At 36.4% G+C, this 288358-nt stretch overlaps 3 protein-coding genes and 4 long non-coding RNA genes across 9 annotated transcripts in view; 2 read left to right on the forward strand and 5 right to left on the reverse strand.

Moving 5' to 3' along the window:
- Positions 1-12238: 12238 nt before the first annotated feature.
- LOC129753175 (uncharacterized) lies at positions 12239-13018 on the reverse strand. The gene is made up of 4 exons (XR_008738913.1): positions 12915-13018; positions 12709-12857; positions 12446-12651; positions 12239-12375 (listed from the first exon to the last, which is right to left on the reverse strand). It is a non-coding gene; the product is annotated as an uncharacterized LOC129753175 (long non-coding RNA).
- Positions 13019-18382: 5364 nt separating this feature from the next.
- Positions 18383-135037, reverse strand: LOC129755113 (uncharacterized). 3 transcript variants are annotated; one of them, XM_055751446.1, is made up of 10 exons: positions 134955-135037; positions 133630-133964; positions 104805-105185; positions 94992-95998; positions 69871-70095; positions 63495-63693; positions 41255-41419; positions 40680-41109; positions 40371-40594; positions 18383-20780 (listed from the first exon to the last, which is right to left on the reverse strand). In XM_055751446.1, the coding sequence occupies exons 3-10, from the start codon at positions 105113-105115 to the stop codon at positions 20594-20596; spliced, it is 2748 nt and encodes a 915-aa protein (XP_055607421.1). In that variant the 5' UTR covers positions 105116-105185; positions 133630-133964; positions 134955-135037; the 3' UTR covers positions 18383-20593. The 3 variants fall into 3 exon arrangements, with proteins under 3 accessions (XP_055607421.1, XP_055607422.1, XP_055607423.1); XM_055751447.1 differs by having other exon boundaries at positions 134959-135035; XM_055751448.1 differs by having other exon boundaries at positions 133630-133961; positions 134955-135035.
- On the reverse strand, positions 46369-47582 carry LOC129755114 (uncharacterized). Its single transcript, XR_008739171.1, has 3 exons — positions 46970-47582; positions 46782-46909; positions 46369-46715 (listed from the first exon to the last, which is right to left on the reverse strand). It is a non-coding gene; the product is annotated as an uncharacterized LOC129755114 (long non-coding RNA).
- On the reverse strand, positions 53604-54802 carry LOC129755115 (uncharacterized). The gene is made up of 3 exons (XR_008739172.1): positions 54189-54802; positions 54001-54128; positions 53604-53934 (listed from the first exon to the last, which is right to left on the reverse strand). It is a non-coding gene; the product is annotated as an uncharacterized LOC129755115 (long non-coding RNA).
- On the forward strand, positions 128096-128789 carry LOC129755117 (uncharacterized). Its single transcript, XR_008739173.1, has 3 exons — positions 128096-128208; positions 128424-128514; positions 128580-128789. It is a non-coding gene; the product is annotated as an uncharacterized LOC129755117 (long non-coding RNA).
- A 96501-nt stretch (positions 135038-231538) lies between the features above and the next one.
- On the reverse strand, positions 231539-232765 carry LOC129753418 (uncharacterized). The gene has a single exon (XM_055749239.1). The coding sequence runs from the start codon at positions 232763-232765 to the stop codon at positions 231539-231541; it is 1227 nt and encodes a 408-aa protein (XP_055605214.1).
- Positions 232766-273706: 40941 nt separating this feature from the next.
- The window catches only part of LOC129753421 (uncharacterized), a 345448-nt gene continuing 330796 nt past the window's right edge, over positions 273707-288358 (forward strand). The window contains exon 1 of the mRNA XM_055749245.1: positions 273707-274347. The gene's annotated coding sequence lies outside the window, so the exon portion shown is untranslated. The remainder of the gene's footprint in view (positions 274348-288358) is intronic.

Raw genomic sequence — 288358 nt, forward strand, 5'->3', positions numbered from 1 at the left:
CAGATTTAAAGGAAACTTTAAAGGAAAAATAAAAATAAAAAAAAATATTTCGTTGTTTTGATTAAATTTTGAACTTTTCACCCTGTTTGCTGACCTCAACAGCAATTTTGTTCCACCATCTCTTCATCTCTGTTGCATCCCGAGTCGTCCTGCCATTCTTGACAATTTGTCGCCGAACAAAATTTCACTTGAGATCCTTAAAATAACCCAATGCTTGACAATGCCATGCTTGACAATTTGTCGCCGAACAAAATTTCACTTGAGATCCTTAAAATAACCCAATATTTTTCGATAGGGAGGAATTAAGAGCAGTTGGGTGGGTTGATGTCCTTTTCGATAAAATCCACCCCGTTGTCACGATACCGCTGTAAATCTGACCAAAACTTTACTGGTCCTTTGTGAGATCTAATGTACGTTTTCTAAATACGTTTTCTAATACGTTTTCTCAGGCACTCCTTTTAGTACATCTTGGAGTCCATGGTTTGTTTATAACAAAAACCGGGCTTTTTTGTCCGCAGCTGCAAATACCTTGCCAGATCAAGCACTTTCTTGCAAACTTATCGGCAAAAACGAATTTGAACTTGCCGGGGACATCACCTCGATCAGTTGCTTTAAAAAAATTTTAGTCAGGATGCTGCCCAAAATCCATCTTCACTTACGCTTCGGCATCCACGAGGATACGTCCGTCGTACTTCGTTAGAACCTTGCCTTGTTGTATAACTTTCGGGCCCGTCCTTTGGCTTCTACATTCTTCTTCAATGTCCGGTTTGATTGCTTACTGGCCCAATAAGATCGTTTTCCTTCGCGCAGACGAATCCTTCTGACGGTACACCGATCGGCATTGAATTTCTTGGCGATGTCATAGTCCGACTGCCCTGGGTTTTCCTTGATCGTTCTCAAGACCTTCAAATGCAGTTTCCTATCCTTAGTTCTACTATGACGCTTGGAATGAACCTGCCGATCTAAAGTATGATCTCACGGAAACGTTTGAGAACGTTGCACACGGTCAATTTGACCATTTTTAACGATTTCGCTATTTTTGAACCCGGTATCGTCGGGTTTTTGACGTGCGTGTCAAAAATTAATTTCCTTTTTCGCAGCTTCCATCACGTGTAACTTTTTTAAAAGAAAATAAATCGTAATGAAATTTTCAGCACTGATAACATTTCCGAACAAAATGCTGTCAAAACTTAGGAGCGCTATGGACAATTAGGAGCGCTATGGTATAATAAACAGTGCGTCCAGATTTATCGTGATCCATGATTTAATAAAGATACAAAAACAGCATAGATATACAGTGAGGGGCAAAATAAAGTGTCCAAATTATTTTTTTTCAATTTCTTTTATTTTTCTGGTTAAAATTCAACGAAAATGCATCGTAATCATTTTTTAAATATTGTTTATTATGTTCTTTTCAATTTTTGTTAATGTTGCGCGGTTAAAAAAAAAGTTATTCTGATAGAAAAAAAAACAGTTAATATTCCAAAAACAAACAGGGGCAAAATAAAGTGGTTTGATGCGGCAGGAACGGGAAAATGACTTCATCAGATTGGCCGAATGCTTCGGATCGTTATTCTGCTGTAAAACGAAGCGCTCTTCGAGGCCCGTCTTGATGAGGGATACCTCGAGGTTTTCCCGCAGGATATTGGAATATGACTCAGCTGTCATGATTCCGTCAATTTTAACCAAATTGCCCACCCCACCCCAAGAAAAGCACCCCCACACCATCACGTTACCTCCTCCGTGCTAGACTGTTCCTTGGATATGGCGATCTTGGAGCTCCTCACCCGACTTGCGCCACATATGATTCCGCTTCTTTCGGTTGAATAGCTCGAATTTGGATTCGTCGGCCCACAACAATGTTTTCCAGTACTCGAGCCGTTTATCGGCGTGTTCCTTGACGAACTTGAGCCGCTTAGCCTTGTTCTAGGGTGGTCTAACCGGTTTTACCGGAACCGGTAAAACCGGTAAAACCATCCATTTTCCAATACCGGAAATATCGGATTTTGGGACGGTAAAAAACCGGTATTTTCGGTAAATTTTTCATTTATTTTTGTCACTGTAATAAAATTGACACAGCTAAATGTTTTTTTTTTTTACCAAATATGAATGAGTACAATTACTTATATTTTGTTCAATCAGGTCCAAACTCAAAGCTCAATAAACCTTACTACAATGTTCATGTGGGATTTGATTATTGTTGAAACTTGAAGTTACATCAACTTTCAGAATTAAAGCAAGAGTGGCGTTTAAAAGAGCATTGACAAGCTGATATCTCTCTCTCAGGTGAAATTTATTCATGAAACTTTACACATTTCAGTTTAGCTATCGAACTACGCTCCACAACATTTAAAGACTATATAATAAGCTTGCCAGATTGCCCGGTTTTATCCGGGTTTGCCCGGATATTGGACGCAAAAGTTCGAGAAAGTCCGGTCCGGCCCGGTTGCCCGGATATCGTGAAAAAAGTCCGGATATTGCCCGGATTTTTTCACAATTTTCACAAAGAAACCAAAAAAAATCAAAGTTTTTGAGTAAATTTCAGCAAAATCGATTAACGGTATGGAAATTTTCAACGGTTGTTTCAAATAATTTCGCTGATTTACTTTTATAAACCTTTAAATATTTGAGTGTTCCAAAAAGTTTTTGGAAGTCTGCAATTACAGTAATAAAATATTAAATTAATTTTTTTTGCATTTTTTCTTTGCTTTTATATATAATAACACCTAAATTTTTCCCGGTTTTTGGATTTGAAAAATTGAAATCCATGCCCGGATTTTGCCAGGTTTTTTTGAAAAAATGCCCGGAATTGCTAGGCCCGGATGGGAGGGAAAAAAAATTTTGGCAACCTTACTATACAATGACTGAAAAAAACATATAGCTACAAGAAATTTAAGAAATTTTTATCGAAAAACTGGAATTTGGTCAAAAGATGCATAAATGTTTTATCTATAAACAGCCAAGTTTATCAAACTTGTTCTAAGCGGTGCCGGGAATTCAAAAATTTAAAACCAAAAATTTTAAAAACTGATTAAAAACTTCTTACTTTGTTTTTGAACATAAAATGTTTCAGTCAGCATTAAATACATGTTAAAATGTTTGTATGAAATGTCTCTATCATTATTTTCAAGGTAATTCATGAAACTCTGTTGTTTTTATTTTAAACACTGGTGAAGCATTATTTTCAAGACAATGCAGTAACAACAGTATTATAATTACAAAGAGCGTATGGATCAGATCCAACAAAATATTTATGTCTGAATTTTGACTGCATTTTATTAGATTTTTATTTCTATTTGTTCGGTTCAGTTTTGGAAAGGAAAACTTAATGCGATCACGACCTAGGTTGTGAAGAAAACATCCGAATTTTAGACAACAATAATCTGTAATTTTGTGAGTCAACCAAAATCTTTGTGACAGTGTTTTAAGTTTTGTTTAGTAATAAATAAAGTCATTTTTTGAACGAAAAATCTTTTTGTATATCAAATTCCATATCATTTTCACTATAAAGACTATAAAAACTTTTACTAAATCTGAAAAATCTGTTCTTCAATCTGAATACTGATTTACAGACTTCAGCACAAAAATTTGTCGAAAACTATATGAAACTTCTATAATTTCTGCAACCTCAATGCGAAGTTATAATAATAAAATGACGATGATAAATATTATGATTATCGTGAGGGTGATGATAGATTTATGACAAAGGGAAAATTTAAAGGCACAATACCATCTTTTTTATAGAAAATGTTGCAAAACCTATTGCGTTATGAATTCTGAGCATTTTATGCCATTACTACTGTAATAAGACGAAACCTTTTCATGAATTCGATATACTTTAAAAAATACCGGTTTTACCGGTTTTATCGGTTTTATAAATTACAAATACCGAAATACCGGATTTGAAAAAAACCGGTGAATCCGACCACCCTACCTTGTTCACTTGGCTGATGAAAGGCCTTCTCACTGCGATCTTTCTTTGGTACTCCTTTGCATGGATGCGGCGACGGATAGTACAACGCAATACCGAAAATTGGAGCTCTTCCTGTATCTGCCGGATCGTTATTATTGCTTTTTTCTTCACTTCAAGAATGATTTTCTTGTCCGTTCTGGCATCTGTCTTGGGCTTCAGTCCTCTTCCTGAGCGATCCATCTCCGATCCGAACGTTTTCATCTTCTTCATGATTTTTGATACCGCTGTCTTGCTGATTTCGTAGTGCTTGGCCACTTCCCGGTGCGTTTGACCGTTATTCACATCATGAACAACCAGTTTCCGGATGGACAACGGAATGGAACCGTTTTCCATATTTTACAACTTATTCGAATATAGACACCTGTTTGAATACTCCAGAGCCAAGCCAGTTGTTTATGAAGCGTCAAAATACACAAAACAAACAAATTCGAGGTGCCTCGCGATGGAAACTTATCGAAATTATATTGATTTTTGAGTTGGACACTTTATTTTGCCCATTTTCCTTTTGGAATATCAACTGTTTTTTTTTCTATCAGAAAAACTTTCTTTTTTTACCAGCGCAACACTAACAAAAATTAAAATGAACATAATAAACAATATTTTAAAAATGATTACGATGTGTTTTCGGTGAGTTTTAACCAGAAAAATAAAAGAAATGATAAAAAAATAATTTGGACACTTTATTTTGCCCCTCACTGTACCTATCTATTGCGTAAACAGATCAAATGATTTAAAATACTAGTACTACCATCAAACCCAATAGCAGTTTTTGTTTTTAATTTGGATTCATCACTGTAATTGCATGTTACCTCCATTTTGCGGGACGATTGATCACTTAGTAGATACTGCGTATAAGATAAAAATCATAAAATTGGTTTTAATGGACCATTTGCCAGCAAAATCTGTGCCGCAATATTGAAATTCATCCATTCCATACGAACGACCATCAACAGTCAACGCATTAAGAGTGTCATGGATGATTCGTTCCAAGGTAGATATGTAACGGGTGGCAGTTAAAATTTTGGAATTTTTATTACAAACTGTGAAAAAATGTCAAGTGTACTTGAAGATTTGATTTACTGGAATTAATGATATATGCAGAAATTGTTGAAAAAATAAGTGTACAGTTTAAAACGGTCATTAATTGGCTGATCGCGCAAATTTCCGTTTGTTGTCGGAACAGGAGCGTTGTAAGGCCTTCATGTCAACTTTATGAATACATCTTTTGATTCTACCAATTAATTCTTTGCAGTTCTTGGCTCTCCAATTATATTTGTACACCATTGAGCTCAAAATTCCGGAAAAATCTTCGGACATTTTCCGGAATAATCTTTTATCATCCAGCGGCATTGGGATTTAAGAGTTGAAATCTGATCTTCAGTGTATTCTGCGTTTCTTGTCTTCTTTCAGCACTCAATTCCAACTTTTTTCAATGTCTTGCCAATGTACTGGTGAGAACAGTCGTACTTTTAGGAGGCATCCCGTTGCTTGGCTTAGTGAATCCTTGTTGTTGAAGAGGCACGAGAAAGAAAACAAAGTCCTTTTTTAGCTAGTCTGCGAGTGCCTTGCTTGCGAGTAGTTGTTGGGGATTTTTGTGGGATGGTAAACAGTGGAAGCCATCATATTTTCACCTTTAAAATATTGTACTGTATACCTTTTGCCGAGATTTTTGTGCAGTTCGAAGAACTGTACAACGCGCTTGCGAAACGCTTCTTACTTCGACGCCATTCTGAGCAAAACTGGGCAAAGATAAACAAAACAAAAAATACTGGCGAAAAGAGGAGGAGAAAAGCTATCACATACACACTCTCATTATTCTCTGAGCTCGTTTATGTTTGGATGGGGTTTGGGGCCTCGAAAAAATCCAAAATTTTAGTTGCCACCCTTTAGGTACATATTAGAAATAGAACATCGGTGGGCAGTGATGGTTTTGTTTTTTTTTCGACATCAGAATTACGTACGAATATATGTACGAACCATGGAGACAACTGACTGAGTGATTTATTCCGATTGATTGCTTGATTGCTGTCCACTTTCGGGTGAACTTGTTGATAACCATCATGACAAACGAGTTCTTGGCAATGTCTATTTGAAAGGTTTATTGAGTTTGTGAAATAAAGACAAATATAAAAAGTTTAAAATCAAGCATTTCTTAAAGTTAACACATGACAATCTTGTGTCTTGTTATGTTTTCAATTCCTTTTCATGAGCTTTCATTCAACCTAGCAGAAGATCTTCTCTGTAGGACGAACAACCTACATAAGCTTGTTTCATTCCACAACTAATAAAAATTTTCTGAGGTTTTTCCACCGACTAGAAAGTTTTCATTGAAATATTTGTCTTCCATTCCTCGTCGAAACTTCAACAAATGGAAAACCCAGAGACGAGCTCCATTTTTTATTTCATACTACACGAAAGTCACACGCACCTTTTATCAGTAAACCCTTTTCAGTTTTCCTTTCACCCTGCTTCCCTTTCTGTGTCACCACCGTAGGCTTTAATTGAATCAGACTCGGGGCATTCTCTCAATACCTATCTTTCTATCTACGTAAGTCTCACTCCCCATCGATGGGTGAATACCAATAACATTGGGGCTGGCATACTAACTACATCCACAGGGATTGTAACCGAACATGACCTGCAGCAAGACTCAGTCGGTCGTTGCGTTGGTTCGGTTGATTTTTTTGGAAAGAGGCATTTCTTCTCAATTTGATGCTTTGTTTCGGCCAGTTCCCTGATGGTTTGGTGGGTTGTTTCTGCTTTTGGGTGGAAGAAGTTGCATCAATGGTTGTTGTGGGTGGTGGGTGATGTTTTCGGCAATGCTTCGGAAATCTTTGCTCGGGAAATGGTCGGAAGCGTTGAGCTTTTCTTATGGTTCGGAGTTTTCCCCTCCTGAAACCAGTGCTGGCAGAATGTTTAGAAGTGGTCCGTTCAATTATATTTTACACTAGCTGACCCGGTGTGTGTTGCATCACCTTCCAAAAATGTATAAAATTTGAAGAATCTATTTTAATTTTGTTTTTTTAGGTATCATAAGTGCTCGGCAGAACGGTCATAGAATATATTTGGTAAAATTTCATAGAACATATTTGGTACTTCTATACCAAGAAAATGGTATTGGACCCCCACTCAATTTCTTATGTATTCTATGCTAAAAAATGGTGTTTCAAAAAATCATACCTACACCCAAAATTCAGCCTCTGTGCCAATGGCGTGCAGTCAATTACATAGCATCATTGGTACAAGAAGATAACGCGATTGGTGCTGATTCGATTTGCTCCCACCGGCATTAATCTCCCAAGTTAACCGAATTGCGTATGTCTGAAAGAAACAAAATAAAAACGCTTTCACGTCCCTCCCTATCGCATCACAAGACGAAGAAGGATGGAAATAAATACCGGCCAACACCAGGCAGCCAGCGAACCGAGCGCTGTGCGTGTGAATGTAGCAAAAGCAACAACAAAAACATCCTTCTAATTCAATCCCTTCAATCCACTGGCAAACAACCACGGCCGAGCTGTGCGTGTGTATGCAGTAAAAGCAACAACAAAAAAAACATTCCTTCAATTCAATCAACCGGCAAACAACCACGGCTAAGCTGTGCGTTTGTATGTAGCAAAAGCAACAACAAAAACATTCCTTCAATTTACCGGCAAAGCTGCCCGGCTTTAGCAGCTGTGTATATGTAGCGTGTGTATGTAATAGCAGGCAGTAAGCAAAGCACAGTTCTCATTCAATGGGTTTCCCGTTTCCTCCACTCCCGTTCCCTTTCCCGTTTCCATCGCAAGACAAATGAATACCTTGAAAGGAGGCCAAACGCCGGGAAGCCACTGTCGTGCGTTTCTTTTGTGATTGATCGGTGGCAGAATGCCTATGACAAATATCCCTCTTCCTGCATGAAGCTCAAATAGTACACTGGTTAAGATGTCAGTCTGGCAAGACCATTTGGTTAGTGATTTGAGTTCGATTCTTCCTACGGGCGCTGTGGTTTATAATTTTATTTTCTTGTTTCTGGGATGAATTATCCAATAGGAACGAAATCCCATGAAATGTTTTTCTTGTTTTGCTTGAATGTAGTGGTCATGCATCATTTTAGTTGGGAGGCGAGTCCTTATGCCAGTTACGGTTTTTCAAACATATCATCTTCGGCACAGTGCACATTTCAGCGCATTATCGGCACAGAGATGTGCTAAATAGGCATTGGATTTTTGCAACCTCTTCTATGGGTGTAGAACCATTTCTCGTACTCAAATATCTTCCCATGACATATTTGGTTCCATTTGTTTGATAAGTTCTTGGTTGATGAAAAACAATTTTATGTGAGCTTCTCTCTTCCCTAATTTTATCCCAAATTGAAGGAGAAAGGAGTCTCGAATAAGCACATAACCATTTATCGTATCCAAATGCCCTCCCATGTCAATTTTATTTCCATTTGCTCCGTTAGTTCTCCAGTTATGCGAAAAATTAGAACGGAGCCCCTTCCTATCCCCCCACTGCACTGGAAGGAGGCAGTAGTACCAAATATTCATAGAAACATTCATTTTAACTACTCAAATACCCTACCAAGCGAAAATTGGTTCAATTTGCTGGATAAGTTTTCGAGTGCACCCTCCCACCTTAAAAATTTCTCACAGAAAGAACAAAAGGTTCTCCAAATATCATAGAGATGTATATAAACAAGATAATTAAAAAAAATCGAAACGCACAACAGCACTCGAGGAGGAGCTTACGATATTTATGGTTCATAAACTTATCGTGAGGTTTCCTACCCTTCTTATTTTTTTTTCATTTTTTATAAAATTTTATATAATGTCTTAAGAAAAACGAGAATCAAAATTTTACCTCAGGTCTGAGCTCGAAACTTTGAAAGTTGATCTCCAGAATCCTGAACCCAGGTCAGGATTCCTATTCAATTTCAGTCAATATCGTTCCATCCTGACCAACGTCTTGTAATCAATGTTATCGAAAGAATTTTAAAGTCGTCTACCAGTTGAATGACCAAACTACAATGACATTTTTGCACTCCATTCGCATCAAAAATACGATCTGCTTTCTATTTCATTAAATGGCTGTGTTGGGAGGGATTTTACGTTTTAAGTTGCGCAACAGTTGAAAAAAGGAGTTGTTGGCTGAAGAAAAAGTCATCGAAAACATGATGTCGTTCATTCAACTTGGTCATGACATTTGTAAGCTTATGTCGCAGACCAAAAATCAGTATCGCATGACATAGACATGCTAGCAGTATCAAAGTCAGCTGATATTGGCTTTCTGACACTGATAATTTGCAGCTCTGTTCCTAATAGCCGTTTTTGACCAATAAGGCTGATGAGAAAGTTAAAGGCCGATGGTTGGTCAAGAAAAAGCATCCAACCCTGAAACCGCCACCTGCCGTCGGTATGGCGTACCTACAAAATCTGCCAAAAAATATTAGAAAGAAAATGGTTGAATTTTTGTTCTTAGTGTCATGTCAGTGTGATCAGTGCTATTGTGTGATGGTAGCTACAATTAGAAGAAATTAATAGAAGCTTTACTAAAATTGACCATTTAAACTTATCTGTATCCAGTTGACTTGTGTTATATGAACTTTGAATTTCTTTTTAACGAATAGTCACCGTTGATTACACTAGTTTACAGCATTTTTGAACTCAGTAAACTGAAGGTCATTTCCAATGTAAAATCGGGCGCTGAATCCGAAAATGAAATTCAAAAAAATCTCAGTAGAACCGTTTTTGAGTTATGCTCGAAATAAGAAATTTCGAAAAAATTAAAAAAGTTCTTGTACTTAGATTAAAATATCTCGGACGGCATAACAGTAATTTGAAATCCCTCTTTTGCATATTGAAGGTGAATAAGTTATCTATCGATCATCTGAAATCATAATATTCAAAATTTCAGCGTTAAATATAATAATTATTAGGATTTGACGACACAATAAGGTAAGAAAAAGTAAATTACGTTGACTTGTTAAACAGTAAATCTTCTTTTTGTTTTAGATTACGGAAACTAACCACAGCTTGGGAGGTCTTCCTGTTGTAACTACATATGTTTCCAATGTAAATAGGATTTCGGAAGGAAGGTTTTCAAAAGAAGCAACTGAAACGAAATAGAGAAGTTCGAAACATCCCAGAAACGCAGATTTCGTCAATGGTAATCTTAAAATTTCGAAACAAAACTGAGCTGTTAATTCTGGAACGTTTACTTGTAGATTTCCACCGAGTTTATTAGAAAACGATTCTCATGGAAAAAGAATTTGCTGCTAAACGCATTTGAATTGCAACTTATTTTGCTTTTGTCAATTCAAACGTCTACTGGCGAAATGGAGTGATAAAAATTTCAAACGAAAAAAGAACTGGATACCAACTACCCAACGATTCATTCGAAACATTGTTCAGCTTATAATTCCTACAAAGGTAAACTGATTTCTTAATTTTTCATGTACATATAACTATAGTTTTATTAACACGTAATTTCTATCCGTAGCGTCGACTTCGTCAAAAAGCTCATCAAACTTCCAAGAGAAAAAAAGTAGCGAAGGAGGAAATTTGGAAATTTACACCAGTAGATTAAAATTTCAAAATTTATTCAAATCATTTATTTTCATATTGAAGATAAAAAAAAATGATAATTTTAAGGAAAGTTGTTTAAATTTTGGGAACAAATTTAAGAAATAAACTTAGAATTTAAAAGAGATATGTGTATTTTAAATTAGTTACGCAAGTGTTCTAGAATCCTGACAAGGTCACAAATTCAAACGAATGCAAAATATGTAAAATACCCAGAATATGAAAATTAATATTAAGTATTTGGAAAAAGAGTTTATTATAAATCAATATTCCGAATTATATTTTTGGATCTTGAACTTAAAAAAACCTCTGAATTAAATAATGATTAATGAATTGCATCCGAACAATCGTCATGCCACTAAGTCTTTTTTTCCAATTTTATTGGCCGAATACTGATCGTCTTTCCGTCTAGATGAAAATTCCTTGGGTTTTTATGCTATCCTTTCTTGTGCTGAATGTATGAATTGTATAGCCCACCGATTTGAAATATTGTTCCGTTTTCGTAACGTTTTCTGATGATTAAACATGTTTGTTTTGGAAAAAAGGTGTATTCTTCTGGAATGAGACTGTTTTTTCCCGATTAAGCTTCTTCTCGGTTCGAAATCAAAATCTTAAATGATTTTTAATAGAAAAATCACGAAAAAATATACTTGTAAACGCAAAAAGCATTGAAACTACTAAATTGATGATTTTCTTACATGATTCGGTCATTTTTATTTTTTGTAATTTAACAGTTTTTTCAAAAATATCATTTTTAGGAACAATTTGTATTCGCAGCCGTGTTAAAAAACAGCTATCGTCACCCTTTTGTTAGTTCCATAAGTGAGATCCAGTTGGCGTTGCATGTCAAACAGCTTTGCTGCAAATCGCCAATTGGCGATTTGCAGCAAAGCTATTTCGCATGCAACGCCAACTGGTTGTCATTAATGGAATTAACAAAAGGGTGACGATAGCTGTTTTTTAACACGGCTGCGAATACAAATTGTTCCTAAAAATGATATTTTTGAAAAAACTGGTAAATTACAAAAAATAAAAATGACCGAATCATGTAAGAAAATCATCAATTTAGTAGTTTCAATGCTTTTTGCGTTTGCAAGTATATTTTTTCGTGATTTTTCTATTAAAAATCATTTAAGATTTTGATTTCGAACCAAGAAGAAGCTTACTCGAGAAAAAAACGTCTCATTCCAGAGGAATACACCTTTTTCCAAAACAAACATGTTTATTGATCAGAAAACGTTACGAAAACGGAACAAGATTTCAAATCGGTGGGCTATACAATTCATACATTCAGCATAAGAGAGGATAGCATAAAAACCCAAAGAATTTTCATCTAGACGGGAAGACGATCAGTATTTGGCCAGTAAAATTGGCAAAAAAGACTTAGTAGTATGACGATTGTTCGGATGCGATTCATTGATCATTATTTAATTCAGAGATTTTTTTGAGTTCAAGATCCAAAAATATAATTCGGAATATTGATTTATAATTAACTCTTTTTCCAAATACTTAATTTGAATTTTCATATTCTGGGTATTTTACATATTTTGCATTCGTTTGAATTTGTGACCTTGTCAGGATATTAGAACACTTGCGTAACTAATTTAGAATACACATATCTCTTTAAAATTCTAAGTTTATTTCTTGAATTTGTTCTCAAAATTTAAACAAGTTTCCTTAAAATAATCATTTTTTTTTAAATCTTCGATATGAGCATAAATGATTTGAATAAATTTTGAAATTTATTAAAACTACTGGTTTAAATTTTCAAATTTCCTGTTCCTCCTTCGCTATTTTTTTTCTCTTGGGAGTTTGATGAGCTTTTTGACGAAGTCGACGCTACGGATAGAAATAACGTGTTAATTCAACTATAGTTATATGTACATGAAAAATTAAGAAATCAGTTTACCTTTGTAGGAATTATACGCTGAACAATGTTTCGAATGAATCGTTAGGTAGTTGGTATCCAGTTCTTTTTTCGTTTGAAATTTTTATCATTTTCCATTTCACCAGTAGCCGTTTGAATTGACGAAAGCAAAATAAGTTGCAATTCGAATGTGTTTGGCAGCGAATCTTTTCCCATGAGAATCGTTTTCTAATAAACTCGGTGGAAATCTACAAGTAAACGTTCCAGAAATAACAAAATAGTTTTTTTTGAAATTTTAAGATTACCAGTGACGAAATCTGCTTCTCTGAGATGTTTCGAACTTCTCTATTTCGTTTCAGTTGCTTCTTTTAAAAACTTCCTTCCGAAATCCTATTTACATTGGAAACAAAGTTACAACAGGAAGACCTCCGAAGCTGTGGTTAGTTTCCGTAATCTAAAACAAAAAGAAGATTTACTGTTTAACAAGACAACGTAATTTACTTTTTCTTACCTTATTGTGTCGTCAAATCCTAATAATTATTATATTTAATGCTGAAATTTTGAATATTATGTTTTGTTTTGAGAAAACTATATGCGTTTTGACATAAGAGCTCCTAACATCATCATTTTGGTTACATGGCCCTCTGAGTGTCGTTTTGAACTGCAAATCGCCAATGCTGAATCAAATAATTTCTGTTTCAGTCGTTTCACCATCAGAGTACACTGCCACTGGTAGGCAGAAGCGTCGTTTTACGAGCAAAAGTGAGAAAGTGATGTAAACATGTAATGAACCGGTCTAACGATATTATAACATAACTGACAGCCTTTTTAGCAACCAACGCGCCACCTGTTGCACAATAGCTTAATATTCTTGTCTTGGGAGGGTGCCAGTATAAGTTCAACCCACTGATAAATTCCTGGATACCTATGCCTGCAAAAAACAGATTCTTTTGTCCTCGGGAGCTTTTAGTGCTACCTTGGCTTGGCTTGGCCTCTGAGACAATGAGGTTATCACTTCCAAAGGGAACACTGAGTAGATCAAACGGGTTGTATCGCTAGTGTCCTCTTTAAAAAACGTGCTCACAAGTAGTGACATCACTCGGTGCGATCGTTGCTAGTGCGTTTTGGCGCGATCACTAAACGTGAGTTTAACTAGAGTCAGTTTAGTACATGTACATTCTCTTGTTTGACATATACAGTGATTGGCTAGGACTTACAGCTAGATATAAAAGTCGCCAACTGGAGGATAGAACTTAGCAGTTCAGGTAAGACGCTTTTGAAGCTAAATATAAGAACTCATTGTAAAACACCACGTTGTCCAGGTTCTAAAACCCACACAATTGCGGGTCCAGGTGTGGGCCCAGCCGAGACGAGGTGCACTTGGCCTAAGCATTTCCTGCCGCCACGTGTCTCGCGGATCTCTTGCAGATCGATAAGGTCGTTCGTAGCCGACAACTGGTGAGCTCAGAAAAACCAAAATCTTAATCTACTCAAAAAATTGTAACAAAATTATGGGGGCCCTAAGAAGAAGGCGCAATAATATGTACATGAGCACTAAGACGTGACTTCGTCTTTTTTCAATGAGGTGTTCTCATTCGAAGTAATCGCGATAGTTACGGAATATATACGATATATACGGAATCGTTATGTTGTTGAATTGGATTTAAAGAATCGGTTTTCTTAGCAGGTCTTGTTCCTAGCCTTTCCCATTTTACCTGAACTTTAACTTGGCAAACGACAGTTGGGTTGGCAAGATTGACGAAGTGGTTGAGCCACAATTTGAAACCCGTCGTGGGAGCGAGTCTTTAGCCGGTCAGTGACCTTGTGTCAGCAGCCTTGCATTTTATGAGTGGCGCCTTTAAGTTGTTGACCTTGCTGGAACACTACACTACTTCCGTTACGCACATATAAAGTAAACACATAAGTTATAAAGATCTCACCAAATTAGTGTCGCCAACAGCGTTATCCTTGAACCGAGTGCCTCTTATTGCATCAGATAAATGAATCAGTCCTTTCCCAGCTTGTCAAACAAACAGCTGATTTCTCATTGTTTACAAGTTGACAACCTGTGGTCCGCTGAATAACAACAATAAGGTTACTAGATTGCCCGATTTTTCCCGGATATTTTGTAAAAAAATTTGGGAAAAGTCCGGCCGGTCAGACCCGGATTTATTCACTTTGTTTGATAAACCAAACTAAAAAAAACACAACGAACATCTTCAAAACGAAGTTTTATGAGCAAGTTTTGTTAAAATAGTATTGAAACGTTTTTGGGAGCCTAAAATACGATTTAAAATCTGGCGATGAGTTTAAATGAAAACATTTTTTTAAATTTTTTTTAAATTGTTTTTTTTTTTAAGTAATTTCTGGGTTTTGACAAAATTTGCCCGTATATTGGCCGGATTTATGGTCGTCACTTTTGAAATCAAATGCCCGGATTTTGCCACGTTTTTATATAAAACTAGCTGACCCGGTAAACTTCGTTTTACCCGTTCCTTAATAAATCGTTGGAAAATGTTTCCAGTTCTTTAACTACTTCGTGCTCGTGAATCAGTTTTCGTGAAAATCGTCTTCAAGCTGTTCCAGTTTTGTTCCGTTTCTAGTTGATTTTGTATAGTAGCCCGCCTTCCATAGAAAGTGAGATTCTTGAAATTATTATACAAATCATCTCTGACTCGAAAAACCCTCGAATACCAAATTTTACTTCATTACGACCGACCATTCACACGTGATGGTGTTACAAAGAAAACGCATCCATTTTTATATATAAGATGTGGAAAAGAGATAATTTTGTACGGGGACCCCCCTTACTTAAAAAAAGAGATATTCTTGAAACTATTATACAAACCATCTCTGACCCGAAAAACCCTCGGATACCAAATTTCACTTCATTTCGACCGACCATTCATACGTGATGTTGTAACAAAGAAAACGCCTCCATTTTTATATATAATATTGCCTGGTTTGTCCGGCCCGGATACGTGCTGAAAAAATTCTGGAAACCTTAAACGTTAAGCATGTTCAGTGACCGCGCTGTATCTAAATGTGTTTTACGTAAAAATCAAATGCAATTTAAACAATAATCTGCTGTGTGACAGCGGCATAACGAATACTGCCACTAGGATACTGGCATCAATGGTGGTCTCATTGTTTTTTGCTATCTGTTAATAATAAATAAGTGATTCAAAATTATAGAAGAATATGATCTAAACTTCATCATTTATATCTGTTACACCAAGCGCAAAATAAGTGTATTTGACAAGTGTTCAGTCCCTTCTATCTTTGTATTGGTAACAGAATTTTGTGGGGGTAAATGCCGTTTCATAAACAGATATTTAATTTTCAAAAGTCCATCATGGTAATTCAATCATTCAAGACGTTAAAATATCGTTTTCATGTTAAAAAAAATGTAAAAAAAATGGTTGAGGTTGTAGAAAGGCTTTAAAATTCCTACTAAATCAAGTTTTTGATCAAATTTGTATCGCATGTTGACAGTCATATGCTGTATCTTTGGCAATTTTTATTGAAAATATTGGAATTTGGTTCAAAGTTGTAAAAATGTTTGATCTAGTATCTGGCCAAGTTTCGTAAAAATCGGTCAACGCGATAAAAAATTGTGTCGGCTTAAAAAACGAACACACACATATAGGATCTCAGTGAAACTTCATGTTTCTTTGAAGAGATCGAAATTCGACTTAAGACTAAAGCGTACATCTTTCAAGGATATAATGACTAGCATTGTACTTATGCTAACACCACCAGCCCAGAGGTTCATTATCGCCCAACAGACGATTTGATTCTTTTTGCACAAATATTTGTATCGTAATCAATGTTTTCTGGGTTATTTTTCACAAAATCAAAATTGATAACAAAAATTGTTGTAAATGTTGGAACTTCATTCGAACTTATTTATTCGCATTAAGTATTTACAAAAATAACATTGAACTTAAGTTTAATTATTATAATATCTCATTCATGCGTCCAACATCAACTTTTAATTCTTGTTTTAGGTAAATCTGAGTTTTTGCGAACCATATTTTTCCTAAATTTTTACAATGATTATTCAAACATGCCCGGCTTAAACCGAGCAATCTGTATTATTTAACTTAAATCCAACTAGTTGTTTTTGAATTATTTCGAAAAAAACAAATGTTGGTATTTCTAAACAAAATTTTGAACTCTTACACAATAAACAAGTAAAGAAATTTTTAGCTAAACATTCAGAAATGAATATTTCTTAACCGTTCGGTAATTTATGTTTTTTTCTTAGCAAACTTATCCAAAATATAAAACACGTTTTTTAAATAAATTTTTATTAACTTTAAATGAATAAATATTTAAATTTTTGGAAGAGATAAATCACCGTAATTTATGTTTGTTACTTAATTTATCGACCTATGAGCTCATTTTCACCATTTTTCGTTTCTTCTAACTTTCTATCCGTCTAAAAAAAATCTTAACCTTAAGATGTTCTTGCCAAAAAGGACATCACTTTCCATCGATAAAGCCGATAAATTGAGTAATAAGAATTTTGTGAAAAAAAATTTTTTATGTTTATCAAAATTATCAATTTGTTGTTTAATTAATAACCTGATTCAGTTTAAACGTTGGTATTTGTTCCTTTTCAACTTTTTGAGAACTTTGCTGTTAAAATAGTTTTCCTTGAACATTTTTTTTTGTGGAACTTGTACCAACATTGAGATTAGAAAAGAGTACTGCGTCAAAAATTTTGACAACTTAATTAAATGAATTCTGTATCTAAGAATTATCTTTCAAAATTTTGTACATCGAATTTAGACATTATTCTGATCGTGATTCTTTAGTCATCAATTAAAAGGTTTTTTTTCTCAAAAACATCTTGTTTATGAACCAACTGCTGTCATATCTGTAATATTTGCAAGATTGACCAAAACCTAGTTTATTTTTAAGAAATTATTGTGTCTGATCAATTCTTCAAAATTTATGTTCAAATGAATAAGTTGCCCTGATTCTCAAAAACTCGTATTTTTTGAAAGTACAAAAGCGTTTTTTTGTTAATTTCAACGGATATGTTCTTGAGTTTCGTTTAGTAGAAAATAATAAGTGTTTTTTAACTATAGCGCCACTACACCGAACAATTTACCATCTGTTAACTATTACATTTTTTTTGAATTCCTGTACAACCCTGTCCAAAAAACTAAAGAAAATTGACGATTTCCACAAATGTGATGTAGGCGTTATTAACCCAAAAGGTGCTTTATACAAATTCCAATTTGATCAGTTGAGATGATTAAAAAGTTAACCAGTTTTTATTTTAGTTTAATAAAAAGGTAAGATAAAATAGCCATTGAAAGTTAAAGAAAAAACATAGATGTTGACGTTTGCTTTTCAGTGGTTGTACTTTCAAATCAGAAAAATAAAATGAAAGCATATAAATAAAAACATTTAACAACTTTATTCGTTAAGCATGACAAAAATTGGTATGCATGAAAGAAATTAAAATTTCAAAAAACAAGTCACCTATCATGTTAGAAAACCTCCATAGAAAACATTTGCTCAGGATATAAAGCTTTTCCACTCTCACGTCAAGATAGAAAAAGCCAAGCTTTATCCCGCCTCACAAAAAGCTCACATTGGAAGTTTGAAGCTGCAAGAGAGGAAAATTGGAAAGCTTTCTTTCGTTTATCTTGTTCTTGAGGGACAGAACTCAAAAGCGGGAAGCGCTTTGTCTAAATTTCTTGCTGGATTTTATTTGTTAGACAACATATTCAAAGGTTTTTTTTTTATATTAGTTCTTTCAATTACATCTCCCTTTTTTCAAAGGGGCCACTTTTCTCTGGTCTGTTTAAAACAAATAAAAAATTATGGAATGATTCCGAAATGGAAAAAAAATCCTTAACTGTTTGATGCTTTGAATTTTAGAATATATGTCAACGTTTCATATGTAGTCCCTTAATTATAATCAGAGTTTTCTTTCAAAATAAACAAACACCCATTCAATAAACTACAACAAATGTGTCTATATTTCTGCAATTAAGATCAACACCTATCAAAGTTTGCTTGCTCACTAAAACATCTATGTTTGTATGTATGTTTGTATGTTTTAAATGGTCTACACTTTTGGAAAACTAGTTCGATTGTACTACAATGATAACAAACTTTTTCCTCCGTTTTCTTATCACTAAGCTCTAATACTTTTGGTCTACGATTGCTTGCCCGGTTTCGAATTAATGTTGTTTTGGGTTTTATCTTGTAAAGGTTTGAAAACTCAAAATAAAAAAGCGTTTTTTTTCTGATGGATCAAATAGCTTGCGTGATATTGAAAATCCAATTTTACAGGATACTTAAAAAACAAATGTCAAAATAATTAGTTTGAATCTGCCAAAAACTTCAAAGTTCAAGAAATTTTTTGTAAAAGGAATGTTTTTTATTATCTTTCTAAAGAAAATAAAATCACTCTATTTTATTATTAGAAAAACTGAAATGTAAAAAAAAAAATGACTGGAACTTTGTAAACTATTCTTTTTAAATTGAATCGTTGTTAACATGCTTTGAACTTTTTTTTATAATCAAACTTTTTGTGTAAAACGGTTTCTAACCGACAATTTCATGTAATTAATAATGAACTGTATAGCAAAATCAGAGAGAATACAGTCAGACCCATAAAAATGCGAAAATTTTAGCAGTCTATTTTAGTTTGTTTTTGACATTTTTAAAAGATTTTTTTATATGTGTGTTTTAGTTCCAACCTTCATCTGCCAATTCACTTTAAGAATGCAGTAGTAAAGTATACGCTATATAGGCAAGATATACACACATCAGGTAGTGATCAGTTCGTTTCTAATCCAAAAATATCCAAGCAAATTTCAGCGGCTGTAGGATTAGATTTTGAGGTCATTTTTTAATTTTGCAACCTCTGGGATCTAAACAGCTTCGTTTTTGTTCAAAACTCATCCATGATTTTTTTCCGGATTTTTAAGTTATGTTTACATGCATAAATTTGAACTTTTAGGTTTGTATAAGAAAATTGAATATTTAGTATCTACTGAAAAATCAACAACATTTGTGTTTCTTCTGTGGAACCGAGCCTGCTTTTGGTTTTCGTGCCAATTTATAAATTCTTCAAAGGAAATTATCCACTGGATAACTTTGTGGAAGACCGTAACTTCGTATCTTATTAGACGGAAAAATTATAAGCTGTTTAACAGAGGTATGTCTTTTGGCATTGAAAAACAATAAATTCAATTGACATCATTGCTTGTGCCACGCGTAGTATTGCAAGAAAAGAAGTCATGCAATATTTCGCTAGAAACGCAGTAGTGATGTTAATTGAATTTATATAACAGCTCATAACTTTTTGCCTAAAAAGATACGAAGTTACGGTCTTCAACAAAGTTGTTCAGCGGAAAATTTTCCTTGGAAAAAGACAGAAGAGAAGATGTAATTTAGAACGGAAATGTACACATCGAGTGATTGTTTCTTAATATGTTTAACTATATGCCTTCTTATTATTATAAAAAGGATTTTAAATCAATTTTAAATGATGAAAAGCGTTTTCGAACTTTGATCACAGATTTTCGCATTTTTCTGGGCCATACTTGTTTAGAAGCATCAAAATTGTAGTTCAACCTACATTTGAAGTAATCATCTAGAGATTATTTTGCTGTTTAAATTTGTTTTTTTCATCAAACGTTTTAGTTCTGTTCAGAATTTACATATCTTGCCCATTTCACTAATAGGGGGTATTTTGTGGGTGCTCATTTTTGTTCAGTTAACATTTTTTGTGACCCCAACTGTACATCGATACCTTAAATTGCAACTAGCTAAATTACCTGGGAGTTTGACTGTCGCTAGTATCGCTTTAAACCAGTTTCGTTTAAATGCGTTAGATTTGAGATACTTTGATTTAACAGTTTATTTTGACCATACAAACTAACATTGAAATTTTCTATCTTAAGGTACTATTATAAAAACTACGCCCATTCAGATCCGATCCTCAAACTTGCTCATAGTCTCTATTCTCTCAGTAACTTCAAACCACCCAAAATATCGAACGATCGCAATATGTGATCGAACACACTTATTTTCACCTTTACCCCTACATTTTATGCTCATCCCTCGATCCATCTGTTTTACCCACTTACATAGATACTTCTGTATAATCCTACTGTTTACATAACACTAAGGACGACGACCACGGATCGGAATAAATTAACAATCATCGTCGGTAATTTCGTAGCTGCCCCGGAAGTCGCTCAGTGGCGTCACCTGGGTGCTGGAGGGGGTTAACAGCGGTGCTCCCTGGAGTGAAATGGCCAACGGTAGGGCTGACGGGGTACATAGGCTGATGGTTCCCCGGCTATCGGTCACCGATCGGTATCGGGAGGGGCGACCGGATCTGAAAACAAAAATGTCAGAATTAGTTGTTATAATAAGATAATTTACAGTTTTTCTGATAACTTCAAATATTAATAACACTGATGAACTAACCTTAAATTAAAAAACTAACAAGTAATAAAAAAAATCATTTTAATCTTTTATTTTGTTCGTTCAACATCAAGGAGTGCCACATTGAAACGCCTGATTACTGCTTTGTTAGTCTCCGTTTTTTAATTGATATGTACTTCAAATTTGATTCTCAGACAATATAAAACTAGAATGATTCATTTATATGTCATTCAAAGTCTAAGAAAAAAATCGAGATAAAAAATTCCAATTAAAAAAAAAAACAACCACGATGAAATTGCAACACAATGAAATTGCTCTAACTTTTCAACCGTTGCACTCAGGGGTAAAATATGAAAAAGGCGATCAAAACTATTTTCCGCTAAAACTGTGCGTTTTAGACCTATAGTGTCTTCGAGACAAATGACCAGCATTACAAGGGCTAAAAAATGAGTTTTTTGAAAAATTGATTAATCCTCCTTGTAGTGAGTTAGAAAAACTAACTTTTTTAATATCCATTTTAGAGCTGTATTGTCTGAGAAAAGTTTTTAGTTTGTACCAATTCTAGCAACTTTGCTAAAAAAGTCATAGCTATAACATTAAACGTTTCAAAGTTATGACAATTTTTAGAAAAATAACACCAATTTTTAGTTTTTTCAACATAACTTTTTTGCGCGTGATTTTTCATAAAAAATATGTTTTAGAGAGTTTTAAAAACAGAAAAGTTGTACACTTTTGCTGAATACATTGTATAGAAATTTTGAAGTTTAAACGAGATATCTTAAAAATACTTAACAAAAATAGTCATTTTGAACTGGTTATATCTGCTGAGTTCGGACGAGTTCGGTTACATACTTTACAGTTTTGCAATTAGAAAAGTATCGCCTTTCAAACAATTTACAATTCAAAGTGGCCAATTGTGACCTTCATAGTGTAAATGTCAATAGAAGTGAGATAAAAATGAAGTTTTTATACTAATTTGAGCATAACTATTACTATTTGGCTGCAACATGTAGGATTCCTAACAGTAGGCCTACTTGAACCACTTGGACTTGAGATGGTAGATGGGCTCAAATTAGTATGAAAAGTTCATTTTTATCTCACTTCTATTGACATTTACACAATGAAGATTAAAATTGGCCACTTTGAATTGTATATTGTTTGAAAGGCGATACTTTTCTTATTGCAAAACTGTAAAATATGTAACCGAACTCGTCCGAACTCAGCAGATATAACCAGTTCAAAATGACTATTTTTGTTCAGTATTTTTAAGATATCTAGTTTAAACTTCAAAATTTCTATACAATATATTCAGCAAAAGTGTACAACTTTTCTGTTTTTAAAACTCTCTAAAACATATTTTTTATGAAAAATCACGCGCAAAAAAGTTATGTTGAAAAAACTGAAAATTGGTGTTATTTTTCTAAAAATTGTCATAACTTTGAAACGATTAATGTTATAGCTATGACTTCTTTAGCAAAGTTGCTAGAATTGGTACAAGCTAAAAACTTTTCTCAGACAATACAGCTCTAAAATGGATATTAAAAAAGTTAGTTTTTCTAATTCACTACTAGGTGGATTAATCAATTTTTCAAAAAACTCATTTTTTAGCCCTTGTAATGCTGGTCATTTGTCTCGAAGACACTATAGGTCTAAAACGAACAGTTTCGACAGAAAACAGTTTTGATCGCCTTTTTCATGTTTTACCCCTGTGTGTTGGGTAAAATTTAATAAAAATTTGGGTGGATTTAGTTCATAGTGCAATGTTTACATCCTGCAAGTGTTAAAGTTCTGTGATCCAAACTCGCGTGAATGGAGTCGAAAGAACAGCTCGTGCGTGATAAAATCTTGCGTTTCGAGGAACGATTTACCACCGATCGGAAGCCCAGAAGTGAAGGAAAAAGTATTCCGTAAAACACCATAAATCACAACCGCGTACTTGGGGCTTTCAACCGAAACCCGAACGCCTCCGTTCGGGATGTGAGCTGCACCTGAGTTGAAGTTTTGTCCAGAAGGCCTAAACTAAGGCTGGGCTTCGAACGTTTAAAATACCCTAATCTCGACGAGAAGCAGAACAAGTCCGCCAAAACCCGTGCCAGGAAGTTGTACCTCAACATGCCGACGAAAGTTTGAATGCTGCATTATGGACGACGAAACATATGTGAAGGCCGACTTCAAACAGATCCCCGACAACCTGTTTTTCATGGCCAAGGATAAGTCAACGTTCCGGAGTATGTCCGCACTCAGAAGATGTCCAAAATTGGGAATGAATTCCTGGTTTGGCAAGCCATCTGCACGTGCAGGAAGCGGAGTGCACCTTTTGTAACCCAGGGCACGATGAACGGACAGGTGTACAAGAAAAAGCGCCTCCAGAAGCGGCTGCTTCTTCTCCTGAAGACTCTCAACGTCCCAACAATCTTTTGGCCGGATTTAGCCTCATGCAACTACTCGAAGTACAGTACCGTTCATAATTGTATAGAAATTGGAAGCACGTGAACTGTCACTTCGACTTTGAACTTCCATAACTTTTTACTCTGATGATATTTTTTGATCGAATTTTTTGCATTAGATAGATCAACTATCACACTGTTATATCACAAAATTGGAGCTTTCTGGGGTTTGTGTGGCCTGAGAAACAGTAATTCTACGAAAATCGGACTTTTTGGACTTTTTTCATTCAAACTGCAATATCTCTAGAACTAAGCAACATTTTTTATTGAAATTTTGCTGAGTGATTGTTGAAATATGAAGCTCGCATGTCTGAAGTTTTTGAAAAGTTCTATCGATGAGATCAAAAGTTACGCGAGGTGCAATATTTCAGGCATGGATCTAGAAATGCGATTTCTATAGAATTTTGGACGTTTATGGAAGTTCAAAGTTGAAGTGACAGTGCGCGTGCTTCCAATTTCTATACAATTATGAACGGTACTGTATGTGCTGAAGTGGTATGTGGAAATAAGGTCAATTTCGTGCCGAAAGTGTTCAGCCCTCCCAACACTCCGGAGCTCCGCCTTATCGAGAAGTACAGGGCGATTATGAAGCAGCACCTTCTTAAACGACCTTAACAGAATTAATTTGTTTTCACTGTGAACATTGTGCTGTTTTTGATCGTTTTGATTAAACACGCTCATTTTTTTGATCATTTATTGTTAAAAAATAACAATTTTAAGGTTTTCTATGCACAACATATGGTTACTTTTCAAAAAAATTCTGAAGTATAATTTAGATCTGCTTCTAGTTCCCATGCAACAACCAAGAAATTGAAAATTTTATCTGCAAACGAAAGAACTTTTTTTCTGGCAGTTTAACATTTTGCTGTCATTCTTCCCTATACCCCAAAAGAACTTTTATCGTGTCAGCCATTTTAACAAAAATCTTCTACGTAGCCAAGTTAGTTTTAGTTCCTTTTTCAATTGTACAGAATTTTTATCAAAATGACTATCCAAAAGTTGTTTTAGTACCGATCCCTGATGCCTGCAGGTAATCGTTGCCGGAAGTTGTTTAGTCGCAAAACCGTTAATCCGGCACTTCATCGCATGAATTGGTTAAAAATCAGATTCCCAGCAAACATGAAATCGGATCAGAAATGCTGTGTTGCGAATCGTAATTCCAACTGCGTAGTGAATAGATCGTATAAACTGTCGTCTAAAGTCATTTTTAATCGGATATGAGTTTATTGATTATTTTTTTTTTTTTTAATTTTCTGCATAATTCAATTCTTATTCCAATTTAAACATCGAAAGAAAACAGACCTGAGCCTACAGGATAGTCCGGAAACAAATCACTGGAGAAAGCCGTTGCGAGCCTACAGTACAATTTGACAGGTGTTTTCCTGAGCTGTTTTGCTGTCCTGAAATCGTCCTGTTATTTTAGCTGTTGAAATTACAGGACGAAATCCTCCCGAAACACAGGAGAAAAGATTAAGTGTGCAGGATCCATTTTGATTAATGGTGCAGTCTTTGGTTTTCCTACGCCTCCTATGCTTCTAGACATCAGACATTCCACCTGGAATCTCTTGTTTTTCAAGCTTATTCGTGGCATTCAATTGTTAATTATTCTAGATTGAAAAAAAAATGTTTCATTATTCATTATTATTCTTCTTTGGGCTAGCTAATTGTCCTTGCTAGTATTTCTGTTTCATCAAAAAATCTAAGATATATCTCACGAATAATTTACAGGCTCACTAACTGAACAAAACTCATCTTCCAAGATATTCAGAAAACAAATCTGTCTACTATACATTTGAGTTAGTAAAAGATGACAAATCAAAGCCATGACATTGTTTTCGTTTCACTTTCTTGATTTAAATTTGCGTTTCAAGCTTTTTATGTCTATGCCTCATTCAGTACTATATGATTGCTTTCAAATCAGATTTAGAGTTCTGACCAGAAGAAGCTTTTAAACTATAATATGTTCTGATTTTTTTAAAACAACATTGTCGAAAACATAAGAATCTCTTCACAAATCTCTAGGCTGAATGAACGAGTGTTGAAGTAGCATGGACTATCCCATAAACAGGCGATTTAACCACTTAGATAGGATTGGTCGATCTTGGATCGATCTCTGCGAGATCGATCTTTTGAACTCAAATTTCCGATTTTTTGGATCGATTCATTAGCCTTGGAAAAATTGATTAAATCGGTTTATTTTCGATCCGATCTTTCGATCTTTTGAAGTGTTTTTTTCTTTATATTTCGGAGAGTTCGAGATTCAATTTCGAGCAAAATGTTGATTCCTGCACCATCCTTAAGACTGCTTTTCATTATTGATGCTTCCATGCCAATAAAATTGTGGTGGGCCGCTTTATATGAAAAAAAAAAATAAGACCGACATGATTGGTAGTGTTTTTTTATTTCTATTCTCTCAAGGAACACAAGAACTATTATGAAAAGCTCATGGTTTAACTTCCTATCGAAACCATCGAGTCTCATCAAGGTTTCCAAAATCACAGAATAATCTGTAATTTCACAGATTTTTTACCAAATTTTCGTCACCAAATTTGTGTCACAGATCACATAATTTTAAATGTTTCACAAAATGCAGAGAGTTTATGTGTATTGTTCATACTTTTGAAACTATGAATACTAAAAAACGATTCAATTGGTAAATTTTTTTATTTGACATTTCCATGAAATTCATGGCAACATCATCACAGAAAACCGTCATAGAAAACACAGAGTTACAGAATTCTATTTGTCAAAAACACATTATTTTTCGGAAGCCTTGGCTTATAGTCGAAACTCGGTAAAATGCTGATCAGCAATAAAAATGAGATCTCAACAAAAAAGTATTTCTAGAAAAATAAGGCGTTCAGTTTTATATTCATATTTGAAATTATTCATTCCTCAAATGAATATTTTCATATTTTCTCTACTCTTTATAAAAATTATACATGAAAAATTTGGATACTTAAAGAATTGAATATGAGCCTTCGAGATGATAGCCAAACACGTTACCTTTGTGTCAGGATCTGGGACTGAATTCATGGTATTTTCGGTTTTTGATATGTCATTTACATTCAACCAAAGTCATGAAAAGTTAATCATGACGATGTTCAATTTGAAAACATATTTTTTACTGTTCATATGTACATTTGATATTCAAATGTATGATATTTTCTGTCATTTTTCACTATTTACTTCAGTTTAAAGTAGCCCTCAGGCTATACCCCTCTTTAACAACAATTTAAAAGATCGATCTTGTAGAGATCGATCCTTTGGCTTTGATTTTTTAGGTGGATCGATCCTGGAACCCTTCAGCTGGATCGATCTTGTGAATCGATCATTTCCAGGAGATTGAACAATCCTACACTTAGAACCTATGCTCCTAATCTCCTCAAATTCTTAAGTTGTCTATTGGAACGTCTATCCTGCTCTGTAGAGATCGATACTAGGAACAATAATGAATGACTGATTCATGATTTGTGCATGCTAGTTATTTTCCATTAAATTTTCTACTGACCGTTCGTGTTTCTTTATTGCGATAGTTCTTCAGTATTCCCTACTCTCCAAATCTAAATAAACTATTCATTTTCTGATGTTTTAGCTTAACAATACCTTAATATACGAACTTAAAGTAATACAGATCAGATTTCAAATAAAACGTTTAAACTTTTGATTATTGCAGTCAGTTTCTTCATGGTTCCCCACTAAGCTTGGTGAGAAATAATATTTCACTTCATACGAAAGCTGAACAGACAGGCCTGATTTACTTTTTAAACCATTAAAAATTGAAAAACATTGGTTGCTTTTAATTTTCCACAATTTTCCAATGAAAAAATTCCAATTACTTATTTCACATATCCAAAGGTTTATAAAAAAATAATAAATCCCTTATTTTATATTGAATGTATTCTACTAACACAATTACGAAATATACAACTTTCTCAAATGTGTGGTGCGAGTTCCACTTATTTTCCATATTTGAGAGACCTAACATTTGGAAATGAAATTAATTTTCTATGAAAATTAAAAACTTTTAAGTCTATTCAGTTTGATTTCAGCAAGCTAAATCTTGAAGAATTTCTTTTTATCTTAGAAAAAAACCATTATAGGAAGAACAGTATCTGCTTCATTCAACCACTCCACTCATAGACAATTGGTTCAGCTCAATTCAAAACTCTGATCTTAGTTTTTTTTAATAAATCTAAAATCTATATTAATTTAGCATTCCACTAAAAATTTCATATTCTTTCCACACAAGTAAAAAGTGAAAGTAAGTATAATCTTGACGAAAAGTTAATCATTTCCCTCTGAACGAAGTATAAAATCACTTGCACGTAACCAATTTTACAATTACAACTTGATTTATTTTGGTTAACAATGCTGCATTAAGAAACATATAAGATTTAAAAAAATAAAGTTTGAATTATGAAGAGAATATTTATTATCGATTGAATTCAAATTAAATCAAAGTTCATTAAAAAATAAATAGCCTTTTAAAGTTAAAGTTTCCAATTTCGTGGACATAACTAGATAAAACAATACTTCAGCTGATAAGAAATTTTTTAGCACATGACCGTTAAAATACTAGATTTAACCAAACACAATTTTACCAGTTTGTCGACGATAAAGCCTTAGCTCACGTTAAACTTCACAATTCCCTAACAATAAGTTTTAATGAACCTTTATTTCGCACATCTAATTTTTATAATTATTCGCGAGATACTTTTTCACAACCTTCAATATTCAGCAAACAAACAAAACCTCAAAAGAATAATTGTCATGATCGTACCCGAGAACGACTGGAGGATTTTTTGCAATAAAAATACCCATGTGGTATTGATTTGTCGAAATATGAACAACATAAAAATAGAATTATTCATGAATCTATTGGTTCACAATAAAGCATACCTAAATAGACTGCTACTCCGATATTAAAAAAAAGGCAAGAATGTGTAAATCTTTTTTGAAGTCGTCAGCCGTGGCCTAGAGGATAGCGTTCCAGTCTTCTAAGCCAGAGTCCATGAGATCGAATCCCGATCACGGCACACCTAGTACTCTTTCTGTGGTCTGATGGTTTTAGCATTTGTAAGATGCTAGCCATAATATCCTTGAAAGATGTACGCCTTAGAGTTAAGTAAATTAGATCTCTTCAAAGAAACATGAAGTTCCACTGAGATCCTATATGTGTGTGTTCGTTTAAAAAAAACCCGATTTAATACACTTATCAGTGGATTGGAGGCTTTCTTACAGAGTGTCAATTATCTTTGGAAATAAATGACACAATAATGGATTCCTTATTTCTGAATTATATATTATTAATCTATAAAAAAGATTATGATTAAAGAAAATCAATAGCAAAAATTACTAAACTCAATATAAAAAACCCGATTTAATACACTTAACAGTGGATTGGAGCCTTTCTAACAGAGTTTAAATTATATTTGGAAATATATAAAATAATATAGAATATACATGATAGATTCCTTCCCTCTGAATCATATAAGTATGATTTCAGATATTCAAACACGAAAAATTCCAATCTCAATATAAAAAAATGATGCCTGATACGTTTTTTTGGGGAAAAGCGAACTGGTATGTAAGGAGCTCATTTTATGTATGGAAAGAATGGTATTTAAACAGTAGAATTTCCAAGATTTATAACACGCTGAAATGGTGCCGTGGTAGCAACCAGAACTTTCACGTTGCTGGTCACGGTTCGAATCTTACTGTTTTTTTATGCTTTTTTTTTACTGAATAAGTAAAACCAACTACAATATTGATGGATAGCCGTGACGCGTGCCCTAGCATGATACCTTTTTTAGAGCTCAACCATGCATAGAGGAAAAATTCCCACAAAAGGAGGGGAAAGTAATATGACTATTAAATGATTAATCTCATTCTGTAAACTAAATCTGAAATCTTATTCTGATTCTAAAGTTTGAATTTTGAGTTACAACACTTAGTCTAATATTTGAATATAAGTTCCAATTTCAAATTCCAGGTTGATCTTTAATCCAAATTCTTAATCAGAATTCTAAATCTGAATTCTCAATCTGAATTCTGAATCTGAACTCTGAATTTGAATTCTAAATCTGTATTCTGAATCTGAATTCTGAATCTGAATTCTGAATCTGAATTCTGAATCTGAATTCTGAATCTGAATTCTGAATCTGAGTTCTGAATCTGAATTCTGAATCTGAATTCTGAATCTGAATTCTGAATTCTGAATCTGAATTCTGAATCTTAATTCTGAATCTGAATTCTGAATCTGAATTCTGAATCTGAATTCTGAATCTGAATTCTGAATCTGAATTCTGAATCTAAATTCTGAATCTGAATTCTGAATCTGAATTCTGAATCTGAATCCTGAATCTGAATTCTGAATCTGAATTCTGAATCTGAATTCTGAATCTGAATTCTGAATCTGAATTCTGAATCTGAATTCTGAATCTGAATTCTGAATCTGAATTCTGAATCGGAATTCTGAATCTGAATTCTGAATCTGAATTCTGAATATGAATTCTGAATCTGAATTCTGGATCTGAATTCTGAATCTGAATTCTGAATCTGAATTCTGAATCTGAATTCTGAATCTGAATTCTGAATCTGAATTCTGAATCTGAATTCTGAATCTGAATTCTGAATCTGAATTCTGAATCTGAATTCTGAATCTGAATTCTGAATCTGAATTCTGAATCTGAATTCTGAATCTGAATTCTGAATCTGAATTCTGAATCTGAATTCTGAATCTGAATTCTTAATCTTGTAAATCTCATTTTGATTGTTTTGCATCACACGGTTTTCAACATTGAAATTTCTTTCATCCAAATTTTTTTTTATGATTTCGGATTTTACAACTTTTAATAGTATGGTTTTACCCCTAAAAGTATGCAGCAAACTTAATTTCAGAAAAATTGTGAAAAAAAGTTTTCACAAAACAAAATCGTGTTTTCATGCGTAATGATCTTTAAGTCATCGCAAATTTATCAAAAACTGTGCAAATTGGTATTCTTGGAGAAACAATTCCAGAATTGAAAATTGATAAAGTGAGGAGAAATTTTACGGATGATGAAAAGAGCGAAAGAACATTTTTGCAAGGAAAATTTATTAACGTACACCATACTTTACCTCGCAACATCCAGCTTCATCAATTTTTAATTCTGATATTCTTTCTCCATGAATCTAAATTTTTCACCGATATGCCGAAAATAAATTTACAAAAATTCTGAATCTGAATTCTGAATCTGAATTCTGATTCTGAATTCTGAATCTGAATTCTGAATCTGAATTCTGAATCTGAATTCTGATTCTGAATTCTGAATCTGAATTCTGAATCTGAATTCTGAATCTGAATTCTGCATCTGAATTCTGAATCTGAATTCTGAATCTGAATTCTGAATCTGAATTCTGAATCTGAATTCTGAATCTGAATCTGAATTCTGAATCTGAATTCTGAATCTGAATTCTGAATCTGAACTCTGAATCTGAATTCTGAATCTGAATTCTGAATCTGAATTCTGAATCTGAATTCTGAATCTGAATTCTGAATCTGAATTCTGAATCTGAATTCTGAATCTGAATTCTGAATCTGAATTCTGAATCTGAATTCTGAATCTGAATTCTGAATCTGAATTCTGAATCTGAATTCTGAATCTGAATTCTGAATCTGAATTCTGAATCTGAATTCTGAATCTGAATTCTGAATCTGAATTCTGAATCTGAATTCTGAATCTGAATTCTGAATCTGAATTCTGAATCTGAATTCTGAATCTGAATTCTGAATCTGAATTCTGAATCTGAATTCTGAATCTGAATTCTGAATCTGAATTCTGAATCTGAATTCTTAATCTGAATTCTGAATCTGAATTCTGAATCTAAATTCTGAATCTGAATATGAGTTCTGAATCTGAATTTTGAATTCTGAATTTTGAATCCTGAATTCTGATTCCTAAACCTGTATCCTGAATTTGAAAACTGAATCTGAATTCTGCATCTGAAATTGAATCTAAATTATGTATGAGTATGTAGAAATGAAAAAAAAAACATAAATTCATTCTTCAACACGAGTAAAAAAAACGAGGGTCATAAGATCTTCATATAAATTCCCCCCCAACGCAGTTTCCTGTACGGCTCTGCATTTTGTTGACACCCGGCATGGCTTTAGACACTATAATTTCATAAATGAAATTATAATGTCTATAGGCATGGCGGACTCTGAAGGAAACGCCCATCCGCCATTTGCTGCATTGAAAAGCAAGAAGTGTAAGATATAAACACTGTTGCCGTATTTGCCCCAGCAGACTGAGAAACTGCCCAGACCACGGTGCGTCTTAGTAATGCCTTTTACCTATTTGAGTTTGAGCCGCTTTCAATCAAGCGTGCCGATGGTTTATTGGATAGCGCTTGCAACTTGGGATCTGAAGGGTTTTGGTTCAATTCTCGAGTTAATAAAAATTTTATTTTTTTATTTTGATTATCTTCAATTTATAAATGATTGCTGGTGCTGCTGCTTCGAGGCGCCACTAGCAACTTTTTTTTATGCCATAATAAGTATGATATGTATTTGGTAAAGAAAACGGTTTCAACTATTTTGTTTTTTTCCCGTTTTTGAAAGGGTTGTGTAGAAAAAAAAATGCATTCTTTTGAGACTAAAATCATTTTAATTGTGCAGCCCAGTTTCGCAAAAACGTTCTAGACATTTTTAAAATGGCACATACAAATCCACGGACATCAACAGAACTCGTCGAGCTGAGTCGATAGGTACCTATAAAGGTATGTCTAAGACCCATAATTAATGATCTCTCAAATCGACCGATAACCAAACCTTTCTGTTAGAAAGGCAAAAAAGGTGCCCAGTACGTTTTTTTGGAGGATAAACGAACTTATATTCAACGAGTTCATTTATAATCCAAATAATTCAAACTGTTAAAGTTTGAGAGCCACATATCACGACGCTCACTAGTGGTCAAGGGGTTAACCTCCTAAACTCTCATGCTAGATGGCGTGGGATCGATTCTCTGCTGTTTTATGAAATTTTTGTCAAATTTTTGATCGCCTTTGTAATTAATTTAGCGATTGCTGGCTACTGCTGCTGAGCAAATGGCTACCTTTTTTGGAGCCAACGTAAGCATGATATGTTCTATGGAATAGAAAAATTTTAAACAATTTTGTTTTTTTTTTTTTGGTTTTGAGATAGGTCCTACAGGAAAAAAAATGCAATTTTTTGATACTAAATTCATCAAAATCGTGAAACCTAGAATAGGAGTTAATGTGTTAAGAACGTTTTTATGGAACATACAAATTCCCGGACATCATTGTAACTCGTCGAGCTGAGTCGATTGGTACCTATAAAGTGGGGTCTTGGACCCTTAATTAATGATATCCCCAACTGACCGTTCCCTATGCCTTTCTGTAAGAAAGCCAAAAAGGTGCCCAGTACGTTTTTTGGGGGATAATTGAACTGATAATTAACAAGCCCATTTACTCTCGAAATAGTTCAAACTGTTTAAGTTTGAGAGCCACATTACCCAACACTCACTAGTGGTCTAGGGGTTAGCCTCCCCATCTTTCATATTAGATGACGTAGGATCAATTCTCGGCTATTTGATGAACTTTTTGTCAAATTTTCGATCGCATACGTAATTAATTTAGCGATTACTGGTTTCTGCTGCTGAGCAAATGGCTACCTTTTTTGGAGCCAACGTAAGCATGATATATGTTCTATGGAATAGAAAAATTTTAAACAATTTTGTTTTTTTTTGGTTTTGAAATATGCCCTACAGGGAAAAAATGCAATTTTTTGATACTAAATTCATTTTTTTTTTTGTACGGGATTTTCATCCTCTGGGATGATTCATCCCTAAAATATACTAAATTCATGAAAATCCCACCAACTTATAACTCAGAATTTTATCAATTTTTCTATCTCTATGGGGAATTCAATAAATATGACAATGTTTTGTTCTTAAAAACGGGAATTGATGGAAATTGGTTCATTACTTTTCAGCACCCAGTCCAAATAGATATTCAGCTGAAGAAGTCATGGTATTATGAAGATGAATCATTGTATCTGTACTCCACACATTGTATATTGTAGATTCTCAACGTCCCTAGGAGCGGTAGGGACCACTTTAAAAACAACTGTTCTAATCAATATATTTCAAACAGGCATGTAGGAGTTTTTTTATCTCATAAGTAGATTATATGATTATATGAGAAAATATGATTCTGAGTTCTAAATCTAAAACACTCATCTGAATCCAAAATGAAAATTCTGAATTCGAAACTTTTATTTGAATCTGAATTTTAAATTTAAGTTCTATAAGGTACACCGGGGTAAATGGGAACGTTGGCTATTTAAGCAATACTGTGCACTTTTTTTAACGTTCAATGCAGAATGTTAAATCTACTATCCAAATTCTGAATCTGAAACTGAATTCTGAACTCGAACTTTAAATTCAAATAGCTGATTGAAATTTTGAACTGAAATTTCGATTTGAACTCTGTATTTCAATCTAATCATGTGAGTCTGAATTCACATCTAAATTCGCAATCTGAATCTGAATTATGATCTTGCTAACGTTGACGAATGTCCGTTCTATTCTGCAAGACATACTTTCCGGAAATGCCGATGTTGCTGGAATGGAGGACAACGATGCCAGGAATCAACATTTTGTCAGTCAACGTACTTTTTCAAAATTCAAAATTGAGCTATATTGGCGGAAAAAATTAAACAAAATGTATCCTCTCAAGGTACAAAATATAGTTTTGACAGCTGCTTACCAGGTTAATACTAAAATGAACCGTTTCCGTCTTGTGATATAGTTTTTCCTCAAGAAAATTTTATCGGTAATCTAAAAAGATGATACCATTTTTAAGAAGTCGAAATAAAAAGGGAAGAATAAGATCAGTAAAAATGATTTGAATCAAATATCGAGATTGGATTTTGAAATATGAATCTGTAATCCGAATTCGAGTTGTATTACTGCATGATTCTCAGATCAGAATTCTTAACAATGAACAAAACTGATCCGGAAACTGAATTCTGAATTTTGAATCTAAATTATAATGAAGAATCTGTATTCTGAGTCTTAAATATGAATAAAACTTTTGATTCGATATGAGTTCTGAATCCGAATCTACACTCTGAGCCAGATTTTTTTTTCCAAACCGATTTATGAATCTCAATTCGAGATTGAATCTGAATTCAGAAGTCAAAACTTTGACATCTTTAGTTTGAGCCCGATTTATGAATCTGAATTTTGAACCTGACTGGTTATTCTAATTTGGACTTGCTATTGCATTTGAATTCTGAATCTGATTAAAGAATGAAACTTTTGAATTAAAATTTCTATTGTGAGTTCTGAGTCGGAATCTGCACTCTGAGCCTGTCCCATTTTTGAATCTGAATCTTAATTTGAATTCAGAGTTCAAATTTTCGAAATGAGTTCTGAGTATGATTTCAAATTCTGAACCTAATTTATATTTTGTTATATGAATGTGAATCGGAATTCTGATTCTGACTTCTAAACCTAAATTCTAAATTGGAACACTGAATGCTTAAATTCTGAAGCTGAATTCTTTTGCATATCAAATTTCGGAATCTGAGTCAAAATTCTGAAATTGAATCTTGAATCTTAATTAAAAATCTTAATCCTGAATCTAAATTTTACGAATGCGATTTGAATTCTGAATCTGATTTGATCTGATACATCATCAATGAAATTAAAATTTCAAATTTGGTTTATAATTTTCAATGCAAATAAAACTACTCGCAGATAAAATTATATTCAATAATCGATAAACAGATTTTTGTTTCGAAAAAATATATGATTTGATCCCATCTTTCGATTTAGAATCCAAAATAATTATCTTCAATGATACACATTTGACAAAATTCCTTACATTTTGCAATCTATCTCTGGATTCATTTCTACATTCGGAATTGAATATCTGCTTTACAACACATAGCGGGGAATTGGAATCAAGATTTATAATTCTGATTCAATCAAAACATAATCAGATTAAAATTCAAACTTTGTAGAGCTTAAATATTGTTCGTGTTAAGAATTTTCAATTTTAGAAGGAAAATTCATTCTAATCATGCATATTTAAACATTATTCATGCAACTAAGAGGCTCCTTCAGCCAAGAACTTTAACCAATCCAATTTGTCAAAAGATGTTCTCTTCCAACAATATACAAAGTCAGTTTTACACTCCTTCAGAAAAACGGTGAAAATATTGGAGAATTCAATTTCAAATCTATGTTTCTTTTAAAATTCTGATCTGTTTTTCGTCGGTTAGTAGGGTGAAATACGGAAACCCAAAAATGATCTGATTTATTAATTTATACATTAAGTTACCTGAAAAGATAAGAATTATTAGGAACATAAAAGTATCAATATCTTACCCCAATCATCAGGTCAGAAAAGCATACAAATTTCTTATCCTTATTGCTGTTGTTGTACATTTAGGTATTACCTTTCCATAGGTATATGTTTACCCTCCTTTTCATCCTCATATTTGTGTCCCGTGCCGTAGTTGTGAATCGCTAGAATGAAAAAGAAAAACCCAACCTCCCAGAAAAGGAAATGCCTATTTCAGCAAAACAAGAAACGCATACATAAAATAATTATACTTTCCGCAAAATTACTCCAAACACAGCTCCAAGCTTCGACGTTTTAAACCTCTAATTGCAGACAAAACTAAAACACAACACTTTGCCTGCAATTGAAATTGAAACTGCAGCAGTACAACCAGTTAAAAAAAATCTGGTACACATTTTTGACGTTCACTGTTGTTTACTTTTTTGATATCGAATTGAGTTGCGTGCGAGAGAACAAATGAGTGTCTGCCTCATCGTCCATCAACACTGAGAGTTTATTTTTTCCATAACCTTCCATTTCATGATTTTTATTTTTTTTCTTAAAAATCATTTTAAACAATTAGAAATCTTGAGTACATCAGTTCTTTTTAAACAAAAAATTATTTATTAAGGCATTTTAAATTTTTTTTTGAATTAGTACAATTTTTCACTAAATTGTCAAAACTTATACTCGTTTGAGTTCCGTCACACAAAGGAACTTTGTCCAATCAAATTTGGCGAAATTTAGAAGCTATTCTGAATTTTTGTTTTGGTACGCTTCATTTAAAGAGGGATACATTTAATGTTTTCACCCTTAGAGTCAAAAATATGAGTTTGAATTCTGAAACGGAATAATAACTTTGAAACCTAACTTTTGAATCCCAAATTTGAATCTTGTTTCTGAATCTAAATCTGAATTCTCGCCCACTTACTGTCAAAGTCGGAGAACCTCGTGTTTCATAAAACCTTGGGTATCAGTTCGTGATTGAAGCATTTGATTCGTGATTTAAGCATCCACGATTTACACCGCGCACTGGTACACCGCGAGAGAAGAAAGCCGATGCAAAACAGAACGGCAAAACCTCGAACCAGGAACCAACAACAACAAAAAATGAAAACAAATCCAACCACCGTCGTCCAGCAAACCGTTGCGATTATTAACCGCAGCCCCGAGGAGTTTCACGGAAGTCGTTTTTTTTTTCTTCAAATTTTGCTGTTGATGCTAGTAAGTTTTGCAAAACGTACATTTATATGAATTTCTAATATCACCAACTTCCTCCATATTACAGGAATCAAGGCGTTCGTGTATCACCAGCCCCAAGGAATATGTATGTATAGTGAACATCGGCGCCACACGATACGTTTTGGTTTGAGCAGATCCGAAAAACTGCTCGTTTAAAAATATTCGACCTGAAGACTCTTTTGGAAAGTTTTCTTGAATATAGGCTTCCGGTGCTTTCAGCTAGGTACTACAGTATGATTATCTGCTGGTTTTTAGGTGAGTTTTTTTTTTGGCAATTTACATTGCTCTATAATAAACGTTTTACATTTCTTTTAGTAATGTCCCAGACAATGCGATCCAGGATCATAAAAAAATCATCGATGCCCGTGCAGCATGTGCGCTTCAAGGGGAAGACCAAGTGCAGCGAAAAATCTATCGCTTTCTCCACCTTGGATACCAGTTTAAAAGTTAACTTTCGTGAATAGTTTTCAAATTGGCTAAATTAAGATAAATCTACTTTGCGATCATTGCCAAAGTTTAAGTAGGTAAACTTATCAAATGCGTTTCAAAAATTAGAAAAATACAATTAAAATTAGACTTTCTGGCAGGCAACTTTCGCAACTCAAAAACATTGTCAGAAAGTGAAATAGCTATAAAATGTTATCAATTTGGAACAAAGCCATAATGAAGAAAAAAATGTTTTCATTTTAATGAATAGATCTTTCCATTCATACACCCAACGGAAAAAGTCTGTAAAATTACATAACATTTGATTAAAAAGAAACATTTCAAATGAATCATATCATTTTTAGAGACCAACCATATAGTAGAATAAATTGGCTTAGAGAGAAGGGGAATATTGATATGAATATCACATTCAAAGATTTTATTTTTTTGTGTAATCTAAAATCCTCGTGTCATACCAAAATTTAAATCCTTTATCCAGAATCTTAATCTGGATATTTGATTCTAAGTTCTATATTATGAATGTGACTTTTAAACTCTATTGTAACTACTTGAAAGTTGAATTGAGTTTAAAGAAATTTTCAACTGACGAAAATTCTAGTTGTAGTACAACTAGAAAATTTTAGATTTTATTCCTCAACATTTTATCTAGTCTAGAAATATAAGTTCAAATATTAATTCCAACTTTTCTAACATCATCTCAATTCCAAATTTTATTTAGAATTTATAATTTTGAGTTAAAATTCTTAGAAATATGAGCGAATTTTAAATTTTTGACAGTTTTGGTTTAGAAGTCAAAATAAAGGGGCCGTAAGTTTTAATTGTTCTTTTTTGTGATATTGACTACATTATGCATCGGATAAAAAAAATTGCACATGGGGTTTCGAGGAATGGCCAATCGATTTCAGGTATCAAATTTTTAGTCACATGTCTTAGTATTTTGTGATATAATTTCGTGGGACTTTATAAGAAAATTTCTTAGCCGATTTTGATGTTAAGATTCCACATGTGTTTTCTTAGACGGCCAAACTATCGCCTATATTGAATTTTAGGTCCAAGGACAAGAAAAAGGGTAGTCTTTAAACATAATTTTGTTTTCCTGTAGTATAATCAAGAACATGCATCAGATTCAATATGCAAACGCAAACTCGCGTTTACATCATTATGGTTGAAGCTCGTATATCATAAATTATACTCGACTAAAAAAAGGAAAAAATAGACGGTTTAAAAAATAAACTCCAAATATCTTCCCAGTCGAAGCAGTTTCCTGTGCAACTCAACCCCTTTTTATCGACGGCTGATTGGAAAAATTCTTATTGGAAGTCTTTTGCTATTTTTATCCTGGGTTGGTGGCGGAGGACAAGCCCCGTAGTCACCATTTGCTGCATTGAAAAATTAATAAAGAGAGAAGAAATTCATGACAGAGAATCGTATGTTACCAAAACAGTGTTGCTATGAAGCAATTTCTGAGTCCAAGTTCTTAATATGAATTTAAATTTGTAATCTTAATTCTGAGTTTGAAATCTTATTGAATATCGATTTTTCAAAAAGAATGGAAATAAGTTGAGGTTCAAAAAGACTTTATATCATCCCTCCTCCCTCTCCAATATACTGCTCGACTGGCTACCCTTTAAAGGGAAAGCTGTTTTAGTTGTTGATTTTCCCTGAAGCCGCCATTTGGGTAATGTCAACACTAAGATCTGACATTTGAGTTGATGAAACTTTGAGGGACATGTCCCTCTTGTTTTTAGTTGTGGTGAGACTCCACCAACCGATTTCATTAGTCAAAATTTGGAACCGTGCCGGATATAAGAGGTCGTCAAAAACTTCACCCACCTCCTCTCCTCCCCCTCCCCACTATACCCGTTGTGGACCACTGTGCGACCCCCGGCCAGGTGCTCTCTATAGGAAAATTTGTTCTATCGTTACTTGTCCGAAACCGCCATTTGCTGCATTAAAAAGCCATTTGCTGTGATGGGACCGACAAACAGAAAATCCGCCAAGACACCGGGATGAATTTATCTATCAAAATGCTTCAAGCTCTTTCAGTTTGAACATCGTTACTTTAAGCGTTCACTGGTGGTCTAGTGGTTAGCTCTCTGGTCTAACACGTTTCAGAGCGTGAGATCATATCTCTGCACTAGTTTGATGTTTTTTGTCAAATTTTTGATCGCCTCGTGATTAATTTAGCGATTGCTGGCTACTGCTGCTGAGCAAATGGCTACCTTTTTTGGAGCCGACATAAGCATGATATTTACTATGGAATAGACAAATTTTAAACAATTTTGTTTTTTTTTGGTTTTGAGATAGGTCCTACAGGAAAAAAAATCCAATTTTTTGATACTAAATTCATCAAAATCGTGAAACCTAGAATAGGAGTTAATGTGTTAAGAACGTTTTTATGGAACATACAAATTCCCGGACATCATCGTAACTCGTCGAGCTGAGTCGATTGGTACCTATAAAGTGGGGTCTTGGACCCTTAATTAATGATATCCCCAACTGACCGTTCCCTATGCCTTTCTGTAAGAAAGCCAAAAAAGTCTTTTAGAAGAAAAAGTGTAAAATAAAAAGTTATAAGTAGGGCCGGGTTAAGCCTTCGGGTGACCCTTGGCAATTTTTCTAGGGGGCCCCTATTTTTTTTTTCATTTTGATTAATGATATATCTGTAGCAATTTGTAAAAAAATCTAATTTATTTATTCTCAACAAGCTAGGAAAAATGCAAAATAGAACTGCAGATCGTTTATTCAAACTCGAGAGATCAATCCTGATTAAATATTCATACTCACAATTATGTTTCAGTTGAAAAGGCCAAGTCAAAATTAAAAGCAAAATTCTTCTTTAGAAATATACCTGTAAATCACAAAAATACAATTCAAAGTTCAAGTCTTAAATCAATTTGATCACCGATTTACCCATTCCGAAATTATATAATTGAGACTAAAATTGATATTTCATAGATTGGCATGCATATAAGCAACTTTACCTGTTTGTTAGGTTAAAAATTATAAATTTGATGGTGATCTTTTAAAAAATGATAACTTACTTTTCGCATCGACATCGCAACAGCCGAATGAACGCTGCCCGAAACGTTTTGTTGAAGATGGTATAGATAATCGGGTTGATGGTCGAGGACACGTATCCCAACCAGAGACAGATGCTGACGATCCGATCCGGGACCTCTATTTCCGGCACGGCCGCAAATAGAATGTTCAGGATGAAGAACGGCGCCCAGCAGAATACGAAAGTGAAAAACACCAAACCGAGGACCTGTTGCATTAGCGAGATAGAAGAGACAAAACTATTTCAATTACTTCCTCCAAAGGTGGTGGTCAGCTCCCGGAATGTCATTTACCTTGGTTGCTTTCTGCTCATTCGCCACGGCATTGGCCGAAAGACTGGATCGCTTTTTGTTGGCCAAAAATTTGAGATTAAAATTGATGCTCGGCGTCGGGACGCTATTCAGGGGCAACCGAAATGAGCAGAACTTCTGCCGCCGGGTTTCCCGTTCGATGCTCTCGGGCGTTTGGGTTGCCCGGTCGCAAGTTTCTCTGCCAACGCCCCCAGAAGACGGAACCGGATACAGCTGATGCGGATGCGGATGATGGTTGTGGTTAGTTGAGCGATGGTGATGATGAAAAAGCGCTCGCTTCAACCGGGCCCGAGATGAATTTCCACAGGAAGCAGTCCCGATTGGGGAATCAGGACCATTACTGGCTCCATTGCCGTAATCTGCCGGGGGCTGATGATGCTCACCGGGATGCGAACCGGAAATGGTACCGATGCTGCAGGCAAACATAGAGCAATGTGGTTAACTTTCGGCACTATGTGATTGTTTCATTTAGGGACCGCTAGAGATTTCCTCATAGTTTTAGATTTGTTGATTTTCATATCGCAAACGAAATCTATCCGTTGATGCGACGTACCTACCTGTCCAGATTGTTGGCTCCGTGTAACCGCCAGGGGCCAGTTGCTCCGCCCGAGGTGGCAGTGTGCTTACTTTTGACGCTGGTCCGCTTCAGTTCGTTACAGAGAGCATCGTTCTGGGATTGGCCACCGGATGCATGTTTGGAGGGACCTAAACGGCCACCGAGCCTGAAATTGGTAATAATTGAAATTGTTGCGTTGTTTCTATTTTTGGTTTATAGCAGCGGTCGGGGAACCGGGGTAAATTACCCAAAATGGGGTAAAAGTGATATTCTTGGGGGTACCAGTGAATATTTTGTGAGTGATAAGTGTATATTTTCATTTTGCTATTTTATGAATTTGTTGGTTTTATTTCGAAAATAAAGAATTTAGTGGCATATGCAGAGCAGAAGTGAATATTTCTCCCTGAGGCATTCAAACAACACGCTTTGAGAGCTCGCTTAGTGTTTACGGATACGTTTTTTGCTCTTCGTCATGGGGTAATATCAACTTGAATAAAAATGTTTTGGGGTAATGATTCAAAAAGTTCCCCGACCCCTGGTTTATAGCTTCTCTACCTTCGTTGCTTTACATAAAGGTCAAAAGCATCTGAAATCTAGTATTCAACGATAAATACAGTAAGCGGAAGTACGAAAATTTAATAAATATCAGGTATTGGAAGCTTAAGCCAAATATGCGCCTGAACATTGTGAGAAGTTATGAACACATTGTTGTCGTGTTATTAGTTTTCGTGTTTTTGAAATTCTTTAATGGTTAACTGTGATTTTCTTCTTCTAAATATTAAGGTTGAGTTGGAGTTTCCAAGGGAATGTTATTATTATTCGTGAACCTTTTTTCGTTAACTTTCGTTAACACCCTCCACCCATAGAGATTTTTTTCCAAGTAAATTTTCTAGAACAAGACCGGCTGAACTTAGTTCTATAAAAATAAGCATTCCAGATTTCCAGATGGTTTTTTGAAAAAAGTCTGGATATTGCCCGGATTTTTTTTGCAAAGCTAAGCAAGAAATTCAAATTAAGTTAGGCAAGTTTTGATTTTGAGTTCCAAATACGGAAACTCAAATTATGACGATCAGAAATTTTTACTCTCCTTTAGAATGTTTTTTCCTTAATAAGTTTTACTAATCCTATTCAGAATATGAAATCAATTTTTTTTATTTCAAAATTGAGTTATAAAATACTAATAATATTCATCTACACAAGCTGGTAGCCATGTGACAGGTGCTTACTACTGACGATGCTCAACAGAATTAGCGAGTTCAGCCGGTCAATTTTTCCAAATCAATAATTGAAATGAAGGCATGAAAATTATGTTCCCTGAAATTATCTTTAAATGTTTATAAATAAATTATTAAAATGGTACAACCTTTTAAATTAAAAAATCCCGGTCGAAACCCGGCAATCTGGAATGCTTAGTTTACAGGATCCAATATTTTAATTGACGGCTACAAAGTATTGAGAGCTTGAAATTAAAAACCTGCGCTTGGAATTCCTTATTCTTTTTTTTTTAATAATTTCTTATTGTTGATTAAGATAAGCTTAAGATAAGATTAAGATAAGATTAAGATAAGATTAAGATAAGATTAAAATATGATTAAGATAAGATTAAGATAAGATTAAGATAAGATTAAGATAAGATTAAGATAAGATTAAGAAAAGATTAAGATAAGATTAAGATAAGATTAAGATAAGATTAAGATAAGATTAAGATAAGATTAAGATAAGATTAAGATAAGATTAAGATAAGATTAAGATAAGATTAAGATAATATTAAGATAAGATTAAGATAAGATTAAGATAAGATTAAGATAAGATTAAGATAAGATTAAGATAAGATTAAGATAAGATTAAGATAAGATTAAGATAAGATTAAGATAAGATTAAGATAAGATTAAGATAAGATTAAGATAAGATTAAGATAAGATTAAGATAAGATTAAGATAAGATTAAGATAAGATTAGGATAAGATTAAGATAAGATTAAGATAAGATTAAGATAAGATTAAGATAAGATTAAGATAAGATTAAGATAAGATTAAGATAAGATTAAGATAAGATTAAGATAAGATTAAGATAAGATTAAGATAAGATTAAGATTAGATTAAGATAAGATTAAGATAACATTAAGATAGATTAAGATAAGATTAAGAAAAGATTAAGATAAAATTATTCAATGACTAAATTTCTCAACCTTTACATTTTTTAACTTTTATGAATTAAACATGTTGTATTATAAATATATAATTCTTATTGTTATTATTATTGTTATTATCGTTAGCTATAAAAATGTTTTTTTTTTTCAACCTTTATTTTGATAACTGGAAGAATTTGAATACGATTTTATCCCTAACTTTGATCACTGGTACTCTTAAAACAAATTATAATTTGTTCTTCTTTTAATCAAATTAATTTCAATCATCAACTCTGTGTTATGAATAAATTCTCTTTACTTCAATTGGTTTAATTAAGGATTCATTCGAAAATTTATTCGTATTCGTTTTTTTGATGTTTCGTAAATATTGTTTTCAAGTTTGTAAACAAGATTTCTTAACATGAATTTTCAATCAAATTTAAAATTCAGCATCTTTCAAATAATTTTAAATAATTTATTTTCACTAATTAGAATAAAAAAACATTCTAAACTTTTTTTTGATTTGGTATGATGATCATAAAAAGGAAATTTTTTTTTTTTGAAATCAATTTTCATATTTCTAGCAATATATTTAAAAGGGGCGAAACTAGCAGTTTGCTCGAAACTTGGAAACCGCATTTTTAATTTAGAAACATCAAATCAAATCTTATTTGAAAAACAAACCACATTTTGCTCATGGAAATAATTAAAAGTGCTATATATCCACATATTTTTTTACGTTGCTTATCAAGATATTCTAAATTTTAAAAGTCATTTCCGAGATTTGCGAGTTTTGCACTTTTTCGTTGTCGGCTCTGGCTATGCCTGAAACTTCCGCCCAATTGATCGGCCGTTTTCGTTTTGGTTTTGAAGTTCAGTTTGTTACGCCCTTCGGTCCTACACGAAAAAAACTAATAACGCCGTTTTGTCACTCATGGTCAACTCAGTTACGCCTTTTGCCCTACACGCATATAAAAACTAACTCCATTTTCAACAGGCTTAGCTTCACGATTCAACGAAACGCATCAACAGGAATTTAGGTACAATTAAATTTTATCAATTATCGAACGTTTTAAGTGATTTAAAGATGAAACCGAGATTATTGTGTAAAGTGCCACCGCATACATCCAGAGTGACTGTTCACTCGATTTGTTTACATTTGGCATTTTCGCCCTTATGGAATAATATGCTAGATTTATTGTGCATTGTTATTATTATTGAGATTGTTATTATTCACGCTGAATTCAAAATTCGAAAACCCCACGCTCCATTAACGGGGTTTCGCAGTTGGCTGCATACATAAAAGTAATTTTTGAGTGTGAAGTTCAAAAAGAAATATTTTTTCCAAATGGCAATTATATTTCCTACATGTAATAGGGTGCGTAAAATTACAACTTTTTTCAAATTTCAAAAGTTTCTCTCTAAAAAGTTTCATTTTCGGTCCAAACGCACGACAGAATTTTTTGCAGATTTTTAAAATGAGGTTTAGTTATCTGGGTTTTGATTCGAAAAATTTGTATGAAAAATAAAATGAAAATTTGTTCGTAGAATGTTTCTTTTTGGGTTTTTTTTTGAAGATTTTGTTCTTACGCGACGCAGATGAAATTTTATTATATGGAACTTACTGAAAAATTCTCTGGCTTCAACTTTGCCGAAGACGGCAAAGAGGTAGAAAAAGCTAGAAAATATAACTCCAAAAACTGAGCATTCTTCTCATGAAAAGAAACTAGAAAAATAATAGATTTTTGAAAACGCTTAAAAAAACCATTTGCCTTGGTCATCCAAAAGACTAATCTTTTTTGCTTCTTGCATATTTTTACAAATTTAGCTCCATTTGAAAAATAGTGGAAAAATTAGACAAGAGGAAATGGATTATTTTTCCCAACTTCTGAATGAACGTAGAGTGGCCATTTTCCTGCCATTTTAGCGTTCCCGGGAATCGGGAAATCTGACAATCCTTTTACCGGGATTTTTTGGGATCCCGTGAAAAATTGAAAATAAAGATTTTAACCGTCTTCTGCATGCGAAACTTTATCTATACTTAATTTAAATGTTTAGGTTGTAGTATTGAAAACATTTCAAACTTTTTTAATACCCCAAAAATTCAATAAGCGATTATACAACCAAAGACCCAAAAATTAAATTTTTTAAGCGATAAACTTGAATAGTTCTTGCTGCAGAAATTCGAAATAATTGAAAGAGATTGTTCACTATCGATAGACCCGAGATTTTCCATCGAATCTCGTACATTTTAAGATAACTATCGTTTTGTTTCAAAAAAATGTCATTTCTTCACCAATAATTTTGCTACTGTCAACAGTGTGCGAAACGGAATTTCAAAATAATGAGTGTTGTCAAATAGAACATGAGGATTCTTCTCATAGCGTTTATTTATTCGAACTGTTTTGTTTTTTAGACTGTTTGTCGCTTTAAGCTTTTGCTCTTAATTTTCGAATGGAATTTTTTTTATCGATTTTAATTTATTAACCAGTTTAAGAAAATCAAGGTAGGACTATCATTTTCTTTGCTCAATCTGATCCATTTTTACAATTTAGATCGAGTAATTTTTTAGTAACTCAGCATTTTATATTGGCTTCTGGAATCCTCTGGTTTTTATTAGCGTTTCCCGGGATTCTGGAATTACCGCTTATTATCTATTCCCGGGAATTCCTGGGTAGGACAATCTTAATGTACGTTAATCTTTTCAAGGGATATAAAATTTCTTGGGGTTTTTCATCAAATAAATGTCAAATCGCATTACTACAATGGTCATTTAGTTAGTTTTATGGTTAATTTTATGGAATGGAACTGTTGAAAAATAGTAACGATCACAAGCTTGTCATCAGAAGAATTGTTCTTCTCGCATGAGACTGAGACAAAAAAAATGATCGACTCACCTGAGGTTTCACCCTTCTAATGGCTCGGAATCGACCGGGTTCGCGTTCAGCATACTATACGATTGTCCAATATTCTCGTCCAGGCCCCCAGCTACGGGAATCATAGTTTTACAAAATAATTTCAAAAGAAAATGAGTGTTTGGCATTTAAAATTCGTTGATTTTTAATTCATGCTTCATTTTTTTAAAACTTACCCTAACTACTTATATGCTATTTTAAAACTTACTAATAATAAAAAAAGAACCTAAAAACTAATTGTGTGTGTGTGTGTACGTATGAGTGTATCTTAAATTCTAGTGTATCCCGCGACGTCCGCCATCTTCTTTCGCATGCACATGCAGTTCAAGCCAAAATCCTTTGTACATGGATAGGCTTCTGGAACCATTGTACTTAGTTTGCCATCTTGGAAGTCTGTTCAAGCCCCGGGATTAAATAGGTCTGCAGAGGACCAAAAGTTGGAATGAGTTTTTATATTTCTCAATTTTTGTTTTAATATCGTCTTACCGATCTCTATACCACACAATGGAACTTAGTTCCGCATCTTTGGATCCATAAGCAAAAAGTGAATATAAAGGCTTATAGGTACTTTATCAAGCCACCAAGTAACTTGCTGATATTCACTTTGCGAAAATCTGTACAAAATGAGGACTTTAGAAATTTGCGTTTAACCCTTTGGTTCACAGGAGATTTACCTTAATGATCGTAAACCAATTTTCACCACTCGCGCGAGAATTAATATCAGCCTTGAAGCTGCGCTACCGGTCAGGCACATGTGAATATTTGATCGTTCAAGATAAACTCCCGATCCACTATCACTTTTGTCTGGTGCAAATAAAGAAATTAGGCACAGCCTGCTGGACGATTAACCGGCAACTGATAACGATGGATGTTCTCGAATGCGCTTTAACACCTAAGCAGACGAGTTCGATCTGAGTTTTAAACGACGCTGATGATAACGCCTCATTGCCAGATCACCGTCGACGCTGATTCCTCATCACTCTTCACTACAAGTGGTAATGAGTGATAGAGTACATTTTAGTACTAAACGTACCAACTGATAGCGTTGATGCTGATCCTCTGCTGACATGCGGTTTTTTTCTGTTAGTAGTGGACTCATCACTCTATTCAATTTGATGTGAGATCTTTAGTTAAGTATTTAATTTTCTTGATGGCTATGAGATTGTTTGGCTTGGCTGTGTAATGTACCTAGTGAGTGTTGGGATTGTTTATTGTGTTGTGTTAAGTGTATACAGACAAGTTTACTTCTTAGAACTTTGGTGCCCTTCACTGGCTGGAGGAATAGTTCAAAATCTACAACCTCAGTTTATCTCTGCCTGTGGAAGGGTTACAACTCCCCCATACTCAATCTCAACAAAAAAACGAATCTGAAAGCATTCGTTTTTTTGTTGATATTGCTAATCAAAAACTTTTTTTATCTAGCTCATGCGCGAGTCAACTTGGCACTTGGTGTTAATAAATATCAGTTAGTCCAGAAGCATTTACAATAAGACTCTATAAAGAACTTATCCACTTTCGGAATTGGATTACAGTTAAAATTTTACTTTTCTGTGTTCTGAAGCTTTTCTTTAATTTGATCTATCCTGGAATTATATCTTGGGCAGCAAATATACCGATATTACGACCTGATTGATCCTCTAACTCATATGATGTTGCACCATGTCGTGCTATCACTTTGCATGGAATATATACCGGTCCAGTTTTAGCTGAGTAGTTTTCTGTTGTATTGGATAATCTAAAATTTTTTTTATAAACGTTTTGACCTATCTCGAAGTGATTGGGAAAGGTTTTATGTTTACCATCATAGCTTTTTTTATACTTTTCATATTGTTCTCTATTACTTTTGATTACTTGTTCATACAAGGGGCCAATTAAACGTCTTCGTTTTTCTAGAAATTCTTCTGTTGATGGATTTTGATTTTGACTTTCATTGTGGTGTTCTTTGCCATCTATAACCATTTCAGAACCATAAACTATATAAAAAGGGGAGAATCCGGTTGAAGTATGCTTGCTACTGTTAATGGCCAATTCAATCTCTGATAGCTTAGAATCCCAAATTTTATGATCATCTTTACTATAAGTTCTAATGCATGATAAAATGACACGATTTACACGTTCAACGGGATTATTTTGACAGTGGCGACGAGTATTTAAAAATTGATGAACATTGTAATGATTTAACATCGACTGAAATTCAACAGAAACAAATGTTTGTGCATTGTCAGATATTAAAACTTCAGGTGCACCATATTTCATAATCCATTCTTCTTTAATAAGTTTTGTTGTTAATTTGGCATTCATATTCGGAACCGGAAATAACCTAACATATTTTGAAAAAACATCTAAACATACTAAAAGATCACAATTCCTATTTTTACTTCTTATAAAACCATTTATAAAATCAACAGCTATCATTTGGAATGGTCTGTAGGTGTGTTTCTGTTGGCCCATTGGTGGAACAGTAGCCACTGTCGTATGTTTTGATTGTTTACAAACAGAGCATTTCTTAAGAATTTGTTTGATTTCAGTGTGCATCTTTGGCCAATAATATTTAAGTTTTATTTTATCTAATGTTTTATCAAATCCTAAATGCATAATCTTCGAGTGTTCTTCTTCTACAATATTCCTTACTTTGTCGGGAGGGACTACAATTTTCCAGACAAATCTTCCGTCTTCGAATTGTGACCGTGTAGACACCAATTTAAAAAGAGTATCTGATTCTATCTTAAAGTTCGGATAATTATCAGGAACATTTTGAACACTTGTTTTTAGATTTTTAAACCACTGTGAATTGGAGTCTTCAAAAATAGCATATACTGCTCTACTTAATGTATCACAAACAACATTTTCCCTGCCTTTTCTATGCTTCAATGTTATATCATATTCTTGTAGCTTCATAGACCATCTTGAGAGTCTTGAACTTGGTCTCCATTTAGATTTCAAAATAAAGGTTATAGCAGAGCAATCTGTTATTAATGTGAAATGCGATCCTTCAAGATACGATCGAAAATGTTCTATGGTTTCCAAGGCGGCTAGTCCTTCTTTATCCGTTGGGCCATATTTTTTTTCGCATGCTGATAATTTTCTAGAGAAGTACGCTATGATATGTTCTCCACTTTCAGAAGATTGTGTTAAAATGCCTGCAATCGCCACATCACTTGCATCCGTCTGTACTACAAACTCATTATTCCAGTTAGGATTGGCCAGAATAGGATCGGCCATCAAACATTCTTTAAGTTTTTGAAACGCATTTTCAGCTTCCGGAGTCCATCTTATTTTTTTTGGTTGTCCTTTCAAAAGATCTGATATGGGTGCTGATATGCCACTAAAGTTATCAATAAAATTCCTATAGTACCCAGCCATACCTAAAAACCTTCTCACTTCTTTTGGAGTTGTTGGTCTAACGAAGTTTGATATTGAAGCTACTCGTTGTGGATTGGGTTGGTAGCCCTCGGAAGAAAGTATAAAACCAAGATATTTAATCCTTTTTAGACAAAATTTGCATTTACTTAAATTGATTGATAGGTTTGCCTTACTTAAACAATTAGCAACTATTCTGAGATACTTTAAATGATCATCAAAAGTTGTACTTGCAACGATTATATCATCCAAATAAGCAAAAATGTATGGTTCGTAAAGACCTTCTTTTAAACATTTATCTAAAATTCTTGACATAGTGGCACTGCTATTTATTAATCCAAACGGTAATCTTTTATACTGGAACAAACCTCTGCCAATTATTTTAAAACTAGTAAATTTCTTTGATTCTTCATTCAAACGAACCTGTAAAAAGGAATCTTTAAGGTCAATGACTGAAAAATAAACATTTTTCCCTAAATTGCTCAAAATTCTCATAGAATTCGCTAAAGGGTATGCGTCTCTGATAGTTCGTGCATTTAGTAATCTTGCATCCAAGCAAAGACGTAAATCGCCATTTTCTTTTGTCACAGGTACTACATGAAGTGACCAATCTGAGTCAGATGGTTCAATTATATCTAGTTTTAACAGTCGGTTCAATTCAATATTTATTTTTTTCTGAATGCAGGGAGACCACGGATGAGGATTTAGATGTATAGGAGTTGTGTCATTTAATTTGATTGTGTGTTCCATTAGATTGCACGCCTCTAAGGAATCTTCCCGAGAACATTTGAATTTTGATGTGGTTTCTTCTAATTGATTAATTTGCAAAGCGGTCAGCTCATGCCTGTCAGAATTTTCATTAACGTTTATTTGAGGTTGAAATATATCACTAGAGCGTTCTACTGAACAAACAAACAGCCTGTTATCATTTTCTACCGTTAACTTTATTTCAAATAATTTGAAGAAATCAATCCCTAACAAGCATTTATCTCCTAGTCTAGGAACTACAAGGCAAGGCAAAATTTTTGTTTTGTTTTCTACAGTAAATGGTATGTCTACATAGCCAATTATTTCTAAATGATCGCCACTTGCACTAGATAGTTTGATATTTTTCTTTAAAGGTTGTATTTTGAGGAATTCAGTAATGTTTCCGAATTGATTCCCAACTATCGATGCTTGACTGCCACTATCAAGAAGACCTACTAATTTTAATCCTAAAACTGAAAACTTTAAAAAATATCGTTCATCTCCTTCCGGATTTACCAAAATCGAATCAATATTGAAAAAATAGTTGTTGTAGTCTTCTAATTCTTTATTTTTGTTTCTTCTATCATTTTCAATGTCATTATTATTGAACTCAGAACTGTCATTTAATTCTCCTCGTATTAAAATATTTGTGTTTGATTTTGAATTATATTCTGAAGTAGGGGGCTTAGAAGAAAGAGGAAAAATTTCCCCCGTCAATTTTTCCTTCTCATGTTTTTTTCATCACAAAACGGACACTCTTCATAGTGAAAATCTGGCAGTCCACAAATGTAACAAAAGATTTGTCTCTTAAAATAACATGAAGAAAAATGATGACCCATTTTACGGCAATTGAAGCAAACATTTTCATTTGGAATTTTATAAAATTGTAGAATTTGTTCACGCGTACAGTCTCTCCAAGAAGAGTTATAATTTTTCTTTTGGTTTTGCACTTGACTTTTATTGAAATTATTATATTTTAATTGATTTTCTGAGTGTATTTTTAAATGTTGATCTTGATATCGGTTTTGGGTTTTTTTCCGGTTTGCTGATTTGTTGTTTAAACTGTGGTGGATGATTGAAAGACTGTAAATAATTATTTTCCAATGTATCGTATGAATGATGTTCTGTAGATAAATCCTGGATATTGAGTTCATTAATTCTTTTATTTTCAAAATTGAAACTAAATTTGTTCATGAGTATATCATTGTTTGCGTCGATTCTTTCACATAGTTCTTCTAAATGTTCTAAACTCTTTACATCAATCAGTGCCAATTTATCCCTATAACTAGAATTCATAGTGTGCCAAAGTATTTCAAATTTTTCTTTCTCACTCATAGGTTTTGTTCTACATAAAAAAAATTGTTCCATTCTAACAAGAAAATTTGAAAAAGTTTCCGATTTCGATTGAAACATAGACATAGATTTGACCTTAATATAATGGTCAATATTTCCAGGAAGAAACTGTTTCCTTAAAGCATATACGAAGTAATCCCAATTTATAGTTCTAAGAATCGGCCATTTGGTGACAAACCATGCATTAGCAGGTCCTACTAGTAATTGGTGAATCGATTGAAAGAGATCCGATTTTGTAACATTCTCTGACGCAGCAAAAAATTCAACTTGCCTTAAGAACAAATTGAGGCCTATGCCATTGTCAACTCCAGCATATTTTATTGGCCACCGAGAAATGGGTAAAGACTTTTTTGGTATAGTATTAGTATTGTTCCAATTATAAAACAGAGGATTATTTTGTATAAATTCTTTGTTGTCTTCTGTAATGTTGAACCCTGGCTCAAGTAATGACCTTTCTGGTTCATGTTCATTGGGTTCTGTATTGTAAGAGCTTTTATTTAAAAAAAATTTATTGCTTTGCTCATTTTTATTATTCAGTGCATTATTTTCTATTATTAGTTCGGAAAAAATATGTGGGTGGTGATTGATCCAATCATCATCAATTATTTTGAGTAGTTTTATTCCTAATTTATTAGCATGCAAGTTAGCGGGAGATGTTTCTTCCTCTGCTGATGACGAGTATGGTTTATGCGAATTTTCAATATGAAATTGATTTTGGAATTGCTTTTTTTTAGCACCTGTACTTTTAGATTGGGTAGTATCCACATGACTAACTGAATCTATATCTGTATAACAAGGAATTTCGAAAATAGCATATTTCTTTTTAGAAGGTTCTTTGCTTAAGGAAGATTGAATAAAACGGTTATTCGAGGTTCCTGAGACGTTTGTAAATCTTTCCCTAACTTCATTTTCAAATTCTTTTGTTTCCAGGTAGTTCATTGTAGGTGGTTCTGGAATGTTTGAAAAGTTTGAATCAACATTTGTTTTTTGAAGAATTTCGCTTAGTTTTGTTTTTGCTGGCCAAACTGGTTGATCTTGGTTTATCGAATTTTCACTTTCCCGGTGTACCGGTGCAACATCTGAGTCTAAATTCTTTTTGTGAGGATTTAAATCATTTTCAGTTTTGTTAGCTTGAGATGCTTTCTTGGAAAAAATCTCGTTAAGTTGCTCACGAAACTTTGGGTCAATTGTTAACCTTCTTCTTTGTTTGTCCGACATTTTTGAAATATTCATTACAGGCTCTTCAATTTCATTTACTACCGTTTTTTCAGCCATATTTAGATTTTAAATTTTTAATTTTTTTTGTTTATTTATTATGCTACTGCTGCCAAGAATTTATTTTGTTATTTATTTTTTTTTTTAAATGATTTTTTTAATACTTCATCAAAGTGGAAGCGAGAATCGACCAATTTTCTTCCCTGAGCTTGTAATTGTGTATGATGATAAAGATAATTTTTGTACTTAAGAACAAATTCTAGAATTAAAATTATAAAAAAAAATAAATAAAATTTAAAATAAATATAACATTTTAAAATAAATACTGAACACAAAAAAAAAACGACAATTTCAAAATCAAAAAAGCACTCTGAACATTATTTTTTTAAGTAAATGATACAAGTTTGGAAATAAAATTCGTTTAGTCTAAATTATCTGAACATTCATTTACACGTGGGCGCCATTTTGTCATCAGAAGAATTGTTCTTCTCGCATGAGACTGAGACAAAAAAAATGATCGACTCACCTGAGGTTTCACCCTTCTAATGGCTCGGAATCGACCGGGTTCGCGTTCAGCATACTATACGATTGTCCAATATTCTCGTCCAGGCCCCCAGCTACGGGAATCATAGTTTTACAAAATAATTTCAAAAGAAAATGAGTGTTTGGCATTTAAAATTCGTTGATTTTTAATTCATGCTTCATTTTTTTAAAACTTACCCTAACTACTTATATGCTATTTTAAAACTTACTAATAATAAAAAAAGAACCTAAAAACTAATTGTGTGTGTGTGTGTACGTATGAGTGTATCTTAAATTCTAGTGTATCCCGCGACGTCCGCCATCTTCTTTCGCATGCACATGCAGTTCAAGCCAAAATCCTTTGTACATGGATAGGCTTCTGGAACCATTGTACTTAGTTTGCCATCTTGGAAGTCTGTTCAAGCCCCGGGATTAAATAGGTCTGCAGAGGACCAAAAGTTGGAATGAGTTTTTATATTTCTCAATTTTTGTTTTAATATCGTCTTACCGATCTCTATACCACACAATGGAACTTAGTTCCGCATCTTTGGATCCATAAGCAAAAAGTGAATATAAAGGCTTATAGGTACTTTATCAAGCCACCAAGTAACTTGCTGATATTCACTTTGCGAAAATCTGTACAAAATGAGGACTTTAGAAATTTGCGTTTAACCCTTTGGTTCACAGGAGATTTACCTTAATGATCGTAAACCAATTTTCACCACTCGCGCGAGAATTAATATCAGCCTTGAAGCTGCGCTACCGGTCAGGCACATGTGAATATTTGATCGTTCAAGATAAACTCCCGATCCACTATCACTTTTGTCTGGTGCAAATAAAGAAATTAGGCACAGCCTGCTGGACGATTAACCGGCAACTGATAACGATGGATGTTCTCGAATGCGCTTTAACACCTAAGCAGACGAGTTCGATCTGAGTTTTAAACGACGCTGATGATAACGCCTCATTGCCAGATCACCGTCGACGCTGATTCCTCATCACTCTTCACTACAAGTGGTAATGAGTGATAGAGTACATTTTAGTACTAAACGTACCAACTGATAGCGTTGATGCTGATCCTCTGCTGACATGCGGTTTTTTTCTGTTAGTAGTGGACTCATCACTCTATTCAATTTGATGTGAGATCTTTAGTTAAGTATTTAATTTTCTTGATGGCTATGAGATTGTTTGGCTTGGCTGTGTAATGTACCTAGTGAGTGTTGGGATTGTTTATTGTGTTGTGTTAAGTGTATACAGACAAGTTTACTTCTTAGAACTTTGGTGCCCTTCACTGGCTGGAGGAATAGTTCAAAATCTACAACCTCAGTTTATCTCTGCCTGTGGAAGGGTTACAAGCTTTTGACATTGAAAGAATAATTTTTTGAGTGAACTTTAGTTATAAAATAAATCTTTTAAATATACATTATACTTAATATATTTTTTTCAGTTTTTTCAGTATCTCGATTCATCAAGTGTATTGGGAAAGCCATCAATAAACAGGATGAATGCGAATTTGTTTGTTTTATAATTATTGCACCTTTCCAAAATAAAATTTTGCTAAAAAAAAGTCGTTCTTCTGAAAGATATCAGTACCAGTACCTAGTTGAATTCTACTACTCAACTGTAAATGCTGTTTAGTTTTTCATTATTGATGTACATAAATACAGAGCACGTTGCCAATTAAAATATATTTGGATTTGGTTTTATTTTCATAAATATACCTTTTTCTGTTAAAGCTTGGCATAGAATGATAAATTGAAAAAAATTACAGAGCAAACTTTCTGTGGAACATCAGGTTCGCACTGCACCAGCTGAACGGGAGACAATCAACCGGCCTCGCTGAATATCGTTAACTGTCTGGCTGTGGCTCACGACACGATAAGACAGGCTCAGTCGTCGTGACTCGTGTGTATGCATGTAGTGATGTCGATGAAGAGAATACCGACAGGAAAAGGCCTAGCGGCCGAGAGAGTGTGCCGCTCGCAATAATCGGCTACACACTTTCTATATTTTACATAATGAGCAAAAGTTATTCTATACGTTTTTGATTCGATCTTACTATCTTTCTAAGGTCATCCCAACTCCTCAATATTAAAACTAGAGTCCGCTTGAATGCTCTTCATACCAATAATATGTAGTAGACTGGCCCATTAGACTGAATCGATTTGGGGTCATTTTTGAATTTCTCAAACCCTGGGGTCTCAAAAGCTTCGTCTTGGTCTAAAATTCATCCTTGATTTTTTGTAGAATTTTTAAGTAACGTTTACATGAGTAAATTTGAACTTTTAGGTTTGTATGGGAAAATTGAATATTTTGTACTGAAAAATCAACATCTTTTTTGTTTCTTCTGTGGAGCTGAGCCAGCTGACAGTTTTTGTGCCAATTTATAAAAGGAAATTTTCCGCTGAACAACTTTGTCAAAGACCGTAACTTCGTATTTTACTAGGCAAAAAAGTTATTAGCTGTTTAACAGAGGTATGTCTTTTCACATTGATAAACAATAAATTCAATTGACATCTCTGCTGGGTGCCTAGCGAGGTATTTTTTTTTTTTTACAATTCGTTTATTTGAAACGGCTCATACAAATTAGTTTAACGGAGCCGGGAGACCATTATTTTAATTTACATAGCTTTTTTAACATGGCTTTTTTTCACAATGTTGTCCATTTTTCTTTTTTAAGGATTCAAGTATTGAGTTCATCGTTCATTATTCAAAACTACGATAGACAAAAAAGAAAAAGGAAAAAGAAGAAAGGGATACTTAAACGCGGAGATCGATAGATTTAAGAAAAAGGTATAATTCGAACATACAGTCTAGGTCTACCACAGCCAACACATCCCTTACTGGAACATTAGGTGGTTTACCTCGGGCCCGAAGGGAATCAATCAAATTCGCTCTGGCGATAAGATGGTCCTCACACGACCAAACAATATGCTCGATGTCATGGTAACCCTGGCCACAACGACACAAATTGCTGCTAGCGAGATTCACACGATAGAGTACCGCATTCAAGGAATAATGATTGGACATGAGACGGGAAAATGTTTTAATAAAATCACGACTCAGGTCCAATCTATTGAACCATGATTTAAGGCTTACCCTTGGGATAATCGAGTGGAGCCACCGACCCAACTCATCCTCGTTCCATTTGCGCTGCCAGTTGACGAGTGCATTTTTACGGACCAAAAAGTAAAATTCGCTGAAGGCGATTTGACGCTGATAAATAACACCTTCCACTGCACCCACCTTTGCTCGTTAGCAAAGGCCTTCTCGTTGCCCACTATTGAGCAATGTGACGGCACCCAAACAAAGGTGATGGAAAAGAAGAGTCTAGATAAAGTACTCAATGATACCCGTATTTTCTCAAGGAAGTACGGCGAGTGTTTTCCGAGCCTTAATGAGCGAATAGCCTGAACAGAGCTAAGGCTATCTGTAACAATGATGTAGTGTCCAATAGGTCGTGCTGCTATACTGTCAAGTGCCCAATGTATAGCTGCTAACTCAGCGATATACACTGAGCATGGATACTGAAGTTTGTAGGAAGCGCTAGTACTTTGGTTGAAAACGCCAAACCCAGGGCATTCGTCAATTAAAGAACCATCAGTAAAGTACATTTTTTCAGCATTGACGTGTCCATACTTAGCTTCAAAAATCCTAGGAACAATAAGAGAACGATGGTGTTCCGGAATCCTACGGATTTCAAGCTGCATGGACAAATCAAACTGGACAGAAGAAGTGTCGTAATCAGGGTGAAAAACACGAATGGAAGAGAACGATGAAGGATTAACCTGAATAGACATGAATTCATGAAATATAGTCATATATCTCGTTTGAAAATTTTGCTCTAGTAGCTTTTCAAAAGTTGCAATCACCAATGGGTTCATGACCGCACACCTGATGAGGAACCGGAGAGATAATGAATAAAACCTATCTCTTAGTGGGAGTACACCTGCCAAAACCTCGAGACTCATGGTGTGTGTTGAGGGCATACAACCCAGCGCTATTCGGAGACAACGATATTGGATACGCTCGAGTTTAATGAGATGTGTTTTGGCAGCTGATTGGAAACAGAAACTGCCATACTCTATCACTGAAAGAATAGTTGTTCGGTACAATTTGATAAGATCTTCAGGGTGGGCTCCCCACCAGGTGCCGGTAATTGATCGGAGAAAATTTATCCTTTTCTGGCATTTTCCTTTCAGATACTCAATGTGGGCTCTCCAGGTACACTTGGAATCAAACCAAACCCCAAGATACTTGAAACACCTTGATTGAGTGATCGCTCTACCTAGGAGTTGAAGCTTAGGTTGAGCAGGTCTATGTTTCTTAGAGAAAACAACCATCTCAGTTTTCTGTGGAGAGAACTCAATCCCAAGCCCCAAAGTCCAGGAAGACAATCTGTCTAAAGTATCTTGTAGAGGCCTGTACAGATGTGACTCAGTATATCCTGATACAGATACTACGCCGTCATCTGCGAATTGTCTTAAAGTGCAGCCTTCAGAGAGACAACTGTCGATATCACTTACGTAAAAGTTGTACAAAAGTGAACTCAAACATGAACCCTGCGGGAGGCCCATGTAAGAGATCCTTTTCACTGCAATATCTCCGTGAGCAAAGTTCAGATGTTTCTCACAAAGCAAGCTGTATAAGATGTTGTTCAATAGAGGAGGCAGACCTCGGGAATTCAACTTGTCTGACAAAACCTCTATTGAAACTGAATCCAAAGCTCCCTTTATGTCTAGAAACACTGAAGCCATTTGCTTACGTTTTGCGTACGCCATTTGTATCTCTGAAGACAGCAAAGCAAGACAATCGTTTGTCCCTTTGCCTCTGCGAAACCCAAATTGAGTATCTGAAAGGAGACCATTTGTTTCCACCCATTTATCCAATCGAAACAAAATCATTTTCTCCATCAACTTCCGAATGCAAGACAACATCGCTACTGGACGGTATGAATTAAAATCGGACGCAGGTTTCCCAGGCTTTTGGATGGCAATAACTCTCACTTGTCTCCAATCTTTGGGAACAATGTTATGCTCCAAGAATTCATTAAATAAATTCAATAAGCGAAATTTGGCGGCATCCGGGAGGTTTTTCAACAAGTTGAATTTTATTTTATCAAGTCCCGGAGCAGAATTGTTACAAGAGAGGAGAGCAAGTGAGAATTCGATCATCGAAAAGCTGGAATCCAAATCACATCTATTCAAAGGTACACTTCGGATGATTTTTTGCACAGGTGTGGAATCTGGACAGATTTTCCGTGCGAAATTGAAAATCCATTTATGCGAATGTTCTTCATTTTCGTTCGTGGAAGAACGATTACGCATGCTCCGTGCCACATTCAACAAAGTGCTTAAGGATGTTTCCCGCGATAAACCTCCCACAAAATTACGCCAATGCGCACGTTTTTTCCCCTTGATCAGGTTTTTAAATTGCTGCTCGAGAGAAAAATACGTGTTGAAGTTATCCAGGGTTCCGTGTTTCCGAAAAACTTTAAAAGCATTCGATTTATCTTTGTAAAGTTTGGAACACTGACTGTCCCACCATGGATTGGGAGGCCTTCGACGAACAGATGGATCTGGGATGGGATTCGTTTGAGCATTAACTGCGCTATCATGTATCAAACGCGAAAGAAAGTGGTACTCCTCCAAAGGAGGTAAAACATGCATAGAATCGATAGCTGATATTATTGTGTCCGAGTACTTTTTCCAGTCGATGTGTCTTGTGAGGTCATATGCCATACTTGTTGAATTTAAGGAGTTTACCCCATTGGTGATTGTAATTTTGATTGGCAAGTGATCACTACCATTGGGATCAAGGACTACCTCCCACTGGCAATCCAATGATAGTGAATTTGAGCAGAGTGAGAGGTCAATTGCACTTTGTCTTGCAGGAGGTTTAGGTACCCGTGTTTTTTCACCTGTGTTCAAAACTGTTAAATTGAAACTGTCGCAAATGTCATAGATAAGAGTAGAACGACTATCGTCGACTTGTTTTCCCCAGACAGTTCCATGCGAATTGAAATCACCCAGGATCAACCTTGGCTCAGGTAGCACTGTACACAGGTCCTCTAGGTGACTTCGATCCACTGCAACTCTCTGAGGCCAGTACAAACTGACAATGCATAAATCCTTACCTCTTATAGTTGTATGACAAGCAACAGCTTCAATTCCGCCTGATAATGGAAGGTGAATTCTATAAAAGGAGTGGCGCTTATTGATCCCCAAAAGCACCCCTCCATAAGAATCGTCACGATCCAGACGGATAATATTAAAATCGTGGAATGAGATGTTAGATTGAGAAGAAAGCCAAGTTTCGGACAACGCAAAGATATCACAATTAGTTTTATGAAGTAAATAATTTAACGCATCATGTTTAGGAATGAGACTGCGACAATTCCACTGTAAAACAGTGATATCTCTGACCTCTCGTATTAAATTAGTCATCAAGAGATATAAACACTGAAAGTAGGGGCCAAGTTTGCATCAATTGCTGGAAAAGTGTCTTTACAATGGGGAGCATTGAAGTAACAATGTTTCTGACAGAATCGGAAACTTTTAAAAATGTGAAAATACCGTTCATAATATCTGAAAACTTGAAAAAACCTGAAGAGATGGATGGTTCTGAATTAGTTACGTTGGAGGTTATAGTTTTCGATGTTCCTGCAACTGATGTGTCATTAGGAGGTGTTATTTTAACACGAAAGCCAGGCGGGACTTCTTTATCCATAGCAGTTGATTTATTACCAAAGCTGAATGATGATCTAATCGGGGAGATTGTTCTTCTGATCTTAGCAGAAGGCGCTTTTGTTCGCTTCCTGGAATTCCCTAGCAAGACGAATGGACTCCCTTCATCAGCAGAATCCGTATCTACTTCATCAACTGGCAGAGCAGCAAAAACATTATTGGATTGAGGTTGGGCCGGGGGAGAAGCGCTCTTCAAAATGGCGGCGTAAGAACGATTGGATCGTTCTTTTAAAGAACGCCTCTCCTTATCCCAACGACTCTTAAATGCCTCGCACAAAGAGATATCATGAGGTGAGCCCCCGCAATAGACACATTTCTGTTCTATTGCTGAGCACGCTCCTTCCTCATGATTCTCCCCGCAACGAGCGCAGCGTGCCTTGTTGCAGCAATGGGACTCAGTGTGTCCCATTTTAATGCACTTTTTGCAACTCATTGGGCGAGGCACAAAGAGTCGCACGGGTAACCTTAAAATGCCGTCAACCAAAACATAGTGAGGGAGGGCGGTACCCTCGAATGTCACTCGGAATGAGGCTGACGGTGAATAAGTTTTGACTCCGTTTTTGGTGGCGGCAAATGAAAGCTGTCGGCAATCCAGGGTTTTGACCGTAGTCGAATCAAGGGACTTAAATTTGCCAACTCCTTTAGACAAAATATATTCAGGCGTCAGACTCATTTCAGATACTACACCCTCTATCTCTACGTTTCGAGAGGGAACAAAAACGTGATACTCCAATCGAAAAAAATCACTACTAACGATTTCATTTGCGGCCTTCAAATTAGCCACAACAACTCGCAATTTATTTGGTCTCACACGAGACACTTCGGTTACGGAGGACCATCTTGCCAGATCCTTTGTGATCTGAACAACATTTAAAGCTTTCAATTTGGGCCGGAAATAAACTACCCATGGGCCAGAAAAAGTTGTATTCTCCGGGTAGGCCCTGAGTCGAGAGGTCTTCCCGGAAGTTTTGACAGAGTTCTCTAAAACATCCATCAAAATTTCGGGGTTTGAACTCTCGCCTTCGCTCATATTTTACTACGGAGACTAGAAAGTCTGCCGTAATAAAATATCAACGAATCTATAAAAATGACGAAATAGATAAAATAATAGAATAATAGAAAAAGAGAAATGAAGAACGAGAGGATAAATAATGAACGAATAAAAACAAACTTGAATACCTTCGATTCCTTCGTGGGGGTTCCGTCTATGGCTCCGCTGAAGTGGACCTCCAAATGATGGCGGCTACCTTGTGGCTCGTTGGTAATGTTGCGCCTGTAGTGTCGTGGTGATCTGTGCCTCCGTTACCCGATGACGACGGTGTTCAGATCCGGATGGATCGGGTTCCCCTGCGGTACGCAGCCTGGATGTGTGGGGCGAACAGAGACGATGGCCTTGGTGCTGACGATGGTGGCTGAACTTAATTTGTGCCAATTGTTGCTGTTCGGCAATTGACGACCGAACCAGAAAAAAACCACTCCCGGTGGAAAAACTACAATTTTTATTAAACTTTTGCAAAGCAGAGCAAAACACTCCGAAATAGCAGCGAAAAAACACGTCCGCACAAGCCAGACTACTTAGATCGAATCATTAGCGAGGTATTGCATGGCTACTTTTCATGCAATACTTCGCGAGGTTCCAGCAGGGATGTCAATTGAATTTATTAGTTATCAATGAGAAAAAACATACCTCTGCTAAACAGCTAATAACTTTTTTGTCTAACAAGATACGAAGTAACAGTCTGGGACAAAGTTGTTCAGCGGAAAATTTCCTTTGGGAATTTTATAAATTGGCACAAAAACTGTCAGCTGGCTCTGCTCCACAGAAGAAACAAAAAAGATGTTGAATTTTCAGTACAAAATATTCAATTTTCCCATACAAATTTACTCATGTAAACGTTACTTAAAAATTCTACAAAAAATCAAGGATGAGTTTTGGACCAAGACGAAGCTTTTTAGACCCCAGGGTTTGAGAAATTCAAAAATGACCCCAAATCGACTCAGTCTACTGGCCCATAGCAAAAAATCCTTATATTCCACGTGGCACCCCCTAGGTTGGTGCCTTTAAATAGGTGAAAAAAATGACTTTTAGAAGGTTCCAGGTCATTTGGCAGAAGCACAAGCTGGCGCCAAGAACTTATTGTATGGAGATTTTCGGCAAAATGTATGAAAAATCGATATACTTTCACTCTTTGTGTTCTAAGATTTGTTTCCAGTATGCCAGGAAGTTCAAAACTTGTGGATGTGACGGGATACAAGTTGACTGAGATGAGTATTTGCCATTGAATGTGTGATTTTTTTTCGCATTTCTTTGATATATCGTGAACGGTGTATGGGCTTATAAACGCACATACTAAAAAAAGAGTTTCAGTTAGTGCGATTATTGGCCCGTACACTGTACATGATATATCAAAAAATGCTAAAAAAAAAATCACACCTTCAATTGCAAATAATTCATTACAGTCCACTCGTATCGCATCACTATTTTCTAAAAACTTGTTTGTCATTGTTTCTACTACAATTCCTGAAACTCTGAGCATTCTAGCGTTCTGGAAACATGTTTTAGAACTCAAAGAGTGAAAGCATATTGATTTGTCATACATTTAACCGAAAATCTTCATACAAATTTCAAGTCCTCTGTTCCATCTCGCGCTTCTGCCAAATGACCTGAAATCTTCAGAAACTCATGTTTTCACCTAAATGCACCAACCTAGAGGGTGCCGCGTTGAAAAAAAAATGTTGTAAAAATCATCCCATACAAATTTTGGCCAGTCTAATATGTAGTCACCCAAACCAGTGTCCAAACCAAAAGAGTAGTCACCAAAGTTAGTGTTGAGTCAAATATATTTGCCCAAAAACGTTCAATTCTTAGAACATGCTTTTTCCAAAAACGTCTTCGGGGCCACATGTCGCCCGCGGCGCTTGGCTTGGCCACCCATGCTTTAGAGTTTATCAAAAATACAACGGCTAACAAATATTTTTTTCAAATTTAGAACCTATTGGGTTTGAAAAATAAAATCAACAAAAAGGTTTCTCTCTGTCTCTAGCATTCGAAGGATAAAAAGAATTCCTGTTATACCACAAACAATAACTCAATTGAATGATAATTGCGGTCAACGCAAATACTCTTTGGAAAAACCACCCATTGACAACCCCTCAATTTACCCTGGCGGCCGGGGGCTGATGAACGGACGCTGGACTCCGAAACATGTTTTATTTTAATTGAAAGCAACGAGAGAAATTTCGACTGGCTACCTACCTGCGAAAAAGTTCCCCCTCGGGATGTTCCGCCAGAAAGCGGGCCTTCTTCCTCAGCAGTTGGACCGTGAGGGCATAGGTCACGACCATCATCACCATCGGGATGTAGAAGGCGACCAGGGATCCGAACACGAAAAATGCCCGATTGTTGATGACGCATTCCTGCGGACCGGGCATGATGTTGTTACGGTTGATGATGCCTAGGAGAAGCAGATGGAAACGACACTTTTAAAAAATTGCACAAAACGGCTCCAGAGAATTAAACCCGCCCGGCGCTCAGTTGTTCGGTAATGCGCCCCCCTCCCCCCCTTAAAACCCCATCTTTATCCAACTCAACTGTGAATGACCCGACGAACGGACGGACATCGTGAATGACATAACCTTTAATCAAAGTAACTGCCATGTTGACCGGGGAAAATAATTATTTTTTCATGGACCCTAATTGAAAGCAATTGTACTTGTTTCGGCTGTCTTTGGAATTTTTGATGAATTGGTTTTTCATCAACTGAATCGTTTTCGCATTCTGTCATTTCCTTAATAAAAAGGTGAACGATTTTGTCTTGAGCTGGCATTTAAATCATCAGTTTTTATTCAATATTTTTTTAAATGTTACTTAACCCTTTAATATATGACTTTTTTTAAATGAAATAAAAAAGTTGTGAAAGTTGAAAAAGAATTTAGAAATTGTTGATTTATTTCGATACGGTTTTGCAAATTTCTTCCGAACATTGTTTATTAGATGCACAAAGATGCTTGTGATTAATTGAGAAAAAAAACTTTTGCTGGAATTTTCAAATTTGAACTAATAACAGCGTTCTTCCAGAAACTACCGTAAAAAATAAATTTGATTTCTTCGATATCTCACGCGTACATTAAAATATTGTGATAAAAATACCATGACCTATTTTTTTTGAATCTCAAAAATATTTTTTGTGAATCAATAACACAAATATTTTCATACGTATCCAGCAGCTAGCTAGCTAGGCTAGCGAACGGTAGACAATGTGCACCTCGAGACCCCATACACCCAACCTTCGGGTAGTGGTCATATCACCTCTTGTCTGCAACTCCGATTCTCTACCTCCCCGTGGTGCTAGCTGGGGTGCGAGCAATCTTAGAGGAGATCGGGTACTCAACCCCGGTGGATGCTTTGATCGCATGCAAACTGAGTTAGGGGGCTTCGTACGCGTCTGTTCTCCATGTCAGGGGCGGCGTGCGGAGTGCAAAAACGTCCTGGTGGTGTTCGGGACCCAAAACAGCAACATCACGGCGGTCCTCCTGCGAGATAGTGAGGTTAGCTGCAGGCCTTGCGAGCCCGTGACTACAAAAAACATAAGCAACGAACAACAAATTTCGGATGGAAATCGGCAAAGACCCACGCAACGAAAAGGGACTAGCGATTGGAAACATGGAAACATGGAACTGCCGATCTCTAAATTTTGTGGGCAGAACCTACGTGCTCTCCAACGAATTGAAGAGCCGCAAATTCGACATCGTAGCGCTGCAGGAGGTATGCTGGAAGGTCTCCACGGTACAAACGTACCCAGATGGTCGTGCCATCTACCAGAGCTGCGGCAACACACACGAGCTTGGAACAGCTTTTATAGTGATGGGAAAGATGCAAAAGCGCGTGATCGGGTGATGGCCGATCAACTCACGAATGTGCCAGTTGAGAATCAAGGGCCGGTTCTTCAACATCAGCATCATCAACGTGCACAGCCCTCACTTCGGCTAAACCTGAACCATAGCGAAATTGCACAGCTTCTGCTGGAGCAAACAATAGGCGAAAGGAAGTGTGATGTGGCGGTAGTTTCTCGGGACGGATTCGTTGTTGCAAAAATTAATGGCATCTTTTTCTGCAGCTGCTACGCTCCACCAAGATGGACCATCGGAGAGTTCAACATAATATTGGATGAACTCACTCACGAACTGACAGGAAATAACCCTGTAGTAATAGAAGGAGACTTTAACGCATGGGCGGTTAAATAGGGTAGCAACAACCCTAGGGGCCACATTCTACTAGAGTCCTTCGGTGGAAGTTGAGCTGTGCAACACTGGATCCATAAGCACCTATCGCAAGCATGGAATACCAGACAGAACGTCAGTGATCGATATCACCTTTGCGAGTCCATTATTAAAAACTGGCGTGAATTGGAGAGTATGTGACGATTATTCACCAGGCGATACGCTATAGCGTAGGAGACCGAAATCTGGTGGCAGTAAGGCAATTGCCAGTGCATGAGCGGAGATGGAAGACTCAAGTTTTCGATAATGAAGTGTGCACCGTAGCTATAAATGCACATGTAGGAATCATCGCAGGTCCATAATGCTGAGCAGCTGACGAAAATGATGGTAGCGGCGTGCGACATGACCATGTCCAGAGGGAATACACCGAAGTGGTGGCGACGACCAGCTTACTGGTGGACCGTAGAAATAGCTGAGCTTCGTACTAACTGCCTAAAAGCAAAACGACGAGCTCAACGGACGAGAAATGAAGCCGATAGAGAAACGAGAGGTGCCGTTTACCTAGCAGCCAGGGTGGCACCCAAGCGAGCTATTAAAACAAGCAAAGAGAACTGCTACAGAGCGTTATGCCAGAGCGTAGATGATAAGCCATGTGGCCAAGCTTATAAAGTTGCCCTGGCGAGATTCGGTGGCGCAAGGTCGCCGACCAAAAAGTGTCCGGAAAACTGAGAGAGATCGTTGCACATCATTTCCCTCAGCATGGTCCGACGCAGTGGCCACTTACCCCGTACGACGCGGGTGCCCACGACATCGAGCCATTCCGGATACTTTCAGAGTGTTGCTACAAAAGTTTCTCAACGAGGGATCGTTTCCCAATCCGTGGAAAACGGCGAAGTTGGTGCTACTACCGAAACCTTGAAAACCCCCAGGGCATTCATCATCATACAGACCCATTTGTCTGCTGGGCACCCTTGGTAAGCTTCTGGAGAGGATAATAATTAACAGACTTATTATCAACACAGAAGGTGAAAGTGAACTGTCGGACAGACAGTTCGGTTTTCGGAAAGGGAGATCTACGGTGGACGCCATCCGAATGGTGACAGAGTACGCGAAGCGCGCATATAAAAAAAAGCGGACAGGTGTTCATCACTGCGCCATTGTGACGATCGACGTTAAGAATGCCTTCAACAATGCCAGCTGGAAAGCTATTGCCAAAGCACTTCACAGGATGCGTGTTCCGAAATCCCTTTGCAGGAAAATATGACGTTTCTTCAAAAATCGAGCCGTGACGTACGAAACCGAAACTGGGTTACGATCTTCTGCCCTAACAGCGGGTGTTCCACAGGGTTCCGTACTCAGACCTGTGCTTTGGAATGCCATGTATTGTGAGGTGTTAACGCTACAACTATCAACAGGTGTACAGATAGTCGGATTTGCTGACGATATCGTGCTCATGATCACCTTGAAATGGTGTCCGAAGAAATGGTTGACATCTGGATGGAGGGAGTTCAGCTTCAGATAGCTCACCATAAAACTGAAGTTCTGCTCGTGACCAAAAAGAGTTGTGCCGCACATGGAGATTACTGTTGAAGGGCACACGACATCTTCGAAACAGCAGCTTAAATACCTTGGAGAATTGGTCGAAAATCGCACATGTTTAGGTGCTCATGTCAAATACTGTTGTGAAGGCGCATCGAAAGTCATCGATTCATGGGCCTGGATTATGCCGAACTACCATGGTCCAAAAAGTAGCAAGAGCAGTAGCAACTACGATACGGAGAAGTGCCTGGAGCTCCACCATAGAGTAAGGAGCGCAACAGATCCAAATTTACGGACCACACATCGGCTGATAGCCATGCGAGTTTCCTGTGCATACATGACCATATCAGCAGATGCAGCTTTGGTCATCGCGAGCATGATTCCCATCGACATACATAATTGTGGCGGAGGATACGGAGTGTTACAAAGCAAGAGCTGTTAGACGAGTGCGTAAAATTCAACGAGCAGCGTCAATGCTCAAGTGGCAGGAGCAATGGGACGCATTGAACAACGCAAGATGAACAAATAGGCCAATCCTGCGACTTTCAGACTGGGTAAATCGGAAACATGGGTGCTTTAAGCAATACCTTCATCGGTTATATCAGCTCGCTTTATTGCCCAGAATGCGTAGATACGGAGGAATCGGCAGAACATGCTATCTTTGTCTGCCGCAGGTTCATTTTAAGACTTCAACAACTTTAAAATTTGAATGCCGGAAATGTTTTGAGTAAAATGTGTAGCGATGGACAGTCGTTGCGTGCTATAGTCGACGAAATATCGTAAATCATGCGCGATCTCATACCACAATTCAAAAGCAATGCGATTTTATGACACGGTATAACCCTAATCTAGACGTGTGGTGGGACTTAAAAAATCTCACGTACTCAGCTTCGATCTTTCCTGCAGCAAAAGGAAGCGGAGATACCATTCAGTATGGTCGTGACGGGATTCTAGCTGGGTAGTTTCTCATTCGACCATGCATCGGTGGTTAGAAAACCTACGGGAGTAGATGCTGTGACGGGCGCGAGTTACTTTGAAAGCGTTACCTAACCGGCACACGTCTCGGGGTCTTCTGTACCAGTCTGAAGTTGGCGAAAGAGGAAAAGGAGAAAGAAGATAAAGATAAAGGAGAAAGACCAAAAATGAGAAAGAAGAAAAGGAAACGGGTGAGATGTAAAGGGTGTCCACGATGAAATTGCCACACTATGAAATTGCTCTTACTTTTTAACCGTTGGGTAGAATTTAATGAAACTTTGGGTGGATTTAGTACATAGTGCATTGTTTACATCCTGCAAGTTTTAAAGTCCTGTGTTCAAAACTCGCGGAAATGGAGTCGAAAGAACAGCTCGTGCGTGATAAAATCTTGCGCATTCATCACGAGAACAACGATCTCTCGCATCGTTCCATCGCGAAAACGTTGGGAATCGTAAATTTCACTGTGTCGCGAGTGATTAAGCGATTCGAGTAACGATTGACCACCAATCGGTATCCCAGATAAGGAAGAAGGAAAAAGTATTCCGTACAACACCAAAAATAACAACCGCGTAGTTGGGGCCTTCAACTGAAACCCGAACGCCTCCGTTCAGGATGTGGTTAAGAAGCTGCACCTGAGCCGAAGTTTTGTCCAGAAGGCCAAAACTAAGGCTGGATTTCGAACGTTCAAGGTACAAAAGGCCCCTAATCGTGAATAGAAGCAGAACAAGTCCGCCAAAACCCGTGCCAGGAAGTTGTACCTCAACATGCTGACGAAAGTTGAATGCTGCATCAAGGACGACGAAACATATGTGAATGTCGACTTCAAACAGATCCCCGGCAACCTGTTTTTCACGGCCAAGGAAAAGCTCAGCGTTCCGGAGCATGTCCGCTCTCAAAAGATGTCCAAATTTGCGAAGAAATTCCTGGTTTGGCAAGCCATCTACACGTGTGGGAAGTGGAGTGCACCTTTCGTGACCCAGGACACGATGAACGGACAGGTGTACATGAAAAAGTGCCTCCAGAAGCGGCTGCTTTCTCTCCTGATGGCCCACAACTCCCAACAATCTTCTGGCCGGATTTGTCCTCATGCCACTACTCCAAGGACGTGCTGAAGTGGTATGCGGACAATAAGGTCAATTTCGTGCCGAAAATGTTCAACCCTCCCAAAATTCCGGAGCTCCGCCCCATCGAGAAATACTGGGTGATTATGAAGCAGCACCTTTTTAAACGACCTAAGACAGTCGAGGAACTGAAGAAAGTATGAGTTTACATGCAAAAATCGGTTGATTCACAGGTTGTGCAGAATCTTATGGCCGAGGTTAAGGCCAAGGTGCGGGCATTTGCGTATGAGCTGTAACTAAAATACGAATAAAATGGTTAAATTAAGTTTAATTGTAATTTTCCAATCCCTGAAAATTTGATTACAATCGGATGAAAACTCAAATTTTGCGATTCAATTTTGTGTGTGGCAATTTCATCTTGGACACCCTTTAGAAGTGTTTGAGCACAGCCCACCCCTTGATGTAAAAAAAGAACCTCAGACTGATCCATACAAGTTCCAATGGATTCAAAGCGTTAATGTGGGACAAAATAAAGCATGGAAAGGTTAATTTAGAACACGAAGTGTCTGGCGAGGTCGTGTGATTTGAATCTTATGAGCTTTCCTTTCTTTAGTATGTTAAAGAAATTTCGTGCTTTTAATTTTAATGTACCAACAAGGTTATTAGAAAAATATTGAGATTTGTTTTGTCTGCGGTAGCAAATTTGTTGATTTAGGATTAAGTTATGTCCTTCACACGACTGGTTCGTTGAAGAAAAATTTTGAAATTCGTCCCCGTCAAAAAAGCTTTCCCCATTTTTCCGATACTATTTTTTTAATACTTTCTCCCAAAACTTACCCAAAACGGTGATGGAACTGGAGACGAGCATCGCCAGTAGCCACACCAGGGCGATTTTGATCCCCGTCAGTCGTTTGGTCGAGTGATGCCGGCTCCCCAGTGGATTCCGAATTCCCAGATAACGACTTAGGCTGATGAAACACATGTGCAGAATGCTAGCCGAACACGCCAACACATCACACGTCACGTAAATGTTGCACCAGGTGAACCCGAACGGCCAGTATCCTGGAAAGGATGAGAAAAAGATGGAATGTTACATAAATATTACTGAAAAGCATGAAGTTTTTTGAAAATATTCTCAAACGTGAGAAATTTAATTGATATTTTGAATCAAAGGTATTCTTTTCTTTCCATTAATTTCCGTAAAATGAGAATGTTTACCCAACCGGTGATTTACCTTTACGATGATGATAATACGGGTGAATATTTTTTACACACAAAATAATTTAAAACGCCGCCGTTTACATAACGGCTAAATACTTTTTCACAAGCTTTTGAATACACAAACGAACACACAAATGTATTATCGTTTTCACCGAAACGAATAAAGGATTTTACACGCATGGTTGCCTGATTCCGATTGTGTGGTCTCGGCAGTGCTCCGAAGGCACTTTTGGCTTCCATTCTCTGTCCGGCAAGCCTCTTTTGTGGGTGGCTTTATTTGTGTTTTCATTTCCCGCCCCCGCGTCCACGCTCCCAAGTGTTGTTTGCTACAATGAAACGCGGTGATGGAAATCACTGAGAAGAATCCTCAGAAGAATGGCACTTGTTTGGGCTGGGCTTTCCTGTGACTGTGAAGTCCCTGCTGCCTGACGAACAAAGCTTTACCTTAGAAATAACAATAAAATCACGCTGAATTGCTTTCCCAGTGGGCGGAGAAATTTGAAACGATTTCAAGTTTTCAATTAACAACGCAAAATTAAACTTGCCGAGACATGTCACTCGCTTCAAATACTGAAAGAATTGCAGCTGTTTGAAGGAAGAACAAAACTCGCTACTGGTATATCTCTGATAACTGAGACAATTCGCGAAATTTAGACAGTTCAAAACCATTTAAGAAAACTATTGACGGATTTCATGCCGAATCGTCACGAAGTTGGCTTGAACCTTTCAGAATTCAATAAAACTTTGTGGCATTAAGATTTTTCCTAGTGGAGTAACTTGGAATACTTAGTTTTCCCAAAAATATCTAGACTAACATTTGAAAATGAGAGAGTTTTGTAAAAATTCTCGAATTTTTTTAAAAGAGTGTTAATTTTTTTAAAATCCTACACTGTGAAAAATGTTTTTCCAAAACTAAAATATCTGAGTTTTAATATTTAAAATGCATTTTTCTCAGTGTGGCATTTTAAATAATTTTTTTTTCTAAAAATTGAATTATTTTTTTAAAACTCCCTCGTATACCACATTTTTGAAGGAATTTGAATTTTAGAGCAAAAATTTTGTTGTAGAAAAATTGACCAAGTGGCTGTAAAATATTTTGCCCATTTCAAATGTAAGTCTAGATCTTTTTTTTGGAAATCTAAGTATGCCAACTGCATTGCCAAGTGCCTCAACTACGTGAGGACTATACACACACATGAAGTTTCATTGAATTCTGATAGGGTCATGCCAGATACTGTGTAGATTTGTCGCGAAATTCGTCTATTGTGTTTTTTATTAGATAGAGTAAAGTTCGCGGTAGTGTTATTCTTTCTTTTTATATTTGGAATAAGGCTGAAACTTACATAAAATTCTTCATGCATCATCCTCTTCTTCGATTTAAAAAAAATAGTTTTATTTTAAAATTTGATAAATTCTTTGGATTAAAGTTTTAATTTTTTATTATCAACTTCACTCATGATGTTTCAACAGCTTCTCCACAGTACAATGTTTAAAATTTTAGGGCAAATCAGAAATAAATTGGTTGCCTTTTTGGGATCAATTTGAACACAATTTAAAAAAAAAATCAATTAATTTTAAGTCGTTTTGGTGTCATTTTGTTTTAAATCAAAATCGAATCAAGTATCGCAAAATTCGAAATTCGAATCAATAAGAGGATTATTTTCACATTCATTTTTTTTTACAAAATTCTAACTTTTTCGAGACAGATTTAGAAAAAAAAATTAATTATCAAAGCAAAAAATTTGAACAATTATTAAAAAAATCCGGAACTATTTTGACAAACATTCAGGACGTTTTTGAGACAGATTTTATATAATTTCGAAACAATTTTTAGAATAATTGAGTTAATTTCTGGATAAATTGGAACTATATTTGAAAATTTTTGGATAAATTATGTAACAAATAAAGAAAAAAATGTGTAGAAAAACTTTTGTTGTATACAAGGCAGTTTCGTGATGAATATCATTATATCATTATTTAGAAACACTTGGGACTTAGGACCATTTGGATGCATATTTTGGACGACTTTGGATCAAATTTAAGCCAACTTATTATGTAAGTATTTTGAATCTTAGGGATGAATGACATTCAGGTGTTAAAATCCTAGGGATCAAATAAATTAAAAAAAAATCTTAATTAATTTTTAGTATGATTTGAAATTATGTTTGGTTTTGGAACTGAACTGGATAAATTTCATAATAGAAATCTATAAAAATATAATTAAATTGAAATAACTAACCAACCGTTTTGTAACAATATCTAAGCTCATTAAGGGCCAGTTATGGGACTTTTTATTGACCATTTCAAATAATTTTAGTAAAGTGATGAGGAAAAATTGCAACTATTTAAGTTTTTTTTTTATTAACTTTGGACAATTTTGAGTCTTCATTAGAAATTTTTCAGACATAACATATTGAAACAATTCTGGCAGATGATCGAAAAAATTTCATCAGTTTTAGAGTGAATTGGAATTTTAGGACTGCTATGGAAAAAGTTTTCAATAGTTTAGGGATTTTAGGATAATTTTTGAAGAAACAAGTTTTTTTTTAATTTTGTGATAACTTAAGGATATTTTTAGACCAATTTAGAACATTTTTGGGACCGTTGTGATACAATTTAAAATAGGTGATGAAATTGGAAATCCGGTGCAACATTTTTTTAATTTTTCTCCAAAAAAAAATAAACGGAACAGTTTTTTAAAAGAGTTGTAATCGTTTAAGACAAAAAATCATGCCGGAACCAAACAAAATCCTCAAAACCATTGTTTTATGTATAAAGCATGCTTAATTTGATGAAATTTGCAAACCTGTTCAATGGAAAGCTTTCTTAAAGTCTTGAAAAAGTTTTTACAATGATCATTTTTAAGAAACAAAATTTGTTTCCCACTCACTGGTCGTTGATTCAATCAGCCCAGTTCGACAACTGAGCAGTTTTTTATTGATTTAAGTTGATTTAAGCAATCTATGTTAAGTGAATTTCGGACCTATTTAAGGGCACTGTGGAAAAGTGTAAAGGCAAATTCATGAAAGATAAAATCATTTTTCAGACAATTTAAAAGGTTGAGCAAACAATTTCGAATACTTATAGACAATTTGAGAAAAACTTAGAATTACACTATAGTCTATTTTTACACGGGTTGGTTTTGATCCATATTCCAAATACTGCTTCATTTTTGACGATTTTTTTCCTTAGAACGATGCTTTTACACGGATTTTGCGAATCAAACACGTGTTATAAATTCATACCGTTTAAAATAAGGTTGCCGGATTTTTTCATCACGTACCCGGGTCGAAATATCTGGGCAATTTTAAATAAAAACCAGGCGAAATCCAGGCATTTGATTTCAAAATTAACAACCAAAAATCCGTGCTATAATCAGGCAAATTTTGTCAAAACCCTGAAATTACTCAAAGAAAAAATCAAGAAAAAAAAATTTAAAAACATATTTTTCATCAAAACATTGTTGACAGATTAAAAAAAAAACCTTTTATGGTTATTTTTAAAAAAACTTCCTCAAAAAATTGCGTTTTGGAGGCGAAAATAATAAAAGGTTATAACACTTTTTTTTAGTCGATTTGCCACATTAAGTGAATAAATCTGGGCAAAATCCGGGCTTTTTCAATGAAATCCGGGCAACCGGGCCGGGCCGGACTGTTCCCAAAATTTTTAATAAATATCCGGCCAAAACCTGGATAAAACCAGGCAATCTGGCAACCTTAGTTTAAAATCATGGTGTACAATATTCGATGAAAATTGTACACCCTGGTTGAACGAGCTTTGAGATGATTTGGTCTGAAATTCGGAATATTTTGAGACCCATTTGGACAATTTCGAAAGTATTTGAAACAATTTTTTAATAAATATTTTGCTAAAATTATCATACAATTCTGGAGTAATACTGGGTCAGTAGACTGAGTCGATATGAGGAAAATTTAGAATTTCTCAGACCCTGGGGCCTCAAAAACATCGTTTTGGCTCAAAACTCATCAATAATTTTTTGCAGAATTTTTATGTAACGTTTACATCAGTAAATTTGAACTGTTATGTTTGTATGTGAAAATTGAATATTTTATACTAAAATCTTGTTTTTGTTTTTTTCTGTGCAATCGAGCCTGCTAATGGTTTTTGTACCAATTTATAAATTCTTTAAAGGTAATTTTCCGCTGAACAACTTTGTCGAAAATCGTGCCTTCGTATCTTAAATATTAGGCAATAAAGTTATTAGCTGTGTAACAGGGGTATGACTTTAGGCATTGAAAAACATTAAATTCAATTGATATCACTGCTGATGCTTCGAAAAGTTATTCGTGAAAAGTTATTTATACAATACCTCGCTAGGCACTCAGCAGTAATGTCAATTGAATTTATTGTTTCAATGCCGACATTGGAATACAATCAACACCTTATAACGTTTTTGTATAATAAGATCCGAAGTTACAGTTTTCAATGAAGATATTCAGCGGAAAATTTCCTTGAGAGAATTTATAAACTGACACAAAACCATCAGCACGCTCGGTTCCACAGTTGAAATATAAAAGTTTTTTCAGTAAAAGATATATAATTTGTCCATACCAACCTTAAACCTAAATTTACTCATGTGAACGTTACTTAAAAATTCTCTAAAATTATGCATCCGTTTTGAATGAAAATGAAGCTTTTGAGACCCCAAGGTTTGAAAAACTCAAGAATGACCCCAAATCGACTGAGTCTTCTGGGATAGTTTTGGGAAAACTAAAGACATTTTCAAGACTTTTCAAGGATATATTTAAAACAATATTGAAAAAACTATGCAGTCAACTTGAAAGCGCTTGAAAACATCAGGATTACTCTTGGATGGTTTTGGAATAATTTTAAGAAAACAAATTGGACAATTGTGAAACATTCGGGATTGTATACTTATTTTGGATGAATTTGGATTGCTTAAGGACAATTTTTAAAATAAAAAAAATCAAAATAGCTTTGGTGCCCTTTTAAGTTTAACTTGGGACAATTTTTCAATTGTTTGTTAACATTTTGACGAAAATTCCAAAATGTTTCATTTTATTTTCTTTACGAATTTCCGACTAATTTGGAACAATTTTGGGATACTGTACCATTTTTTTAATATTTTTTTCTTGAGTTAGTCAACTTTTTTTTTTATTTAATGAATGAAATCATAAGGCATTGTCACATTTTATTAAATGTTCTGTTATGTACGTAAAAACTTGAGAAACCCGTTGAAAAAACTTTGGAACTATTATGGAAAACTTTAAAAGAGTATTCAACAATTTTGGTACAACTTTGGTTCTTTTTAAGGAAATTTTTGAGAAGTTTGAACCTTTTGAATAATATTATGATAAAGAAGGGAGGGTTTGAGAAAAAAATCGAAAATTTCGGGACAATATTGGGTAAATTTGTTTCAATGTTTAAACATCAATAGGTAATTTAAAAAAAAATTGTGGAATTTTCACGAATAAATTACTAATAAGTTATAATATTACAAGAAGGTAACTAAATTTATGTTGGAACAATTCAAAAAAGTATTAAGCGAAGAAATGTTAAATAATCGTAGTAGGCGTTATTCGTTTAGAAGCAATGAAAATTTTAAAGTGTTAATATATTTGGATGTTCACGTGTCTTTACAAAATAATATAATTTCAAAGAGTTTGAAAAAAAAAACATGCAAATTTAATTCTGAGTTCCATATTTTAGACCAGTCTCGAAGAATATGATTCATAGTTCTCTTTGGCACGTTCAAGTTGAGAATTGGGTTCTTTAGAGCACTCAAAAGAATTTTGAAGCAATTCCCGTTGAAAACTGGATTTTGAGAATTTCTTATGTTAACCCTCATTCCTTCCTCAAACTTTTATCCGTTAAAGTCTCTGAAGTGTCAATTTGACACTCCTAACTAAAACCAATATACATCTCTTATTTCTCAACCGGTTTTTACAAAATTTATAGTTTTGAAAATTTCGTAATGAAACTCAAATATGTTTTTCAAACATTAATCACCTACAACACTTCAATTTACCGTTATTAAAAGCCTCAGAACAAAACATGTGGAAATAAGACTGTAGATCAGCTACGGAATATAAAAAAAAATTCACTTAGTATCCAAGCAAGCTGAAGTTTGAAGCTATACGTTGCACATAAGGAGCTTTCATAAGCTTTCATGGACAAAGAAGAAGAGAGAGAGAGACATATTTGAGTTACGTTATGAGTAGTCTGTGTTACGAGGTTTCCAAAATTAAAAATATTGTAAAAATCGATTGAGAAACAAGAGAGATATAGCGCTTTTAAGCGAGGAGTGTAAAATTTACACTCAAAGTCTGATTAAGAAGTTTTTTTCCTGGGCTTCCAGGGTGCGTCCATAAAAAAAAGTAATGATGGAAAATTAAAGATTTCAAGAATTTATTAAACGTCACCAAATAAATTGGTTTATTTGGATGCACCCGAATAAAGTTACATGCCGCCAAACTTCCCATAGTGTCATATTGACACTCAATAGCTGATTAGAGTTAATGATTAAAGAAAACGTTCCGAATACCACTAATCAGAAAATTGTGACGTTTTTATTAGGGTGGTCGGATTTACCGGTTTTTTTTTTGAAATCCGGTTTTTCGGTATTTGTAATTTATTAAACCGATAAAACCGGTAAAACCGGTATTTTTTAAAGTATATCGAATTCATGAAAATATTTTGTCTAATTGCAGTAGTAATGGCGTAAAATGCTCAGAATTTATAACGCAATAGATTTAGCAACATTTCCTATGGAAAAAAATGGTATTGTGCCTTTAAATTATTCCTTTGTCTATCATCATTATCACGATAATTATAACATTTATTATCTTCATTTTATTATTATAATTTCGCTGTGAGGTTGCAGGAGTCTAGAAGTCACAAAGTTTCTGTTCCACTCACAGAATTACATATTATTGTCATCTAAAATACGAATGTTTCCCCCGCAACCTAGGTCGTTATCGTATTAAGTTCGCCTTCCCAAAAATAAAACGAATAAAAAGAAATAAAAATTTATTCAAAACCAGGCAAAATTTACTAAAAAATAAAGTTGTTTGGATCTGTACCATATGCTTTTTGTTGCTATGATACTTTGCAAATTTATTAAAACTTCGTTACTCCTTTGTATGAAAAAAAAAAAATGCTTCAAAAGCGTTAAAAATAAAAACAACAAATGCTCGCGCGACTCTACGGCGAACCCAGTATCCAGAAGGTGGTTAAGGCTGGCCGGATACGCTGGGCGGAACATGTTGCGAGAATGCCGGACGACTGTCCTACAAAACAGGTGTTCGCTACGAATCCGGTAGGAACAAGACGAGCGGGGGCGCAACGAGCGAGGTGGTTAGACCAAGTGGAGCGTGATCTGGTGAACGTGGGGTGCCCGAGGAATTGGAGAACAGTTGCCATGGATCGAGGGAATTTTAGGAATTATGTTCGTCAAGTTATGTCGTGAGACGGAATACTATGTAAATAAATAATGAGCTTGGATTTTGAAGCTGATTGAACAACATTTGGGTTTTTGTACTCATAAATATTTGGTAAAACAAAACATTTAGCTTTGTCAATTTTAGAAAAATTCCAAATAATGATGAAAAATTTACCGAAAATCCCGGTTTTTACCGTCCTAAAAGTCGGTATTCCGGTATTGAGAAAATGGACGGTTTTACCGGTTTTACCGGTTTTAATTCGACCACCCTAGTTTTAATCGAATTCAATATGAATATATAAAATGGTTTTGAAAAAGAACACACACATAGGACCTCAGTGAAAATTCATGTTTATTTGTTCATGTTTCGTTTGTCTTCTTTCCTTAACTCTATGCGTACATCATTTGAAGTCATGATGACTAGTATCTTACAAATTCTAAAATCAATATTTTTTTTGAGTAACAACATGCGCCAAAAATAAAACCAAACCAAGGAAATATAATATGGCGACCGTCAAAAATTAAGTAGATGCCGAAAATTGTTTAATTCAAGATTAAGAATTAATATTTATTAAAGTTTTATTATTCTGAGAATTTTGAACTTTAAGGACACGCTTTTCAGTTAATATGGGAGTTTTGTCTGCAAGCGTCTTTTTTTTAGAAAACGACAGTAGTAAAGCGTGGTAGAATTCACATCGTCGTTCAAGCAAACTCTTTTAAACCCTATATTTTCAAGCGATTGAAAACGATTCTTGAGGGATATTGGAATTAGAGCAATTCTGCTAGGAGGCTGAAATATATAGAGGAGAGCAGGGATATCGCTGCAAGTTTTGTATGGAAATTTCAAATTCCTAAATTTTTACACCTCTCATAACTTTTTTTTGGTTATTATTGCTGTCAGAAAAAGCAATAAAAATTTTGGAAGCGATCCATCCAGTCCTGAATTAGCGCAACGAGATTTAGTTTGTATGGAAATTTATATGGGAAACACAAATTTTTTCATTCAAAAATCGCCAGTGATGTTCTGAAAGTTCCAAAAAATATATCTTTGGTTGAAAAATGTTACTTGATTCTTTTAGTACATTTTATGTAAATAAAACGCAAACCTAAATTGTACCCGAGAAAGATATTCAATGTTATATTGAATTTTTGTTTTCAATATTTTTTTAATTTTATCATTTTTGACTGCTTATTTGAAAGCTGTGTAACAGTAGGATGGAAATAAAAAATCTCTAAAAACTGCTTTACATTGCAAGAGAATTTATTGATTTATATAGCGTTTGCAAAAACATTTCATGCAATTATTAACAGCTCTAGCGAGTAAAGTCTGGAATTTTTGAATATTTTTCAATGGATTCAGATTTTTTATTTTGAAATGGTTATAAGTTTCTCCATGAACTTCTTAGTTGTTTGTAATGTTCGAAAAAATTAAGGCTAAGAAAAGTCAAAACCAACAATCAAAAACCGACTTCATTTCAAGCTTATTTGAATTTTCTGGATTATTTAATGTGCAATAATTTCTTCTTCCATACAAATTTCCATACAAAATTTAAACGTGTTGCGCTAACGCTGATGCTTGGTGACCCAAAAGGCATGGAAAAAACATATGGGAGCAAAAAGTAATTTTTTGCAGCGGTCTAATGGGCCACCATTAATATGTCGAATATGTGTTGAGATTAAAATCTTTTCATTTCATCTTTAAGGTATAGTAAGGAAGTTCTGGAGCAAAGAAAAAATCTGGCCTACAGTAACCCACTTATAAATCTAACATTTAAATTTAAAATATGTGTACTACATTAAAATTTTATTTGTGCAAACAAACGAAGCAACTTGAATTTTCAGAGCTCCCACTTGTTGAAGCTCTCTTAATCCTAGTTATTGTCATAATGACATACGAGCGGCCACTTACCAAAATTCTTCTTTCGGAAAGTTAATTTCGACTTTCAAAAGAGTGAATCCAAAGGATAATTGCGGAGCTTTCTATGTACTCGGTTCTAATCCTGGAGGTGGTGGTTTCGAAATTTCATTCACTAGCAAATGAGAATGTAGGAAAAAAACACACCACCAAACTCACTCGCTTTATCAGGTTAGTTTGTGCTTACAACATCCGGCTTCCGGCTCCGGAAAATGTGGGGAACTGCCGGTTTGTGTATATCGCACCGAAATTATGGCGGCGAATGTGCATGCGTTGTACCTCCTTTACTATTTTGTACCGGATTTGTCACCGGGCATATGGCGGGCGAATGCGGAAGATTTATGAACATAGTTGAACACACTTACACACACACACAGCTACTCACATTCAACGATTCCAGGGGCCGGAAGAATGTGTTCTGTGCAGTACACATAGAACGCTCGTTAAATCAAATACTGAGCACGACCGCACACGTGATCATTATTATTTATGGATTTGAATAATGCTTCAAAATGGATGCGGGAATGCGAGAAATTTCGAAGAATGAAACCATTTGACTGGTAACGGAAAAAGTAACAATGTAATGGATACCTACACACAATTGCTGATGTTTTGTGGCTTGACGAGTTGAAATGTAACAAATCATAAAGCGACTAAGATGATAACAGCACGGTTGACATGCAAAGTTCGAATCAGGCTGGCATTGGAATTAGGAAATTCATCAATTCTCCAAAAACGAAATTAAAACAGAATTTTCTTTCTTTTTATAACATAAAATTCAATTAAAATAATCAATATTGTGAAAATTGTCAAGAAACGAAAATCACATCACAGAAGTGCAAAAATTTGTGAATTTGAGGCGCTGATTCTAAATATACATATTTTAAATCCTATCAACCCTTTCTTTCGAAATAACCTAAAATTAGAAAAATTAAACTGTTTCAAAATTGTCAAAATTGTCAAAATTGTCAAATTTGACAAAATTGTCAAAATTGTCAAAATTGTCAAAATTGTCAAAATTGTCAAAATTGTCAAAATTGTCAAAATTGTTAAAATTGTCAAAATTATCAAAATTGTCAAAATTGTCAATGTTGACAAAATTTTCAAAATTGTCGAAATTGTGAAAATTGTCAAAATTGTCAAAATTGTCAAAATTGTTAAAATTGTCAAAATTGTCAAAATTGTCAAATTGTCAAAATTGTCAAAATTGTCAAATTGTCAAAATTGTCAAAATTGTCAAAACAGTCTAAATTGTCAACATTGTCAAAATTGTCAAAATTGTCAAAACTGTCAAAATTGTCAAAATTGTCAAAATTGTCAAAATTGTCAAAATTGTCAAAATTGTCAAAATTGTCAAAATTGTCAAAATTGTCAAAATTGTCAAAATTGTCAAAATTGTCAAAATTGTCAAAATTGTCAAAATTGTCAAAATTGTCAAAACTGTCAAAATTGTCAAAATTGTCAAAATTGTCAAAATTGTCAAAATTGTCAAAATTGTCAAAATTGTCAAAATTGTCAAAATTGTCAAAATTGTCAAAATTGTCAAAATTGTCAAAATTGTCAAAATTGTCAAAATTGTCAAAATTGTCAAAATTGTCAAAATTGTCAAAATTGTCAAAATTGTCAAAATTGTCAAAATTGTCAAAGTTGTCAAAGTTGTCAAAATTGTCAAAATTGTCAAAATTGTCAAAATTGTCAAAATTGTCAAAATTGTCAAAATTGTCAAAATTGTCAAAATTGTCAAAATTGTCAAAATTGTCAAAATTGTCAAAATTGTCAAAATTGTCAAAATTGTCAAAATTGTCAAAATTGTCAAAATTGTCAAAATTGTCAAAATTGTCAAAACTGTCAAAATTGTCAAAATTGTCAAAATTGTCAAAATTGTCAAAATTGTCAAAATTGTCAAAATTGTCAAAATTGTCAAAATTGTCAAAATTGTCAAAATTGTCAAAATTGTCAAAATTGTCAAAATTGTCAAAATTGTCAAAATTGTCCAAATTGTCAAAATTGTTTACCTTAACAACATTATCAAGAGTTGACTTAAGACTTAACAATTTTGTTAAAATTGGCCATACTGTATCACATTTCCAAAACTTCAAAAATTTGGAGAGATTGTCCCTTTTTCATAAGGGGACATCAATAAATTACGTAACGCTCCTAGGGGGGGAGGGAGTAAGCTCGAGCGTTACGAATTGTGACATAGGGGAGGGGGGAGGTATGCTCATCGTTACGTAACGATTTTTTCTTTAAAAATTGAAGTTAGTGTAATCGCAGCGATTTTGATGTCATGTTTTTTTTGCAGAATGATAAACAAACCATAATCAACTTAAAATTTGTAGGCTTCAACATGATTGGAACTGGTTTGTAAGTTTTCCTCTTCTGAGATAGACTCCTTTAAATGTGTATTAAATATCCGTGAAATAACCGTTGAAAACCGAATATTAGGAACATTTACCCCCAAGAACTCTATTAACCGGAAATTTTACTATTTTTTCTCAATTGATTTAAAAAATGCAATTTTGATTATTCCGACGAAAATTACTAAATGGAGTATATTTTGCAGAACAAGTTATGCTGCAGTGAACAAGCACAGAGCAACTCGTGACAATCAAATTATTTTATCAGATCAAAGAGGCATCATTAAGTAGGTACTAAGAAGCAATTTGGATAAATAACAATTCCGTTTTGAAGAACGTTAAAATTTTTTATTTCAAAATCTCTTTTTGATCTTCGAAAATCAGTATTCAAAAACATGAGAAGATAGGGGGGGGGGGGGGTTATTATCATCGTTACGTAATTTTCATAGGGGGGGGTACGTCGAATCGTTACGAATTGTGACATACGGGGGGGAGGGGGTCAAAAAAGTGCATATTCTGCGTTACGTAATTTATGGATGCCGCCTAATTGGGTCAATGATGATTGAGTGGTGATAATTTCCGAATAATTTATGCTAGCTCATGTCAAAAACAGTGCACAAAATTGTATTTTTGCATTTGTTTGCATTTTTTGTATTTACCTTCATCAAACAGGCTGTTTAACAACCGTCCATGTTTAAGGTTCCGAAAATTTTTTTTTTGTGATTGTTGAGAAAAATTATATTCAAAAAATATTATCTTATATTCAAATGATTCAATTCTTCTTCATATTGAAATGAAATTTTGATGCTCACGCAAATGTTATCGTATTCGCATTTAGTATTCTGAATTCAATTCAAAAGTTCCAAAAGTTCTATTTAAGATTCTTATGACTCCAAAAAGGTGCCTCTTAACTCAACCTATTTGATTAATTTAAATTCTCTATCTTTTGAAGATTTCTCCCAATAACCGATTGGAATGGTTTGATTACCAAACGCAAATCAATTCCATATTTTCCCGTCAACGACGGAACGGAGTGAGTCTCACAAAAAAATGTTTCCGTTTCAAATTTCCATAACGCCTCTTACCCTTGGCAAAGAGAGTATCATTCATCAAACAAAATTAACGCAAATTCATGAATGCCGACGACTGCTGGCTGTGGTGCTTTGAAGTGAAAATTATAATATTCAACGCTACGGTCTCAGTTTGGCGCTTTAACTCGGTTATAGGCCTCCATGCAAATGTCGACCGTCCCGGATGAAAAGTGTGTATTTTATTGACAAATCATTATGGCTGGCATCCAGAGTCCGATTCGACAAAGAAATTTCTCGCTTTGTCAGATTTGCTGCAAAGTTGAAAGAAAAGTTTCATTTCCCCCAGGAAGCGTTTTCATCTGGAGAGGTTGCCCGAACGTGCCGCAATAAAACCATTCCGATAGAAGTTTGCTGACTTGGTTGTTTTTAATTGCTTGTGAAGAAAGATTTTCCCAATTTTGATTGTTGAGAAAACTTTGGAAGAAACTGTTTTATTTGTATATTTACTAGTTTAAAAAATCTATGCTAAGATTTGGAAAATTTGGTATTAAATCTGTTGAAGCTTGGAGAATTTAATTCCAATTAGAGTTAAGATTTCGTTCGTACATCAAGAATATCCCGAAATAAGACAACAAATCCAGTCAATTCAAACGTGTTGTTTTTTCAATACTAGCTGACTCGGTGTTTGAAATTTTCTCAAAAATATTTATTTATTTTTGTTTTGTGGGCATTTTTTTAATCAAACTACTCAAAATTCAATGACAACTGCTATACAATAAGAGCTGAAGGTGGAGTATCGAATTGCAATACAAAGATGTCGTATACTTATGTTCTGAAACTTGATCTCTAAATTTTTTTTCATAATCTGAAGTTTTTAGAATTTTTTTTATAAGCTTCATAAATTCTTTAATTATTTCATCGATATGATTTCCCTTACCCTCTCCCCTTTCCAATTAGAGAAGGTCTCAAATTATTCGTAAGCAAACATCCTATCTTAGGGTCCGTTTTGCTTGATATGTTCTCAATTCATGCCAAAAAACAAACTGGTAAGTAAGGCCCCTGTCCTTCTCATCCCCTCTGCTGGAAGGAAGCCGGGATCTCTCATAATCATAACAATTTTTTCGTACTCAAAAATCCTCTCATATGAAATTTAGTTCCATTGGTTGATAAGTTTAAAACCTTTACAATAACCCCCTCCTTTCATCCCCTTTTCACACTGCAATGTGTAAGGGTCTATAACAATCAAACGTAGAAACATATGGGCCATCCTTCAACCTTCCTATGTATCTACTCACTGGAAGGAGAGAGGTTTCTAAACCAAAATAATTTCCCATGTAAAATTTTGTCCATTTGTTAAATAAATTCTCGAGTTATGCTATTAAATTGTATAGAAGCCCTCCTCCTCTCTACCTATATTTTAAATCCTATATTCCAATTGCAAAAAAAAAAAACGGTTTTAGGTAATCAAAAGAATATTCCTTGTATTGAAATTCATCCCATGACAAATTTTGTTCCATTTGCTTGATGAGTTCTCGAGTTATGCAAAAACGTGTAAGATAGTCCCATCCCACCTGCGTATCACCCTATTGGATCCATCGGTGAGTGCCTAAAATTTGCTCGATTAGTTCTCGAGTTATGCAAAAAAATGTATGGAAGACCCCCTCCCCCGATATATTCCACCGCTAAAAGAAAGGAGTCGTCTGAATTTATCAATAAATATTTCTCGTATTGAAATACCCTCAACTATCAAATTTGTTTCCAGCTCTCCAGCTATGCTCAAAAGTATAAGGTTTACACACCCCTCCTAGCCCTACACCCAATTTAAAGAGCTAAGGTTACCAAATATTCATAGGAGCATTTCCGTACTCAAATACCCTTCAATGGCAATTCTGGTTAAATTTGCTGGAATAGTTCTCAAATTGTTCATTAAAATTTGTATGGAAGCTCTCTTCTCTTTTTTCTTTCTCCCAGCTGGAAAAAGGGAGGTGCCTACCCCCATTCTGAAGGGCTCAGGGAGAGAAGAGATCGTGTAATTACGTTGCAAAAATAAAATTCAGGTTCAAGACTAAAATTTCTACAATTTCACAAAGCTGCAAGCAAATTTTTGATCCAGTTTCTGAATATTTAATTTTTTTTTTCTAAAAATGTATCTGGAAGACTCTTATTAAATTATCACAGATTTTGTATACGCTCTACATGTTGATCTTGTTTTTTTTTTGAATGATTTTAGGTTATACTCAAAAAGATTCATTTAAGATGGCAATGCTTGATATTCTTTAAAATGTATTGTCTCGAAAAACTTGCTAAACTGAAAAAAACCTTAAAAAAAAAACTTTGCAGGGAGAGGGGTCGTCTGTAATTAAGTGGTATATTTTTTTTGAACAAAATATGAAAAAAAAAATGTTTGAAGATAAGAAAATTTTTATTTTAGGTGCTTATTTGTTTACTTTTATTGTAATCCATTCAAAAAATCAATTGTGCCATTTTCCATTAATAAATTTAAATCTATTCGGTAATCACTAACATTGTCGGAATTTTATTAGAATCTTATTCAAACATTAAGAGTCTTAATTTCAGACCCGTCAATGCTGCATACCTTTGAACTGGACTCAAATTAAGATATCAAGAAATAATACTGAAGGGTGATACGGTCAAAATTTGGTCAAGGGAAAACGCGTGTAAATCGGTGAAATCGTTTATTTGAAAAATCAAATGAAATTTCTTTTTCAAGTTTAATTAGTATAAAATTCAGGAAAAATATTCAGTTAGACTTCCGCTTTTCCAAATCCGAATTGCCGGGCCTTACGCTTAACCCCTGCCATCAGATTTTGTACAGCCTCCTTGTCCACCTTCTTCGCCGCAGAAAGCCAGTTTGCCTTGAACTGCTGCTCGTCCCTAGCAGTTTTTTCGGTCGTCTTAAGGTTCCGCTTGACAATAGGCCAGTATTTATCAATTGGGCGGAGCTCTGGCGTGTTGGGAGGGTTCTTGTCCTTGGGAACCACCTGCACGTTGTTGGCGGCGTACCACTCCATGGCCTTTTAACCGTAATGGGAAGATGCCAAATCCGGCCAAAACAGTACGGAACAACCGTGTTTCTTCAGGAAAGGCAGCAGACGTTTATTCAAACACTCTTTCACGTAAATTTCTTGGTTGACAGTCCCGGAAGCTATGAAAATGCTGCTTTTTAAGCCACAAGTGCAGATGGCTTGCCAAACCAGTTATTTCTTCGTGAACTTTGACAGTTTCATGTGCTTGAAAATATCTGCTACCTTTCCCCTTCCTTTTGCCTTTTGCCGTATAAAACTCCTGTCCCGGAAGCTGCTGCATAGACGGCTTTGACGTAGGTTTCGTCGTCCATTACGACGCAGTCAAACTTCGTCAGCATCGTCGTGTACAGCCTCCGGGATCGCGCTTTGGCCGTCGTATTTTGTTTATCATCGCGAATTGGAGTCACTATCTTCTTGTAAGTCGATAGTCTGGCTCGTTTTTTGGCTCGATGCACGGTTGTAGACGATACACCCAGCTTATTTGCGGCATCTCGGAGAGAGAGGTTAGGGTTTCGCTCGAAACTACCGGCAACTCTTTTTGTCGTCTCAGCGGCTTCCGGTTTTCGGTTTCCCCCCGATCCAGACTTCTTGGCTGTCGACAAACGTTCCCCAAACACTTTAATTACATTTGTAACGGTTGATTTGGCAACTTTTAGCGATTTTGCCAGCTTTGATTTTGATCATTTTGACTACTGAAGAGTGAATTCCAAAATCAAACTAGGAGCAACATGCTACACACGCACACCTTTCAAAATAAGGGGTGTTTAGGTTTTTAAATGCAAAATTGAAAGAAATGCGTCGAGTTGATAAAGACCAAATTTTGACCGTATCAAATTTGAAAAAAAAAAATAGAAAAATAAATAGGTTGGATAGTATATTTCACAGGCAACAAAATACTGTCAAAATTTCGTATGTCCGACAATTAGGAAATAAGCTATCAATTAAAGTAGGGTAGAGGCCCCTAAGACAACGGCTTAAGGAAGCTTTTTTCATTACTTCAACGGAATTGCCTTCCATGTTGGTTTACAACTGAAATTTATTCATTGAACTGTATTCCTAATATTGTGTTATGAAATTATGCAGGAAATAGATCAATCCATTTCGTACTTTTGAGACAATTTATGATTTATTTTCCACATTCAAGTTCCCTCATTGTCGTACCAGGTCCTTACTTCCGTCGTACAAGGAGACCGAAATTGTCTCAATTTATTTCACCATCTTCAGGTATACATTAAAAAAAATTGCACTTGCGGTTCATGCAATTGGCATTAGCTTACTTCAAACGTATCAACCGCCCCGGATAATATCAAACGATCTCTTAAGTAACCACTCGCAATAAGCCATGAAACTTTGATAGCTTTATTGTTAAGATCTACCATTGCTTGGCTAATGCATATGCGGGCAGCAAAATATTATACTGTACACAGCAAGAATAAATCGTGTAAATTTAGATCGAAAACGATGCACGAAAACGGAACATCGATTTTGATATAAAATTCTACCACGGTGTATTTTTCTCAACAATGTAATTTTTGAGGCGTGTAAATTTAGATCGAAAACAATGCACGCAAACGGATGACATAAACCGTCGTGTAAAAATACACAATGATGTAAATTTCAAAACATATTACCGTTAATATTACAAATCTTTTTTAAATAATCAGTTTTTGGGTGTTGTTTATGAATAAATACGCCACATGTGTCATTTTATTTAACATATATTTCTGATACACTGCAAACTCAAAAAACATCCACCATCACTTGCAGCTGGAATTGTGGTTGTGTCCGATGATCCCCAGCAGGGCGATGTTTTGCTGATCAGCTTCAGACATTCTTGAATCCTTCCGGAACAGCATAGTAATCGGAATCCCCATAACATCAGAAACATTCAACATTGATTCGGCCTTTGATCCATTTATAAAACTGCAATTCCTGCAATCGAAAGAGAATTTGAAGTTCCATTTTTGTCATTTCGTCTAAAACTATAACCTACCATATTTTAATACAATTCTGAAAGAATTTGGTTCGGTTTTAATACAAAATTAATACTTAAATTTAATTCTTTTCGCACAATAAACCACCATCTCGGATAAAAACAGAACAATTTATGCCGTGAAAAAAAGGAAAACAATGGATCTGTCGTGTTTTACATTGTTTTCGATGTAATTTTATATTGAGATATATTTTTTAGATCAGGGCGTGTAAACATACATCATACAAAATTAAGTTTATACCAACGATTCAAAAATAGATCAAAAAGAGTGTAAAATTACATCAGTTTTGAATTACACTGGTCAAAAAGTAGATCACTCGTATTTTAGATTGGGTATACTCTTACAAATTTTTTGCTGTGTAGTGTCGACTAAATTCCCATTTTATTTAATTAGTTCTATGAACCTTGATTTAATCTAACACACCTTGTAAATGTACAACCTTGTCCTTATCGAGAAAACGACTGCAAGAAACCACTGAATACAAGTTAGTTTTAATGAGTCTGTCGGTACTAAAAGACGCGTTGTCTGTCACATCCGAAAACCCAACATCACATATACCTTCACGGAAAATAAAAAAAGGTAAAATTTACCTTTTTGCGAGGTGAATTTTTTCCACCCCTTTTTCGAGGTAAATTTTACCTTTTTTTCATTCACCTAGCAAAAAGGTAAATTTTACCTTTTTTTCAATTTACCTAGCATTCACCTAGTAAAATAGTAAATAATACCGTTTTCCCATTTACTGATTTAAAAGGTTAATGCTGGTTGGTTTAATTGTTTTCTTCAATAAGAATTAAAAAAATACAAAATTCTTTCAAAAATGATATTTATTGGAGATAAATAAGGACTGGTAATTCGGCTTCGCGTTCTTCTGAGCCGCTATGGCCGCTGAATCCACCTGCGTTGCGTACATTCATGGCCTCCTCCGTTCGGCTAATCCGGTCAGATTCGGCTTTTCCGGCTGGAGGATGACGTGGAATACACCTCAAAGCTCTATGGGCCGATCTGAAACAAAATCAATAGTATTATGACGAGAACCAGCACAACTAAATGATATTTAAGAACATTTACCATTCTATTCCGATTTTCACATATTAGGCACAAAGCAAAACTTGCTCCTAGAATGACAAAACAGCTTAACCTCAATGAACGGGTTCGGCGAATAGATACTTTTTTTTAGAAGAATTGTACCGTTTTGTTTAGCTCAATCCAGGTCAATTACACCTCGCTACGAGGTAAGTGTTACCTTATTTGGATTAAACTTTTTCTAGCTGAACTATACTTTTTTATCGAGCTCAATTCAGGTGAACTTCACCTCGCTACGAGGTAAGATTTACCTTTTTTGGATTCACCTTTTTTCTCGGTGAATTGTACCTTTTTTCCAACCTCGATTCAGGTAAATTTTCCCTCACTGTGAGGTGAGTTTCACCTCGAAGAGGTAGAAGTTACCTTTTTGGCTTTCACGAGCGTTCACCTTTGCTAACTCGGTAAATTTTACCTTTTTATTATTTTCCGTGTTCCATTAAATGCTACCGAAATTGTCTCAAACTATTGAGGGATAGTTTTAAAATTTTGCGGTTGCGGTTTATGCAAATGCTATTATTTACTTCGCAAAGATCAACCGCGCGGGTTAACTGCAAAGTTCGGATGAGATCAAACTCGCAATAAAATGGTCTTCTAGTAAGCAGGTAGCTTTGTTGTAGCAAGGTATCATTGCTTGGCTGAGGCAATTGCATGAAGCACAATATTAGACCTAACGAATTGAATCCACCCTGCAAATGTATTTTATACCAACACACTCTCCAACGGACAGGGTTGCCATGAGCTAGGATTTGTCTGTAAAATAAGATTTTTAAGCGATCATCCAGACATTTTTCACAAATTACTTTGCACAAATTTTTCACAGAAACCACACATATTTAAAGAATATCAACATTTTTTAAATGAACTATATGTTTTTCTACATAATGACACATGCGTTTTGTCAACGTTTGTATTCTAATTCAAACCCTGGAGAAGGATATCTAAACAAAGCAACACCACGTTGATGCGTGAAATGCGCATTAGACTGTTTCAGCTCATCTATTCGAGTTTTTTTACGAGCGTTAAAAGTTTTTGCAAGAAAGTTTTTTTTTTCTCGGTAATTGACGCTTCGTTATTCTAACATTTTGTTGTTGTCATTTTGTTTTGTTCTAATTTTTTGGAGTTGACGTACAGTAATTCAACTAAAATTAGACTTTTCGGCAATTTTCAATCAAACTGTAATATGTTAAAAAAGACGAAACACATTTTGTTGAAAATTCACTGAGAATTTATAAAAATGAAACAAACATGAGTTAAGCTTTAAAACTTATATGGGAGGAATCAGAATATGAGCGGGTTCGATTTTGTAGAATTTGAAACGAACTTATGTAGAAAAAAACTACTAAATTTGATTTTTTATAGAAACTTGTATTGAGATCTAAACCAGAGACTCATGAATCCGGGTTAGTAGTAAAAGCAGTTATTGATTCCCATTCAGAGAATCTCTGAAATTTGGAAAAGTTTTATTTTTAGTTTTAGTTTTCAAGGATCTTTCAATCACCATTCTGTAGAGCAAAGCGTTTGGTCATATGTAAATATTGCAGTTTGAATGAAAGAAGTTCAAAAAGTCTAATTTTCATAGAATTTATGTATCACATGTTTCAAATACTTAAGGGGGGGGGGGGGGGTTAGGGTCTAACACTTTCAAAAAATCGATTTTTTAATTTTTTAATTTTCTTATTGTAAAACATTTCAAGAATAATGTGTAAAATTTTCAAGTCAATTGAAGCAAAACTGTAGAAATTATAGGCCTTTATCTCCTCCTCTCTAATACTGCAAGAAAGCAAGAGCAGAAACTTCAAACGCGTTTTTCTCGAAAGCACATTTTTAAAGTCCGTGGACATCGTCATTTGAAAACTACTTATCCAATTCTTTTCAAATTTGGAACATATTTTTTACATATAAAATACCAGACCCCAACGTTTTTCTTTTTTGTTTTTTTTAGTTTGGGGAGATTTTACAGGTGAAAAATGGCGGATTTTTTCGTGAAAAATCGTAGTTTTTACTTCAAACAGCCACAAAAATTGCATAAATTTTTTTTAAGTTAAATAAAAACGTTGGGGTCCAGAAAAACATCTATTAAAAATATTTTGCTCTGATTTTTTGACTTCAGATGATTCTGTGCTGAGATACAGTGTCCACCGCAAATCCTGTTTTCTAAAAGACATCCACGAAAGTGCTCTGTCCCCGGCTCATTTTTCAATATTTTTCAACGAAAAAATTACTAAATGTTCTTTTTACAAAGCTTTGTATAAAGCAAAAAATTTAAATACATTTGTTTGAACGATAGCTCTAGAAAAAAATCGTGAAAATGGTGTTTTTTTTATACCCGTTAGACCCTTTCCGCTCGGGATAATGACTTCTTGAACCATGGGGAAATTGCTTGAATCAAACGAAGTTCTAATTGAAACCCACCCGAACCACGGGAAGGTTCATTTCTCCTGTAATCTGGGTCGAAATTTCAAAGACGGCACAGGTGCTCTTAACAATCGTCCTGTATTACGGGGGATGGTTAACGTCAACCGTTTTCTGTCCCGCTCTTTTTTATTTCGTGTCAAGTTGAAAAATGATCAAAACGGTTAGTGTCAAGTAATTTTGGTTAAAGTGGAATTGATTTCCCCAATTTTTAAGTTTTGCTGAAACAACAAGAATACCTGAAAGCTGAAGGAACCATTTATTCCGAAGGACCTACCGGCGGAGTCGGAATAAAAAGCCAACATTTAGACGAATTGGCCATCCCAGCATTTATTATTGTACCAGGATGCTGGGCGAAACACCAAGATATCTCCCAAGTCAGTGTAGTCGGTGGGTAGGTAAGGAGATTATTTTTGAAATATTCATTAGTGACAAAAACTTAATTTTTTTTCAGGTGCATTACCGGGCAAACTTAAACATACTCCACGGCCTGCAGCTTAGTTAGAATAATATACAACTCAACCTGTAATTAAATGTTTTTTTTAACCCTCCAAAGCCGTTCGGGTCAATATGACCCGAAGCGCACATTTCAAACATCTTTATCATCATTCCAATATACTGATGAACTGGTAGTTTTGACAGACCTAGTATGTTCTATGAAAATAATAATCAAATTAACGCCAAAAAACTAAAGTTTGAGTTTTTAAAATCGGTTCATTGAGAAATGAAATACAGCTAAGCAAAGTCAAAACTGGATGTCGTTTTTTTAAAGTAAGACTTTATTCTACCGGAAGATCTGTCATAGCGGTAAAAACTTTCATTGGACCCCAACATATCTATACATTGTCGGATAGATGGATTCTTGACAATTTCAAACATCAATGAAATATTTAAATACAGAAAAGCTGTCAGAAATTATGAGTATTTTAAAAATAAAATTGATTTTTCGGACTTTTAACTTTCTGAACCAGTATCTGAAAACCTGGTAATGCATATCGACTTGTTTTTGAAATGTTGAGTAATTAGATTAAATTACCTACACAATGAATATAATATCATCAAAATCGGTTAACATTTACAGCCAGGAGAACGAAATCAAATTACAACGCATATTTCCCCGAAACGGATATTTAGCGAACGGCTTTGGAAGGTTAAGAAAGCATAGATTTATGTATTTTTTTTTTGCGAAATCAATCCCTAATTTTCATTTGAATCTCGAAAGGAAGCAGTCTCGAGCCTACAGATGAAATTCGAAATTCCCCGCAAATCACAGGAGAAACCCGTTTCGATCATACAGGGAAGTTTGACAGTTGTTTTCCTGTAGTGTTTTTCTGTCCTGAGATCGTCCTGTAATTTTCAGCTGTTGAAAATACAGGCAAATTCGTCCCGACCACAGGAGAAAAGATTAAGTGTGTATTAATATATATATAGGCTTCATTTTGCTCATCTTGACCAAAAAGAGACAATGAATTTTTACGCTCCGAATAATTGTGAGTCCATTTTTACTGAGCATTTCATCATCTGCTGCTAAGAGAGCGGTGAGAAAAATTTTCTCTAACGAATGATCTTTCTTCCACTGTTGGTGTGTGACTCTGAAAACACCTCATCAGCACTTTGTGTGATCAGTGAAATGAATTGCACAGTGAAGGCAAGGGCATAGTTTAGCTATTCTCATTGCTCAAATGAGAAAAAGAAATGCAAATCGCACACGAAATTTGGAAGTTTCACATAACCACGTAGACAGTTTTAAAATGTGCTTGAACCGTCCTCTTTCTACCTGGAATTGTGGAACATTAGCCCCAGCATTTGTCAACCTGCTTTAATGCTGGAGACGTTCAATAATTCTGGCATGCAGAGGTAAAAAAGCTTGAAACTTTTGGAAATTTCAGACATTTCAGGGGCCTTGGAGTTTGAAAAAAAAATATACTTTTGATTCCGACATCGAGAACTCTGACAATCATAAATTTAAGAATTTGACAGGCCGAAAGTAATATTCAGCTGAAATAAGCCCCAACCGAAGCATCACAACTCTGTTCGGTCGTAGATTGCTCAGCCAGTAATTGAGAAGCTGATGAACATTTCTCCGTGCGAGAATTAAATTAGGTGACTGTGTTTTTGAAATGCTCTGCAACAAAACGTGTGCTGCTTGATCGCTTTAAGTGTGAGGAAGCATGTTTCTCCCAGGCGTTTGACAAGCAGATGAGAAATAGTGAGCCAAAATCAAGAGAATCGAAGAAGCCTGGTCATGACCAAGGTTTTTTGATACACTAGGTTCTCCGACTTTCACAGTAAGTAGGCGAGGAGTGAGCGGGGCTCTCAATGAGTTTGTTTATTTTTTGCACAGCTTTTCTGTAGTTTGTTGGTAAACAAACTTCATGAGTTCCGCATAGTTGCATAGCCTACATAGCCAAAATGGCTGAATCGGGAATTCGATATTCGGTAGCACCTCCTGAATATATACACACCTTGGTCATGACCGATAGATTGGAGATTTCAATGATCAATGACAGAATGGAAAAATCTTATTTTACCAAATAATCATTCATAGCATGCTTTCATTTAAAAAAAAAACCTAAACAACTACATGTGAGAAAAAGAATGGGTTACTAGTCGTAATTTTTAGCTATGACTATGACAGTATGACCTATACCGTCCCTGGTTGGGGGGATAACAAAGTTCGTCTTTCAATATGGCGGAGTGCGCCAATAATTATTTTACTTCGCGATTTCAAAATCAAATGTCTCAAAAAATAGTTTGAAATGTGACAAATTTGTGATAGAAAATAAATTCTCAGGTGTAAGTTTATCATGAGAAGTAGCCAATTAAAATGGAAAGTGATTTTTCGGCTCTAAAACATGCATTCATGAATTAAGACGAATCAGAGGGATAAGGCGGAGGTTGGAACATCTACCCTATCCCATTTCTAGATGATCTAAGCTTTATTTTGTCCTTTCGCAATGTAAATGAAATTTTAATATATGGAGCTAGATATACTAGAAAATTTTGTGGCTACAACTTTGCCAAAAAGAATTATAACGTCCCAAACATATAATTCTTTTTTTTTCATGGAAAGATTCTAGCAACACTGCCTGATTTTCCGTCCAATTTTCAGAAATACTATTCTATTCATTGATTCTAGAGCTCTAGGATCATAACTTAAGATTACAGTATTTGCACGATACGCCTGCATATGGTCATTATTTTTGCTATCATTGCGACCATCATAAATTGAGTCAATACAATAAGTTCAAATGTTATTAATTAGCAGAATCCTTCGTTAAATAACTCAAACCCAGTCATGATGCTATAGGTTGTTTAAAATTTATTGTTGTATCAAGATTTCATTTCGGAACGAAATTAAACAACACGCTTCGCAAATAAATTGTCCCCCCAGCAGAGCGACAAGATGCAATAAATTAAAAGAAAATAAATTCAGCAGCTCATAATTTCCAACCGATGGCTACGATATACTCACCGAGAAAGCCGGGGATGGCCCCCAGTGGCATCACGAACAGGCTCACCAGCAGATCGGCGATGGCCAGCGACAGCAGAAAATAATTGGTAACATTTTGCAGCTTTCGATCCAGGGCAACTGCGAGACACACCAGAATATTTCCCAGTCCCCCGGCAAAGATGAACAGAATCACAAACAGGAAGCTCCACTCGTATCGGTCCGCGAGGAGCAGGGCTTCATCGGTGGCGAAAGGATCGGTGGGGAATGTGCCGTTGACTCCCCCGAGGACCATCAGAGAGCTGGAAAATGAGGAAGTCGTCGTGGTACTGCCGATGATGGTATCAGCAACAACAACACCGGCGTTTGGCGCGCTCCAATTGGCCGTAACAACGTTCGAAAGTTGGTTAATCACATCTCGATACTCGAGGCTGAGCAAGCATTGAACCGGTTCCAGGATTGGGACCTCCGGGAGCCCAGCGGTTCCGGAAGTGACAGTTGTTGTTGATGTGTTCGATGATGATGAGCTCGAGTTGACTCCATAACCGGCAGACGATGCAAGGACATCAAACGAATCGTTCTCGTAAAACGTCAAGCGACCTGCACTATTGTTGCAAATTAGCTGATGACGGTGAAAGCGATCCAAAATGAACGCCGCCGAATGATCCCGGTTATTCTCACCGGAAGTGGTCTTGCTGCTGCCGCATGGAACACGTGAATCCGTGCTGCCCCGGGTCGTGTGGGTGGAATTTCCTGTTCTGGTGCCGGCAGCCAGCGATTGAATCATCGATTCCAACCCGGACAGCTGAGGCAGTTTGAGCAGCAGTTCCGAAACTGGCCTAACGATGTTACGAGCTATCACGGTTGTGTTGTTGGTGTAGCTGGTGATGCAATCTTTCAGCAACTTGCCCGTCGTCGTTGAGGCGGTGTCGTCGATTAATGAGCTTAGCGGATTGCACTCGTACACCGCATCGGTCCATCGGATTCGAGGAACGCTGTTGCTGCTGGTTTCGGCTGTGGGGGTGGTGGACCTGTGAATGGAAAAACAGACGAATGCGTGAAAACGTTTATCGATAATAGTTCGAATTGGATTTGTGTTTGCATTCGCAAACCGACCACACTCAATCAAATAAAATGTTCGATTCCACAAGAGGGATTCGCTTCGAGATAATCGCATTGAGCATAGGTTTCGATGACGTAGGATTAGAGGTTTTGTGCATTGGTTTGTCATGGATTGGGGAAATTTCGTTCTGATATCAATTTGTCAAAAGCTGTTACCGGAAGGATTTCAATCATTTTTAAAATTATCTTGACAATCTTGATTGCGAAGCTCCATAAACAATCAATGTTCCTGATTAACGTGTGTTGATACTAAGGCCCAACCGCGAAAAAAATGGGAACGCCAGATCTTGCACCTTAATATCTTGGGGACTACTGAAGCGATTCGTACAAAACTGACACCATTAAATTTACTTGAAGTCTCAAGATTGTTTTTGTCTTTTTTCTTTAGGTAACAGTATTTTTGTTTTTTACAAGCTGACCCGGTGTGCTTTGCTACACCTACAACAGTTTTAATTATCCAAAATCATTCAAATTTTTATTATTTTGTTGACATTTTATTAAAGCAAACAACATCATAATTCAAATACAACTGCTCTAAAATGATAGCTGTAGCTGGAGTTTTGAATTGCAATACAAAGATGACTTCAACCTATGATCTGAATCTTGATCCATAAATTTGTGTTCAAGATCTGTTAATTTAAGTCTGTTATTAAAGGGTGATACGGTAAAAATTTGGTCTATATCAACTTGACGTATTTCTTTTAATTTTGCATTTAACCCTCATCCGCAATAGGGTGTCATTTTGACACCATTGCAACTTTGAAGGCTTGTAACTTTTTTCAGAAGCTTCAAAATACAAAAATTTCTTCGGGGACCCTAAATGAATTCAAAAGTTCTTCAATATTGCATCTTTACTTTTTTTATGGACGAACCCTGGAAGCCTGGACAAAAAAACTCCCTTTTCCGACTTTTGGTGTCATTTTGACACCACAAAAGTAAAATCTATTTAAGTCGTTTGAATTATTATGAACTTCATATAAAACTTATATCAAAAGAAACCTTGTTATGTCAGTAAAAAATGATTAGAACATTATATACAGCTAAAGTTACAAGTTTTCTCGTTATTCAGCATGAAAGAAAAAAAATCTGAAAAAACATGCCTCACGAAAACTGCTGTAGTTCATATGTTACACGTCCAAAGAAATATTTGCCTTATGCATATGAAAGCTGAAGTTACTGCCTACATTATGAAGACAAGAAATATTTTTTTAAATTTTTTTTAATGAAATGGTCACAAAAAGTTCAAAAAAGTGGTCTAAAAAACCTACTTTTCATTCGATTGCTAGTAAATACTGTTTGAGCGATGGTAGAGTTTTGAAAAAAATATGACTACAAAATGTTTTAAAATTCCAACATTTTGCTGTCTTTAGATTTTTAATGCAACAAAAATTGAATTAACTGGAATTTTTCAAAGTTCACTACTTTGCGCGATTTTTTTACAAATTGAAATTTCATCTGTTTTTGTGGTCCACCGTCAGGTTGTACCCGGATTATCAGTGCTTTTACTTTGTTTGGACCAACCAAGAGTATATTCATTGGAAAGCACATTTAATCTACATTCTAGTGAGGTGCTGCAATTCACGCTGTGAGATTTCACAAAAATATGAAAATTATAAACATAAAATCATTCCTGAATTTCTAGAACCACAAGCACCTCGTCCAGCAAAACGTGTTTGTTTGCTCTCCGAGTAGGTACGGTGGGTGGTGATTCGGGCAGAGAGCGAAGCCGACAGACCAAGAAATGCATGACACGCATCGTTATTTCGTCTGTCGGCTTCGCTCTCTGCCCGAATCACCACCCACCGTACCTACTCCGAGAGCAAACAAACACGTTTTGCTGGACGAGGTGCTTGTGGTTCTAGAAATTCAGGAATGATTTTATGTTTATAATTTTCATATTTTTGTGAAATCTCACAGCGTGAATTGCAGCACCTCACTAGAATGTAGATTAAATGTGCTTTTCAATGAATATACTCTTGGTTGGTCCAAACAAAGTAAAAGCTCTGATAATCCGGGTACAACCTGACGGTGGACCACAAAAACAGATGAAATTTCAATTTGTAAAAAAGTCGCGCAAAGTAGTGAACTTTGAAAAATTCCAGTAAATTCAATTTTTGTTGCATTAAAAATCTAAAGACAGCAAAATGTTGGAATTTTAAAACATTTTGTAGTCATATTTTTTTCAAAACTCTACCATCGCTCAAACAGTATTTACTTGCAATCGAATGAAAAGTAGGTTTTTTAGACCACTTTTTTGAACTTTTTGTGACTATTTCATTAAAAAAAATTTAAAAAAATATTTCTTGTCTTCATGATGTAGGCAGTAACTTCAGCTTTCATATGCATAAGACAAATATTTTTTTGGACGTGTAACATATGAACTACAGCAGTTTTCGTGATGCATGTTTTTTCAGATTTTTTTCTTTCATGCTGAATAACGAGAAAACTAGTAACTTTAGCTATATATAATGTTCTAAACATATTTCACTGACATTACAAGGTTTCTTTTGATGTAAGTTTTGTTTAAATCGGTCTAACATGCCAAAAGTTATAACGATTTGAGCTTGTGGTGTCAAATTGACACCACAAGTGCTGATTAGGGTAATGAAATCTAATGCGGATGAGGGTTAAAAAACCTGAACACCCCTCATTTTGAAGGTGTGTGTGTGTGTAGAATGTTGTTCCTATTTTGATTTTGGAATTTAACTGTCGACAGCCAGGAAGTCGGGATCGGGGGAAAATCGAAAACCGGAAGCCGCTGAGACGACAAAGAGAGTTGCCGGTAGTTTCAAGCGAAACCCTAACCTCTCTCTCCGAGATGCCGCAAATAAGCTGGGTCGTCTACAACCGTGCATCGAGCCAAAAACGAGCCGGACTATCGACTTACAAGAAGGTAGTGACTCCAAATCGCAATGATAAACAAAATACGACGGCCAAAGCGCGATCCCGGAGGCTGTACACGACGATGCTGACAAAGTTTGACTGCGTGGTAATGGACGACGAAACCTACGTCAAAGCCGACTACAAGCAGCTTCCGGGACAGGAGTTTTATACGGCAAAAGGAAGGGGAAAAATTTTTATTGTATCACCCTTTATTTGATAAAAATTCCTAAAACAAAATAAGAGTTGGTTTTGTATGGCACCCACGATTGCAAAGTGGAAGGGATTTTAAGTACAGTGAATCACCTGGTTATGTAAAATTTTTTTTTTTGTTTCGAATTTGATATTTAAAAAAAACTTTACCGAACCGTTTTTTAAAAGGAGGAGTCATACAATTCAATAAACCTTTAAATCATGTTTACACTTGCTTGAGCACCAAATTGATTGATAATCTTTTGAACATTGCCCGTTTCGGAAGATAGAGGGGTACTTAGTTTTAAAATCATTTCTTTTTATCAAAACTTTCTTTTTTCAAAATTTTTGGACGTTATTTTAAAATTGCTCGAGGGGTTGAGGAAACAGAAATTAATAACCCAATAACCATATTTCACCAAAAATTGTAAGTCTTCTTAAAAATATGATAGTCACTTAAAATTTGTCCATCAAGTGTCGTATTTTCATTGTCAATTATACTTGTTTAAATATATAAAAATGGTTTTAGTTTTGTTGAACCTGGATCAGGGGGAAATCGAAAGCCGCAGTGAGTCGCAGTGACGAACAGAAGAGTGGCTAGTGCTTTCAACTTATCCGTTCGAGATGTCGCAAATAAGTTGGGAACATCGTCTACAATAGTGCATGAGGCTGAAAAACAATCCGTACTATCGACTTATAAGAAGGTAGTGACTCCAAATCGCAACGATCAACAAAACCTTACGACAAAAACAAGTATTAAGAAGTTGTATATGACATTGTTGACAAAGTTTGATTGCCTGATAATGGACGACGAAACTTACGCCAATGCAGACTTTGACAGCTTCCTGGATAGGAGTATTGTACAGCAACCGAAAGCGGAAAGGTAGCACAAATTTTAAGCATACTGAACTTTTAAAGCTTGCCGAGAAATATATCGTTTGACAAGCTCTCTGTATTTTAGCTTGAAAAGCGACATTTTCGTTTCAACCGGGACCGTCAAACAAAAAATTTACGTGAAAGAGTGTCTTCAAAAACGTTTGCTGTCTTTTTTCAAGAAACTTGTCTGTGCTGTTTTGGCTGGATTTGGCATCTTGCCATTATGGTAAATACACTTGACAGTGTATTGTAGCCTTTCTTACAGTCTGTTCATTAGATGTGGATACACCTAATACAACATAATTTTTGTCATATCTTTTGAATTTTTGACAATTGTTTGAAAAACTGTGTAATATCATGTGATGTTATGTGTGTGAAATTATGTGATTTTCGTTGGATTTGTCAATTTTTTTCAATGTCTTACATTTCATATTTTTTTCATTTTCGGCAATTTTTTAAATTTGTCAATTATGTCAATTTAGTAATTTTTGAAGGTTTAGTCAATTTTTCAAAATTTTTCTAATATCAATTTAGTAAGTTTCTTAAAATTTGTCATTTTTGTTGATTTTGTCATTTTCGAAAATTTTGTTAATTTAGTAAACTTTGTCGATTTTCACATAACTGTTAATTTGGTATTTTTTAAAAAATTTGGAAGTCTGAAATATTTGCTCTTATTTGAAAACTGATAGCAAATTTTTCGTAACTTTTGTAGAAATTTAAATGTATTTCCATAGGTTAGTCTTGCTAGTACCTTCTCATAGCAAGATTTTGCCAAACAATTATTAAAAAATAATATGATGAACTAAATCTCTCTTAATTATATGATTGCTCTCGAAAGCTTCCCACATGCTCTTAACTCTACTATGGAGAACTTGATGGCTCTACTGTTTTGTTATAATCTCTCATCGGCTTCAGCAAGTAACAGTTCGGATTGACTCCCATCCCGTCATCGTCTTTACTAGACACATACACCAACAACATCTAAACATCGTATTACATTTCGATAGAACGAAAGGCTTGGGTCCCATTCAAATATTACTTATCGCTTTTAGGGGGAGGGGGTATAGAAGCTTGTTACGCTGTGTGGATTTTGCCTAGAAATTCTAAAACTAATGGGTTCTCGAAATTTGCGTTACGTAATATTTAAACGGCCCCTTGCATCGAGCAACGTCGGGTGTGAAGAGAGGAAGGGAAAAGGGAACGAAATAACTAGCCAGAGCTTAAAGCTCGGGACAAATGTGTAGCATTTGTCCGATTGGATTCAATTAGCTTACACGAATGAAATTCATTCTTGTCGTTCGTGTTTGGAAAAAACCTTTCTGAGCACTAGCGGCATGCGAGAAGGTGAGTGTCGTTTCCATTTCTCAATCTGTGCTTACGATTTTAGCGGTGAGCGAGGGATGGAACTTACAATCGCTATCAAAGTAGATGATGCGAGAATCAAATCACTGATTGACACATTTAACTTCGAGGCAACGTTACCACATACAGATACAGGTTTTTCTATAATCATACAGATTTTTATGAATTTTTTAAACCATGAATCTGTAGATATATGACCCATTCCAGCGTGACGTCACAACGTTTGCAAAACATTTTTTTGGTATATTGTTTGCAGATTTTACAGTTCATATCGAACGTTGGAAAAAATATACCGCTAAATTCAGAATTTAATTCGTTACAATTTGAAATCAAAAGTATTTTTATTGAACAAATTGTTATCAAAATATAAACAAAAGAAATCGTGACGTCACAACGCGTCTCTTTTTCCACTTTTAATTTTTTTCCGCCAAACCGCATTTGATCTCCAATTCGATCAAATTTTATGAAAATTTCAGAAAAGTATCGTTTCGTTACAAACAACAAATCACTGTTTTTGATTTTCTCAAATTTGATTTCAATTTGTTTTAGAGCGGTTCAGTTCCGTGACGCCACAACGCGCCATTTTTTTAAGCAGGGTTTGCAAAGCGTTGTGAAGACACGAAATTTTATGGTCAGCTACATGAAATAAATCAAAATAAAATCTTAAAATGCATGCTTAATACACTAAAAATGCTCAATAACTCAACAAATAATGTGGTTTGGTGATTGATCGATTTAATTTATACCCAAGAAATTAAGGGAATCGAATCTAAATGGCTCATATAAGCAGATAAGTTTTGCAACACTGCGCACATCAATTTTATTCGAAATTTATTTGTGCCATGATGCCATGCCATTATTTGAAAAAAACTTATGCTAAGAAATATTTATTCGTAAAAGCGTTGAATAATGTTTCTGAATCTTTTCAATATTTAATTGCAAAGGAAAGGAAAAATAAATGATAATTTCAAAATCCTACTGATCTATTAAAAGTTAGGTAATGAACACTAGAGTGCCTAAATCAGCCGACTTATGAAAAGCTTAAATAGATCCCAGGCCTAACATAAAGTCCAGTGCTAAATTTGTGGAATCGGACCATGGAAATTGATGGCGCAATGGCGCAAAAACATTAACACCCAGTTTTGCACAAATTTCTGAAGTCCCTATCTGGTGATTTGTTTCCATTATAGTCATTCACAAAGCTTTCGTTATGACAAACAATTTAGCCCAAGGTCCCATTTCGGAAAGGGTTATGGTGAAAAAAACATATTGAGTGAGCTTCTGATGGTTTGTATAGGTACCTGTTTTGAAGCTTAATAACTGTTTTATGATAACTCTAATCGAATTGCGTTCCTCAGATGAAATATTGTTATAATTTAAGCTTTAAAACACTGAAATTAAATGAATGATCGCATAATAAGGACAAAAATTGTTGGTGGAAAACTGTTTAATAGGTATTTTGTTCATCACAAACAAATTCCGCTCAATTCTATGCAAACTTAATTGTTGCGCGACCCCTTTTCGTGGTATAATCTGGCCCTAATTTTGCATGGAACCCTGTGCTATACCTTCGTATTTTAATTTTGTTATTCAGATTAAAGTCTCTTCGTGGGATTTAAAGTGAACACGGGGCTCGATTTGGATTTTCTAGCAACACTCTATTAGGTGGAAGTTTCAATAAAGGACACTTTTTAAAATAATTTTATAAGACATTTATTTTCCTTCAAAGTCTCATGAGTTTGTACGAAAGAAAATGTTCTCATTGCATTTATTCCATAGATACTTAGTTATTTTGTTTGAACATAATATCAGCAAGTAATAGTAGCTATTAGCGCGTTTTTTCATTATTATATAGAAGAATTTGATCTTATTGTATTTTTTTTAAACCTCAGATAACTACCTGTAAAATTTTCATTCAAATCAGAGATCACTTCCTGATGTATGATTCACAAATATTCTTTTGAAAAATCGATCAGGATTTCATGTTTATGATTGTTTGTTTATTCTCAAATCAAGTGTTCAACAAGCGCACATTTATTTTTTTTATTTAAGACGCTTTAAAATAATCGCGTTTATGCGAAAAAAATATTATTCTCAATTTCATTAAAAACATGACAATTGAATTCATTTATTGAAGCGCATTGTTATGTTAAACTTGTTTAGAAGAAATACTATATTAAAATTGAGGTAAGAAGTCATGGACGTTTCCGAAAAAAGGAAATCAATTTTCGTGACGCCACAACGCATCCTTTACCCGGGTGCAACTCACAACCTTCTGAACCGATGTTCATTCTGAAAAAAGCATTGAATTTCATGGTATGGTATGGTATGGTAATGGTATGTGTTCTAAATACTATGATAATCACTTAAAGTTTGTTCATTAAGTGACGTTTTATCAATGTAAAGCATACTTTTTTAAATATATTATAACTGTACAAGATTTGTAGATTTTTCCATGAATTTTGTATAAGAGCCCATCGTTTAAAAAGCGGCAGGTGCCATTCTGCAAAATAAATCAAATCATGTTTCTGAACCAACCCGATCAGAGGAGAAAAACAAAAATATATCAAGAAGAGATAATTTGATGTATACTTTTTCCCTATCAAAATGAGATATAATTTAGTACTCGTAGGATGTTGAAATATATCAAATTATAACAAAAAGTCCATGCAAGCATAACTAAATTATAATATAATAAGTCAACTGGTGACAAATCCGGCCAAAACAGAACTGGTTAATCATGCTTGTTGATCATGGGTAGCAGGCGACAGTTCCGGCACTCTCGGACTCAATCCGATCTGATTGAGATATAATCTTGATATAATACTATCAAAGGGTGATATTATCACCCTTTGATAGTATTATATCAAGATTATATCTCAATCAGATCGGATTGAGTCCGAGAGTGCCGGAACTGTCGCCTGCTACCCATGATCAACAAGCATGATTAACCAGTTCTGTTTTGGCCGGATTTGTCACCAGTTGACTTATCAAAAAACACGATTGTTTGGTACAAATCCACCAAAGTCCAGATCGTACCGAAAAGATGAATCCACCAAATTTTCCTCAAGCGAGACTTATTGAAACTTTTTGGACCCTCGCCAAATCTGATTAGAGAAAACATGTGATGCCTTCAGATTCTATCGAAAACTTCGCAAAAAACTGGAAAATAAAATGACCAAAATCATTAAAAATCAGTCTGTGCTGAAGCTAGTGAGCAGTCTTAGATCAAATATATAATCACTGACCTACGATTGACTGAATTCTAAAAAAAATTAATTAAAAATAAAATTGTGTTTATAGACAAAATGGGACACCCTATAGCTTTCCAATAATTGTGTTATTGTTGCTATCAAAACAAACGGTAAAGAAATCGTTAAGAAAATTCAAATTCCTCTTACTTACCCAATGCTCGGATTGACTGATTTGAGAATACACCTTAGACTATGATAACACTGAACGGCAATCCCTAGTGCTCCACTGCTCTCTCCTGCATCCGTTCCCTTGAAACTTTCCTTGAGCGTTAGATTGCTTTTATTGATTGCATCTACAGGGGTCGTTGATGCTGAAACTTTTGGTCCAACGAAATCGCACACAATATCCGGTCCCCAGTACGAGGTCCAGGTGTTGTTGTAGTTGGCACAGGACACCAGATAGCGGAGGGTTGGCCACCGATCTTCAGAACAAATCCATTCCGGCAGCCCGGATTTGTCCATGCCTCACAAAATCAGCCCCTCAATTATCGATCACGCTACATTGCCGGATGATCATTGGTTGTTCGTTGGTCTGTAAAATTAAAAAAAAAAACAATAATATTATTGGGTGTAATAGGAGTACATGGATGAAAAAGGTTTTAAAAATGTGAGGTAACCATTTGAGGAAGAAACTTTCTTGAGCTCACGTCTAACGAGATTCAAAAGTTGGAAAACATATTTCTCCATTGAATATTTCAAACATTCAAATCATTGCTGTGGTTCGTTAAGAAAAGTGACAAGTTTTGGTTTGGTTGAATAAACAACAACTCTTTCCTTCAATCGAGAGAGAGCGAAAGTCATGCGCTTGAATATTTCCGTGTAGAAATCTGCCTGTACAAGTTTCGGGTGATGATTTCTAAACTTCCGGTTCCCCCTATACATTTCCTAATCCCTGATCCAGCGAAGGGTACATATAAGTTGGCACTTGTAATGGCACCCAAAACATGACACTGCACTGTAAGTCAGTCGCTTCCCGGTAGGTATCAAGATTTTGCAAAACCCGAGAACCTGAGAATCAAAATGTTTCCAGTTGCTGCTGGCTGAAGCTGATTTAGCCGAAAGGAAACGTGATCCGGTACAAAGTGCTGTACATTACCGCAAATTATTCGCTTTGAAGAGTGGCAGGGAGGCGTTCGAACAGGCGTTGCACTTCGCACAGTGGGAAATTTAGCACGTTGATTGGCAAATATATATGGAAGATAAAAATTTCAATTTCTTAGGGTATTCAGATAATCTTAAGCTGGTAGTTCAAGTTCAAAGATGAAACGATTTTAACATCTTCAATTTTAGAGCAAAGTAAATTCTGAAATAATATGGACTTCACTTAAAATAATGGAAAATGACAACATTAAATTTTCAGCAATATAATTTTTGTTTCAAAATTTTCCTCTGTTTAGAATACAACGTGCTGGACGAGAGAATTGAAACCAAAAGAAAATGTCTACTTCATCAAATCTTATCACGGTGCCCCCCTGGACCGTTATTATAAAAATAACTTAAGCTTATGTTTTGAATTCGTCTTAGTACATCTTCGTACCTGATAATGATCACTTTTTCAAAGGTGACGGAAAGTATTAGAGAAACATGAGATATCAAGGAAAGATAAAAACACAAGCAGTAAATATCATACATTTCTCGAAAAAGATACAACGGCTCACCGGCAGGGACTTGAACTCACAATTTCAGCTTCAGTACAATTGCGCGTTTGCCAATTACACCACGGTGAATGTAACGAAATAGGCTTCAGTGTGCGTATGAAGCCTATTTCGTTACGTCAAGTACAGTTTGAAATTTGAAAAATTGTTTGGCATGATTAACTTAAAATCAATCATGTTTAACTTATATGCCTTCCTGCTCTGAGGACCTAAAATAGTTCCGATAATTTGAAAATAACCCGAAGGGTATATAAATAAGTTCTTAGTTTCATTGAAACATACAGAGAAAGAGAAATTTTTGGAAACTTTGCCCTTTGTTTTATAAAAATAATAACTAAGTTAACGGAATAAAACTACAATTTTCGTAGAAAAATTCGATACAGGGAAAAATAGGAAACAGAAAGTATTTTTACCAAAATTTTTGGGATTAAAATCAAAACTTCTTTTGAACTCTCACATATTTCTGCACCTGTGGATAGATTTCAAGAAACCAAATATTGTTAAATCGGCTTAGTACAATAAAACTGTCAGCAATCACAAATCAGACTCTACTCCAATAATGACCTTTATTGGAGGTGAAATTATCGGCATAAGATTCTATGCCGGACCGGCACTAACATGCTTTCTCATCGCTGGCATTGTCCTACCAGCGCAACCGCATTTGACATTTGAACTGAAAGAAATCACATAAATTATATCCCTTCACAAGACACAGCAATATGAGAACAATCAGCCAGCAAGGATATTATCGAATAATGTATCAAGCTTTATGTGATTATTTAATCCCGCATTAGTAAAAAAAAAACATTTCTTTGTTCGGGGTCATTTATGAATTTGTCAAACTCTGGGGTATCAAAAGCTCCGTTTTGGTTTGAAATTCATAAATGATTTTTTGCAGCATTGTTAAGTAATGTTTACAAAAGTAAATTTGTACTTTCATGTTCAGATCAAAGTATTCTATTTTACTATACAAACATAAAAGTTCAAATTTACTTATGTAAAAGTTACTCAAAAATATTGTGAAAAATCATGGATGAGTTTTGAACCAAAACGGAGCTTTCTAGACCCCAGGGTTTGACAAATTCAAAAATGACCCCAGTTTCGATTTGGTTTTTTTTTTTTTTTTTTTTTTTCTTTTTTTTTTTTTTTTTTTTTTTATTTGGTTCAACACTCAACCACGATTTTTTGCAGAATTTTAAGTAACGTTTACATGAGTAAATTTGAAGTTTTAGGTTTGTATGGTAAAACTGAATATTTTGTACTGAAAAATCAACATCATTTTTGGTTCTTCCGTGGAACCGAGCCTGCTTATGTTTATTGTGCCAATTAATAAATTCCTTTAAGGAAATTTTCCGCTGATTAACTTTGTCGAAAACCGTAACTTTGTATCTTATTAGACAAAAAAATATGAAAATGAAACCCACAGGGCAGCATTTGACGTCAAAATAATAAACAGAACAATCCAGAGCGCCACTGATAAGCAATCGGCTGTAACTTTTCGCGGATGAAATTTAAGGTTTAATTCGCTAAAAAAAGCTCCAAATCCGTTGTCGTTGATGTGCAGTTGGTATCTTTCCTTGTTGGTAATCGCTGAGACTCGAGTTGAGGTAAGTTAAATCTATAAAGTGATACAAATTTTATTCTTATAAATATGCATGTTGTGGGGGTAAGACCGTCACTCTCTGAGTGGGATAAGCCCAGCGTACTTTGTGGATAGTTAGGTTGGTCAGGTGTTACAAAAACATATTTTCTCATATTTAAAATTTTTTCCGCCATAGTCTTGAAACTTGAATTATAAAATATGTATAAAATAGTTCCTTATTATATGTTATTTAATAACAGACACGATTAATTAAAAAAAAAAATCAGAATTTATCTTCCTACACACTGTGGCCTGCAGTCATGGGCTCGATATCTTTGCTAATTATAAGGTATATACGGACGATAGTATAAGGGTATATACGGACGATAGTATTCGCGAAAAATTGGCCTCAGCCATTACCTCAAATTTTGATTTGGTGGCGGCCTCACCAGTGATGCTAGGTGCGTTACTTAAATCAGTATTGGCTTGTTTTAAATTAGTTATAATATTTCTGAATTGATTATACTTTTTAACTATCATACAGCTAAACGTTTGAATTCATTACGGGGCGTCCCTAAAAGCTGTACTAAAAGGATGAAGATGAATCATGTTTTGCTAATGAATTTTCAGGGTAAATTCGAAACATCTAAAATTTATTTTCATTTACTGCTTGGTAGATTAAAAAGAGTTGTTTCTAACTTCTAAACGGATGAAAAATCATTCACTATTACAAACAAGTAAATCAATTAAAATCCCGTCTATGTTGACTTTGAAAAAATAATCGCCTACATGCTCTGATTGTTTGAAACATACCCACATATTTCGTTACTTCGTTTAAGTGTGCGATACAGTAAGTTGTTATTTCGTTCAAATAAATGATGCATTTAATTTAACATTTGAATAGAAATCTACGGGAAAATTTAAAATTCTCAGTACTCATGAAAAGGTTTTTGAACTACAATGCAATGGAAAAAATATGTAATCATTTTCCAAACATCATTGCACATGGCACCCCTGAACGCCCAAAAAAAATCAAAACACGAACATCTGTGTATAGCTTTTCCACAGGGCGAATTTGTCGATTTTTTACCACAAAATCGCGATTATCGTGCGCCCTTCTCAAAAATCGATTTTGTTCTCCCATGGTTTGTGGTTAGGGCTGAGGCCTCCTACTAAGGTGGTGTTCGTGTAGAACTGTCAATATATCCTAATTGGCAAAAAATTGGCCTCAACCATAACCTCAAATTTTGATTTGCTGGCGGCCTCACCAGTGATGCTAGGTACCCGGACCCCATGGCTTCGTATGAACTGTTATGTGGTGAATGTATTGCGTGTGTTGATGTAGGTATATTTTGGAAGAACGAATCAATCAGGTGGGCTAGTTTACTTACAGGTATTCCGGCATCCGTGTATATACCTGGCCAGCTGGTAACTGATTGAACATTCCAATTATATAGTCAGTTATATAATGAAACACATCTTACCTGTCGGCCCGCTTATGGGATTCGAACCCAAAAGTTTTTCTTGCCGATACCGGGAATCGAACCCAGTACGCCTGGCGTACCAATACCAGACTCGCGCCAGGCTATCCACTAGACCACATCGGCTCTATAAAATCAGTATTTGTTTGTTTTAAACTTATAATAATATTTCTGAATTGATTACATTTTTAAACTATCAATAGCTAAACGTTTGAATTCGTTAAGGGGCGTCCCTAAATGGATGAAGATAAGCCAAGTGTTGCTAATGAATTTTCAAGGTGAATTTAAAACATCTGAAATATATTTTCAGATTAAAAAAGCGTTGTTTCTATCTTCTAAACGAATTCAAAATCATTCACTGTTACAAACAAGTAAATTAATAACAGCTCCGTGTATGTTGACTTTTAAAATATATGCCTACATGCTCTGATTATTTTAAACATATCCACATAATTCGTAACATCGTTTAGTGTGCGATACATTGAGTTATTATTTCGTTCTGGCAAATGATGCATTTAATTTTATATTCGAATAGCATTTTAAGGGAAAGTTGCAAATTCCCAGTACTCATGAAAAGGTTTTTCAATAACAATGCAATTAAAAAAAATCATTTCCATATATCAATGCACTTGGCACCCCTGAACATCAAAAAAATCAAAACACGAACATGTGTATATCGCTTTTCCACAGGGCGAATTTGTCGATATTAGTCCCGCAATATCGCCTTTATCGTGCGCCCTTCTCAAAATTCGATTCTGCTTTCCCATGGTTTGAGGTTAGGGCTGAGGCCTCCTGCTAAATAAGGTGGTGTTCGTGTAGAATCCAATATATCAATATATCCTAAGGGCTGTCCCAACGGTAGATGCAAAACACGGTTTTCGACCACGCTAAAACAGTCCGGCTGGCACCGGTGTCGTAAATCGCTGTTTTAGCACAGTTATCGATTTCAAAATTCCCAACAGTTATACGCCTTTGTTCCAAATTCATGCAAATTTGGAACAGGATTTCAAAATATACGACAGACCGATTTAGTTCACGGTGAGAAAATTTTAGCCTACAATGATTTCTTTCACACATGTTTGGGTAACATTGGGTGTGATAATAGTTTCTTTTGAGATATTATTTGAATGTTTTTTTCGCTTCAACCAGCCTATACGTAACATAAATTGAGAATAGATGTTAATAAAAAATAAAAACCATATCAAGTATAAATAATAGATGTCACATTATTCTCGTTTTATTATAATTAAATAAAAAGCTTTTCATTTGGGCTCGACGAATTAGTGAATCCAGTCAGCGTTCTAAAATTTGAAAAAAAAGGAAAAGAAAATTTTAATACTTTTTCGATGAGGTAAATTAAATATTTAATTGTTTATATTTATTGTTTGTTCTATAATTTTTGTTTTATTTGAGATATTGAGAGATTTTTAGTTTCGTATAGATTGCTCGGAGTTTTCGTCAATAGCAGCATATTTTTCTGTATCCATACATATATTTACAAAGTGAAACAAGTTTTTGTCAAACAAAAATGTCGACAAATCAAAGGAAAATTTTCTTTGACTTTGGGATAAACATTTCTCATTTCCTTTATCAATGTCAGCAATAACTTGAAAAAAAAAAGATTTTTCATTTCATTTTAACAAAACCTTATTCCATTGATTCAAAGCAATTTGATTGAATTAATTGAAGAATTGTTTCAATTGACCTTTTTTCCTCGTTGTGTTGTCATTTTTGCTTTTTAATTAATGTAATCTTGGTAGAATAGTTGAAATCATTGTTCTGTCAAAAAGAATATTCGTAGAATCAATTTTAAGACAATTAACCGTGAAACTCAAAACTTATGCAATTTTTCCAATAAAATGGGTTTTATCTTCTCAATTATTGAGTGTCTGCAATGAAAGTGTTTCCGTTTTAAATTTGCTCCTACACCGGTGGGGAGTGGGTGTTTTAGCCGATTCTAAAATTTCAAATTGTGCTTAAACTGGTATACTTAAAACCAATATTTACGCCTGAACCGTTGCAGGTGCTCTAATAGTGTGAATAGAGGTGTCACATGAAGGGTCATTAATCAAGTAAGAAAACTGACCATTCCATGTGTATACATCTTAATCAATTTAAATCTTCCTGTTTAATGGACAAGCATCCAAAATAATTCTCAAATTTTTTTGTTTAAACCATGGAACACCTCTTCCCATCTACCTGAACCAACTCCCTCTCACTAAACCATGGGTGGCCAAACCATGGCCCGCGGGCCACGTGTAGCCTGCAGCTGTCTTTTTGTGGCCGCTGAGCTTTTTTCAGAATTGAATGTGTTCCTTATACATCATTAAAAAAACAACTATATCAAGCAAAGAAGAAACATTTTTACTAGAGTGTCCTTCCCGGGATTTCCCGGTCGGGAATTCCCGAGAATTTGAAAAATTCGAGGATTCCCGATTCCCGGGAATCACAGTTTCATTCCCGGGAATTCCCGATATGTATGAAATTATTTTTCTGGCAAAGCCTGATAGCCTCCGGAACCATTTTTAATTTTCTTTATGAAAATGTAGTCATACAAAACTCTTTGAGAATATGCCTATTCCTGTGGCAGTAGACATATTGCAGCCATTTGGTGCAACTATTTATTCAAATATATAAGTTTAAAAAGATTATATGTATTTCCATACACCCAAAATTCAGCCTCTGTGCCAATGGCGTGTAGTCAATTTCATAGCATCATTGGTACAAGAAGATAACGCGACCGGCAATGATTCGATTTGCGCCCACCGGCATTAACCTCCAGCGCAACCGAATTGCGTATGTCTGAATGAAACAAAATAAAAATGTTTTCGCGTCCCTCCCTATCGCATCACAAGACGAAGAAGGATGGAAATAAATACCGGCCAACACCAGGCAGCCAGCGAACCGAGCACTGTGCGTGTGAATGTAGCAAAAAGCAACAACAAAAACATCCTTCTAATTCAATCCACCAGCAAACACGGCTGAGCTGTGCGTGTGTATGTAGCAAAAGCAACAACAAAAACATTCCTTCAATTCACTGGCAAACAACACCGGCCAAGCTGCCCGGCTTTAGCAGCTGTGTATATGTAGCGTGTGTATGTAATAGCAGGCAGTAAGCAAAGCACAGTTCTCATTCAATGGGTTTCCCGTTCCTTCACTCCCGTTCCCTTTCCCGTTTCCATCTTAAGACAAAGGAATGCATTGAAAGGAGGCCAAACGCCGGGAAGCCGCCGTTGTACGTTTTTTTTTGTGATTGATCGGTAACAGAAAGCCTATGACAAATATACCTCGTCCTGCATGAAGCTTGAATAGTACGCTGGTTAGAATGTCGGACTGGCAAGACGATAAAATTGGTGATTAGAGTTCGATTCTCACTACAGCGCTGTGGTTTTAAATTTTTATTTTCTTGTTTCTGGGATGAATTATCCAATAGGAAGGAAATCCCATAAAATGTTTTTCTTGTTTCGCTTGAATGTAGTGGTCATAATTTTGGTTGGGAGCCGAGTCCTTGTGCCAGTTACGGTTTTTCAAACATATCGTCTTCGGCACAGTGCACATTTCAGCGCATTATCGGCACAGAGATTTGCTAAATAGGCATTGTATTTTTGCAACCTCTTCTATGGGTGTACCGTTTTCATTGAACGAAAACGCACAACCCTTCGAAAAATATATGAAAAATCGCACAGCAGGTAGGTAAATTGTGTTTCTGTCGAAAGTAACATTTATGCACTTGTTTCTTTCTGGCTTTAAGCCAGACGAATTTCAAAACTTCAAATGACCAAGACATTATATCAATTATCTAAAGTGTTCAGAAAAACGGAAAAAAGGTTGGATAAATCAAACAAATAAAATGATGTTTTTTAATTAGCCCTTAATTACATGAATGAAATTTATTTGACCTGTTCAGGTTATACGATACTTTGTTTGACTGTTTTAAATTTTTCATTGTTGAAAACAGTTAGATTTATTTGATTAAAAACTGGTTAAACAAAAACTTTATGAAGAGTCAATTTTGAACAAATTATGAGCTTCTTATACAGGAAAGCTTCGATAAGTTATATTCCAATAAAAATGCACATATTTTATACGTTTTTCAATACTTCCCGGGATTCCGGAAATTCCCGGGAAACAGGCAACAAGATTTCCCGATTCCCGGGAACGGGAAAATGGCCGGGAAATGGACACCCTAATTTTTATATTCCTAAGTTTTAACAACATTTTACAAATTGTTTGAACTTTGCAATCACGTATTATGCTATAAATATTTGTTATTTAGTTACTTCATAAATATAGTATTGAAATTGGCCTCCACTATTGTGGAAGCGTTGAGAGTCTTCAAGCGAAAACTAGTTTATTTTTTAAGAGTTTGGAAGGCGTCAGGGAGGTTTGCTTAAAAATGACGAAAGAAATCGAATAACTCAGTAAACTGAAATGTTAATGAGACAGTCAAAAAAAAAATATGTTTTTTTACTGTCTCATTAACATTTGATCCAAATCAAACAGGAAAACAGAAGCTCTGGTACAAAACTTCTAATATTTGTAATTCGAATTCTATTTTCGAAACTTTGTATACCAACAAAAACTATTCAGCTTGTTAAAATTGATTTAAAAAATAAAAAATCTCTGCACTTTATTTGTATATATGTACGTATGTTATGTATGTATGTAATGAACTGCTACACGAAAAAAAAATCTGCTAATCTCCTATCTTTTATCAAGGATCAGGGAGGTTTGCTTAAAAATGACGAAAGAAATCGAATAACTCAGTAAACTGAAATGTTAATGAGACAGTCAAAAAAAAAAATATGTTTTTTTACTGTCTCATTAACATTTGATCCAAATCAAACAGGAAAACAGAAGCTCTGGTACAAAACTTCTAATATTTGTAATTCGAATTCTATTTTCGAAACTTTGTATACCAACAAAAACTATTCAGCTTGTTAAAATTGATTTAAAAAATATAAAATCTCTGCACTTTATTTGTATATATTAAGCTTGCCAGATTGCCCGGTTTTATCCGGGTTTGCCCAGATATTTGATGCAAAATTTCGAGAAAGTCCGGTCCGGCCCGGTTGCCCGGATATCGTGAAAAAAGTCCGGATATTGCCCGGCTTTTTCACAATTTTCACAAAGAAACCAAAAACAATCAAAGTTTTTGAGTAAGTTTCAGCAAAATCGATTACGGTATGGATATTTTCAACGGTTGTTACAAATAATTTCGCTGATCTATTTTTATAAACCTTTCAATATTTAAGTGTTCCAAAAAGTTTTTGGAAGTCTGCAATTACATTAATAAAATATTAATTTCATTTTTTTTGCATTTTTTCTTTGCTTTTATATATAACAACACCTAAATTTTGTCCGGTTTTTGGATTCGAAAAACTGAAATCCATGCCCGGATTTTGCCAGTTTTTTTTTTTAAATGCCCGGAATTGCTAGGCCCGGATGGAAGTGGAAAACATTCTGGCAACCTTAGTATATATGTATGTATTTAATGTCTGTATGTAATGAACTGCTACACGGAAAAAAATCTGCTAATCTCCTATCTTTTATCAAAATGCCAAAAATTAATTCATTAAAATTTATATAATACAAAACCTTAATGCGTGAATATGTACATTTACCTACATTTTATTTGATTCGGGACAAAACTGACACCGAAAACATAAAATTCAGGTTGTAACCGAGTAGGAGGTTACAAACTCCACCAAAGACACTTCGACAATGTTTTTTTTTTTATTTCAAAAGGTTAAAATAACAATGAAAATTTAATAAAAAAAAATCAAATTATTTTTGTCCTTTTTATAAACGGCTTTCCCTTTTCTTAAATTTAAATTTGATCAAATGGGAAATTTTTAAAGAACGATCATTTTTAAACTTTTAGATTAGGTATGAGCAAATTTTGAAGGTTTTCCATAGAACAACACAAGAACATAACACGGAAGAACTGTTTTGATATATTTTTTTATTATTATAATTAAAGAGCGTAAGAAAATTTCATCTGAAATGCGAAAAGCTTAGGAAGGTTATTTTGTCTTGAACAATCCCGTGCTGCAGAGTGATCCTTATGGGATGAATAAACCGAAAAAGTTTAAAATCTCTAAAAACGCTGTGTATGAAGTATTGTCGAGGAAATTAAATTCATTTTATAACCCATGTATAGAGTCTGGAATTGAAAGGTATAATTTTGTATGTCAGTTCGTTAAAAGCATTATTAACACTTTTAGATTGTTGTTTTGGTTAAATAAATAATAACTGGTAAAAATCTGTACTTAATCTCGAAAATCTTTATTCTAAAACATATAAAATATTTTTGGATGAATTTATACTTTAGGTAACCAACTGAAATTCGTTTGCATTTAATACTAAAGAAAAATTTGTTGTGAGGCCCGCAAGCAAGTCTTAATGCTAAAATTTAGCCCTCCTGTTTAAAATGTTGGCCAACCTTGCACTAAACTGTCCACGAGGCTGGACGGCTTCCTAAAACATTTAAAATCACTAGAGCCAATCACTGAATTTAAGGGTGATTTTTTGTGTTGGGTGTTAGGTAAATGTCTAGTTTCTTGATCCCATATTAAGGAATTTGTTTTGGTAAAATCTCCGGAACCGGTAAACTGATAAATGCCATACTTAGCTGCATTGAACAGAATAATAATATCTTTCATTGAGTGGTTTTTGGATGTATATGGCGAAAATTTAATCAAAGCTTTCACAAAAAAGTTAATCTTTTAGAGCATTTTTATATTACTTAAAAAAATGAATGAAATATCTGGAAAATGCCGTTGAAAAACGCACAAGAATGGACAGTAAAAAACTTCAGTTGGAAAAGTTTCATTTTGAATTTTCCCGGTTTTATAAACTTGATTCTAATTGATTCTCAATGTTTCTCATTTTTTCATTCAAATTCAATAATTCTCGGCATTTGCCTTGATATTGTCCGGAGAATTTTTTTTTGTAATTTCTGTTTATCAGTTTAGGTTTCAATTGAAAGTAATATTCCTTGCACTTGTGCAAGACATTCGAACTTAATTGAAAAGAAAGTTTTTCTTTGTTCCACCTATTCTGTGCTACAAGTCTTCAATAAATAACTTTTAAGTAGGTACTGTTATTTGTTCGAATATAGAAAAAGCTAATAAAAAGTAGGTGCTATCGCCTACATTTTTTTACTGATGAGAAAATATTTAAAAACATAATCATCATTTACTGAGAACTCCTCAAATGTACTCTTTTTTCAATAAATAAGAAAAAATAGTGATTTATTTTTCATGTGGGTAAACATTTAAAACATTCCAGATTTTCTCGGGCATTTACTAGATTTCAGAGTAAAGTGAACAAGAAAAGCAAACTACAGTCTGGCTGGTTGCCACAATAATGCAAAAACAACTCACTATTTTTCTGGATTTCACAGGAAAAAAACAAAAACTAAAGTTGGACTAAATTTTTCGGGTTACCTTTAAAATTTTTTTTTTTTTTTTGGAAGTTTGGAAAACGATTTTAACGTTGCTGGCGTGTTTCGATAAAAATAAAGAAATTTGTAGTATTATTCTCCACTTCATTCGTGATTTTTTATTTTTCGAATTATCACTGAATTCAGCTGGTGGTTCATAAATTTTGATCCTTGTCATTGGTTTCGGTTCCAAAGTTTTCTTTATTAAATTAAATATATGTATACTAAATATTAGATCTTTCAAAGAGATCCTGAGCAAAACTTTAATGTCACCTTGTTAAAGATACGCTTTGGAATAAAATTCGTTGTAAAAACTTACTCTTACCCTGATTTTGAAATGGCATCAATTAACAGATATTTATTATGTAAGCCAAAGTTTTATACAGTACTAGCTGACCCGGTAAACTTCGTTTTACCTTCTAAAGTATAAATCGTAATTAATGTTCAATTTCATCTACACGTCCTTAACTGCATTCTTATGGAAATCGTAACAAATAAAGTTGAATTTGTATTGGGACCACCTTCCATAAAAAGTGAGATCCTTGAAACTATTATACAAACCATCTCTGACGCAAAAACCCTCGGATACCAAATTGATGTTGTTACAAAGAAAATGCCTCAATTTTTATATATAAGATGTTGGATTTAATATTTTATATAAGACACAAGTTCTCATTTTATTCTAAAATTTGTTTATTTTGTTATGACCTTGATATGACTTTGTTTTCTTTTATTTTGTAATTGAAATAAGATCTTATTTTAGTATAGAATTTTTTCTTCAAAATTTGAAAGGAGAACTCTTGACTTTTTAAAAGCATTTTTATTCTTAATCTGAATTATCAATTGCTTTACCGAATTTGAGCTAAGGATTGATTGGTATTCGGATTGAATGAACTGCTTTAATTTTTAAGGCCCTCAGAAGGCTTAATTTGAAAGTGATCTTTCAAATAATAGTTTAATTGAAATGTCAAATAAAGGTGTCTTTGTCTTATACACACGCCATGAAAAATATGGAACATAAAGAATTTTGGAAAATTGACAGAAACCAATTCAAAATTATCAGGCTCTTTCATCAAGAAACAGGAAACCAAAAACGGGGCATCCATAAAAACGTAACGCTTCCAGGGTGAAGAGAGTATGCTTGATTTACGAATTGTGACATTGAGGAGGGGGAGGTATGCTCAGCGTTACCTAACGATTTTTATTCCTTCATAAAATAATTCTGCATCTATTTAAATGTTTTTCCATCATAATTTGGACAGATCCGTAATTATAAGCGAACCAATGTCAGTTGTAAACATCAAAACAGTTGATACTTATTCGTCCCTTTTACAACGTTTTGGGAGAGATTTCCTTACAATCTATATTTTCGTGAAATAATCGTTGGAAAACCAAATATTATAAAGTAAAATATATTTGGAATCCCTCCTTGAGTATAATAAAGTGAATTGGAATTTTATAGGAAAGGTTTATATACTTCAAACATTTTTGCTTAGCTAGCAATAACAGGAGCTCCTATTTTTTTCGCGAATATTCTATCACTATGCTATGGCCCAACGCTATGGTGCGAGTAAGTAAAAGTAAATGCAAATGCAATTCAAGAACTTTATGCAGTCTTGCTTGGGCTGACAGGTTTAGGTCTGGGTCTGGGTCTGGGGCTGGATCGTTTTGCTTGCCGCAAGGTTTGGCTATCGGTTTCTTCTGGTTCTGGTTCTGAAATACGAGACGATGTGGTCAAACGTGACTTCACATTGGAATGAGAATAATCAGGGAGCCCTGAATGCCGTAAGGCTGCAGCAGAAGTTCGGAGAATATCAAACGGTTCAATTCAATGATGAATTGCGTAAACCCAGAGCCAGCCCTTTTATCACCGAGATGTTTTGAAGAAGGTGAGACCTTGCAAGGTTCGGTTATGAGTTTTTATTCATTGGATGTTAACTTTCAATACTTTTCTTTAAATTGCCTATCTGCCTTGTTCATTGGAATAAAAAAGATTTATAATAAGTGACATAGACATTAATCACGAGCTTATTTATCAATGACCATGCCATTTAACCTTACAAAAGATGTTTCCGCTCTGTCTTCAAATTAGCTACAACCCAAGACTTTCTATGCATTTGAATATTCAACATGTAGATACACACAATTGATGAAAGATATGAAATATGCATTTGGCAGGAGCACAGAAATAAATAAAATACGTGCTTGGGGAGAAATGTCTCATTTAATTTGAAATGTGCTCAGAAAATATGCACCTGGTAATCTAAACCAATCCAACGGGAACAAAAGGTTTAATTATACCTTCAATCAAGAAACTGTTCGATTAAGGTCTTCAGTTTGATTGTCGTGTGTTACAGTTATTTATACTTTTCATTATTTACAAGCTGACCCGGTGTGCTTTGCAACACCTTCAAAAAATAAATGTAATTTTAGAATTTTTTTGATTTATTTTTTAGTAGGCATTATTTTGAATCAAATTTCAACATAGCTCAGAAGGAGGGGCGTTATTTGAACTTTTCCCTTACCCTTCCTAGCCAAACTTGATTCCATTGGCTCGAATAGTTCTCAAGTTAAGCAATAAAAATGGTATGATAGCCCCCCTCCACCCATCCTGGATCTCCACTGGAAGAAGATAGGGATCTAAATTAATCTTAGAAACCTTTCTCGTATTCTAATAACCTTCCATGCTAAATTTGGTTCCATTAACTTAATTAGTTCTCGAGTTATAGTAAGGTAAGACCCCTTCCCCCTTCTCTATCTCACCGATGAACGAAGAAAGGGATACCGAATATTCATATAAACATTCCTAATACCCAAATACTCTTTCATACAAAATAATACGGTTTAATTTACTTGATCAGTTCTTGAGCTATGCAAACATTTGCCTTTTTTTTTAACCCTCCCCATGAGGATACAAAACAGCAAGCGAGAGATTCTACTCTACACTAAAAAATTTAAATTTAGAACGAACCAAATTATGATTATAGAGAAAGGTTAATCAACAGTAACAATGTAGACTAAAAACTATTGCCAAAACCTCAAAACCTCAACCAAAGTCCAAAATTCTGCTACACTTTTCCAAAGTTTTCTGTTTTTGCATCGAAATTCAGGTCTGAATATTGAATTTTGAATTAAATCAAACCCATTTCGGAGGTTCTGTTTCCATAATCCCCATAATTGAAATACATATTCATAATTTAAAAAAAAAAATGATTTCATACATAATTTTCACTGATCTTTTTTTTTGCAAAATAAAATATTTATGGATAAAAAAAAATCTCAACGTTATAAATTTTTGCAAACACATGCTTAGCTAAGGCTAACTTTGAGGATTTATGCAAAAAAAAAAAAAACAATTTGAAAAGTGTACGAATAAGGTTTTGAAAATCAAAGAGACTTAACAGTGTACATAATTGTTTTCAACTATAAACTTAGTTATTGTATGCAGATTACAATAAATAAAGCCATTGTTTTAAAAATTCTTCAGTTATCTGTTTCTATCAAATCTATTTTTTTTCTGTTTCGATTATAGTTGTTTTACCATCTTTATGGCATTCGCGACTTATATCAACGTTGCAGTTGGCGGACAGTTATTGAAAAACTTATCCGGTACAACTGTGTTCGATGTTTACTCTTGGGCTCGAACTCACGGACATCGGCTCAGGAAGCAACAGACTTGCCAACTGAGCTATATCACAAGCCACTATCAAATCTAATGATATTGGGTTTTACTATGTTATGAGCTACATCATTCATTGATAACTAATAAACCGACAACCTTCTTTAAAAACAAAAACTGATTTGAAATCTATTTATAATCCTTCATTTAAAAGAGGATTAATATATTACCTAGCATTTCTAGTTTATAAGAAATCCTGAAGTGTTAAATGTACAATAGGAAAAATATAACTATTTTTGACATCGATGAAGAAAATTTATGAGCATTTGGTATCAAAGATTCAAATTTCATTAACAACTTTGTTGGAGACTGCGATTTTTTTTTTTACTAATACCTACTTTGAAAAAATTTTTGATATATTTTGATTTATCGCAATATTTTGTTGTTTTGTTCTAAAACTTTACTCGAAACACAAATATGTATATTTTAAGTGAAGTACCATGCAATGTTGAATCATTTTAACATTTTTTAAAAATGTAATGTCTTCTACCGACATAAACACACCTTCATAAAAAAAGCTCGTAGAAATTCTGAACAGTATTACTAAAATCTCATATGACTATTTTATTTTAATTTTTGTCACGATTTTCACAAATTTTCAAAGGAATCTCAACATATCCAAGCTTTAAAAAGTGTAATTCGAAATTTTCTGGCTAAATTATTATCAATTATCGAAAAATGTTAATTTTGAAAGCACATCTAATAAAAATTTATTTGGACCCCGTGATAACTCAGTAATGTCAAATTTATTATTATTAAGCTACAAGAAAACACCGTGACTTGCGTAAAGATGATTGTCTTGTGTTTAACTTTCGAATTCAACATTGTCTCTCGAAAATCAGAATATAAGCGTTTTTTTTTAAATTTCCAAATTCAGAGACGAACCAGCCAAAGGGTGAAAGCATCTTTAAATAAAGGAAAAAAAAGTTGCCAAATTTGAAACAAAAATTTAACTTTGATTCGTTTGTTTTTACATAATTGATAGTTATTTTTTTAATGAATCATAACCTGCAAAACTTGAAAAAAAAATTAAGAGACTTTTTGAATTTCTCGTCTCGTTTTTCGAGGCAGTTTTAAACTCTGAGTTTCAGTAAAATTTGTGATTTATTTTTTTACAATTTAAAGGGGTAATTGAAGAGAGATCAGAATAGGTAATAAATTTGAAAACTTATGATATTCCTCTTACACACTTTTTTGACTGTTCAATTCTGTCTAGGGAAATTGAATTATAGTTCTGAATTTTGAATTTTGGTTTGAATCCCTGATCTTGGAATCAAGACTTAATCTCGGTTCTATTTGTTAATTTTCCTGGTTTTGGGACTAAATTCCCGGTTTTTCCGGTTCGATTTTCAATTCCCGGTTTTTCCCGGTTTTCCCGGTTCTGTGGCCACCTTAATATATACTGAACATTGTTTGTGGTGATTTACATTCCCATTTAGGATAAAACTATTAAAAAAATAATTTTTTTTTAATGGTTAAACGTTTATTGGCAGTTGTGGAGAAAAAAAACTGCATAATAACAGCATATATTTATTTCTGAAATTATTCTCATTTTGAAATTCCAGTTTCAAAATGTGTTCGCAAATAAACGACATTTTGTTTAATATGCATAAACGTTTCCAATGATACAAGCTAAACCAGCTTTTCATATGAACATATGAACATATGATCATATGAATATGAACAAATGAAATTACACATTACCAATTTTTCACGTAGGTTTTTTAATTTATTTATTGGTTATCGAAGATCGATTTTACTTAAAACTGATTAATTTGATGTTTAGCACACGTTATATAACAAAATCTAGAAGTGATAGATAAAATATGACAAATGATTTGTATTCAGGAAGCCACAATCTTCTAAAATCAGTTATTAAAACATAAGCAGCAAAAATGCTGTTTCCTTGCGAATGTTTCAAATATTGTGAGCATTTTTTGATAGGAATTGTAATTGATCCTTGATTCAATGATGATAACCTTTTTGTAGCATTACATCACATCAAATCAGAGAGATACATTCGACTTTCATTTCGAATGAAGTTGATCAATATTTATTATCCTTTTTTTTAAATCATATAAATCAAGAAAAACGTTTCAATCCTAAGAACATGGTGCTATCAAAAAAAGCTTTGTGGGCCACAAAAAGACAGCCGCGGGCCAAATGTGGCCCGCTTGCCATGGTTTGGGCATCCATGGTCTTAATCATGGGTGGCCAACATTTTCAACAGATGGTGCAAATTTTAAAAATAAGATTTGCTAATCAAATAAAATATCTTTGATATTCAAACAAAGCTGATAATAACAGTTTTTTAGGAACCTATGAAAATTTTAGAAAAATTATACGCCTAGGTTACCTTAAGTATAGAATCATCTATATAGGTAATTTTTGTTGTTGATTTGGATCCAGATTCTCTGCCCTGTGTACAACAATTAATTATGAATTTTTATATTTATTTTTTTTTATAAAGTGCTTATGAGTTCACAGAAATGAATTTAAGATTTAATTTCAAACGCAAAATGAACATAAGACCGCTGCAAGGATTGTATGGAAAAGATTGAATTTAAAAATTTTACACCTGCCATAAATTATTTTTTGTTGTTTTTAAAGCCAATAAATCTCTTAAATTTTCGACAGCAATTTATTCAGTCAAGATTTAGCACAACAAGCTAAAATATTGTATAGGAAAACAAACTTTTTCACTCAAAAATTAACATAGATGTAATGAAAGTCCAAATATATTCAACTTAGCAATATTTTTTTTATTTTTCTGTACTAAATTTTATTTCAATAATCCATGAACTAAGTTTGGACTCCAAGAAAAATATTCAATGTTGTACAAAAAAAATAAAAATATTTTGTCTCTTTTGAACGTTTTTGGCTGCTTTTGAAAAGGTGACTTATCATAGAATAGAAAAATTCTTAAAAAATTGATTGCGTTTGTTTGTTCTTAGAAAGATGACTAAAACGCTAACAAGCTAACCCAAATGTTATAGCTACTTTTAATTAGATTCTGAATTTTAGTATCAAAATATCCTATTTTTTCACAAAAAAAAACTTAACTTCTACTTATACTAGCGAAAACTGAAGATAAAGATCGATAAAAAACAATAAGAACAATAAAGATATTTTATTTCGAGCCTGACTGAGATTTCTGTATGAACTAGTTGGCAAAAGAAAATAAAAACTTGATGCCCAAGAATCAAGAATTGAGTATCAACGTTTATTTTTGTTTATTACCAAGTACTTAATCACGATGAAAATTTTGTGAAAACATTTTTCAAATGGTCCATAATTTCAAATTTTAATTTATATGGAAAAATTACCCATAAACAAGTTTAAAACGAAAGAACACATTTCAAGTGGTCATGACAAAATTTTCAGAGCGTTTTTTTAAGCAAATCATGTATATAAATTACGTTTGATTGCGTGTTAAAACAAACAATTTTTTACAAAAATCTTAACAGTGTTTAATTTTTTTGTAGTGGTTGTAGGGATTTTGTACGACACTTTTTCTAACATTTGATACTAATTTAAAATTCATAAATCGATTCACGTCGCGATTGGTTGCAAAATCACATAATTATTTCTCTATACCCTAAACCAGTGGTCGGCAACCTTTTAAGTCGGAAGAGCCAAAAACCTCAAATTTTAAAAATTTTAGAGTTTGAAAGAGCCACATAAAAGATTGTTTTGTTTTTTTTTTTAATTAAAAAATCAAAATAAATGAATGATTAATGAACATCAGTTTTACAAAAATGACTTCAAATGCGTTAGAGTTTTTTTTTCTTACTCTTGGATTTTTCTTTTCATTCTGTTTCTGATTATCTTTCAGAGCATAGATTCTCTTCTGGATCGTCAACTCTTCTTACATGGTTTGAATGTATACCAATTTTAATACGTGGGCAAAATCGAGTCAACAAAGTTTTAAGTGCAAATAAAGCTTGAATGTTTATAATTTCTTCGGCAAAGACAAGCTTTTAGAATAACGAAGTAAAGAGAAATATTTTTTTTAATACTGAAAAGCTTTTTCAGTATATTAGCCAGATTTAGTATTCTAAAAAGTATGAGGTTTAAATCAACTAAAATTTATTTAGTCTATAATTTTTATCTTAAAAAATTATGCTCCTGACAACTGGTAGGATTTTGAAAATTCATAACATCAAGCGAACGAGTCTTCAGAATTTTATGCATCTGGAAAATTCAAAAATCTCATTGCATGTCACATGTAATTCTTTAGTATTGTGCGTTTAATTCAATGAAAAATACAATATGATACATTGTATATTATTCATCAATTCTTGTCAAAGCTTAGTTTGTTGGAGTAAAATGTTGATTGACCAGTATAAATTTCTAGAAATGATATTATGTAGACTTCATGTAAAAATCAATATCAATATTTTATCAATATTTTTAAAGTTTAAAAAAAATAAATAACAATAAATCAACGATGATTAACTAACAATCGCAAATGAAAAATAAAATCCGTTACTGCAAATTTGTTCAAAATTTGTGTGCTTTTTGGGCATATTGGTTGCACCATCACACTTAAATTTTTAAATATTTATGTTCAAAGACTCAAAGGTTTACATTCAATACATATTAATAAATTATTTTAAAAAAAACTGCTTCAGAGCGAAAATGTCAATTTAGTTATTGGAAACAAATATTTAACCTGTGGTGAAATTTTCAAATACCGAATTGTAATTACTATTTATTCTCAATGATGATTCGAGTTTGAAAGCTGTCAAACTTTATTTTGTAATTCTCAGTTCTTAGTTTTGGAATTTTGTATTTCATGTAGATATCTATTCACTTTTTTAATCTGTTATTTATTGAACAGATTTTCCAGAACTTTTCTGTAAGTATCCAGGCCGGGCATTGGGTTTCTAAATGTAAAACTAAACGTATTTTTCGAAAAATACAAGAAAAAAGCTGAAAAATAAACACACGAAAATGATTTTCTTTACCAAGGCACATCAGAGGCGTTCAATGCTTATTTAACAATTTCAAAAAATGCATGCGAATTTATTTTGTAAAATTAGTGGAAAATTTGGAGTTTCATAAAAAAAATTTGATTAATCCTGGAAAAAAAACGGGTCTTTTCCCTCGATAAAAGGCAACCAGACCGGGCCTGGCCTCATCAAATTTTTCTTTGAAAATCTGGGCAAGCCTCGGATGAAGCGGTAAATTGGAATGCTAATGGCCGTAAGAACGGGGAGCGTTTTGAGGGTTAACCCCTCTACCATGAGGGTCCAAGAAAAGCAAGCGAGGTTTTTTACTCAACACTCAATTTTTGGTTCTCACTAAAATTTTGTAATTGAATAAGATTGTTCAAGTAACAAACTTGACTTAGAACTTTAGCATCAGTTCTAATTCAAGTCAAGTCAACCCACACTAATCTCAGGTACAAAATTCTGCAACAGTTATTCAAAATTTTCTCACTTGTTGATTGAAACTCAGTTCTTTATATTAAATTTTAAATGAGAATCAATTCATTCCAGCAATTTTGATACCAAACTGTCAAAATCATAATTGTATTTCTGTTTTTATATTTTATTTTCTGTATCGAGTTTAAGATTTTTGATTTGAAATTTGAATAATTATTGGAAACTTTTGATAGAAAGATAAAGTTTGGAAATCCTGGTTCAAACAAAATTTGAGCCATGAATTTCACAATGCGTATGCATTTTCATAATTAAAAAGCTTTATTTTCTGAATTTGGAAAAAAGAAGAATAATAACCGTCCTGAGTATTTGTTTTGTTTAAAGATAAAAAATTCTTGAACTTAATTCTTATGCTAAATTCAGGTATAGCCAAGCTTTAAAAGGCCATCCACAACTGAAAACTCGGAACTAGATCTTCATTTTTTTATTCTGAATTTGAATTAAGATTTAGAAAGCGTATTGAAGTTCGGAAACAGATTAAAAATTCAATTTTTTAATGCAGGTTCAGAATTTGGATTTAGAAATAATATTACATTATTTTCAATTCCGATTTAGATTGTAAATTGAGGTTTATAACGTTGATTGGTAACGTAATTTTAAAATTTCAGCTGAAGATCACAAATAATAAGCAAAATTTGATTTTATTTGGAAGTTGATTTTATGAACAAAAAAACTAATTGCTTTTCATGAAAAAAGCATCCACATGATTTTTGCGTTGGAATTGATTTTAGATGAAAAGTGTTTGCAGATAAAGAAACACGTAATCTTCACGAGGAAAAACTCGGTGTTTTGATTCGTTTATTTTCAAATAGCAGCTTTTTAGATAGAGAAAATAGATAGTGGCCATCAGACGTGAAAATCATAGTTTTTATATTTTACTTCAGCTTAAATTTTTTTATATTTTTTGCATCGATGATTGATTGAAATGGTTGATTAATTCTAATAAAATTCTGGAAATTTCAACTGATCAATCTTCATAGAGGGATAAAAGCAAAATGTAATATTTTACATTGTTTGATTTTTTTTTGTTTCGATTATAGTCGTTTTACCATCTTTATGGCATTCGCAACTTTATCCACGTTGCAGTTGGCGGATCGTTATTGAAAAACTTATCCGGTACAACTGTGTTCGATATTTACTCTTGGGCTCGAACTCGCGGATATCGGCTCAGGAGACAACAGACTTGCCAACTGAGCTATGTCACAAGCCCTTACGTAATTTGATAACAAAACAGAGTCTGTCCAAAAACGACTTTTTTGTAAATGATAAACTTTGATTTTTCTGTGTTTGTGTTCGATGGATTCGATTGCCTTATCAAGTTTCGTGGAATCTAAGAATGGAACGTGTTCAGAAAAAATTTGTTCATCGAGCACTAAGACGTTTACAATGCACGGAAAAGTTGAGTTATTCATAAAATGTGTTGTGATTACACATTCAAAATAACTAATCGGTTGTTGATCAAAATTTGAATATCCCCAATTCAATTTTGGGTAGTTTTGGGTCGCCAATATACAGATGTAAACTAAAATTCGATTATTCAGCTCTGTATAAAAAGTTGCTGTTGTTGGAATCAGTTGGAAGGGGATGTCAAAGGAAATTAGAGAAGCATTTTGCATGGGAGTGCCAAGCATTCATTTGTAAATATTCGCGGGGATCATAAAAGAAAAATCATAGAAATTAATGTGAATCAATTGCAGGAGCATAACTTCGTTCGTTATCGATTGTGGTTCGTGTGGTGTACCGGAAGCTAGTATGTAGGTAAATGTAAACTCTTTTCAACCGTAGTCAAATGCTGATGAATAAAATTTATTTATGACGGATCTTCCGGACTGAATTTTATTTGATTTCAGGACAAAATATAACAATTGCAATTACATAATGACGCGGAAGGAAATCATCGAAAAGGAACTAACTTTTGAGAAAGAAAAGTGATGTTGTCGTTCCCAGGCAGAAACGGATATCCATTTTTAGGCTATCGCAAAAACGATGGAGGAACACGACTAGCCCGAAAAGATTTTGAAAAAGTTTCCGATTTATTTTTATGTAGGTACGATGAGAGAAAATTTAGATCTTTTATCCCATCATCAAGGATGGGAATGGACACTGTCCAGGATATTCTGTGTTCCGGAACGTCAAAAAGTTCCAATAGAATGTACGTCAACAGTTAATTAGAAGCTAGAGTATAAACCGAAAAAATAGCTTCAACTAGCCATTAGCAGGATAGTTGCTATTTCACCGAGTTCCTGCTGGAGAAAGGTAACGCGGTATGTATAAGGTTGAAATTAGTCGTATTTTTAAGTTTGTTTTATATCTGCACCAGAATATCCTTGATAATTAGAACGCAGTGAAAACCTTTTTGGTGAATTCAAGATTTCGGGTTTTAAAATATGAATATTCATTCTACAATTGAATACAATATTTTATTTAATATGTTTTGAATTTATCTGTTTTTAATTCTAAAATCTCATTCAACCAACAGATGGCAGAACCGATAAACCGGAAGACTGGTCACTTACTGGAAGGGACCATGGACAATGTGTTGTTGCCTAATCACCTTCATATCGTTACAGGTTTGTTTTGCATTTCGGCCCTTGAATTTTATTCATCATTTCTTGTACATTTTATCTGTTTGCAGATTCCTATTGTGTCGTTTCCCTTTAAGAGAAAGGCCGGCGCAGAGGCTGATTCGACGCTGTAGAAACATCAAGCATTGATCTAATTCCGATGCTAACAATTAAGATAAGTATTCAATTTCTTGGCACTTTTTTCAGAATTATTTTGTTGCTGTTGATAAGATCCCGAAATTAAGGAAAACCACCTAATGTTCCAGTTAGAGATGTACTAGCTGTGCTAGATTTGGACTACATGTTCGAAATCTACCTTTTTCTAAAAGCTATCGATCTTCGTCTATAATTTCTTTTTTTATTTTCATATTCCTTTTCTACCTTCCTTCCTCCTCTCACAAAGTGTTAAGTTAAGAAATCAATTGTAAACAACAAAATCGATTTTGGCTCCTTAAAGCCTAAAGGTATGAGCCGTTTCAAATAAAGAATTGTTAAAAAAAAAAAAAAGATCCCGAAATGAATACAAGAAATCTAAAAGTAATTTGATTTCGGTATTGAAATTGATTTACAATATCTTTCTTCGAATTGAATTTAGATGTTGTACCTATTAGTATTTTTGTTCATGATCTAGATAGAAATGTTATATTCGAGACATGACAATTTTTTATTCCATCTTTTATGTTATCAGACGAAAACAAATTCTCACAGCTTGGAATTGATTTTTTTTGCTTGGTTCTGGAACGAAAATTTAATTAGAAACTTAGGTATCGACAAGATAGCACATGATAGAAATATTTTAATTTTTGTAAATACATTAGGTAGCTATTAAGTTACGACTAAATTTCGTTTTCCTGTTGTTTTTATTCGTATCACATACGTGAACAACATAACTGCATTTGTCAATATAAGCATTGCATTGATGAACAACTCATAAGTTTTTTTTTATCGTTTTAGTGCGGCTACTGCTCCCGATCAGAAAACCTGAGTGAGCTGAGTGTTTAGTTAAGAAAACGGCACTGGATGACCTATCGGGTACTCTGGACACGGTCAGTGGTCGCAGTGACGTCGGTGAGGAACTGATGCTGAGCCTTGTCTTCCCGTTCTTCATTATAGTTCACATAAAAGCTTGCATCAGACACCACCTCATGGGGAGCACCTTCCAGGCGGAACATGAAGATGGCTTTATGTTTGGATATCCCATTCCGGTTTGTTTTCGAAAGAGTAATTCCGAAGATAGCGACAATCCTTAAGAAGACAGATCAAAGTTCGAACTTGGATGTCGGCTTTTGGTCTGCTCGATTGAAGAAATAAGAATTTAAGAACCAAGAAGTTTAAGCTTTAACGCGTTCGAATCGTGGATATCACTTGCCTTGAATTATGTAATTGTTAGAAATAAAAAAATATTTTTTGGAAAAAGAGTTATTTTTTTTGAAGAAAACTTTATCAACTTTACTTTTGCAGAGAAATTTTCAAAATACATGGACATCCCCATGTCAAAATATACAGAATTGACTAACTGGCTGAAAGCTTTCGAATGTGTAAAAGCTTTTTGCTCACGCTCTGTGTAAAGCGCCCAAACATAAAACTAAGTGGAGACACTTTTCTCGAATCTGTATGGATTTTTATACAGAACAGAGTAACTTTGTTTACCGTGTGGAGAGAACCTCAAGAAATGACACCGTATCCTGATCGCTGTCAACTATTGCAACTAGAAACACTATCTCGTCGTCGAAGTTTACAACAGGCTACGTTTGTAGTGAAAATTTTGAATGGTGAAGTTGATTGCCCTGAGCTGCTGTCATCGCTGGACATTCGCGCAAGTCAAAGGACACTACGAAATAACTCTCTCATACAACCGAAATTTCGACGCACTACGTTCGCCTTCTACCAGCCAATAGATTCAATGATAAGAATGTTTACTGCTTCCGAAAGTTTGTTCGAATTTGGCGAGTCCTCCGGAAAATTTACCGGAAAACTGAAAAGATCATCATTGTTGTAATATTTTTAATTTTTGTTGTTTCTGTTTTATTATTCATTAAGACACCACAGTCAGATGAAATTTAAATAAATATACAAAGAATATACAAACGTTTGGAAATAAATAATCCGATGATAATTTAATTCTGTTGTATTAAAACAACAATTATTTTTTGCATTTACAGTTAATGGTAAACTAATTCTTGATTACGTTGCTGATGCTTCAAAAACAGTAAAAAGCAAAGAAATTGTAAAAATAGGCTTCTAAAAATGCTATTTTGCCATTTGGTCCTCTCTGCTTGTTCCTACAGCGGATGCAACTTTAAAATTCTTTTCTGAACCAATGAAAATCCGTGTGCCGGATCGTAAGACTTAATTATCACTTCAACACGATCGTATTAATATTTTTTTCAAAAATATAGGTACATAATATTAGCGCAGTTAGCTAAAGAGCCGCAGCTTTATATTAAAAGAGCCGCATGCGGCTCGCGAGCCGCAGGTTGCCGACCTATGCCCTAAACCAAGCTCGCTGGATTTTCCGGTTTTATTAGGGCATGTCCGAATATTCAAATGTTAAAATGTAGGAAGGATGCGAACCAGCTGGGTATGCGGAAACTCTAAAAAAAAAGGTTTTTGTTAGATTTATTCACATTTATTACAAAACCAAGCAAAAAACTGAAGTTTAGTTTTTTTTTTGCAACAACTTAACCTTCCAAAGCTGCTCGGGTCAGTATGACCCGAAACGCACATTCAGATCATTTGAATCTTCATTTCAATATTCTGAAGAACTGAGATTGTTAAGAGACCAAGTATGTTCTATGGAAACGCCAACAAACGACAGGTAAAATTGGATCTAAAAGGATATTTTGCGAACAGCTTTGGAGGGTTATCATATAAAGTGGCACTTTTAAGAATAAGATTGATAGTAGAAAATTAGTAATCATTTTGAATATTTTAAGATTTTTTTATCATTGTAGAAATTTAACTCCCAAATTGAGATTCCACAGCATCCTCAGTAGTTGTATTTATTAACTTCTTGTAATTTGAAAATCACAAGAGAAACACCATTCCTACCTCTTACGACAATGCCATATTTTTCAATTTGGAAACCCAATATACTTTTTCGATTCCGCATGTCGGCAATCTCACAAACTTTCAAAGCGGCTTCCACACTAAAAGATATTCGTATAGACCTTTTGATGTCATTGAAAAGTTCAACCCAAAAACACTTTTAACTTGATAAAGAATTGACCCATCCTATAGAAACAAGTCAAGGAGCTCGAGTTTTGTTGAAGTCAATTTTTGTTCGAACGCTTCCTCGCAAAGATGCTTTTGGTTTGCATTTTGCTGTCAATTTTTTTCAATGATAGGTACAATTAGCTCCTTGCAGTTTGGTAGCCTTACATGCGTCCTTGGGATTTTTTGTGGATTTAACGTTGAAAATCGTTAAATCCACAAAAAATCCCAAGGACGCATGTAAGGCTACCAAACTGCAAGGAGCTAATTGTACCTATCATTGAAAAAAATTGACAGCAAAATGCAAACCAAAAGCATTTAAATAAACAAAATTTAAAAAAAAAATCAGAAATACAGGTTCTCAAAAACTAGTAGGTATTTAAGTATTTAATTATCTATCACAGGTATCACTGGTAAATTCAAGGTACATGGGAGAATTCTTGGACTTTTCCGTTATAATTTATCGTCTTAATTTTTTTCAGAAAACACTTTGGTTTATTAGTTTTTGAAACGCCGATATAAAGCACAGCACTATGAGTGATTTGGAGAAAGGCTTGCAAAAACAACTTTCCTCGTAAATAAAAGATATTTGAAACATTATTCCAAATAAAGGGGAGATAAGAGCATCACGAGCACCCGGGGCATAGTAAGCACTCCTCAAGATTAATTTCGTACTTGCTTCAGTATAAATTTTTCAGCAAAAAAGAAATCTCCTTATCATCTTTATAGAAATATTCAAAAAATAAAAACAACCAGGATCTCAAGTGACGAAAAAATATAATTTTTGAGCACCGGAAAATAAGCTCTTATGATCGGTTAAATCATCTTGATCTATAATAAATATACGAGCTGCAACACGCTGTACACATTGTTTCTCAATTTTCACCATCATTAGATTTTTGATTTTTCACTTTAATCAATTATAGAACGCATTTTTACTTTAACTTGTTGAATCGGGGTGAACAGGGCACCATTAATCGGGGCACGATGAGTTTTTTTGCCGTAGAATCTAGCAGCGAATTCAACTCGATGAAGTCATCCGCATTATAGAGCTACAGCTTGTCTAGTTTCATCTGACGATTTGGCCTATTGGTAAGGTTTTAGAGGTGAACAGATGACTCGAGTTCATTTCCTGATCTTTGCGATTTTTTTTTCATTAACCATTCATGATCGATTATTTTGATTTTTGTATTATACGGCTTGTAGTGCTATCCGCTTAACTAAACACCAGAAACATAATGTTTGAGTGTGTGTGTGGATTGTTTGTATTCTACAAACAGACAAACATTTTTCTAATATAGCTTTGTTTGATGGACTCACGATTCACCGTTAAGTGCAAAATGCATCGATCATGAATGGTAAATAATAAAAAAAATCGCTTCGACCAGGAATCGAACTCGAGTCATTTGTTTATCTCTCCGACACCTAACCAATAGGCTAAATCGACAGATGGAAACCAGTTACGTTGTAACTCTATAATTCAGTTGACTTCATCGAGTTGAATTCGCTGCTAGATTCTACGGTTAAAAACGCTCATCGTGCCCTGATAAATGGTGCTCATACTGCCCCAGAATGAGTTCTCATTAGACCCCAACAGTGACTGATTTTCAGAATTCGGCAAAAAATTTTATAATGCTTTTTTAGAAGTTTTTATCCACTTTTTTAAGTTTCAACCAGTTAGGAAGTAGACGAAATAATGATGTAATTCACATGCTTTAGTGGTTTTCTATGATTAATTAAGCGTCCTTCTTTAGGCCTAGCATGCCCTTATCATCCCTATCATTGAGATATATCATCGAAATTATTGAAAGTTGAGTAATATTCTTGTCACAAACGACGTTCTCACAACAAACTACGTTCCTTATAATAAAAAAGCGATAAAATTTTGATAAATAAGAAGTATCGTACCTCTCAAAGTAAATTTTCAATAATCCATTTTCAGTTGCACTAATCACGTTCATAAGCTTTTGCTAGTTGGCACTCAATATATTTTTATTTTTTGGATTTGGCTCACTGCACTCTTTTATCCGATTACATTTAATAATATCACCAATCACCAAACTACATTCCAAGTGTGATGTCAGTGACTGATTGGGGATAGCTGTTGGTTTTTTTTTCTTTTTTTCAACGCTCGGTCAGCGAGCAGCGGTCGAACTTTTCAACAGCTTCACAATTTATTCCAACTTTTTTTCATCTTCTTTTCTCGTATATCTCCTTGGGTACTGATAGAGGAAATCCAACTGCTTTGAAATATGGGGAAAAAAATTAAAAACTGAATCGTGCGCCGGAGTAATATTCCACCTTTTATTTTTTCATTTTTTTTCTCTCACTAGCCGTTGGTTTAGACGCGCAAGGTGGAAAATATCACTTGTGAACACACTATCGAGATTTGAAATCACTGCTGCAGCTTGTCATCGGTTTGTTACTGGTTGGTGTAGTTGTAGAACTCTTTTAGCAGCTGCCAATACAGGGAAAAAAACGGAAGCTGCACGATTTCGGAAGCTGAGATAAATGACACAGGTGCACTGGTGCATTGGTGCATTAAAACTAGAGGAGAGCTCTTGTTGTATTGACTCGTCACTTTCTTTCTTTCCTTCTTTCGATATACAGATGTTGCACTTCGTTAGGATTTTAACGGTCACTTGCCGGTCGCTGACAGGATAACTGCTTTGCTCTTTATTATGTTATGTAATATTTAAACATTTTTTCCCCAAACTACAGAACTTCAAGGATGAAGATTTTTTTTTCAAAAAATGCACCTACAGCTGCATAACTTCACCCTACACTTAGGTATTCCAGAAGAGAAGCCCTTCAAAGAAGATTCGGCTCCAGGTGAGTAACTTGTTTGAAATTCAATTTGACACCTTCGATGGCGCGAATGCACCGGCACAAATATGCAAATCTCTTCATGCAAGTCGCTCGCGTTCCCCGAGAGCAAATAGGACGGAATCTGTCACCGTACTACACTGAGTGCTGCTGTCACTTCACCAATCCATGGATGGAAAACGACACCGCAAATAATATCCTTGGCGACCGGAATACCTGGTCGGGACGCGCTAATTCCATTCCATTGTTGCTCTGCTAGCCAGCTACCAGAAATCGGGCACTATCCGGCGGATTTAGCCGTTTTTTCCCCAACTTCATTCAGACAGTAGAATAAAACCCAATTCACATTGGTTCCCCAACCAACAAAAAATATCCACCAGACAACCACAGGAGCAAAAAAAACACACCAACCAATATCAGCCAAATCACCCAACCGAAAGTTCCGCGGCAAGTGTTTTCGAACCACGTGTAAATCCGACGAAAGCGCGCTTCCAACTGAATGTTGGCGCGCGGCAAGTCTAGCCAGAAACTTGCTGACTGACGGTCGCCATACACGCGCCGGTGAATGACACGAGCATGGGGAGCAACGAAGTTCACTCGGGTTGGCTGCGTTCTTATGTTTTCGAATTCGGGCGGGAGAGAATGAACGTTTGTTGGGTGAGGGACCACGTGTATTTGCCACCCATCGGCCGACCGGTGGGTAGAACAATTGGTTGGAATCTGCCGGTTGGGCCGTTCGTGTGGATTTGATGAATTATTGCATCTCAGGCTGCTGAGAGAACTTGAATGGGGAGCCGGTTTGAGAATTGAGATTGCTCGGGGAGCCGAATTCATTGCCGGTATACTGTTGTTCGTTGAATTTGCGAGATATGGGCTCTAATTTGCCTAAGCATAAATTCAAGAATTTGAGCTTGATAAGTAGATGTAGTGTTTTGGAACTTTTTTTTTTGTTTCGATTATAGTCGTTTTACCATCTTTATGTGAAAGTGAAAGTTCACCACAATGGCATTCGCGACTTTATCAACGTTCCAGTTGGCGGACAAATATTGAAAAACTTACCGATACAACTGTGTTCGATATTTATTCTTGGGCTCGAACTCGCGGACATCGGCTCAGGAAGCAACAGACTTGCCAACTGAGCTATATCACAAGCCCAGTGTTTTGGAACGATTTGGGGATCTTACTCAAACGGATTTCAAACAGTGGAAAAAAGTTATTTAGAGATTTTAGATAAATCTACAAACTCATATTGGTTTAAGCATATGTCTGCGTCGAGAAATGCGTTGAATTTATCTAGAGTCCCCTCAAAATCATGGGTCACACACAATTATTAGTCACCGGCCATTTGAACTGCTGATATCTACTGAACTAAAAGAAATTTTTTCATACTTCTATTTTTAGTTTATCGATAACATCATCAAAATGCATTCAAAATATTATGTGTGCGCTTGATAACAGTTCAATTGCTGTTTGTATAGTTTTAGTCATACGTTGATAATTATCTGTTGAACTATCGCAAAAATTTCCAATGTTATAAGGCTGACATTTTAAATCGTTAAGCCCCTTATGCGGGTATTTGAAAAATTCCAACAAAATAATTAGGTCTCATATAAGCAAAAAGGACGAGTTTACGTTTTCCAAATGAAACTGAGCGAATAAAACGCGAAATTTTACAATATCTACCAAATCTCACACAATCATGGGTCACGTTTTTTTGCTAGTAATGCAAAACATTTCTTGGTTACTATAGCTCAACCCAAATGCCCCTCGAACTTTTACTATCAAAGAATGCCCCTGAATGTTTGCCAGAAACGCGACGATTTTCATGTTGATATTCGGGTGTTGCCATGGACTTCTATGTGACTAATAATTGTGAACAATTTGACTAAATTATTACGGGCATAATTGTGGTTTTGAAAAATTACGTTTTTTTTTAACAAAACTGAAAATAAAAACATATTTGTTTTAATCATAATCATGTAACTTAAGATACAAATCTTTTGAATTGTTACAATTTGAATTTCGTTAGCTTGTACTCGTTCCTTACAATTTTCATATTTTTTTAAACAATATTTGCAGAAAACCTATCCTTTGTTGTGAACCTCGCCAGCAAACGCCTCTTAAAACTTGATCTCGTATGAGCAGATTTGATAAAGTATGGGAGATTATTCCATTTTCGAATACCTCTGATACACCGTTGCTACATCAGAGCTCGGCTACGAAATTTATGCATTCACTGAAACATGGCTCGATTCATCCGTACCGTCTAGTCAGTTATTCTGTTCTGACTATAACGTTTTTCGTTGTGACAGAAGTGATGCTAATAGTCGCCGTAGTAGAGGTGGTGGGGTACTCATAGCGGTATCAACCATGCTTAGCTCATCAATCGAAAATCTTAATGTTGAAAACGCAGGTTTGAGTGGTGGAATAGAGTTATCTTTATTCATGTTTCGTCTATGAGGTCATTAGATTAATACTATATTAATTAGCGATAGCTAATTGTCACTTCCACATCTTATATTCCCTAACCGGAAAAGTACTCATTTTTCAATGAGTACTTTGATATTCTTACCCAGAATATCTGGCAACACTGTTGTGTTACCACGAATCCAATTTGTGTTGTCTCGCTTAACCGTGTGATGATGTAAACATTTATACCGCGTTTATCATCATCACCTGTCATCAGCAATCATTGATCTATTGTTCTCGATTGCGAATTGAACAACAAGCAAGAGGAACCAAAACAAACAATGTTTTGGTTCTGCTGCAATCGGCAGCAATGTGCTCCAACGAAATCGTAAGTATCAACACTTAATATTGACAGCATAGAAAATTTGTGGGTGAAAGTATCATATGATAACAGCTCATTTTTGATCGGGACAACATATGTACCACCAGAAAAAAGTCACGATGGATCAGTCATCGATTTACATGTTGACGCGTTATCAGCGGCCAGGCTACGACACTCTGCATGTAATGTCATTCTTCTTGGTGACTTTAATCAATTGCAACTAATCTGGATTTCTGGCCAGAACAACAGCATGGTGTTAGATTCTGCTTCAGTGATAAATAGGGGGAAGTGTTCCTAAATGCGCATATTTGGTAATATGCGCATACAGCCGATTGACGATATGGCTGGAGATTCATCATATCTAATCAGTGCAGTTTGAGGGTAATACGCTTTGAACATGTGGCATTAAAAAAATTAGTTGTTATATAAAGTGAAAAAAATTTAAAAATTCAAACAAGATTTTTGTCAATTTTATTATAATATATTCAACTTTATTTATCGTGCGTATGGATTCTGTGAACAAAAATTTTAATGGGTTTTCTTTCTTATTCATCTGGAAATTGGAAATTCAACAAATTGAAGCTTTTGGCAAAGTTGTAAATGATAAGATATCGGAATAAGAGACAGGTTCTGAATGCCCATATCAAGGCAGGTTAAATGCCTATATCAAGAAAAATAGATAAGTCTTATAAATTTTTTACTTCTTATCATTGAAACATTAAATCTACGCTCAAATCACGATCTTACAGCGAAAAAGGAAGAACTTCATACTGATCCGATAAAAATACGATATGAACAAAATATTACTATGAAATATGGCCATATAGCATACTAATTATGTTTCATGCAAAAGAACTAGTGTCATCTAAAATTTCCCCAAAATTTCAGCCTTGACGTATGCTTAACATCCGTTTGTACTATTTTCAATTAAATAATATCAAAATATTACATCAAGTGTTAATGAACTATAGATCAAAACATAAATATGCGCATTTGGCCCGCCAGTTTCGGAAATCAGCTATTTTGACTTCTTTTATTATAAAATTATTTTTTTAAAAACTGTAAGATATTTTGACAGAAAAATTGCTCTAACGTATAGAAAACAGATGTCCGCTCATGTGTATATAGTTTTCAGACTCCTATCTATTGGAATATGGGAGAAAATGAGTGCTTTCCTTAATATGTGCATATAGCCCGCCTCTCCCCTAGCACATAACACGCGCCTCAAAATCAACAGAGCGTTAAATTTCATTCAACGAGTCAAAAACTTTTCTTCCAGGGAGGCGATTAAATTAATTCATGAGAATCTGAGAATCAACGATTACCCGAAAACCTTAATCAACAGATTGATTCGAAAAGCGAACGAAACCGACACCCCCCAAAACACACAAGATACACCCACACAACACTACCAATCCATATTACACATCGACGGCCTAACTGCAAACGTAATACGTGCGCTCAAGAAGGATTACCCGCATATACGCATTGGCGCCACGCAAAAGCATACGATACGCAGCCTACTGCCAGTGGTCAAAGATCCGATATTGCCGATCGATCGCTCCAATGTGGTCTACCATATCCCATGCGCAGGCGCTCCCGAACGAGATGAAGAATGCTCCAAATGCTTTTGTGCAGATCAGCTATAAGTTACGGACTAGAATGTCGAAACATAGATGTGCTGTAACCAAATTGAAACGCATATTAGCAGCAGGGGCCACAGCGTCAAACCCCAGCATCAGGGAACTGCGACAGTTAGCCGTCGTCGAACACTGCTTCGAACAGGAGCACATGTTTGACTTCGATAAAGCCATCGTCCTAGACAGTTCCAACAAAAACCATAGGCACCAAGAGGTACTCGAAAAGTGCTACATACAAAGCACGCCGAATACCGTCAACATCCAGAGCGACACAGATGGGAGAGCAATCTGGTACGGCGGAGTGTTTCACTCTCTCGCAAACACTCGCAAGCGCTCATGGACGCCGGGTTCTGACGGTAAAGAAAACGCTATGAAAACCCAAACAATAATAACAAACAGTGAGTCGAGTGAAAGAAGTTTTGCCATGGACGTGTTCCAAAACGACGGAGTAGGCACCGACGCCCTGGCCAATACCAGAATATTGGGCACGTAAGTCACACGCAAGCTTTCCTCCTCACTTCCGACATGAAATGAGAATTCAAATTCGAAAATTTATAACCAGAATCCGGACTGTTGATGAACGCTTTAGGAGTGCATCTTCTTTGGACAATAACACGAATGTCCGAGTAAGTAATTAATGTGAATATTATTTATGAGAAAATATGTTCTTTGCTCCGGTATTTAATTTTAGTTCCTTGATAAAAAATTAATATAATTCGAAACGTTGGATGAAGCACATAAAAAAAGTGTTATAAATTTACCTGATGAGACCGATAAGGAGGAGCTCGAAAAGCTGGAGCAGCTGCATCGTTCCCGAGAAATATGAAAGTTCTATCAGAAACTCAACGCATCCCGCGAAGGCTTCGTGCCGCAAGCCGAAATGTGCCGGGATAAGGACGGGGGCATTCTGACGGACAACCGTGAGGTGATCAAAAGGTGGAAGCAGCACTTCGATGAACACTTGAACGGCGGCGCACATGCAGGAGATCAAGACGGTCGCGGTGGGGGGAGGTACATCGCCGGCGTAGCCAACGACGTAGAGGAGCCACTCTCAAGGATGAGTGAAGTTAAGGAAGCCATTCGCCAGATGAATAGAAATTAGTCAGCTGGGAAGGATAGCATCGCCGATAAACTCATCAAAATGGGGCCGGACAAGTTGGCCGATTTCCTATACCAGTTGATGGTTCGGATCTGGGAAACAGAACCGGAGGAGAGGGTAATATGCTCCACCTAAAAGAAAGGCGACAAATTGGACTGTGAGAACTACCGAACGATCACTGTCCTCAATGCCGCCTACAAAGTTTTGTCCCGAATTCTACTCCTCCTAATGCCACAAGCAAACAGATTCGTCGGAAGTCATCAGGCTGGCTGCATGAAGGGACGGTCAACGACGGACCAGATCTTCACATTACGGCGAATCCTCCAAAACTGCCGTTAACACCAAGTCCCCACGCACCATCGACTTCAAAGTCGCATACGACACGATCGATCGGATTTCGGGTGAATTGTCGAGTTCATTCGAATCGCCTAGGGGGCTTCGACAAAGCGATGGTCTTTCCTGCATGATGTTCAATGTGGCGCTAGAAGGTGTTATTCGACGAGTGGTGGGCGAAATGCGGGGAACGATTTTCAACAGATCCAGTAAACTTATCTGCTTTGCCGATGACATTGATATAGTCGCTAGATCATCTGCAGCGGTGGAGGAGATCTACCGCAAACTGAAACGCGAAGCAGGAAGGATTGGGTTGATGATTAAAACGTCCAAGACGAAGTACATGCTGGCCTGCGGATCCGAGTCCGACCGAACCAGCTTGTCGAGTAATAACAAGGTCCCGATCGACGGCGACGAGCTGGAGATAGTCGAAGACTTTGTCTATCTCGGCTCACTGGTGACCGCAGACAAAGAAACCAGCCGTGAGATCCGGAGGCGAATTATCAGCGGAAGTCGTGCCTACTATGGACTCCACAAGCAACTGCGGTCGAGAAGACTTAGCCCTCGTACGAAGTGTAACCTGTATATGACGCTCATTAGACCGGTTGTTCTCTACAGGCACGAGACACGGATATTGCTCGAGGAGGACCGGCGTACACTCGGAGTATTCGAGCGACGAGTGTTAAGAACCATCTTTGGCGGCGTACAGGAGAACGGAGTGTGGAGGCGAAGGATGAACCACGAGCTTGCGCGACTCTACGGCGAACCCAGTATCCAGAAAGTGGTGAAGGCTGGCCGGATACGCTGGGCGGGACATGTTGCGAGAATGCCGGACGACTGTCCTGCAAAATAGGTGTTCGCTACGAATCCGGTAGGAACAAGACGAGCGGGGGCGCAACGAGCGAGGAGGTTAGACCAAGTGGAGCGTGAACGGTTGCCATGGACCGAGTGAATTATAGGAATTATGTTCGTCAAGTTATGTAGTGAGACGGTATACTATGTAAATAATAATATTGAATAACCTTACACAATGATCAAAATTTGATTAAGACTTTCAAATTTTGAGTGTAGAGTAGAACACCTCATCTGCTTTTCTGGACCCTCATGGGGGTTGTTTGACCCTCAAAACTCCTCCCGTTCCTACGGCCATGCCTGAAATAATGTACCTCGTATAACTTTTGATCCCGTCGATTGAACTTTTCAAAACTTTAGACATACCAACTTAATATTTCAACAATTTTTTTTCAAAATTTCAAAGAAAAGCGTTGCGTAGTAGTAGATATTTCAGTTTGAATGGTGATAGTCCAAAAAAATCGATTATTCTATAATTACTGTGTCTCAGGCCACACAATTTCAGAATTTTGCTTAGGCTTTGACCTAGTAGTCCAACTCTACTGGTTCCCCTTTAATGACCGATAATTCATGACTACTTCAGCTACTTTGACGTAGTAGGAAGAGACACAAGGCAAGAAGACGTCGTGGGAAGGAAATCTTGTCGACCGCAACAATAACAACTAAGACCTAGAACGGCATCTCGGCAGTATCAACAGCAAGAACAACAACATCAACGATAAGCTATCATTCCATTCCCTTCACTTCACGCTCAAGTGGACGACACGGTGGACCATCAATTTCCGACCGGGACTTCTGGTCTGGCAAGCTACTGGAGGAGGAACGATGAAAAGTTTTTCCCCTTCGGTGGGCTCATTCAAGATGATTAGCCATAATAATAACAGCAACGATGTTTCCTCGAGTTTGCTTGTTTCGGATCGACGTCGAGAGGACTTCCCCTGAATGGGGTTCAGTTGCGTCGTCGTCGCCTAGGTTAAATTAGATGGATGGCTCTCCGGGATTACCTTTTGGAAACTGGCCAAGGAAGCAAGGAAGGAAGGAAGGAAGGAAGGAAGGAAAGAAGGAAGGAAGGAAGACGCAGGACTTGTGTGAGGATTGTGTTAATAGTTCCTACGACTAAAGAGGCTTGATTAAGCAGGAAAACGAATAAACCACTTAACCTGGGTAAAAGTCATAACAGCCTAGCCAGAACATTGCCAACAACTTTTCCATTAAACCAAAGTTAGGCTCGTTTCGTAAGAATTCGTTTTTCTAGGATGATTCATTGCGAGAATCGGCACAGATTCCGAATCTAAGTTTCGAGAAAAAAAGTTTCACCTGCTTGTGTAGGTACCAATAAATGTGCTTTGGATTCAAACAAAGGTGACTTGCCAAAATAAAAATATCTGCGTCAGGATAAATGATCTAAATCCGAGTCGCTCAGAATCTCTGTTCAGTTTCAGAAAAAAAATTAGATCAAGGTGCGGATCATATTTCAAGATACATGATAAGACTACGAGATTCAGGATCGGGTTGAGTGTTAGATATCAGGACTGGACTACGAGAGCAAAGCCCATGATCAATATTCATGATACAAGATCAGGATCAAGTATTCATAATCCATAAGATAGGTTTGAGGACAAGACGAGGAAGAAAGGATAAGTATACGGATTTGCGATCAAAGTCCAGGCTCAGAGTTAAGGATGATCATTGTCATCCAAAATTTAGATCCACAATCAGGATTGGAGGTTAAACCAGCATCAAGATCATGAACCAGGATATGAGATCAGGATCAAAATCTGAAACCATGATCAAGGACCAAAATCTAATACATAGAAGGATCAGGATCTGGAACTACAGACTCAATTTCAAGATACGTAGTCAGAATGAGTATGATGATTTCGGATTTAATTGCAGTATCTGGATCAGAGTGTACGATAAGAATCTCAGAATCATATTCCTGATATTTGAAACTGCTCTGGTAGTGTTATGCAGGAAGTTGAAGTGATTTAGTTGAACAAGTTTAAGTGGAGATTATACTTGAATATACTACGTCAATCTTGCAGCTGTTGTTTCTTATCTTATTCAACTTTTTTTTCCTATTTTTCTCCATTGGTTTGTATCATTCGTAATTTTTAAATCTTTTTAAAATTAAAAAAGTGATAGAATATTTCCAAGAATTTCAAATTACACCAAGCTCAATAAAATCTTGATTCATTCTCGCCACAACGCTTAAAGCTTTCCAAGCAGATCGCCAATCCCGGCCGAACCTTCCTAATCGCAATGTTTAGCATCGGGAGAGTGAAGTTCCTAGAGTGGAAGTAATTAATCAAACTACATCTCCGGCGAACAATCTTAGGCTTGATGCTGCCTTTCGACCGACCGCCTCCATTAAAGAAAACGGAGGGTGACACAATCTGAACTAGAAGTCTGGTTCCAGCTGGCTAAGCTGTCATAATTAACCTTTCTGTAAGCCCAGCTAGAGTCGGAGCGTCTGTCCCGGCTCTTTTCCAGTTCGAATCTCGGCATCCCAATTCGGGATCGGTGTGAGGGAATCTACACTGAAAGCCATTTGGATTAATGCCTTGGCCGCCTTCATGTTAATTCACTTGGGCTCTATTTGGTACGACTTTTCTAGCCAATATATAGCACTATACCTAGTTAGTGGTTGGGGAAAAGTTTTTGGGGGTACTTTCCTCAGGATCCTGTCATTATAGTCGTTTGGCAGATGTTTTCGATGGCAGCTCGATTGCAGACTCCGAAAAGGCGATGAAATAACACCACATTTAATTGAAAGAGCAGTGTTCCCTCTGTTTAAATCAGAATTTCGCGAGAGCTTTAGCATGTCTTATGTCTTATGTCTTATGTCTTATGTCTTATGTCTTATGTCTTATGTCTTATGTCTTATGTCTTATGTCTTATGTCTTATGTCTTATGTCTTATGTCTTATGTCTTATGTCTTATGTCTTATGTCTTATGTCTTATGTCTTATGTCTTATGTCTTATGTCTTATGTCTTATGTCTTATGTCTTATGTCTTATGTCTTATGTCTTATGTCTTATGTCTTATGTCTTATGTCTTATGTCTTATGTCTTATGTCTTATGTCTTAATATCTTATTTCTCATGTCAATCTTCGGAATCTGTCTAAAAAACTAGCTGTAAATGAAAAAAAAATTTCTATGGAATAAAATATCAGTTATTTTCTTATCGTGAGTCCCATTTAATCGCACCGTAAATGAAGAATCAATCGCGAATCATACGTAAAAACCCGGGAGAATTTTTCTATAAACGAAAATTATCTAAAGACTACCGAAGCTCTTTAAGCCAGAAAATTAATGGATGGAAGACGGCGGCAGCCGTTTGTGAATTATGTTTATTTTCAGTCCAATATCTCCATAATTTCCACCCCACCCGCTTCCTTCATTCTTCCCGTTTTTTGTGCCCATCAAATTACCGAATGAAATGGACGCCCGTCTGAGCAAGAAAAAAACCAAACGGAGTTTCCTTCGAATCTATTTGGCAACGGAATGGACTTGGTCTGAGGATAACGAAAGGACCGAACGAAGCTCAAGGATGAAAAAAACATAACTAGTGAAAGATAATATTTTGAGTCCGTTTGTTTGCTTGCTCGCCAGTGAAAATTGGGTCGATTACTTCAATTAATAAATGAAAAACCAAAGAGACAGCTTTTTCTTTTATAACTTTTGAAGCCAAGGCCGGCATTCATGATGATGCATACTGTTCCTGTTTATTTCGCAAATATGAATGAGTGATATATGGTTTGAACTTTAATCTGTGTAATAAACTTAAAGTCTCTCATGAGCGGGGAAAAAATTGAATTAAAATTGTCCAGGGATCGTGTTTTATTTTCCAATATTAATCCTTTTATACCCCACGTTTGGCTATAACATGTTCGTGGACAAACAAAACAAGAGTTATGAACGATTTTTGCTGCTGTACAATTTATAATCAAGCAATTCGTTACTGGGTAGAAAACAACCAAACCCATCATGCTTTTCTGCAGGATGATGCACCATTTTGAGCATCGTAAAGAGCTTTCTTGCCATACGCTTGATATGATAAAAACTATATTACCCCTTTGAATTTTACATCCTGCTACAAGATGCAAGACGAAAAAACCAAGTGGAACCCAACATTCTCCGATATCGGATGGAAGAGGAAAATAAAAATTTCTCTACCCACTACTGACGACAACGCTGATGGCGACATCGAAACAGCAAAAGAACTACTTATGTAACGTTTCAGTAGTACACTTTTGCTGGCTTCCATCTAATCAAGTGGTAGTAGATATGCAACAGCAGCAACAACAAAAAAGGGGAAGCTTGATGATGGGAAAAGTTTCTCGTCACCAGTAGAAATACTGAAAATAAAAACTGAAAAAGAGTATCTGCTTTGCAAAATGTGGAGTAGGGTTATCATATTCCTGGGAGCGAGCGTCAGGAAGATCTCTACAGGATGCATTGTTGATTAAAATAGAAATAAATAGGATTACACATTAAGGTGTATGTGTGGAAAAACGTAATCTGCTCATTGTGGGAGCCCGGAGGTTTATACATTATGAGGTGAGTTACGTTTTCCGCGAATTATTATAAATAGGATGTTATCTTTTCTCATAAGGTTTCAGTTTTTTTTTCGCTGTTCTTCTGATGAAATATTTTTCTGTAGGATTAGAAGGTCTTATGTTACACATTGTATTTCTGACAAGTTACACAAAGTAGTTTCTATATTACGAAAATAACTCCAGGAGCCCACGTTTCTCGTTCTAACTGATTGTTATTTGTCAGTTTGATTTTCACTTCTTAGGCTTTTGACTTGCAACATTTTTAACTAGTGATTGGAATATATATCGTCTAATTCAATAAATAACACGCATTTAGCAATTAGCAGTTTTCCTCGTAAAACGCTCTTTATACATTTTCACTGATATGGCCAAAAATCATATAAACAGTGGTTAACTTATCTTATAAATAGAATAAATAGAAGATACTAAAACATGTGCAAATTTCAAAGTTTAGAAAACCATATTCAGATGTATTCAAAACGTGATCAGTGTCTTATAATTAAAAAAAATTCTTTAATCAAAATTTGGAATCCAAATTCCGATAAACAATAAAATGGTTGATTCCATGATGGTATTACACATGGGAATTGAAATCAAATTCTAGAAGCGTTTCCAGCACATCACTTTTTGTTCTTTTCCCTAGTTATACTAGAATCAGCATTCCAGATTACCCGGATTTATCCGAATCTGTCCGGATAATCGATTAAAAATAAAAGAAACGTACCGGATGCCCAGATTTCATGAAAATTGCCGGATTTTCCAATTTATTCACTTAAGTAGAAAAATTAATCACAAAATTCAAATTTAAAATTTCTCAAAATTATTCTCATGAAATTGAAATTTTTAATACTGTTTAGAAGCTTTATATAAAATTCGATGTGCTTTGACAAAAAATAGGAATTTCAAGTGATTTTCTTTCATCTTTTTCTTAATTTTGGTCGAATAAAGTCCAAATTTCGTTCAGGTTTGTCCGGATATTGTCCGGCTTTGGGTTTGAGAAATTTGAAATCAAAAGCCAAAAAAAGAAAAGAAAAATTTTGGATACGAAATTTGCTCGCGGGTTAAACAAATAATTTTCCTTAATATTCAAGGAAAAAAACAAATTATGCTATAATTAAAAATTTGAATTGAAAATTAAAAATTAAAATCTCAGGTGTTTCGAATTGAAATAAAAAACAATACATGAAATGGATTTGTTGAAAAATTGTACCGTTCATAAGCTTTCGGCATTTGAAAGATTATTTACTAAAAGTACTTATAAGCACGGGTTTCATTTGAGTTTGATCCTTTTTTGCACAAAGAAAAAAAAATATAAAATTTTAGTGAAACTTTTTCATGATATCAAATTTTGATTTGATATGTGTATTGGGAAAGTTATTCATTTACATTAAATAAATTCTATTAATGTTTTAAGAACTCGTTACCAATACTTAGCATTTTAAATTTGGTTAAATTTTCATAATTATTGATGTTAAGCGAAAAACAAATCAAATTTCAAAAACAAAATTTACACAACTTAATTTTGATTATGATGTGAATGTTGTTCTTAGATTTTTAAAGTTTGATATGATCTATTTTCCTGAGACCCTCCAAATTCCCCAAAATTAAAGGTAGACTCCGTTCGAAAGCTCACAACGCTCAACAGCAATCGGAAAAATTGCCGATTATGTGTTGGAAAGTACAGATAACACAAAGCAACAAAATCTACACTTTTCTTAGGTTCAAAGACTTTAAGAACTAATTTTCAATAATATTATTACAACGCAATTTATAATTTCTTTTATCAGTTCTTTTTAAAAAAAACGAACACAATCACACTAACTTCATGTTTCCACGAAGAGATTCCTTTTTACTTAATTCTAGGCGTACATTTTTCGAGGATTTGATGGCTAGCATCTCAAAATGCTAAAACTACCAACCCACAGAAAGTATACTATGAACTATGTATGCCGTGACCGGGATTCGATCTCATGCCCGCTGGCTTAGAAGACTTGAAGGCTATCCTCTATACCACGGGCTGCGGCAAATTTTCGGAAAATTGCGGTTCTTATTTTCGAGATATTTCTTAAAAATTCATTAAATGAATTTGTGCACTTTATTGGCAAATTTTGGAAACAAATTTTTAATTGAATGCACAACTATTCAAAAAATCGCGATAATTGTGTCTTCTGAGATTAAAGTTACATTAGTTTTCTGTTTATCAATTTTTCCTGCAAAAAAACAGTAAATTTGACAGAATTTAAAAACAGATTTCAACCGATTTGAATCTTTGATATTTTTTAAGCAAAAGTCTCATCGTGTCACAGACTGCAGCAAAGCTGTTAAATGAGTTAAAATCTTCAATATCAAATACTTGAAGTCTTTCTAGAATGGTGTTGGAAATAATTGTTATCTTATTATCAAAAATTGATTTTACATTACACTGATAAATTTAAAAAAAAAATCACACGTTATATCACAAAAATGATTAATATGACAAATGATTTATATTCCAGACGCCACAATCTTCTAAAACCAGTTATTGAAACATAGGCAGCAAAATGCTGTTTCCCTGTGAATGTGTCAAATATTGTACAATCCTTTATTTAGTGACGGTAATCTTTTTATAAAATAACATCATATCAAATCAAGGAGTTTAATCCGAATTTGATTTCGAATAAAGTTGATTAAGATATTTTTATTTCGAATGGTACCAAGAAAAACATTCAATTTTGAGAATATGGTAATTCCAAAAAAAAGCTTCGTGGGCAACAAAAAGACAGCCGCGGGCCAAATGTGGCCCGCGAGCCTTGATTTGGCCACCCATGTTCGAGTGGCTCTTATCTAAGTAACTTAGCGATTTTGATTGTCAACATTTGACAACACTCAGAACATAAACAACCCAAAATAGAAATCCAGATCGCATAAAACAAAGTTTGGCTAGTTTTCTTATTTTTGAGGTGTAGAAAAAGCAGCTAAATAAAATTGGAAATTAATTTAATATGCTCGTAAAACGAAATCTTTTTCTATTCGTTTTGAACTTGTGTTGCATGAGGCCACTGGTTTTTTTTTTTGGGAAAAGGAGCAAAAATTATTTATTGTTTAGAAGAGAAAGGTAAAACAAAGTTTTGCATACCATTGTTTAATATTTGTTTATAATTTCAAAAAAAAATAATGTTAACGTATTTATGAGGCGATGAGATGGATGGATGGAAGAGCTCAATGTTTCGATTAGGAGCAAACTTTTTTGCAAATTTCAGTCATAACAAAGAATTTTAAAAACTAATCAATTGAAAACTTACCAGCCATTGTCGTTTGATTTTTGTAAAATGCTAAAACCTGAACTGTGGGTCATTTCTGCTTCCTGGACAGCACTTCAGTGCTTCCAGAAATATACTAAAAGCTCCAAATATCTAATATGGGTGCTTGATCAGACTAAAGTTATTTCATCGAAATAATCCAGACCAGTGCTGCAAATTTTCAGTGTCAGTGAGAAATAATCAGCTGACTTTATTGCAGTGTATCGGTCAGTTCAATTCCAACTAGATTCATACGAGAATGAACTGAAAGCTCAGTCCTGAAAGCTCTCTGCACACTCATTCACCAATCGGCAACATCGGTGCTTAGTATACATTCAGGCTCTTTGCAGGTTCATGAGGTTATCCAATCTTCATTTCCAGTTTCAAGCGAACATTGCTGAAAGTGAAAAAAGCTTCCTTCTATTATCATTAAGTTTAGTTGAATGGTGACAAAGATTGTTCGACTCGCTAGACATGCGCAAATTTCAGAATTACTGCTGAGATCGCTATTTTTGAAGGATTCTGATAAAAAATACGTCTGTTTCAAATGGTGTGAAGAGGTGGGAAGGTTTGGAAATGAGTGTTCGGGTTGGCGAGACGAACGCTGGCGAGGGAGCGTGTAGACGAATGTGGGGGACAAAATTATGACAAAAAGTTGGCAATAAAATGACAAAACATGACAAATGTGGTAAAAGTATGACAAAATTATGACAAAAAAAATCTGACAAATAGAAATGAAACTTACAATACAATGGAAAAATATTTACTAACACAACTCTGTCGAAAATATGACAAATCTGATTAAAATGTGACAATATTTTAACAAAAATATGACAAAAAATACAAAATCATGGCAAAAAAAAAATGACAAATGTCGTAAACAATTGACAAAAATATGACAAATATAACAAAATTATGACAAGCGTGGTAAAAATATGTCAATAAATTGACAAAATCATGACATGAAATTGTGAAGTCAGACAAATTTATATATTTGAAAATTTGATATCAAAAGAACAAAAATACGACTATGTCGTCAAACTATGTAAAAATTTGACAAAATGATTAAATATTACAAATCTTCCAGATTGTTGTCATTTTTTAACCACATAAATAATTTTATTGTCAATTTTCTGTGATAATTTTGTTTTAATAATAAGATTTATGTCATAATGTTGTCTTATTTTCATCACATAACACATGTTTTTGACAAAGTTTTCTCGAAGTTAAATCATTTTATTGTTAAAATTATGTCGTTTTTGTCAGACTTTGTCATAATTTTATAATTTTGTTGTCATGTTTTGTCATTGTGTTGTAAATAATTTCTTCATTTTTGTGTTATTTTTCATATTTTTATCACATTTGTCACATTTTTGTCTCATTTGTCCAATTTTTGTCTTATTTTTGTTATGTTTTGTCATTTTATTGTCAATTTTCATCATATTTATGACATAATTGTTTGACTGATGTCATTTTATTGTCCCATTTTAGTCATATTTGTCGGATTTTTCTCATACTTTTGTCAAAATTTTATCATGTTTTCAACATATTTATCACATTGTGTAATAATTTTGTCATTTTTTGACCTCATTTTATCATATTTTTGTCATTATTAATTACCATAAATTCATTTTTTTTTTATATACATCCATCCTCTTGTCCCGCTTCAAGTAAACGTATAGTCTCAGCGATTTTCAATTCGCGTTTTCTTTTTGAATCCCAATTCATAATTTGCAAAAATGGCAAAAACAAATGCTTACTGAAATTATCAGCAACTTTCGCTGACACTGATTGAATGCTTAAGCTGCAGTCACTGATCAAAAACAGTAAGTGACAGAAATGCCGAAGCGAAAGACGCTTTCGTAGCTTTCGAGTGAAACAAGTTAGTTCGGGTTTACGAGTGAGCTTTCTACTGACTGATAGACACACTCACACAGCTTTCTGTAGGCACGAGGATGACCGAGCCGATCAGAAGCTTTTATATTTGTTGACTTTTCTATTCCGTTCATTTCAGATGAAGCTTTTTACACTGATAGAAAATCACAGTCAGTATCATTCGTGCTTGAAGATAATTTGCAGCACTGATCCAGACAGTTTATGGGAATTTAAGGAAATTTTACACCACCAAAAAAAATCTAATGTTATATGAACGTAGTGAGTGTTTTGGTTTTAGGGTGAGATTTTTTATTGGATTGAAACCAACTCGACATCAAAGTTTTATAATTTCACATTCTATCCTTCTGTTATTCTCATTACTGAAATAACATAACACTACAATTTTTTTAACCATTACTAACGAGATACATTTTTTGCGGGAAAAATTATCACTGAACAATTCGTTGAATTTGTCCGTTTATATGTATGTATGTATGATAATCCATCATGGGTGTAAAGAAAACCGTAGTGTCGCCAACGTATGCGCTGAATTGCATTCTTTAGATCATTAGTTCGACTAATCTTCAATGCAAATCACCACATACCCCACACCATGGTTTCGTGTGAACTGTCATGTAATGAATGTGTTTTGTGTTTATGTAAATCTTATTTGAAGAACGAGACAATCAGTTTCGCAACCGTATAAAATTCATCACATCTTCAGTGTTATGAAGCTACGACAGGTATTAACACTCCTGACCAGGGATTGAAAATGAAGCTCATTTGAGCGAGCTTCATAGCTCTTTATTTCCATAGCTCCGCTTACAAAGCAATCGACGAAGCTCCTATCGTTTTTGTCTCCGGAGCTTCGTATTGCTAAGCTCTTATTTGGAAGAAACCTTAGCTCTTTTTTTCCCTCGTGAGCCCGTTAGCTCATGCCTCCAGAGGAGCTTGAGCTTGTTGGCTCAACCGATTCAAAATCGTTGAGCTTGTTTTCACTGCTGCTGTTCGAGCCAACGCCTGCTTTTTTGTGCACAAGTGAAGTAACTAATAAAAGGGCTTGTCGCATGGATTTTTGAAATAAATGTTGGACGGTTTTAGTAATTAGTAAAAGTTACCAGCACTAGTAACTATGAAATAGTAAAATTTACAATTTTTCGGGAAAAACGCGAAATGAAAGGGCTTTTTGGGAGGATTATTAAAATCAATGTTAGAGAGTTCTGGTTACTAGTTAAAGTTACCAGCACTAGTAACTATGAAATAGTAAAATTTACAATTTTTCGGGAAAAACGCCAAATGAAAGGGCTTTTTGCGAGGATAATTAAAATCAATGTTAGAGATTTTTAGTAACTAGTTAAAGTTACCAGCACTAGTAACTATGAAATAGTAAAATTTACAATTTTTCGGGAAAAACGCCAAATGAAAGAGCTTGTTCCGAGGATTATTAAAATCAATGTTAGAGAGTTCTAGTTACTAGTTAAATTTACCAGCACTAGTAACTATGAAATAGTAAAATTTACAATTTTTCGGGAAAAACGCCAAATGAAAGGGCTTTTTGCGAGGATAATTAAAATCAATGTTGGAGAGTTCTAGTAACTAGTAAAAGTTACCAGCACTAGTAACTATGAAATAGTAAAATTTACAATTTTTCGGGAAAAACGCCAAATGAAAGGGCTTTTTGCGAGGATAATTAAAATCAATGTTAGAGAGTTCTAGTAACTAGTAAAAGTTACCAGCACTAGTAACTATGAAATAGTAAAATTTACAATTTTTCGGGAAAAACGCCAAATGAAAGGGCTTTTTGCGAGGATAATTAAAATCAATATAAGAGAGTTCTAGTTACTAGTTAAAGTTACCAGCACTAGTAACTATGAAATAGTAAAATTTACAAATTTTTGGGAAAAACGCCAAATGAAAGGGCTTGTTGTGAGGATTATTAAAATCAATATCAGAGAGTTTTAGTAACTAGTAAAAGTTACCAGCACTAGTTACTATGAAAAAGTAAAATTTACAATTTTTCGGGAAAAACGCCAAATGAAAGGGCTTTTTGCGAGGATTATTAAAATCAATGTTAGGGAGTTCTAGTTACTAGTTAAAGTTACCAGCATTAGTAACTATAAAATAGTAAAATTTACAATTTTTCGGGAAAAACGCCAAATGAAAGGGCTTTTTGCGAGGATTATTAAAATCAATGTTAGGGAGTTCTAGTTACTAGTTAAAGTTACCAGCACTAGTAACTATGAAATAGTAAAATTTACAATTTTTCGGGAAAAACGCCATATGAAAGAGCTTGTTGCGAGGATTATTAAAATCAATGTTAGAGAGTTCTAGTAACTAGTTAAATTTACCAGCACTAGTAACTATGAAATAGTAAAATTTACAATTTTTCGGGAAAAACGCCAAATGAAAGGGCTTGTTGCGAGGATTATTAAAATCAATGTTAGAGAGTTCTAGTAACTAGTAAAAGTTACCAGCACTAGTAACTATGAAATAGTAAAATTTACAATTTTTCGGGAAAAACGCCAAATGAAAGGGCTTTTTGCGAGGATTATTAAAATCAATGTTAGAGAGTTCTAGTTACTAGTTAAAGTTACCAGCACTAGTAACTATGAAATAGTAAAATTTACAAATTTTTGGGAAAAACGCCAAATGAAAGGGCTTGTTGTGAGGATAATTAAAATCAATATCAGAGAGTTCTAGTAACTAGTTAAAGTTACCAGCACTAGTTACTATGAAAAAGTAAAATTTACAATTTTTCGGGAAAAACGCCAAATGAAAGGGCTTTTTGCGAGGATAATTATAATCAATGTTAGAGAGTTCTAGTTACTAGTTAAAGTTACCAGCACTAGTAACTATGAAATAGTGAAATTTACAAATTTTTGGGAAAAACGCCAAATGAAAGGGCTAGTTGCGAGGATTATTAAAATCAATGTTAGAGAGTTCTAGTTACAAGTATAAGTTACCAGCACTAGTATCTATAAAATAGTAAAATTTACAATTTTTCGGGAAAAACGCCAAATGAAAGGGCTTTTTGCGAGGATAAATAAAATCAATGTTAGAGAGTTCTAGTAACTAGTAAAAGTTACCAGCACTAGTAACTATGAAATAGTAAAATTTACAATTTTTCGGGAAAAACGCCAAATGAAAGGGCTTTTTGCGAGGATAATTAAAATCAATATAAGAGAGTTCTAGTTACTAGTTAAAGTTACCAGCACTAGTAACTATGAAATAGTAAAATTTACAAATTTTTGGGAAAAACGCCAAATGAAAGGGCTTGTTGTGAGGATAATTAAAATCAATATCAGAGAGTTTTAGTAACTAGTTAAAGTTAACAGCACAAGTAACTATGGAATAGTAATACAGACCCCGTTCGTTTTTGGCAACATTCGATTTTGGCAATATTCGATTTTGGCAACATCCGATTTTGGCACATGTGCCAAAATCGAACGGTTTTTAGAAGCGACATTACCTTTTAGTTTTCTCTATACCAGGACCCATATAATTTAGACAAACATAAAAAAAACGTTTTTACATTCAGAAATGGTGATAGAATACAACAACAAAAACAAAAGTTTTTTAAAAAACATGTAAAGTACTCAAAAATTACAAAAACCTGAAAATTTTTAAAAATTCAAAAACAAATACAAACAAAAGACTAAAAATGACAAAATCATCTTAAAAATGATAAAGAATGACGAAAACAGCAAAAATGTTAAAAAAAAAACAAAGATTATAAACAAAATAAAGTAGTGTAAAATGCATCAAAAACCTGAGAAAAAAACTTTTAAAAATCTAAAAACGGTCGGAAATAGACTTAAAATAACGTTAATGATAATCAAAATAGTTATTTTAAAAAAATAAGAGAAAAAGGTTTCAGACAAAAAAACCGTTCGATTTTGGCAACACAAAATGTTCGGGCATGTTGCCAAAAACGAACGGGGTCTGTACTTAAAAATTTTTAACACATTAACATTGATTTGTATAATCCTCGCAAAATGCCCTTTGATTTGGCGTTTTTCCCGAAAAATTGTAAATTTTACTATTTCATAGTTACTAGTGCTGGTAACTTTTACTTGTAACTAGAACTCTCTAACATTGATTTTTATAATCCTCGCAACAAGCCCTTTCATTTGGCGTTTTTCCCGAAAAATTGTAAATTTTACTATTTCATAGTTACACTAGTGCTGGTAACTTTTACTAGTTACTAGAACTCTCTAACATTGATTTTAATAATCCTCGCATCAAGCCCTTTCATTTGGAGTTTTTTCCGAAAAATTTTAATTTTTACTATTTCATAGTTACTAGTGCTGGTAACTTTTACTAGTAACTAGAACTCTCTAATATTGATTTTAATTATCCTCGCAAAAAGCCCTTTCATTTCGCGTTTTTCCCGAAAAATTGTAAATTTTACTATTTCATAGTTACTAGTGCTGATAACTTTTACTTGTAACTAGAACTCTCTAACATTGATTTTTATAATCCTCGCAACAAGCCCTTTCATTTGGCGTTTTTCCCGAAAAATTGTAAATTTTACTATTTCATAGTTACTAGTGCTGGTAACTTTTACTTGTAACTAGAACTCTCTAACATTGATTTTAATAATCCTCGCAAAAAGCCCTTTCATTTGGCGTTTTTCCCGAAAAATTGTAAATTTTACTACATATTTCATAGTTACTAGTGCTGGTGACTTTAACTAGTTACTAGAACTCTCTAACATTGATTTTAATAATCCTCGCAAAAAGCCCTTTCATTTGGCGTTTTTTCCGAAAAATTTTAATTTTTACTATTTCATAGTTACTAGTGCTGGTAACTTTTACTAGTAACTAGAACTCTCTAATATTGATTTTAATTATCCTCGCAAAAAGCCCTTTCATTTCGCGTTTTTCCCGAAAAATTGTAAATTTTACTATTTCATAGTTACTAGTGCTGGTAACTTTTACTAGTTACTAGAACTCTCTAATATTGATTTTTATAATCCTCGCAACAAGCCCTTTCATTTGGCGTTTTTCCCGAAAAATTGTAAATTTTACTTTTTCATAGTTACTAGTGCTGGTAACTTTAACTAGTTACTAGAACTCTCTAACATTGATTTTAATAATCCTCGCAAAAAGCCCTTTCATTTGGCGTTTTTCCCGAAAATTTTGAAATTTCACTATTTCATAGTTACTAGTGCTGGTAACTTTTACTAGTTACTAGAACTCTCTAACATTGATTTTAATTATCCTCGCAAAAAGCCCTTTCATTTGGCGTTTTTCCCGAAAAATTGTAAATTTTACTATTTCGTAGTTACTAGTGCTGGTAACTTTATCTAGTTACTAGAACTCTCTAACATTGATTTTAATAATCCTCGCAAAAAGCCCTTTCATTTGGCGTTTTTCCCGAAAATTTTGAAATTTCACTATTTCATAGTTACTAGTGCTGGTAACTTTTACTAGTTACTAGAACTCTCTAACATTGATTTTAATAATCCTCGCAAAAAGCCCTTTCATTTGGCGTTTTTCCCGAAAAATTGTAAATTTTACTATTTCGTAGTTACTAGTGCTGGTAACTTTATCTAGTTACTAGAACTCTCTAACATTGATTTTAATAATCCTCGCAAAAAGCCCTTTCATTTGGCGTTTTTCCCGAAAATTTTGAAATTTCACTATTTCATAGTTACTAGTGCTGGTAACTTTTAACCAGTTACAAGAAATCTTTTACATTCATGTTAATAATCCCAACAACCACTTTCACAGTTTCTGGTGCACAAAAAAACGCCGTTGGCTCACACTGCACCACAATGGCAAAGTCAATACACATCACTAAGCTAAAGTGTTACAATTTTGCTGAGCCAGCAAGCTCAAGAAATTTCGGCTCCTTGAGCTAACAAATTCAAAGCAAAATGCAAAACCTTGTCTCCTAGAGCCCGAAGAGGTATGAGCTTAATTTGAGCATTTATTGTTGGGCTAGAATTGGCTCCAGCTTTCTTCGCTCTCGAGCTTCAAGAGCATTGATGCTCAGCCGCTTGAGCAAGAGCATTTCAATCCCTGCCCTGACTAAAACCGATCGTAATGTAATTCAAATATGATTCTAACTTAGAATTTCTAAGACAATATTCAGCAAAACTATTCATTTTAAGATATTCAAAGTTTAAGAAAAAAATAGGAAAAACTTGCTTCGGAAAGAAGACCGTAGACCAGCAAGCGAAATAAAAAAAAAATCAGTTATAAGAGGAAACACATCTTACCTGTCGGCCACTTATGGGATCGACCCCAAAAGTTTTTTTGCCAGGAATCGGAGCCAGTACGCCTGACATACCCAAATCAGACTCGTGCAAGACTATCCGCTAGACCATATCGGCGCAATTTCTGAACAATTCGTTGAATTTGAATTAAAAAAAATGTACTTTTATCATACTCGAAATACTAAAAATTGCATAAACAGGGTTTTGGTCATCGTTACTTTTAAATTCTCGATTTTTGGTTGATTTTTTCTCCGTGATGCATTACCGAGAAAAAACAACCAAAAATTGTGAAAACACCAAAAGTTATATTTTTCATACTTATAATTGAACTTCAAAAAATTGATGTGGTTTTGAATGCTTTTGTCAATAGTAGAGAGTGCTATTTTCTGAGCGTGTTGAAAAAATGGAAAAAATATTAGTACCAGGAACGACACCTAGTGGCTCTTAGCAAAGTTGAAAAAAGGGTGTTGAATCATTTGACATCACGGTTCTTACATACGCTTAGAACTGCAGCCCGAACTCTGGTTCTCTGTGCTGTAACCTCAGATTTCTGGTGAAATATATACGAAATAGCATCAAAACATAAGCGCGCCTCAAAGGATGACCAATGACCATATTCGAAGCATTTCTAATTAAAATAATAATTTAAGGAACATATTAATTTGCTCAAATGATGTATTGTGTTGTGCATTGAAATTCATTACCTATTGTTCGGGCTCGGCCGATGGGGGGGTTCGGTATTCGAGGGTTTCTTCCCGTCTCTAAGGCGACGGCATCCACCAGCAGCAGAAACTTCAGGTAAGTCACCAATCAATTTCGCACAACAGCTCGTTCACCCGCTGGGGGAGTGATTTTGTTTCACTTTGGTGTACCTTGATTATGATTTCACCACTGCACAAGCCTTGCATTCGTTGCACCGAATGATTATCCGCAAATTTCGGATGTATTACATAGATAAGTCGCTTGATTGGACTTTAACTAATTTATTGGAGAATAAGTAAAACCCGTGCGGTTCGTTTAACTCTAGATTCTATTCTAACTTAATTCTGAAATGGCTTACTACACTATTATTTCTGACTCTCTCGAAGAAAGTATTCATGTTGCGAGAGAGTTATGCTTATCCTAAGGTACGTATACAGATAGTGGTGTTTTCGATCAAATGAATTACAGTGTCAAATGAACATAAAACTAGACACATAACAATCAAAACCTAGATGAAATTTCCTGACCGGTACAGTACCGATCACCTATACAACAAATAGTACTGCAACATTGTCAAATTTGTTTAAAATGACTAGTTTTTAGTATTATAATATTATTTCCAGCAAGATGGCTTCAGTAATTTCGATTGAATTTCACATTCCACATAACGTTTAGTAAGTTAATTTTAAAAATCTTAAAGCAGTTGTAATCAGTCTTAAAACTGTTTTAAGCCAGTAATAATTTTTTTGTAATAGAAAATTTCAATATACAGCTTTATGAGAGTTTTAAGAGAGCTTTCATCACAGCTTCGTTTGACGTTTCATAAATTGGTATACACGCTCATGATGGATTTAACCATTTTTGAGTAAGTGAAGTTTGTCGCAATAAATGAGAACATTTCGATTAGTTGCTTGGCAAAAGCCATTCATGCAACTATTTATATTGTTTCTTTTTGACCATGAGGATGGTTTATCATCTATAAAACAAGTAGGTAGGTATTGTTATCAAATAACCTCAGACTTTTTTTGGAATACATCATTGTCTGTTATTGAAAGCCTGGCTTCAAAGCTAAATAGTAAGGATTCGTATTTTCATCGTTCGAAGAAGATTTACCTTAGTCAGTGTTAGTAATTGCATACAATGATTTTTTTTTCTGGAAACTAGCGAACCATAGACCAAATAATCTATAAGTTTTATTTTCTGTTTTGTGTTTTCAATTAAGTGGGTAATAAATAAGAAAGGGTTTTGTTCGATTAACTGTTGCTGAAAGTTGCTGGTTTAAACGTCAAAGTTTATTGTAAATTAAATTATTTACCTGGTGGACTGATGTGACTGACGTGGACTGATTTGCGATTCTTTTGAAATTTGAATGCGGTTGTTACAAAGTTGTTTTTATTTTTCAGATGAATTTAACTGTGTTAATTTACATAATTTTGAGAGCCCGTTTTTCTAAAAGCCATCACTCAAAATCCTTTCAAAACAGGTTATGCTATCTCCAAAAGAGGTAAAAAGAGTTTAAGCGTGTACGTTATTCTCGATTGTAAAATCATCTGTCACTCGATTTAATTATGACTACATCCACTGTTCCAATAAAATAGTTTCCTAACATTGCTTGAACGCTATTTTCAAAAGAGCATTGAATGCTTCATTAAAACAGGTACCAAAGCCCAAATAAAAACAGGAAAGTATGTGTTTTATATATGCTTTAGCAATACTTTTGAAACTTTTTAACACCACTCTTAAGATATAGTTTTATTCAAGTTTTAGCAAATCTTTCAGGGCTCTCCAAAAAACACGATTAATGAAGCATTTCCTATGTTACAATAAAACAGTTTCAAAAATTGGATGCTTTGGAAAAGTCTTCATTAAACAATAATAAAACTAAAAAAAGCCAGTTGGTTTAATCTGTGTTAGGTACTTTGAATTATAATATCCGTAGCTCAATTGTACACGAATGTTCATCAATAAATATCGATTGAAAGGACAAACATTATAATTGCAGTTAAACAGTCATAATTTCTACGATTCTCAACGAATTATTTCTAATAACCTTCCGCACATTCGCACATTACCACATTCAAGGGCCGTAGAACTTTTTTTTAAAACACAAATCTAGTGTTAAACCGTTGATGAAGTTAAATTTTATCCTAAAAATGCGTTTCGAAAGTTTTGAAGATCATAAATTCATAAACTCTTAGTTGGCGTTAGTGTGATGTGGTCAAAATTTCAGGGAAGCCGAAGTGATCTGAAAATCCTTTTATTTTGTTTGTTGATTTCAATGTTAATTTCTGACAAATTACTCCAAAAATCACATAAAAAAGAAAAGAATTGCGAAAACTCACGCAATTGTGATATTTTAATCTTTGAAGATAAATGAATTTATTTTTATCCTAAGATAAGAGAAATCAATGTTCACCATTGATTACTGAATATAATCGATTGTTATTCTCACTTCCATCTGTACCGTTGAGCCGTCAACACGTACGCCGGAGCATCGTATCGTTGCTGTGTACCTGCAGGAACATTTTACATTATTTATTTTTTTTCCTTACCTGTTTTTCAATCAGCACTTTTCAGTGCTAAAATTATTTTCATTTTCTTTTATTCATATTTTCTCTTTTCGTTCCAGCATGGGGAAGTCATCGGCTGGCTCAAGGGCTGGTAGAAAGCGTATTGCCGAAACTAATTCAGGTCCATCGCCCAAAAAAGTTGAAATTTCCAACTCATTCGATGTCCTTCATAACATCGGTGATGAGGAAATATTCATATTTAATTCTGATAAGAGTACTAAGAAACCTTCTTCTTCTTATACTCTTAAAAACGAAAAGATTCCACCAATAACGGTCACGATTCCTGACTTCAATGCCTTTCGAAAAGAAATCGTCACTTCCGTTAAGGATGTGAAGATTTCTTTTCAGATCGGTCGAAGGGGAACTGCTCGTATATTGGCGGAATCTTTTAATGATTTTCAAAAAATTTTAAATTATTTGAATAATAAAAAACATCAATTTTTTACTTACGACACTAGAAGTGATCGTCCATTTAAAGTTGTACTTCGTGGTCTCACCGGCGATCAGACACCGGATGAGATCACAGCTGAATTAAATTCTTTGTTAGGTTTTTCTCCAATTCAAGTAATTCAAATGAGGAAAAGAACCAACACGAATAATACCAGTAGTGTTGGTTTTGCTCCTGAGCTTTATTTGATCCATTTTAAAAAGGATCAGGTCAATAATTTGCAAATTTTAGAAAAGGCTCGTCTTATGTTTCATTGTCGAGTAAAATTTGAACCTTTTCGTAAATCCCATACCAATTTTTTACAAAATATTACGCAATGTCGTCGTTGTCAAGCTTTTTGTCATGGCACTAAAAATTGTAGAATGAATGCCAGATGCATGTTTTGCGGCTCATTCGATCATGAAAAATCTAAATGCCTTTTTGGTGGTGATAAGCCAAAAACAGAATTTTTTAAGTGTGCGAATTGCGCAGGTAATCATTCCTCGAATTCTCTAGAATGTCCCGTTAGGGCAAAATTGTTGCTTCTAGGAAAAACCCCAAAGTTTCCAGAAAAGTTTCTTCTCCTCCTTCCTCTTTTTCGTCTACACACGTCAGACCGGCAAACAACCTGCCTGTTCGCAGTCAGCCTCGGCCTACATTGGAATCACGGCTGGGTAATACCCGAAGTGATTTTAATGTTACCTGGGCTGATTCTGCGCCACAAACTCGTTGTTTATCGTTCTCAGAGGTGGTTGAAAATGGGTTGCCCTCTTCAGGTTTAACTAATAAAAATGGGAAAAAACCAGGTCTCAACGTTCACGCGAAGGCTTGGGAAAATCCCCGAAATTCAAATACTTTTTCTTCTCCTTCATTTTCTGATCCTAACAATTTTGTTGATTTGGGTGAGATTACTGAGGAAAAATTAAAATTTTTGCATCAAAATTTAATGGAAATGATGCAACTTATGTTGAAAGCAAATTCAATGTTTGAAGCTTTCCAAACTTCTTTTAATTATGCTAACAAAATTATTATGACTTTACGATTCCCTCATGGATCCAAATAGATGTTTAAATATTATGAATTGGAACGCTAGATCTTTGCTGGCTAACCAAGATGAATTCTTTTTATTTTTGAAAACTCAAAACATACATATTGCTGCCATCACTGAAACTTTTTTAAAGCCAGACAATAACTTGAAAAGCAATGCTTTCTTTAAAATTTTACGAAATGATCGACTTGATCGACAAGGTGGGGGTGTAGCTATTGTCATCAATAGTCGTCTCAAATTTAGACTTCTTCCTTCTTTCAATACAAAAGTCTTAGAAACAATTGGAATTGAATTAGAAACTTCTATGGGGAAAATTATAATTGTTGCCGCATATTTGCCTTTTCAATGCAGCGGCGAACAGAAAATTTTTTTGAAGGGAGATTTGCAAAAACTCACCAGAAATAAATCTAAATTTTTTATTATTGGTGACTTTAATGCAAAACACCGATCTTGGAATAATATTTCATCAAATTCAAATGGGAATATTTTGTTTAATGACTGCTCTGCAGGTTATTATACTGTTGAATATCCTAATGGGCATACTTGTTTTTCTTCAATTAGAAATCCCTCCACAATTGATTTGGTTCTAACGGATTTAGGCGAGCATTGTAGCATTGTAGAATTCAATAGAAGATATTGATTTGGCTGTAGAAAATTTGACAACTGCAATAGTCAATGCTAAAGCCGCTTCAATACCTAAAGTTAAACATAAATTCAATCAACCTTTGATCGATGATGATCTTCAGTTTTTGATACGACTGAAAAACATTCGTCGACGCCAATATCAACGTACTAGGGATCCTTATTTGAAATTAATTTATTGCGACCTTCAAAAAGAGATCAAACGTCGTTTAAATTTCATTCGTAATGAAAATTTTGCTAAAGCAGTAGAGGATATAAAACCCTACTCAAAGCCATTTTGGAAATTAACTAAAATTTTGAAAAAGCCCCAGAAGCCAATTCCTACTTTGAAAGATGGGGATAAACTTCTTTTAACTATTTCAGAAAAGGCTCAAAAATTAGCACAACAATTTGAGTCTGCTCATGATTTTAATTTAAACGTTGTAAGTCCAATTGATGCTCGAATTTCCCTAGAATTTGATGATATTCTTTCTAAACAAAATGTGTTTGAAAGTTCTTGTGAGACAAATATTGATGAACTTAAATTGATTTTCAGAAAAAAATTTAAAAATATGAAAGCTCCAGGGGAAGATGGGATTTTCTATATTCTTATTAAAAAGTTGCCTGAAAGCACTTTAAATTTTTTAGTTAAAATCTTCAACAAATGTTTTCATTTGGCTTATTTTCCCAATAAATGGAAAAATGCCAAAGTAACTCCAATTTTGAAACCTGGAAAAAGTGCTTCAGAGCCTTCAAGTTATCGACCAATTAGTTTGCTTCCATCTTTAAGTAAACTATTTGAGAGAGTTATTTTGAATAGAATGATGATTCACATTAATCAGAATTCTATTTTCCCTGATGAACAATTTGGTTTTCGTCATGGACATTCTACTACACATCAACTTTTGAGTGTAACTAATATGATTAACGCTAGCAAATCTGAGGGTTATTCAACTGGTGTTGCTCTTCTTGATATTGAAAAAGCTTTTGACAGTGTTTGGCACAAAGGTTTAGTAGCTAAATTAGCTCGATTTGATTTTCCTATATATCTCTCCAAAATTATTCAAAATTATTTGACTAGCCGAACTTTGCAAGTAAGCTATCAAAATTCATGCTCTGAAAGGACACCCATTAGAGCTGGTGTCCCTCAAGGCAGTATACTTGGGCCAATTTTATACAATATTTTTACTTCTGATCTTCCTGATGTACCAGAAGGAAAAGGTAGAAGATTATTTGCTGATGATACTTTGCTTTCAGCAAAAGGTCGAAATTTACGGGTGGTACGCAGTAGATTGCAACAAAATTTAAATTCCTTTTTGAATTACTTGAAAATGTGGAAAATTTCTCCTAACGCTTCCAAAACTCAACTTATTTTATTTCCCCATAAGCCAAGAGCAAATTTTTTAAAACCTAATGAAAATCATTCCATAACTTTTAATGGGGTTTCATTAGAATGGTCTGATCACGTGAAGTACTTGGGACTTACACTTGATCGGAATCTTACTTTTAAAAATCACATTGAAGATATTCAATCTAAATGTAATAAATACACTAAATCGCTTTATTCTCTCATCAACAGGAAATCCCGGTTGTGCCTGCGAAATAAGATGCTCATCTACAAACAAGTTTTCCGACCAGCGATCATGTATGCAGTTCCGATTTGGTCTAGCTGCTGCGCGACGAGGAAGAAAGCCAGCCAGAGGATTCAGAACAAAGTTCTGAAAATGATTTTGCGGCTTCCACCTTGGCACAGCACCGAAGATCTTCATCGGATTGCAGGCATTGAATCTATCGAAGAGATGGCCAACAACATCATCTCCAACTTCAGAGGCAAATCGATGCAGTCTTCCATCGCAGAGATTCGTTCTCTTTATGTTTAGTTTAATTTTAAGATAGTGTTTAGTTTTAAGTATAAAATATTTTTGCTATTACAGGATGTTCTCCTACATTAAAAACTTGATTGCGCTCAGCAAATTTAAATCTTATAAATAAATTTTTATAATCTAGTTACTTATAGGGCTATGAACAGTTCATTATTGAGCTGAACACCTAGTTTAATGCAATAATGTAATATAAGTGTAATCATGATTTGATACAAATAAAGACATATTTAAAAAAAAAAATCGATTGTTATTCACAGTTAAAAACAAATTGAAAAAACCAAGTTTTATTTTAAACTTGATTTCTTTTGATCCTGGATTGATTTATGCATACATCTATATGTATAATAGAAAAATGTAAAAAAAAAATGTGTAAAACAACGATAATGGTATGAAATTTGATTAATACTCTGAATAACTTTTTGGTGGAGAAATGATTCCAACTGTATAAATTGAAATTTCAGGGAATAGGTAAGATGAAAATTAGTATTCCTCCTGGTATGACTTGAATCCACATTTTGATTCTCTCCGGGGCCCATATATCAACATTCTACTACACGAGACAATCTGCCGTATAAAAGTTAGAGGGGAGAGACGGGTTTAATGCGCATACCAAAGAAAATATTCATTTTCTATATTACAATAGATAGGAGTCTGAAAACTGTATGCACATGAGCGAACATCTGTCTAATATACGTTAGAACATATTACAACTACAGTTGAATCTATCATATTTATAGTTAAATGTTAGAGATCAATCATAAAGTGTCCATTTCCCGGCCATTTTCTCGTTCCCGGGAATCGGGAAATCTGGTGGCTTGTTTCCTAGGAAATATTCAAAAACATGTAAAACATGTAATAGCTTATCGAACCTTCCGTGAACGCAAGCCCATAATTTGTTCAAAATGTTATCTTTATAATGTTTTTGTGACTTATTTTTAATCAAATGAATCAAACTGTTTTCCGCAATGATCAATTATAAACAGTCAAACGAACTATAAAATATCCTGAACAAGTCAAATGATTAATTCATTCATGGAATATGGGGTAAAAAATCATTTTATTTGTTTGATTAATCCAACCTTTTTTTCGTTTTTCTGAACACTTTACATATTTAGAGCAACGATGTACTCTTCATTTTTAAGTTTTGAGATTCTTCTGGCTTTCAAAGCCAGTTTTTTTTCGAGAAAACACTACATGCTGCGCGATTTTTCAAATGTTTTTCGAAGTGTTGTGGGTTTTCGTTTAATGAAAACAGTGTGTAAATCTTGATGAATCTCATCACTATTGGTCACCCTGAGATGATGATAACGCCGTAAAGTAGAGTAGATTGCTAACAATTTATCCACCGCTATAATGATGTCAGTTTTTCATTCCTTTTTAATTTGGTTCATCATTAAGCGGGAAAAGTTGTAATTAAGGCAATGTACAAAAGAAAACATTCGTTCTTATTTCCCTACCCGAAAATCAGAAAATGGTCTGACGAAAAAAATCTTTTTAAACTTATCTATTTGAATTAAAAAAATTGCACCAAATGGCTGCAAAATGTCTACTGTCACAGGAATCGGTATATTCTCAATGAGATTTGTATGAATACATTTGCAAAATGCATGATTCCGGAGGCTTTCTGAGAACAAATTTCACACATGTCGGGAATTCCCGGAAATAAAACTATGATTCCCAGGAATCGGGAATTCCCAAATTTTTCCAATTCCCGGGACGAAAACTCTAATCAATTCGAAATGTATAGTTGAATCTATTATATTTATAGTTGACTAACTAAAATCAATCATACAATTGTAGTTGAATTAATCATATTTTCAGTTGAATCAATTCCATTACAATTTAATCTATCGTATTTATAGCTAAATGTGAGACGCTATAGTTGAATCTATTATATTAATAGTTGAATGCCTAAAATCAACCATACAAATGTAGTTGAATCTATCATATTAGCAATTTAATCAATTATACCGTTACAGATGATTCTATTATATTCATAGTTGGTTGTGTAAGGTCAATCAGCAGTTTGTAGTTGAATCAAGTATATTGATAGTTGAATGCCTAAAATCAATTCTACAATTAAAGTTGAATCTATCATGTTTAAAGTTGACTCAATTATACCATTACAGTTGAATAATGGATTGAAAGTTGATTGTGTAAAGTCAATCATCAGTTTGTAGTTGAGTCTTTTATATTTTTAAATGGATGCGAAAAAAACACCTAAGCTTTGATGATTGGTATAACCATCTGAAATAATTAGAACAATTGTGATCTTTTTTCTTCGTGTTTCGATGCGTTTTGGGTCACCAAGTATCAGTGTCAAATTTGAAATGATTTGGTTAATTCCTGAATGAGCGCAAAGCGTTTCAATTTTGCGTGGAAGAGAACATTTTTGTAATTAACCAGAAAATTAAAATAATCTTGTAGTGAAGTTTGTCTTTAGTCTTTAATTATTGGTTTTGCCTATTTTCAAGCTTAATTTTTTGTAAACATGAGAAGAAGCTTAGTTAGTTATGAAAAAAGTCAAAACCAATAAAAAATAAAAAAAATCTGAATCCATCAATAAGTGTTTAAAATTACAGTCTTTGCTTGCTAGGTCTTTCTGAAATTTCATGAAATATTTTTCCCAATGTTAGGGGAGATGAGGGCATAATGGCCACCTTAAGGAAAATGATTATTTAGCCATAGAGAACAGCTGTAATATGTGAATTACATCATTGTTTCGTGTTCAGACACTCAAATAGTCTATTGCCTAATTGGATGAAACTTGAAAAAGTAGATAAAAACGTTTAAAAATGCATTTTGAAAATTTTAGCCGAAAGCTGAAAACCACTGTAGAGGCATAATGCGAAACCCCCCGAGGCAGTATGAGCACCATTAATGAAGGCATAATGAGCGTTTTCTGCCGGGGATTCTAGCAGCAAATTCGACTCGATGAGGTCAACTGAGTAATAGAGCTACAGCTTAACTTGTATCGTCTGACGATTTGGCCTATTGGTTGGATGTCGGAGAGGTAATCAGTAGGCTCGAGTTCGATTCCTGGTGGAGGTGATTTTTTTTTTCATTTATCATTCATGATCATGATTGCACTAAACGGTGAGGCGTTGATTCATCAAACAAAGCAATAACAAAATAATCTAGGTCTGTTTGTAGAATTCAAAGAATTAACACATGCTCATACATTATGTTTCTGGTGTTTTGTTTGACGGATGATGCTTTGATGCTATTAGCCGTATAATGTTACAATAAAAAAAATGAACTATGAATGGTATGTGCAAAAAAAATCCCCTCGAACAGGAATCGAACTCGAGTCAACTGATTTCCTTTCCGACACCTTATCAATAAGCCAAATCGACAGACGAAACAAGCCAAGCTGTAGCTCTATTATTCAGTTGACTTCATCAAGGTTAATTCGCTGCTAGATTCCCCGGCAGAAAACGCTCATTATGCCTACATTGATAGTGCTCTGTTCGCTTCCAGTGAACAAATTAAAGTAAAAACGCGTTTTAAAATTGATTAAAGTGAAAAATCAAAAATTTTATGATGCTGAAAATTGAGAAACAATGTGTAGATCATGTTGCAGTGCGTACATTTCAGATCAAGATGATTTAAAGGTCATAAAAGCTTATTTGGTGGTGCTAAAAAATTATACTATTTTTGTCACTTGAGAACCTAGCTGGTTATTATTTAATATTTCTGTAAAGATGAGAAGGATATTTCTTTTTTGGTGAAAAATTAATACTATGGATAGTACGCAACAAGTCCTTATGAAAATTTGTTTAAGAAAATACGTACTTATGTAGAAAAAAGGAGTGCTTAGTATGCCCTGGGTGCTCGTTATGCCCTCATCTCCCCTATATAAATCAACAAACTCATGGGCTATGCAAAGCCGTTCTTTGTGTTTTTTTATTTCCATCCTACAGTAAAATAGCTTTCAAATAAGCAGTCAAAAACGCTTTTCAAGGTTACATGTTGGGTATGTAGTTTGTTCACATGAAATGTACTGCAAGAATCAAGGAACATTAATCATCCAAAGTTATATTTTTTCTGAACTTTTAGTAGATCTTTGATAATTTTTTAATAAAAAAATTTTGTTTGTTTCCATACAAAATTAAAACTCGTTGCGCTCATTCAGGGCTAAATGCATCACTTCCAAAATTTTGATTGCTTTTTCCAGTAATCAAAACCAAGGTTACTGAAAAAAATTCTGTGTTTTGATGAAAAAAAATGTCTTTCTGTAATTTTCCCCAAAATTCCTGTGACGGTTTTCTTTTCTATTTCTTTTTCCATCATTTCATGTAACGGTAGTTGGAAACATATTTTCAACATCAATTTTCATCTTATCTATTCCCTGAGATTTCAATTAACATGGTTCGATTTATTTATTCATACACGAAAAGTATCGCTGACTGAATGTTTCAAGACTCAAGATCTCTGAGTCACAGTTAAGAAAATATCTAAATTTCGTTTGATGAGTTGTTTTTTTGACTTTAAACCTCAAACAATATTTTTGGTCAACTTTTTCTTCGATGTACTCCTGTATGGTAGATAACTACCACAAAATGTTCTGAAGAAGTTCATAAAGTCGAATACAGAGTGCGTCCGATCGCTATGTGATGCACTTGAATGTCGACTATAGAAATTGAAAAATTGTCAATTAAGATGACACAAACGAAAAAATTAAATTTCGAGGAAGAATCACCTTAATCGGTTAAATTCCTATAAAAGAGGAAAAAAAAAGAAAAATTGAATGCTGATCTGAAAATTTCCTATTGAAGCGATAAGCCAAATGCTACGAATAAGGGTACATTTTTATTACATGATTAATCAGCCTTATCGGTGGAAGGTGATGTTCTTTTAAGTTATATCATGTGAACAATTTAAACATTTTATGAACGGATAGAAAGTTAGAAGAAGTGAAAGACGGTGAAAATGAACGGGTAGAATTTAACTCAAAAGCATTATCATCCCATATCAAATTTTTGTTCAGCATGGGCCATCTACTATGAAGTTATATGAAGTTATAATAGTTATTAAATAGTTATAATGTTATTAAAGTTATAATACGGTTGCCAGAATTTTTTCAGCACGTATCTGGGCCGGAAAAACCTGGCTTTTTTAATTAAAAACTTGGCAAAATCAAAGCATTTGATTTCAAAATGGTCGAAAAAAATCCTGGCAATATCCGGGCAAATTTGGTCAAAACCTAGAATTTACTCATCAAAAATCAAGAAAAAAAGTTGAAAACAATTTTTTTTATCAAAATTTATCAACAGATTTTTAATCTTATTTTCAGGCTTTCTAAAAACTTTTCATGATTATTTTTATGGAACTTACTCAGAAAATTTCGTTATGGACGCATAAATAAAAAAAAATAGCACAATTTGTTTATTAAAGTGTGATTTGAGTATGAAAATGAAAATAAAGCTTAGTTCTTTTAGAAATGGGACACTTTCATTTGCTAATAGCTCGTTTACTAGTTATCGGATATTCAAAATTTTGACAGCATTTTGTTGCCTGTAAAAAGTACTATTCGACCTATTTTTTTAAAAATTTAAAATTTACGCATTTTTGAGATAGGTACGATGCAAGAGAAAAAGAAAAAAATAATTTTGCACAGTTTCCTTTAAAATTCATCATTATCAAATTGTTAGCTGACAAAACCGTTGATTATTCAAAGAATTACTGAGTTTTTGTGGTGGATAAGTATGCAAACACTGTCAATAATTCCACAAAGTTCAAATCAAGCATTGGAGTGAAGCACATGATCGGCAACTACGGTTGAGGGTCATCAGGGAAGCCAAGTCTCATACCAGCATTTTTAATTATCAATGAGCGAAAAACTAAGGGTAGATCGCTGAAATGTCCAAAACAATTTTCTCCGATAAGCTGAAATTGTTGCCTAGTGATGACTCATTGAAACCCAACCTCAAACAACCACTTTTTGCTAGTTCCACAGCTCGTAAGCTGTATAGCCGGTACCGAGGCTATGGGACAGATGATTTCTGATGAACGACTAAACTTACGAAATACCCTATTTTAAACAAATTCCAGCGTTTGAATCCTATATCATGTCTGCTCGTTGCAAGATCCCGAGTATATTAAAGTCTGTATTTGCTGGTTATTTTGTATAAAATTATAATGATTTGCCAAAATTCTGCTCCTGCGAAAAAAAAACAAAAATTTTCAAAACGAAACTTTGGTTTTCGCTGTTTTTAAAAGCCTAAAAAGAGTAATCTTGTATGTACCATCCGCAACCTACGATTTATACTAACCGATTTTACTTCAAGTTCAATCTTATGATGGTTTTACTTCGTTATTGTCAGATTTTGCCAGAAGAAATTCCATTAAAAACGTTCAAAAATGTGGTCAAAAATAATTAAATTTGTTCATTTCGAAACAACTTTATCCACTAAAATGCCTCAAGTTTCTTTTAAAATAGAAGTATTGGACCGAAAAGTATCAGAAATTGAAGAAAGAGGTTGAAGCCACCTAAAATATAGATTTGACGAAGTATAAGTTGGAAAAACTGATCAAGACCATGACTGAAAAAAGTGTGCGCCGGCCAATGGGAGATATAAACAATAGAATAGAAATTTCTCTAACAAAAAACGATAAATAATTTTTTTGAAATTTTTTCATGAAATATCATAACATTACCTTCATTTTTTTCATAGAAAGTATTTCGATCAAACGAATGGTTTTTGAGATACACGCATTCGTAACTGTCCCATTTCTAAAAGAACTAAGCTTTAAACCCGGGTAAAATGTGGGCTATTCCAATGAAATACGGACAACCCAGACGGACCGGATTTTTTTCCAATTTTTTATTAAATATCCGGGCAATCTGGAAACCTTAATCTACTACCACACATAAGTTAGCCAAGCGTGGTTTGCCCCAACAGTGGAAGCTTTCTTTATGGGTCCGAACTGAGTTAATTCGCTATTTGTTTTAAAGCGTTATAATAATATATTAAAATTTTGTTCAGCAAAGACTAACTGTTTAAGATAAGTAGTGTCAGAAATAGTCGATATTACTTAATTTTGCTATGCATAGTTCTTGCCACATGTAGAACTTCGGGTTTCTCACTGACGGAAATTTTCTCTATCTCTAAAAAAATGGCTGGTAACTTTGTGCCACTTTGTTGCCCCAATCGCTCTCTATAGCATCATCAGTCAGTCAACGGAAAGAACGGAAGATCCACCAAAAGGCAGCCGAAGGCATTGATCTTCACCATAAATGAACTTTAATGGAGCCTAAAATGCGTACAAATTTGATGCTGGGCCCCCGTTCTGATCCGGTGCTTCCATAGAATGTTGTCTATCTTTTTCCGTCCCGGTCCTTTCTTTTGGGGTGTATCTACTGCCGATTTTTTTTTTACCATCAAAGCAAATACCAACTGGCAGGATGGATGTCATGCTGTGTAGCCTCAAATTTCCTATTTGCTAGCACTTGCTGCAGAAAATGATTGGCAGGAAATTGTTGTTTAGAAAATGTCAAGAAGTTTCAATTTACTTTTGTTTTATAATAAAATGTATGAACTAACTTATGATTTTTACAGAGTTTAGTGAATGAGTGAGATGTCTTTCTAACAATGAAAAAAACTATAGAAAACTTGGAAAATCCAGCCACACGAATGTAAATATATGAATAATATGTATTTAGCTTTGTCCAGTACCACCGAGCAACAACATTGCTATCTCATTGACTCGGAAATTTGCTTCTATACTATCCCCACGAGTTTGTATATCCCGGATCAAATTTGCAGAAGGATAATAACTCGTACATCAGCCAGTCCAGCAGTCGTATCGGCAAAATCTCCCATCCGTTTTAGATGGAATCGGGCTTAGTATGACACAGTAGACTGAGTCGATTTGGGGTCATTTTCGAATTTCTCAAACCCTGGGGTCTCAAAAGCTTCGTTTTGGTCCAAAACTCACCCATGATTTTTTGCAGAATTTTTAAGTAATGTTTACATGAGTAAATTTGGACTTTTAGGTTTGTATGGAAAATTGAATATTTTGTACTGAAAAATCAACATCATTTTTGTTTCTTCTGTGGAACCGAGCCTGCTAATGACTTTTGTGCCAATTTATAAAATTCCTACAGGAAATTTTCCGCTGAACATCTTTGTCGAAGACCGTAAATTCGTATCTTATTAGACAAAAAAGTTATTAGCTGTTTAACAGGGGTATGTCTTTTGGCATTGATAAACAATAAATTCAATTGACACCACTGCTTGTGCCCCGCGAAGTATTGCATGAAAAGTAGTCATGCAATACCTCGCAAGGCACACAACAGTGGTGTCTTTTGAATTTATTGTTTATCAATGCCAAAAGACATACCTCTGTTGAACAGCTAATAACTTTTTTGTCTAATAAGATACGAATTTACGGTCTTGGGCAAAGTTGTTCAGCGGGAAATTTCCTTTAGGAATTTTATAAATTGGCACAAAAACTACCAGCTGGCTCGGTTGCACAGAAGAAACAAAAATGATGTTGATTTTTCAGTACAAAATATTCAATTTTCCCATACAAACCTAAAAGTCCAAATTTACTCATGTAAACATTACTTAAAAATTCTGCAAAAAATCATGGATGAGTTTTGAACCAAAACGAAGCTTTTGAGACCCCAGGGTTTGAGAAATTCGAAAATGACCCCAAATCGACTCAGTCTAATGACACAGTCAAAAATGCAAGTTCACAAGAACAAAAATGTTCTACCAGTCAAATCTGTCACAAATTTTCTCCAGGGACCCTTAAAAAGATACTTGAGCGTCGGAATAAAAAAAAAAATCAATTTCAAATTATCCTTAGTTTGCTTTCGATACCGTGTCGATTTTTTCTGCACAGTTCTTTTGGGGACCGGGTTGTCTGCACAAGAAAACGCTGGGGGATAACTTTCACGCGTTGTTGCTATCATTGGCCATTACGGTTGGGAGGATTCCTCGGGATCCCGTTCACACACCCACACACACACGAGTGGGAATCGAAAATGATCCGGAGCAAACACTTTTTTTCGTGTCCTCCATCAAGGGATGAACTCTGACAAATTGGCTGCCAAAGAATGTGGAAGCAATGAAAAGAAAGCAACAAAAAAATGGGGAATTTAAAAAGAGTCGGAAACTGGTAGTCGGAAATGTTTTCGCTGCAGGGGGATTAGGTTTTTTTTCTCGACGACGACGGACGCTCTTCAAGTCGAGGCGTGATGGTTTTCGATTAAGTGTAAATTTAAAAATGATACTACTCTTACCCCGGGATTGGTTGAAGCGAAAAGTCGTCGTGAAGCTTCATAATCTATTTTTGAGCTTTTACCCGATGATAGTTCATATTTTTCAGATCGTCTAGACTCTACAGGGATTGTTCTTAGCGTTTCTGTATAAGATACAAGCTCGGTGCTGCCAGTTTTTTTTGTAGAATTGTTGAATTTGTAGAATTGTTGAATATTGAAGAATGTTAAGTTTTATAAAGAAAATTCGAAACTGATTATCATTCGAAAGAAACTTGGAGCTGATAATTATAATATTATGGGTATCTAGAAATTCATCCTTAGAATTTAAAAGCGATTCTAACTGATTCCACACACAAATTTAAAATCACTACACAACAGTTATGTTGAAAATCCGTTGAGGTTTGCATCTAGGCTAGCTTAATAGCTGCAATTGCCCAGAAATACCATATGGCGCGTTATCAAACGGTATAAGGAAACATTGACGATGATTTGGAAGCCTCAAGCCAGAGAAATTCCAATCTGTCGAACCGGGATTTGGCCAGAAAATGCTGCTCATAGTACCGTGAGGAGAATACGACTCCGGGAAGGAATCAAGTCGTATCGAGCTAATAAACAGCCAAATCGAACCATAAAACAGAACAGTGTGGCCAAGATCCGTGCTAGGAAGCTCAGGTTCTGACCAAGTTCGAATGATATTTTCTGATGGACGATGAAACCTATGTCGAGATTGACTTCGGGCAAATCCTAGGTCAAAAATTTTACTTGGCAACGGCTCGGAGGAATGTTCTAGCCAAATTTAAATTTGTTGTGGCCAACAAATTTGCATGAAAATTTATGATTTGGTAGGGCATTTGCAGCAGTGGCAAAAAAACGAAATTATTGGTTACAAATAAGAAAACGACGTAGGAACTACGCCAAACAGAGTGTCTCCAAATACGAATTTTGCCGTTCATTCGATCCCACGACCAACTCGTAATGTTTTGGCCAGATTTGGAAAGCTGACACTACAGCAAAGTCGTTCAAGAATGGTATGCAGAGAAAGGGACCCAGTTTGTTTCAAAAAACCTTAATACCACCACCCTACCTCCCCCCCCCTCCCCAATTGCTCCCAGTTCCGCCATTTTGGGAAGTAGTGGGCAATCATGAACAGGAGACTCAAGGCAGAAGGAAATGTTGCCAAGACATCAATCAGATAAAGACCTGGTGTTTTAAGATAGCTAAAACGATGGACGAAGAAGGTTTTCACCGCCTGATGAGTCGTGTGACAGTAAAAGTTCGTGAATTCATTCGAAACCGAGACGAAATATTTGATCCTTTTTTTTCTTCAAAGTATGAAGAAAACGAGATTTCCTAAAAAAAATCTTGAATTCTTTAATAAATACAAAAAACAACAGGCAATTATTTTTATTAAAATTCTATCTATGAAAGCTTTACGGGACCAGAACCTCTGAAATGAGATGAATCTTATTTAAAATGTAATATTCAGAACCAAATTTTCAATAACAAGTGAGAAAATTGTGAAAAAACTGTAGCAGAATACTAAAACTGGAATTAGTTTTCGAGTTATGTATGTATGTATGTATGTTTGACCCACAAGAGGCTGATAGGTCTTTCGACCCGAGTCGGTACGGGAAGTCTTGATCGCACTTTCAAATACTGTTCATGCTTAACTCATCAACAATAATTGCAGCACAACAAAGGGGTCCGTTACCACTGGCTTGGGACAGGTTTGACTCATCCCACTCCCTTCCAACTGTTCGAAACAAATAAAGAATCCTGAAAAGTTACCTAAGTAATCTATTCATGATTCCAAATTTGCCGAGATACTCCGGCTGACTTGAACCCACAATCCATTAACTACCCCTGGCTACCCCCCACTAATCCCCAATAACAGAGTTAAGCTTTTTTAAATTTTAAATCAAAAAAAGTTGCAATTTTGTTTGCATTTTTAACATCTTACCTTTTAATCAACTGCACTCTCCTTCTTACACCATCGTACTTACCACCCAACCTGAATTTACTACTGTTGCCTATTTATCATTTAATACAGCAACTCTAGATATTCATAAATTAGTGACCAAACATAAAGGACCGAGCTCACAATTTTTTACAGCAGCAGCACATCAACCGCTGTTTTTTATCATGTTTCCAAAACAAGTCAGATGGAAATCTGATGGAACAACTCTACCCATAATTTTGTTTTACTCAACTTATACACAAACGATTTCACTCCCGCACCACCATCAATTACACCGTATTTGATTGAAATAATCTGTAAATGATATTAAATTTTCATTTTACTTTTTAGAATAATTTTAATGCCGAAAAAAACACGTCTTGACAGTTTAGCAAACGCCTACTCTTCCACCAAAAACTGGAATTAGTTTTCGAAGTTTTTACAAAAGTTCTGAGTTAAGATTGTTACTCTTGAATAGTCTTACTCAATAATGCTGGTATAAGAGTGTAAGCTGTAGCGTATTTATTCATTGAACAACTTAAAACTACAAGTTGAGGTTTCACACAGCAGTGTCATCACTGAGCGTTATCTCTCCATACAGGTTATGGGCCTATAAAAACACGTTGTATTTTTCTCGTACAGTTTTTTCGGTCGTAAGATGTTTTTCGCGAGTTTTCGATCCGTGAAATTGAGCGTCGGTAATGTTCCGAGCCTTCCCGGAATCGAGCACCTAATCGGTCGCGAGAATTGGGCGACATGGAAGTTTACGGTGCAAACTTACCTTGAGCCGGAGGATCTCTGGTGTACGGTAAAAACAGGTCGTAAGGCGGATGGAACAGAGGGAGACATCGATTCGGGTAAAAATCGCAAAGCCCGAGCCAAAATAATCCTCCTCATAGATCCGGTAAACTACGTGCTCACGCGGCTTCTGAGGACACGGGGCTAACGCGGCGCGTAGGTTTATTACATAAATTGAACAAAACTGAGCTCGCCTCCTGCGATTCTATGAGCGATTTCGTCAACCGGATCATAACGACCGCGCATCAACTGGGCGGAATCGAATTTCGCATATAGGGGAACATGCCCTATTATGCGCCACCTAAGTGAATCGCTGATTTTCTATGTATTCCACGTACCAATTGTGTTAAAAATGGGTGCAATCTTTGAAGAAAATTGTTTTCTACAAATGCCTATGATTTTTTTTTACTCAAATTGCTATAGTTACTTCAAAAACGTGATTTTTAAAAACCTTATTCAAAGCCACAGAACAAAACTGTGTTGCAAATACGCGCCGCCGTGTATTCAATATGCGCCTAGAAGCCGAACACACCCGAAAGCAGCCGAAGACCGAAAACACACCAATACTTACAGACACTTTGAATGAAAATAAAAACAAAATGGACTAATCAAAATATAAAAAAAAATAAAAGTAGATTTTTTGGGCTGAATTAAAGCTCAAAATAAGGTTTTAGACTTTTTGTTTATTTTCAATAAAAATTGGCCTTTTTGAAAAATTAACGCTATTTTCAGCCTACTACGATTGGCGCGTTATAACGAGCGCATGGGCCGTGATAAAACATACCCATAAAAAGCATACCATAGCGAATTCGGTATAATTTTTTAGCATTAAATCGTAGTTTAGATTCTCCTCTATCGATGTGTCAGAAAATATTGTCTTATTCGTTTTTCTCTGCTTTGTGACACCTTATTGAAAGGGTTTTAAAATTTAGATCGAAATGAAAAAAAACCTAAATTGTGAAATTATCACGACACAGGAGCATTTTAAGGAAAAAATCATACTTGTAATGACCAATCACAGCATTTAGAACAAATTGGTAATATTTAGCAGGCTTAAAATGCTTCAGATTCTTCAAAACAAGGGTGGTGCGTATTAGCCACATGGGGCGTTATATGAACTTTTCCCCTACGAAGAATGGATTGGAATCCTTCAGCTTGCCGGATAGCCAGAGGAGTGTCGCCCTATTATAATGGCGTTAGAAAACTCCGGATCCTCAATCACCGGTGATGCAATAATAACAAAATTATAGCAAGAGGTACAATCTCCCGGAAACGACTCCGCCCTGCCCGCGAAAAAGTTTTCTGGAAGTGATGATAAGATCAAACCAAACCACACCACTACATCGAAAGGTCTGAAGTGTCGAAAATCAGTCGGCGGCAACGTTACACGATTTGTCTATGTACCGTGTGACCAACATCTGTTAAATTAGTGGTCGTGAATCTCGTTTTTAAGCTTTTTTTCCTCAGATTTAAGCTTTTTTTTGCTTTGAGAGTATAGGAGACGAAAGCTTAAATCTGAGGAAAAAAGCTTAAATCTGTCAAAAAAGGGGAAATCTGAGAGATGTGCTCCATACGGTTTGAAAAGCGTTGCCACCGCCTGTCGACAATGTGGCAAACACGGGCATATTGCTCGTGAATGTAGAGGTGCAAGCAGGGTTGTCAACTGTATTTTGAAAAGTCTGAAAGATTTTAAAAAAATCTGTATTTTTGAAGAAATGTACGTAGTTTCTAACAACAATTTATGTCCAGACCTAAAAGTCTAGAATTGTCTGGAAGATATGTCAAAAGTGCGGAAGTCTGGAAACCTGAAAAATGCCTGGCAGAATACTCTGGGGCAAGTGCCCTGCAAACATTTTTGTAGGTATATTACTCAACAATTTTGTTATACGTTTCATATACATTATAGAATGATCGTATGAAACTCGATAAAACAGCATTTACCTACCAAAGTGGAGGCAATATACATACAAATTTTCAACTTCTGGCTAAAGCGATAAGAGTATACGACTTCGAAACCATATTCATACATACAGAAAGAATGCAAGAGAGCACACATTTTTCACTCTCAACGCATGCGAACCGTTCCCAGCGACAATATTTGCTGCCTCTGTCATTGGGCAATTCTTGCAAATATACCATCCGATTTTTAGCAATCTGGTTGCACTGCTGGTCGCACAGAGATAAACAAAGCTGTTCTCTTTTTTGAACCACCCGGGAGAAAAAAAAAGGAAACGAAATCGTCTTGAAAATCTCCCAACATGGCGGACTTTTAATCATATCCGATTTAAATCATTTAATCCGACTTCGAGTAACTATATTTACGACCTTTTACTTGCGTTAGTTGGAATCACGATTCACAGTAACGTTTTTAATGACTTGAGATATCATTTTTAATGCGATTTTATGTTTGCTGGGTGCCCACATGACTGGCAACAGTGAGTTTGTGGATGACATCAGGCCAGCAACCGGAAATTTCATAGCTTTGAACGGAGGAAATGTCACAGTAGGAAGTGACTGGCACTGGTACTGCCAACCTGCGTCCCAAGTGTAATAGTGATGACGTTCTAGTGCACGGATTCACCGCAGTTTCGCCAACGTATGCGCTGAATTGCATTCTTTAGAACACGAGCTCGACTAATCTTCAATGCAATTCACTAGATACCCGACACCATTGCTATGTGTGAACTGTCATGTAACGAATGTGTTTTGTGTATGTGTAAGTTTTATTTGGAGAAAGAGACAATCAGTTTCGCAGCCATTTAAAATTCATCACATTTTTCAGTGTTATGAATCTACGACAGGTATTCCTCAATCGTGTATATACCTGGGTGCAAGATAGTGAACAGTGATGGTGAAGTTGTGATTAGCAGTAACCACGAAGATAATTTGATTCGAGTTGAGCAAAAACGGGACTCTATTTTACGGATTGCACTCCAAGGCGCGGCGAGCCACCGCGTCCTTCCAGTTTGCTACTCTGGGTCCATGTGTGCAATTGGACGACTCATGATACAATGCTAAGGAACACTGTACCCCCTACGCCATAAAGTCCACCTGGGGCCACTGACCTTTGTTCACACACTTTGCTTCAAAAGTTTGAGGTCAATTCGCGCTAGTGCGCTCCAATGCAATACTCGTTTCCGAATCCTCTATAAGCAATACCTCATTCTAACACAACTCGATGCGCAACCCTGACGAGTTAGGACCCGACATCTCATCATGTGAATGAGGTCCCCACGCAGCGCAACTACTAACTTTGTGGATCCAGTCCAGGAAGTCCGGAAACACAAAGCGAGTTGTCGACGACACTTTCTCTGTTCAAACACGCGGGTAGGGGGGGTAAGCCCCCTAAGCCACGTGTAGGACTCAGACTCCTCCGAACTCACAAGTAGTGTTGATTTAAGTCACCACCCAGCGTAACTACTCGATCTTCAAGTCGGGCGCTTAACTCACTCGAAGCGCGGATCGAGCTATAGACCGCCTTCATCAGGTCACACTCGCGGTTCAGGCGCATCAATTCCCGAAACGCGTGTCGAACCCTGACACCTCCGGCAAACCGTGCCTCTCAGACACTGACGTGTAAAACACGTCCCAAGTGATCGGCCCACCATTGGCCACCACTTTGCGCATCTACTCGAGTTGGCGATCGCTCTCCTTCCGGTCACGTCCGCATATCAGGGCCATGACCCCCCGAAAGCGTGTTGGACCATCACGCACACACCCAAGTACTGGTACATAAGTATCCGGGTGTACCACTTCTTCCGCACGGGTTTGGTAGACCCGTCGACAGCCTCTAGTGGGTTTGGTGTAGTTCTCTTGGCCGTACATCTGCAATACGCTGGACTTGCAGACACGTTTCCACTCTGCACCACTGGGAGGTGGAACTACGTCGCAGAGCTGGAACTACGTCGCAGAGCGATTGTTCAATAGTGGAGCGCGCAAGATGCATGCCGCATCAGGGCTGGAGAAGTCGTTTTGAGCCGAGGCGGTCAGTACCTCTGTGTACCTGATTTACCGGTCCCCAACTCGCGGACATGATTCGATCCCTGAGGAGATCTGGACACTTAATCTTTTCTCATGTGATCGGGACAATTTCCTCCTGTATTTTCAACAGTTGAAAATTACAGGACGATCTCAGGACAGAAAACCACTACAGGAAAACAACTGTTCAAATCACCTGTAGGTTCAAAACAGTTTCCACCTGTGGTTTGCAGGAAATTTCAAAATTTTCCTGTAGCCTCGAGAATGCTCCCTCATGAGATTTACATTGAACTTAGGTATTTGTTATGCAGAAAATTAAATACACCAATTTTTTTTGAAAAAAGGATAAAAAATAAAGAGCGCCACAGAAAACGGTTGACAGCTGCTACGATCCTGCGTAAAACAGAACAATTGTTCGAGTTCCTGTGCGTTCCGAGATTCGGGTGAGTTTCCACTCGAACTTCGTTTGAATTGAGCAGTTTTCCTGAACTATGGTCCAAATTCCAAAACAACGACGTAGGAAGTGGGATCCAAAATCTCATGAATGTATCCTGGTCGGCTTCGACGAGCACACGAAAGGGTATAAGCTCTGTGACCCGAAGTTAGTCGCGAAAAGTGTTCAGAAGCCGAGAAGTGACCTTCATTAATGAAGGTGCCCCAAAAACCGCAAGCCGCAAACAAGGAACTGTGGTTCTACTGGATTTCAACGAAGAGGTGTCGCTAGGCTCAAAAGTGAAAGTTGAAGATCGACAGGAGGAAGCCAACGAACAAACTGACGACGAGGAGTTCTTTTCTGATGCCACAAAAACTTTGATGATGAAGGATTAAAGAACAGCCAGCTGTTGCCTAGAATCCGAATAACCCGTACGGACAGTGCCATTTCCCTCGGCCAGAAACCGTATATTGAATCCCTGCTCTCAAGATTCAATATGCAAAATAATAAGGCCGTGTCAACGCCGATGAACACAAGTGAACGCCTGACGAAGAACATGTCGCCAAAGTCGACCGAGGAAATGAACAGGTTGAAGAAAGTTCTTTATCAGGAGGGCGTGGGAGCACTCATACTACATTCGCTGTGAACTATCTTAGTCGCTGCAACACGTGCGCTGATGAGAAACATTGGGAAGCTGTCGAGTACCTGCTGCGATACGTCGAAGATAAAGCAGTGTTACACAAAGTTTTCCTGAATCGGAACTTGAGGGATACACCGATGCCGACTGAGCTGCAGACTTGGATAACCGGAAGTCAACAAATGGCTACTTGTTCACTTTCCAAGGAAGAGCAGTCTATGGGTGCTGCAAGCGACAATCAAATGTCACACTATCGTCGTGCGAAGCAGAGTACATGGCTCTTTCTGCCTCGGTTCAAGAAGCTGCATAGTGAAGAGGTCTCATCTCCGAGTTTGGTGGAACTCGTCCTTTATCTCTTCGCTGCGACAACGAAGGCGCTATCTGCGTGGCCAAAAATGGTGGGTTTACGCCGTGTACCAATCACATAGCACACCACTACATCCGTGAGGCGTTTGAGCAAAACGTTGTGATCCTAATCTACATACGTGAGCACCGACGAAAAACTGGCAGATGGTCTATCCAAACCGTTGTAGCGCATCAAGCTCGAGCGTAACCGGACTGCGATGGACATCACCCGAACAGCTCAAGGAGGAGTGTTAGTATAAGAGTGTAAGCTGTAGCGTACTTATTGCAAAACTAAAAACTACAAGTTGAGGTTTCACACAGTAGTAGTGAAACGGTCGGCTAGCTCAACCGGACTTGTTTCCTCAGGGTCGGCTCCTACTTATGTGGAATACTCACCAATACACGACGCAGTGGAGGAGGACTAGCAAACCAAAGGAAATGTAGTTAGGTGGAACCCTTCCCAAAATATATCGGCTCTTATTTTCATGAAAGATTGATAAGGTGGAAATTTACATTTTTAAGTTTTTAAATTTTTTCTTATCAGACAAACATTCAACAGAAGGAAGGGAATTTGTTGCGGCCGATCAGCTACCTGGACATCTAGGACACGTGGCTCACCTTCGGACTTGGGCTTGAGGATCAGCAATAGGATCGGGCTAGATAGGCACGTGTTTGAGGTTCAGCTTTGGATCTGGGCTTGAGATTCGGCTCCCAAACGGGTCTTGAGGTTCAGCTTCGAGGGTGGGCTTGAGTTTCGGACTTCTGACCTTGACTTGGAGCTCGAGCTTGAGACTTGGGCTAGAGGCTCGAGCATGGGCTTGAGACTTGGGCTTTTACCTTAGTTTTTCGAGGTTCCGGCAGCTTGCTCCAAAGCCTAGCACCACGTGGTCGAAGTCTGATCCCGCTGATGAATCGCAGAGCACGTTAGAGTCAATGGAAACGATGCGCCCGCGTTGCAATCCACAGCCAATGCTAGACCTGGTCCCCGGGTTCGGCGTGTATGGTAGTTGCCTTTGTGGGTCAGAGGCCCCACCGACCAGCCAAAATGCTTCCTTCCAGTAATGTCGTCCTTAGACGACCGTTGTCGCAACCGGTGTGGATTTTCGAAACTGGAATCGGAGGGATATTGATTCCCCAGTGGTTCTCAAGGAGTCGAGGAACCCCTGCCGATTTGGTGTGCTGTGTGTTGTGGCCTTGGATCGCACCGATGGATGCTTGCACAGTGCGAATTTGGGAATAGGATTATACCCGACTTTCGGGTCACTTTTCACACGCGGTTTTACTTTATTTTTGCCGAACACTATTTGCGTCCGATCACCAGGACAGTCACGACAACTCTCCTCGATCTTGCCCGCCTAAAGCTGCACGATCCCTATGATCCTCTCTTCTTCTCGCTTCTTCTCTCAGATCAGATCTCCCGGATGTAGAATTCTCTTACGAAACACAAACTCGATGAAGCGATCCAGTTTATCGTTTCGCAAAGTTTAGACGAGGTAGGGATTGGACAATAGGGTGACCACGGACTCAGTCCCAAGTTCATGCATTCCTCCCGGGCACGGAAGCAGGCCCGCATCACGTAACCGGTCCGGGTGGAGTGTATTACAGGCCATACCTACTTACCTAAGGGCCGGCGCCGATTGACCGACGCATAGGGCTGAGATAAAAGATCTCCACTGCTGGCGATCCGGAGCCAGCGTCTTCACTTGCTGCCAGCCAAGGTTCTCGTCAACTGTGCGGATTTCAGCGGCTATACTACGCCGCCACGAGCTTTTGGGCCTGCCTCTTCTTCGATGCCCATCTGGATTCCAGTCATGCGCCTCTCTGCAAATCTCGTTTTCATCTCTTCGCAGCGTGTGCCCAATCCATCTCCACTTACGTTCCTGAATCTCGATTCCTAGCGCCTTTTGATGACACCGGCGATGAAGTTCAACGTTTGAGATCCAGTTGCCAGGCCACCAAGCGCGGATGATATTCCGCAGGCAGCGATTCACAAAAACTTGCAGTTTTCGCGTCGTCACCGCATATGTGCACCAAGTTTCACACCCGTACAGCAATACGGATTCGACGTTTGAGTTGAAGATTCGAATCTTAGTTCGTAGAGAGATCTGGCGTGAGCGCCAGATGTTTTGGAGACTCGCAAACGCAAATCGGGCTTTTCTGATCCGGGTTTCGATATCCTTCTTGGTACCACCATCAGGCGTAATCTGGCTACCAAGATACTGGAAGCACTCCACTGTGTCAACCTGTTGTCCAGCTACCACGAAATTGGAACGATTTTCGGTGTTGAGCTCCATCGACTTGGTCTTTCCGACATTGATTTTGAGACCTGCTGCCTTGGAGCTTTCGGTGAGGTCGTCGAGTTTGCTCTGCATGTCTTGTTGTGTTTGGGCGAGCAAAACAATATCGTTAGCCAGGTCAAGGTCGTTCAGTTGCTCCATTGCTGAAGGATTCCACGGCAATCCTCGGTTTGGTCTACAGTCAATCGATCCAGTCAAGATCTCATCTATTACGATGAGAAAAAGCAGCGGTGACAAAATACATCCCTGTCTCACTCCAGCAGTTACCGGGATTGGTTCGGACAAGACATCGTCGTGCAAGACCTTGCACGAAAATGGGGCATTACAAGGGCATTGCGCTCTGTAATACCCCAAACAAGCTATCTTCCGTTGCAATGCTTAAATGAACGTGTTACTGCTAATAAAGTACCTTCCTATCAGACAATACAACTTATTTTACAATATACCTAACTATAACGAAACAAAATGAACCTATACAAAATGACAATAATTTGAATTTAAACTGATCGGTAACATAGTGTGTATAATTCGTTCTTTTTCTTCGTCATGTTGCATTATTGAACAATAAACGTTTAAATAGGGAAAACACTTTTCTTTTCCGCTGCGCGTTATCTCTGGGGTGCTATTTAAGCCACCATACGCATCGGTAAATGGAGTTTTGGCTGTTTTATCCTCAATTTCCCTTCATTTATAATATAGTTCTGAAAAAGCATGTTAAGACTTGATTTGAACCAAACGAAACCATAGGATAGTTTTTTTTTTCAAAAAATCGAGAAAAGAAGGCTCATTGAGCCACCGCACGCTTTGGAAAATGGAGCTATGGCTGTTTTTATCCTAAATTTCCCTACGTATTTTACGCATCGGAAACTGGAGTTATGGATGTTTTCCTCTCAATTCCCCAACATTTTTCAAACATTTCAGAAAAAGCATGTTCGAAATTGAAAATTTTGAACCAAATAGAAAAAGTTCGTGGAAAGATATTGAATTTCTTCTCGGTTTATACACTTTGTGCCCATTGTGCGATGTTTCCTTTTAGCCCAAAAACTGTCCTGTGTAAAATTTCAACTCAATCGGACTTGATTAAGGGTTGTCTTGAAGCGCTCAAAGTTTTGGTTTTTTGGACTATAAAAAATCATCAAAGAGGAGGAAATTGAAAAATTAAAATTATAATTTTAATGCTCAATGATCTAAAAAGCCGATATCTGCTGTTATCTCAAAAAAATGTTTGCTATAAATCGTCTTTCTGGGACGAAAAAACCACTAAGTGCAAAAAATCGGCAGCTTCAAAGTTGTTCACATAATAAAGTATTGCAATTTCTTCGATAACACTTCTTAAGCATAATTAATGCAACATTTTCCCTAATGTTTATGTCTACTTTCTTATATACAGATATTTTTAACTAGGTTTAAATTTAATTTAAAAACTCCTGGTAGGCTAGTTATTTGATCAGATGCAAACACAAACACTCGGCCCTTTCCCTCTCGACTTTTCAGAATTATTTTTCCAAGCAAGATACTTTTTTTTTGTTTTCCCATGGCAGCCAAAAACATCCTAGGCAGCTCTAATCAAAAGCATTCGAGGCAGGTGAGCCTTGTTTAAGATTCAAGCGAATCTGTTAGCTGCTGCCATTGCCCGGTTCAACAACCCTCGCGACTCTGCGATTATAATTGAACGAACATGGCCACAACAAAAAGCAGCCCGAAGCACATTTCATTATTCCTAGAACGCTGGAATTGATTGTTCGATTGCCATGTGCCAAAAACTTTGCACCCTCTACTCTACCCGACTTGGCGGGCTGTTGGACGCGAAGAGGTTAAACCGTGGAGAAACAAATTACCCACCTAACTCCTTCTTGCCGAAAAAAGCTGCCAATTCATCGAACGCTCATCAAGCAAGCAGAATGGAGTAAAGCAACAACCAAAAAAAAAAACATTCGAGCGGACTTGAGACTTTTTGACGGTATTTAGAGGCGCTGATTACTCTTGACTTCTTGACCAGGTTCATCAGAATATTCAAACGCAGAACAACAACAAGAACCCAGTCGTGTTTTTCGAACATGGATTTCAGGGAGATCAGGCAATTGAACGCACTTCATCAGCGTTGGAACATTTCTGTCCTAGGTATACAGGTACATGACTCCATTCACTAGCAAAACAAAACAAAAAATCGTTCAATGGGGATTGAAATGAGAGATGGGTGGAAGAAAGGGGGGTTGTAGCCATTAGAGCGTCGATTGATGAAAAAAAAACGCATATCTCGTTGACCGGCTTGTGCCGTAATAATAGCTGAATAATCTGGCTGGTGGATTTCGATTTTCGCTAATCTGATTGATGTTCCCCGATCATGTTGGATTGGTGTAGGCATAGTTTCGATAGTTCTTCTTCCTCGGCTTCCACGTTCAAGTGGAACGTTAAAACATAAACGAAAGGTTTATTCACGATAATCTTCCTGTTGTATGCATTATGAAATTACTTTCAGGCGGGTGGTTTCCCTGAAGGCCGTTCTGAGGCAAATCTGGTCATGCGGTCGAGGCAAGGGAAGTAATAAAACCGAATTAAAGCGATTTTGATTGAATAGCATCGCTTTGAAGAGCAGGACGATAAAAGTAATATAAGTGGAGGCGTTTCATAAACTATAAAGTTGCTTGGATTTGCTCATTTTCAATATTCGTCCTCATTCAAGTGTGATGAAAGCAGGGGTTGGTAGGCTTGCTCCCAACTGAGCATTAAAAAAGAACAAAATATCAATTGCCTTGTGTTATTCGATATTTTTAGCCGCATGGAGTCACCGCGCGTGGCGTAGATGATAGCGTTTAAGTCTTCTAAGCCAACGGTCATGAGATCGAATCCCGGTCACGGCCCACACAGTACACTTTCTGTTGGTAGGTGGTTTCGCATTTGTAAGATGCTAGCCATCATATCCTCGAAATAGGTACGATACTATAGATAAGTGTTATGTTAATGGAATCTCTTCGAGGAAACATCAATTTTCATGATCCTATATGTGTTTGTGTTTTTTTCCGAGGTGCTAAGAATATAAGAGCAAATTTTGACATATTTTAGAGCGCTGCTTCCAAATATTCATTAAATTTTTTTTCTAACAGCTTTTTTTTACGAGATTACTGTTGAAATCAGGTAAAAAATCAATTATAAATTTTGTGAACTTTTTTGTCAAAGCTTAAGAACAATATCAATATTTTGAAAATAAAGATTTAAACTGAACACATTAATGAATAATTAACAGAAATTTGTTCCATTTGAAGTATTAATTTCAAATTTGAGCTGGACGGAATTTGTTGTAGGTTACTGTGTGGGGCAAGAACAGAGCTAAATATGGGTGTATCGACACATTCTCCCCAATCAACAAGTCAGTCTTAACGCCGCAGTCGGTTAGGTGCGTCCCCACGGCCGGTTCGCCGATAGAGTATGGGTGATCTTCAGTGATAATCTAAGTTGCACATTTGGTGACTGTGACAGGACGACAGCATGCACCTTTAGTGTTTGGTAGCGCGCATCAAAGTGGAAAAAGTGTGTTGTTTATTTTCAAAATGAAAAAAAAAATGTTTTTAAAAACACTCGAAGCTTCCTTCTTCAGAGATCACCCACCAGAGAGAGGGAGATTTGTGAGAGAAAATTTGCTAGGGAGCGAAAAAGGCCAGTGTTGCTGAAGCATCATTTTTGTTAGTATTCGACATATTGGCAAAATTGGTTAAAAAACATTTTTATATAAAAAGGCGAGTTGAGATGACAGCCTTGCTTTTGCGAATCGAGAGGACAACAAAGAAGAACAGCGAGTTGAGAGGACAGCTGTGTGAAAAATGAGGAGTTGTGAAAAAAGCCTTACCTTTGCGAGTCAGGAAGACCGCAAAAAGAACATCAAGTTTAGAAGACAGCCGTAGGAAAAGGGCAAGTATTTTAAGGTCCAAATAATTATGTGTTGGGAGGACCGCAAAAAAAAACAGTTAATCAGAAGACAGCGGAAGAGAAATGATGGCAATTTTTACAACGAAAAAAGGGAGTTGAGATAACATTTATTGACAAAAAAAGACAGCTAAACGACAGCTGCAAGTAACAGACTAATAGTTGAGTGTTTGGAGAACCCACTTAAATAGATGAACATAACGGTAAAAGTTCATTTATAATAGCAAAATGGGAGAAAAGGAGAACCTGTTAATTGGTACGACAGAAAAGTTAAAAAAGCACGCTATGAGATTAGCCGCTAGCTAAAAACGGTATGCGTTAGCAGCATTGAAAATGAATATGTCAAAAAGACAAGTGATTTTAGTAACAATGTATTAAAAATCCACTTGATTTCAAGCAAAGATATCGTCACTTCAAGCTAAAGAAGTGGGCTTTGCCGCGAACATTAATTCTTCTATACGGACATTCGATGTTCGCAACGCCATCTTAAGAGTTCCGGCAACAAGATTCATGCATCTAGCCATGGTAACCAATGTGTGTCTTGGAAAAACAAATCAGCTTTAAAAATATATCTGTTGGAAGTAAGTACTGCAGAGCCATCTACAATGCTTTAAATGGTGAAAATACATTCTGGTTGATCTTTTGGACAAATTATTAACCTTATTCTGCCATCCGGAAAACACTCGATTTGAATTTGAATAAAACCGAAACTCAGCTTTTCTTATTTTACTCTGTTCGAGAAGAAAATCATCTATTGAATGCTCAATTGGGAATCTTTTCGCTCATAGAAACAAGCATGTTAAAATTAATACCAACAGTGCGTATACGAACAACGGTTGCTTTGATAATTTTGTATGTAATTTGACGTTGACGTTGTTGAATACTCAAACCATTGACCCCCATGGCAGAGTATTTGAATTATAGGGTACCGTAATCACGCGTGAACGTACCCCCACGCCGGGCATGATGACGTAGTTGTTATGAGATTCTTCATACAAAGGAATAAAAAATAAATCTACGTTTTTCGTCATTTACATACAAAAGTCCAGTAATTAGTGTTAAAGAACTAAAGTTGGTGTTGAAGCAATTGATTTCAGTATGAAATGTATTGAATAAAGAGCTTGGAATCATTCCAAAACTCGAATAAGAAAATAGTTACGAGAAAAGATGATTTATCGATTTCATATTTTACAGTTAACGAGCTCAAAATTTGCGTTTTAAATGATTCATTAGAACTATTAAATGTGTCCTCATGCGATATTTTCAATTTTTAGGCCAAGAATTTGCTTAGAAATAATTTCGAGTAATAACAATTTCCCCGAATAATTAGACGTTTCCGCGATAAATTAGCATTTTAGGCAGAACCGCAAACCAAACCATGTTTTGAAAGAAGCTCATAAATCAGAGAAGTTGAATTTATGAATTTGAGGACAGTGGCATACAAGTTACTGGCATAAATAATATTTTTTATGGAAAAACTGAAGAATTCGGTACAATGCTTGCTACTTTTCATAACAACTACGTCATCATTCTGGAAATCTGCCAACCAATATGGCGGATGAGGTAACCTGTTATTTCGAAGAACTTTGCCCCCATGGAGAGTGTACAAGCTATTTTAGTCGCCTGTTATGATCGGATTTCGGCGGCTAGGCTTCGCCGCCACGAGTTTCTGGGTCTGCCTCTTCTTCGATATCCTTCTGGATTCCATTCAAGCGCCTATCTGCAAATCTCGTTCTCATACGCAGCGTGTGCCCAATCCATCTTCCACTTATGACAAAAAGATTTCTCGCGCTGTCTAATCAGCATTGAACGTTCGTGATTTTTAGGCAATCTGCTTTTAAATGATCCTCGGTTTTACAATTAACACGTTCGTCGCCATGGGACCCATATTCGGATGACGGGTGTATTTCCTGGGAGGCCTCGTCACATCAAAAACGTGTGACGCTCTCTCACCTTGCAAATCTCCCACTTTTCTTGCTCGCTCTTAGAATTTCTTTGGGCCCGGCTGGTAAAACTTTTTTTCTCAGATTTAAGCTTTCATTCTCTCAAGGAATAAAAAATTTAAATCTGAGAAAAAAAAGCTTATAAAACGAAATTTACTTACACTTAAAAAATGGACGTTTGTCACACGATACATAGAGAAATCGTGTAGCATTGCATACTCCTGGTCATAATACAGAAGTGCCTTAAAATGATCGATGAAGAGATTAGCTGGAATTTCTTTAGTAATCTCTTTGTGAACCACTCTTATACCACTATAAACTGAATATCCTTTTTCTAGAGCCAGGAGTATGAAACGTTACATGATTACTCTATAAAACGTGTGACCAAGTGTAACGCTCAGTCGTCGTTATGCATAGGGTCGACTTCTCTTTCCTGAGGCGAATTTACAACTCTAGAGTAGGATGCAGCGAAAAAGGGAGGCCAATGAATCGGGGGTTTCGGACATGCAGGGTTATATACAGGGTCCGGCAATTGAAGTGCTGCGTTGAAATAAACATATAAATTAATCAAAACAACCAATTTTGATTTCAAATTCATCCAATTTCTCTTGAAAACAAATTACTTTTTCAAAATTCACTGGTAAAGTTCGACTTGTTCGACCTTGAGTTTAACCACTCGCCGTAGACGGTCGAGGAACGCATCGTATGAAGCAGCAGGTATTCTTGTGGTATTTCATCCCAGGTTGCCACGAGATTTCGCTTCAGGACCTCCACACCTTCATGTTTCATAGAGCAGACTTCAGCCTCCAACATACTCCAAACAGCAAGTCCATAGGGTTCAGGTCTGGCGAACTCGCCGGCCACTCGGAATTCGAAATGAACCCTGAAAAATGTTGAGCAATCCAATGTTGTATTTTCTTCGCTTTGTCAGGCGGCGCCGAGTCCTGTTGGAAAACCTAATCCCTGTAACCAAAATGCCGACGTGCCCACGGTTCAACAACATTCTGTAGAACTAATTCCCGATATGTATTTTGGTTGATCTTCACTCCTTCAGGGACAAAAACCAGCGGAGTCCGACCACCACGGGTGATTCCGGCCCAAGCCATCACCGATGCTGGTTTCTGTCACCGGGTGGCCGTCAGCAAGTCGGCATGGCTTTGTGATGTGTCTGGCGTCCAAACTCTGTCGTTCTGTTTATTCACGAACAGCTGTACGGTGAAGAGTTTCCTGTCGGTAAACACGATATTCTTCAACCTTCTTTCAGCGGCCCTCTTCAGCAGCGAGCTCTTTTTACCCTTCTTGTTTCTGCTTCACCGTAAGGTTTTGAACCTTTTGGATCTTGTAGGGCTTGGTCTGAAGTTTATCTTTCAGGATCTGACGATCCGATATGTTGAGTTTCTCTGCCTCTGATTTAAGTAGCACTACGAAGAGGATAGGGCGTCTCTTGACGATCTTCGCCATGGCAGGTGTCACCACAGTAGGTCGGCGTCCCCCACTATACCGTTTTTTGGCGGTCTCCAGGTATCTTTTAACTGTACGATATACAAAACTTCGGCACACACTTATATCGGACAGCTCACGAACTATATCCTTCTGTCGTTTGCCAGCTAGGAACAAGGCAACCACAGCGCTACGTTTCTGTTCGAGATCTTAATTTTCCGGATTACACTTGATTACAAAAGTAACACTTACATCCAATGTTAGCTAAGACTTAATGTAAACAAAGCGACGAGGGGTCGTTCAATACTGTTTCGTGTGCAACGAAATAATTACTGCTGAAGTAATGTAGAAGTTCAATTACCGGACCCTGTATAGGGTCACATTTTTGTTAGGGAAGGGGGAAAGGGATTATGCGGAACACTTACAGGCAATTTTGGGAGGTTTATAGAGGATGGCCGGCGGTTGGGTCCAGCGTGAAGACGTAAATAGACGTTCGACCTGGTCGTTTTGTATACTAGTGCCCACGGCGGTGGGTATCCCCGGCGGGTGTTGGAAAGCGCGTGGGTGCCCCGTAAAAAGTAGCTGGCTGTGGTCTTGCACCAGGGCGGCCAGAGGCTCTTATGCTCGGTCCCCGAGGTTCTCGGATGTTCCTTGGCAGGAAGCATCGAATGCCAAGGTGCCCAGTAACAGCGAACTGTACCGGATTTATCGGACCCTTGGTCCGCCCCCTAACAACCCTGGTGGCGTACAGGACCAGATGTGCGGAAGTGTCGGGAATCCAATAATCTGCCCAATAACGAAGACACTGTCGAGAGCTAAAGGCACTTCAGGAGCGAATACTGGATTAAGGGTGACGGCCAGCCAAGAGAACCTCCGGAGCACGTGGGTTGACTTTTGTCACGGAGCTGGGTGCACAGGGAAACACGTCTACTCTCCGGCAAAGACAAAGTAACAATCCTCGTGGCTTCATTCTCGACCCGCTGGCTAACCTGCCACGCCACGCAATTTTGCCGGGCTCTATCTCTTCTCTCTCTTTGAAAACGTCAGATTGAGGTTGATAATTGAGGTTGAGATAAATATCCTACTCTATCTAAAAAGTATAGGGGGGAGATAAAAAATACGAACGTACCTGAAAAGAAGATTGCTTATTTCAATTTTTACAGTCGTATTATTCGTAGTAGTCATTTTATTCAAAAACGTACTTCTCCGCCATGTTGGTCACGATTTCGTCAGGAAACTTAATAAAAAAAACAGTGGCCGTTTTCGTGATGGAGTGCACACAAGTCGCTGGTAATTCCAAGATGTTTATGGTGAACTTTAAAACATATAAATGCGCGGGAACTTTAGCTTTATCAGTGCTTTAGCTGCGGTCGCGAAGGCAATTTGAACAGAGTGTTTTTATGCAAATTGAAAATCGCGAAAAGAAGTTGGATAGCTACACTAAAAGCGTCTACTCGTGTGCGTGTCTATACCGAGACTGTTGGAAGCAGAAGCAGCCAAAAAGAATACCAAACAAGCTGAACCCGTGAAACCGCTACGCTTGGAAACTCTACGACAAACTTCTGTTCAAGATATCCGGTTGTGTTATCATGGATGATGAATCCTACATTAAATTCGACAATTTTCTATCTCATCGAAGGGGAAAGATGTTCTTACATCAGTGAAAGCCGAGTAGTTTGGAAAAGTTTGGAAAGAAAGTTATGGTGTTACAAGTATGGTGTGAATTCGGTAAAATGTCTCGTCCATTTATAACCACAGATACAATGAATGGCAAAATATATGGGCAAGTATGTTTAAAATAAAGGTTGCCACAAACAGCATAACAATCCTACAATCTTTTGGCCTTATCTAGCTTCGTCCCAGATCTAATGATGCACTAAACTGTTATGAAGTCAACAATGTCACATGTTTACCGAAAGGAAATACATGAAATCAGCGGACAATTCATTAGCGAACGTTTAATACATATGCTAAACATTTTTCTGAGATTTATGTGTTGAAAACTTTTAAATAAAAAGCAATATAAAGTACACATCATCAAACGTCAAATATTCGAATTAAACTTGCCATAAAAATTTAAGCTCAGCCAAAGAATTTAAAATTTCTGTTCAAACAAAAGGGTACCACGAAAAACCATTTTTTATTGTCGTCACGCTCAAACTTTGCTCAGTACCTCAATACGGGTGTACATTTGGATTTGGATGATGGTAAATGAAGATGGCAGAGTGAAAAACACTTCATCGGCTTCCCAAAAGATTCTGGGGCCTCTGGGTTCAGCTGCGATGCTGGTCCTCTGGCTGTTCCTTCCCCCTACTCGGGGTTAACCACCATTGATGGGTGACATATTGAATTTTCACGATTATGTTGATCGGATCGCATTTTCATCGCATTTCCAAGTGAGGCTAGCAGTCTGGAGCCCACTAAACCGAAACCACCTCCTCCGAAAAAGGTGGTTGAAGGGATTTTTGTTTGAAAGTTTTCATGCTGTGGTAACTATCAGAGAGTAGAAAATTTATAAAAGACTCAATTTTTATGATTTTTTGAAAATTGACATTGTAGAAAATATAAGAGACGAAAAGTGGCTCGGTGACTCTTGAGCACTCAAAGCTTCAAATTCACCGAGCTGCTATGGCTCTTCAGGATTCATTCGGCATAAGAAGTAAGACTTGAACCTGTTCGAAACATGGGCACAGTACATGCGGGCTACCAGATGTGGTCGGTCTTGGTACTGAACGTATATGTGGGTGGGCATGACGTACATTCGAATAATACATACATGCAGGCTGCCTGACTGGCGTTTTACTTCCTTCCGATTTCGATATCAATTTATTTTCAAATGGTACCGTTTAATATGGTTCTTCATTTCTTCGGTTTATGATTACAGATGCCGGTCCTTGATTCGATTCCGGATTCTCAGGCCCAGGCTCAAGCTCAGGGTGCTCCCCGATACCCGGATGTTTATAGTTCAATTTTGCTGAAGTATTGTATGCACACAGCTTTAAGTGGTCGGTTCCTTGCTTCAAGCTTCCTCTTTCAGGAAGACTTTGTAGGATATTTTCAACCGGCAGATACTGGGATGGCAGCAATGAATAAAATGTAATTGGGTTATCTTTCCTTTCAATTTTCCTGACGACGATGAAATGGCCTAAAATGAAAAGCTGAGGTTGTGGTTTAAACGGTAGTATGAGTTTTCATCAGCACGGTAAACGGATAGCTGAAGATTGATACGATGAAAAGCCAATTTTCACACCTCTGTCAATTGGACAACTTCATCTGTTTATTATGGAAGACGTTGATTAATCTTTTGGATTGGCTTTTTTTCTAAAATTATGAGAAATGAAAATAATACAGCTGTCAAAAGTTAGCTTACATTTGAAATTAAAACATTAAACAATAGCTATACAACGTCCTCTGCAGATCCTTCAAGCAAACTTAAATCCATTACAAAAAGCTTTGTCTGCTAGGAACGTTAAGTGAAAGTAGAGCTCAGTACTGCACCATGCTTCAGAGTACGAAGTCCATAGCACCTGGCCCGAGCGAATGGGTAGAAAGTATTTAACAAAAAATAAAGCGCCTGAATGTAGGCGAACGGTAACATGATAATCAATTAACGGTTCCGAGAACACCAAGGTGCTTTTTTCATTCTTTTGTAGTCTTATATGTGAAACAGAAGCAAGTGAATTTTCCGTCGCTCCTTTTTTGCTACTTCATTTCGGTTCCGGGACAGTGGAGTGCAATTAAATGGTTTAAAAAAATAGGGAATTTAATTAGAAAGGAACAAAAAAATTTAGTGTTTAATTGCACAAGGCAACAAGAGTTACATTTTTCCGAGGTGCTGAGAACTTAAACCGATTTCTACACATTTATTATTATATTTTCATTTTTTTACAAGCTGTAAATTTGACTTCACACCATAACAGCCGAGTGTTTGCTGCCGTGAGTGGGTTTCTGGGTTGCCACATGTGTTTATAGTAAGAATTGTGTCAGCTCGATGAAAAATCTAAATATTTCTGTATTGAAAATGAAACCAATTTTTAGGTTTGTGTTATTTTTTGCCAAATATGTAAGTTGTAGTTGTGTTAATGACGTTTTAAGTAAATATTTTTGCAAAAATGTCAGTAATGGGTGAATTTATTATAGTAGCAGTATTCAAAAATATGTACAGCAAGTCATGAATCAATTTTATTTCGCAAGAGATTGTTTAAATCTGAAAATGTTTCAAGTTTTCGAAAAGTATTTGTCATAGTAAAGCTTCTACTTTGCAACCTCAAGTCAAAAAATAATTTTATTCTTTGACAATTCAACGCTTTAAATGTGTTTTCTAGGTTAGTTTGCGAAATATCAACGAAAGTTTGATTTTCGAGACAGAATTTGATGATCCAACTGCTGGCTCGATCAGAAAAAAGCTTTTTTATGCAGAGTTTAAAGTACAGCTCAAAACTGCAACTTATTTCAAATTTCATTAGTCGAAGTTATTTAAATATGGTACTGTGCATCTACATTTATGGTCCTTTTATAATTATTGCAACGAATACCGACTTAACGGACGAATTTTCCTGACCTGATGCGATAAGTAGAATGAAGTTATACGTCGGATACAAATCAATGTTATCTACTAACTCGTGAAGATATCGGATAAACGAATTGTTTACAAGAAAAATATTAACTTTAAATATGTTTTAACACTTTTTAACTGCGAAATAGGATAGAAATAGGATTAAGGTTAAATATTTAAAGCATTTTTTACAGGTATTTATGAGTAAGAACTTGTTTCATGAACTATATGAACTTGATGAACTCACTTAAAGATTTTAAAACTTTCATCTTTGCTTCATCTTATTTAGTAAGACAATCTGAAATCTATGTTAAGTCCTGATCTTGTTGTTAAGTCCTTATCCTAATGTTTTGATAATTTGACAACGGAATTTAAATACATTGTGAATTTTTTTTTTCAGATTTCATATTTAAGTTTTCGATCTGATTCTCTATTATAAGGTTGCCAGATTGCCCGGTTTCATCCGGGTTTGCCCGGTTTCATCCGGGTTTGCCCAGATATTTTGTACAAAATTTGGGAACAGTCCAGCCCGGCCCGGTTGCCGGATTTCATTGAAAAATGCCCGGATTTCGCCCGGATTTATTTACTTTATCTGGAAAATCATACAAAAAAAAACAACAAATGCCTTCAAAACGAAATTTGTTAGGCAATTTTATTTTTAAATAATCATGAAAGGTTTTTTGGAAGCCAAAAATGCGATTTAAAATCCATCGATAACTTTTAATGAAAAAAAAATTTTTTTAAATTTTTTTTTTAAATTTTTTGCTTGATTTTATTTGAGTAATTTGAAGGTTTTGAAAAAATTTGCCCGGATATTGCCCGGATTTTCGGTCGTCACTTTTAAAATCAAATGCCCGGACTTGCCAGGTTTTTATAAAAAAAATTGCCCGGTTTGTCCGGCCCAGATACGTGCTGAAAAAATTCTGGCAACCTTACCCTATTAGCTATTTGCATTTTAAAATTCCTATCAATGATAACCTTTAAGAACATCCTGCCCTAGATGAAAAGTTCAAAGAAAAGAGATTTCATATTTATTGACTTATCGTAATTTATGCGGCATTTTGCTTATTTTCCAAAGGCTGGTTATCATTTCAAGTTGAGAATGATTGTATTATGTGACGTACTTGAAACTTCGTACTTTTCAAATTATTTTATTGTTGAGTTGCGTTTTTTAAAGATTTTAATTAATTGGCCTCAATGCAGCACATAAGCAGGTTTTTTCTAAATTTACAGTCAAGCATGAACTAGCGATAGTCTAAGGGATTGAATTTTTTTTTTCTCGCTTAACGAGGTTTTTCACTCATCCAGGTTCACTTTAAAAAGGGGAGGGGGGGGGGGGGGGAATATAGAATAAGAAAAATATAGAAAAATGAGCCGGTGACGGAGTACTTTCGAGGATGCCTTTTAGAAAACAGGATTTGCGGTGGACACTGTATCTCAGCACAGAATCACCTGAAGTCAAAAAATCAGAGCAAAATATTTTTATATATGTTTTTCTGAACCCCAACGTTTTTATTTAACTTAAAAAATTTTTACTAAAATTTTTGTGGCTGTTTGAAGTAAAAACTACAATTTTTCACGAAAAAATTCGCCATTTTTCATCTGTAAAACCTCCCCAAAGTAAAAAAAATAAAAACGTTGGGGTCTGGTATTTTACATGTAGAAAATATGTTCCAAATTTGAAAGAAATTGGATAAGTAGTTTTCAAATGACGATGTCCACGGACTTTAAAAATGTGCTTTCGAGAAAAACGCGTTTGAAGTTTCTGCTCTTGCTTTCTTGCAGTATTAGATAGGAGGAGATAAAGGCCTATAATTTCTACAGTTTTGCTTCAATTGACTTGAAAATTCGACACAACATTCTTGAAATGTTTTACAATAAGAAAATAAAAATAAACGATTTTTTGAAAGTGTTAGACTCTACCCCCCCCCCCCCCCTCCTAAGAGAAAGTCAGAAACATATAAATGCATTACTGTGATAAAGAAAAGCTTGTGTATTTGATCTCAAAATCCACTGATTTGTTGGTAAGATGCAAAAATTCGAAATTTTCTCGAGTTAGTTTCATTACAGAACAGTGGACTGACTATTTTTTTATTTCTTTTTGGAGACACAATGTCATTTTGATATCATAACTCCAGTACAAAAATGGGATTTTCTCTAATTTGCTTAGTCTAGCCTATAGAAGTTTACACTTATAGAAGTTTTACATTCTCACATAATGAGGTTTTGTGCTGATAATAGATTTGGACTGATTCTTCTCACTTATAGAGGTTTCTCGCTCATCCACCTCTAGCTCATCGAGGTTCGACTGCATTTTTGAAAAATCTGTATAAATCTGTATGAGGGTATGAAAATCTGTATCTGTATCTTATCTGTATTGGCGTCGAAAAATCTGTATAATACAGAAAAATCTGTATATTTGACACCGCTTGTAGGTTTGTCTCACTGAAATCACCATGGGCTTCGTATGTCAGAGGTGCCTCTTGGTTTCCCCATATGATAGTACTACATCAGTGCTGTGATCATGCACTTGTACATCTCACCTTTTTAACTTTTTCCTCGTTCTTATTTACTTCTTTCTCCTTTTTCCGCTTTTCGTTTTTTCTCATTCTTTCTTTCCCACATTCACCAACTTAAGAATGGTACGGAAGATCCCAGACGTGTGCCGATAGGTAACGCTTAAAATTAACGCCTCACAAGCCTCACTGCAAGTATGAGCTGATAGCTTAAACCGATGAAGGAATTGCTCAAAGCACCTATGACCCCAGCACCTATCTCCATTTTTCCCAATTTACCCAATCTGAAAGCCGCATATGCGCCAATCTTGCGTTGCCCGATGCGTCCCATTGTTCCTGCCACTTGAGCATTGATGCTGCTCGTTGAGTTTTACGCACTCCTCTAACAGCTCTTGCTACGTAACATTCTTTATCCTCCGCCAGAATTAGAAAACTCGTATGGATATCTGCCAATGTGTAGTCCGTAATTTTGATCTGTTGCGCTCCACCTGTAGGGTGGAGCTTCAGGTCGCCCCTTCGTATCGTAGTTTCGATAGTGCCACACTCGCAAGGAGACTTCTCTTGCTATTCTTTGGACCATGGCAGTTCGGCATAATCTAGGCCAGTAGTGAGTCGATAACTTTCGACGCACTATCATAATAACACGCACCGAAACTTAAGCGGCTTTCGACCATTACTCCGAGGTATTCCAGCTGCTGTTTCGAAGATGTAGTGTGTCTTCCAACAGTATTCTACATGTGCGGTACAAGTTTTTGTTGGCCAAGTAGATCGGTTTGATGGTGGGCTATCTGAAACTTGACTTCCATCTAGATGCCAACCATTTCTAGAGACACTGTTGCAAGGTTTTCTACCTCCTCGATTGTTTCGTCGGTGATCATGAACACGATATCGTCTGCAAATGCAGCACAGGTCCAAGCCGGAGCCTTGTGGAACACCCGCTGCTAGAGCAGTAGATTGTAACCTGTTTTCGGTTTCAAAGGTCAAGACAAGATTAATGAAAAAGCTTCCTATTATCCTGCAGAGGGTATTGGGAACACGCATCCTGTGAAGCGCTTTGACAAAAGCTTCCCAGTTATTTAGTGTTGTTGAAGGCATTTTTAACGTCGATTGTCACAATGGCGTAATGACGAACACCTGTCCTCTTCTTTTGATATATGCGTTTTGGGTATACTGTCACCATCTCCCTTACTAAAAACCAAACTGTCTTAATATTCGATAGTCCACTTTCACCCTTTGAACAGGTAGTTAGTCTGTTAAAGATTATCCTCTCTAGTAGTTTACAGGAATATCTAACCCGGTTTCGATAGTAACACCAGCTTCAAAGTTTTCCACAGGTTGGGGAAGATTCCTCGTCGAGACAACTTTAGTGAAAGTATCTGAAATTGTATGTACCACCACCTTCACCATTGAATTCGGGATTCCACCCGGGCCTGGGGCCTTGTTTACCGCAAGTTTCTTAGCGATGGCCTCAATTTCTTGAACCGTTACTGGCTAGGGTTTGGACAGTCGCTTCCTCGCCTAGTGTTCTTTCAACTAGCTAGCTTTTTTCATTAGTTAAACTATTTATTGAGGCCGTTACTTCTTAAAATATTTTTGTGTCGAGGAGTCCAATTATCATTAATTAAAATGATGGTAAGAAGGAAGGATAACATCAATCGCTCCTTCACGGGTCGAAGGCGCGGGAGATGGGGGCTGTTTTCCAATCTCGTGGGTTTTTGTTGGCTGGTCTGCTGTTGGTTTTCTTGGAGCTGTTGTTGCTGCTACTGCTGTTGTTTCAGATGGTGCGTCAGTAGAATTTCGTTTCGTTTTTGGACGGTCGGCTGAGATGCGTTTTGTTTAGCTACGTTCGCGTAGCTCGTGCTGCTGTTGTTTGCTTGAACCATTCTTCGTTCTGTGGCTATTGATAAATGTTGATCCGTGCTGATTTTTATCGCCGCTGTTTCAGCTATCTACAAAAGGCAGCATCTATCGATGGGTCCATGCTTTCCTGAGCAATTGTGGCAAAAGCTAGATAAGGTACAATTTTGTTTTTCGCTTCTGTGTGATTTTGAGCAATTTTTACGCGTACGTGTCTGTTGCTGGCATTTTATTTTGGGATGACCGTACTTTAAACATTGCCGACAAAGAAGGGGTTGTGAATAGTACGGATGGGTGCGAACTCTTAACAAACCAAAATTCATAAACTTTGGAATAATAGGGCTGTTTATGGTAAGCACAAGAGTCAATGTGCCTACGATTCCTGAAGTCGTTTTTCTCGTAATTCGCCTGACATCTATAATTTTTGCGGGTTCAGTTCTGTTAAAAGTATTTCATCCGACGTACTATCCACATATCTACACGTAACGACGAACTTCCGTTGGTATAGATGGGGATGACGGCGAACAACAATAGGAATGCCACTGAGTTGAGTTAGCTTAGCGAGCAACCTCACATGAACCTTGTTTTTAACTTTTAAGACGTACCAATCATGTTTGCGTTCTATAAAACCTCCTTCTATAGTCCCAGGATGGTCCGCAATAAATCGCGATATCACGAAGGGATTTTCTGGTAGCTCTCGGTCTCTCGGTCTAACCTTTCCGGAACAGTCCTACCGGAAAAATCCCCGGGCGATGGGCTCATCGCAAGCACTTTGGTATTTTAATACCACTTGAGAAATAAATCGATCATTTGCTTTTTGTCACAACAACGAGATAGAAAACACATCTGCTATCGACGTATGCAGAGTACAAAACCAACTAGCTACTTGAAGTCGACGTTTTTTTTTATCTCGTAGAGCAGTTTGCCAGTCCAATTCACTCGGTCCAAGGCAACCCTTCTCCGATTCCTGAGGCATCTCACATTCGCCAGATCACGCTCCATTTGGTCTAACCACCACGCTCGTTGCGCCCGTGCTTGTCTCGTTCCTACCGTATTGGCAGCAAACACACGCGCCTGTCACAGCACACGTACGGGTCTTTAACGCTTACGACTCAGATGAATCCCGACGGTGATGTCATCCTACTCGACTCGAGGGGCTCATCCGACTGCGACGTGAGACCACACTACCCGAGAGTACTCAACGACGTAAATACTCTTCCCCCTACGATTTCCACTGTGGAGAATGTCTTGTCTTATCCCCACAGTCTCCGTAACTTTGAAGGTATCCTACACACAGACGCGCGACGTGCCAAGCAGCTCGGCATAGGCAGAACGTAGAGTCTTATCTTTGTATGCTTTACAGTCTGGTTCGGAAGCACACTACTCAGATGTTCCCCGACGAAGGAGTCACCCTGCTGGTTCCAATTCCTCTTCAGGGCAGTAATGATCCGGGTGAACCCATCGCTGACCAAGTATTGGCATCCTCACACATCCTCCGCACGATGTTGTCGGCTGTCGTGTCTGGTCCGCAGGCGGCAAGCATGTTAGCGCGTACCCCTTCGAACCTCGGACAGTTACACATTACGTGCTCTGATGTCTCTACTGTGTTACCGCAGGTTGGGCAGAATGGCGTCAAGCACTGTGTCATGCAGAAATCCCCCTCTCCATGTCTCCGATTCATCCAAAATCCGACGTTAGGGATCAAGCGATGGGTCCACCGGCCGCGTTCCGAGCTGTCCCACTGGTGCTGCCAGTTTGACATCGAGGCCTCTCTGGCATGTTTCCGCACATCGGGCATGTGTCTGTGCTCGTAGCAGAAGATATCTTCCTCTAGCAAGACCGAGATGGGCATGAAACCACCGTCTTGGTCTGCTGCAAGTGCGCCGTTCAGGTGTTCGTCACAGTGCTGCTTCCACCTTTTGATCACCTTATAATTGTCCGTCACGATGCCTCCATCCTTATCCCGGCACAAAGCCTTTGCGGGATGCGTCGAGCTTCTGATAGAACTTTCGTGTTTTGTGGGAACGATGCAACAGCAGGAACGTGACTAGAAACTTGAAAAGAATCAAGAACAAGAAACATGACCAGAAACATTACAAGAAATATAACAAGAAACATGACAAGAAACATTACAAGAAATGCAACAAGAAGCCTGAAAATAAATATGATAAAATATGACAAGAAATATAACAAGAAACATGACAAGAGAAAAAACAAGATAACGTTTAATAAAACTGTTAAAAAACACAACGTCACTGGTTTTGGTATAAGTCAACCAGAGAGAGAGAGAGATGCAAAGAGATGGCGGAAGTCAGTAGCAAATGTTGGTTGTTGGTTATGTCCCGGCTCAGGCCCACTAAATTTATGACCTTGGATGCAACCGGGGAAATTTGGGGCCCATAAATAAACTAGCTCCCTGCTATATTAAATTTCGTCCAGCCATTCTTGTCCATGGCGGCTGGGGAGTCATATGGCTAAGGCAAGCATCCATTCAAGCCATTCGATATTTTCCTGTTGGGTGCATTTTCATCGAAGGTTTTTTTTTTGCCGTCCCGAAAGTACACCAGAGCCTTTATGCCGACTTTCTTCCGGAGCCTTTTTTCGAAGCATGAATGAACCTGTGCTATTCATTAAATTAAAAGTATTGGGCCAGAGTTTAGCAGTAAATATGTGTCATTTGAGAAGTTTTTTTTTCCCGTTCTTCCCATTCTCAGTTGTGGATCCATTTTTCCGGGGAATCAACTCAATTACAAATATGAGAAACAGATTATATTTGATGAGCAAACGACATGAAAAATAAGTCAACTTGGGAGGTGAACGGTAAAAAGTTCAGATTGTTTGCCCTTCGCAAACAGGGATGGGGTTGAGTAAAAAAAAGTTTAATAGCTCGAAATTTAATTTACAAACTTCTGCTGCTTGTCAGTTGCGACACATGCTGATGAGTGCTTATTTGGAATTTGGGAAATTGAGAAAACTGCAAAATAGAAAAATTTAGCATATACTTTCTGAAGCAACTGAGAAGTTGATAGCGAATTTGTTTGATTAGTTTGAAAATCATATGTGTCCAGAAACACATTTTATATTAACTATTTTTATTGAGTTTTAGTCTTCTAAATCCTTTCATTTTTTCAGGAGAGGTGTTTGTTTGTGAGCCATCGAAAAACAGATGTTTTTTAAACTTTAAAACTACATTTAAAGTATTAAAAAAAAACTTCAACCACAACCCAAATTTAGCCTTTATGAAACTCAATTTATAGGCTTTCGAACGTAGAAATAAGTTTTCGCATATTTTAACTTCAGACCCAGTTACTGATGATTATCTGTAAAAATTTCATGTTTATCATAGTTACACCGATGATAAAATTTCCTCCCGTTTATCCCGTAAATCAAATGTCATATAATGCAATGTGATGTTATTTAATGAAATTTAATTTAATATAATGCAGTTTATTCTAATTAAATGAAATGTAATGAAGTGTTATGTTTTTAAGTTCTGTTCTGTTCTGTTCTGTTCTGTTCTGTTCTGTTCTGTTCTGTTCTGTTCTGTTCTGTTCTGTTCTGTTCTGTTCTGTTCTGTTCTGTTCTGTTCTGTTCTGTTCTGTTCTGTTCTGTTCTGTTCTGTTCTGTTCTGTTCTGTTCTGTTCTGTTCTGTTCTGTTCTGTTCTGTTCTGTTCTGTTCTGTTCTGTTCTGTTCTGTTCTGTTCTGTTCTGTTCTGTTCTGTTCTGTTCTGTTCTGTTCTGTTCTGTTCTGTTCTGTTCTGTTCTGTTCTGTTCTGTTCTGTTCTGTTCTGTTCTGTTCTGTTCTGTTCTGTTCTGTTCTGTTCTGTTCTGTTCTGTTCTGTTCTGTTCTGTTCTGTTCTGTTCTGTTCTGTTCTGTTCTGTTCTGTTCTGTTCTGTTCTGTTCTGTTCTGTTCTGTTCTGTTCTGTTCTGTTCTGTTCTGTTCTGTTCTGTTCTGTTCTGTTCTGTTCTGTTCTGTTCTGTTCTGTTCTGTTCTGTTCTGTTCTGTTCTGTTCTGTTCTGTTCTGTTCTGTTCTGTTCTGTTCTGTTCTGTTCTGTTCTGTTCTGTTCTGTTCTGTTCTGTTCTGTTCTGTTCTGTTCTGTTCTGTTCTGTTCTGTTCTGTTCTGTTCTGTTCTGTTCTGTTCTGTTCTGTTCTGTTCTGTTCTGTTCTGTTCTGTTCTGTTCTGTTCTGTTCTGTTCTGTTCTGTTCTGTTCTGTTCTGTTCTGTTCTGTTCTGTTCTGTTCTGTTCTGTTCTGTTCTGTTCTGTTCTGTTCTGTTCTGTTCTGTTCTGTTCTGTTCTGTTCTGTTCTGTTCTGTTCTGTTCTGTTCTGTTCTGTTCTGTTCTGTTCTGTTCTGTTCTGTTCTGTTCTGTTCTGTTCTGTTCTGTTCTGTTCTGTTCTGTTCTGTTCTGTTCTGTTCTGTTCTGTTCTGTTCTGTTCTGTTCTGTTCTGTTCTGTTCTGTTCTGTTCTGTTCTGTTCTGTTCTGTTCTGTTCTGTTCTGTTCTGTTCTGTTCTGTTCTGTTCTGTTCTGTTCTGTTCTGTTCTGTTCTGTTCTGTTCTGTTCTGTTCTGTTCTGTTCTGTTCTGTTCTGTTCTGTTCTGTTCTGTTCTGTTCTGTTCTGTTCTGTTCTGTTCTGTTCTGTTCTGTTCTGTTCTGTTCTGTTCTGTTCTGTTCTGTTCTGTTCTGTTCTGTTCTGTTCTGTTCTGTTCTGTTCTGTTCTGTTCTGTTCTGTTCTGTTCTGTTCTGTTCTGTTCTGTTCTGTTCTGTTCTGTTCTGTTCTGTTCTGTTCTGTTCTGTTCTGTTCTGTTCTGTTCTGTTCTGTTCTGTTCTGTTCTGTTCTGTTCTGTTCTGTTCTGTTCTGTTCTGTTCTGTTCTGTTCTGTTCTGTTCTGTTCTGTTCTGTTCTGTTCTGTTCTGTTCTGTTCTGTTCTGTTCTGTTCTGTTCTGTTCTGTTCTGTTCTGTTCTGTTCTGTTCTGTTCTGTTCTGTTCTGTTCTGTTCTGTTCTGTTCTGTTCTGTTCTGTTCTGTTCTGTTCTGTTCTGTTCTGTTCTGTTCTGTTCTGTTCTGTTCTGTTCTGTTCTGTTCTGTTCTGTTCTGTTCTGTTCTGTTCTGTTCTGTTCTGTTCTGTTCTGTTCTGTTCTGTTCTGTTCTGTTCTGTTCTGTTCTGTTCTGTTCTGTTCTGTTCTGTTCTGTTCTGTTCTGTTCTGTTCTGTTCTGTTCTGTTCTGTTCTGTTCTGTTCTGTTCTGTTCTGTTCTGTTCTGTTCTGTTCTGTTCTGTTCTGTTCTGTTCTGTTCTGTTCTGTTCTGTTCTGTTCTGTTCTGTTCTGTTCTGTTCTGTTCTGTTCTGTTCTGTTCTGTTCTGTTCTGTTCTGTTCTGTTCTGTTCTGTTCTGTTCTGTTCTGTTCTGTTCTGTTCTGTTCTGTTCTGTTCTGTTCTGTTCTGTTCTGTTCTGTTCTGTTCTGTTCTGTTCTGTTCTGTTCTGTTCTGTTCTGTTCTGTTCTGTTCTGTTCTGTTCTGTTCTGTTCTGTTCTGTTCTGTTCTGTTCTGTTCTGTTCTGTTCTGTTCTGTTCTGTTCTGTTCTGTTCTGTTCTGTTCTGTTCTGTTCTGTTCTGTTCTGTTCTGTTCTGTTCTGTTCTGTTCTGTTCTGTTCTGTTCTGTTCTGTTCTGTTCTGTTCTGTTCTGTTCTGTTCTGTTCTGTTCTGTTCTGTTCTGTTCTGTTCTGTTCTGTTCTGTTCTGTTCTGTTCTGTTCTGTTCTGTTCTGTTCTGTTCTGTTCTGTTCTGTTCTGTTCTGTTCTGTTCTGTTCTGTTCTGTTCTGTTCTGTTCTGTTCTGTTCTGTTCTGTTCTGTTCTGTTCTGTTCTGTTCTGTTCTGTTCTGTTCTGTTCTGTTCTGTTCTGTTCTGTTCTGTTCTGTTCTGTTCTGTTCTGTTCTGTTCTGTTCTGTTCTGTTCTGTTCTGTTCTGTTCTGTTCTGTTCTGTTCTGTTCTGTTCTGTTCTGTTCTGTTCTGTTCTGTTCTGTTCTGTTCTGTTCTGTTCTGTTCTGTTCTGTTCTGTTCTGTTCTGTTCTGTTCTGTTCTGTTCTGTTCTGTTCTGTTCTGTTCTGTTCTGTTCTGTTCTGTTCTGTTCTGTTCTGTTCTGTTCTGTTCTGTTCTGTTCTGTTCTGTTCTGTTCTGTTCTGTTCTGTTCTGTTCTGTTCTGTTCTGTTCTGTTCTGTTCTGTTCTGTTCTGTTCTGTTCTGTTCTGTTCTGTTCTGTTCTGTTCTGTTCTGTTCTGTTCTGTTCTGTTCTGTTCTGTTCTGTTCTGTTCTGTTCTGTTCTGTTCTGTTCTGTTCTGTTCTGTTCTGTTCTGTTCTGTTCTGTTCTGTTCTGTTCTGTTCTGTTCTGTTCTGTTCTGTTCTGTTCTGTTCTGTTCTGTTCTGTTCTGTTCTGTTCTGTTCTGTTCTGTTCTGTTCTGTTCTGTTCTGTTCTGTTCTGTTCTGTTCTGTTCTGTTCTGTTCTGTTCTGTTCTGTTCTGTTCTGTTCTGTTCTGTTCTGTTCTGTTCTGTTCTGTTCTGTTCTGTTCTGTTCTGTTCTGTTCTGTTCTGTTCTGTTCTGTTCTGTTCTGTTCTGTTCTGTTCTGTTCTGTTCTGTTCTGTTCTGTTCTGTTCTGTTCTGTTCTGTTCTGTTCTGTTCTGTTCTGTTCTGTTCTGTTCTGTTCTGTTCTGTTCTGTTCTGTTCTGTTCTGTTCTGTTCTGTTCTGTTCTGTTCTGTTCTGTTCTGTTCTGTTCTGTTCTGTTCTGTTCTGTTCTGTTCTGTTCTGTTCTGTTCTGTTCTGTTCTGTTCTGTTCTGTTCTGTTCTGTTCTGTTCTGTTCTGTTCTGTTCTGTTCTGTTCTGTTCTGTTCTGTTCTGTTCTGTTCTGTTCTGTTCTGTTCTGTTCTGTTCTGTTCTGTTCTGTTCTGTTCTGTTCTGTTCTGTTCTGTTCTGTTCTGTTCTGTTCTGTTCTGTTCTGTTCTGTTCTGTTCTGTTCTGTTCTGTTCTGTTCTGTTCTGTTCTGTTCTGTTCTGTTCTGTTCTGTTCTGTTCTGTTCTGTTCTGTTCTGTTCTGTTCTGTTCTGTTCTGTTCTGTTCTGTTCTGTTCTGTTCTGTTCTGTTCTGTTCTGTTCTGTTCTGTTCTGTTCTGTTCTGTTCTGTTCTGTTCTGTTCTGTTCTGTTCTGTTCTGTTCTGTTCTGTTCTGTTCTGTTCTGTTCTGTTCTGTTCTGTTCTGTTCTGTTCTGTTCTGTTCTGTTCTGTTCTGTTCTGTTCTGTTCTGTTCTGTTCTGTTCTGTTCTGTTCTGTTCTGTTCTGTTCTGTTCTGTTCTGTTCTGTTCTGTTCTGTTCTGTTCTGTTCTGTTCTGTTCTGTTCTGTTCTGTTCTGTTCTGTTCTGTTCTGTTCTGTTCTGTTCTGTTCTGTTCTGTTCTGTTCTGTTCTGTTCTGTTCTGTTCTGTTCTGTTCTGTTCTGTTCTGTTCTGTTCTGTTCTGTTCTGTTCTGTTCTGTTCTGTTCTGTTCTGTTCTGTTCTGTTCTGTTCTGTTCTGTTCTGTTCTGTTCTGTTCTGTTCTGTTCTGTTCTGTGCTGTGCTGTTCTGTTCTGTTCTGTTCTGTTCTGTTCTGTTCTGTTCTGTTCTGTTCTGTTCTGTTCTGTTCTGTTCTGTTCTGTTCTGTTCTGTTCTGTTCTTGTTTCCATCCTGCTTTCTCTTATGACAGGATACTAGAAATGTTTTATTTGATTTCTTTTAGACCCATGGAATGCAAATGCGCTGGGAGGACAATGCCAGTTATTAGAAAGCTTGTTAAAATGTTCGTCGCCATATTTGGGTGACGGGTGTATTTCCTGTGGCGGCTCGTCACATAAAAAACGGGTGACACTTTCTTACTAAAGTTAGCCGCTCAGTTAAGTTACACGATGCAAATCTTGGAGTTCTCCCTCTTTACTTTCTCGCTCCAAGAATTTCTTGGCGCCCGGCTAGTAAAACTAATAAAATGAGCATGGCGACGAACGTGTTAATGCCGTTCCGGCATAGAATCTTATACCGATAATTCCACCTCCAAGGAAGTTCATTATTGGAGTAGATAATCAAACCTTACAGATCAAAACGCTGTCATAAGTTTCTCGGTACAACAACTAGAGGCGCTACAGTAAACAAACTAAAACGACCATAATGATATGCTCGAACAACTTCCTTCCTGGGTCAATTTTTGCTTTATCGATGCGTCTTCGTCGTCGTCGTCGTCGTCCACAACGTCAGCAAAGTTTCGATAGTTTGTTCTTGACCATGAATAAACCGCTGCTGCCTGGCTACTGTCAGAGACCGTGATAGATTTATTACCCTGTGTGGACTATCATCATCTTGTCCCAAACAACTGCTCCGGAATTTATTTAACGGGTTTGTCACCATTAGCATGAGAACTGGATACCTCCTATAAGATGCTTACTCGGTAGTAAAATGTGTCGAAGCTATGAGAATACATATACTTAATGGTATAGAAGGAAATGTCTCCGGGAAATATTTTCCATACAGAGACAGAAAACGGGACGTTAAAACGTCTCTTGCTTCGCCATTGCCTAGAAGCGTTGCTAATTTTATTGACAGGTTTAACCAGCCTCGCCATATCAAACCTAATTGATTTATGAACGGAGTGTCGTATTTTCACTTTCGTTTGCCGACACTTGGAAAGGGTTCGAATTTGAATTTCTTAAGGTAAAATCTTCAGGCATGTTTGGAATGAAAGTGAACGGAAAATTCTCAATTTTTCAAATTGATGTGGAAAACAATTTTATACTTAATTCTTTAGAATTTAATTAAAAATTTTAAACTCAGGAAATAATTTTAACAATACCTACTGAAAAAAAGTAATATCACGTATTGAAGGACTCCAGAATTAAACACGAACATCAGTATGAACATGTGAGTTCATCGAGGGGAAATTCATTCATTCGTTTTCTCTCCGCCGAATTCATTGACAAATCAAAAGCATGTTTCGTTTTCCCGCGCCTCCGGCAGTTGTTTTAGAGAAACGTCGAAAGCATGTTCGGCTTTTCTGCGAATTCCGTATTTAATCGACCGAAAAGAATTCACCCAATTTAAATGCCTGTTCTATGTTGAGGTTCACTAGTAGCAAGACAGATGAAATAGGTACGATGCAAAAAGGGAAAAGCCTTGCCTAGAAACTCTTTGTTTACCCACAACAATCGGCAAAGTTGGAAAACCAACGAAAACTTTTCCAATCAGAAGAATTTGCAGCGGTTAGGCGGCATCGTAGGATGAATGATGCTGCAGGGAAATGCATGGAGCATGTTAATTAATATTTTAAAAATTATCTGGGACGATCAATCGGTTTTCTACCTTTGTTTTAAACATCAAAGTGAACAAAGTGCGGTATACTGAACTAATAATTTGAGAGTTTTGAGCCCTTGTACAGAATTTTTAAAAAAATCTATTTCTGACAATTTTTTCCGTTTTTTTTTCTAAAAACTAATAGATTGCCCACAACACCGACCCATTCGTCAAAGTCGAACGATGCTTAAAGTGCCAGTGTTTGTGCAATATTTATCATCATTCATTGCTTTGGCCTGCCCAAGACGGGGCTGGGTTGTCAATCAAATCTGGATCGAGGAACTTCCGATTGAGTTACACCACTTTCGCTGCCAATGACAGTTATTCCAGGTAATTCATGCTGACGGGAACGAATAGCCAACAAAACAAAACATGCCCGTCTGAAAGATGGATGCTGCCGGAATATATCTGGCCTTTGTTTTGGTTCAGAATGGATAGCTTATCCAATTTTGTTATGAGACAATCGATAATGTATGAAAATTCAACATTATTGCGAAAAACTACATTTTTATCATGGTAACAAAACTTTGAAAAAAAGTTTCTGGTTCTAATAAAAAATGGGAAAAATAGTATAGATAGAATCATTCATAAACCAAAATGTTAAACATAATAGGTAATTTTAAAAGAAATTAGGAACTCTACCCACAAATTGAATGAAAAAAACATCAGATAGAATCATTCATAAACCAAAATGTTAAACATAATAGGTAATTTTAAAAGAAATTAGGAACTCTACCCACAAATTGAATGAAAAAAACATCGGATTGAGTAATAAGCAAAAACAAATCGAAAAAATTTGATATTATCATACAGGTTGATAAATGACGGGCGAAATTGTTGTGTCATTTGCAAGCCCCGAACCAAGACCTCAGTCAGTAGTCGGTTGTTGTAATAGCTTTATGGCATTACCTGTCACATGCATTCAAACATCATATTGTTCCATTGACTCGAGTGAGGGTGGTTGAATGAATAATTGGTTTGTCGGGGTGATGGCATGGGAGTATTGTCAACGTAAAAACAGATTATTGATTTGGGAAGCGATATACAGTGCAGCTACAGAATGATTGTCTAAACTTTTAGAATTTTCAATAAAAGTCGTTGTTTAGATTTATTGACCCTCAAAAATCACATAAAGGGGTAAAAAAGAAAGTGGAACAATCGTAGTTTTAGTTTTTTGCCAAATGGATTAGAAATTCATATATCAACTCCGAGATCTGATGTAATCTTAAAACAAACATTTTTCGGAAAACCAGAAGTTTCAAATGTTTCAGAGCTGGCTTATAAATTTAATCGCGAATCATTCTTGACGCCAAGTTAACAATTTGATTGGCATTTTAAACATTATTTTCACTAGAGCAGTCCAATCAAATTTTCAATTTCATTTTTGACAAATAAAACCGAGTTGAAAATTGTTGATACTTACGGTTTCGGCAGAGGAAATCTGCCGCTCCGTCGGCGAAACCAAAACAGTTTGTTCTGGTTCCGCATGCTTTGAGTCAATTCGCAATTGAAACAATAGCGGTGATGATTGATGATGACAGCTGATGATGGTAAACACGGTACAAATGTTTACATCATCACACTGTGAAGCCAAACAACTCAAATTGGGTTCGTGGTAACAAAACAGTGTTACCAGATATTCTGAGTAAGAACATCAAAGTACTCATTAAGAAATGAGTACTTTCCCGGTTAGGGAATATAAGATGTGGAAGTGACAATTAGCTATCGCTAATTAATATAGTTGTATTCTACTGACCTCACAGACGAAACATGAATAAAGATAACTCTATTCCACCACTGAAACCTGCGTTTTCAACAGGTTATGGGCCCAGATACGTCTGGAAACGGGAAGGAAAAACGAGTTAGTGAGAGGGGTACTCTCAAGTATATTTAACTTGCGGTTAGCAAGTGGAGCAGCCAGCGCAGAAGGACCAGCCCGGGTTGAGGGGCCAGCCACGAGCCAGAGGATCACCGGAGAGAGCCAGCCAGCAGCCAGAGGATCGCCAGTGCAGATACCAGCCAGCGAGATGTCCCAGGCCAGCCAGGAGGTTCCGCCAGAGGTCGAGTCCGGGGAGGTTCGTGGACCGAGAGGGTTACTCTCGGTGCCGTCACGAGCCACGCTGCGGTTAGCAAGCGTGAGCTCACGACCGACGGCCGGGAGGAGTCCCCAGGATCCGCAACCGAGATGGTTCAGCGCGAAGGTCGGTAGGTCGGAAAACTTGGGTGGACCTGATAGCCGAGAGGGTTACTCTCGTGCTTTGGCTGTGCGTTGTGGTCAGCATACAGGAGCTGATCCAAGCACAGACGACCACCAGGGTAGAGGATCGGCAGCGCAGAGGCAATGAGATTTTCCAGGTCGGCCAGAACGTGCCACTGGAGTTCGAGGCCGGGAAGTTGGGTTCCGAGAAGGTTACTCTCGATGCCGACACGAGCCGTGCTGCGGTTAGCAGCATGAGTTTATTTCCGACGGCCGGGAGAAGGACTCGCGGGATCTGTAACCAGGATTGGTCAGGTCCGAATGCTCCAGATGGAGGATTAGCCCGTATCGGAGATTGGAAGAAGCTGTTTGCCGAGAGGGTTACTCTCGTGATATGGAGCTACGCTGCGATCAGTACGCGTGAGCTTATCCAAGCTTACAGAAGGATTTTTCTGTGGCTTGGCGGAGATGTTTTGGGCGACGGTTAGTTGCCAAATACTTCAGCACTATATTCGATCCAGATGGGTCGCATGCAGCTGAACGTTGCCCTCCGGTTTTAAGAAGCGCTCGAAGCATTAAAGCAACGGAGCGGAAAGCCATGAAGCTGCTAGTCGAGACGATTATTCTCGTGCTTAGTAGCTGCGCTGCGGTTAGTATGCGCAAGCTTGTTTCCGGCGGATGGTTAATAGTTCGGGCGCTTCGAAGGGGGTGGTTTCAGCGACGGTTAGTCGCTAGCGAAGTCAACCAGTTCTTTCTGCGGATTCCTGCCGAGAGTGCAGATTCTCGAAGTCATCGCAAAATGAAGGCTTTGAGAGGGAACGCGAAGAAAACGGCAAGAGGTTTTTTATCTGGGGTTACCAGAAAACAACGTTCGAGAAAGCAATATGCTTTTCGTTCGCGTGCTGGGGTTATCAGCCACCGGAATCAACGAATCATCGTTCCGGTGCCAGTCAGCATATGGCGCGAGACGAGAGCGACTACGAGAGTAGCGATGGCGAAGATGACGATGATGATCAAGATTCCGTCAATCCCGAATCGGCCCAGAGACGCAGTCAGCGAAGAGGAGAAGCTAATCAACGCTACGTGGCTAACGTAGCAGCTGATGATGAGGAAGAGCAACTTCGAATCGTCAGTAAGCTCGAGGGCCAAAGGGACTCTTTTTTCCGGAAGACCACCGTAGCCATGAAAGAGAACGAGATTCGGGCTGAACGAAGTGAGGTATCACTGAGCAGCCGTTCTACGATTTGATCGGTTGTTTGCTGTTTTCGAGGCCGAACATCAGTGCTGCGGTTAGCGTACTAAGCAGCTATCGAGCAGCCCTAGATGAGAGCGAGATTTGGAAGCGGTCAGCTTAACCCATGTTACAGGAAACCCATTCTATGTTTCGTACACATGGGTCTTCTGTAAGACAGCTATCGAAAAAGCCCTGGAGAAATACGCGGCATGGGAGGTGGTTGGCTCTAGGTCCAGTGAACTCTAGGTCACAGGTTTCGTGGCATGAACGTTCACTGGACGAAGCTGAACGATGGTGAGGTTATCACCGAACAACCGTACAAAGAATTGATCGGTTGTCTACAATATCTGGCGACATCTTCGAGACCAGATATCTGTGCTGCGGTTAGCGCACTAAGTAAATACCAGGCGAGGCCTGCAGCGTATTCTGCGATACCATCGACGTATGACCGATATGGCGTTGGTATTCCGCAGAAACGCGAAATCGGAACCACTCATTGGATATACTGATGCAGATTTTGCCACGACTCCAATGATCGAAGATCTGTATCAGGTTACGCTTACATGATCTTCGGAAATCTTATTTCGTGGTCAACAAAACGTCAGCAGACGGTCAGTCTGTCATCGACCGAAGCTGAGATAGGAGCCCTTTGCCATGCGGTCAAGGAAGGTTTGTGGTTAACAAACTTCCTTGGTGAATTGGGTGTGGTTAGCACTCCTTTCACGTTAATGGAGGACAACATCCCTTGCATCCAGTATCTGGAAGAGGCGCGGACTCATCAGCGGATGAAGCATCTGGATGTGAAGTATGCTTTCATCAGAGACATCATAAGAAGCGGTCAGCTATCTTTGCGACACATCTCTATTGAGGATCAGCCAGCTGATGCGTTCACGAAGGCGTTACCAGAAGCGAGGCACGCGAAGCTGTTCAGCATTCTCAATCTGCGAATTGAGGGGAGGTGTTGATACTTACGGTTTCGGCAGAGGAAATCTGCCGCTCCGTCGGCGAAACCAAAACAGTTTGTTCTGGTTCCGCATGCTTTGAGTCAATTCGCAATTGAAACAATAGCGGTGATGATTGATGATGACAGCTGATGATGGTAAACACGGTACAAATGTTTACATCATCACACTGTGAAGCCAAACAACTCAAATTGGGTTCGTGGTAACAAAACAGTGTTACCAGATATTCTGAGTAAGAACATCAAAGTACTCATTAAGAAATGAAGTACTTTCCCGGTTAGGGAATATAAGATGTGGAAGTGACAATTAGCTATCGCTAATTAATATAGTTGTATTCTACTGACCTCACAGACGAAACATGAATAAAGATAACTCTATTCCACCACTGAAACCTGCGTTTTCAACAAAAATAAAAAGAAAAAATTCAAATGTATATAAAATATATTATTGGCAAACGATAGACGAAATAATAATCGTAGCCCGATTTAAAACACGGGTTAGAAACCTTACAATGGTCCGCAACTAACGTTGCCTATTTTCAGGAGAAAGAGCAGTTTTAAAGCGTGTAGAGAAAATTCCGATGGGTGACATTCAAATCCATTTGGGCGACTTCAACGCAAAGATTGGCTCCGACAATCAGGAACTTGAGCGCATCATGGGGCGCTATGGTCTAGGACAGATGAGCGTAAACGGAGAGCTGTTTGTAGAATGTTTTGGCAACAACAACATGGTGATCGGTGAATCGCTCTTCCCCCCATCGACCAGCACATAAGGTCACTTGGGTATCCCAAGATGGCGGAACAGAAAATCAAACTGATCACATCTGCTTCAGCTTGAAATGGAGAAGGAGCCTTCTTGATGTCCGCAACAACCGAAGCGCAGACCTCCATCGTTTCGTCTTCGGGGAGATACGACTGAGAGTCGCGCTTGCCCAGCAGCGAGATGAGAAAGTCGGGTGTCGATACGACGTCCGTGGATTAGAGAATCCAGAGGTGAAAAGGGTATAAGTTGAACAGCTCGAAGCCCGAGCCTCGAAACTGCCGACAGACGGAGCAGTCAGAGAACAGTGGTGTCGAATCAAGAATTCCTGTATCACGACGAGTCATGGAACTCTCGGTAAAGTTTGTGTAAGAAGAAGTGAGTGGATGTCGGATGAAACTTGGAGGATGGTCCATGGACGGAGAAAGGTGAAAGTCAGAATTGAGCAGGCATATACCGGGTCAGCAATAGGAGCTGCCTGCTTTCGATATGCTGAGCTGGAAAAGGCAGAAACGAGCTTGTAGACAAGACAAGAGAGACTGGACAAACTCCCAAGCCGAAGAGAGAGAAAGAGCCGCCGCCAATGGAGATATCCGATTACTTTATGAGATTTCTCGTCGCCTTAGTGTTGCAAGGACTAATGCAAATATGCCGCTGAAAGACCGACTAGATCAGTTATTGACCGATCAAACAGATCAGCTCCAACGATGGACTGAGCACTTCGAATAACTCTTCCAAGTCACGAATAGCGATGACCAACAGAAACCGCAGTTTGAAGCGCCAACAGTTAGTCGCCATTAATGGCGTCAACTCCGAAGCGCTGGCTGAAATAGAAGTGGCAATCTAAGCCATGAAATCCAACAAAGCGTGTGGGATTGATTCCACCCCTGCTGAAATGCTGAAAGCCGACCCTGCCTTGTCAGCACAAATGTTGCACCCCCTTTTTGCTGACATCTGGAATACTGCAACATTCCCGGCCAACTGGATGCAGAGTATCCTTGTGGAGGTCCCTAAGAAAGGAAAATTGCGTGGTATAAAGTTGATCTGTACAAACCCTCAAAGTACTCTGCAATGTGATCCTGAACAGGATCCAGGAGAAAATCGACGCTACACCCGACGGCAACAAGCATGTGAGGACCACATCACAACGCTACGAATCATACTGGAACAAATCAACGGATTCCAGGACTCTCTTCTGCTGGTATTAGTTGATTTCGAAAAAGCATTCGACCGACTGTAGCACGAAAACATCTGGGTTGCTCTAAGGCGACAAGGAGCCCAGATAATCTAGTCCATCTCATCGGAGGACAGTACGAGGGATTATCGTGAAAGGTTCTACACGACGGTGTCTTGTCTGATCCAAACCCGATAACTGCTGGAGTGGAACAAGGATATTCGGAGCTCCGGACAGGTCTGCGACCGTGGCAGAAAACTTCTCTTCATCATGATAAAAAAATTCTAGAAAAATAAATCGAATTGAAAAGGTAAACAAATGTGGTCAACGATTCACGCTGAATTTAGTTTAATCAATCTTGCCTGAAGATCAAACAGTTTATTAATTACCCATCGGAAAAAACTGTGGTAAAATGAGTGATTCAAATACTCATTATATGAAAAGTAGTTGAAACAAAACGCACCGCTGTTGGATGACTTTCGAAGGCTACCTAGATTGAAGGGAGAAAAATAAAAACGTGCCATATTTACATGTTGTTGCAATGCCAAAACTGGAATTGATGAATCCAAGTCCATCGAGAAGACAAGATGAAATAAAAATGAAATTTTAAGCGAGTCGTAAAGACAGCTTCATCATGTTCAGAATTTCAAGCGGGTTGAGAGGACAGCTTGAAATTGGATGGCGAGTTGAGAGGACAGCCGAAACGTATCGATAGAAATTTCTAGCGAGTTGAGAAGCCAGCTTGAAATTGGAAGACGAGTTGAGAGGACAGCCTATGCTTGTGAGTTGAGAGGACCGCAAAGTAAAAACAGCGTGTTGAGAGGACAGCTGTATTGAATTGAAGACGAGTTGAGAGGACAGCCTGTGAATTGCGCGTTGGATGGACCGCAGAATAAAAACAGCATGTTGAGAGGACAGCCTGATTTTATTACAAGGCGAGTTTAGAGGACAGCCTTTGAATTGCGAGTTGGGAGGACCACAGAATAAAAACAGCGTGTTGAGAGGACAGCTGTACTGAAATAAAGGCGAGTTGAGAGGACAGCCTTTGAATTGTGAGTTGGGAGAACCGAAAAATAAAAACAGCGAGTTGAGAGGACAGCTGTTTTTTATGACAAGTCGAGTTTAGAGGACAGCCTATGAATTGCGAGTTGGGAGGACTGCAAAACAAAACAGCGTGTGGAGAGGACAGCTTTGTTTTATTACAAGTCGAGTTGAGAGGACAGATTGTGAATTGCTAATTGAGAGGACCACAGAATAAAAACAGTGTGTTGAGAAGACAGCTACATCCAAAATGGCGTGATAAAAGGACTGTATTTTAATGTAAAAATTACATTTTGTGCATCGATGTAAGTGTAAAGGATTTATATTGAAATTTAGAGAAGTTAATATGTTAAAATGAGATAATCGGACGATGAGAAGAACGGGAGATGATAGATTTGTGAGAAGGTTTTTTTTTGTAGCGGCCCACCACACTCCCCCACACCAAAAGGCTCAATTGAGCCCCCTGGTAATGGACGCTACTATTCTCAGCACGTCTGGTAGCAAAACAAAGAAACTTCAACGCGAACAAAATTTTATTCATGCTGAGAACACAAAAGTTTATTATTTACTGCGAGGAAATGTATGCTGTAATTAAACAAGATTACGATAAGGATCTCAATGGAAGAAAATTTCCTTTAAAGAGATCCATTTCTTTTTTTTAAATAATGTTATCTAATCTAATATTATGCTAGATTTACTTAAGTTAACTTAATAATAGTTAAAAGTACGACAAAAGAAAACTACGATGCTACAAAAACGAACAAAATTTGATAAAAAAAAACTGGTTGTTGATCGACTTTTTTAACGATTCAATTTTTCTTTTAATAACTGTACTACTTTGACTTTGAACATGGAACGGTTGTTGATGGTCTTTATTTCAGTAGGTAAATCGTTGTATATTGTAGGTCCTATAAAAGAAATTCTTTTTTGCCCTAAAGATGTCATGGATCAGCTTCGTTGCAAGTAATTATTTTGACGGGTATTGTGGGTTCTTAATCCCGTAGTAAAATTAAGGTTTTGGTTATTGCTACTTATATATTATCATGAACATATATAACGGTTTGCAAATTACAGAGTTCGGTTGTTGGAAGAATGTTGTGCGTTCCCAGAGAGTATAGCTGTTGGGTAGAAAAAAGCAGGGGTAGTCTGAAGATGTTTTTCAAACATCTATTCTGTAGGGTCTGAAGTTTTTGAAGATGTGACAAGGAGGCTCTTCCCCGTATCAAAATAAGATAGTTTAGATGAGACTGAATAAATGCATAGTAAAACTTTAAAAGAACATGTTGGGGCACTAAGTTTCTTAATTTCCACAAAACACCGCAAAGAGGAGAAATTTTTTTTTACTAGGTTCTCTGTGTGACAACTCCAAGAAAGTGTTTCATCCAAGAAAATTCCTAAGTACTTGAAGTAATGAACTCTCTCAATAACAATTCCATCCATAATTGGGTCATTATTTGACAGTATTTTTTTATGTGAAGAACGAAACAACATATATTTGGTTTTTGTGTAGTTTAGAGAAAGCAAGTTGCCTTTAAAATATTTTGATAGTAACTTAAAATCATTTTCAATTTGTTGAGTTATAACATTCGTTGATGCAGCTAAATAAAAAATAGCTGTATCATCAGCAAATAATCGAGCTGTGCCTTTCAGTGGTAAATTACAAAGATCGTTTACATACAAAAGAAAAAGTAACGGACCAATGTTGCTTCCTTGGGGTACACCAATATCAATGTTTCTCAAATCGCTTCTAGTATTTTCGATCGCTACGAATTGTTTCCTTTCCGATAAATAACTGCGAAGGATGTTGTTAGCAGCACCTCTTATTCCGTATTCATTCAATTTGGACAATAATATGTCGTGGTTTAGTGTGTCAAAGGCTTTTTTAAGATCCAAGAACAAAGCACCAACGATATTCTTTGTATCAATTTTTGAAATAATAGAATCAACTAACTCTGTGATAGCAATTAGCGTACTCGATCCAGATCTGAAACCGTACTGCAATTTGTTCAGTATATTTTCCTGATTTAAAAAGTTTTCAATTCTATTCATTAGAAGTTTTTCAAAAACTTTGCTAAAAACACTTAAGGTTGAAATTGGACGGTAATTATTTACGTCATGTGGATCACCTGCCTTAAAAATGGGAATAACTTTTGCAACTTTAAGACAATCCGGATAAACTCCTGTCTCTAACATGTGATTAAAATATTGCATGAGTATACCAGAGAAAATTTCGTTGTTATTTTTTAACGCATCTACAGGAAATCCATCAGGTTCACGACTCTTTTTATTTTTAAGGTTGGAAGAGAAGAAACTAGAAAAATGAAGCAAGATGAAAACAATGGATAGAAGAAATTGTGAGGGAGATATGGTAAATGATTACAAGATAAGATATTGATATGATGAGAAAATAAATTGACTTGAAGATTAAAAGATCCAGAAAATAAGTGGTGAATATCAGAACGCTACAAATTTCGAAAATGAAAAAATTACGAATTGAAAAAAAAGAAAGCGATAATATCAGATGTATGGTAGATAAGGGAAGCTGAACATAAAATTATAATAACAACGAAGAGTATACTAAAACGAAAACAGACATAACGAGGAGAAGATTATAAAATGGAAAGATAGCAAAATAAAAAAAAGAAAATATAAGGTAAGCTGATGAAAAGAAGCAAAGATACAAGTTAAGGTAACGACGAGAAAAAGCTGAGAGTAAAAATAGGAGAGTATAGTAAAGTATATCCCTTTAAATTATGCAAGAGAGCATGGATCGAAACCAAATAAAGGTTAATGAATAAAAAAATATTTGAGTCAAGAGTCAAGCTAAAAGTACGACAATCGAATCATAATTGGATGGTGAATTGCACAAAGTTAAGTTTGAAGCAAATCTATTGAAAGACAACAAGCAAGAGGAATTTTTGACCTTTATGAAGTACGATTGAATGAAATCATAGAGTTCATGTGAAAAGAAAATTGAATGTTGAGCAAAATGAAATTGGATTTTAAAAGAGCTCAACTTTAGTTGTGAAAAGTATGCATAGTTGGTTTAAACATGACATGTATGATAATTCTTAAGATACAAAAAAATCTGTTCGTCTGGTAAGCCTGGCGCAAAAATTTGTTGAACAAAAGAGCCATGCGGTTCCTTAAGCGCTCCGTGGTGGTGTGTGTGATGTGAGATTTCCTCCACTTGAAATGGGAGAGAGCTGGCAAGGCAGTTGCGATCATGGTTGTCAGAATAACAGATTTTGTATTATTTGACCCGAAGACTACTTAAAACATTTAAAATATGGTTTGGGGCTTACTAGACAAATCAAACGACTATTTTTTTGAAAATTGCAGTATGCAGATTAAAGTCATCTATTTTGGTAAATTGTATTATTAGCACGGAGTTATCTGATTACAATATCGCTAAAAAATCATTGTATTTTCTTTCGAAGTCTTTAAACATACAACTTTTAGAAAATTCAAGATATTTCTTTGATTCCGCTATTAATACGGTATAGTAAAGATAAAAATAAGTTTATTAATAAAAGTACAGACTTGAATTTGGAAACGCTGGTTACATAATTACAAACTTCGCTTAATAAATGCTTGAAATGCTTCGATTGCTACACTGGAGTTCATAAGTTCGCAGAAATCGTCAACATATGCGTACCAACAGAAGACCAACAATCATCATTACGATCTGTTCAATAAATGTAGAGAGCATGGGAGATCTTCAGTAAAATTGCTTGATACTCAACGCCAACTAGTTGTTAATCGCAGCATTAATCACTACTTCAGACGTCCTGCCTTCCCTTAAATTTCTTTTTCAAGTTTAATTAGTATAAATTTCAGGAAAAATATTCAGTTAGGCTTCTGCTTTTCCAAATCCGAATTGCCGGGCCTTACGCTTAATCCCTGCCATCAGATTTTGTACAGCCACCTTGTCCACCTTTTTCACCGCAAAAATCCAGTTTGCCTTGGACTGCTGCTCGTCCTTAGCAGTTTTTTGGTCTTCTTTAGGTTCCGCTTGACAATAGCCCAGTATTTCTCAATTGGACGGAGCTCTGGCGTGTTGGGAGGGTTCTGGTCCTTGGGAACCATCTGCACGTTGTTAGCGGCGTACCACTCCATGGCCTATTTACCGTAATGGCAAGATGCCAAATCCGGCGAAAACAGTACGGAACAACCGTGTTTCATCAGGAAAAGCAGCAGACGTTTATTCAAACACTCTTTCACGTAAAGTTCTTGGTTGACAGTCCCGGAAGCTATGAAAATGCTGCTTTTCAAGCCACCGGTACAGATGGCTTGCCAAACCAGATATTTCTTCGCAAACTTTGACAGTTTCATGTGCTTGTAAATATCTGCTACCTTTCCCCTTCCTTTTGCCGTATAAAACTCCTGTCCTGGAAGCTGCTTGTAGTCGGCTTTGACGTAGGTTTCGTCGTCCATTACCACGCAGTCAAACTTCGTCAGCATCGTCGTGTGCAGCCTCCGGGATCGCGCTTTGGCCGTCGTTTTTTTTTATCATCGCGATTTGGAGTCACTTCCTTCTTGTAAGTCGATAGTGACAAACGTTCCCCAAACACTTTAATTACATTTGTAACGGTTGATTTGGCCACTTTTAGCGATTTTGCCAGCTTTGCGTGCGAGTAGCTCGGATTTTCGCGATGCGCGAGCAAAATTTTGATACGCTGCTCTTCTTCCTTGAATGGCATTTTGACAACTGAAGAGTGAATTTCAAAATCAAAATAGAAGCAACATTCCACACACACACACCTTCAAAATGAAGGGTGTTCAGGTTTTTTAAATGCAAAATTGAAAGAAATACGTCAAGTTGATATTGACCAAATTTTGACCGTATCACCCTTTAGGTATATCATACATTCTATCCATGTGAATGGATTAAACGGATACTGCCTCATCCCACACAAGCGTGCAACGAGTTAGTCAGTCAGTGGGCAAGCAAGCTCAGTAGTGCGTGCCATGTCCGCTGCGGTTAGCGATCTGGTGGCCGGACAGGACAGGTCTGCACAAGTAGGTAGGATGCCAAAAGACATACCCTGTTAAAGAAATAACTGTTAAAGAAATAACTTTTTTTTCAATTTGATACGAAGTAACGGTCTTCAACAATATTGTTGAGCAGAAACTTCCTTTAAAGAGTTTTATTAATTGGCACAGAAAAGCATGAACAGGCTTGGTTCCACAGAAGAAACAAAAGCAATGTTGATTTTTCAGTACAAAATATTCAATTTCTTCATACAAATCTAAAAGTTCATATTTACTCATGTAAACGTTACTTTAAAAATCTGTAAAAAATCATCGTTGAGTTCGAAACCAAAACGAAGCTTTTAAGACCCCAGGGTTTGAGAAATTCAAAAATGACCCTAAACGAATCAGTCTAGTACGACATTGTCCTCTGTGTGTATGTGTGTTACTTCTCTGGCTTTGTATCACTTCAAAGCATCCTTTGAATAGTGGCACGAATGTAAACAGTTTGAAATGGTGCATAAGTCCGCTCTACGGCTAAGTTTAGACTTTTAACTGATTAGATTACCATGCTTTTAAATTGTAGTTTAACTTTTCAGGTTCCATTTCATTCGACTGATTTTTAGTGCACTTTTACACTTCGTCAACCGTTCGTGACGTGATCTCGGTGACATTCTACAGCACGTTGTTGTTGAATTAGCAATAAATGTCAAGCCCCGTAAAAATTTCCCTTTCATGCCGATGGCATTCTTCATTCCATGCACTTTTTTCCCGACACACAAATATGGCGCGCGCAAACGACATTGATACAACTGCCATTAACGACTAACGGTTTGATGATGGTTGGGTGGCAAGTGTGGATGTGATTTATGCTTCAAATTTATTCGTTGAATGCCTCCGGAGTTCGGGGGAAAAACTGATTCAGACAGCTCGTCTCCATGCATGAATCAATAGTATCGTTAAAACTAAAGCATTCCTCCTATGAAACTGATTTTCTGTTTAACACTTTTGGAGCTTTCAACGATGGTTAAAGAAATCGTTTTTGACGTAGAATTACGTCTTACGGCAACACTATAGGGGGGCAAATTGAAATTCGCGAACGGATCTCGCGTCACGAAAAACGCCTCTTTCAAAGACATCTTTCTTAAAAGACATACCAAGCCTGCTCAACGTTGATTGGCTATTCGAAAGTGAAAGAAAACTAGGACGCCCCGCCCCTTCCTGAGTTTTGTATTTTTTTTCAAGCGAAAGGAATAAAAGAAGGGGTCGACTGACGGTTTGTTTCACTTTTTCAGAGAAATTCAAACCTGTCACATGGGCAGAGCAGAACAGAGATGGCCAACTGCAGCGGGAGCACACACACACACACACACACACACACACACACACACACACACACACACACACACACACACACACACACACACACACACACACACACACACACACACACACACACACACACACACACACACACACACACACACACACACACACACACACACACACACACACACACACACACACACACACACACACACACACACACACACACACACACACACACACACACACACACACACACACACACACACACACACACACACACACACACACACACACACACACACCTCCCATCAACACCTTCAATCGCCATGCCACACACACCTCCCGTCACTACTCATGGAACACCACCCGCCCACCGCAGCTTATTTCCCACCATCACCCACCGTACACCTCCCCACCACACTTCCCAACACCACTCATCGCTCACCACCCACCTATCGCACGCCACCACCCGGACTTCCATGCTACTGGCCCATCGAACACCACCATCCATCCTTACCACCCAGCCATCGCACACCACCACCGCCCACTCACCCATCGCACACAACCACCACCCACTCACCCATCGCACACAACCACCACCCACCCACCCATCGCACACAACCACCACCCACCCACCCATCGCACACCACCACCATCCACCCACCTATCCCACATCACCACCACCCACCCATCCAGACCATCCAGACCATCCACACCACCCACCCATCGCACTCGTCATCCCTGAATGTTAACAGAAAAGTCAAGACTCTCTCTTTTTGAGATTTTGGCCCTGAAAAGGGCCGTTTATTAAAGTTTGATTATATGAAAACATAGTTGATCCCAGGGATGCCAACTGTTTTTCAGAAATGTCTGGAAGATTTAGAAAAAAATGTCTGGAAAAGTCTGGACGGTAAACTTTATAGGTGACGACCTTTTTTTTTTTGGTCGCCAGATTCCCAAATTGTAGTCTAAGGATTCAATACTCATTACTTGAAAATAATCAAGGTCTGAGTCTATGTGAACAAAAGCTTGAACAACCGAAAGCTTAGACCCATTCAGCTGTCGAAATAACTTCTGTATTCTGCTTCACAGTAAATTCAGTACACGCTAGAAACTATTAAACCATGGGTGGCCAAACCATGGCCCGCGGGCCACATGTGGCCCGCGTCTGTTTTTTTGTGGCCCGCGAAGCCTTTTCAGAATAGAATGTTTTTCTGCTTCATCATTGAAAAAAACTGACTATATCAAGCATACGAGAAACATTTTTAAATTCTTCAACTTTTACAACATTTTATGTATTATTTGTACTTTGCAACCACGTATTATGCAGTAGTAAATATTTGTTATTTAGTTACTTCATATCAGTGCTATTGAAAGTGGCCTTCACTATTTTGGGAGCGTTGAGAGTCTTCAAGCGGAAACTAGTATAATTTTCAGAAGTTTGGAAGGCGTCAGGGAGATATACTTATAAATTCCGAAAGAACTCGTATAACTTGTTTTTTTTTATAATTAGCTAGGTACTCTTAAATGATAATGAGAAAGTAGAGAAAGTACAAAATAATTTATGTTTATTTTGGAATGAAAATTCACCGTATTTCAAAATCACTCACACGATTTTCACAAAACAGAAATTTAATATTTCGTTTAGCTTTGTAGTCCGAAGTAATAATTTAATTTGGCAGCTTCAATTAAAAAAAATCAAAATTGTTGAAATCTAGTTTGTAGAGTTATATTGGTACAAAACTTCTACTATTTGTAATTCGAATACTGTTTTCAAAACTTGTTTTACCAATAACCATTACTCAGGCTGTTAAAATCAAAAATATATTTAGAACAAAATTTAGAAAATATAAAATAAGGTTTGGTAAAACTTATCTGGTAAAATTTATCTTAATTTCATTTGAACTAATTTGTTGTTAACAAATAACAGAGAAGGGGGACTTTAAAAAAATATATTTGTTTCATATTTATTTGCTTTTTATAGATTTTTTATTTAAAAAAAAACTAAAATGATGCGCTTATAGCCAAACGAGTATGCATGAAAACCTATTTTAAGATAACAAGCTTTTAAATTATTGTGTTTGACCATTCTCTATATATGTTTCAAGAATTTGTTATTTTCATTCGAATGTAAAAAAATCTAAAATTCCGAAAAAAAATCATCAAATCTCACGTGAGGTTTATTACGACGCATGAAAAATCTTAAAATTCTCAGAATACTGCTTCATAAGTTATCACAACAACTTTCAAATTTGTATTTTACATATAGAATATGTTGTCCAAGCTTCGAATATTTTAAAAGGACGGAAGTTGCGACTTGTTTATGCCAGTTTTAAATTTTTTGGTAATTAGACTTTTAATATTAATTTTTATTATAATAGTTAAAGGACGAAAGAAAATTTCATCTAAAATGTGAAAAGCTTACGTAGTTATTTGGTTTTGAACAATTTCGTTCTGCAGAGTTGCTTTTCCAATTTAATATATAAATTTAAACCATGATCTGATTGTTAAAATGTGAAAACCATGAAATTTCAGTGTAGTTACCAAACAATTTGATACTTATGGAATGAATAAGCCCAGAATGTTTTAAATCTCTAAAAAAAAACGCTATGTGTGTGAAGTACTCGTTAAAAGTATATCAACAATTTTAAATTTCTGTTTTGATCAAATAAAAAAGAACTGGTAAAAATCTGTACTGAATGTCGGAAATCTTTCTGCGAAAATTTGATTTTAAAACATATTTTAAAATATATTTGGCTAAATTTATACTATTGTGTGGCCCGCAATCAAGTCTCAAAACCAAAATTTGGCCCGCCTGTTGAAAAACTTGGCCACCCCTGTATTAAACCATTTATTATTAAAAAATAACCATTTTTGACCTTTTCCCGGGAAATGCCATTTTATGAGTTCTCCATGAGAACCCATAAAAGGACTTTTCGGGGAGAAGTAGAAATATGGTTGTTTTTTAACCGCATGGAAGATTACCGTAGAAATTCAAAAATGGTTATTTTTCAACCGTAAGGGCTGTTTTGTGCGATTTGATTACAATTGTTGAAGGAATTGATAAAATAAGAGTTATCAGAACATTAATTTTATTGTTTTTGTACTTAATTCTTATAAACTATGCCCCATTATAGTAATTTGAAAGCCTTTTTGTATATTATGACTGCCACCTAGCTTTAAGCAAACGCCAACAGCAGTCGAATAACCAGGAGTAAAATTCCCCCACGAGCGCTACCGAAACCTGATAAGAAAGCGAGCTCTTGCGGGATGGCCAATACCGTTATCCCTAGTTTGCTATCTTTAACGGAGTGAGGGTGAAGGAGGCGGGTCTTTGACTCGCTGGTGATGTTTTTCAAACATTTTAGCCTCCTTCCGGGTGGTGCTCCAGCTCCTTCCGGGCGGTGTGAAAAACAATTCCTGTATTCCATTAGCAGTGGCTGGTAACGAAGGACCGGTGTGTGAGTTCTCGTCCTATGGAATGTTGTTGGTTTATCAAACGGAATCGAATCGGCATCATCCAATCGGTACCCTGAAATTTTTCTTCGTTCATGATGTTGGGATCGACAAATAATTGGAATAAATCACTTACCTTTCTCCATCTTCGACAAATCCGAAGTTTGTACGATTTCCAGAACTGATTTTTCAGGAAACTGGATGCTGTTCCGCGGAAGAAAAAATTTGCTTGGGCGTCCGGCTGCAGTTTGAACCGCTTTCAAAATGGCGATATCAAATTATTCAACCATTTTATGGTTTATACTCGAAAACTACCAAAATGGTTAAAATTCTTGCTAGAAAAATTATTGAAAAATAACCATATTGGCGATTTTGAAGTAAACATCATAAAATGGTTATTTAAGAACCATAAATGTTCATAAGAAAATGAGCGTGTATTGCTGTTATGAGCTATTGGATTTCAATTGTATTTGTTTTTTATCAAAACGTTGAGTTATACCAATTTCTGGACAAATCTGGATAATTTATGAAAAGTCTGGACCAGACAACATGAGGTCTGTATTTCTGGATGACACATAAAAATCTGGAAGAATCCAGAAAAATCTGGAAGGTTGGCAACGCTGGTTGATCCTTTTTTTTTTTTTTTTTTTTTTTTCAAGGGAGTTTAACTGCCAGGGTCATTCTTCCCTATTCCTCTTGTTTCAAACTATTGTTTTATTTTTTTATTTTTTTTTTTTTTTATTTTTTTTTTTTTTTTTTATTTTTTTTTTTTTTTTTAGAAAGGGAAGTGATAGTAAAAAGAGATAGGGAAAAATTTGCGGTTTCATAGTCCTTATAAGTTTGCTAAGTTTCTTATAAGTTTGCTAGTTTGTTTCACTGTGAGATTTTAGAAAGGAAAGAGAAAGATAGCGACAAACATGTAGGGGACAAGATTGGGTGAAGTGGACAGACGACCAGGGAGTTTGTCTTTTTACAGTTGGTTTATCAGTTTTGTAGTTTTTAGGAAGTCAATCAGTTTGGCTTCTTCGGTGGGACAATTAGACAATACTTGTCGGAGACTGTCGCTCAGTTGGCAGGCGGTTCTTTGTTGGGAGTAGGTTAGACAATCGGTTAGAATGTGTCGGACAGATAGTATGCAGTTGCACGAAGGGCACTCTGGTGGATCCTCTTTATCAAGAAGGAAGGAGTGGGTCAACCTGGTGTGACCAATCCGAAGTCGAGTGATGACGGTTCTTTCTCGGGGGTTGATACGGTCAGTCCACTTTAGGGGACTGTTTTTAATTTCGCGCAGCTTGGCTTGTCGGTTGGAGTACCAGTTTCTTTCCCAGGCTTGAGCCAGCTGAGTTTTAATGTAGTGGTATGCGTCTTGTTGTGGAATGGGTATTTCAGGGGGTATCATATTAGTACCAAGGGATGCCAGGCGGTCTGCCGCCTCATTGCCGGGGATACCCACATGTCCAGGTATCCAAACGAGGGTGGCTTTCTTGGTTAGGGCTATCTCGGAGATTGATGAAATCCATGGATGTTTAATATTGCCGGCAGAGACGGCTCTCAGGACGCTTGCAGAGTCGGAGAAGACTGTTGGGGGGTTGGAATGGGTGGGGAAATTTTGAAGGGAGTTGAGGAGTGCAAAAGCTTCGGAACTGAATACGGAGCACACGGTGGGCAAGGCAATGCTTCTATTGTCAATGGAGTCGTAGATACCGCAGCCAACTTTGCCATCGGCGGTTTTAGAGCCGTCGGTGTAAATGTGTGGAACCGAGGAGTACTTCTTTTCAACAAGGTTGCGAAAGTGGGGAAGCACTATTGCAGGGTGTTGACCGGCTTTTATTGAGTGGGTGAGGGAGAGGTCGATATGGGGGGTCTTTTAGGTCCAATATCGAAAGGCTGTTGGTCTTCTTTGACAGATGGTTGGGATGGAAATGTTGGCAAGATCTTGGAGTAAGGAATCGGTTCGAATTACTAATGGGGAATCAGTGTTTCCTCCAGTGGCGAGCCAGCGCAACGACTTTGAGGTAAGGTGTTTAGCAATGAGGTAGTTGAAAGGGGTCTCTCCACTTTCAGCCATTAGCGATAGCGTTGGGCTTGTAACAAAAGCAGAGCTGATGATCCTGATGCACCGGTTGTACAGAGGTTGAAGTTTGTCGTGAATGGTGGAGCTGGCTCGGCTAACGAAACCTAGACCGTAGAGAGTAGATGGGAGAAGCCATCCGTGTAAAAACCGTAGGAGTGAATCCCGATTAGCCAGGCTTGGATTTTTGGATAGGATACGTAGTATATTGATTTTGTTGTTAGCGTTTTTCCTGATATGATCGAAATGGGATTTGAAATTAAGTCGATCATCGATCCAGACTCCAAGGAGACGAAAGGAATGGACTAAAGGAATGATTTGATCATACATGATGATGGGTGGAATTTTCTTTAATTTCTTTCGGTTCGGGCCAAGATGCAGTAGTTTGGATTTTTCTGGGGAGAACTGAAACCCAACACTAGGAGCCCAGTCAGCGACCAGGTCGAGAGCTGATTGCAGTCTTTTACGCGAGAGACGCGCGAAAGGGGAGATGGAGATTAGTAGTATGTCGTCGGCATAGATTAGTATTTTTATATTATCGGGTATGACTTTGAAGATGGAGTTGATAGCTATTAGAAAGAGTGTTGGAGCAATGACAGATCCCTGAGGAACTCCTGTGTTAACAGATTTGGGATTAGAAAGAGTAGCATTAACTAGCACTTGAATAGATCTGTTGGAAAGGAAGCTGTTTATGTAGTTAAACATACGACCACCGATATTCCATTCACGTAGAGTGCTGACGATGATGTTCTGGTTGACCCTGTCAAAGGCCTTAGAGAGGTCGAGGGAAAGAAGTTCAATGTGTTGATGTTGGTTCAAAGAGCTGTCGAGAATGTTTTCTAAATGGCATAGGTAGTCGTCCGTAGATCGCCCTGGTCGGAAAGCGAACTGTTGCTTGTTCAGCAGGTTGTTTTGGTCAAGGAAGGTATTGAGTCGATGATTGACCATTCTCTCCATGATTTTTCCAGCATAGTCAAGGAGAGTAATCGGACGATAGCTGTCGATGTTACAAGGGTCTTTTTGTGGTTTGGGAATCGGGATTACCAGCCCACGCTTCCAGGGATCGGGAATAGCTCCTTCATTCCATATGTTGTTAATAATTTTTAGGAATGTAGTTTTTGCAAGAGGGGACAAATTTTAAAGGTGTGGATATCCTATGTCGTCGGGGCCGGAAGACAGACCTTTGACCTTGTGAAGGGCGGAGTAGAGCTCTTCGGGAGTGAAGTCAGAATTGAAAGGTTGATTACTTGAGGGGGGAGAAATGGTGGAAGGGGAGATGTTTTGGTTAGGGAGTGAGTTTTGGGTAACGGGGTTGAGATTATTGATGGTTGGGGGAATTGAAGTGAAGTGTTTGGAGAGGGCTTCAGCGAGCAGGGAGGGGTCGTTTGTGTAGTGCCGATTTAAAAGAAGGTGGTATTGGTTTTTTCGGGGTTCACCATGGAGGACTTTGATTTTGTTCCAAAGGACTTTAGAGGGAGTGTTGGGGTTAATTTCCTCTGTGAACCTTTTCCAGCAATTATCTTTGGCGGTCTGAACTACCAATCTAGCAGTTGATCTAGCTTTTTTGAAAGCAATTAAGGCACTTTGCTTTTGGGGGTCGTCATTTGGTAATCGCTTCAGAGATCGGAGGGCTTTTCTTCTATTTTTAATAGCATCACGTACTTCGGAGCCCCACCATGGGACTGCTGATTTACCTGGTTTTCCGGTCGTGCGGGGAATGTATTTGGCGGCGGCGTCAAGAACCATTGTGTTAAAGGTTTGAATAGAAGAGGGATTTTGAATTGAGAAAAGATGATCGATGTAATTCTGGTATCCAATCCAGTCAGCTTCGTGGTAACGCCATCGAGGCCTGGCAGCAGCTATTGGGGTGGGATGTTCGAGTTTAAGGAGAATTGGAAAATGATCGCTGCCACGATTATCGTCGAGAACTGACCAGCTAAATTTTGGCCCATGGGACCAAGAAACGAGGCTCAGATCAAGAGCTGAAGTGTTACCAGATTGGGGACATAAGCGAGTGTGGGACCCATCGTTTAAAATTGTTATATTATTGATCATCGCAAAGTCTTCGAGGAAACGGCCTCGTCTATCAGTTTCCTTACTCCCCCATTCGGTGGAGTGGGCGTTAAAATCACCGAGGATAATAATGGGTGTTGGAATTTGAGGAATTAGATCTTCAATGCCTTCGGTGAATTCTTGAAATGGGAGAGAGGGTGAGGCATACAAGGATACGACTGATATTTCAATAGGTGCTTTGAGACGTACGCAAACGATATTAAGGGTAGATTGTACGGTAATGGGAGTGTAAGGAAATCCATTTTTAATCCCTATTCCTACACCTCTGCTATGAGAGTCCTTGAAGGTATGTAGCTGATAGCCTTTGATAAGATTGGTGCGAACGGTTGAATGAGGAACTAAGGTTTCTTGGAGGGCGAAAATTATTGGGGAGAATTTGGTAACAAGAAGTTGAATTTCAGGTAATCGTGATTTTAGGCCTAAGATGTTCCACTGTATGGCAAAATTTGTAGATGTTCTTAGTGTTGGACCGTTGAGAGCCATGACGATTTTAGAAGGAAATGAGTTATTGAGATGTTGGAGTATGAGTGGAACAGAGAAGTTAAGGGACAAAATGACTTACCGATTAATGCCAGGGGGTGGGAGACGACTGGATTCCTTACTGTTGGATTGACTGGCGTAGATGGGGGGACCGGGTTGACTGGTAGATTTGAGGCTCTTGGTTTGTCTCGCAGGAGAGATGTTTCCGGGTGATTCGGTGCCCCGACCACGCTTTGGGGTAGAGTTGCGAATCGGAGAATCGTCGGTTGTGTCCATGGAGGCCTCGCTATTGGTGTCGGTGAGGGTAGTGTCGGAATCGTCATTTTGGCTGTTTTCAATGGCGGTGATTTTGGCGAGAAGTTGGGCGTTTTGCTCAAGCAAATCGGCGGTTTTCTTTTCGAGCGCTTTGATTTTGTCGTTGTCTTGGGCGGATGGTAGAGGGTTGAGCAATCTTTGCTGTACTCGGGAGTGGGAGGCGGAATTGAGGCGGGAGCGGTATTCCTTAACGGCATCGGAATGGGGGATTCCCATATCCACTCGGATACGAACGATGTTTTGCTTATGTTGGTAGGCTGGGCAGATTCGGTTGGAAGTGCAGTGGTTTCCTTGGCAATTGACGCAGTAGGACGGATTCGGACATTCCGGATGGAGTGTATTATCACCACAGTTTGGGCAGATGGGATTGTTTGGACATTTGGTTTTTGTATGTCCAAACCTCCCACAAGCAAAGCACTGCATGGGGCGCGGGTAGTAGGGCCTGGTTGGGACCCGAAGGTATCCAAACCAAACGTGGGTTGGCGGAACGGTACCCTTGAAGGTGAGCACCATGGTGTTGGTAGGGAGAGTTTTGCCTTCAACTTTCCTGGTGAATCGATAAACTTTCACCACGTCCTGATCCTCGAGGGCTTGGCAAATTTCAGTGTCCTTTAAATCAGCCACTTCCCGACAAGAAACAACGCACTGACTAGTATTTCTTGTGGGATGAAGCTCAACATTAACTGGAGTTCCATCAATCAGTTCCTTCAATTGAAGGAGCTGATCGCTTTGTTTTTGGCTTCGGACGGCTAGGAGAATCGATTTTCCTCCATCGGTTGGGCTGGCTCCATCGATGCGGCCGGCAATCCGATCAATAGATTTGGCGATTACGAATGGGTTTTGGGGCAGCTTCGTTTGGTTGGTTGGCTTGAGAACAAGGAATTGCACCTGGCCGTGTAAATTGTCCGGATCCATCCAGCTGGGAATGGTCCTGGAGTTTTTGTGGGATGGACCGGGCAGTCCACCCCAGGGCGGAAATGATTCCGCCATTCGGGGAACGGGTTTTCACAATGTCACTGTACTATAGCAGAACACAGAACTCGAAAGAAAAATCCTTCAATTGAGATGTCCGTGATTGAGAAACTCAGCGATGGAGATTGGAAAACAGCAGCAAATCAAAAGCACGTCTAATCGGGTCGGTGGTAAGCGATAAACTGCGGTGGTTGATCCAACGATTGCCTCGGAATCCTAGGTAAAAGCAACATTTTTAGCTAGTGATTGCTAGGTGATCTGAAGGGAAATAAAAACAAGATACTGATTCCAACGAGACGCATAAGGCTAAACAGTTTGAAAGTTTTGCATTGAGTCAAGCGTTTAGATCAAAGCAGTCGTTGTAAGCTTTTCTCGCAAGCGTTTGATACAAAGCTCGTGTGTTGGTCACATTACTTGCATAACTGCCGGGCGCAATCATTTCGACGGCCTTTTGCTATGCAGTTGACAAAGCTGCATACTATCTTTATGGGTCGTTTTAGTCCATTAATAGGTATCAAACGACAATTTAGGGAAGAATGACTTTTCTTGAAGATAAATTCCTTTAAAACAAATTGACGCACAAAGACATTGTAATTCTACGTGAACTTCTCGGTCGTTTCTTATATACAACCTCTGTAACTTTTTTTCTCTATGAGCTATCCCAAGATTTTTTTTATTTTTAAAAGTTGTTTTGTTAAATTCATTAGGTTCAGCTGCCATTGTGAGCTTCCTCGTACTACGGTTATGCAAAGCAGCTAGAATAGTATGATTGTTCTGTCAACATTGGAACAATAAACATTGGAGGACAATAAAGGCATGCTTAAGATAGACACTAGACCAATCTTTATGTGTTTTCTTTCACATAATAAAAGTCAGAGTAGCTTTCACGTCAGTTCTGTTGAGGAGCCGCCCGCAGCATTGTTCGTGGATCAGTGGGTTCATCAAGCTCATTGTTAGTCTTGTTTCGCGCAACCCAACGGGCAATCCCGCACTAACAACACATCCAGCTACAACCCTCACTTCCGCCATTTTCTTCTTTATCAACTTCGGTGGCATCAAAGAAAGAAGCGGGCAACAATACCAAAAGTAGCAACATCAACAACAACAAAAACACCAACAAACAAACAGTAATGGCGTGAAGCAGATGACATCCTTTTAATCCCGCGTTTTTGTCACCATCATCGCTTGACAGGAGCAACAACACGAGCAGCCGGGAGGAGCCATTCGTTATACCTGACATTTTCGTTTATTCGCTCCTCTTCGCTCTTTGATGCATGGCTGCCTCGCAAGAAGCGACTGATGAGGGCCAGGGCCGAGGATCAAACCCAGAGTTGGAGGTTTCGCTGCCTTCAGGGGGATTATTTCCAGGGATTTTGTTTAGCCAAAATTTATCTGCAAATAGCAAAACGACTCAAAGGAAACACTTACATAAATTTTGTAGAATATTCCAACAAAAATGACATCATTTTCAAAAAGAAAAAAAAAATACAAGAACAGTTATTTGCAGTCTTTTGCATTTCAGAGATATAAAACATTCCAAACGTTTAAGACATTTTTCACATTTCAGACTTGTACGCTTTCGAGCCCTTCAAACATTTTTGACAAAAAAAAAAAGGAAAACTTAAGCTGTGTGAAACATTTTTATCATTCAAGACATTTAAGGCCTTTTCAAACCTTTAGGTAGGTTGAAGTTTAAGAGAATTTAAGACACTTCTACGTTTATGACAAGTCCTACGTAAAAGACATTTAAGATATTTACGACATTTGAGAAATTTGAGAAACTTATTTGAAACATTTAAGATGATTAAGTCAATTAAGACATTAAAATCACTTTTGACACTTATAATATTAAAGACATTTGAGGAATTGAAAACAATTATGACATTTTAGACATTTAAGATATTGAAGACAATTAAGACATTTAAGACATTTTAGAATAACAAGACATTTATGACATTTAAGACATTAAGAACATTTAAGATATTTTAGACATTTAAAACATTTAAGACATTTGAGACATTTAAGAAATTTAAGACATTTAAGACATTTAAGACATTTAAGACATTTAAGACATTTAAGACATTTAAGACATTTAAGACATTTAAGACATTTAAGACATTTAAGACATTTAAGACATTTAAGACATTTAAGACATTTAAGACATTTAAGACATTTAAGACATTTAAGACATTTAAGACATTTAAGACATTTAAGACATTTAAGACATTTAAGACATTTAAGACATTTAAGACATTTAAGACATTTAAGACATTTAAGACATTTAAGCCATTTAAGACATTTAAGACATTTAAGACATTTAAGACATTTAAGACATTTAAGACATTTAAGACATTTAAGACATTTAAGACATTTAAGACATTTAAGACATTTAAGACATTTAAGACATTTAAGACATTTAAGACATTTAAGACATTTAAGACATTTAAGACATTTAAGACATTTAAGACATTTAAGACATTTAAGACATTTAAGACATTTAAGACATTTAAGATATTTAAGACATTTAAGACATTTAAGACATTTGAGACATTTTAGACATTCAAGACATTTAAAACATTTTCGTCATTTTTATCATTTTTGTCATTTTAAATTTTTTTAAGTTTTGTAATTTCTGTAATTTTTGTAATTCTTGTAAATTTGGTAATTTTTGTAATTTTTGTTATTTTTGTAATTTTTGTCATTTTTGTAATTTTTGTAATTTTTGTAATTTTTGTAATTTTTGTAATTTTTGTAATTTTTGTCATTTTTTGTCATTTTTGTCATTTTTGTCATTTTTGTCATTTTTGTCATTTTTGTCATTTTTGTCATTTTTGTCATTTTTGTCATTTTTGTCATTTTTGTCATTTTTGTCATTTTTGTCATTTTTGTCATTTTTGTCATTTTTGTCATTTTTGTCATTTTTGTCATTTTTGTCATTTTTGTCATTTTTGTCATTTTTGTCATTTTTGTCATTTTTGTCATTTTTGTCATTTTTGTCATTTTTGTCATTTTTGTCATTTTTGTCATTTTTGTCATTTTTGTCATTTTTGTCATTTTTGTCATTTTTGTCATTTTTGTCATTTTTGTCATTTTTGTCATTTTTGTCATTTTTGTCATTTTTGTCATTTTTGTCATTTTTGTCATTTTTGTCGTTTTTGTCATTTTTGTCATTTTTGTCATTTTTGTCATTTTTGTCATTTTTGTCATTTTTGTCATTTTTGTCATTTTTGTCATTTTTGTCATTTTTGTCATTTTTGTCATTTTTGTCATTTTTGTCATTTTTGTCATTTTTGTCATTTTTGTCATTTTTGTCATTTTTGTCATTTTTGTCATTTTTGTTATTTTTGTCATTTTTGTCATTTTTGTCATTTTTGTCATTTTTGTCATTTTTGTCATTTTTGTCATTTTTGTCATTTTTGTCATTTTTGTCATTTTTGTCATTTTTGTCATTTTTGTCATTTTTGTCATTTTTGTCATTTTTGTCATTTTTGTCATTTTTGTCATTTTTGTCATTTTTGTCATTTTTGTCATTTTTGTCATTTTTGTCATTTTTGTCATTTTTGTCATTTTTGTCATTTTTGTCATTTTTGTCATTTTTGTCATTTTTGTCATTTTTGTCATTTTTGTCATTTTTGTCATTTTTGTCATTTTTGTCATTTTTGTCATTTTTGTTATTTTTGTTATTTTTGTCATTTTCATCATTTTTGTCATTTTTGTCATTTTTGTCATTTTTGTCATTTTTTCATTTTTGTCATTTTTGTCATTTTTGTCATTTTTGTCATTTTTGTCATTTTTGTCATTTTTGTCATTTTTGTCATTTTTGTCATTTTTGTCATTTTTGTCATTTTTGTCATTTTTGTCATTTTTGTAATTTTTGTAATTTTTGTCATTTTTGTCATTTTTGTCGTTTTTGTCATTTTTGTCATTTTTGTCATTTTTGTCATTTTTGTCATTTTTGTCATTTTTGTCATTTTTGTCATTTTTGTCATTTTTGTCATTTTTGTCATTTTTGTCATTTTTGTCATTTTTGTCATTTTTGTCATTTTTGTCATTTTTGTCATTTTTGTCATTTTTGTCATTTTTGTCATTTTTGTCATTTTTGTCATTTTTGTCATTTTTGTCATTTTTGTCATTTTTGTCATTTTTGTCATTTTTGTCATTTTTGTCATTTTTGTCATTTTTGTCATTTTTGTCATTTTTGTCATTTTTGTCATTTTTGTCATTTTTGTCATTTTTGTCATTTTTGTCATTTTTGTCATTTTTGTCATTTTTGTCATTTTTGTCATTTTTGTCATTTTTGTCATTTTTGTCAGTTTTGTCTTTTTTGTCATTTTTGTCATTTTTGTCAAGTTTGTAAATTTTGTCCATTTTGTCATTTTTGTCATTTTTGTCAATTTCGAGGAATAAAATTGACAATTTTGACAATTTCAACAATTTTTGCAATTTTAACAATTTTAACAATTTTGACAATTTTGACAGTTTTGACAATTTTGACTATTTTGACAATTTTGACAATTTTGACAATTTTGACAATTTTGACAATTTTGACAATTTTGACAATTTTGACAATTTTGACAATTTTGACAATTTTGACAATTTTGACAATTTTGACAATTTTGACAATTTTGACAATTTTGACAATTTTGACAATTTTGACAATTTTGACAATTTTGACAATTTTGACAATTTTGACAATTTTGACAATTTTGACAATTTTGACAATTTTGACAATTTTGACAATTTTGACAATTTTGACAATTTTGACAATTTTGACAATTTTGACAATTTTGACAATTTTGACAATTTTGACAATTTTGACAATTTTGACAATTTTGACAATTTTGACAATTTTGACAATTTTGACAATTTTGACAATTTTGACAATTTTGACAATTTTGACAATTTTGACAATTTTGACAATTTTGACAATTTTGACAATTTTGACAATTTTGACAATTTTGACAATTTTGACAATTTTGACAATTTTGACAATTTTGACAATTTTGACAATTTTGACAATTTTGACAATTTTGACAATTTTGACAATTTTGACAATTTTGACAATTTTGACAATTTTGACAATTTTGACAATTTTGACAATTTTGACAATTTTGACAATTTTGACAATTTTGACAATTTTGACAATTTTGACAATTTTGACAATTTTGACAATTTTGACAATTTTGACAATTTTGACAATTTTGACAATTTTGACAATTTTGACAATTTTAACAATTTTGACAATTTGGACAATTTTGACAATTTTGACAATTTTGACAATTTTGACAATTTTGACAATTTTGACAATTTTGACAATTTTGACAATTTTGACAATTTTGACAATTTTGACAATTTTGACAATTTTGACAATTTTGACAATTTTGACAATTTTGACAATTTTGACAATTTTGACAATTTTGACAATTTTGACAATTTTGACAATTTTGACAATTTTGACAACTTTGACAATTTTGACAATTTTGACAATTTTGACAATTTTGACAATTTTGACAATTTTGACAATTTTGACAATTTTGACAATTTTGACAATTTTGACAATTTTGACAATTTTGACAATTTTGACAATTTTGACAATTTTGACAATTTTGACAATTTTGACAATTTTGACAATTTTGACAATTTTGACAATTTTGACAATTTTGACAATTTTGACAATTTAGACAATCTTGACACTTTTGACAATTTTGACAATTTTGACAATTTTGACAATTTTGACAATTTTGACAATTTTGACAATTTTGACAATTTTGACAATTTTGACAATTTTGACAATTTTGACAATTTTAACAATTTTGACAATTTTGACAATTTTGACAATTTTGACAATTTTGACAATTTTGACAATTTTGACAATTTTGACAATTTTGACAATTTTGACAATTTTGACAATTTTGACAATTTTGACAATTTTGACAATTTTGATAATTTGGACAATTTTGACAATTTGGACAATTTTGACAATTTTGACAATTTTGACAATTTTGACAATTTTGACAATTTTGACAGTTTTGACAGTTTTGACAATTTTGACAATTTCGACAATTTTGACAATTTTGACAATTTCGACAATTTTGACAATTTTGATAAAGTTGACAATTTTGACAATTTTGAAAATTTTGAAAATTTTGACAATTTTGAAAATATTCGCATTTTTTGAAGTTTCCTATTCACCTGCCGCACTGGTATGGAAAAAGGGATAAATTAGCGACGAGAGGAAAACTTCGCCCGCAGCTTTTGTTGTTTGGTATTTTTCGATTAAGAGTTGCAAAGAGGCGGTTGATCCAACGTTAAATTTGCCCATGTGAGTGAACAAAGTCGGTTGGAAGATATGAAATATGAAAGCGGGAGAAAAAAGCTCCCGTTTGATGAAGGAGCAACCGATCGATTCAGAACATTTATTTTCTTTTTTTCTTTATAGCGAAGGAGTAAAAACAACGTTTATGAATTAATTTGGTAAAAAAATAAATCGTAACATAAGGCAAATTTGAATATTTTAAAAATATTTAATGTAAAAAAAGTTAAATTTTTAAAGTGGCCAAATAAAAAACCATTAAAATTTTTTAAATGAAACTAAGTATTAAATGAAATGCTAATTTTTTAAAAATTTGAAAACCATGAGTCAGTCTTATAAATCATGTGATCAGGAACCGACAAAAAACATCGTAGACCAGAAATTAAAGTACCTACATGTGATGAGGGATAATGCGAAAGATTAATTTTTCACCGGAATGGACGGCTTCGCACAAACAAAAGGGGTTGGATACAGATTTTGTTTTAATTTATCAAATGTTCGTTCCGGGGAAAAGCTGTCATCACAATTTACTGTTATGATTCGATTATGGTTCGGCAGAATAAACGATTCGATCCAGCTTACGAATAACATTCATCCTCCCTTCAGATAGAAAAATGAATGTTTCGGTTGTCATTTTTGTCAGAATGGGATGCTGAATCGTTGCATTCTCTTCTCAATGATTTATTTGCTTATTCAAAGGAGTAAATAGTAGCGAAGCAACAAAGATTAAACGTTCTAGTTTCTTCCTGTCCATGAATATTTGCGGGATCATCTTTAGCACCTCTCTTGGTGTTTCCATTTTGTTTTTCAAAGCATAACATCCACACTTTTCCCGGGGTTTTATAAGTGCAAACATCTACCTTGGCAGGTAATGAATAATAAATGAGCGCCTTCGTTTCATATCCTGTAGCAAGTCGACCCCAAGTTGAGTCTGCTGTCTTCCGACATAGTAGTTCCGATTATGGCAAAACGGGTTGACGTTTGACTTTTCAGTCCCCCGGAATGGGATGAACGTAAACAACATCGTTGTGAATATTGCCGGGTAGCAGAAAAAAACAGTTGATAAGGATGCTTTCCTTACTAACCATTAGTGGGATGATTTTTCTCGGGGATGTTGGAAAACTTCAAGGTCTACGGACGATAAAAATTTCAAAGTGATACCGTTGATATTTCGCGACAGATACCTATACACAAAAATTTTCTGTCAGGTACAATATTAGGACAATATTAGGACTAGTTAACGACTTAGTATCTCATATACAACAATGGAAATTCATATAATTTTTGGTATACTTAAGGAAAATGTCGCTCCTTCGCAAACAAAAGATTGATATTTTAATTGTGGTAGTTTAGACCATGGCTAACGTGTCTGGCTTCTAAGCTAGAAGTCCAGGAATCGAAACGAAAAACGATCACAAAACGAAACCAGACATTGTAACAAAAAAACGGTAATTGTAAACCCTACGTATTGGAGTGATAAGAAAGATGGTTGGGTGGTTAGCGATCGACCTATGAATGTGCCGGTTAAAAACCAAAGGCCGCTTCTTCAACATCAGCATCATCAACGTGCACAGCCCTCACCTCGTAAGTACCGATGACGACAAAGACGAATTATACGCACAACTGGAGCGTGAATACGACCGCTGCCCAAAACATGATATCAAGATCTTCATCGGGGATTTTAACGCTCAGGTCGACCAGAAGGAGGAATTCAAACCGACAATTGGTTTAGCACACACCAGCTGAGCAACGAGAACGACCTAAGACTTATAGATTGCAATGCCTCCAAATGAGTGGCCTTACGTAGTACCTTTTTCCTGCGCCGCTTCCCACACAAGTACATTCGGAGATCACCTTACCAAACGCAATTACAGATCGACCATGTTTTGATAGACAGCCATCACTTCTCGGACATCATCGACGTCAGATCCTGTCGAAGCGCCAACATCGAGTCAGACTAGTGATGGTGACGATGCCCCCGAAGCTCTCCGTTGTGAAGAACATACGAAACCGACGCCCACCTCGGTGAAATATCGTTTGACTGAAGCATCCTGAGGTCCTGAGAAGACTACTTGAACAGCAATCGCTCGAAGTTGCCGGTAGAGGAAGATCTGGATGAAGCCGCTCTCAAGGACTGTTGTCATTCCATTAAGACAGCCATCAACAGAGTTGCGGAGAATGTCATCGGGCATGTGGAACGAACACGACGGAATGACTGGTTCGACGAGGAGTGTAGGAGGGTGATGGACGAAGAGGACGACGCGCGGACGGCAGTAGTGCAAAGAAGCACCCGTCGAAACGTGGAAAATCACCGACAGCGGGACAGCGTATACAAGACGTTCGACCGTGATAAGCTATGGAAAATCATGGACGAAAACGGTTTCTCCGGGAAGTTGACCTGACTTATCAAGGCAACGATGGATGGAATGCAGTGCTGTATGCGGATTTCAGGTGAATTGTCGAGTTCATTCAAATCACGCAGGGGGCTTCGACAAAGCCCATGATGATCAACGTGGCGCTTCGACAAATCCTATCATCGCTTTGTCAACGACATTGACATTGTCGGCAGATCATCTGCGGCGGTGGAGCAGATCTACCGCAAACTGAATCGCGAAGCAGAAGGATTAGGTTGATGATTAATACGTCTAAGACGAAGTATATGCTGGCCGGGCGTATCCGAGACCGACCGAACCCGCTTGTCCAGTAATAACAAGGTCACGATCGACGGCGACGACCTTGAGATAGTCGAAGACTTTGTCTATCTCGGCTCACTGGTAACCACAGACAATTACACTGGCCGTGATATCCAGCGAATGATCAGCGGATGTCGTACCTACTATGGACTCCACAAGCAACTGCGGTCGAGAAGACTTAGCCCTCGTACGAAGTGTAACCTTTACATGACGCTCATTAGACCGGTTGTTCTCTACGGGCACGAGACGAGGATGAGGGTGGCTTTTCTCTTCAATGCCTCTTCGGATATGGATGAGATACAGGGATGTTTGATGTTACCTGCTGTTATGGCATTCAGAACGCTCGACAAATCAGAAAAGATAATTACCGGATTATTAGAGTGGACAATTTGAAGGGCATTTTATCAGGCAATAGCTTCAGAACTGAAGACGGAGCATTGTGGGGAAAGACCTATACTTCTATTATCAATCGGTTCATAAATGCCACTGCCAAATTTGTGCTGACAGGGCAGGGTCGGCTTTCAGCATTTCAGCAGGGATGCAATCGATCCCAGGTGCTTTGTTGGATTTCATGTTTTTGATTGCCGCTTCTATTGCAGCCAGCGAGGGCGCTTCGGAGTTGACGCCATTTATGCGGCTTACTGTTGGCGCTTCGAGCTGCGGATTCTGTTGGCCATCGCTATTCGTGACTCGGAAGAGTTGTTTGAAGTGCTCAGTCCATCGTTTGAGCTGATCTGTTCGATCTGTCAATAACTGACCTGGTCCGTCTTTCAGCGGCATTCTTGCATTAGTCCTTGCACCACTGGGGCGGCGGGAAATGTCAAAAAGTAATCGGATATCTCCATTGGCGGCGGCTCTTTCTCCCTCTTCGGCTAGGGAGTTTGTCCAGGCTCTCTTGTCTCGTCTACAAGCCTGTTTAACTGCCTTTTCCAGCTCCGCATATCGTGAGTGGGCTGCTGCTTTGGCTGACCCGGTACATGCCTGCTCAATTCCGACTTTCGCCTTTCTCCGATCATCGATCATCCTCTAAGTTTCATCCGACATCCACTGACTTTTTCTTCCACAAACGTTACCGAGAGTGCCATGGTTCGCATTCGCATTCGCATTTTTGATCCTACACCACTGTGCTCCGTCTTTCAGCAGTTGCGAGGCTTCTAGCTTTTCAACGTATGCCCATACCCTTATCACTTCTGGATTCTCCAACCAGCGGACGTCGCATCGACATCCGGCTTTCTCCTCTCACCGTTGGACACACGCAACTCTCAGTCGTATCTCGCCAAGGACGAGGTGATGGTCAGATGCAATGCCTGTGCTTCGTTTGATGTGGACATCAAGAAGGCTTCATCTCTATTTTAGGCTAAGGCAGATGTGGTCAGCTGAAAAAAAAATAGTTGCCACAGCTTCGTTGGTATTCGGTTAGGGCATTTATTTTTGCAACGCACCAAGTTAATAACCAATAGTAATTTTAATCAAATGAAATTTAAAGGATGATACGGTCAAAATTTGGTCAAGAGAAAACGCGTGTAAATCGCCGAAATTGATTATTTAAAAAATCAAATTAAATTTCTTTTTCAAGTTTAATTAGTATAAAATTCAGTAAACATATTCAGTTAGGCTTCCCCTTTTCAAATCCGAATTGCCGGGCCTTACGCTTAACCCCTGCCATCAGATTTTGTACAGCCACCTTGTCCACCTTCTTCGCCGCAGAAAGCCAGTTTGCCTTGAACTGCTGCTTGTTCTTAGCAGTCTTTATGGTCTTCTTTAGGTTCCGCTTGACAATGGCCCAGTATTTCTCAATTGGGCGGAGCTCTGGCGTGTTGGGAGGGTTCTTGTCCTTGGGAGCCACCTGCACGTTGTTGGCGGCGTACCACTCCATGGCCTTTTTACCGTAATGGCAAGATTCCAAATCCGGCCAAAACAGTACGAAACAACCGTGTTTCATCAGGAAAGCCAGCAGACGTTTATTCAAACACTCTTTCACGTAAATTTCTTGGTTGACAGCAAGGACCCGAAATTCGCTCATTTCCTCTAATCGCCAAGCGAGCCTACTCGTCACAGGAATATAAACTTTATATTTCTTTCCTGCTGCAATCAAGTTTGCCACTTTTCAGCCAAAGAGGAAGGCGTATGTTGCATCTATCTTCCTGTATAAGGCAGTCAAGCGAATGCAACAATATTTTATCAGCAACGAAGAAACTCAATGGTGATCTGCAACATTCAAAATTCTAGTTGTCGCTGATCATTGCTGAGCGCATCGTTGGTGAACTATTCACGAGCAGACTATCCGAGCTGTTTTTGTTTTCCTGATTGTCGCAGCAATCTTTGGTAGGAATTGCTTGTAGCTTTTAGCAGGGGAAGTATAAATTTGTTACCCCCCCCCCCAAACATTCCCACCTTACCCGTCGTATAAGATTAGTATATAAGCGATACATTTTGAGCAGTTCACTTCCGAATGTTTCACTGCTGAATAATACATAGAGACGATCGCGAGCGAATGCAACAAACGAAAAATTTCCCCTTCTAAGATCGCTTAGCAACTATGCATCAGACGGAAAATTCTGTTGTGAGTCGTCCATCAATTTGTGTTTTGGGCAGAGCCTTCCCCTCATCCGTAAACAAGAAAACGGAAGGCCCGCTTTGATAATTTGAAAATGAAATGTCTCACAGCATTTCCTCGGTTCGTACAGCAAAGGCAGGGGCCAACCAACGCTGCCTGAGGGTGCTATGAGAAAAGTATATAGATAGAAGCTATCGCGAGCGAATTTCGGAACCTTGGTTGACAGTCCCGGAAGCTATGAAAATGCTGCTTTTCAAGCCACAGTTTCATGTGCTTGTAAATATCTGCTACCTTTCCCCTTCCTTTTGCCGTATAAAACTCCTGTCCTGGAAGCTGCTTGTAGTCGGCTTTGACGTAGGTTTCGTCGTCCATTATCACGCAGTCAAACATCGTCAGCATCGTCGTGTACAGCCTCCGGGATCGTGCTTTGGCCGTCGTATTTTGTTTATCATCGCGATTTGGAGTCACTACTTTCTTGTAAGTCGATAGTCCGGCTCGTTTTTTAGCTCGATGCACGGTTGTAGACGATACATCCAGCTTATTTGCGGCATCTCGAAGAGAGAGGTTAGGGTTTCGCTTGAAACTACCGGCAACTCTCTTTGTCGTCTCAGCGGCTTCCGGTTTTCAATTTCCCCCCGATCCAGACTTCCTGACTGTCGACAAACGTTCCCCAAACACTTTAATTACATTTGTAACGGTTGATTTGGCAACTTTTAGCGACTTTGCCAGCTTTGCGTGCGAGTAGCTCGTATTTTGATACGCTGCTCTTCTTCCTTGGACTTCATTTTGACAACTGAAGAGTGAATTCCAAAATCAAAATAGGAGCAACATTCTACACACACACACCTTCAAAATGAGGGGTGTGCAGGTCTTTTAAATGCAAAATGGAAAGAAATACGTCAAGTTGATATTTAATTATTTATTTATTGTCTTCTAGAACAAATGTTTCGCACAGACTTATTATAATAATAGTTGCCTTAATCTATTTTTGTACTCCTGTTTTGAGATTCCAAAATCGAAGATGCTAGCACATTGATTGAAGTAGCGGTTGCAAGTGTCTAAAGGGTTGTAGAAACCATAAGTAGTCCGATGACCGGGAATCCAGAAAAACTGCTGATGTAGGGGTGACCGTGTAGGGACGGACAAACTAACATTTTGTAAGAGTTCGTCATTGTCGATGTTTCCGCTCAATATGCCGTATGTGAACAAACACTGTAAAAATTTTCTTCTCCTGGCAAGCGTAACCAAATGTATAAGGTTGCAGCGATGTTCGTATGGAGAAGCGATTTCAGGATTCCATCTAAGTTTCCGAAGAGCGAAGCGGATAAAGGCTCGTTGAACACCTTCAATGGATTGACTTAGCGTCGATTGGTACGGGGCCCAAACAGGAGCTGCGTACTCAAGAATGATTCTGACGATCGAGCAATAAAGCGTTTTGTGGGTGTCATCGTTGAAATGAATTGTATTTCGAAGAAGGAAACCAAGCATTGCATAAGCCTTTGCAGTTATGGTAGTAATGTGCGTGTGGAATCTCAACCGACTATCAAATGTAACTCCTAGCTCCTTGATTGGTTCAATCCTTTCGAGGGAATGGTTGCTCATAGAGTAATCATGACGAAGTAAGTTGCGTGATCTTGAGAAACTCACTATTTTACTGATATTGACCAAATTTTGACCGTATCACCCTTTATTTCAATCGTTCATCAAAATGATGTCATACTTTTTTAAGATTTTAACGAAAAAGTATAAGCCCTATAGTTGTCGTACCCATTTGGAAATCGAACACAAGCTTTTACGTTCAATTTCACCGAAATCTCTCCATTTCCGGTGCAATACATTGAGATCATATAATATTCATTCCTTCTTTGCTTTGGTTCGATCTTCAATTCAATTATGAATTTCTATGAGTGCTTTCTCGAAGATGGGGTGGGGGTGAGCTGATGCTTTCCGTTGAAAACTGTGTAGAATGAATTTTGAATGGCTTTTTCATTTCCATGCTCCACAACATGAAAGCCAATATCCTCGTTCGAAACATATGTCCCTATTTGGGCGGGAGAACAGTTGATTTATTCGTCCTGAGTTTAGAGTGCTTTCGTCGTCGCTATTGGCCCTCCTGGCTAAAGAAGACGAAGACTTACCTAAAGCAAATGGTTACCGAACCATAAAACGTAGAATCCATCTATTTTTACTTTGCTGCTGCTCTCCGGATGGCTGGCTGGCTGGCTGGATGAATGCTGGCCGGATGAGGGAATGCAATGCCCAGTAGCCAGTTCGCCAAAAACCACACGTACCGGAAGAGCCATTAAGATGAAGAACCGCCGCTTGCTGCCGTCCGAATTCCAAGGCCGCCGGTCGGAGGAAGTTTGGAGGCACATTCTTTTAGTTTTTTTTTTTTTTGCTTACTTACATCCTGCCTGCGGAGATCTAGCCAAGCAACTGAATTGGACCGGAAGCACCGGAAACGTGCCTCCTTAAGTTTATTTACAGCTTGATCCGTAAAGGAGACAACCTTTACGATGGTAAAATTTATTTTTTGGCTTCGTTCTACTCACTCACCGGCAATTTGGGCGTTCGAATTTTGTTTCAGTTGCCGTTTGGTAGCATCCCCTATGTATGTGTGTACCTATGTATGAGAGGCCAGGTAAGGTGACATCATTGAAGCAGACAACCAGAACCCAACAAGATTTAGATCTGAGGTTTTGATGTATGGGAAGGTTTAAGGGATATTTCATTTGGTTGTAGAAATAGAAATATTACAAAGAGCTCAAAATTTCAATCACAACCATTTTTCAGACCAGGGGAAAGTCGGGTAAACGGACACTTTCCATATTTCAAAAACTGCATTGTTTGGCACAATTCTAATGATGAGAATATGTTCGCCTAAGTGCATCAACATTTTCGAGACCCTTTGTTTATTCACATCAAGCAACGTCTCATAAAAGTAAACAAAGCAAACAAAAACTTTGAGGGTCCATTATTTGATGTAATTTTTTTCCTCAGGAGGCATAACTCGCAGTATTTTTGAAAATTTCAACCATTTTCAAAGTTTGAGTTCTTATTAGGCTTCTTTTTAACCATCTGGAGAAAAATCAACGAATTGTGGTCATAGGGCTTGAGCAACAAACGTTTTAAAAAAAAATGTGCTCGAAGAGCGGCCTGATTATCAGAGAATATATAGATACTTGTGTACCTGTATCCTTTTTTCAAACAGGCTAAAGTGCATTCTAAAATTGCAAGAACTTCTGCTTGGAACACTGTTGGCCGGTTTCCCATAGAAATTGAGATCCTGAGTCTAGGTCCGAAGACCCTTGCCCCAGTTCTATTATCCATTTTTGACCCATCAGTAAAGAATTTCATTGATCCGGAAGGAACCGCAGGCCCACCTGACTCCCACACGTCCCTATTATTGATAGTTACATTGTATGGTATGTCTAGGTTGAAAACGGGTTCCATCCAGTCATCGTTCTTCACAATAAGTGAGTTTATTTTAAATATCTTTAGGATTTTAAGGTGTCCTGTAAGATCCCCCTCATAGAGAGTTTTGTTTTTGGAGAGTCCCAAGGCACTACATTCTGCCTCTAACTCAATAAATTGATGTAGTGGCAGGATATTTAGTAGTGCATTCAGAGCCTCGTTTGATGTGCTCCGCATAGCGCCAGTTATAGCTAGGGTTGCTATTCTTTGAAGCTTCGCTAGTTTCTTCCGAGCCGTAGTATGCACAGTTTTGGTCCACCATACTAAAGAAGCATACGAGATTTTGGGTCTTATTATAGCTGTAAATATCCAATGGATAATTTTCGGCCGTAGTCCCCATTTTTTCCCTACTCCTTCGAGGCAAACCCATAGAGCTGTTGTAGCCTTGGCTATTACATGCTCTTTCTGTGGATTCCATGATAGCTTTGAATCTAGTATGATGCCTAAATATTTCACCCGTGATTCGAAGTTTAGCACTTTCCCGTCTAATGTTAGTGGTTTTAGTGCAGTTTTTCGTCTCGTAGTGAATGCTATCACAGTAGTTTTGAAAGGATTAATGTTCAGTCCCTCTTCCCTGCACCAGAATAGTGCGTAGTTAAGTGCAGATTGCATTCTGTTTGACAATACATTTTCATGTTTTCCCCAAACTATTATTACTACGTCGTCTGCAAAGCCAATAACTTCGAAACCCATAGATACAAGTTTGTTTAGGAGGTCGTCCACGATCAATGACCACAACAACGGTGATAGAACCTCACCTCGGGGACATCCCTTTGTTGGAGTGGCTTTGATTGTAAGTCATCCCAAGCTTGCATAGATGGTTCTATTTATGAGCATGGTACTAGTCCAGTCAACAATTGCCGAGTGGCATCCTTGTCTTTTCATAGCTGTTTCGATTGAACTTTGAGATGCAATGTCGAATGCCCTTCAATGTCTAGAAAAGAAGCGAGTGCTATTTCTTTTGCCTCCAGGGTCTTTTCTAGTTTTTGTGTTAAAGTATGTAAGGCCGTAACCGTTGACATACCTTTTTTGTAAGCGAACTGGAAATTATTTAGCTTACTTGAGCTAAGATACTACGGTTTAATGTGCCCGTTAAGTATCTTCTCCATTATTTTCAAGATAATGGATGTCAGACTTATAGGTCTGATGCCTTTGGTTGAGTTTTATCTTTTTTCCCTGGTTTTGGGATGAAGATAACACGCACCTTTTTCCACTGAGTGGGAATATGACAGAGGGTCATACTGGCGACGAACATCTCTACCAAGACAGGTGTTACCATTTGTTTTGCTTGCTATATTTGGATTGGTATAATTCCATCTTCACCAGCAGCTTTAAATTGCTCGAATGTACTTATCGCCCAGTCAACCATTGACGGTATAAAGATTGCGCGCGATTTGCAGAGAGCTTCCTCGCGTCTGACATTTCGTCTGGGTCTTCCAGCCGGAGTGTCTATAATATCTATCCCTTCGATGGATCCTGGGAAATGCGTAATTAGTAGTAATTGAAGTGTTTCTTCTGGGTCTGTTGTGAACTTCCCATTGTTTTTCTTCAATTGACCCAGTCCATTTGAGTGTTCTTTAGATAGAACTTTCTGGAGCCTGGCAGCTTCTGGTGTAGATTGAACGGATTCACACATGTGCCTCCAACTACTTCTCTTAGCTTTACGAATATTTTTATTGTACTCAGTTAGGAACTTACGATAGTCGTCCCAGTTTGAGTCAGCTTTTGCTTTGTTGAAAAGTCTCCTTGTTTTTTTCCTTACCTTTCCTAGTTGTCTGTTCCACCAAGGAACTCTTCTGTTTGAAACACGTTCCATCAGTGGACAGCTTGCTTCGAAAGCGTATATGATCTAATTGGTAAAACTGTTTGAAGCTCCCTCTAATTGCTTTGTTGTTCGTATTTTCACATCCAACAAAGGTTTACAAACTTTAAGTGTGTGTTTGTAGAGATCGCACCCATAGTTGCCATCCAGGTTGGTACTTGTGTTTGTTTATTTTCTGATAGCGACGGCCGGCTGCGTTGCTACTGGATTGCTACATAAACGCATCCTGTAACAACCTACTGCTCGAATGTTTGTTCTCCACCTCGGGATTCAAGTGAAAAAACAACCTTGTTTTTCTCTCTGCGAGTAGTTCAACGAGTTCGGGCTTTGCTCTGGAGCAGTTCTAAACACTTACAAGACTTTGGCAATTAACATCGGAACCCAACAGAGTACGCGATCCCCTGGATAACTCACCCTTTGCGAATCAGCAAAAATTCTTGGCGTCATCTTCTTCAATTCAGCTAAGCGTACAATTGAGGAAAACTGATGCGACGTCATCAGGAAGACATCACAGCTTATGTGGAAATTCAAACCACGTATCCTGTCCTTACTTCAAAAAGTTACCGTAATCAACACCTCTGTTACGTCGAAATTGTGGTTCATGGCATCAATCCTTGGCATCCCCAACTCATCAGCAGCTCGGATAACGTCTCAGATCGGAAACTTTATCTGGGAACGACATCCAACCAGAGTTTCGATGGAGCAGCGTGGTCTTGCAGTCGAGAAAGGTGGTCTAAATCTTCATCTATCGATGCAAAAATGCAAAGCACTTTTGCTTAATCGTTTTGTACGCTGTCGAGAACACATGCCTTTTGCTTCAACATTTGATGGATTAATCCTTAATCCACCTTATCCAAGAGACATTCCAGCGTTATATCCATGCCTCAAAATGCCTGCCCTATATCACTGATCAAGTTCGAGAAAACCCATCCACAGCATCACTTTTAGAGGTCTTCAGAGGAAAGATGAAAACACCAAAAATCGTCGAAGAAAACCCATCGGTGGAATGGAAACAGGTTTGGAGGAACATTCGGAACCGAACTCTCTCTACAATGGAAAAATTCTGGTGAATCAAAGGATACCACATGCAGCGTTGATGTTTCGGCAGAATAGAGCAGATAGTGAATTTTGTGTGCACTGTCCGACAGTTGTTGAAGATTTGGAACATGAATTATCCAGTTGCAGTAAAATAGTACATTTGTGGTATTTTTTAAATCTAAATAAGAGTCAGCTTTGAATAAGATAGTAAGTTACCAGTTAAAAATACCAGAGCAGTGAGAGGAAATAAAGCGCTAAAATTGTTTATAGTTTATGTAAATTTTATCTAAGAAGCTAGCAGTGATTTAACGGTAGGGGCTCTAGATTTTACGTTACATTGCGAGACCTTGTAGAATGAATGCATTGTAGAGAATAAAACCCGAAATATATATGTTAAAAAAAAGTAGTAGTGTAACCAGATTACTATAATTCAGATGGTTCCTTTGATAAAATTGTCCAATAAGAGAAGCAGTAAATATTGTAGCTGGCAACGGTTTGCATGAATTGAGAGTAAAATTTGCGCTCTCTTGCTTACTTTCAGGATGTACGAATAAATTGTTGAATATCGTACAATTTGTATAATTCTTATCGTTTAACACGTTCGTGGCCACGCTCACATAGATAGTTTTACTCACCGGGCCAAATGCAATTTTAGGAGCAAGAAAGAAAAGGGAGATTCCAAGATTTTCGACGTGTGGCTAAACTGAGCGGCTAGTCTGAGTAAGAGAGCGTCACACTCTTTTTGATGTGTTGGGGCCTCCCAGGAAGTACACCCGTCACCCGAATATGGGTCCCATGGCGACGAACGTGTTTAGCCTGAAGTTAAAAATATGAAGGCGAGGGTGGGGTAACGTGGGCCACTCTAAATGTCTCAGCTGTGTGCTAATTCATTAATTCGAATATCCGCGTAAAAAAACCCCGTAATTCGAAAATCCCCGTAAAAAATCAACTTTAATTGAAAAATCCACGCAAAAAAACCGTTATTAAAACGTAAGAACCATGATAATTTAAAATTTTGCGTACAATGATCGTTTAATTTTAAGATAAAAAACAAAATCAACTAGATAAATAGAATAGTAGAAAATAGTGAGTGAGGTATATTTGACAGTGTGGAATTCAGATCGATAAAACAATACTCATTATGCGGATTGAAGTAAATTCAGCTTTTGGATCTTTTTTATCAGTCTCTCTTTTACTGTGTTCTCAGTGAGTTCCTCTTCTTCGTCTCATGTCTCATGCCTCAAGTCTCAAGCGTCAGATCTCAAGTCTCAGGTCTCAAGTCTCAGGTCTCAAATCTCATATCTCAGGTCTCATATTTCAGGTCTCATATTTCAGGTCTCATATTTCAGGTCTTCGGTCTCAAGCCTCAGGTTTCATGTCTCATGTCTCAGGTTTCAAGTCTCAGGTCTCATGTCTCGTGTCTCAAATCTCAGGTCTCATATTTCAGGTCTCATATTTCAGGTCTCAGGTCTCAAGCCATGCTTCCGAAAATCAATCATTTTCACTGAGCCATGCTTGACTACATTCAGAGCCAAAAAATCAAAGCAGTCAAATTTTCCTTCTTCAACCAAATCATACAAACAATCATGCATGACAACGACGCTTCTGTATTTGAAACACTTTTGCAATACATAATGAGGTAAAAAAGGACGCAGACTATCAGCAACGAACGTCTCGATGCTGATTTCCTTCCCCTAACGACTTTCAACCTTTAGGATCATAACTGATATGTATCAGTTCTGAGCGATCTATGTAGGCTATCAGATGATTTTTTATTTTTCGTTTTGCCAGAAGGACAAAATCATGACTAGGTAACCGCAATGAACTGTCCAGCATGTGCTACAGCTTTTTTGAACATGTGGTCCTGGTATTTATTCAGGTTTTTTTTTGAAACATTAATGATCGTCTATCAATAACGAGCATTATCAACAATGATGCGAGGATAGACGTTCGGGAATGATTGAGGGAGCGAAGTTCAAAATGTATCACCAAGTATGTCGATCACCGTCGATTAGCCACGTGACGAATAGCAACGGTAGCCTCCGGTGGGGCATGGTATTTCTTCTTGTATCAAGTTAGTGTTGATTTTCGACATATATTCAATGGGTACTTTTACCACGTGCGTATCACAGCACTCGGAGGTAGCATCATTCTAGCTAGAAACCATTCCTGATTGCTTTTCTTGAGCGATTTTCCGACCACTGTCTCAAGCCTCAGGTTTCATGTCTCATGTTTCAGGTCTCAAGTCTCAGGTCTCAGGTCTCAAGTCTCAGGTCTCATGTCTCATGTCTCGTGTCTCAGATCTCGACTCTCATATTACAGGTAAAAGTCTCAGGTCTCAAGTCTTAGTTCTCACGTCTCAGGTCTCATGTCTCATGTCTCGTGTCTCAGATCTCAGGTCTCATATTTCAGGTCTCAAGTCTCAGGTCTCATGTCTCAGGTCTCAGGTCTCAAGTCTCAGGTCTCAGGTCTCATGTATCACGTTCTTAGTCTCAGAGCTAAGATTTTCCCAACTACAAAAAGATTTGAATTGTATTCCTTTGAAAAAGTCTTAGAATATTTTCTCTCAAAAACCGTGCTAATTCGCGAAATCCGTGTAAAAAACTCGTTTTAATTCGTAAATCCGCGTTAAAAAACCACGTGAAAAAAACCTCAGTGTATATAGAATTTTGCCGAAACGTCCGTGAGCCAAGTTTTAAGAACTATTCGATCATACACAACTCTCTTTTTTATTTCCTCATCTGAAACCGCTTTAAAATAACTAAATGAATTATAAAATTTCAGCTTTGGGTCAACTAACAAACTAAGTACATTATCTTATCAATTTGGATTTGGTGGCCTACGTTTCCCCAAGGTTTTTCAAAATCCAAAAAAAAAATATTTTTTTTTGAACAAACAGAACTCGGGAAATTAATGTTTTCGAAAAATAATAAAACTGCCTAATAATACCTTAAAAATGTGAAAACCTTTCAATTTTTTTCTTTTTATCTTTTAAAATAAAGAAGTTATGAAACCAAGAAAAAAAGAAGCCCATGATACCCCACTCTTCCCTATGCATATACTTTGGTAGGTAAATATCATTCGATCATTCTATACTTTAAAAAAATATATGCAACAAACTTTATCACTTTTTCTCAACTTTCTAAATAATAAATCCAAAACACAAGAGGATTCCCCTAACATTCAATGGAAGATTATTTAAGAAAATTGAAATAGTAACTTCTAAAGGAAGAAATTAAAAAATCTTCAAAGATATTTTTCCCAGTAAAGAAAAGCAGTTCACCAATAAACATCAATTTGTGAAATCCATAAAAATAAAGAATCAAAAACACACTGAAGCAGTGTGCAGGTTCCATTCCATTATGGGCCAGGACAAAACTTTTGCTCAGACGAAGATTCGGTATAACTTTTTTCGAACCAGATATAATTTTTGCTTTTAGTATCAGAAACTGTTAGTTATAATTTGGAGTACGGCAGACGTAATTTGGATGAGTTTAAACAATTGTTAAGAATTGCACGAATAAGTAATAAAAGTTTTTTTGAAAACTATTTTGGGAACTATTCAAGCATCTTCAAATACATTTATTGAAAAATATACTTTGGCAACTCTGTACAAATCTGAATTGTAGTTTTTAATAAATATGTTAACAACAAAATTAAAATAAGACGAAAACTCTTAAACGGGTGGTCTATCCATTTATAGTTTTTAATTTTAATTTAGCAGAAACTCATTCTTAAATTAAGTTTAGTTTTTATCTAACATTATCGTGAAAATGCATCCCAATGAAAATTTAAACAAATATTAAAATTTAAATGTGAAAGGCATTTTGTAAGGGATCTGCAAGTCTATACACAGAAAGTTGTTTCTGTGTGCGTATTTTTGTTTGTTTGACCGCAAAAGGCTCAGTTGTTTTAAAGCCTAGTAAATCTGAAATTTTGCAAGGGTGCTCATTAGGACCTCTTTTGAAGGAGAACGTCCATAAAGACTTATACTAATTTAGCGATAAAGACGTTATGTTACATCGGGTAGAGTTGACAACAATTTTGTCTGTTTTGAAGTTAACAATTTTAAATGTTAAACAGAGCTTTTTCTTTCAACTACATGTAAAATAAACTAAAGAAATAAAATTCCATTACAGAAACTAGAGCAAACCATAACATGATAAAAATCTTTAATTTAAACAAACATTCCGAAAAGAATCATCTAATCAACAAAACGTTTCATCAATGAAAGGCCCAGCAGCGGCTCAAACTCCGGATTCGGTTTGTTTACCTATGGTTTGAGAAATGATACGTTTTATTTCTCTGCTGAAGTGATTTATCTTCCACTTAAACTCCTGTCTGCAAAGTTTTTATTCGTCACACCTTGAATGAAACCCAACACAGAAACAACAAAAACAACAACACCAGTAGCAGCACCAACAAGACAGAAACACAAGATCATCATTTAAAAGAGAACGGAAAACTCGATAACTTAGCTCCAATTTTGAACGAAATCACTCAGCCATAAAGCTTCCCATTTCCTCTCTAAACAAAAGACAGCGAGGAATTAGGAGCAGGAAAAAGGAAAATAGAAAAAATGACAACAAAACACATGCATGCACCATTTGCTGGATCCGGGCAAAATTGTCACCACTAAGCCATTTTCTCCAGGTTGCCAGTTGTGGTTCACGTTTGTGGCGAAACTTGAACCTGGTTGTTGTTTGCGAAACGTGCCCGGAAGCAAGACATTGCACATTTGGCTCTCTCTCGCTCTCTGTTTCCCAGATTTTTTGTTTGTTTCCGGTTGGTTGCTCTAAATAAAAAAGGACAAACCTGGAACATCCGATCTAGAGAATTGTGCTTCTACTGCTACTAAATTCATCCATGGCAAGTAATACCTACCTTCTGCCAGAAACAGAGACATGCATCGGAATGATTTCTCGAGTAATGCTTCAAGAAGAATTTCTACAAGTTTATCATCATATCGGGGCAAATCCAGGTCATACATATTTGATGCATTACCCTTAATATTGTTGGGAGAAGTAGCATAACACAAGAACAGATTGATCAGAGTGCATCCGACCGGAAGTTTCCCAGGATGCCTTAATAATGGAAAAATGTCTTTGATTCGAAACAAAAAAAAACTTGCAACAAATCATACATTTTCCAGACAAATTGGAAAGAACATCGGTATTATTGAGCAGGAAACCCACGGATGACAATGTATGACAGGGTTTTTTATAAGAAAATAGCTGACCCGGTGTGCTTAAAAAACGAACACACACAAATAGGATCTAAGTGAAACTTCATGTTTCTTTAAAGAGAACTAAATTCCACTTAAGACTAAAGCGTACATCTTTCAAGGATATAATGGTTAGCATCATACTCATACTAAAACCACCAACCCACAGAAAGAGTACTATGTATGCCGTGACCGAGACTCGATCTCATGACCTTTGGCTTAGTTGACTTGAACGCTATCCTCTAGGCCACGGTCGGCGGCTAATTTATTTCTATGGTAAAAAAAGCAGACAGACAGACAGACAGACAGACAGACAGACAGACAGACAGACAGACAGACAGACAGACAGACAGACAGACAGACAGACAGACAGACAGACAGACAGACAGACAGACAGACAGACAGACAGACAGACAGACAGACAGACAGACAGACAGACAGACAGACAGACAGACAGACAGACAGACAGACAGACAGACAGACAGACAGACAGACAGACAGACAGACAGACAGACAGACAGACAGACAGACAGACAGACAGACAGACAGACAGACAGACAGACAGACAGACAGACAGACAGACAGACAGACAGACAGACAGACAGACAGACAGACAGACAGACAGACAGACAGACAGACAGACAGACAGACAGACAGACAGACAGACAGACAGACAGACAGACAGACAGACAGACAGACAGACAGACAGACAGACAGACAGACAGACAGACAGACAGACAGACAGACAGACAGACAGACAGACAGACAGACAGACAGACAGACAGACAGACAGACAGACAGACAGACAGACAGACAGACAGACAGACAGACAGACAGACAGACAGACAGACAGACAGACAGACAGACAGACAGACAGACAGACAGACAGACAGACAGACAGACAGACAGACAGACAGACAGACAGACAGACAGACAGACAGACAGACAGACAGACAGACAGACAGACAGACAGACAGACAGACAGACAGACAGACAGACAGACAGACAGACAGACAGACAGACAGACAGACAGACAGACAGACAGACAGACAGACAGACAGACAGACAGACAGACAGACAGACAGACAGACAGACAGACAGACAGACAGACAGACAGACAGACAGACAGACAGACAGACAGACAGACAGACAGACAGACAGACAGACAGACAGACAGACAGACAGACAGACAGACAGACAGACAGACAGACAGACAGACAGACAGACAGACAGACAGACAGACAGACAGACAGACAGACAGACAGACAGACAGACAGACAGACAGACAGACAGACAGACAGACAGACAGACAGACAGACAGACAGACAGACAGACAGACAGACAGACAGACAGACAGACAGACAGACAGACAGACAGACAGACAGACAGACAGACAGACAGACAGACAGACAGACAGACAGACAGACAGACAGACAGACAGACAGACAGACAGACAGACAGACAGACAGACAGACAGACAGACAGACAGACAGACAGACAGACAGACAGACAGACAGACAGACAGACAGACAGACAGACAGACAGACAGACAGACAGACAGACAGACAGACAGACAGACAGACAGACAGACAGACAGACAGACAGACAGACAGACAGACAGACAGACAGACAGACAGACAGACAGACAGACAGACAGACAGACAGACAGACAGACAGACAGACAGACAGACAGACAGACAGACAGACAGACAGACAGACAGACAGACAGACAGACAGACAGACAGACAGACAGACAGACAGACAGACAGACAGACAGACAGACAGACAGACAGACAGACAGACAGACAGACAGACAGACAGACAGACAGACAGACAGACAGACAGACAGACAGACAGACAGACAGACAGACAGACAGACAGACAGACAGACAGACAGACAGACAGACAGACAGACAGACAGACAGACAGACAGACAGACAGACAGACAGACAGACAGACAGACAGACAGACAGACAGACAGACAGACAGACAGACAGACAGACAGACAGACAGACAGACAGACAGACAGACAGACAGACAGACAGACAGACAGACAGACAGACAGACAGACAGACAGACAGACAGACAGACAGACAGACAGACAGACAGACAGACAGACAGACAGACAGACAGACAGACAGACAGACAGACAGACAGACAGACAGACAGACAGACAGACAGACAGACAGACAGACAGACAGACAGACAGACAGACAGACAGACAGACAGACAGACAGACAGACAGACAGACAGACAGACAGACAGACAGACAGACAGACAGACAGACAGACAGACAGACAGACAGACAGACAGACAGACAGACAGACAGACAGACAGACAGACAGACAGACAGACAGACAGACAGACAGACAGACAGACAGACAGACAGACAGACAGACAGACAGACAGACAGACAGACAGACAGACAGACAGACAGACAGACAGACAGACAGACAGACAGACAGACAGACAGACAGACAGACAGACAGACAGACAGACAGACAGACAGACAGACAGACAGACAGACAGACAGACAGACAGACAGACAGACAGACAGACAGACAGACAGACAGACAGACAGACAGACAGACAGACAGACAGACAGACAGACAGACAGACAGACAGACAGACAGACAGACAGACAGACAGACAGACAGACAGACAGACAGACAGACAGACAGACAGACAGACAGACAGACAGACAGACAGACAGACAGACAGACAGACAGACAGACAGACAGACAGACAGACAGACAGACAGACAGACAGACAGACAGACAGACAGACAGACAGACAGACAGACAGACAGACAGACAGACAGACAGACAGACAGACAGACAGACAGACAGACAGACAGACAGACAGACAGACAGACAGACAGACAGACAGACAGACAGACAGACAGACAGACAGACAGACAGACAGACAGACAGACAGACAGACAGACAGACAGACAGACAGACAGACAGACAGACAGACAGACAGACAGACAGACAGACAGACAGACAGACAGACAGACAGACAGACAGACAGACAGACAGACAGACAGACAGACAGACAGACAGACAGACAGACAGACAGACAGACAGACAGACAGACAGACAGACAGACAGACAGACAGACAGACAGACAGACAGACAGACAGACAGACAGACAGACAGACAGACAGACAGACAGACAGACAGACAGACAGACAGACAGACAGACAGACAGACAGACAGACAGACAGACAGACAGACAGACAGACAGACAGACAGACAGACAGACAGACAGACAGACAGACAGACAGACAGACAGACAGACAGACAGACAGACAGACAGACAGACAGACAGACAGACAGACAGACAGACAGACAGACAGACAGACAGACAGACAGACAGACAGACAGACAGACAGACAGACAGACAGACAGACAGACAGACAGACAGACAGACAGACAGACAGACAGACAGACAGACAGACAGACAGACAGACAGACAGACAGACAGACAGACAGACAGACAGACAGACAGACAGACAGACAGACAGACAGACAGACAGACAGACAGACAGACAGACAGACAGACAGACAGACAGACAGACAGACAGACAGACAGACAGACAGACAGACAGACAGACAGACAGACAGACAGACAGACAGACAGACAGACAGACAGACAGACAGACAGACAGACAGACAGACAGACAGACAGACAGACAGACAGACAGACAGACAGACAGACAGACAGACAGACAGACAGACAGACAGACAGACAGACAGACAGACAGACAGACAGACAGACAGACAGACAGACAGACAGACAGACAGACAGACAGACAGACAGACAGACAGACAGACAGACAGACAGACAGACAGACAGACAGACAGACAGACAGACAGACAGACAGACAGACAGACAGACAGACAGACAGACAGACAGACAGACAGACAGACAGACAGACAGACAGACAGACAGACAGACAGACAGACAGACAGACAGACAGACAGACAGACAGACAGACAGACAGACAGACAGACAGACAGACAGACAGACAGACAGACAGACAGACAGACAGACAGACAGACAGACAGACAGACAGACAGACAGACAGACAGACAGACAGACAGACAGACAGACAGACAGACAGACAGACAGACAGACAGACAGACAGACAGACAGACAGACAGACAGACAGACAGACAGACAGACAGACAGACAGACAGACAGACAGACAGACAGACAGACAGACAGACAGACAGACAGACAGACAGACAGACAGACAGACAGACAGACAGACAGACAGACAGACAGACAGACAGACAGACAGACAGACAGACAGACAGACAGACAGACAGACAGACAGACAGACAGACAGACAGACAGACAGACAGACAGACAGACAGACAGACAGACAGACAGACAGACAGACAGACAGACAGACAGACAGACAGACAGACAGACAGACAGACAGACAGACAGACAGACAGACAGACAGACAGACAGACAGACAGACAGACAGACAGACAGACAGACAGACAGACAGACAGACAGACAGACAGACAGACAGACAGACAGACAGACAGACAGACAGACAGACAGACAGACAGACAGACAGACAGACAGACAGACAGACAGACAGACAGACAGACAGACAGACAGACAGACAGACAGACAGACAGACAGACAGACAGACAGACAGACAGACAGACAGACAGACAGACAGACAGACAGACAGACAGACAGACAGACAGACAGACAGACAGACAGACAGACAGACAGACAGACAGACAGACAGACAGACAGACAGACAGACAGACAGACAGACAGACAGACAGACAGACAGACAGACAGACAGACAGACAGACAGACAGACAGACAGACAGACAGACAGACAGACAGACAGACAGACAGACAGACAGACAGACAGACAGACAGACAGACAGACAGACAGACAGACAGACAGACAGACAGACAGACAGACAGACAGACAGACAGACAGACAGACAGACAGACAGACAGACAGACAGACAGACAGACAGACAGACAGACAGACAGACAGACAGACAGACAGACAGACAGACAGACAGACAGACAGACAGACAGACAGACAGACAGACAGACAGACAGACAGACAGACAGACAGACAGACAGACAGACAGACAGACAGACAGACAGACAGACAGACAGACAGACAGACAGACAGACAGACAGACAGACAGACAGACAGACAGACAGACAGACAGACAGACAGACAGACAGACAGACAGACAGACAGACAGACAGACAGACAGACAGACAGACAGACAGACAGACAGACAGACAGACAGACAGACAGACAGACAGACAGACAGACAGACAGACAGACAGACAGACAGACAGACAGACAGACAGACAGACAGACAGACAGACAGACAGACAGACAGACAGACAGACAGACAGACAGACAGACAGACAGACAGACAGACAGACAGACAGACAGACAGACAGACAGACAGACAGACAGACAGACAGACAGACAGACAGACAGACAGACAGACAGACAGACAGACAGACAGACAGACAGACAGACAGACAGACAGACAGACAGACAGACAGACAGACAGACAGACAGACAGACAGACAGACAGACAGACAGACAGACAGACAGACAGACAGACAGACAGACAGACAGACAGACAGACAGACAGACAGACAGACAGACAGACAGACAGACAGACAGACAGACAGACAGACAGACAGACAGACAGACAGACAGACAGACAGACAGACAGACAGACAGACAGACAGACAGACAGACAGACAGACAGACAGACAGACAGACAGACAGACAGACAGACAGACAGACAGACAGACAGACAGACAGACAGACAGACAGACAGACAGACAGACAGACAGACAGACAGACAGACAGACAGACAGACAGACAGACAGACAGACAGACAGACAGACAGACAGACAGACAGACAGACAGACAGACAGACAGACAGACAGACAGACAGACAGACAGACAGACAGACAGACAGACAGACAGACAGACAGACAGACAGACAGACAGACAGACAGACAGACAGACAGACAGACAGACAGACAGACAGACAGACAGACAGACAGACAGACAGACAGACAGACAGACAGACAGACAGACAGACAGACAGACAGACAGACAGACAGACAGACAGACAGACAGACAGACAGACAGACAGACAGACAGACAGACAGACAGACAGACAGACAGACAGACAGACAGACAGACAGACAGACAGACAGACAGACAGACAGACAGACAGACAGACAGACAGACAGACAGACAGACAGACAGACAGACAGACAGACAGACAGACAGACAGACAGACAGACAGACAGACAGACAGACAGACAGACAGACAGACAGACAGACAGACAGACAGACAGACAGACAGACAGACAGACAGACAGACAGACAGACAGACAGACAGACAGACAGACAGACAGACAGACAGACAGACAGACAGACAGACAGACAGACAGACAGACAGACAGACAGACAGACAGACAGACAGACAGACAGACAGACAGACAGACAGACAGACAGACAGACAGACAGACAGACAGACAGACAGACAGACAGACAGACAGACAGACAGACAGACAGACAGACAGACAGACAGACAGACAGACAGACAGACAGACAGACAGACAGACAGACAGACAGACAGACAGACAGACAGACAGACAGACAGACAGACAGACAGACAGACAGACAGACAGACAGACAGACAGACAGACAGACAGACAGACAGACAGACAGACAGACAGACAGACAGACAGACAGACAGACAGACAGACAGACAGACAGACAGACAGACAGACAGACAGACAGACAGACAGACAGACAGACAGACAGACAGACAGACAGACAGACAGACAGACAGACAGACAGACAGACAGACAGACAGACAGACAGACAGACAGACAGACAGACAGACAGACAGACAGACAGACAGACAGACAGACAGACAGACAGACAGACAGACAGACAGACAGACAGACAGACAGACAGACAGACAGACAGACAGACAGACAGACAGACAGACAGACAGACAGACAGACAGACAGACAGACAGACAGACAGACAGACAGACAGACAGACAGACAGACAGACAGACAGACAGACAGACAGACAGACAGACAGACAGACAGACAGACAGACAGACAGACAGACAGACAGACAGACAGACAGACAGATTTTTCGTTCAAGAGTCATCGCGAAACGTTTAATGATGTTATTTGCACGGTGAAAAATATTTGAAAGAATCATCGATGTTTATTAAAAAAAAAAGTTTTATTTTTAATATAATCAATGAATTTTTTTTATCTGTAAACACACTTTTGATCATTAAATTTTCAAATTAATTTCCGATTTCAGCATTTTTGACAATTTATTTGAAAAAATAATTACCAGAACAGTCTACATTTTAAATTTAAAATCTTAAGAATTCAACAAGTTTGATTAACCACGATTTCAATAAATTTATGCCGCAGCTCGTGGCTTAGAGGATAGCCTTCAAGTCTTCTAAGCCAGTGGGCATGAGATCGAATCCCGATCACGGCATACATAGTACATTTTCTGTGGGTTTGTGGTTTCAGCATTTGTAAGATGCTAGCGATCCTTTTTGAGGAAACATCAGGTTTCATTGAGATCCTGTATGTGTTTGTGTTCGTTTAAAGAAAATTGAAAAGAAAACCTCATTAAAATTATTTTCCAATTACTTGTTTTCAAAGATAATATAAATGCATATTTAAATTTATGAAATGGCACACTTCTAGATATTTTTAAATTTCATGTATTGTTCTCCAAAATTACCATTTTGAAAAACATATGGTTTGAATTTTAAACGTTAAATTCCAAAGCCCTCTCTTCTACCCATCAGAACAAATTAATCATACATAATCTACGAATCGATTACCAAATTACATTCATTTTTATTCCGAATACAATATCAACCATCGGTTTTTCCTAATGCGTTAGGAAAAAACAAGAACTTCAAAATGCTATTACTTCAAATCCAAAACCTTACCTTAACGTGACTTTAAGATTTTTTTAAAACAGATCAGCAGCTCTGTTTAAAAAATCTAACTTTCAGTAAGTTAGACATATTCCTACACTGAAGAACTCAATCACTAAATTTAGATTTTCCAACTAAGCTTTTAAAAATCAGATCAATTTGAAGCTTCTATACAGTCAGTTATCATTTTGCAGAAAGCGCTAAGAAATATCCTGAGGATGTGTAGCTTTTAAATTTATAGCGTACGTTTTGCGCATGTCCTTTTTTTGGAACATCGTAAAGCTTTTATACCATTACCATCCGAGAGATTCCCTTGTCTTGAGGAAGCAACAAACTTTTCCGTTATTCTGTCAGTTTTGAAAAAAAAAATGATCTTACAATACTCAATATCTCAACTCTCAATAATATCTCAGATTTGTTAAAATTCAAGATTTCAGAATTTTCAACAAAAATGTGAAATCTTACAGAAAATATAAACGGCCGGCCGTTCTTCATCATTTTTTCTTTGAAATAATTCGTGAATGAATGCAAACATTTCATACAACACTAGTTTACAGCTTTTTTGAACTTAGTGAACTGAAGGTCATTTTTAATGTAAAATCAGACGCTGAATCCGAAAATAAAATTCAATAAATCTCAGTAGAACCGTTTTTGAGTTATGCTCCAAATATGAAATTTCGGAAAAATAAAAAAAAGTTCTTGTGCTTAGATTAAAATATCTCGGACGGGATAACAGTAATTTGAAATTCCTCTTTTGTACATTGAAGATGAATAAATTTTCTATCGATCATTTGAACACTGTTTTGCGTATGATCAACAGTATTGTTGATATTAGTGACTTTATGATAGAAAAAATTATAAAAACGCATTTTTTTTAGAAAAAAATTTTGTTTCAGCGAAAGTTTTAGACTCGATGGTAATATATTAAAAATCTTCTGCGCTTTGATGTTAGTTTAAAACAAAGATTTCAAGTGGTTATTTATCAAAATCGGTTGAAAATTGAAGAAGTTATGGCTACTTTACCATAACAGTATTTTTTGTAGTTTTTAATAATTTAACGAACCGCAGTACACTTATCATAGTATAGGCAGAATGAAACATGATAAATTTCACTCGCTCCAAGTCAAAATTATTTATTATCTTACCAGAAGGTCACATGCCAAATTTCAGTGAGATCTGACCATAGGGAGGGGTTACTTGAGTCTCAAACGTGAATAAAATTTTAAGGTATTTTGCCCGGGAGGAACGAAAAATACTGGTTTTTCATCAATAACTTTTTTCATCATAAGCTGATTGTTTTTGATGGTTGATTTTCTTGAAGCCTATGTTGAGACAAATATTTCACCCGAAAACTGTAACACGATTGGACTTGAAATAAAAAAGTTATTGCAGTATTTTTATCGATCCACATCCTACTCTCGCCTCGTGATGTTTTAACTCCAAGTGATAGAAGGGGGATTTCAAATTTGATCCGGCCTAACTATTTCCGTTCATAAATTATATTGGATCGAGGATATTAAGCAGGTTTATTTTCAATCGTTTGTCCTCAAATCAAAGCTAAACTCTTATGGAATTTTTGTGATTCATCTTTAAGCATGACACACAAGACAACATAATTTACATTTTCCCAAGGGCATAGAATTTGAGAACTGATGTCTTATTTAGCATTTTACTATTAGCTCTTGTTTTTTAAAGGTTGATTTCTAAATTTTTTTCGATGTTAAGACCTTCTTTCCCAAGGTGATTTTTATCAACTCTTGTTTTCGGTTCAACTTGAAAATAGATAAAAATTCATTGAATCAATTTGTGCACTTTTGGCAAAACTACAGAGCACAATAAACATTGAGACAATAAAGTTCTTATTCAGTGAACAATTTTCTCGAAGACTGCAAGTGATTTTTACTCCTATGAGAAAGCTTTAGAAGCTTACTTCTTTGATAATTTTCTGTATTCTGTAAAATTCGGAAACTTTGACAGAACTTTAATGAAGATTTTAACTAAATGGTTATCTTTGATATTTTTTCAACTATAGGTTGAGACACGACTCAACCTATATTCAGTCTTTATTACAATGAGTTCATTGAGAAAAATTTCAGTTGATTGCTTAAAATAGTATTTTAAAAAGCACTGTAATTTTTTACTCTACTACATTATTTGAAGAAAGTGAAAAAGAGTGTGAAAAATTTACGAATTTTTGGATAGAAAAAAAAGATTTTTTTTTTTAAATTTCATACGATGCGAATTTTAGGCTATGGAGCTAAGCTATGTCCTTTATTCTGAATTCCATGAAATTTGAATTTTTTTAAAAGAATAATCCATATTTGTTATGTTGTTATGTGAATATGTTGTTTGAAGCCTGAATTTGGAAATAATATTTAAAATATGTTTGTGATATTTTTTTTTAAATTTTACTGAAAATTCCAATCATCTAAAAAATGTGATGAGTATCTCTGTTTTCAATTTTTTGAATAATTCTCCTAAGCTTTGAAAAAATGATATCCGAAATCAGCACTTCTTACTCAGAAAGTTTATCAGAATTTTAGGAGCTTAGTTTAATGATTTTTAATTCGGAGTTCATGCTACAAAGAAAAAAAAATGATCTCAGAGACAAACCAGCCAAAGGCTGAAAGTCTCCTTAAATAAAGAAAAAAAAATCACAGTCGAAATAAGGCCGGAACAAAAATTAATATTTTTTCTCAACCTTCTCTTCTTTGAGTTTTTACTTTACGTTCTATCACATATGATTGATCCATACAATACCTTGCATAAAACTGTATGCTGACAGAAAACTGCATGCAAACATTGACAATTAAGAAGAAAATTCACCGTAATGGATCGAAGCTCCCAGAAAGAATAAAAAAAAAACGACTGATGGGGGGAAAATTGAATTATAACTTCATTATCTTCTATCTTTGCATTCCATCACTTGACAAGTATCAAAAGAATGTCATTCTACTGTTATCCTTGAGGACACCGAAGGGAGTTAGTAATGTGTTTTGTTTTGGCGTATTGAACTTAAAGTTCATTGAAACAGTTACAAACGAGGAAAGTTTTCAACAATCCAGTCCACATGCTCATCAGATTATGAATGAAATAATAAACCAGCTGGATCCAACACGTAGAGAGATGATACAAAAAAAAATAAGTGAACGTTTTTAAGAAAAGTTCTCTTCTGAGAACTTCTAGCGAGAGAGATTAGACGATTCTGTACTCCTTATGTCAACCTCCGAAAACAAAAAGATTCCAAGGAAAGCTATTTATACCATGTTGAGATTTTTTCGAGTTTCCCGGGAACTAAGGTGAGAATTAACAGGAGGAAATCATTGAGTTGTGGTCGTGGGTGCTAGGCACTAGGGTGTCGCAAAATAACACAATGTCAGAGGGTTCAAACACTTAATGATAGATTAGGGTGTGGAGAATAAACTTTTGTATGAGCTCACAGAAAAAATCATGTTTATCATCGTCGAAAATTGTCGTTTAAAAGGCAATGAGTAAAATTAATTATTTTGAATTGTGTTACAAATTTGGATCTAACAAAATTTAAAAAAAAAGGTTGAGCTCCCAGATTCCCAGACATTATGCAATTTTGGAACACCCTACTAGAATTAATTTGTCGGCAGTGATTCTCATCCTCGAATTTGATTTAATTAAACGCAATTACTGTTAGCAAAAACTATTTCGATTGATTAAAAGAATGAAAACAATGATTTTTTTTAAATCCATTTATATTCAATCATTTGGAAAATTATTTCAGTGATTCGAACTGAAGAAGGTTGAAAACATGGTTTGCTAGCTCCTCTAAAATCCGACAGCGCGTTGTGAAAATCGCATTATTATTGCACTTTTACGATTTCTAGGGCGACACACTTCCTTCGAAAATACTCTACACTCGTATCTGAGTGCAGCCAAAGCCATCTTTTTTCGATAAGATAATTATATGTATTTTATAAATTCTTTCTTTTCTGGAAGCTTATACCTACGAAGTGTAGGTTTTAAAACATGATTTCTAGAATGAAAAATTAAAAATAAGTAAAAATTAAAATAAGGAAAATGAAGCTTTGTGGTAAATCTTGAAAGCACAATAAAGATACAAATTTAGTTAACATTTTGCATAAAAATAAAGCATCATTATTTCGGCTCTCGGCTTGGCTCTCTGTCCAAATCACCACCCACCGTACCTACTCGGAGAGCATACAAACACGTTTTGCTGAACGTGCTGCTTGTGGTTCTAGAAATTCAGGAATTGTTTAACGTTTATAATTTTCATATTTTTGTGAAATCTCACAGCGCTAATTGTTGAACCTCACTATAATGGAGATTAAATGTGCTTTCCTATGAATATACTTTTTATTGGTCCAAACAAAGGAAAAGCACTGAAAATTCGGGTACAACCTGACGGTGGACCACAAAAACAAATGAAAAACAAAATTCAATTTTTGTTGCATCAAAAATCTAAAGACAACAAAATGTCAGAATAAGAATAAAATTTGTAATGATATTTTTTCAAAAATTATACCACCGCTCAAACAGTTTTTACTAGCAATCTAATGAAAAGTAGGTTTTTCAGACCACTTTTTTTTAACTTTTTGTGACAATTCCATCAAAAAAAAAATTAAAAAAAAAAATTTCTTGGCTTCATGATGTAGACATTAACTTCAGCTTTCATATGCATAAGGCAAATATTTTTTAGACGTGTAATATATGAACTAAAGCACTTTTCCTGAGGCATGTTTTTTTCGGATTTTTTTTTCTTTCGTGCTGAAAAACGAGAAAACTATAAGCTTAAGCTAGAAGCTAGATATAATGCTCTAAACATATTTTACTGACATTACAAGGTTTCTAGTGATATAAGTTTTATTGTAATCGGTTAGATATAAAAAGAGTTATGACGATTTTAGCTTGAAGTGTCAAATTGACACTCCTAGTGCTGATTAGGGTAATAAAATCTAATGCGGATAAGAGTTAAATAATATCAAAATTTCAATTTGGTATAAATTTTCCGCAATCCCCTTTCTATATCTCGTAGAAGTCAAAATTACTTGCGATCTTCGTGAAAGTTGTTCATTGATAACCTTTATTTTCAAAATTTTTCTAATGTTTTAAAGTTTTGTCTAAAATGGCAGGACTGACTTTAATGTTTCTAACCTATTTTCAAAAATAATTTGAAAAATACGAAAGGTGATAGCGAAAAATCGAATTGCATATTTCGACTCAAGGAACCAAAATGAATCAAAAGGCTTTGCACCTTGTAAAATTGTGAATTTTGTGTTTTTCATCAAAAACCTTTTGAATGTGGAGTCGAGCATTTGAAAGAACAAGTACCACAAAATAAAAATGAGGCTGCGATGGGTTTTTTGAAAAATATTTTTTTCATATCAGCATTACCTTTTTATAAGAAACTATTTCAAAAAATTGCGGAATTTTTGAATCGATATTTACTATCTACATATATAGGCGATACTTGATTCCCTTGTTATATCTCGAAACCTGAAAGTCTTACAAATAATAAATGTTCTAGAAAAATGTGCCAAATAGAACAAAACATCAATTCTGTTGAGCTAACAAATTTTATAAATTAAAGTTTTCGAGTTATTGAACTTTGTTTGAAAGATTTAACAAAAGGTGATTTTAAGATCTTTTTTTATCAATTTGAAATTTATTCCACTCGAAAAAAATATAACAAATACATATATTATAATATTCATTCTTTTGAGACTTATATGAACCTCATAATGCAATATTTTCAAAGGAATAGTAAAATCTTATTTTTTTAAAGTTTTCCAAAATGTCTGTTATGAATTTAATTTATCCCTAAAGTCCAAAAAGATATATTTTTCTTCTGAATGGATCGTGATCTTTGATTATTACGAAATAACTAATCGTGACTATAACTAATGTTTATCTAGTAATTATCTGTTAAATAGGACTCAAAATACTGTTTTTATCTAAAAACAAGAAAATTACGCCTTAAAGTATGCAATAAATATAGGTTTGTAAACAAACATTTTGAATCAACTTTGTCTGATACTTACAGACTGTGAAATGAGATCTAATATGGCAAAGAATAGTCAACGGGCCTTTTATCTTTGGATTTTGTTAGATTTTTGCCTAGAGTCAGGGCCCCCTGAACTAAGGATCATGTCTCCTTGAGTAAAGGATCATGTATCCTTTAACTCATAAAATATCACAATATTTTTCGTCTCACGAAAATGCTTCTAGTTCATCTACAGGGCCATTTATTGTTATTGAACCTGAGATTACACGTTGTCAGGAAACGCTAAAGAAGGTGAGTTGCTAAATTTTTCCAAAATTATTCAAAATTCCCGTTGAACATGAAAAATTAAAAAATGTTGGTAAAAAGCGACGATACTTTTGTGAAAATATTTCTAAGAAACGGGGCAAGTGCAAACGCAATGTTTTTCACAAGCTAATTTATAGAAGCGTCAGTGTATCGATATTAAAACGAATTTAATACATGTTCTGGTATATTTGATCAACTTTTAATTATATATTTGCTGTTTTTCTGCAATATTAATTACTTTTTGGGACTCCATTTTTGTTGACTGTCGTTTTAAGCAAAAGACCTTCATTTACTAAGGCATTACGGAATTTTGAATATCCGCTTCAGATACAAAAATTTGGATACCCCTCCTGACCATTTTTTATCATGCTGAACCATTTTGGAGATGATTTTTTCTGAAAAAGCTGATTTTATATGGCTAAAAGGTGCGTTTGTACTCACCCCGCTGGTGTCGTTTGCACTTGCCCCACAGTGTGGGTTGACAAGAGTGAATATTATTTCTACAACTTTCAGGGTGTATTGAAAACTTATCATAATTTTTCTGCTTTCCCTTGAATATCAGTCCCAAACACTCACCTTTCAACGGAAACTGGATTTGAAAGCCCTTTTTTGTAGCCAAAATATGCAAAACAAAAACACACTGTTCATTAAACCACTGCAAGTTTTGTATGGAAATTTCAAATTCTTAAATTTTCACACCTCCCATAACCTTTTTTGGTTATTTTTGGTGCCAGAAATAGCAATAAAAATTTTGGAAGCGATCCATCCAGTCCTGAATTAGCGCAACGAGTTTTAATTTTGTATGGAAATTTGTATGGGAAAACAAAATTTTTCATTCAAAAATCGCCAGAGATGTTCTGAAAGTTCCAAAATATATCTTTGGATGAAAAATGTTCCTTAATTCTTGCAGTACATTTCCTGTGAACATTAATTGTACCCCAGAAAAGATATTCAATGCTATATAAAATTTTTGATTTCAAAGTTATTATTTTTAATTTAATCGTTTTTAATGCTTATTTGAAAGCTGTGTTACAGTAGGATGGAAAAAAAAATCTCAAAAAACTGCTTTACATTGCCAGAGAATTTATTGATTTAAAAAACTTTCGCAAAAACATTTCATGCCAATATTAACAGCTTTAGCAAACAAAGTCTGGCATTTTTCAATATTTTTCAATGGATTCAGATTTTTTAATTTTGAAATGGTTATAACTTTTTCCTTGAAATTCTTAGCTGCTTGTCATGTTGGCAAAAAATGAAGCTTAAGAATTGTCTAAACCAAAAATCAAAGACCGACTTCATTTCAAGCTTATTTAAATTTTCTGGATGATTTAATGTGCGAAAATTTCTTCTTCCATACAAATTTCCATACAAAATTAAAACGCGTTGCGCTAACTCAGGAATCAACCAAATCATCTCAAATTTTACACTGTTGCTTGGTGACCTAAAAGGCATCGAAAAAACATATGGGAGCGAAGAGTCATTTTTTGCAGCGGTATACTGTTCATGTCTAGTACGTACTTGAATTCACGTGTAATCAAACAGTGCAGTGTTTTTGGTGAATAATTTAAAGAAAGTTTTGTTTATCTATGTCAGATTGTTTGTTTGCGCCTAAACAACAATTTCTAGAAGAAGAACTATTTTTAATTTTTTTTGGAACAGAGAAAAGTTGATCGTTTGCACTTGACCCGAGTTTGCACTTGCCCCGGTGTATCTGAACTGCCTATTTAAGCAATGCAACAATTTTATCAAATTTGGCACGATTGGGGTACGATAAATGTTTCTTTGAATCTTTGGTATCCATCTTCCTATCCAGTGGGGACCTAGGAAGAGGGTGGAGGGCTACTTTAAATTTTTACATAACTCAAAAACTATTCAAGCAAATGGAACCAAACTTGGCATGGTTGTAAATTTAAATTCGAGAAATATTTCTATGATTCTTTGAGACCCCTGGGGAGATAAGAAGGGAGGAGTGGGGCTCCCATACAATTTATATTGCATAACTAGAGAACAATTCGAGCAAATGGAACCAAATTTTGCAGGAGAGAGTATTGGACAACAAAAAATGATTTTATTGTTATATGGTTTCACTCCCACCTTCCAATGGGGATAGGTGAAGGAGATCCTTTTCAACATAACTTGAGAACTAATCAAGTAAATGGAACAAAATGTAAGATATCTAGCAACTTGTTGTTAAAAAGAACGATGATCTTTTTTTTTTCAAGGGAGCTAAATTGCCAGGGTCATTCTTCCCTAATCGAGACATAGATGATCTTTATTCTACTTTCCACCACACGGTCTAGCAATCCAGGATGATTATTTAAAGAAAAAAAAATGTAAAATGGGCAAATCTAAACCAAATCCAGACAACAATTATACAAAAGGAAAGTGAAAGAAAATAACTTGAAATTTGAAGTTATCATTGAATCACAGCAGCAGTGCTGAAATCTTATCTACGGAATAAAAAAAGTATATTGATTTTGAAAATTTTTAAAAATTGTTTTTGAACACAAAATCTTCAAATTTTCAAAGAGAAATTTGAGTGTTCAATTAGATTTACCAAATTATTTAAAAATCCGCACCAATTCCGGGAAATTCTGAACATTATCTGAGAATCCCGGCAGAATTTGACTTGTTTGAATTATTTTTAGGATTTATGTGCAAGCCGGGATATATGAAGCCCTTGGACCCAAAAGGGTATAAGTGCATAAAAGCTTATCTCGAGAAAACAGACTTTTGAATTGTTGTGTTTGGCCATTTATCATATATTTTGTATTCTTCTATCAAATGAAAAAGTATGTAAAAAAATTCTTAAAATACAAAGAAATCACCAAATATAATTTGAAATGTGAAGAATCGTTTGGCATCATTAACTCTATATCGACCATTTTGTCACTTATACCCCTTTGGCTCTGAGGGTCTCATATGAAGAAAATCTGGAATAAACGATAATCAAATTATAAATTATCCAAATTCGTTTGAAAAAATTGACAATTATTTTTATGAATAAATTTAAAAAAAATAAATATTCAGCCTATTTGGCCGATTAACTAGCTCAACCAGTTGGCTTAAATGTTTTTTGGCGGTATTTTGCTTCGATTATTCGGCACATCTCTAAATTCAATTTATTTTGTCGGTACCTTTGGTTGTCTCTCAAAATGTATTGTTTTATTTGAAAGCTGAATAAGAGGAGGTTAAAAATACCTACCTTGCTTGAGATCCAACGGCTCTATATTCGGGCACCATTTAGTCAAGACCCAAACCAGTTCCCAAATTCGAGCCTCCCACAGCCTCCAAAACCCAAACAGAGCGACCTGCAACAGCATCCGTGAGCAGAAGCGAGGTCCTTTCGCTCTTCAACATTGATTCCAGCTGAATGTGTTCGGTCACATTTTCCCAAGAAAGAGCATCGGAGCCTTGTCGTTATCCTGTTTTCGTTCGAATCTCCAATCAACCAGCCAGCTGTTGGGATCCCGAAAAGGCCCGCAAGGCGAGCTATCAGTTGCGGTGAGAACTCGGTACGATTTGGACGTGCAATTCGCGTGCTCTCTTGCGGCGTCCAACCGGATTTGTTGAGGAGCAGTTCCTCTGGAGCAAAACTGTTGACCTACCATCATCCCGGACCCCGGGCATCAGCCGTTTCCGGATCCTGTCCCGCGTTCGCCCCCAAGATGGCTGGCCACCCCTGGAATATTGTAGTAGATTATTGGATTCGGTGCTGCTGCGAGGAGTAATACAAGAGGATTGACCTTACCTCCGGATTTGTTGTTTTTCCCTCCTCGCTCTCTCTGGAAAAGTGGAAAAGCAGAAAGGGGTTGGTGTTTTTTGAGGGTGAAGAAGCTTTAGCAAAGCTAGCAGCAGCTGTTCGAGCGACCAAACAGTCTCGATTAACTGCTGACTGGAAGTGTTGTGGGTGCATCATCTGGATCCTAGCTTTAAGAAGGAAGCGAGCCCTTTTGTTGGTGTTTCTGGAGGGTGTGGGTGGAGAAGTGTTTGTCGGAGGAAGCTGCAAAAAGATTCGGATACATACTTTGCGGCTGGCTGATGCTGTTGATGGAACCCGGCGATGGGTCTATCGGATATGGGTGGGTGTTTGTTGTCGAGGATGTAATTGATTCAGCTGCACACGCCACTAGCAGATGCTTCCACATGAGGTACTCTCTTGGTTTTTTTTTTTTTTTGTTTTTTTTTTTTTTTATTTGATCATAAGGATTTTAACACCAGGATGTCATTCATCCCTCAATACTCTCTTGGTCCCATCCCTGGCGGAAGTTTAGGAAAGCCAGATACATACATGGAGCATTGTTTGGTTGGTTGTGCGGTTTATGGGATGGTTATTAGGCCAAGTATATTATCCCGTGTGTAAAAGCTCCCCATTCCGATATTGAATGAGGCTGATGAAAGAAATCCAATTCCATTCATTGAATTTGGATTTCCAAGTGACTTTAAGGAAGAACTTCTCTTTGAAACGAAAAATAAGGAATGTTCATATAGTTCAGTATATTTCTCAATAACGTTACAGTTACCTAAAAAGTGTAAAGCAAATCGGAATACATTCCGAATTGTTGTGGTAACAACTGGAATCCAAAAGTTTTCCCAACAATCTTTTGTGTCAGTGTATCAGTGTGCCGACCGTGGTTATTTCAGCCCAGAAGGGAAGGTGTTTTGGTTGAGGTTTTTCCAAACCTTCACGGTTTCCCTTGCAGCTGGTTCGCGCTTGTTTGTGGCGGGAACACAGACAGATGCTGAACATCTGGCCGCCCAGCCAGCCAGCAGGACATAATGAAGGGAAAATCAAAGGGAATATGAATACTACTACTTTTCGGAAATGAAGGAACATCAATGACGACGGAAGTGTTGAAAATGGCGGGAAACATTGAATGCCAGATGTTTGGAACAGAGTAAAAATACTTTTGAATTGTGTTACGGAGACTTTTGTGTTGGGATACTTCTTTTTTGATAATTCATAGAAATAAAAGAAAATTTCAAATTGAAAAGCAAATTAGATGCTATGGAAAATCAATTTCAAACAGCTTAAAACTTTCGTTCAAAATCCTTTTAGCAGCTTCAAGAACTTTCCAATTTTTTATCCTTGCTGGTAGGGGAAAGGTTTCTTAAATGGGCCTATCGAGTTAAATGTGCCTACGGCCTTTTGAAAAAATGGCTGAATAGAAAACATATCTAATCTTTGCATTTTGAGGGTGATACGCTTTGAGCATAAGCCAAGAAAGAATTTTATTAATAAACCAACCCAAAAAAAATTAAAAATTCATTCAAGGTTTTGATACCTTTTGATGTAATATAGTAGCTCAAAATAAAAAGTTTGGTGGTTTTTGTTTCTTATTCAAATGAACCTTAGAAGTGAAACAAACTTAAGCTTTTATGGCGGATTCATAATGATTGGAAAGAATAAAAGAGTGTTTTTGTATGCCCCCATCATGTTTGTAAAATGCCGCTATCCTAAAATAACTGGTTAAATAGAATAAATATATGATATTTATCATGAAAACTTAGAATTTATGCTCAAATTAGCACCTTCAAAGAGAATTGAAGATCTCTGAACAGATTTGATAAAGTTTTTCTTCTGGATGAACTGCCTCCATAATATGGCAACCCTAATTTTTGTTTTATTCTATAAAATAATAAAAGAAATAGATTTTTATAAAACTTCAGCTTTGTCGTATTAAAATTATCTGCTTTTAGCATTTCCAATTAAAACCTACAGAAGTATCGCCAACAAAACAGACATTTTGCCTAAAACATAACTAGGCGCATTTAGCCCGCACGGTTTGAGGTTCGGCAATTTTGACAAAAGTTATAATAAAATTGGTTTCTCAAAAACTGAAGGAGATTTCAACCTAAAAATTACTCCAATGTATAGAAAACTCATGTCTGCTCATGTGTATATAGTTTTTGTACATATAGTTGATGTAATATTTGATTAAATAAGTATTCTGCTTAATAGATGCATATAGCCCGCTTATCCCCTATTGTTTGTGCTTCACCTCAAAACGGTCTATGGCAGTGGTCGGCAACCTGTGACTCGCGAGCCGCATTCGGCTCTTTGGATGAGAGATTGTGGCTCCTTAACGTCAATTTCAAATGTTATATATTTCAGTCAAATTTATACCACAGAGAACAGAGTTCGGGCTGGAGCAAAAATCTTGTGTAAAAATGCCAACCGTAATTTTAAAGAAAAAAAAACTCGGCATATAGCCATAATATGTCGTTAAAACTTAACATAGATTTGTTTATTTTCGTTAAATATGCACGCTAAGGTAAAAATCACTTTCAAGCATTAATATACAACCTGTCCGAACGTTTTTGAATGATTATTTGGTATTTAACATCCATCGCATGAACTTATGAAATTGAATTAAATAATAGAAAAGTTTCATTATGTATACAAACGGCAAAGTTTTAGATGGTTTACTTACTAACTTGATCTGCAGTTGAAAAGCTATCGATCCAACGCACAGTGGGGATTTTCGAGCCAAAAAAGGTACCCAATTCAGGCAAGGGCGTCTCGCTTGAAAAAACAACCATTATTTATGTAAAAAAACACGAAAAATCGAATAGTCTGCACCGCTTTTTGATAAAATGACTCTGAACGTCTCATTTTGCCCTATTTCCGCTATTTTTTGGGTCTAAAGTTATAAATCCAATTGTAGCAATCTACCTTGCAACAAAAAAGTCATAAAAAACATATTTGTTTATGTAAAAATGTCGGCTGAATCGATTGGTGAACTTCATTTTTTTGTTTTGACTACGGTAAGTGGCTCATTTTGCCTCTTATCCCCTAAACATAAGAAATTATTCAATGAAATACAGTCAAACAAAGTGCAATCCAACAATTTTTCATCATGAATGATCATTTTTGGAAGATTTATTTATATGCTAGCTAATCGCTTCATTTTTTTTTGCACTAGAATGATTATAAGTGGCTAAATATCCTCGACTTCCCCTAGATTTTTTAAATGTATGCTTAAATTTCACTGTAACAATCGAGCAATTCACATGCCAAATGCAAAAACTAAGCGATTTTGTGTAAAATTTGTCGCTGAATCGAGTGGTGCACACCGCTTAGTGCTCAGCTTACGAGAAAGGCCGCAAACACCCCGATTTCCCCTAAAATCGAGCGATATGTGGGAAAAAATCATTATAACAAATGACAATGCATTAGAAAATGCACAACAATGATTGAAACACGTGAAAAATTAATTGCTGAGTCGAATGATATACACCGCTTAGCGTTAAGTTGACGAGAAGAACCTCAATCAACCCGATTTCCCCTAAATCCATTTTTTTATTTGAAAAATACAATGTTACAAACGAGAATTTAATTTAACAGATACAAAAAACATTAAAACGGGTGTAAAAGTTATTACTGAATCCAATGATGTACACTGCTAAGCGTGAAGTTGACGAGAAAAGCCACAACCACCCCGATTTCCCCTAAATTTATGCAGTTACTTCGAAAAAAACATTGTAACAGTAAGTTAGCTAGCATATAAATAAATCTTCCAAAAATGATCATTTATGGTGAAAAATTGTTGGATTGCACTTTGTTTGACTGTATTTCATTGAACAATGTCTTATGTTTAGGGGATAAGAGGCAAAATAAGCCCCTTGTCGTAGTGAAAACAAAAATTGAAGTACACCAATCGATTCAGCCGACATTTTTCAGCCGACCAATTCCAATCGAAAATATAAATCCTTCTAAAAATTAACCTAATTATGATATTGATTGCGGAAGTTGAGGATTAGTTGCATGAGACACAAAGCAGTTTTTCAAAAATCAACTGGTACCCCTGTTGAGTATCGCGGTATTGCAGGAAAAAATTTAAATGAATTTTTAAAGTTATCTTTTGAATCAACCCTTGGTTTTCAAAAATTAGAGCTGCTGGAGAAAAAGTATGAAACATTTAGAAAGTTTAAGTAGACATTTCATTGCAATTAACAAATGTGGCTCTATCGAAAATAGAAATTTTAAAAAAATTTAATTTCCAGCTCTTCTGACTTAAACAATTGCAGACCTCTGGTCTAGGGTGATTTGGCCATCGTTGTCCTCTGGTCCATCGTTGCCCAGGATGACTAAAATTGACAATATTTTATCCATCTTGAATTTTTTTAAAAAGTTGTTAAAAAGTCGCAAAAGTATTGCTAAAGCTTCAATAAAACACATACGTTCCTGTTTTTATAAGGGCTTCTGTACCTGTTTTAATAATACACTCAATGCGCATTTTATACTAGTGTTCGAGCCAAATTGAAAAAACTGTTTTATTGGAACATTGGATGTAGGCATGATAAAACTAAATGACAGATGATTTGACAATCGAGAAGAACATATCCACGGTTAAACTTTTTTACCTCTTTTTGAGATAGCATAACATGTTTTGTAAGGATTTTGAGTGATGGCTTTGAGAAAAACGGGCTCTCAAAATGATATAAATTAACACAGCTAATTTTTAGTTTCATCCGTGAAAATAACCTTATTCTAGAACTCTGGAGAAGGGTTGAAAATTTTCAGGCTCGTGACTATGACAGAATTCCGCCCCGCTCTGGAGGCTTACCAACATGTTCCTTAGCAAAATCCAATCAATCTTCATATTCACAACCTTCACATTCACTGAACGGTTTTTACGGAAAACTCGACCTCGAATATTATTTTTGCGAGCCACTGCATTTTATGCTTTTTCCAACCTCGACGGCAATTTTGGAATACTTGTTCTAGGATCCCTTTTCAGTCTCCTCACTATAAGCCGTTCATGAGTCTGAATGTGTTTTCGTCCTCTACCAAAGAGGTGTTTTAATGAACCTTTCCATTTCCTTTTGTTAATGATTTCAACAGCTGCTATTTCCCGGAATGATTTTCCACAAAAGCTCATCCTTATTATCAACTAGCTGTTTTTACCCGGCCTCGCTCGGGTTCGCATAAAATAAATATCAAAATGAGTCGTTGGACTTCTCAAAATTTGGGAAGCTTTGTAGATATAGGAAATTTTGCCAATTTTAGGCCATGTTAGATTTGTAAGTTTTGTAAGTCTTTTTTAAGTTTAGATTGTGATTATTTATTGTTTTTCTCGTGTTCATAATTTTGAATATAGTTATGAGCTTTGTGTTCAAAGTAACTCAAAATTATTTCCCTTGAATACTTGTTCATCCTATCCTATCATAACAAACATTTTTTCCACCCACCATTTCAAAGGAAGCTTGAATAGCTTCTACCTGTTTTTTTTATCTTCAGCTGATGAAATTGTTTGTTAAACTTTCACATCCCCCATTTTTTTTTGGAGATCATCCCACTTTTCAAGTTGGCTGATCTCCCTGTACAGTGGTATATTCAAGTTTTATTTACTATGAAATTTTCAAAAAAGACTTTAGAATATTGTTGAATTATGTTTGAAACTAACTTTGCATGTTTTCAATAGTATGTGTGCTTTTTAAAATCACTTTGCTTAATGAGTACTTGTTTTTAAATGTTGACAGTTTTACTTATAGTTTTTTGAAGATATCGAAAACAAACTATCTCTGAACCGAACTTACCATTATAACTTTAAGAAATAGATTTAATTTGAGAAATTTTTCAATATTTCCATTGTTGTACAAAATCATCCCATTAATTATTTCGAAAAGTGTTCAATGCTGTCAAGTTACATTGATGAACAAAAATGACACAAAAGTTAGAAATCTGCCAATGAAATTGAATTGTATGAAACTCAAAACCTTGGATTTAATTTCCTAATCAATTTTCTAAACCCCCGTTTGAATTCCTCGAAGGCTATCGAAGCGTTAAAATCGCAGCCTTGGACTTATTACTCTGATTCTAATTAATTTATCTTTCTCTATGAAAAATCCCAAAAATATGAAAATGATTGGCTCTTTAAAGCTGGAATTTACGAAAATCGGTTCATAAGTTTTTCAACACTCAGTAAAAATAGTTGATCCGCTGAAAAAGTCAATTTATTGTTCACTGTTCAGTTTACTGTATGTTTTTGTAGACCCTCAAAGCCCTCCAGAGGCGGTAAAAAGCACTTCGAAAGCCTCTACAATTCTAGTCAATATATTCCTAACAGGCTAGTTGTATTTTTCAATTCAAAATGCAGGCATATTTTGCATCCCAATATCTCGTACCGGTACCACGTGCTTTTAATAGTAGGAGGACCAAAAACACCCGCCAAAATTTTCTCTTTCAAATTTTTAATGCTCAGCAAGCTTTGATTTGCTATTCTGTACACGTGAACTCTGGATGGGCGTTTCTAATGCCCAGCCCATGGTGATGGTGAAATAACCCCGCCAAAGGAAACGAAAATCGGTCAACGAAATGGGGGCCATGACTTTTGGTTCGTGGGAGAAAAAACGATAGTTGTATGGGAGGGTCCCTTTCCTTAGGTGGGAGGTGCTCAAAACTATTACTAAAACCTTACCATGGCCCAAACACATAACTGTACCAAATTTCAGGCTGATCGGTTAAGCGGTGTGGATTTGTATAAGGTGCATACAAACAAACATATAATATAGTCCAACTCATCTTTATATATTAGACTAGCTGATTTTACCCGGCCTTGCTCGGGTTCACGTAAAATAGAAATCAAAATGAGTCGTTTAAACTTTCAAAACTTTGGAAATTTTTAAAGTTTTTATTGCGGTAATTCACTGTGGTTATCGATTTCACTGTGTTTATGTGTTTCATTTCGTCTTATTTTTTTTATCTTCTAATGGTAAAATAGTTATTAATTTTTCCCATCCCCCCTCTAAAAAAAATCTCTTACTTTTCAAGATGGTTCCCTGTACAATGTATATTCAAATTTTATTTACTGAAACATTTCTTAATAGACTTCCGAATCTTGTTGAATCATGTTAAAAACTCATATTTCATGTTTTGAGTTGTATGTTTGCCTTTAACGCTTTTGAATTTCACACTGTTTTATGAGTACTTGTTCTTTAATATTGAAAGTTCCACTTATTTCGAAAACGAATCATCTTAACCGATTTTAACGGTTAAGATGGAAGTTTTCGAAAACGAATCATCTTAACCGAAGATACTATTATAATGTTATGAAAAAGGTTTTATTAGAGTTTTATTTCAAAGTTTTTATTCTTGTTAAATTCAATGTTAAATTTTTTAGATATCATTTGAATTCGCAGTTCTAAACGGTTTAACAATAAGTTTTCTCAGGATTGAACACATTGATAACCAAAAATAGCTCAAAAATTATAAATTGGTCAATGAATTTGAAATGTATACCTAACACTAAAAATCTCAGATTTAATTATCTGATCGATTTTCTAATTCCCCGTTTAAATTCCCCAACGGCTATCAAATCGTTGAAATCGAAGCCTTTAACTTTTAACTATTAATCTTATTATTTTTTCTTTCTCCCTGAGGGATTCTAAAAATATAAAAATAGTTTGTTCTTAAAAGCTGGAATTTATGAAAATACGTTCAATAGTTTTTCAACACTCAGTCCAAGTTGTTATTCAGCTGAAGAAGTCAGTTCACTGTTCACTATTCAGTTCATTGTATATTCTTGTAGACTTCCGAAGTTCCCAGCACTTTGAAAACCACTTCAAGTCCTAGTCAATAAGTAAGTAATTAACAGGCTAGTTGTATCAATCCAAAATGTAAGCTCATTATTGCATCCAAAAATCTCGTACCAATACCACGTGCTTTCAGCAGTAACATGTACAAAAAACACTCGCCAAAATTTTTCCTTTAAAATTTTTAATGCTGAGCAAGCTTTGATTTGCTTTCCAGTACACGTGAACTCCTGGACGGTCATTGGTGATGGTGAAAATAACCCCGCCAAAGGAAAAAAAAAATCAGTTGCCAAAATGGGTGCCATGAGTTTTGGTTCGTGTGAATAAAACCGAAAGTTGTATGGGAGGGTCCCTATTCTTAGGAGGGAGGGGCTCATAACTATTACTAAAACCTTACCCTGGTTCAACTACATCTCTGTACCAAATTTCAGGCTGATCGGTTCAGCGGTGTGGATTTGTATAAGGTGCATACAAACAAACAAACATATATAGTCCAACTCATGTTTATATATTAGATGATTACGTAGCAATATCTGTTTCCTTGCTTTAACTTGTCATTTTGAATGTAAAACATCCAATACGCATCTAAAACGAATGTAAACATTGCTTGCGCATCTGATGACGTTTTATATTAGACACTGTTAAAAAGTACAATACAATTGCTGTGATAAAACACCAAGAAACGAAAAATTCGGAAGTAGAAAAGTGTACGCAAATAGTTACATTTGTTATGTTTTCCATTCACATAATTAAAAGATTTCTGTCCAAAATCTGATTGCAACGCTGATAGTAAAGGAAATGTTTTAAAACATACACCGACACTAAGAAAATATAGAAAGAGAATTTAAATATGCGGAGAGAGGAAACACTTTCGTTCCTATATGGAGAAGCTCAATTTTGCGGTTGACTGCACGTACTTAAAATATTTATGTTCACCCTATCTTGATAACGAAAACACAAAAAACAAAAAATTTACATATTTAAAAATGTTCTACAATAAATATGGGACATTACCCTAAAGAAAACCCCATCGGGTTGTTCCACACAATTCATTCTAGAAGTTTTGTGTAAATAAACAGTTTTTTTTCTGAAATTGATGTCTTAATTTACCTAAAAATATCGAATTCCAAGTAACTTGAAAAAAATATAAAAAAAACATTTTACGATTTTAAGACAGTATTTTAAACTTCTAGGATTTGAAAAAATATATTAATTAAATAAAAACTAATCGTAATCACCATAAATGCTTTCGGAAGTACTAGAAACATTTCCAATCACTTTATAATGGGTGAGTTTTTTCCAAGTATGTTTGAATCGGAAATAAGAAGCAGTGTTCAGTTTAATGATGATGCCTATACATCCCAAAAACATGAAAATTAAAAAAAAAAAGTTTTCGTCGGTGAGAATCAAACTCACAACAATTCTACCTACATTTTGTCCATCCGACTGCTTAACCAGTGCACCATTTGAGCTAGATGGAGAACGAGGAATAAATGTCATTGTGTTTCACAAAAAAGCACAGTGTCTGGCGGTTGATCAGGGGTTTGCCAGTATCGTCTGTATATGGGAAAGGGAATTTCAAACGAGAAACTGTTTTTTTTTTACTTTCTACTGCCTGCTTACATTAACACGCACACGGCACAGTAGACTGAGTCGATTTGGGGTTATTTTTTTAACTTCTCAAACCCTGGAATCTGAAATGCTTCGTATTAGTTCAAACTCATCCATGATTTTTTGAAGATTTTTTAAGTAGCGTTTACATGAGTAAATATGAACTTTTAGGTCTGTATGGAAAAATTAAATATTTTTTACTGAAAAATCAACATCGTTTTTGTTTCTTCTGTGAAACCGATCCGGATTATGGTTTTGTGCCAATTTATTAATTTTCCATAGGAAATTCTCCGCTGAACAACTTTTCCCAAGACTGTTACTTCGTATCTTATAAAGCAAAAAAGTTATTAGCTGTTTCACAGGGGTATGTTTGCATTGATTAACATTAAATTCAGTTGACACTACTGCTAGGTGCCTTAGATAAGACTGACGGTGTTCGAAAAAGTTGTTCATCGGAAAATTTCTTTTGGAAAATTTATAAATTGGCACAAAAACCATTAGCAGGCTCGGTTCCACAGAAAAAAAAATGATATTGATTTTTCTATACAAAATATTCAATTTTGCTTTACAATCCTAAAAGTTCAAATTTACTCATGTAAACGTTACTTAAAAATTCTGCGAAAATCATGGATGAGTTTTGAAACAAAGCGAAATTTTTTAGATCCCAAAAAAAAAACAAAAATGACCCCAAATCAACTAGTCTAGTGGTACAATCCTACTCAAACAGCTCTGGGTACATCATTTGACAATATCTTTGATGGCTGATTGTTTCCATCCTGTTTTGTCTTGTGATGGAATATCAGATATGTTCTGTTTAGATTCTTTCAGACATATGCAATGCAGTTGCGATAGGAGAACAATGCCAGCGATAAGAATGCTTGTTTGTGCCAGCCCGGCAAAGAATCTTATGCCGATAATTCCCCCCATGGAAGATCATTATTGGAGTAGAGTCTAGTTTGATGGATGTAGGAAAAATGAAAGGAATGCCCTGATGGACGATAATCATTTAAATGGCTTACATTTGGTTTCAAATAAATCCATTTGGATGTCAATTCTACCATATTACAAATGGAGCTCTCACGAAGTCAGAAAGATGTTTTCTCATGTTTGGATTTGTATTCATAGATCATCTTTACTTAAGGAACGAAGTTAAGTTTGGATTTTGGTTTTAATAGCGCAATTCAGGGTGCTTCGAACTTGTCGAATTTCTTTGAAGAGAATTAATAATACTACAAAATTATCAGTTTAAGCTTAGGTTTGAGCTGACGGCCTCGATTTCATGCTCAAGAATAAACATTCAACACAACTGAACCAAATGGATTTTCAATGGCTGTTCGCCAACTGTATCATTGATGAAAAGTCGCGAATAACACAAAAACTATAAATATAATCAATAAAAAGTTCAAAGGATTGGAAGAAGATTGTCAAACAGAATACTTATTTTAATTTTATTTTTAATTCAAAACTTATGACTTTCAATCTATTTTCAGATTAATTTTGCAACAAATTGTAAAATTTCAAACAAAACTTCATCCTCGATAAACAGAGACACTGTTTCACACACTTTATTGAGCCAAAACCCGTACGAGGTCAAACTCAGTGCTACGTGAAGTTCGGAGTGAAAATAAACAGTGAACCGAAGCCAAGAAAAGCCAATTTTGTGCAGCCATACGGTCTCGGTCGAAAGTTGCCAATTGGGCGGAAGTGCGATTGAGTGGGTGGAAAAGCAGCAGGGGGAAGGAAGGGGTTTTATTTTTCCAGCGAAGCCGTGTCGCGTCGCGTCGTTGCTCGGAAAACCCGGAAGTACGCTGCAAAAAAAACGCGTCCCGTCGACCAAACTAACGGCGGAAATGAAGTGGAAAATTGCCATGTAAACTGCGACCAAATTTCGCTGCCGGAAGCTGTGATGAGTGGAGTTTATAGAGGCAGCAGCTGTGTTGTGTTGTGTTTTTGGGGCTGAAAAGGGAGGCAAGCAAAGGCTTTTAGTGCGTAAATACTCTGTCTAATGGATATCGTGATTTGACTAGGTGACAGACTGGGGTGTTCCGCGATGCAGACCTTTCATCGGATGGAATAGCCGTTGATGTATCAGGTAGGTTTAACAAGTTTCATTGATACCTCATAAGTTTCAAATTTGCATAACTATCCATTACTGACGATAACGATCATCATCAGACCATAGTTTTAGTTTTTCACGTGTTTATCTAAACAGTTGCATTTCACAGGTTCACACAGTGAAATGGCGTTTTAGATTCAAACCCAAAGTGTCATGTTTCAGTCCTTTGTAATAGAATCAGGGTCAATTAGCTCAAATTGAATCATGTGTTTAGATACATGCGATAAATAATAGTCGCATTGAACATTGACAAATTATTACTAACATCTATAGGGTTCACGTACTTCTTTTTTATATAAATACTGCAACAACCTAGAACTGTTTTGTATACTATCAAATCGAATCAACCAAACAATAGTAACATTTTTTGGAATCTTGGCTATCAGGTTGAACCGAAAAATATACAAGCATTGTTAAAATACTATTTGGATACTTCCATACATATTTTCAGTAAGTGAAAAATGAATTTCGATCCGATCTTGTTTTTTTTTTCGATTGACGTTGTTGTCAAGGATCCATAGAATGTTGCTTGTTATTCAGGTTTTTCTATTTCATTAATTACTCAGCAAGGTTAGGAATTTGAAGCCTTTAAAATTAAAAGATTCTATCCAATGAAGCTTGTTACAGTGGAATCCTTGTGTGCTTATGTGGATTGATTGAAATATGAGAACCATTATTTTCGTTCAGCTCATCCAGCTCGGATGACGCAACAACCGAAAACTTTCCGAATAATCCGGTGAGACCCGGGGGAGATGTATAACTGTGTGCAACATGTCTGCTTCAATCCGAAAACTTTAACGTCTGTAAAGTGAGTAACATGTTTGGAGACATATGAGAACATTTTTAGCGTACGGTAACTGGTTTTTTTTAAACGTCCAATCAAATTGTTCTGAAATTTTTATGAAAATAATTTTGAACACAGTTCTTGGTACATATCTGAAATGCATATAACATATCGGTAGTGGATTTTGAAAAGGTCGATTGCGTCAAAAGTGAACAAATGTAATAATCAGCTGGGTTAAAAAGTACGCTTCAGGACTTACACTTTGATTGTAAAAAGTAATCTCAAGATGATTGGTTTTCGAGAAACAAAGAATACTATAGAATGTTTTTTTTGGGAGTTAATAAAGCTGTCAATCTTTGAATGCGTTTTTCCCCATACATCATTAAGTTGGCGTATTCCAATTCCGATACCGATATGCATTTCATGAACTCGAAAATGAGGTTTTAAACATCCACTCTTCTCAGAGTGCTGAAAGGTGAAACTGATTTGTAGAGTCGGTGAAATTTGGTTGACATTAAAGGTGTTCAGAGTGATAAAAAATAACAAAAAATAAGAATTTTGTAGGGTTGTGCAGTAGGGTGTGTCTTATTGAATTTTGTTTTAGAATTTCAAAAGGTCGGTAGTCTAAAAAGTTCCCTGCTCGGCGAAAATTATAGAAAGAATATTTGCGTTTTTTTTTAAATGAGATTTAGGTAACCAGGTTTTGATTTGAAATTTTGTATCGAAAACGCGAAAATTTGTTAGGAGAATGCAAAAGCAAATGCGTGATGCAAATAAAGCTCCAATATGGAGCTTGCTGGAAAATTCTCTGGCCGAACCTTGAAAAGCGGTGGGAGTAGCGAGAAAATAGTTATAACGCCTCAAACACAGCATTCTTTTCTTTATAAAATGAAACTTGCAACACACAATTTGTCAATTTTCTATCCAATTTTCAGAAATATTATTATAAGTGATTAATATACAAGTTATAAATATTTAACGTAAAATTAATAACAAAAAAAATATTGATTTAAGAGTCTTTTAATGTCGAATATTTCATCAAATATGTGTATAAAAACTTGATCCATACACATGGTCGACATCTGTTTTCTATGTTTTTTTATGTTGAAATTTACATCAGTTTTAAAGAAAACGATTTATTTTTTAACAGTTCTCTTAATTGCCAACCTTAACTGTGCAAATTGTGCAGGAAAATTGCGCTTATTTATGTTTTAATAAAAATTTAAATTTCTGTGGCAATACTTTAGTATTATTATTTATATTGAAAATATATAACATAAATCAACATATAAATCTCGTAAAACAAAGCAACAAATTTTATAAAAATCTATATCTTGTATAAGTTTATGGAATAAAACAGAAGTTAGGGTTGCCATATTATGGAATCAGTTCATCTTTTAGAAAGACCTCATCAAATCTGTTTTGAGATCTTCAATTTCTCTCTTAACTCATTAAGGACCGCGAAAAAATCTAAGCCTAGCTACACCAAAGTTTAGAACACAAAATCTAATAACTCACTGGACCAAAATTTAATAATTTAGTATTTTTGAATTAGCGTAAGTATTGAGTTCAATTTTAAGTACAAAGTTTCGTTGTGAAGTTTACAATATTTGAGTTATGCTGTTAAGAGTAACACATTCGCAGCAATCGAAAAAATGAGAATTCGCATACATGGTCTACAGTGTGTTAAGGTTTAATTTTGGGTTTTAGAATCGAAGTTTGAGTTTAAATAAAATCATATTTTTTTGTAAATTATCAGCGGCTTTAGCGGTGAGTATTATAGATTTGAAATGATAGACGGATAGTTGCTGGGGTCTTAAAAGCTTTGTTTTGGTTGAAAACTCATCCACGATTATTTGCAAATTTTTTTTTTAAAGTTTGCTTGAGTAAATTTCAACATTTTAGTTTTTATGGGAAATTTGAATATTTTGTACTAAAAAATCAACATCATTTTTGTTTTTTCTGTGGAACCGAGACTGCTAAAGATTTTTGTACCAATATATAAATTATCAAAGGAAATTTTCCGCTGAATAATTTGTCGAAGACCGGAACTTCGTATCTTATTCGGTAAAATGACTAAGGTATTCAAAAGGGGTATGTCTTTTGGCATTGA

The sequence above is a fragment of the Uranotaenia lowii genome, chromosome 3 (genome assembly GCF_029784155.1).
Source record: "Uranotaenia lowii strain MFRU-FL chromosome 3, ASM2978415v1, whole genome shotgun sequence".
NCBI classification, from domain to species: Eukaryota; Metazoa; Arthropoda; class Insecta; order Diptera; family Culicidae; genus Uranotaenia; species Uranotaenia lowii.

Coding starts and splice junctions, on each gene's coding strand:
- LOC129755113 (XM_055751446.1), bottom strand. CDS start 105,115: ATGGACAAATCCGGGCTGCCGGAATGGATTTGTTCTGAAGATCGGTGG. Junction 70,096..94,991: donor GGCCATCCCCGGCTTTCTCG/GTGAGTATATCG, acceptor CATCCTTTCCAG/GATACTGGCCGTTCGGGTTC. Junction 63,694..69,870: donor CAGTTCCATCACCGTTTTGG/GTAAGTTTTGGG, acceptor TGCTTCTCCTAG/GCATCATCAACCGTAACAAC.
- LOC129753418 (XM_055749239.1), bottom strand. CDS start 232,765: ATGGCGGAATCATTTCCGCCCTGGGGTGGACTGCCCGGTCCATCCCAC.